Source organism: Heptranchias perlo, chromosome 10, assembly GCF_035084215.1.
Source record: "Heptranchias perlo isolate sHepPer1 chromosome 10, sHepPer1.hap1, whole genome shotgun sequence".
NCBI lineage: Eukaryota > Metazoa > Chordata > Chondrichthyes > Hexanchiformes > Hexanchidae > Heptranchias > Heptranchias perlo.
The window spans coordinates 32,672,338-32,885,627 of NC_090334.1; the positions used below are offsets into that span (position 1 = coordinate 32,672,338).

The 213,290-nt window shown below is 42.0% G+C and overlaps 1 protein-coding gene across 2 annotated transcripts; it reads left to right on the forward strand.

Moving 5' to 3' along the window:
- Positions 1 to 6,201: 6,201 nt before the first annotated feature.
- arhgap5 (Rho GTPase activating protein 5) lies at positions 6,202 to 132,466 on the forward strand. 2 transcript variants are annotated; one of them, XM_067991428.1, is made up of 7 exons: positions 6,202 to 6,359; positions 66,946 to 70,854; positions 71,726 to 71,861; positions 97,490 to 97,567; positions 111,294 to 111,425; positions 116,953 to 117,058; positions 130,419 to 132,466. In XM_067991428.1, the coding sequence occupies exons 2-7, from the start codon at positions 67,129 to 67,131 to the stop codon at positions 130,756 to 130,758; spliced, it is 4,518 nt and encodes a 1,505-aa protein (XP_067847529.1). In that variant the 5' UTR covers positions 6,202 to 6,359; positions 66,946 to 67,128; the 3' UTR covers positions 130,759 to 132,466. The 2 variants fall into 2 exon arrangements, with proteins under 2 accessions (XP_067847529.1, XP_067847528.1); XM_067991427.1 differs by lacking the exon at positions 6,202 to 6,359 and adding an exon at positions 64,894 to 65,430.
- The last annotated feature ends 80,824 nt before the right edge of the window (positions 132,467 to 213,290 follow it).

The following is a 213,290-nucleotide window of genomic DNA, read 5'->3' on the forward strand; positions in this document are numbered from 1 at the left end:
AAGGTGACATCAAAGTATCTGCTTCGAGGGAAATCCTGTAGACAGAAGGGGCTCGATTTTAGCGTCGGGTTTCCTGCGGGTTTCCAGCGGGGGGGGCCCCGAAAATCCCGATATCCAGTCACGTGACCGGATCGCGCCGAGATCCCGGCCACTTCCGGGTGCCGCGCTGACGTGCGGGGCTGCGTGTGCAGGCCCCGCTGGTGGGAATCCCGCAGGCAATTAAAGCCAGCGGGGTTCCACTTGAGTGTACTTACCTTGCTTGTTGAGGTCATTAAATGAGCTGAATCAGCTGTCAAAACAGGAAGTGTGGGATTTTAGCTTCAACGCAGTGTGTTTCACACACTGGGGGAAACAGTCTCCCTTCAACCGGTCGTGTTCCAACCAGCAGCCTGTGGCAGCTGCCAAGGTGCACTCCACGGGGGAGAGCCCTCACCCACGCAGGAGGCCACCGCGTCACGTAGGGCAACCCCTGCCCTCCACCACCCCCCGCCAAGCCAGAGGACAGACCGACGTGAAACCGCAGCCCCAGTGCGAGGAACCACCGACCTACCCTGCACAACCCCTCAGACCAACACCTGTCAGATGGGTGGTGCGTTGACATCCTCCGAGGACGAACAGCATGACCAGCCCCAGCAGCCTCGCAGTCCACGCCGTCCGCCTCGGAGACGTGGAGCCCCCCAACACGGTGCTGTGGCACACCCACCTGCACAGCAGGAGGGAGGGCAACCGCAGAGAGAGATGCGTCGCAGGAGGCACTACCCTCCGCACAGGGTGTACAGAGCGAGGCTCAGCTTCATGGACCTCTCCGAGGAGCAGTGCACACGTCGGCTCAGAGTCAATCGCCAGGTAGTCGCCGACATCTGCAGCCTCCTTAACGACGAGCTGCTCCCTGATGGACCAAGCAGCATCTTCTTACCTGTCGCCGTCAAAGTCACTGAGGACGGCGATGCGGAGGAGGAGGAGGAGGAGGAGGAGGACGCGGACGCGCCAGAGGATGGTGGACGACCCATGCGCCGAACCACGACTCACCGGGATGCTCGCCGGGCCAGGGAGGCACTCATACGTCAACGGTTCTCCTAGAGTCAGACAGTGCGAGGCGCTCGCATCTCCTCACCTGCACATGCGAGGGGCCATACCAGCCCCCTCCACTGAAGACTGTTGCCAGTACTCCTGCACCCACAGCAGTGTGCCCAATGGGCGGCAGCAGGTGTTCGCCGTCATGATGGCCTCCACGGAACGCACCTATTGCACAGGCCGCGGAAGAATGGACGAGAGGTGGCAGGAGTGGTGAGAATATAGTATTTAATATGTACAATGTGAGATAATATAAACAAAAAGTGTACAAATTAATAGACACCCTGGTGCGTTCCCTTTGTGCTTATAACACCTTTGGATTTCTTTTGCGGGTACCCCTACGTGGTGCTACCCCTGTGGCTCCAGCAGAGGTAGTGGCAGGTTGCTCCTGTTCTCGCCCTGACCGGGTAGATGCTTTGGGCGGACGGCCCCTGGGTTTCGGTGCCCGTGAGGGCACCTCCACAGACTGCTCCTCCTGCACCGGGGCAGGGGCAGACTCGGCCACCTGGAGAGGAGGCACCATTGCGGGTACTGGTTGAGAGGGGGGCAACGGGTGGGACGTGGGGGCGCCTTGAGAAGCGTCCCCGCTTCCATGTCCCCGGTCACCATCATCCCTCTCGTGGCCTCGGCCCACATCACCCCTTCCACCCTGCTGGACGGCAGTTTGGATGGCATGTGTGAGGCCTTGCAAGGCCACCCCTAGTGTATCCGTCAGCCTGTTTATGGCGGCGGAATGTTGCTCACCCTGAATCCGTACAGCCGTTGTCAGGGCCTGCACGGACTCGATGTGGAGCTGTGCGTGACGCTCGAGGGAGGCCAGCCTGTCCTCCACCGCAGACACTCCCACACCTACCCGCGACACTGTGTCGCCGGTACCCTCCTGTACCTGCGCCAGCAATGCCCTCATGCAGGAGTTGGACTCCTCCATCGCCTGCGCAATTGTGGACAATGCGCGCGGCACCTCTCCCAGCACCTCAGCAATTAGCTGGTGCCCCTCGACGACTCTCCTTTTCACTGGTGGCCCCCTGGGTTCAGCATCTGGGTCCGGCTGAGCAGAGCCTGGAGATGAGTGCTCCCACCGACGCGGACCCTCCGCGGCTGCCCCTGCCACCAGGGTCTGCTCATGCTCACTCGTGCGCGGTGAATCACCAAGTGCTACCCCAACTAGTTGGCGAGGGGGACCCACCGAGGTGCGTGTCTCTGCACTGGTGGATGGTTGGCTCTGATGTGACGATGCACCCTCAGAGACCGCCATGTCCTCTGAGGAATCGCCCTCCTCAATCGCAGCGCTCGCAGACGGCCCTGCAAGAGAACAGAGGGCACTATGAGGCATGTGCACCAACTTTACGGTGCGCCTGATGGCAGGTGATGATACGGTCACTCGCGATCATGGGTGTTGAGTGTCAGCTTTCCCTTACCGGCCGTTTCTGCAGCGACACACTCGCCATCAGCGACCGACAGGCAATGTGGCCTGCGGGCGAGGTCGAGCGCCTCCACCTCTGCGTCTGTGAGGTCCACCAGGTGCGGCGGGCCACCTCCGGTGCATGCCCTTTCCCTGTTGTTCTTGCTCCTCTTCTCCTGTCAAGGCAAAACACAGATGCGTGAGTGGGTGCGTATTGCATAGTGAGACGCATCGAGCATCGGTGTGGGTGGGTTGAGCGTGGGGCAGATGGATGGGAGGATGCGTGTGCCACATGCCCATCCCATTGCATAGGGATTGGGGTGTGTGGTAGTGTTCGGGTGGGGACAGGGACGGTGGGTACTTGCGGGCACGGCGAGGATGGTGAGTGAGTGGCTGTGAGGATTGCTGCGGGAGCGCTGTGGTGGCTCTGCAGGAGGGGTTGTGATCTGTTTGGCGTGATGGTGGGGACGGGTTGTGGGAGGGTGCCTTGGTGTACTCACCTTGCCAGACCTAGTGAGGTCATTGAACTGCTTGCGGCACTGCTCCCATGACCTTGGGGTGTTGGCCCTGCTGCTGACCTCCGCCGCCACCTCTGCCCATGCCTTCCTGGTGGCGGCGGCAGGGCACTTGCGTCCATCCGCGGGGAAGAGCGTGTCCCTCCTCCTCCTCACGCCCTCCAGCATCAGCTGCAGCGCAAGGTCTGAAAAACGTGGCGCAGCCTTTCCCCTCGGGTGAGCCATCATCTGTAGCCTACTGATTGCAGCAGGAGGGGCTTTGGGAGACTGCCCCTTTAAGTGGAGCTCCTACATCGCGTCGACGGTACTGCGCATGCGCAGCCGGCCAGCACGCAGCTGGGGAGCGGAGAACCCGGAAGCAGGGCTTAACCAGTTCAATTATCCCGCGATCGCGCGGGGGACACACGCAATTAGCCGTCCGCGTTTTCCACGCTCCCGGAGGACCACCCGCTGAGAACCCGCAGTCCTGCTAAAATCGAGCCCAAGATGTCGCGTGCTTCGAATCCACAGCACTCGAACAAAACTCGTTTCACAAAAAACGCACGATCCATCGGCGTAACTGTCTTTACTGTCACTCTGACTGTGTTTGGCACACCATGGCCGAGTGCCCGGGTGCCCTTCACTGCCATTGCAGTATTGATGTCGTCCCTCTGCAAATTTAGGGGCGGTGCCAGCACACGAATCGTCCAATCGCAGCAAAGTCCGCACTTTGCGAGCGCATGAGGTCGCAGCCAGCGTTCCGATCTGCTCAGATCCAAATAAACCCTAATAGGAACACACTTGATCTTAGCCGAAAGGCCGAGAAGCGATTAGATAGTAATTAAAAAAAATATATATACTTCATTCATAAAATTTGCAGCAATACATACAATACAGTTGTCATATCACATTCCAAACATACTCAATACAGATTCTACAATTTGCAGGTTATATCAAGTACAGTTCAATGAACACATTGTACATAATTACAGTTCATGACACTCTAGGGTGCCTCATTGCATTACACTCAATACAGATTATTGATTACAGATTCCTTACAGGTACATGACATCAATTTGAGTATTACATTCTGCCCAAGGGGGTTTTTCCCTGATTGCAGCCCCTCGGTATACAATGGCGGGAAGGCTCTAAACGTTTGCATTTTTTTTTCAAAAAATATACTTTATTCATAAAATTTGCAGCAATACATGCAATACAGTTGTCATATCTCATTCCAAATGTACACAGTACAGATTATACGATTTTCAGGGATAGTAATGAGTAATGCAAATGGATTGGGCAATATTACCCAAGAAATGTCCCTATCCATTCCTTTGCAAACCAGGAGATAATTGTTCTTCCGTTTGGCTGTTGTGGGTAAATGTTTAAAGTAGTTTTTACAAGTTTGGTTATTTGGTATCATAGATTGCAGAGAAAATATTAGTGGCTCTGTGCAGATAATGTAAACTCCCAGCAATGTGTGTTGACAAACTTGTCTAAATGTTCTACCCACAGGAGAAATTCCAAATATAGTTCGCAGATCTCATGAGCAACAAAGGAAAGTGTGAAGTAAATTACTCGAACAACGGCAAGCTTTTGAATTGCATGTTAAGGTAATTGGCAAAAGAACCAGAGGCGAGATGAGGAGAAATTATTTTATGCAGCAAGTTGTTATGATCTGGAATGCACTGCCTGAAAGGATGGTGAAAGCAGATTCAATAATAACTTTCCAAAGGGAACTGGATAAATACTTGAAGAGGAAAAATTTGCAGGGCTATGGGGAAAGAACAAGGTAATAGAACTAATTGGATAGCTCTTTCAAAGAGGCGGCACAGGCACGATGGGCCAAATGGCCTCCTCCTGTGCTGTATTATTCTATGATGTTGAGCTTGACATTAATCCTTTGAACACTATAGAAAATGGGAGAAACACTATTATCCATGCTGCCCTCAAAATGGCCATCTCAGGTTAATGCTTCCCTGAGCTAGGATGGAGAAATGAATTGTGGACTCCAAGATTCCTTTTAGAACTGCTGTGTTAGCTGATGGAGTTATGTGCTTGTGAGTGAGATGATTGATTTGATATTCCAGCAAAACTCAGTGAATGGCAGTTAAGAGTAGCAAAGATAAGTAGGACTTTTCCAGCCTCCAAAACCAATTCCACTGCAAGTCGATATTACTTGTCGGTTATAGAAATATCAGAAGCACTGCTTGACTTTTTTTTTCCCCTGGGGAAGTAGAGGGATCAACAACTTCCGGAACACAAAAAAGATTGGGATTGTTCTACCCTCCAGTAGAATTTTCTGGATCTAGTGGTGTCATGGAAATTTTAGAAGAAAGTATTCTGTACTTCTGGAGCGGTCTCTGAGGTGGGGGAAACATGCTCTCCGAGAAAATTTTCATTTTGAAAGCTCATTTGGTGTATTTTCCAGCATTTTGGACTAAACTGTACCACTTAGAGTATGGAGATACATTTTATTGGCAGTTACACTTTATTTGCAAAAAGTGAAATGGTAGTTTTGACCAGAAATTCTGCTATTTTTAAAAATGTGGTTTTCAAAAATATTTTGCAATTGGTAAAGATTAAAACTTAAAAATATGCATTAAGCAGTTGTATCATTGTTGCACACATGCTTGAACTTAATTAGACATCGAGGGATAAATTTCAACCTTCTGAATTTTTACTCCTATTATTTCCATTTTAATTATTTGAAATGCTATGGATCAACAAAAAAGTTAATCTTGTTGACATCATTTACTTATTTTCTTCAAACCTAATAAGAATTTGATTAGGGTACTTAAAAGCAACATGTTAGCCTATTAATTTGTGGTTGCAATTAATACACTCAAAAGTACAGGGTCTGAAGAATTGATATTCTTAACTATGATTTAAAAAAAAATTAAGATACATTTGTCTGCGTTCACAATTTAACAACTATTTAGACATATTACTAAGAACCTACAGAACCTCCAGAACCATACCTCAGATTGCAGTCATTTTCTTCAAGAAAAAAAGGGAGAAAATTGGAAGAGAAGTTAATGCTGAACTTTGCCCTTATTCCATCATTTCAACTTCCTGCCAATATCCCTCCAACTCCTTTCTCTCAGAAGCTACGAACATGCATCCTTCTGTACTGTAGAGAGCTGGGTGGTCTGAGTAGCAGACTTTTCTATGTCTGCATTCAGTGATCAACTGACAAGCTGTGTGATTCAAACAGTGAGCGGACAATGTGGCTTTTCCATGTGTTGAACAGCAGCCCACCTGATTGAGCTTCTCGCATCTGAGGGAAGGCTCGTCTTTGAATACAAATATGCTGGCAGACTGTTATTCGATCACCTATACTACCAAGTCAACACTGGCACCATGGACAACACCTCAGGCATGTTGAGGTAAGAATTTGTCGAGGTGGAGCATCCCATGTAGGTATGGATTAAGGATTTCTGTCAAAACCTTTCGATAAGTTTTTTTTTACCAACTGTTGTTGGGATGTGAGCAATGCTGGCAACATTGCATTTATTGTCCGTCCCAAGTTGCCAGGGAAGATATTGGTGGACCTTCTACTTAAACCACTCCACTCCTTGTGCTAGTACTCCTACGGTGGTATTAGGTAAAGAATTCCCAGGATTTTGATCCAGTAACAATGAAAGAACTGCTATATATGCCTAAGTCAGGATGGTATGTGACCTGGAGGGAAACTTACAAGCAGTGGTGTTCCCATGATATTGCTGCTCTTGTCCTTCTTGATGGTCGAGGCCATGGGACGAGGAGGTGCTAGTAAAGTAAGCTGGCATCCTGTCATATCCTAGAAATGATATTGGGACAAAGGATCAGGATAATAAAACAGTTTGGGTAGACTAGTGGGCGTAGTATATAGGCCTCCTAATTGTTGCAACTCTACTGGAAGAAGTATTAATCAGGAAATAGTCGGGGCATGTAATAAGGGAACAGCTATAATTATGGGGGATTTTAACTATCATATTAACTGGACAAATCAAATTGGGCAGGGCAGCCTTGAGGAAGAGTTTATTGAGTGTATTAGGGATGGATTTCTTGAGCAGTATGTAACTGATCCTACAAGGGGGCAAGCAACCTTGGACCTGGTCCTGTGTAATGAGCCAGGATTAATTAATAATGTCCTCGTTAAGGATCCCCTTGGAATGAGTGACCATAACATGGTTACATTCCATATCCAATTAGTGGGTGAGAAGGTTGGTTCTCAAACAAGCGTACTGAGCTTGAATAAAGGAGACTATGATGGTATGAGAGCGGAATTGATTAAAGTGGACTGGGAAAATAGATTAAAGGGTAAGACGGTACATGAACAGTGGTGTTCATTCAAGGAGTTATTTTACAACTTTCAAAAAATATATATTCCACTGAAGAAAAAAGGGTGTAAAAGAAATGACAGCCATCCGTGGCGAAGTCAAGAAATTAAGGATAGTATCCGACTAAAAATAAGGACATATAAGGTAGCCAAACTTAGTGGGAGGATAGAAGATTGGGAAGTCTTCAAAAGACAGCAAAAAGTAACTAAAGGATTGATTAAGAAAGGGAAGATAGATTATGAAAATAAATTAGCAAAAAATATAAAAACAGATAGCAAGAGTTTCTACAGTTATATAAAAAGAAAAAGGGTGGCGAAGGCAAACGTAGGTCCCTTAGAGGATGAGACCGGGAAATTAATGGTGGGAAACATGGAGATGGCAAAAATGCTGAACAAATATTTTGTTTCAGTCTTTACGGTAGAGGACACTAAGAATATCCCAACACTGGACAAACAGGGGGCTCGAGGTGGGGAGGAGCTAAATACGATTAAAATCACTAAGGAATTGGTACTCAGTAAATTAATGGGACTCAAGGCGGATAAATCCCCTGGACCTGATGGCTTACATCCTAGGGTCTTGAGGGAAGTGGCAGTAGGGATTGTGGATACTTTGGTAATAATTTTCCAAAATTCTCTGGACTCGGCAAAGGTCCCGGCAGATTAGAAAACTGCTAATGTAACACCCTTATTTAAAAAGGGTAGTAGGCAGAAGACTGGAAATTATAGACCAGTTAGCCTAACATCTGTGGTGGGTAAAATTTTGGAGTCTATTATTAAGGAGACAGTAGCGGAACATTTGGATAAACATAATTTAATAGGACAAAGTCAGCACGGCTTTATGAAGGGGAAGTCACGTCTGACAAATTTGCTTGAGTTCTTTGAGGACATAATGTACAGGGTGGATAAAGGGGAACCAGTGGACGTAGTGTATTTAGACTTCCGGAAGGCATTCGACAAGGTGCCACATAAAAGATTATTGCTCAAGATAAAGAATCACTGGATTGGGGGTAATATTCTGGCATGGGTGGAGGATTGGTTATCTAACAGGAAGCGGAGAGTTGGGATAAATGGTTCATTCTCGGACTGGCAACCAGTAGCCAGTGGTGTTCCGCAGGGCCGGTGCTGGGTCCCCAACTCTTTACAATCTATATTAACGATTTGGAGGAGGGGACCGAGTGTAACATATCAAAGTTTGCAGATGATACAAAAATGGGAGGGAAAGTAGAGATTGAGGAGGACATAAAAAACCTACAAGGGGATATAGACAGGCTGGGTGAGTGGGCGGAGATTTAGCAGATGCAATACAATATTGGAAAATGTGAGGTTATGCACTTTGGCAGGAAAAATCAGAGAGCAAGTTATTATCTTAATGGCAAGAAAGTGGAAAGTACTGCAGTACAAAGGGATCTGTGGGTCCTCGTGCAAGAAAATCAAAAAGTTAGTATGCAGGTGCAGCAGGTGATCAAGAAGGCCAACTGAATGTTGGCTTTTATTGCTAGGGGGATAGAATATAAAAACAGGGAGGTATTGCTGCAGTTATATAAGGTATTGGTGAGACCGCACCTGGAATACTGCATACAGTTTTGGTGTCCATACTTAAGAAAAGACATACTTGCTCTCGAGACAGTACAAAGAAGGTTCACTCGGTTAATCCCGGGGATGAGGGGGCGGACATATGAGGAGAGGTTGAGTAGATTGGGACTCTACTCATTGGAGTTCAGAAGAATGAGAGGCGATCTTATTGAAACATATAAGATTGTGAAGGGGCTTGATCGGGTGGATGCGGTAAGGATGTTCCCAAGGATGGGTGAAACTAGAACGAGGGGGCATAATCTTAGAATAAGGGGCTGCTCTTTCAAAACTGAGATGAGGAGAAACTTCTTCATTCAGAGGGTAGTAGGTCTGTGGAATTTGCTGCCCCAGGAAGCTGTGGAAGCGACATCATTAAATAAATTTAAAACAGAAATCGACAGTTTCGTAGAAGTAAAGGGAATTAGGGGTTACGGGGAGCGGGCAGGAATTTGGACATGAATTTAGATTTGAGGTTAGGATCAGATCAGCCATGATCTTATTGAATGGCGGAGCAGGCTCGAGGGGCCGATTGGCCTACTCCTGCTCCTATTTCTTATGTTCTTATGTTAACTCACACCAAGTCCTGTCCACCCATCACCCCTGTGCTTGCTGACCAACATTGGCCCCCGGTCCGGCAACACTTCAATTTTAAAATTCTCATCCTTGTTTTCAAATCCATCTGTGGCTTTGCCCCTCCCTATCTCTGAAACCTCCTCCAGTCCTGCAACTATCCGAGATCTTTACGCTTCTCCAATTCTGACCTCTTTTACACCCCCGATTTTCACCGCTTCACCATTGGTGGCCATGCCTGCAGCTGCCTATGCCCTAAACTCTGGAATTCCCTCCCTATACACCTCTCCTTCTTTAAGACGCTCCTTCAAACCTACCTCTTTGACCAAGCTTTTGATCATCTGTCTTAACATCTCCTTTTGTGGCTCAGTGTCAAATTTTGTTTGATAACGCTCCTTTAAAGCACCTTGGGATGTTTTACTACATTAAAGGCACTATATAAATGCAGGCTATTGTTGTCGATACTATTTTTATTGCATCCACAGTGTGCCAGTGGTGGGCAGGGTGAATGATGAGTTCTATGGCAGGGGTGCCAATCAAATAGAATATTTTGTACAGGACGTTGTCAAGTTTCTTTATTATTGCAGCCACACCTATCCAGGCAAGTGGTGAGTGTTCCATCACACTCCTGACTGGAGCCTTGTAGATGGTGGAGAGGCATTGGGAACCAGAAGGTGATTCACTTGTTGCAGAGTACCCAGCCTCTTGCGTGCTCTTGTAGCCATAATTTTAATATGGCTGGTCCAGTTAGCTTCTGGTAAACGGTGAATGTTGAACCTGGGGGAATCCATGATGGTGCTCCCATTGAAGGTCGAGGGAGGGCCTTTTCCTGTTGGAGATGGTGTTATTTGCCGCTTGTTAGCCTAAATCTAGATATTGTCCTGGTCCTTCTGTAGGAAAGCATTGGCTGTAAGATCGTTGTTGAAGCACCTGAAGTCACTGCCCTGGAAACTCCAGTGGCAGTGGCCTGGGGATGAGATTATTGGGGTCCAACAACCAGGACCATCTTCCTGTTAAGTCGGGATGGTGTGTGACTTGGAGGGGAACACGCAGGTGGTGTTGTTCCCATGTGCCTGCTGCCCTTGTCCTTTTAGGTGGTAGAGGTCGCGGGTTTGGAAGGTGCTGTCGAAGAAGCCTTGGCGAGTTGCTGCAGTGCATCCTGTGGATGGTACACACTGCAGCCACTGCGTGCCAGTGGTGAAGGGGGTGAATGTTTAGGGTGGTGGATGGGGTGCCAATCAAGTGGGCTGCTTTGTCCTGGATGGTGTCGAGCTTCTTGAGTGTTGTTGGAGCTGCACTCATCCAGGCAAGTGGAGAGTATTCCATGACACTCCTGACTTGTGCCTTGTGGATGGTGGAAAGGCTTTGGGGAGTCAGGAGGTGAGTCACTCGCCGCAGAATACCCAGCCTCTGACCTGCTCTTGTAGCCATAGTATTTATGTGGCTGGTCCAGTTAAGTTTCTGGTCAATGGTGACCCCCAGGATGTTGATGGTGGGGGATTCGGCGATGGTAATTGCCGTTGACTATCAAGGGGAGTCATTTAGACTCTCTCTCTTTTTGAAGATGGTCATTGCCTGGCACTTGTCTGGCACGAATGTTACTTGCCACTTATCAGCCCAAGCCTGGATGTCGTCCAGCTCTTGCTGCATGCGGGCACGGACTGCTTCATTATCTGAGGGGTTGCGAATGGAACTGAACACTGTGCAATCATCAGCGAACATCCCCATTTCTGACCTTATGATGGAGGGAAGGTCGTTGATGAAGCAGCTGAAGATGGTTGGGCCTAGGACACTGCACTGAGGAACCCCTGCAGCAATGTCCTGGGGCTGAGATGATTGGCCTCCAACAACCACTACCATCTTCCTTTGTGCTAGGTATGACTCCAGCCACTTGAGAGTTTTCCCCCTGATTCCCATTGACTTCAATTTTACGAGGACTCCTTGGTGCCACACTCGGTCAAATGCTGCCTTGATGTCAAGGGCAGTCACTCTCACCTCACCTCTGGAATTCAGCTCTTTTGTTCATATTTGGACCAAGGCTATAATGAGGTCTGGAGCCAAGCGGTCCTGGTGGAACCCAAACTGAGCATCGGTGAGCAGGTTATCGGTGAGTAAGTCGACGACACCTTCCATCACTTTGCTGATGATTGAAAGTAGGCTGATGGGGCGGTAATTGGCCGGATTGGATTTGTCCTGCTTTTTGTGGACAGGACATACCTGGGCAATTTTCCACATTGTCGGATAGATGCCAGTGTTGTAGCTGTACTGGAACAGTTTGGCTGGAGGCGCGGCTAGTTCTGGAGCACAAGTCTTCAGCACTACAGCCAGGATGCTGTCGGGGCCCATAGCCTTTGCTGTATCCAGTGCACTCAGCCGTTTCTTGATATCACGTGTAGTGAATTGAATTGGCTGAAGACTGGCTTCTTTGATGGTGGGGATATCGGGAGGAGGCCGAGATGGATCGTCCACTTGGCACTTCTGGCTGAAGATGGTTGCAAACGCTTCAGCCTTGTCTTTTGCACGTGCTGGACTTCGCCATCATTGAGGATGGGGATATTTACAGAGCCTCTTCCTCCCGTTAGTTGTTTAATTGTCCACCGCCATTCACAACTGGATGTGGCAGGACTGCAGAGCTTTGATCTGATCCATTGGTTGTGGAATCGCTTAGCTCTGTCTATAACACGTTGCTTCCGCTGTTTAGCATCCATGTAGCTTCACCAGGCTGGCACCTCATTTTTAGGTACGCTGATGCTGCTCCTGGCATGCTCTTCTACACTCCCCATTGAACCAGGGTTGATCCCCTGGTTTGTCGGTAATGGTAGAGTGAGGAATATGCCGGGCCATGAGGTTACAAATTGTGCTGGAACACAATTCTGCTGCTGCCGATGGCCCACAGTGCCTCATGGATGCCCAGTTTTGAGCTGCTGGATCTGTTCTGAATCTGTCCCATTTAGCACGGTGGTAGTGCCGCACAACATGTTGGATGGTGTCCTCAGTGCGAAGACGGGACTTCGTCTCCACGAGGACTGTGCGGTGGTCACTCCTACCAATACTGTCATGGACCGATGCATCTGCGACAGGTAGATTGGTGAGGACGAGGTCAAGTAGGTTTTTCCCTCGTGTTGGTTCGCTCACCACCTGCCGCAGGCCCAGTCTGGCAGCTATATCCTTCAGGACTCGGCCAGCTCGGTCAGTAGTGGTGCTACCGAGCCACTCTTGGTGGACATTGAAGCCCCCCACCCAGAGTACATTCTGTGCTCTTGCTACCCTCAGTGCTTCCTCCAAGTGATGTTCAACATGGAGGAGGACTGATTCATCAGCTGAGGGAGGCCAGTTGGTGGTAATCAGCAGGAGATTTCCTTGCCCATGTTTGACCTGATGCCATGAGATTTCATGGGGTCCGGAGTCCATGTTGAGGACTCCCAGGGCCACTCCCTCCTGACTGTATATCACTGTACTGCCACCTCTGGTGGGTCTGTCCTGCCGGTGGGACAGGACATACCCAGGGATGGTGATGGATGAGTCTGGGACGTTGGCTGAAAGGTATGATTCTGTGAGTATGGCTATGTCAGGCTGTTGCTTGACTGGTCTGTGGGACAGCTCTCCCAATTTTGGCACAAGTCCCCAGATGTTCGTGAGGTTGACTTTGCAGAGTCAACTGGGCTTGGTTTGTCTTTGTTTTGTCCGGTGCCTAGTGGTCCGTCCGGTACTTGAAAGGAAAAAATTTGCAGGTCTACGTGGAAAGGGCGGGGGAGTGGTAAGTGGGAGTAGCTGAATTGTTCTTGCATAGAGCCGGCGCGGACTTGATGGGCCAAATGGCCTCCTTCCGTGCTGTAACCTTTCTAGGATTCAGTTTTATTTTTGGTTCAAAACCATATTTGTGATTACAGCTGATTTCACTTTCTTTAGCCAAATTCTTAATCAAAGACCTATTTATGCTTCATGTTGTCCTCTTTTCTCCCTTCTTAAACTTTAGCATCTAATTTTTATGAAGTTTTTTTTATATAAAATTGACTGAGCAAAATAGTTGACTCTGAATTTTATTCTGAATTTGGATTAAAATTCTCTCAAACAATATTCTCTTTGTTGGAACATTTACTTGAAATGGTCATTGATTGTGAATTCAGCTTAAAAAGAATGGTAAAATAAACTGAAACTGTTCATTTTGGGTCCAAAACAGCGTTGAGAACTCATCCCAAATTAAATAAAAGCATATTTGCTTTTGCTGTTGTTCGATGGTCTATTGCCAACCACTTAAAAGTTGCCTTCTCTTGTCCACCAGGAGGCATACTTTACAGGTTCCAACTGGTTTCCTTCGCCCATAAGATGGAGGCTGCCACCATGAGGTGTTCCAATTAGGGGGACAAATGAGAACTGTCACAACTGATGAGTGAGGCCAAATTTAAAATGACTTGCCTTTACATGGGCCAAGAACTGTATTTGAATGACAGATTCCAGTACCCGACAACCAGAAACAAAATTATTTGCATGGAAAAGAATGGGTTTTGTTTTGTCGTAATTTTCACTACAGTACGAAATAGTGTTATTTAGATTTTAAACCCATTTCTTCCCCATCCCCCATAATTGTACAGGGGAAAACTCCATTTCAAAGGACTTAATAACTGCTGATATTTTTTGGCAATTTTCACACGAGGTTATCCCAATTTGTATGACAGCTCAAAAGCAAAATCCTGCGGATGCTGGAAATCTGAAATAAAAACAGAAAATGCTGGAAATACTCAGCAAGTCAGGGAGCATCTGTGGAGAAAGAAACAGAGTTAACGTTTCAGGTCGATGACACTTCATCAGAACTGGAAGAAGTTGAAGATTTAACAGTTTTTAAGCAAGTACAGAGCCAGGGAAAGGAACGGGAGGAGAGGAAAGAACAAAAGGGAAAGTCTGTGATAGGGTGGAGGGCAGGAGTGATTAAATGACAAAAGGGATGATAGTGCAAGGCAAAGAGGGTGGTAATGGGACAAGTAAAGAAACAAAAGATGGGTCTAGAGGAGCTGTCAATGGCAACAGCAGAACCATTACCAGCATCTGCTATCCTAAAAAATGGGAGCAATGGATATGATCTGAAGTTATTGAAATCAGTTGTTGAGTTTAGAAGGTTGTAAAGTGCCTAATCGAAAGATGAGGTGCTGTTCCTTGAGCTTCCATTGGACAGCGAGGTCAGAGTGGGAGTGGAACGGAGAATTAAAATGGCAAGCGACCGGAAGGTCAGGGTCACGCTTGCGGGCTGAATGGAGGTATTCAGCAAAGCGATCACCCAATCTGCGTTTGGTCTCCCCAACATGGAGGAGACCGCATCGTGAGCAGCGAATACAGTATACTGAATTGAAAGAAGTACAAGTAAATCACTTTCACCTGGAAGGAGTATTTGGGGCCCTGAAAGGTGGGAAGGGAGGAGGTGAAAGGGCAGGTGTTGCATCTCCTGTGCTAACACGGGAAGGTGCCATGGGGAGGAGAGCAGTTGTTGGGAGTGATGGAAGAATGGACCAGGGTGTCGCGGAGGGAATGGTCCCTTCGGAATGCTGAAAGGGGAGGGGAGGGAAAGATGTTTTTGGTGGTGTTGTCGCGCTGGAGGAGGTGGAAATGGCGGAGGATGATACGTTGAATGTGGAGGCTGGTGTGGTGAAAGGTGAGGACAAGGGGGGCCCTTTCATGGTTCTAGGAGGGAGGGGAAGGGGTGAGATGGAGAAACTAGGAGACGGGAATAGAGTCCTTACAGGAAGCAGGGTGGGAGGAAGTGTAATCAAGGTAGCTGTGGGAATCAGTGGGCTTATAGTAGATATTGGTTGATAGCCTATCCCCAGAAATGGAGATAGAGAAGTCGAGGAAGGGAAGAGTCGGAGATGGACCATGTGAAGGTGAGGGAAGGGTGGAAATTGGAAGCGAAGTTGATGAAATTTTCCAGTTCGGGGCGAGAGCAGGAAACAGCACCGACACAGTCATCAGTGTACTGGAAAAAGAGATGAGGGAGAGGACCTGAGTAGGACTGGAACAAAGAATGTTCCACGTACCTCTCAAAAAGGCAGGCATAGTTAGGACCCATAAGGGTTCCCATGGCGACACCTTTTATTTGGAGGAAGTGCGTGCAGTCAAAGGAGAAGTTGTTCAACATAAAAACAAGTTCAGCCAGGCGGAGGAGGGTGGTGGTGGATGGGGACTGGTTGGCCCTCCATTCAAGGAAGAAGCGGAGGGCCCGCAGGCCGTCCTGGTGGGGGATAGAGGTGTAGAGGGACAGCATGTCCATGGTGAGAAGGAGACGGTTAGGGTCAGGGAACTGGAAACTGTTGAACTGATGGAGGGCGTCGGAAAGCTGCGGATGTAGGTTGGAAGGGACTGGACAAGGGAAGGAAAAATAGAGTCAAGATAGGAAGAAATAAGATCTGTGGGGCAAGAACAGGCTGAAACGATGGGTCTACTTCGGCAGTCCTGTTTGTGGATCTTGGGAAGGAGGTAGAAGCTGGCTGTGCAGGGTTGGGAGACTGAGGTTAGAGGCCACTGCTTGATAACTGCTAGGTTAGTATTGCCTTTCTTATCAGTCGTGTTAACTTCACGTGGCACCGTGGATATCAAAGAGCCAGAAATTTAGTGTTGCGGAGCATCTTTGTCACAGTTTGAAATCCAAGCAGGAAGATTGCTGGCAGGTTGTCAGTTCAAAACAAAAAAAAAATCTCCTTACTGTTTAAATATGAACAAGGAAGGCAGGTCTTTGACCTGAATATTTTGCTAAACAAATTGGCAATTTAAATGTTTGCCTTTTGAGTTGCTTCTTTAAAATAACAAATAACAAACCTGCCGTCCATGACTTACCCGAGGGTGCAACTGGTTTATCCTCAACCTTTAGAGCATAAAGTAGGTACACCTTTTGTCAGTTAAATGAAAGCCAGTATGAAAGCTGACTTTTACTTCTCTCTGGAAAGAGATGTGGAGTCAAATGACAAGTCACAAAAATGAGAGAGAGATCTGAAGTGAAAGGACTATGTAAATAGATAAATGTGTACCAGATCTTATTTTTAAAAATGCTAGTTCATCATAGTGGTGAATGGTTTTTCAGACTGGAGGAAGTACACAGTGGTGTTCCACAGGTGTTAGGACCACTGCTCTTTTTAAGAACATCAGAAATAGGAGGAGTAGTAGGCCATATGACCCCTCGAGCCTACTTCGCCATTTAATAAGATCGTGGCTGATCTTCAACCTCAATTCCATTTTCCTGCCCGATCACCATATCCCTTCATTCCCCGAGAGTCCAGAAATCAATCTATCGCAGCTTTGAATATACTCAACGACTCAGCATCCACAGCCCTCTGGGGTAGAGAATTCCAAAGATTCACAGCCTTCTGAGTGAAGAAATTCCTCCTCATCTCAGTCTTAAATGGCCGACCCCTTATCCCGAGACCATGCCCCCAAGTTCTAGACTCTCCAGCCATGCCTCTCAGCATCTACCCTGTCAAGCCCCCTCAGAATCTTATATATTTCAATGAGATCACCTCTCATTCTTCTAAACTCCAGAAAGTATAGGCCCATTTCAGTCAATCTCTCCTCGTCGGACAACCCTCTCATTCCAGGAATCAACCTAGTGAACCTTTGTTGCACTGCATCTACGGCAAGTATATCCTTCCTTAGGTAAGGAGACCAAAACTGTACACAGTACTCCAGGTTAAGGTTTCACCAAAGCCCTGTACAATTGTAGTAAGACTTCCTCACTCTTGTACTCCAACCCCCTTGCAATGAAGCCCAACATGCCACTTGCCTTCCTAATTGCTTGCTGTACCTGTTTCTCGTATCAGGACACCCAAATCTCTGTGAACACTAACATTTAATAGTTTCTCACCATTTAAAAAATATTCTGTTTTTCTGTTCTTCCTACCAAAGTGAATAACCTCACATTTCCCCATATTGTATTCCATCTGCCACCTTCTTGCCCACTCACTTAACACGTCTATATCCCCTTGCAGACTCTGTGTCCTCTTCACAGCTTACTTTCCCACCTTGCTTTGTATCATCAGCAAACTTGGATACACTACACTCGGTCCCTTTATCTAAGGCATTAATATGGATTGTAAATAGCTGAGGCCCAAGCACTGATCCTAGCGGCACCCCACTAGTTACAGCCTGCCAACCTGAAAATGTTTATTCCTACTTTCTGTTTTCTGTCTGTTAACCAATCTTCTATCCATGCTAATATGTTACCCCCAGCCCTATGAGCCCTTATCTTGTATAACAACCTTTTATGTGGCACCTTATTGAATGCCTTATGAAAATCCAAATATACTACATCCACAGGTTCCCCTTTGTCTACCCTGCTAGTTACATCCTCAAAAAACTGTAAATTTGTCAAACATTATTTTCCTTTCCTAAAACCATGTTGACTCTGCCTAATCATGTTATGATTTTCTAAGTGCCCTGTTACCACTTCTTTAATAATGGATTCCAGCGCTTTCCCCATGACTGATGTCAGACTAACTGGCCTGTAGTTCTTGTTTTCTCTCTTCCCTCCTTTCTTGAATATCAGGGTTACCTTTGCTAACTTCCAATCTGCTGGGACTTGATCTAGAATCTAGGGAATTTTGGAAGATCACAACCAATTCATCCACTATCTCTGCAGCCACCTCTTTTAGAACCCTAGTATGTAGGCCAACAGGTCCTGGGGATTTATCGGCTTTTAATCCCATTAATTTCTCCAGTACTTTTTCTCCAGTGATGTTAATTGTTTTAAGTTCCTTACTCCCGTTAGCCCCTTGGTTCCCCACTATTTTTGGTATTTTTTTTTGTGTCTTCTACTTTGAAGACAGATACAAAATATTTGTTTAACATCTCTGCGATTTCCTGATTCCCCATTATAATTTCTCCTGTCTCAGCCTCTAAGAGAGCAACATTTACTTTTGCTACTCTCTTCCTTTTTACATACTTGTAGAAGCTCTTACAATGTGTTTTTATATTACTTGCTAGTTTACTTTCATATTCTATTTTCTCCCTTTTTATCAATTTTTTGGTCATACTTTGTTGGTTTCTAAAACTCTCCAAATCCTCAGGCTTACTACTCTTCTTGGCAACCTTATTGGCCTCTTTTAATCTAATATTCTCCTTAACTACTTTAGTTAGCCACAGATGAATCATTTTTCCCATGGAGCTTTTATTTCTCAATGGAATGTACAGTTGTTGAGAATATTGAAATATTTCTTTAAATGTTTGCCATTGCTTATCTACCGTCATACCCTTTAATCTAATTTCCCAATCAACCTTAGCCAAATCGCCCCTCATACCTATATAATTGGCTTTATTTAAGTTTAAGACTCTAGTTTCTGACTTAAGTGCATCACTCTCAAACTCAGTGTGAAATTCTATCCTATTATGATCATTCTTCCCCAGAGGATCCTTTACTGTGAGATTACTAATTAACCCTGTCTCACTACACAATACAAGCTCTAAAATAATCTGTTCCTTGGTTGGTTCCATCACATATTGTTTATTGATATTTTATTGTTTATTATTTTTGATATATTAATGACCTGGACTTGGGTATACAGGGTAAAATTTCAAAGTTTGCAGATGACACGAAACTTGGAAATGTCGTAAACAATGTGGAGGAGAGTAACAGACTTCAGGAGGCCATAGACAGTCTGGTGAAATGGGCAGACAGATGGCAGATGAAATTTAACGCAGAGAAGTGTGAAGTGATACATTTTGGTAGGAAGAATGAGGAGAGGCAATATAAACTAAATGGTACAATTTTAAATGGGGTGCAGGAACAGAGAGACCTGGGGGTGTATATGTGCAAATCTTTGGAGGTGGCAGGACAAGTTGAGAAAGCTGTTGAGGAAGCAGATGGGATCCATGGCTTTATTAAATTGAGGCATAGAGTACAAAAGCAAGGAAGCTATGCTAAATGTTCATAAAACACTGGTTAGGCCTCAGCTGGAATATTGTGTTCAATTCTGGGCACCATAGTTTAGGAAGGATGTCAAGGCTGTAGAGTGGGTGCAGAAGAGATTTCCTAGATTAGTGCCAGGGATGAGGGACTTCAGTTATGTGGAGAGACTGGAGAAGTTGAGGTTGTTCTCCTTAGAGCAGAGAAGGTTAAGATGAGATTTGATAGAGATGTTCAAAACCATGAACACAGATTTAAGGTGATTGGCAAAAGAACCAGAGGTGACATGAGGAAATGTTTCTTTACGCAACGAGTTGTAATGATCTGGAATGCACTGCCTGAAGGCATGGTGGAAGCAGATTCAATAATAGCTTTCAAAAGGGAATTGGGTAAATATTTGAAGGGAAAAAATTTACAGGGCTTTGGGGAAAGGGGAGTGGGACTAATTGGGTAGCTCTACCAAAGAGCCGGCACAGGCATGATGGGCTGAATGGCCTCCTTTTGTGCTGTATCATACTATGATACTATAAATGTATCCCTTTTAAAGCATTTTTGATCACCTTAGCTTAATGAGCTCGATGTGAGGTTCCTCTACTGTGCTACAAAAAGCCTTTGTTTTTTTTCTCTTGTCATTGGTATCATTGTTGCTGTCTTCGTTGAAAAAGTTCTCGATTGTTTTGCTTTCTGAATCAGTGGTTGATTCCATTTTGTAGCAGTAACTTGCTTTCAGTGTGATTCTCCAACGTGAGTCAAAGAAGGTTTGGCACCAATGTTTTTATCTGCACTGGATCTTCTTTTGATATGCAGCTCCTCGGTTTTAAGTTTTGTACATCTTATCATGAAGCTTTTCCATCAACTGATAGCTACTAACAGTATTTACAATGCCTTCCATTTTTGAATAATTATTACATTTTGTGTAACCATTGCCTTTCGTAAGTGAAAACCATTAGAACAGAGCAATGCTGATATTCACAGAAGCTAAAGTATAATTAAAGAATAAAGTAAAAGAGTTGATGATCTGACTCTCTTTATCACTCCTTTTTAAGGCTAGTATCCTAGATGAATCTGGAATAAGATTAGGCTTTATGTTGTAAATATGTGAGCACAAGTTACTATGGATTAGAGTAATTTTTAAGACTTGTCTTCATTTTATTTGAGGCATAGGTTTTCAGGTCCCTATCTCTTATAAAACAATTTATTTCATCTCAACTCTTACCTGATTGGTATTGTTCTAGTTATTCTGGTTTTCTTGAAATTTGTCTGAGGTCCTCCTTGAGAAATAGTTAATTATAAAATTAGTTTCATCTTGTCAGATCATGGGTCTTTCTAATCTCAGATTCCACTTAACCAATTGAATTTCTAATCTAATACATAATAAATATGTGCTTATTCCAGGAGTCTGGTCAGTTTCAGTTAGGTTTCACTTTCCCTCTCAGTCAGTCATTGAACTTCCTTTTTGTTTCTTATCAGTATGCTTTATTAGTTGACTTCCTTCATCTTCAGATATTAAAGATGTTATTTCTGCTTGTTACCAATACACATCCCTCAGTCCTTTTAATGTCAAACATAGCTGCCTTGTTTTTGCTAGTACTGTAACACAATTGCTCCCCTGCACGTCTGACCAGACAATGTGTATTTCTAGATTGATGTGAAGAAACAAGTTAATTCAACAATCTAATGTATTATTTCAAATAAATGTATTAAAATACATTTGTACTACAAAATGTGCTTTTTTTTTAATCAAATAAATGTGTATTGAATGAAAAAAAACAATAGTGTGTTCACAGGCAGTGCAAGTAGGCTGAACAACATTGTGTTTACAGGGAGCAAAAGTGGGTGGAAGCTATGTTGGTGATTTGAATTTACTCCCCAAATATACAAATAAAACAAGAATGCTTCCTGGTACTGGATTTCATCTGTTATCCGCACATTTTCTGAACTATGTATATAATTATGGGTAGTTGAGATAATAAGACTGTCATTTAAACAGGTTGCTTTATGACTTGAACTGAGCCCTAGAGTGATGCGAGTGGTTATTAATGTCATCCAAAACCAAACATTAAATTAGAGCCTTTTACTCGTTCACTGCCATTTATTTCTGTAATGCATGTCACGGCCTCAATAAAATCGCAGTTCAATCCATGACATTTCATTGCTATTTAAGACTTGAGAGGCTATTGTAGAAGAATCATGCGATTCATATGAGATCATAACAAGGAAATTATTTTGCAATTCTAAGTTAAAGATATAGGCTTGAGTACATCACGGAGCGAACTGATAATGGAGTGAGGCGGGAACCAACTTTTGAAACAGGAAGGAGGGCGTCCAAGGAAACTAAAGCCAACCAGGATCAGCCAATAGAGAAGGGAGGAATAGTTGAGGATAATAGTCATGCAGAATACAATTTAAGAAGAGGGTGATAAAATTAGTCCATTTGATTTGATTCCTCTATTCTAAGTGGGGAAAAGATTGAAGTAAAGGTAGGGGGCAGCTTAGACAATAAAAATCATGGGAAAACAAGTAGTTTTTTTTTAAAAAGGTCAAAATGCATGCAATGCAACACTCAGTGTGGGAAATGAACTGGATGCAATCATTTTACAGGAAGATCTGGACTTAATATTAACAGAAACCTGCTGCAAACTGGACGAGAATGGAAAATAAACATATCAGGATATAATATATTAAGGAGGGATAGAAATAATGTGGAATGGCAATATTAGTTAAAGAAGGTTGATGTGGATAAGGAAGAGGTACAGACAGAATCACTGTGGTTGGAACTCAAAGATGAGGGTTTTGTTACATTAGTTACGGTGTATTACAGACCTCCAAATTGTGGGAAGGAAATCGAAGAGGAAGTCTGCAGAGGTAAGTTGGAATAACAAAATGATTATTCTGGGAGATTTTAATTATCCACTCATCAATTGGGACAGAGAGAGAATAAATGGACAACAATGAATAGAATTCCTAAAATGTGCGCAAGACTCCTTCAAGTAGGAGTTAGTAGGTTGGAAATGTACAGAATAAGTATATTTCATTAAAAAGGAGTAGAATGGGCCTATACTTTCTGGAGTTTAGAAGAATGAGGTGATCTCATTGAAACATATAAGATTATGAGGGGGCTTGACAGGATAAATGCTGAGAGATTGTTTCCCCGGCTGGAGAGTCTAGAACTTGGGGGCATAGTCGCAGGATAAGGGGTCGGCCATTTGAAACTCAGATAAGGAGGAATTTCTTCGCGCAGATGGTTGTGAATCTTTGGAATTCTTTACCCCCGAGGGTTGTGGATACTAAGTCGTTGAGTATATTCAAGGCTGAGATAGATAGATTTTTGGTCTCTGGGGTAAATCAAGGGATATGGGGATTGGGTGGGAAAGTGGAGTTGAGGTTGAAGATCAGCCATGACCTGATTGAATGGCAGAGCAGGCTTGAGGAGCTGTATGGCCTACTCCTGCTCCTATTTCTTATGTTCTTATGAAACTGCTAGTATTATCAGGATGTGTGGATAAATAAACAGGTTGGAAATCAATTAAAATTGAAGTGAAGACCTATAAGAATAATGAAAACACTAAAGAAATGAGAAAATAAGAGGTTAAGCGCAGGATGAGGAAAGCTGAGCGAGCATAAGGAAATTTTTTTTAAAAAATCTACAAGAACAGTCATATATTTTACAAGTATATCAGTAGAAGATATGGCCAGTTCTATTGGTGCAACTGATTTCACATCCGTTACCTCAGTAAAGGCTGGTGGTTGAACCTCGAACTTTCTGGTCTATATATCTGTACACTGAGCAGTGCCTTTCTTCTGTGTTGGTTGCATACAGAAAGAAAGACTTGCATTTATATAGTGCCTTTCATGACCTCAGGACATTTCAAAGGACTTTACAGCCAATTAAGTACTTGTGAAGTGTAGTCACCGTTGTAATTTAGGAAAAGCGGCAGCCAATTTGTGCACAGTACAGTGATAATGACGTGATAATCTGTTTTAGGTGTTGGCTGAGACATAAATATTGGCCAGGACACCGGGCAGAACTACCCTGCTCTTCTTTGAAATAGTGCCATGGGATATTTCACGTCCACCTGAGAGGGCAGACGGGGCCTCGGTTTAACGTTTCATCCGAAGGATGGCACCACTGACGGTGCAGCACTCCCTCAGTACTACACTGAAGTGTCAGCCTTGACTTTGTGATCAAGTCCCTGGAGTGGAACTTTTAGGAAGAGAATTCCAAATGGTGGAGCACAGACAAGTGGAAATATGGGCAACATTGGTGGGGTGAGGGGCGGATAAACCAGAGGCCGGAGTCGGAGAAGTAGAGAGTTCATGTTGTGGGGAGGGGATGTTGGGGTTAGGGTTGGGTGGAGGGAAGAATTGTAGTGCTGGAGGAGATTACAGAGAGGGATGGATGAGTTGTGAACGGATTTAAACATGAGGATGAGAATTGTAAATTTGAGGTGTTGGGAGCTAATACGGGTCAGCAAAGACAGGGTTGATGGGTGAGCAGGACTTTGTGTGTATAGGATATAGGCAGTAGTGTTTTGAATGAGGCTAAGTTTACGGAACTGAACGATGGAAAGCTGGCCTGGAGAGTTCTGGAATAGTTGAGTCAGGACATGAAAGATACACGAATGAGGGTTTCAACATTAGATGCGCTGAGGTTGGGGTGGAGGTCAAGTAACAAGCTGGAAGTAGGCACTCTTTGTGATGGGAGAGGATATGAGGTTGGAGTCGAATAGAATGGCAAGATTGTAAAAAGTCATTTTCAGCCTGAGATCGTGGCCAGGGAGGGGAATGGAGTTGGTGACGAGGATATGGAATTTGCGGCGGTGGGGGGAATAAGCACCATGACTTCAGTTTTCTCAGTGTTTGGCAGGAGTAAGTTACGGCCCATCCAAGCCTGGATGTCTGAGAAGCACAAAAGCAGTGAATGAGTCCGGGTAGGTCTGGGTCTCGTCAATGTACATGTGGAACCTGACCTTATCTGCGGATGATGCCACTAAGGGCAGCATCTAGATGAAGAGGAAGGGCCCAAGAATGGATCTTAGTGGGTTCCTGAGGTGATATTAGAGTGGGATGAGACACAATTGCTCGAGATGCTCTGGCTATGATCAAATAGGTAACTGTGGAACCAAGCGAGGGCAATCCCATCAAGCTGAGCAAGAGGAGAGTCATTGGTGTGATTGATTGTTTCAAAGGTTGAAGAGGGATAATGCACCATGGTCACAATCATAGAGAACATAGTTCCAACCAAAGTTACAAAATTATTTCAGTGCTGCCGGAGGGGCAGAAACCTAATTGGAGGAATTCAGATAGAGTGGTGAGAGAGGTGGGCATGGATCTGGGAGGTGACAAACACTTTGGAGAGGAAAGGGAGGTTGGAGATGAGGCATTTGTTAGTGAGGGCAGAGGAGTTGAGGATTTTTTTTTTGAGGAGGGGGAGGCAATGCCTGAGGTGAGGGAGCCATTTACAATATCAGCAACCATAAGATACAGAAAGGGAAGTTGGGTTGTCAGGAATTTTTGTACTAATTGGATCAAGGGAGCAGGAGATCAGTCTCATGGATGACATGAACTTGGACAGGATATGGGAAAGAAATTAGATGGAGATTGAAGACTAGGGTGGAAGGGGGACAAGGGGAACTTTGGCTTGGGAAGAGGGATAACTGGCAGAGACAGCTGAATGTCAAAGAAATCCAAGAGCTGCTCACATTTATTGTTAGTTCGTGGAGGAGATGACTGAGAAGGGTATGAATTTGGTTGGTAGCAAATACAAGATAACTGAGGTTATCTTTACTCTCCGGATGATGTGAGAGTAGTAGATGGTTTTGGAAGAGGAAAAAGAAGCCTAGTGGAGCTTAATGCAGTTGCACCAGATTTGGTGATGGTGGCCACTTGTGTGCCAGGCATGCTCAAGATTGTGCCCCTTCGACCTTCCTCTTCCATGTTGTCTTCTCTCTTTCTTTGTTACAGTTGGGTTACTAATGCAGTTCTATCTTGGATAGCCTTACAACATCTTTCCTATGATGAGCTTTGAAAAAAAATGTGATTTATTTATTTTTCTTCAGCCAGTTTTAATCTCTCCTCTCCAAAGGTGTTCACATTTTACTGGGGTACAATTCTACAGGTGGCTCATGCCCTCTGGTCCTCACTCAAGTGGCCAATATTCATGGCTGAATCTAAATGCCAGCATTGGCAGCCTATTTTACCAAGAGGACATCACAGCCTAAAACATTCTCAGGAGAGGTCACTCCTTAACAGCAGAAAGCCTGGCCGATTTTCTTCTCCCATCCTGACATGTATGGCTTGGCTACTGACTGATTTAGCCAGTTAAATCAATCAGAAGAGTCCCGAAAATCCTGTTTTTAAAAAAAAATGTACCTCAGACCACCTATTACTCCTGCAGAAAAGGTGGGTGTGACCTGCTTCCAGGCCTTTGCTTATCCTGTTCCTATCCAGTTAAGAGGTGCATATGCTCAGCCAGGGTGATTTACATCTGATTTTCCTTCCTCTGGGAAAATGCCAGACTCCCACTCTGTACTCCACTATGTGGGGAATTGCAGCTTCAAGCCTATTCCCACTACTTCCTGAGTTTAGATGCTTGTTATCAGGCTAAATTTGCCTTATCAATAACCTTTTATACTTGTATAAGTCATGTACCAGATAGATCGGGAGTCTGTCTGGCAATTCCAATATTACAGAACAGATTTATTTTTAACATGAGTATCCCAGTCCTATTCCATTTAATTTTATCTTCAGACAGCCTGTAGTTATGCTATTTAAACATTTTTATTATTTTTTTCTTTCCTCCATACCTCTTCCAACATTCCTATCTTCATAACTGTCATGACTCCCTATTTCCTGCTCACAGCTGATCCCAACAACCACTTTCCCACTAACCATTACTAACCTCTCTGTGGCCCCATGCTTTCCTTATCCTCCCTCTCTAACATGTTACAGTTCCCCAATGTCAAACTTGGATAATAGACTCCAGCACAACCCCAGCCCCTTTCAAAACAGCAAGTCTTCCACTTAACATTATATACCAGCCTTCTAGCTAATAAAACATCAACGGTCAGCCAACACAAAGAACGTACCTTCCACAATTATATAAACAAATATAACAATTTCTAGATATATTTTTCACATTAATTTATTATAGCTCACATTTCTTTTATTCCTAAACCTCTACGATTATATAAAAACCTTCCAATATGTAATGTCATCTCATTCATTTTTCAAGTAATTACATTCATTTCATTTCAGTTCCAATATATTTTCACTCTACCATTCAATTTATTTTACATTCATTTTTATTTTAAATCTAACATTCTTTTTATTTCCAACAATAGGCAAAGTATACCACCACAATAATACATTCTATGCTATGTCATATAATTTTCCTGTCCTTACCTAACAACCTGTTTCAACTTCGCACGAATAATATCACAGGAGATTCACTAGTTTTATAAAATATTAATTCAAGACGACATCTTTTATATGGACATATAAAATTCCAAGTCTGCACCTCTTTTTAAAAAAAATACATAGCTGGCTTGAAAATGTAAAAGAATTCAGAAAGTCTGGAATATGTAGCTAACAGCACACAATTAAACCTGTTCTTTGTAGCTACAGGAAAATGTAGAATAGTTTGCAAACTGCAATACTGGCATTGTAAGGTGGCATGATACCTAAGTGAATTGGTGATCTAACACGCCTTGCCATAAAGAAATTTAAGAAACTCAACACCATCCAGAACAAAGCAGGCCACTTAATCAGCACCCCATCCACCACCCGAAATATCCACTCCCTCCACCACCCATGGACCGTGGCTACAGGATGTACTGTCTGCAGGATGAGCTGCAGAAAGTTGCCAATGCTTCTTCAGCAGCACCTCCCAAACTCCACCACCTGGAAGGACAAAGCAGCAGGTGCATGGGAACACCATCACCTCCAAGTTCCCCTCCAATTCACACACCATCCTGACTTGGACATATGTCACTGTTCCTTCATCGTCGCTGGATCAAAATCTTGGAACTCCCTACCTAACCGCATTGTGGGAATACCGTCAATGTGGACTGCAACGGTTCAAGAAGTCGTCTCACCACCAACTTCTCCAGGGCAACTTGGGATGGGAAATAGATACCAGTGATGCTCATATCCTGAGATTGAATAATAAGAAAGAAAGATTTACATTTATTTAGAGCTTTTCATGACCTCAGGATGTCCCAAAACGCATTACAGACAATGAAGTATTTTTTGAAGTGTAGTCACTTTTTAAAAAAAATGTTGGGATACTAATTTGAGCCTCTGTTTTCCCCCAATGGAGCAGTTTCCTAATTGCACTTGTATTGTCAATGCAAAGTACTACGTGGGAGAAATGTAACTGCATGGAGGTGGAGGGAATGGAACTGTATGGAGTACTTCGGGCTCCACTGGCAGAGACCTGGGAGTAGACCATTTGCACCATTCCCTGTGCAACAGCATGTGTGTGAGCGTAAGTTCAAAATGCCACATCTTGTAAGCTGTGACGTGCACATAAAAGTTTTTCAGCCGGTTCCTTGTTTATTTACTTAGTCATTCTGCAATTCTCAGCCCTCTTAGCTTCTTCCTGTTCCATTTAATATTTCCTAGACAGTAGTTTCTTTAAATCAATGACAAAAATCACTGGGAGTTTTAAAAACACAAAACAAAGCCTGTACATTCCAGAAACCTGAACAAAAGATGCAGTATTAAGAACATAAGAAATAGGAGCAGGAGTAGGCCATACAGCCCCTTGAGCCTGCTGCGCCATTCAATAAGATCATGGCTGATCTTCAACCTCAACTCCACTTTCCTGCCTGATCCCCCATATCCCTTGATTCCCCTAGAGTTCATAAATCTATCGATCTCAGCCTTGAATATACTCAATGGTTCAGCATCCACAGGCCTCTGGGAAGAGAATTCCAAAGATTCACAACCCTCTGAGTGAAGAAATTCCTCCTCATCTTGGTCCTAAATGGCCGACCCCTTATCCTGAGACTATGACCCCTAGTTCTAGACTCTCCAGCCAGAGGAAACAGCCTCTCATCATCTACCCTGTCAAGCCCTCTAAGAATTTTATATGGTTCAATGAGATCACTCTCGTTCTTTGAAACTCCAGAGAATATAGGCCCATTTTACTCAATCTCTCCTCATAGGACAACCGTCTCATCCCAGGAATCAATCTAGTGAATGTTCGTTGCACTGCCTCAAAGGCAAGTATATCCTTCCTTAGATAATGAGACCAAAACTGTACACGGTCCTCCAGGTTTGGTCTCATCAAAGCCCTGTACAATTGTAGCAAGACTTCTTTACTCTTGTATTCCAACCCCCTTGTAGTAAAGGCTAACATACCATTTGCTTGCTGTACCTGCATGTTAGCTTTCTATGTTTCGTGTACAAGGACACTGAAATGTCTCTGAATACCAACATTTGATAGTTTCTCACTATTTAAAAAATATTCTGTTTTTCTATTCTTCCTACCAAAGTGAATAACCTCACATTTCCCCACATTCTACCCCACCAGCCATCTTCTTGCCCACTCACTTTACCTGTCTATATCCCTATGCAGACTCTTTATGTCCTCCTCTCAGCTTACTTTCCCACCAGCTTTGTATTGTCAGCAAACTTGGATACATTACATTCGGCCCCTTCATCTAAGTCATGAATATAGATTGTAAATAGCTGAGGCCCAAGCATTGATCCTTGCAGCACCCCACTAGTTACCTGAAAATGTTTATTTCTACTTTCTGTTTTCTGTCCATTAACCAATCCTCATCCATGCTAATATGTTACCCCCAACCCTGTGAGGCCTTATCTTGTGTAACAACCTTTTGTGTGGTATCTTATCAAATGCGTTTTGGAAATCTAAATATACTACATCCACTGGTTCCCCTTTATCTATCCTGCTAGTTACATCCTTAAAAAAACTCTAATAGATTTGTCAAACGTGATTTCTCTTTCATAAAACCATGTTGACTCTTCTTAATCATATTATGATTTTCTAAGTGCCATGATACCTCTTCCTTAATAATGGATTCCAGCATTTTCCTAACTCCTTATGTCAAGCTAACTGGCCTGTAGTTCCCTGTTTTCTCTCTCCCTCCTTTCTTGAATAGCGGTGTTAAATTTGCTACCTTCCAATCCATTGGGACCGATCTAAAATCTAGGGAATTTTGGAAGATCACATCCACTATCTCTGCAGCCATCACTTTTAGAACCCTAGGATGTAGGCCATCAGGTCCAGGGGATTTGTTGGCTTTTAGTCCCATTAATTTCTCCACTACTTTTTCTTTACTAATATTAATTACTTCAAGTTCCTCACTCGCATTAGACCCTTGGTTCTCCAATACTTCTGGTATTTTTTTTGTGTCTTCTACTGTGAAGATAGAAATAAATTATTTGTTTAACGTGTCTGCCATTTCCTTATTCCCCATTGTAATTTCTCCTGTCTCAGCCTCGAAGGGACCCATATTTACTTACGCTACTCTCTCCCTTTTCACATACGTAGAAGCTCTTATAATCTGTTTTTATATTTCTTGCTTGTTTTCTCTCATATTCTATTTTCTCCCTCGATCAATTTTTTGGTCATCCTTTGCTGGTTTCTAAAACTCTCCCAATCCTCAGGCCTACTATTCTTCTTGGCAACATTATAAGCCTCTTCTATCCTTAACTTTTTTAGTTAGTCATGGATGGATCAATTTTTCTGTGGAGTTTTTATTTCTCAATGGAATGTATATCCTTTGAGAATTATGAAATATTTCTTTAAATGTTTGCCTTTGCTTATCTACCATCATACCTTTTAATCTAATTTCCCAAACTACCTTAGCCAACTCGCCCCTCATACCTATGTAATTGGCTTTATTTAAGTTTAAAACTCTGGTTTCTGACTTAAGTACGTCACTCTTGAACTCAATGTGAAATTCAATCATATTATGATCACTCTTCCCCAGAGGATCCCTTACTACGAGATTTACTAATCAACCCTATCTCATTATACAAGACAAGACCTAAAATAGCCTGTTCTCTGGTTGGTTCCATGATGTATTGTTCTAGGAAACTGTCTCAAATGTATTCCATGAACTCGTCCAAACTACATTTGCCAATTTGATTTGTCCAGCCTGCATGAAGATTAAAGTCCCCTACGATTATTGGATTATCTTTGTTATAAGCTCCTCTTATTTCTTGATTAATACTCTGTCCAACAGTATTGCTACTGTTAGGGGGCCTATAAACTACTCCTACCAATGTTTTCCACCCCTTGTTATTTCTTATCTCCACCCATACTGATTCTACTTCCTGATCTTCTGAGCCAAGATCCTTTCTCATTACTGTCCTTATGTGATCGTTTATTATCAGGGCTAACCCCCTCCTTTTCCATTTTGTCTGTCTTTTCGAAACGTCAAGTACCCTGGAATATTTAGTTCCCAACCTTGGTCACCTTGCAACCACGTCTCTGTAATGGCTATTACATCGAATCCATTTATCTCTATTTCTGCCATTAATTCATCTATCTTGTTACGAATGTTTCATGCATTCAGATAAAGCGCCTTTAATTTTAACTTTTTACCATTTTTCCCTGATTTGACCTTATTCGCTGATGCACTATTACCGTTAAATTCTCTGTCCCTTCCTGTCATACTCTGCTTATCTTTACCCAAATCACTGCACCGTTCTATTGCCTTGACTTTTCTCTTTAGGTTTCTAAATTTCCCCTCACCAGAACCCTCCCCCCACCCCTTTTAGTTTAAAGCCCTATCTACAGCCCTAATTATTCGATTCGGTCCCACTGGTCCCAGCCCGGTTTAAGTGGAGCCCGTCCCATCGGAACAGCTCCCTCTTTCCCCAGTACTGGTGCCAGTGCCCCACAAATTGAAACCCCTGCCTCCCAAACCACTCTTTGAGCCACGCATTTAACTCTCTGATGCGAATTTGCATGTGGCTCAGGTAGTAATCCAGAGATTATTACCTTTGAGTTTCTGCTTATTAATTTAGACCCTAGCTCCTCAAACTCCCTCAGCAGAACCTCATTCCTAGTTCTACCTCTGTCGTTGGTTCCTACGTGGACCACGACAACTGGATCTTCCCCCTCATGCTCCAAGTTCTTTTCCAGCCGCGAGGAGATATCCTTATCCCTGGCAGGTAACACATCCATTGGGACTCCCGGTCATTGCTGCACAGAACAGTATCTATCCCCCTGACTATACTATCCCCTACCACTACCACCTTTTTATTCCCCCACTTGAATGGCCTCCTGTACCACGGTGCTGTGGTCAGTTTTCCCATCCTCCCTGCAGCCCTTGTTCTCATCCATACAGGTAGTAAGTACCTCATACCTGTTGGACAAGGTCAAAGGCTGAGGCTTCTGCATCCTGGATCTCCTCACCTACCTGCCTTACTCGCAGTCACATCCTCCCGTCCCTGACCAACTCTAAGCTACTACCTGACCTAAGGGCTGTGACTGCCTTCTGGATCAAAGTGTCCAGGTAACTCTCCCCCTCCCTGATGCATCGCAATGTCTGCAGCTCGGACTCCAGCTCAACAACTCTGAGCTGAAGTTCCTCGAGTTGCAGACACTTACTGCAGATGTGGTTGCCTGGGATCACGCTGCTCTCCACCAACCCCCACATGTTGCAGTTACAGCACACCACCTGCCCTGCCATCCCCATCCAACCTTGGTTTATTTATTTAATTAGTTAAAGTTTTTATTCACTCAATTACTTTTAGTTTTATTAACTAATTAGTTAATCTCATTTAGGTTATTAATTTAATAAAGTAATTGCAAGTTATAGTTTCCTAGCTCTTAGTTTAAATCACTGCCTGAGCTTAGAGAGCAAAAAACAGTGGTAATACTCACCAACCAATCACTTACTTGCTGTCCTGTGACGGCACTCCTTGATATTTTTTAAAAATTTTTGATTTCAGCGCCGCTCCTCCTCGGCCCTCCGACTCCCGCTCTTTTAATCCCCGCTCCTCCTTGGTCGCTGGTGCCACTGCTTCTGGACTCGGGCCTCTGATTCCTGCTCTTTTTATCCCCGTTCTCGTCGGATACTGGTGCCGCTGCCTCTTTTACTTTTTGTATTCAATTTTAATGACTATTTTTTGACCCTTGCAATGAAAGTGAGGCTGAAAAATAGGGATTACAGTAATCTTCTTCCTTATAGCTGAAAAATTAATAGGCCTTCTTTCTCTTAAAGTAACAGAATTGTTTCTTCGTACATTCATCAGAATAACCTTCCCATATACACAAAGTACAAACACCCAACAAAGCATCAGAGCCAACTTCAATCTGAAGTTTTTTAAGTAATGAAAAATACCTTTTGTGAATTGCAGTCACGTCCAGATTTCTAAGTTAAAGCATAATTATATGAATAGTTCCACCCAAACAGGATAGAACTATTGTAGTGTTTCCATCTAGAAAACTTGATAGACCTTTTGCAGCTATCAACTAAAGATAGCTCACAATGTGTTGATCCACTGGATAACTTTAATATTGGGGCAGATTCACAAGGTCATTATTCATGCCCATGAGGTTGGTACTACCATCGTTGAGGTTGTTGCTGTCATTTACAGAGTTAATGCCACCCTCCTTGAAGTGCTGCTTGAGCTAGTGGCAACTGCTGTGCTTTTTTGTTATCATCATAATTAACTCTTTGTTTTGATTCTGGAAGAATCTGTCTCAGCAATTGTACTGTGCAACGTAAGGTCAAATTCTCCTTGACAACCCTCTTGCACATCAGTGTGAAAGCACATCATAAAAAGATGCAAATTAGGAGAGTGTATTTACTTCATCAGCATGAAATGGTGCTGTGTGCCACCGTAGAGAAGGACTGACAGCAACTACTTAAGCCATAGTTTTTTAGTACTCAGACTGAGGGACACAAAATAAAATAAAATGTGGTCCTTCACTAAAACCCTCTCCGATTGCATAAGCATGGATTTTCCTGGGGAGTGGCAGAGCTGGGGTTGAGCTTACCTGGAAACACGTACTATTGTCCAGTTTTCCTGGATTCATTTCCATAGGGGCATTTCTGAGGCGTGCATGAGACTTATCAATTGAGCATAGGATCCAGATGCACAGGAAACTAGGGGACAATAAAGGCCTTAAAGGCCTGCTATGAGTCAACTTACTGCACTCCATTGTTGGGAATTTGGAAGAGCTGTTCCAATTTGATGTCTGGTGAATTCTATTTTTCTGTCTGCCAAGTTATTTGCAAAAGCTGCCAAGAATCACCTCGAAATTGCACTCTGTTTTTCGGGTCTCCTCCTTCAATGAGCGCATGGAGTTGCTGCTGCAACAAGTTGAAAGTGAGTAGGTTCTGTTTCCATCATTTGGGAAAAATGTCAATAAAGCTCTGGGCAGGAAGGTTTGGCAGGAGATAGCTGAGACTATCAGTGTGGCCATCACTGTCTGGAGGACATGGTTTTAGTGCCGCAAAAAGCCTAACCAGAAGGAATGGGGAGTTGGTATGATCTGCTTTATCTGGTGTCACTGGGCAGAACGAGGGATTGACTACCACTTGAACCAAGCAGCCACATAAACAGGAACCTCACTTGGAAAGCCTTCTCAATCACAAACCGCCCACCTCCTAACCTATCACTGAGAGATATTTGCATCCACGCCACAGAATACCCACAATTAATCAGTTATGACACCTTACAGCATTAACAGTATCATAATTTTCATAATTCACCTCCCGCCCCTCCCCTCCACTCCTGCCGTTTGGGGCTAGTAGTGAAGGACTACAAGTATTGGCCCCTAGGCTTTGGTGAAATTTCAAAAAGGGGCATTTTAGCACTAGAGAAGGGCAACAAGGTTGATCCTTGGCCTAAGTGCATTGAGCTCTGGAGATAAACTTTGTGATTTGGGTTTGGATTGTTGGAGAGGGGACTTTGAGGGAATCTGAGTCAGGTTTTTATAATTATTAAGGGTATCGATAACATACAAGTGGATAGATCGTACGAGGTGATGGAGCCAGGTACAACTTAGAGGCCATGCATTTAAATTGAGAAAACAAGAGTGACATTGAATGTGCAAAAGTCTGATTTTTCTTAGAGGGTGATCAATCTGTGAAACAGCATTCTGGTAGTGGAAGTGAGAATTGACTCCTTACAGTCCTTCAAGATGGCATTAGATGTATTTTTGGAAAACTACAAGATCGTGATAGAAGGTAAGATTTTGGGTAATTTACAATGGCTTGAGGCCTTTCCCAATCCTATTTTAGGGATTGGACAAGAAATTTTGATAGAGCTTTCCTGAATTGACTACGGGTCTCTTTTTTTTGGCTCTTTCAGGAGGTGGAAGCCTGTGTAAGTCCAGGAAGGTTCAGAATAGTTTTGGAAAAAGACAAGGAACAATCAAGTGTAATATACTGAACTGGAGGAGGGCTAATTTCAGTGAGTTAAAAGGGTATCTTGCCCAGGTGTATTGGAATCAGAAACTGTTAGGCAAAACAGTAATTGAACAATGGGAGGCCTTCAAGGAGGAGATCGTTAGGGCACAGAATGGACACATTCCCATGAGGGGGAAAGGAAGGGCATCCAAAACTAGAGCTCCCTGGATGACTAAAGATATAGAGATTAAAATGAAACAGAAGGAGGCTTATGATAAATGTAAGGTTCATAATATAGTAGAAAACCACGCTGAATACAGAAAGTGTAGAGGAGATCAAAGAGTCAAAGGAAGGGTGGGGCCAATTAGGGACAAGAAAGGAGATCTTTTTGTGGAGGCAGAGGGCATAGCTGAGGTACTAAATGAATACTTCGCATCGGCCTTCACTAGAGAAGAGGATGCTGCCATTGTAGCAGTAGAGGAGGATGTAGTAGCGATATTGGATAGGATAAAAATAGATAAAGAGGAGGTACTCAAAAGATTGGCATTATTCAAAGTAGAAAAGTCACCCAGTCCAGATCGGATGCATTCTAGGTTACTGAAGGAAGTAAAGATGGAAATTGCAGAGGCTCCAGCCACAATCGAAACTTGGAAATGTTGTAAAAAATGTGGAGGATAGTAACAGACTTCAGGAGGACATAGACAGACTGGTGAAATGGGCAGACACATGGCAGATGAAATTTAATGCAGAGAAGTGTGAAGTGACACATTTTGGTAGGAAGAATGAGGAGAAGCAATATAAACTAAATGGTACAATTTTAAAGGGAGTGCAGGAACAGAGAGACCTGGGGGTGTATGTACACAAATCTTTGAAGGTGGCAGGACAAGTTGAGAAGCCTGTTAAGGATGCATATGGGATCCATGGCTTTATAATGGAGGCATAGAGTACAAAAGCAAGGAAGTTATGCTAAACCTTTATAAAACATTTGTTCGGCCTCAGCTGGAGTATTGTGTTCAATTCTGGGCACCACACTTTAGGAAGGATGTCAAGGCCTTGGAGAGGGTGTAGAAGAGATTTACTAGAATGGTGCCAGGGATGAGGGACTTCAGTTATGTGGATAGACTGGAGAAGCCGGGTTTTTTTTTCCATAGAACGGAGAAGGTTAAGAGGAGATTCGATGGAGGTGTTCAAAATCATGAACAGTTTTGACAGAGTAAATAAGGAGAAACTATTTCCAGTGGCAGAAGGGTCAGCAACCAGAGGACACAGATTTAGGGTGATTGGCAAAAGAACCAGAGTTGACATGAGGAAACATTTTTTTTACACAACAAGTTGTTATGACCTGGAATGCACTGCCTGAAAGGGTGGTGGAAACAGATTCAATTGTAACTATCAAAAGGGAACTGAATAAACACATGAAAGGAAAAAATTTACAGGACTATGGGAAAAGAGCAGGGGAGTGGGACTAATTGGATAGCTCTACCGAAGAGCCCGCATAGGCATGATGGGCCGAATGGCCTCCTACTTTGAAGAAATGGGGAAAGCAGATGGTGATGTCCTTTACTCGCCCCAATTACATAATATAAAACCAAATTTTTCTTCATGTGTTGAGGATATGGGTTCCAAATTGGGTGATAAACGTAATGTTTTATCCTGTAAGGTGCTATAGCTCATGTTGCCACACAATGCATCAGATCAATTTCAGTTCACAAATGTCATTAACTGGGCTCTGATTAAAGAATGATATAATACAACAACAACTTACAATAATCTAGCGCCTTTGTTGTAGTAAAACGTCCCAAGGCGCTTCACAGGAGCGTTATCAAACAGAATTTGACACTGAGCCACACAAGGAGATTTTTTTATTCACTCATGGGATGTGGGCGAACATTACAACAGGTGACCCAAAGCTTGGTCAAAGAGATAGATTTTAAGGAGCGACTTAAAGGAGGAGAGAGAGGTAGAGAGGCAGAGAGGTTTATGGAGGGAATTCCAGAGCTTCGGGCCTAGGCAGCTGAAGGCATGGTCACCAATGCGGGATGCGTAAGAGGCACGAATTGGAGGAGCGCAGAGATCTCACAGGATTGTAGGACTGGAGGAGGTTACAGAGTTAGGGAGGGGTGAGACCATGGAGGGATTTGAAAACAAGGATGAGAATTTTAAAATCGAAGCGTTCCCTGACCAGGGGCCAATGTAGGTCAGCGAGCACAGCGGTGATGGGTGAATGGGACTTGGTGCAAGTTAGGATAAATACAGTATTTATTAGCATATTTGCTGCAACTTTCAAAGGTCTTCAAATTTCATAACAAATTTTGGTCTAGTGGCTCACTTCCTTTTCATAGTATTAGATTGCCTCATTTAATTTGTAGTTTAATTTTCCATCACAGGAGCTGAAGAGCAAAGGTCAGGTGTCTCCCCACAGGGAAGAAAGGAAAATCAGAGGGAGAGTCACCCTGCACTAAACTCACAAATTGCCTGGGACCAGCAATGAATCAACATTTCCATAAGCTCTCTAAATTTCTTCGCTGAGGTATGGTGGGTGTAGCAAGGAAACGGGAAGAAAATAATAAATACTATTAGAAAAGCCAAATAAAGACCTATAGGCAATATTATATTGTTTTTATGATCAACATAAAGAATGTGCCTGGTGACTTTGCTCATGAACAGATGGGGTCAGTATGTAGCAGTAGTATATATTTTTTTAATGTAGCAGCAAAGTATACTTTGTTTATCATGTCATTTGGAACCATTTGGTGCTGACTGTTGTGAATGATGGCATCTAGATGTCATCTGTCCACTTAATGAAAGGGCTTGATTTTCATCATCTAAGTAAAAACAGCACTGTGGCCAGTGCAGTACATCAGACTATAACTGTATCTTTAGGATAGGTTAGGTTAAGAACAGGAGTAGGCCATTCAGTCCTTCGAGCCTGTTCCAACATTCAATTAGATCATGGCTGATCTGTATCTCAACTCCATTTACCTACCTGTGCTCCTTATCTCTTGATACTCTTACCTAACAAAAAACTATTGATCTATCTCTCTTGAAAATTTCAATTGACTCAGCATCCACAGCCTTTTGCAGAGAGGGTTCTAGTTTTCCACTACTCTTTGTGTGAAAAAATGCTTCCTGATTTCACACCTAAAAGACCTAGCTCTAATTTGAAGATTGTGCCCCCTTGTTCGGCATTCCCCCACCAGAGGAAATAATTTTTCTGTATCTACCCTATCGAATCCTTTTATCATTTTAAAGACCTCGACTAGATCACCCATCAATCTTCTAAGCTCAAGGGAATATAAATCAAGTTTATGCAACCTGTCCTCATAATTCAACCTTTAATCCTTGGTATAATTCTGTTGAATCGGTGCTGTACCCCCTCCAAGGCCAATATACCTTTCCTTTGGTTCAGTGCCCAAAACTGAATGCAGTACTCAGATGGGGTCTGACCAAGGCTCTGTACACCTGAGGCATTACTTACTCTCTTTTGAATTCCAGCTCCCTTGAGATAAAGGCTAACATTCCATTTTCCTTTTCGATTACTTTTTGTACCTGCACTCTAGCTTTTTGTGATTTATGTACCTGAACACCCAAATCCCTTTGATCCTCCACAGTTCCTAATCTCTCACTATTAAGAAAATATTCCGATTTGTCTTTCTGGACCCAAAGTGGACGATTTCACAGTCCTGCACATTGAATTTCATCTGCCATAGTTTTGATGCCTCGCTTAGTCTGTCTGTCCATTTGTAACTCCCTGCTCTCATCTACACAACTTACTGTGCCTCCTACCTTTGTGTCATCTGCAAACTTGGTTATACAACTCCTTATTTATTCATCCAAGTCATTAATGTATATGGTGAAAAGCTGAGGCCCCAGTAGAGATTCCTGTGGAACACCACTTGTCATATCCTGCCAATCAGAGAACGTTTCCTTCATCCTTACTCTTTGTCTCCTGCCTCTCAACCAATTACCACCTATGTCACAGGGTTACCTCCAATTCCGTGTGCTTTCATTTTTGCTAATTATCTCTTGTGGGGAACCTTATCAAATGCCTGTTGGAAGTCCATATAGACAACTTCCATAGACACTTTATCATGCTTGTGACCTCAAAAAATTCAACTGGTCAGGCACGACCTACACTTCACAAATCCATCCTGATTCTCTTTGATCAGCTCATACTGGTTTAAGTGCTCAGTCACTCTGTCTCTGATGATAGAATTCCAGTGACAATTGATGTTAAACTGACAGGTCTGTCGTTACCTGGTTTCTCCCTGCCTCCCTTCTGGAATAATGGAGTGACAATTGCAATTTTCCAATCCAAAGGCACAATTCTTGAATCTAGAGAGCTTTGGAAAATTATGACTAACACACATGCAATTTCTTCACCTATTTCTTTGGGGAGGAAACCATCAGGTTCTGGAAATTTGTCTATCCCTTTATTATCTCAATTACCAATATTTTTAACTTCGATTAAATCCACTGAGTTTCTCCCCTTGACTTATTTTTAGGTTCCTTTGTACTGCTGGTATTTGTCCTCATCCTCCATTGTTGAAATGAATACAATGTATTCATTTAACAAGTCTGCCATTACCTTATTTTCTATTGAAGTCTCACCTGCATCTGTCTTCAATGGGCCACCATTACTGTCGCCACTATCTTTCTCTTAATACATTTATAAACACTTTTATTGTTAGCTTTAATATCCTTTGCAAGTTTTATTTCATATTCCCTTTTTGTACCTCATTACTTTCTTTACCACTTGTTTGCTTTTTATAGCTCTCCCAGTCTGCTGGATTTCCACATTTCCTTGCAATTGTGTTAGCCTTTTCTTTTAACTTGATATTGTCTCTTACCTAATTTATTGACCATGGTTGCTTAACTACACAAGTGAAGCCTTTGCCTTTTAGGGATATGTACTGGTTTTGTGTCGTCCCAAATACATCTTTGAATACTTCCCACTGTTGTCTGTAGGTTTACTCATTAACTGTTTGGCCCAATTTACTGTGGTTAATTCATTTCTTATCCCTTCGAAGCTTGCCTTACTTAAATTTGAAACCTTGGTTTGTGAACTCTCCCTCTCAAAGCTAATATCAAATACAATCATATTATGGTCATTATTTGTAAATGTGCCCTTACCTGCCCTACAGATTGTTCATTACTCATCACGAAATCTAGTATGGCCTGTTCTCTTGGTTCTAAAACAGATTGTTCTAAAAAAAAACTATCCTGATACAATCTAGAAATTCATTGCCTTTATTACTTGAGCTGCTCTGCTTCTCCGAGTTTATGTGAAAATTAAAATCTCCCATTTAATCACTTTTTTTTGCGACATGATTTCCTGATCGCTGGATTTATAAATTTCCCACTACATCACTATCATCAAGAAATCTGTAGACAACTCCTATGAGAGTCTTGCATCCTTTGCTGTACCTTAATTTTACCTAGTGTTTCCACTGCCTAATCATCTTTACTGAAATTCCTTCTTTCTCTGCTATAATTATGCCTTTTATCAATATTGCTACTCCCTCCTCCTTACCCAATTTCCCTGTCTTTTCTAAAGATCCTTTCGCCTGGAATATTTCGCTCCCAATCATGCTCAGCTTGTAGTCAGGTCAATGTAATTGCTACTACAACATACGATTTGTGCTTCATTTCACTTGTTTTATTTCTTAAGCTATGTGCATTCATGTACAGAAAAGTGTTATGCTTACAAAATGATTGCCAATATATAATTTGATTTACACATACACTTCAGTGAAAAAGAGAGGAAAAAAAAGAGAAATTTCGATCTTGGGCTGCCATTTGTGCATCACTGCATATGCCTTGAGTAATTGAGCTTCTGCGTCGTGCTGCTTCAATCTTGCAAATGCTTGTGCAAGGCTAAACAAATGAATGCAAATTTAATATTTTTTTACTGTATAATATGTACAGCATTGCATGAAATAACCAGTATCTGGTTGTAAGATAAAGGTTGTTATTCAAGACTTGCAATTGTGAGGTCATTTAGAAACAACCGAAGTATCCCTGATGGCTCACTAGTATTTTATAATGCTACCTCAATCTTCTCACCAGTTTTGTAAATTGGCCTTTGTTTTTCATTGGCTTTCACACCTTGTGTATTAGCTTTCTGAGCATGCTCTGGTCTGTTGTGCACCTGCTTCAATTCAGAGTTCTTTCATTTCCGGAATGTGTCATTTTGATGCTGTGTTCTCCCAGACCCGCTTTCCTCTCTTCATTAATGAAGTTAAGTTTACGTTTTCAATTTTAAAATTTTATTTTGCCATTCTCCATGGCAACCTGCAGTCCTGACACTGGCCTGGCTAGATTGGGAAAGAAATACTCCATTTTTGTCAAGCACCAATGTTCAACAAATGTTGATACCTTTCAGAATAATATTTCCTTTAAAAAGTGGTTCTTTTCAGAATCGGGATCAATTCAGTTGTTTGAACTCACAATGATCATTTCTTTCCCATAATCCATGAATCTTAGTGCAGCAAACAATAAGCTTGCAATAATGCATTGCAACTGCCTATTTTTGGTCAAAATATGAATAAATTAGTACAAAATTGCAATTAAACACACATGAACCATACCTTTGACCCAAATGGTGCCACAGGTCTCCCTGGTTCAGGTAATTCATTAATCTAAGAGAAAGACAGTGACAGAATGAGGTCCTAAAAGATTCCAAGAGAATGAAGCCAAAAGAGAGACTGTATGACAGAGAGAGCTCCCCAGAGGCGTTCAGAGAAAAGGAAACTCAGACCCATTTTCTCTACTTTCACTTTTTTCCCCCAGTGGTTCCAATTCTACCAACATCTCCCACCAGATTTTCTCATCTGGCGTGACGAATATGGCTTCATCTCCACAGCAAACATTGATAGAAAGAGGGACAGAGATCCCAAGAACAAACCTGGTAGAACAAAAATCAAAGTGAGCAGAAATCAGAGGAATCTGGCTTCTGAACTGATTGGTAATGACAAAATTGAAAAGGTATATCTACAGCCCAAACTGTAGGCCCATAATCTTTCACAGCCTCCACAGTTCCTCCACAGTTTCACACAAAGTATCAAGAAGGTCCTTTAACTTCATTTTTCATTAACAACAGTTTTATTTTTTTCTTGTTACTGCCTAATGCCATCTGTGAGGTGGTAGTATGAAGTTACATTTTAAAAACTCATGGGCTGACCGGGTCTAACAGAACTATGACTGTTGATCTAGCGTTATGCAGGCAGATTCACAAATTGCATAAACATTGTATCACGCTGAGACCTATGTAGAATACTTGATATGTGACATAGAATGAATCATTTTCACCTGAAGAGCAAATAAAAATATGGTTCATAATTTGTATTTCAGGTTTTAAGTCAATGTGTCAGTTCAAGGAATTTTAGGCAGATTTTAACAAGAGTTGATGCACAGGTGCAAGGATGTAATCTTGGTGCAATGTCTCAAGAGTGCAATCTTTTCATTGGATCAAGCCATTGGATTTCATCATACTGCGGAAAGGTTTGCACCTGAAAACTAATGAAGTACTTCTTCATCAGAAATGGTCTCAAACATACAAGCAGTGTGTTCATTTGGAGCTGGACAATGTAAAATTACTAGACAAAAAGCGGATAGTGCATCAGTCTCTGATTTATAACACTGAAGTTCTTGCTGCACCAATTGATTAATCTCCACCAGTACTGTTAGCACATTATCCAACAACATTAAGCTGCAGTGAATTTCTGGAAAGGCAACAGGATTAGTCTCATTCAGTTGTGTTGCTTTTTGGAAAGATGACAGTTTTATGATATCAATTGAGTTTGGATTGGTTTCAATTTTTAAAATTTAATTTGCATATACTCCGGGTTAGCAGACTTACCAACAAAATGCACAGGGTTTTTTTAAAAATCAGTATTGCTGCTCAAATTACTGGCCACCAACAATAAGTATTATGTAATCATCTTTCAGCATCCTGGTTTTCAATTTTCACTGCAGCATTTTTTTTCCTATTTATTTTACTTTTCCTCCTTTTTCAATTTGAGGTTTTGAGGTTTTCACTGAAAAATGGACAAAATTACATAAAGTAATCCCCAAAACACTGGTTAAAAATCCTGGAATCCCAAATATTAAAAATACAATTTGGCTTATTCACTGGCCCTGTGTGTATGTCAAGGCCTCGCCACAATTCACATTCTATGCTTGGCCTCAGCTATTTACAATCTATATTAATGACTTAGATGAAGGGAACAAGTGTAGTTGTATCCAAGTTTGTTGACGATACAAAGCTAGGTGGGAAAGAAAGCTGTGAGGAGGATACAAAGGGCTCGATTTTAGGAGCGTGTTTCCGGCGGGTTTCCAGCGGGGTGGCCCCGAAAATCCCGATCTCCGGTCACGTGACCGGATCGCGACGAAATCCCGGCCACTTCCGGGTACCGCGCTGACGTGCGGGGCTGCACGCGCAAGCCCCGCTGGTGGCAATCCCGCAGGCAATTAAAGCCAGCGGGGTTCCACTTGAGAGTACTTACCTTGCTCGTTGTGGTCAGTTAATGAGCTGAAGCAGCTGTCAAAAGAGGAAGTGTGGGATTTTAGGTTCAAGGCAGTGAGTTTCCCACACTGGGGGAAACAGTCTCCCTCCAACCAGGCGTGTTGCAGCCAGCAGCCTGTGGCAGGTGCCAAGGTGCGCTCCACGGGGGAGAGCCCTCACCCACGCAGGAGGCCACCGCGTCACATAGGGCAACCCCTGCCCTCCACCACCCCCCGCCAAGCCAGAGGACAGACCGACACAAAACCGCAGCCCCAGTCCGAGGAACCACACACCTACCCTGCACAACCCCTCAGACCAACACCTGCCAGTTGGGTGGTGTGTGGAGACCCTCGGAGGACGAAGAGCATGACCAGCACCAGCAGCCTCGCAGTCCACGCCGTCCGCCGCAGGGACGTGGATCCCCCCAACACGGTGTTGTTGCACGCCCACCTGCACAGCAGGAGGGAGGGCTACCACAGAGAGAGACGCGTCGCAGAGGGCACTACCCTCGCCACAGGGTCCACAGACCGAGGCGCAGCTCCCCGGACCTCTCCGAGCAGCAGTGCACAGGGAGGCGCAGATTCGCTCGACATGTAGTCGTGGAGATCTGCAGCCTCTTTCATGCCGAGCTGCTCCTGGCTGGCCCCAGCACCAACTGCTTACCTGTCGCTGGCAAAGTCACCACTGCCCTCCACACCTTCTCCTCCGCATCCTTCCAGGGTGCAGCCGGCTACACCGCCGATGTCTCTCAGTCGTCTGCGCGGACAAGCCCTGCAAATACACCTGCACCTACTCTGCAGTAACACGATGGGTGGCATCAGTGGTGGGTCCTCATAGTGATACCCAGGAGCGGGCATTATTGGACACAACGGACAGGATTCGCGGAGACATGGCAGTGGTGGTGTCAATATAATGTGTGCTGTTTGTTGCTCTGAAATTCAATATGGGTAACACCCATGACAAACCCTCAGACACCCTTGTGCACCCCCTTCATGCTGACGAGACGTTTGCCTTACGCTGCCTACTGCACATATGTGATGCATGCCCTGTGGCTGCAGCACAGGTGGTGGCAGGTTGAGTGAGGCTGGCCGTGAGGGAGATGCACGAGAGGGTGAGTATGGGATGGAGCAATGAGATTGTATGAGGAGTGGGTTGCGTGTTAGTGGCAGGGTGAGTACTGGCGAGGTGAGTAGGTGGAGGTAAGATGAGGATGGGGTGTGAGTGGGTATGAAGGGTGATGTGACAGAATAGTGTTGGCGGTGCCGAAGGAGATGTGGGGTGGGGGCAGTGTTGTGGCAGACGGAGTGCAGGGGAAAGACTTTGTGTTCTCACTGCGGCTGACCTACTGCGGTCATTGCAGCGCCTCCTGCACTGTATGCAGGTGGGCGATATGTTGGTGGCGCAGGTGACCCCCTCTGCCACCTCGAGCCAGGCCTTCTTGGTGGCAGAGGCAGGCCGCTTCCTCCCGCCCGCCGGGGGGAAGATCTGTGTCCTCCCCCTCCTCCTCACCCCATCTGATGATACCTGGGGTGAGGCATCATTAAACTGGGAGCAGCCTTCCCCCTGGGCTGCTCCATGCTGCAATTTGTCCCATTGGTTGCAGCATCTGTCAGTGGAGGACTGCCCCTTTAACTAGAGAGCCTCCAGCTGACAGATCGTACTGCGCATGCGCAGCCCGACCGACGCGCAGGCCAGCGCCGTGGACCCCGGAGGAGCAGGTAATTGATTCCTATTAGTGGGTTGCCGGCTACGATCGCGTGGGCAACCCACTAATTTCGCCGAGCGTGTTGACCACGCTCCCGGAGGACCACCCGCTGGGAACCCGCAGGCCTGCTAAATTCGGGTCCAAAGAGTCTGCAAAGGGATATAGACAGATTAAATGAGTGGGCAAGAAGGTGGCAGATGGAGTATAATGTGGGGAAATGTGAGGAGATTATTCTCTTTGGTAGGAAGAATAGAAAAACAGAATTTTTTTAAATGGTGAGAAACCATTAAATGTTGGTGTGCAGAGAGACTTGGGCGTCCTCGTACAAGAAACACAAAAAGTTAGTATGCAAATACAGCAAGCAATTAGGAAAGCAAATGGCATGTTGGCCTTTATTGCCAGGGGGTTGGAGTACAGGAGTAAGGAAGTCTTATTTCAGTTATACAGGGCTTTAGTGAGACCTCACCTGGAGTACTGCGTGCAGTTTTGGTCTCCTTATCTAAGGAAGGATATAGGTGCCTTGGAGGCAGTGCAATGAAAGTTCACTAGATTAATTCCTGGGATGAGAGGGTTGTCCGACGAAGAGAGGTTGAGTAGAATGGGCCTATACTCTCTGAAGTTTAGAAGAATGAGAGGTGATCTCATTGAAACATATAGGATTATGAGGGGGCTTGACAGGGTAGATGCTGAGAAAATGTTTCCCCTGGCTCGAGAATCGAGAACTAGAGGGCATAGTTGCAGGATAAGGGGTCGGCCATTCGAGACTGACATGAGGAGGAATTTCTTCACTCAGAGGATTGTGAATCTTTGGAATTCTCTACCCCGGAGGGCTGTGGATGCTGAGTGGTTGAATATATTCAAAGCTGAGATCGATAGATTTTTGGACTCTAGGGGAATCAAGGGATATGGGGATCGGGCGGGAAAGTGGAGTTGAGGTCGAAGATCAGCCACGATCTGATTGAATGGCGGAGCAGGCTAGAGGGGCTGTATGGCCTACTCCTGCTCCTACTTCTTATGTTTTTAAGTATTCATGCCCCTTTTTGAGTGTCAGATAGGAACTATGTTTCTGCAGGCTGGGAATGGTCCTATGAAAACTCTCATCGAGGGAGTGCTTCCCTACTATGCACACAATAAGTAGAAAGCAATGTTTCTTTGCCATTGCTAATCCATGCCATTAATTAGATGGCTGCGTCCATCGACATCTACAAAAATTATTTAGGTCCTTTGCCACATCTTTCAAATTGTCTTGTTCTCCATTTAATGTACTGGAAAAGAACTGAGAGACCTTCCCCCTTCGTCCTCCAATTCCAATTTTCTTCTTCCCACAATGTCATTCCCCAGCTGAGAAAGGGGGTAAACAACATACCACAAGGCCTCTGGCCACTAAGGGGAAAAAAAATCTTTGCTTCCCTTTCTGCAAGGAGATGTCTGGCTTCCTTCGCGTGCCACACCAATCATTGGGAAATATAGAGAGAATTACTGATATTTGTGGGGTTTACAGTTGTGTGGGTTTACAGTTCTGCCACCAGGATGAGAGAGCTAGATTTAGTAGTGTAAACGCAGGGAGCCAGCTCATGGAAGTTGTCTCCCAGAATTCAAACTAAGTGGGCATTACTGTTAGTGAATTACTGGAGCAGCCTGGCTTTGCCTCTGACATCCCCATTTATTTTTTTAAACAAGTTTAAAAACATGCAACCTTCACTGCAGCATATTGCACAAAGACGGGTGTAGTAATCATCTGCTTTCAGGCCCGTGCTCGATGCGGTTAGCTATCAAAGGAAGAAATAATTTGCATTTATATAGCTCCTTTCACAATCTCAGGACATCCCAAAGTGCTTCCCAGCCAAGACGTACTTTTGAAGTTATGTAGTCACTGTTGTAATGTCGGAAATGTAGCAGCCAATTTATGGATAGCAAGGTCCCACAAACAGCAATAAAATAAACAAGCAGATAATCTGTTTTGGTGGTTTTGGTTGAGGATAAATGTTGACCAGGATATCAAAAGAAATCACTTGCTCTTCAATCTTTTACATCCACCTGAGGGGGCAAGCAGGAGGTTTGAACTCATGACCTTCTGACTCAGAGGCAAGAGTGCTACCACTGAGGTAAAGCTGACACCTAAGAAAAGGGTTAGATTTCTTGGGGGGAATAATATGTTTAATAAAGGGCATTCCAAATTAAATATAAACATAGCCAGTAAGAAAGAAAATTGCCCAGTGACAGCTACAACCTTTAGGCAAACAATTACTAACAAGGGAAAAAAAATGTGCCTGTGTATGTGTAGCGTCTAATTGATACTGTGGATTTACAATTACGAAAGTAAATCTGGCTTTAATTATTTTTAGAAAAAGTTACACTGTGCAAGCAATTCTGTACATTTAAGTGACATGAATTCTGTATGTAACATTTTATTTTTTTTCAGTCTGAGGTTCAGATATGTACTGTGTTAGAAACTGGTGGAGAGGCTTCATGCTTAGGTTCCAGACATTGTTCAATTGGTATTTTCTCTCTCCCACCCCCATCCCTATTACTCAGGGTAGTCACAAAGCCATTAATTACTGATTTCTCTAAGTAGGATTACAGGTTTGATTTTCGAGCTCTTCCTCTTTACAAAGGTTAAGAATAAAACCACTAAAAGTTGCTACAATTGTTGAAGCAACAAAAAACAGACAAATCATTATCTGAGAGAATGGGTTTATGATGAATTTGATTATATTCAAAATACATTTAGTCCTATTTTATAGAACCCCCCCCCCCGCCTGCTGATATAGTGAAGAAACGGGGGATCAACAAAGAAAGCCATTGTCAAGGCCTTACAGGTAATTAAATATTTAATATGATGACAAGGTGGTTCAGTATTTTGGAATGGTTCTAGGACCTGAGTTGGAAATCGACCCTGGCAGAGGAAATGAAGATCATCTTTCTGATAACTGTTAATAGTCATAAGTGACATGAGTTCTGACAGAGCAGATCTGTAAATGTGAACTGTGGAAAATAAGAAAAGGGAAAGGCCCATTTTGAACCTTAATAACTAAGTTTGGAGGTGGGGGGGGGAGAGATGGTGAGAGGGAGGGAATAACTATAGACAATGATGGGGTGCGTGGCACTGGACTATTTCCCATTTCTTCATTGTGGAAGTGAAGGGGAGATGGGGGGAGGTGGATGGGGAAAGGGGAGAGGGGGCAAAGGTGGGGAAGCTGAAAAGAGGGATAAGAGAATAAGTGTGAATTCTTGTTTCAAAGTGAAAATAGAACACCGTTTTTGGAGGAATTACATAAGCACCAATTAATGGAGAGAGATTTTAACTCCCACCGCCTGGTGGAAATGGAGCAGTACAGAGTTAAATTGGATCAGAGCTCTGACTTTTTAAACTATGATTGGCAAATTCAGTCAGAGATTATTGATGTTCTGGTCCTTATATCAACTGAGGTGTTTTCAATTGCTGGGGAACATACTCTGTACCTACCTTTGCTTCTTTCTTTTTTTTCTATTTCTATTTTCCTGTCCATCACTTGACAGTGTGATGGACAGGAAAAAACTGGAAATAAATTGCAGAATTCAATGCTATTAAGAATTAATTATATGATGCTGCTGAGCATTAAAACTTAACAAAATAGGCTCCCCCAGGGACAAATTTCTCGAGTTTGTTTGGGGGATGGACTAGGTCCATTCCTACACCATTCAAGTGTGCCTTCTAGAGGGATAGACTATCTCTCACACCTAAGCAAGAAGGATAGCATAGATATGGGAGGGTAATCTAGCAAAGAAAAGTGCAGAATTAATCTTCTGGGTTGCATATTGTCAAAACATTAGTAGACAAATATACGTAATGAAGAAACAAAAATTTGAAAAACTTTGGAAACTTCTACTCTGTTGTGATTAAATGTTTATTGCCTGGTCCTTTCACAGCCTCTTCACTTGGTGTTTCACTTTTCCAAAGTAATACTAATTCATGAAGATGAAGACAAAAACAGTTATTACATTGCATTAATCAACAGCAGGTTAATTTTATTGGTAATGCAATGTATAGATAAGCAGGTTCCGTATTCCGTATTCATGATTGCTGATTATGCTGATTAAAGGAACATAATTTAAATGATTGACTTAGGATTCTAGGCCAAGCAGTTTTTCACCAAGGATAGATTAATGTTGTAGATTGACTAAAATTATTTATATTGTAACTAAGTGGGTTAATTTTTATGCACAGCTATTATTTTATATGTTTTCAGTTTCTGAATCCACTTATCAAGTGTGAGAGAAGTCTATAATAGGTAACAAATTCAGAAATATATTAAGCATTTTATCAAACCCCATTAATTTTACTGGGGCTGTATTGTGCTTATCTAAATAGTAAAAAACACTGTTTAGTAGATAAATGAACAGTGAACCTCTAATAGTTTTATTATCTGCATTGGGACATTATTTGATGATCTTGGACATGATATAAGTGAGAATGGTTTCCAAACTTGGCGCTGAATCAGCAAGCTTAGTCCTAATTGTTAGTTCAATATATATTTTGTAATGGTTAGTATATTTGGTTACTTTTTTTAAAAAATTAACAAATCACTGTGAACATACTTGCAGCAGAACAGGGCACCCTGCTAGAGTATTGTGTCACAACTGTTTCGGAGACTGGTACAGGTCATAAGTTGAATGTACTTTTTTAAGTTGACAAATCAAGGTGAAGGACCAAGGTCCACATTGCAGGATACAACCAAAGTTAAAAATAAAAGAAGACAAGGTTAAACAGGAAACTGGTAATGTATATTGAACTGTTTTATTGGCTGTGACTCCTTTTGATTTGTTGATACTCCACCCTTGATCAGTGAGCTGCTGAAGCAAAGTAGTTCATGAATGAACACACCCTGCAGGTACAATCATTTCCTGTTAAATGACTAACCTACTTACCAAACACAAATTCATGCAATGAAGCCAGGAATGCATTTGAAATTGTAAATACTATACAGTATTATATGCCAGCTGCGATGATGCAATCAATTAAGTGATTAGTGAACATGTGAATTGTAGGGTTTACCAAGCATACATCATCAGTAAAACCTAAGACTTTGATTGGCTAGCCAGCAGTCATTGGACAAGATTTTTCATTCCATTGATTTCTCTGCTAGTTTACCGTCCAGGCGGTGAAGATGAAAATCTACCTTATTATTTCCTGGGAAAGAAGTTTAGACATAAGAATAATTCTTTTTTAAAAAAATGTATACTTTTCCACCCAATTTTAGTGATTTCCCCTTTATAATCCCTCTGTGCCACGGGAGCTGAGCAGAGGTTGATCAAATTAGCTGCTTTCTGGCTTCTGTCTACACCTATATCATTCTAGAGTTAGCTGCAAGGAGGTTCCTGGGAACTGTGTGGGATTTCCCCTTCAGGAAGTAAATAAGGGACCTACCCTTATGGGCAATTGGGACAGTAAACCTGTGTTGCACCAAAACACTACATACCTGGATTGCTTCAAACAACTCCATAATATTTGTTAAGTTATTTTATTTTCACACTCCATTCTTAAGGTCCTCTTATAATGCTATGTGAGTTCTGTAACCACCAGAGTGGAAGTATAAAATCCAACAGCCTGGATTGACTCACTCTCTATTTTCCCTCCCTCCCTGCAGAGGAGCACCTTGCTTTCACTTAGCTAGGTGTCAGGAGCAGGTACTGAGATTGGAAACTCACCATATATCAGGAAATCACTGGCAGCAGCCCATGCCCGACCACACCGTACTCATAAATTCTAAACTCTTGGAGTTAGAGCGAAAAACAGAACAAAAAAATGCTGACATCAATGGATACATTTTAAACACATAATTGTCAAAAAGGTGAGGAAAACTGTATATCTAAAATAAATTTAACTGGCTCATCTTAAACTAGTTATTAATGGTTGTAGTGGCTGAGCCAGCTCTCATCTCATTGATCCAACTTCCTCCTGTCCCTTTCCTAGCATAAAACCTGTTGCATTAACCATAAGAATATTTCAGATATCATTTCACACACAGTGAAACAGAAAAAATGCATCAAGATATAACATGCTTGCCGATGGAGCAGTTACTCTAAGTTTTATTGACCAGACGTGATCACAAAAGCTCCCACTGATAGCTCAACATGTAAATGCACTTGGTGGTGTGGCACTAAGACAAACAGATCAAGAAGCTCCAAATTTTGATGCCTGGTCTGTACTGTGTCTGACCTTAACTGAGGTGGTGGTGGGCATCACAGTGGTTCTCTGTCCCCAGGCTAGAGAGAGGAAACATTGGTTAGAAGTGCATTTGAGGATAAGATCAGCTCATTTGTGATGACTCCCATTGTAATATAGTCAGCTGGTGCTCACATGTGAAAAATGGCTCTTTGAGTGAGATCATGGAGGGCTGTCACTGCCTGTGAAACCAACTTCACAGTCTTTAGGAAACTTCACAGCCTAAAGGAAACAAACTCCCATGTGCTGAGTTTATTTCTGGAACTGTTGTTTGCTCATCAGACTTGGGGATTTATAAGTTTATCTTTACTACAATACACATTTGAAAGTTTCAATTTAAGAAAAACTGTTTGATAAATGATATCACAGACAGTAAATGTGCGTTACTAGAATTTATCTCACCAGTGTGGATAGTGAAGCAAGATTTTCCATATATGGAAATATGAAAGCCATTTTTACTGCATTATGTCATCAGCTGCAGATACTGGGAATTTTCACTCCTGGAAACTACCTGTTTCCCTCCTCCACAATATACAGACCAGATACTTTCACTGAAATTGGTTAAAATAAGATACATGATTAACTGGTCACTAAATATTTGATGTGCTAAAATGAAAGTTTATAGCGTCTTCATTTTGTTGCTGACTCAGCAAAACCCACATGGAGTAGTTAGTCACCTTAATGCCATTGTACACTTACAGAAGTAAAATCACTATTTTATATTCATGATTTTGTACAAATAAATAGACCATTTGTGCCATAACATTTATCAACACAGAGTATCTCCCAATATCATCTCACAGAATCATACCTTTCAGCCAACGTCCCAGACTCATCCATCACCATCTCTGGGCCTCCTCCTCCCGGTCCACCGGCAGGACAGACCGACCAGAGGTGGCGGTACAGTGATATACAGTCAGGAGGGAGTGGCCCTGGGAGTCCTCAACATTGACTCTGGACCCCATGAAATCTCATGGCATCAGGTCAAACATGGGCAAGGAAACCTCCTGCTGATTACCACCTACCGCCCTCCCTCAGCTGATGAATCAGTCCTCCTCCATGTTGAACACCACTTGGAGGAAGCACTGAGGGTAGCAAGGGCACAGAATGTACTCTGGGTGAGGACTTCAATGTCCATCACCAAGAGTGGCTCGGTAGCACCACTACTGACCGAGCTGGCCGAGTCCTGAAGGACATAGCTGCCAGACTGGGCCTGCGGCAGGTGGTGAGCGAACCAACACGAGGGAAAAACTTACTTGACCTCGTCCTCACCAATCTACCTGTCGCAAATGCATCTATCCATGACAGTATTGGTAGGAGTGACCACCGTACAGTCCTCGTGGAGACGAAGTCCCGACTTCGCACTGAGGATACCATCCAAAGTGTTGTGTGGCACTACCACTGTGCTAAATGGGATAGATCTAGCAGCTCAAAATTGGGCATCCATGAGGCGCTGTGGGCCATCAGCAGCAGCAGAATTGTATTCCAGCACAATCTGTAACCTCATGGCCCGGCATATTCCTCACTCTACCATTACCAACAAGCCAGGGGATCAACCCTGGTTCAATGAGGAGTGTAGAAGAGCATGCCAGGAGCAGCACCAGGCGTATCTAAAAATGAGGTGCCCTGGTGAAGCTACAACTCAGGACTACATGCATGATAAACAGCAGAAGCAACATGCTATGGACAGAGCTAAGCGATTCCACAACCAACGGATCAGATCAAAGCTCTGCAGTCCTGCCACATCCAGTCATGAATGGTGGTGGATAATTAAACAACTAACGGGAGGAGGAGGCTCTGTAAACATTCCCATCCTCAAAGACAAGGCTGAAGCATTTGCAACCATCTTCAGCCAGAACGGCCGAGTGGATGATCCGTCTCGGCCTCCTCCCAATATTCCCACCATCACAGAAGCCAGTCTTCAGCCAATTCGATTCACTCCACGTGATAGCAAGAAACGGCTGAGTGCACTGGATACAGTGAAGGCTCTGGGCCCCGAAAACATCCCGGCTGTATTGCTGAAGACTTGTGCTCCAGAACTAGCTACGCCTCTAGCCAAGCTGTTCGAGTACAGATACAACACTGGCATCTAGCCGACAATGTGGAAAATTGCCCAGGTATGTCCTGTCCACAAAAAGCAGGACAAATCCAATCCGGCCAATTACCGCCCCATCAGTCTACTCTCAATCATCAACAAAGTGATGGAAGGTGTCGTCGACAGTGCTATCAAGTGGCACTTACTCACCAATAACCTACTCACCTATGCTCAGTTTGGGTTCAGCCAGGACCACTCGACTCCAGCCTCTCATTACAGCCTTGGTCCAAACATGGACAAAAGAGCTGAATTCCAGAGGTGAGGTGAGAGTGACTGCCCTCGACATCAAGGCAGCATTTGACTGAGTGTGGCACCAAGGAGCCCTAGTAAAATTGAAGTCAATGGGAATCAGGGGGAAAACTCTCCAGTGGCTGGAGTCATACCTAGAACAAAGGAAGATGGGAGTGGTTGTTGGAGGCCAATCATCTCAGCCCCAGAACATTGCTGCAGGAATTCCTCAGGGCAGTGTCCTAGGCCCAACCATCTTCAGCTGCTTCATCAATGACCTTCCCTCCATCATAAGGTCAGAAATGGGGATGTTCACTGATGATTGCATAGTGTTCAGTTCCATTCGCAACCCCTCAAATAATGAAGCAGTCCGAGCCCACACGCAGCAAGACCTGGACAACATCCAGGCTTGTGCTGATAAGTGGCAAGTAACATTCACGCCAGACAAGTGCCAGGCAATGACCATCTCCAACAAGAGAGAGTCTAACCACCTCTCCTTGACATTCAACGGCATTACTATCGCCGAATCCCCCACCATCAACATCCTGGGGGTCACCATTGACCAGAAACTTAACTGGACCAGCCACATAAATACTGTGGCTACAAGAGCAGGTCAGAGGCTGGGTATTCTGTGGCGAGTGACTCACCTCCTGACTCTCCAGAGCCTTTCCACCATCTACAAGGCACAAGTCAGGAGTGTGATGGAATACTCTCCACTTGCCTGGATGAGTGCAGCTCCAACAACACTCAAGAAGCTCGACACCATCCAGGACAAAGCAGCCCGCTTGCTTGGCACCCCATCCACCACCCTAAACATTCACTCCCTTCACCACCGGCGCACAGTGCTGCAGTGTGTCCCATCCACAGGATGCACTGCAGCAACTCGCCAAGGCTTCTTCGACAGCACCTCCCAAACCCGCGACCTCTACCACCTAGAAGGACAAGAGCAGCAGGTACATGGGAATACCACCACCTGCACGTTCCCCTCCAAGTCACACACCATCCCGACTTGGAAATATATCGCTGTTCCTTCATCGTCGCTGGGTCAAAACCCTGGAACTCCCTTCCTAACAGCACTGTGGGAGAACCTTCACCACACGGACTGCAGCGGTTCAAGAAGGCGGCTCTCCACCACCTTCTCGAGGGCAATTAGGGATGGGCAAAAAATGCTGGCCTCGCCAGCGACGCCCACATCCCATGAACGAATAAAAAAAATCATAGAAATTTACGGCACAGAAGGAGGCCATTTGGCCCATCATGTCTGTGCCGGACATATATGCCAGACAATATATTACTTCTCACTCATTCGTGGTATTAGAAACTAGTTTTTAACTTAGTTTCTAAATATTTATCTATGTATCTATTAACCATCATCTATCTATTATACATTAAATTTGATGTGTGGGGCATGTAGTTCATTGAAAATTCATTGCAAGTATCTGCAGTACCTGTTACTTCTGTAGGTGGCACTGTAATAGGCATTTTCAACGTTGCAGATGTCAAACTGTGTGACACACGATAGCTGCTGTTTTATAATGAGAGGATATCATGCCATGATTGTGTCATCTGGCTTCCAGGTTCCCACAAATTACTCTAAATGCTTTGAAAAAACTTTCATCCACCATTTTTTCTCATTAACTAAAATTTCTAATGTCCAAAGTAATGATTTCAACAAAACAAAAAAGGATATTTCACAATAACAATTAAATGTATCTAGTGAATTGACTTTTGTGTCTTTTAATACCTTGATTAAAGGTTTCCTTTGAAGGCCTCTCCCAAAAACCTGGGCTTGGATTTGATATTTTTGCCCAGAGCTGTGATTCTGTGAGCTGAATTTGAGCATATGCAGTGCACTTAATTTCCCAGAATCCATCAATACTGCTCATAAGCTCCACTGATGTTTTTTTTTCTTTTTTTTAGCACAAAGCACTTTCTACCTAATAGCTTTTCTTCAAATAATTTTGAAAAAGAAAACAAATTTCAAAAGCTTTACATTTTAATTGGTTATTTCAAAAAACAGACAGACTGTGAGTGTATGTGTGAGTGTGAGAGAGAAAGAAAATGAGTGTTCTGATGATGCACACATAGTAGTTTTTGTTTTGTACACTTTAAACTTTAAAAGTGTATTAAACTGAGGAGGGGAGAAAAAATCTGGGGTCACAGAGGGAGAGAATGCCTTTCTTCATTTAATGTTATTTCTATTTTCAAAAAAATACTCGATGAATTTTTGAAGCCAACTAATTATCTTCATCCAAATTTTGTTGACAGAAAAGGTCAATGGTAATCACAGACACCTGCGAGACAAAGATTCTAATTTCTACCACAAATGAGACAGAAAGAAGGAGGAGGAAAGACATAGACAGTGAGAAAGGCAGGCAGATCGTTTTCGCTCATTCTACTTTGATTTATTTAAAAACAAGTTGAATTTTGAAAGCAAACAAAGGCCGTTTGATCAAAACAGATAGGAAGGGAGGGGAAGGGGAACTTGGTTACCTCTCAATACCCACCTTTGGGTGAGTCGGGAGACTGAATGGAGGGTTCAGATTGCACAGAGGACAATGCAGCAAGAGGATACAAGGGTTGAGTGGACAGGTCAAAGGGGAAAGATAGAAATAGCGATATGAGTAACTGGGTGGAAGGAATGGGTAGTGGGAAGATGAAGGGTTAAGGAATGTCATGGGGGGATGCGGTAGGAGGAAGCATTAGTCATTGGGAGAGGTGATGGGAAGGGAGCTGCTGAGGGCCACATTTCCCCACAATTTCCTGAGTGGGTGTATCTGGGCTGGCCCTTGAGTATGTAAGGTGCCATAACGGAGTAGGTAAACTAAGAGCAAAAATCCTGACTGAACCTCCAAAGTTCTAAAGAGATCAGTACACAGGCAAACTAACACCAGTCTTCAGTAACAGCATGGTCTTCTCAATATGGTATCTGCCTCAGGGATACCTTGTTGCAGTTCCTGCTACCGCTTGTATGGAGGCGGTAATTATTTGTGGTGAGTTTGGGGCAAAGGTTGGGGGAATATGGGTCAGAGGGGTTAGCACCACCTCTGACCCCATTTACCTTCGGCGGATTGGAGTCCTGATGGGTCTTTAATGGGACTGTTGGGTTTTTGGAGGATAATTCTAGTGAGGCTTTTTAGTGGTGGTTTTGAGGCGGTAGCTTTTAAGAACCCAAAACTTTATTTTACACCCCAAAATGGGTGGTAATTCAAAGGAGGATCCAGCCTAATTTTTTCTTTTTCTGAAACAAAACTCAAATTGATTGAATTTTGAAAGATTCCCATGTAAACACATAGGTTTTTTCTTAACAATCAGCTTAATTTAGTCGTTGGAAAATGCAAACATTTTAACTAGAGACAACTTTGTTAGAGAGAATGAGACAAAGTAAGAAGGAGATAGACAGTTTTTGGTGTTATTCATGCCTTACTCATATATTTGCTAATTCCATCTGCACATATGGTCAACAAATATTGTATTAGTGCAAAGTGTACTTTAAAAACAGGCTTCAGGCCAAGACCCTGGCTGACAGCCCAGGAGCACAACACAGAGCTCCAGAAGCTTAGGAATGGGTGAACTAGGATTGGGTTGGGTCACATTATTTTGAGCCTGCCTCCAATATTCATAGATTCTCCGCCACCCCGTCCCCTCCCCTCTCTTCTCCAGTACTCTCAAACTCCAGAATCCATTTGGAGAACCCAGACCCTGGAATACCTTTCATGTACTCGCAGATCATGCGAGTCCCACCCACTCTACCAGACTTGTAGCACTCCTCCCCAGTAATGCCAAACCCTGCTCCCCCCATATCACCAGACTCTCCCTGATCCCCTCCTCCAAAACTGCCACACCCCAAGACCTTCTCACTTGATACACCCAGGCCTCCAGATCCCATTCTTCCCCTTCCTCCCCCAGTACTAACAGTCCCTGATACCTTTCACTAATGCTGCCAGACCATGGACCTCTCCTCTTTCCTCACTACTCCCAAACTCCAGGACCCCACCAGTGCTTCCAGTTCACAGGACCCCATCCTCGTGCTTTCACATCCTGGGACATCCCTCAAGAATGCCATTGGAAACATCTAACCCCAGTACTGACGGACCTTAACAACTTTTCCAATTCTCCCAGACCCTGGGACCCCACTCCTCAATTCTCCCAGACCCAGAGACCCCACTCCCAGTGCACCCAACCACAAAACCTCCCCCTCAATGCAGCCAAACCCCTGTCCTTCCTCACTGTGGCTACACCCCACAGTGAGACACTGGCCTTTTAGCTCTAGGCCCAGGTTCAAATCTAGCCAAAACTAATCAGATGAAATATCTTCCATTCTCATTGTTTCCTCACTTTATTTTTTTCCTCCTCATCTATCAATACAAGCCAGAGTGGCTGACAACCATGATCAGATCCATACAGTTCCCATGTCCAACTTCAGCTCTGTTGTTACTTGCCTGCTTCCATCTTCTTACCATTTGTCCCCTCCCTGTGAGGTGCTCATGAGTTTTTTGTGAAACCAATTTGGGTTTTCTCAAAGTAGAAGGGGGAACTGAAGCCATTGTCTTCAGCCCCTGCTACAACACAAAACTGCCCTAAATTCAGTACAAATTTGACAACTGCACTCCAGTGGGAAATGAAAAAAAATCACGTGCTTGGCAGTGCTTGATATGATGCTAAGTGCTGAGTGTATAGTCTCAACCTCGAAAAGGACAAAAAAGTCATTAAAAAGCTTGTACCTAAGGAATACAGCCATACCAATGTAAATGGACTCTCCCAATTCACAGCGGAAATAGAACTGCAAAAATTCCTAGAAATATAGTAGGTGCTGTACCTATACTCTCAATTAACAAGAGTAATTAGCACTAAGCTGCTCTTGCTTTGATACGCAGGAGCTATTAATAGATCCAAGGATTATATTTTTTATTTAATTATGCTCCATCACATTTGCATTATTATATTTTAAATTATGTCACTTATGGAAGATTTCAGTTTGTGTATTGCTGAGCTAAATCTACCATTTGCACCATTAGTTACAATAAGGCATTGATTCGATAGATACATGATAACAAAAAAACTTGAAATGCAACATTGCAAATGTTTATTTTTTACATGTTGAACTGGAAATCATAGTTTATTTATGTCACAATGTTAGAATATTTTTACGACTAGTGCTTCATCTGAGTGATTCTCATGGATGAAGGGAGGGGGAGGAACTGATAAGCATACAGAAAAGGATTTTGATCCTGCAATTCTCCCACGCATGAAACAAACACCATGTTGGATTTTCTCCTCAAATAGCAGGAAAATTAAGACATTCAGTAATTTTTACTTTTTGAAAGGATCAACATCCTGTTGTTGTTCGTGCTTTCCCTTCACACCTAGTAGCCTCAGACTTCCCCATCCCTTTTCTTTGCATCTCCTCTTCTCTTCTGAAGGCAATGTCTCATGCACTTTCTTTTGTGTCTGCTCCTGGAAAATCCTTTTCCCCAGGTCACTTACAACTGCACTTTCTAAACCCAGCCTTGCCTTTTGCCCACCATTCACCCTAATACTTATACAGCCGTCAATCTGCTCAACTGCACCCTCAATTACATCAATGATGTCCTTGGCCCAAGCACAACTGTTACTCTTTTCCTGGTTGATCCCCCAAAATGGAGCTCATCTGACACACAACTGGTTTAGCCATCCATCAGCGAATTTGGCTGGACCACATCAAGCGCTATTGTGCCTCATTCTCCTCTGCCTGGAATAGCAAACTATTCCAGCTTTTCTCCATGACCAACCTTCTCCTTAAACCCCTCTGTCCTGCTCCCTCCACCCTCACCTCTAACAAGAGCCAGAAGCTCATGAACTTCTTTGTCACTAAGATTGAGACCATCCATTCAGCTGCATCTGCTGCTTCACTCCCTTCCCCTTGCCGACCAAGCCAAACTTTTCCCTAGGCTCTCACCCTGCCCCAGCCCTGTATCTTTCTCTAATTTCTCTCTTATCTCCTCTCATGCCCTTTCTGAGCTCATCGTCCAAGAGATCTACCTCCTCCTTCCTTGACTCCATTCCCACTAAACTGCTGACCACCCGATTTCCCTTCCAGATCTATGCGAGCTGACATTGTAAATGGTTCCCTTTCCTAAGATACTGTCCCCCTCCCTTTCAAAACTACTGTCCTAACGCCTTCCTCAAAAAAGCCACTCCTGACCCCTCTTGTCCTTGGAAACTGCAGTCCCATCTCCAACCTCCATTTCCTCGCCAAAGTCTTTGCAAGTGATGTTACCTCCTAAATCTGAGCTCAGTTTTCCCACAATTCCACATTTAAATCTCTCCAATCAGGTTTCTATCTCTGCCATAGCACTGAATCGGCCCTAAACAAAGTCACCAATAACATCCACTGTGACTGTGGTGCATTGTCCCTCCTTGATCTCACTGCAGCCTTTGACCTGGTCCTCAAACGCCTTTCCTTCCATGTCCAGCTCAGTGGGACTACCCCCACTTAGTGCCACTCTTACCCTATCTGATTGTAGCCAGAGCATCTCCTGCAATGGCTTCTCTTCCCACCTCTGCATCATTACCTCCGGAGTCCCTCAATCATCTATCCTTGGCCGCCTCTACTTCTCCATCCACATACTGCCCTTTGGCGACATCATTTGCAAACATGAGGTCAGCTTCCACATGTATGTTGATGACACATCAGTGTTCAAAACATGAGTTGAAACCCTCAACTCATTTAAAAAGTGCCTGGATGTGCACTTGAAGTGCCTTAACCGACAGGGTAACAGACCAAGTGCTGGAAAGTGGGATTAAGCTGGATAGCTCTTTTCAAAACTACTGTCTTAACACCTTCCTCAAAAAAGCCACACCTGAGGCCTCTTGACCTCAGAAACTACTGTCCCACCTCCAACCTCCATTTCCTCTCCAAAATCTTTGCAGGTGTTACCTCCTAAATCTGAGTTCAGTTTTCCCACAATTCCGATGTTGCCAAAGGGCAGTATGTCGATGGAGAAGTGGAGGTGGCCAAGGATAGATGATTGGGGGACTCCGGAGGTAATGATGTAGAGGTGGGAAGAGAAGCCATTGCAGGAGATGATCTGGCTACGATCAGATGGGTAAGAGTGGAACTAAGTGAGGGCAGTCCCACAGCTGGCACAGACATGATGGGCTGATTGGCCTCCTTCTGTGCCGTCACTTTCTATGATTCTCTGACACCCAGCTCTACCTCTCAACCACCTCTCTTGACCCCTCCGGTTCCTCTGTGTAGGCAGACAGCTTGTCCGATATCCAGTCGTTGGATGATCATTAATTTCCTCCAGTTAAACACTGGGAAGACTAAAACCATTGTCTTCGGCCCCTGCTATAAACTCCACACCTTTGTCACTGATTTTATCCCCTTCCCTGGCATTGTCTCAGACTGCTGGCAATTTTGGCATCCTCTTTGATTCCAAGCTTAGGTACCGACCCTATATATTCTCCATCATAGACACTGCCTACTTCCATCTCCATAACATTGCCTGCCTCCACCCCTGCCTCAGTCCATCCGTCAATGAAACCCTCATTCATGCCTTTGTCACTTCCAGACTTGACCTTCTATCCTCCACCCTCTGTAAAATCTTCTGCCCGTATCCTATCTTGCACCAGGTTCCACTCACCTATCACCCTGTTATTGCTGATCTATGTTAGTTCCCTGTCCCCCAACAGCTCCAATTTAAAATTCCCATCCTTGTGTTTAAATCCTTTCATTACCTTACCCTCTCTATCTCTGTACCTTCCTCCAGCTTTACAACTCCCTGAATCTCTGTTCCTTTGACTCTGGCCTTCTATGTATTCCCTCTCTCTTCACTCCATCAATTGTAAACAATTTTACAACACCAAGTTATAGTCCAGCAATTTTATTTTAAATTCACAAGCTTTCGGAGGCTTCCTCCTTCATCAGGTGAACGATGTGATGGAGTCGTTCACCTTCGTCAGGTGAACGACTCCATCAATGGCAGCCATCTCGGCCCCATGCTCTAGAATTGCCTCCCCAAACTGCTCTGCCTCTCCATCCCCCATTCCTCCTCTAAGACCCTCCTTAAATCCCACCTATGACTGAGCCTATGGTCACCCGTCCTAATATTTCCTCCTTTGCTTTGGCATTTATTTTTGACTGATTATGCTTCTGTGATGTGCCTTGGGACATTTTTTCTATGTTAAAGGCGCTACATAAATGCAAGTTGTAGTTGCTGTCGTATGGTTCCAGTGGGCAACAACAACTCTGATATTTTGTCCTCGTGGCCGTTATCACTCCTAATGTGAGAGCCTGGACACTGAGCACTGGCAGGCTGTTTGACTACTGCAAGGATCACAGCCAAGCTGATCCCTTCCTTGTATGATATCCACACATATGAATTAGCAGTGCATTTACACCACTGGGACCCTGCTCATGTCTCCTGTATCTTTATGGACATATTTTCTCTGCTCTGTCTCAAGAATCTGCCTTCAGATTCAGGAATTTTTTAAAACACTTTCTGTTCTTGATTGCTGAATGTCACTCTTCTCTTTGTCAGTCTGCCAGACTTTACTAGCAAGTAGATAAGCTTCTCTCTGATTTTGTGACTTCTCTTTTCCCATCTGATCTTTTTCTTTCCCTACTTTCACTCTTGGAGGTTTTTATTTCTACAGTGCAGTCTGAACACCTTAGGAATGAAGCCTAAAATGATATCTCATCTAAGATCACACCTGAAGTATTTCACCCCACTCACTGCTTCTGCAGCTGTAAATGTGTCAAAATCAGATCAAAATATTGGTTCACAGAATTTCAAAGCCATACAAGGGTTTTTGTAAATATACCACCTCTACTTTGATGTCACTTGGTGTTTTTCCCCCTAAGTCACTGCTTCCCATCATGCAATCTTTATATATATTATGGAAGAACCTGAAGCATATATATATATATATATATATATATATGTGTGTGTATGCTTCGGGTTCTTCGATCAATTTATCAATGCCACTAACATAATAAGCATTTTAAGCTACACTTATCTTTCTACAAAAAGAATATTGTGAGGTGGGATAACTACTTTTACGTAACACGATCAATTGTTGCTACTTGCATCATAGTAACTGTGTAAAACCTGTTTATATCAGTTTTTGGCGTAAAATTTCAGGTGAAAAGGAAAAAAAGTTAAGCTACAAAATTAAATGACAACACAGAAATCTGAAATTTAAAAATATATTATATAAAGAACTTCAAACTAGCTGTCATTTTGAGGGGATCATTTAACAGTGGGGAGGTTTAGAAAGACTGGAAACAGACAAATATAGTTCCCATTTTCAATAAAGGCAACACAGCCATACTTGGCAATGATAGCTACATTAGCCTGACATCAATCATTAGAAAACTATTGGGACCAACAATCAAAAATAAAATGTAAGAGTTCTTGTGAAAAAACCTAACAAATGCAGTCAACATTGCTTTAGAATGGGTCAATTTTGCCTGACCAACCTCAGAATTTTTTTTTTTAAGGAGGTGGCATCCCAGTTTGATTATATTACGTATAGTATCTCGACTTCCAAAAGATCTTTAAGAACGTACTGCATAAGAAATAAAGAACCAACTTGCAGGATGTCCCAAAGCACTTCACAGCCAATGAAGTGCTATTGAATACTGAACTGAATTACCTCAGTTATGTGGAGAGACTCGAGAAGCTGGGATTGTTTTCCATAGAGCAGAGAAGGGTAAGGGGAAATTTAAAAGAGGTGTTCAAAATTATGAACTGTTTTCACTGGCAAGAGGGTTGGTAACCAGAAGACACTGATTTAAGATAATTGGCAAAAGAACCCGGGCAGATGAGGAGAAATGTTTTCATGCAGTGAGTTATGATCTGGAACGGACTGCATGAAAGGGTGGTGGAAGTAGATTCAATAGTAACTTTCAAAAGGGAATTGGATATATATTTGAACAGGAAAAAATTACAAGGCTCTGGGGAAGAGCAGGGGAGCAGGACTAATTGGATAACTCAAAGAGCCGACAGAGACATGATCGGCTGAATGGCTTCCTTTTGTGCTGTATGATTCTATGTAGTCACTGTTTAATGTAGGTAAATGCTGCAGCCAGCTTGCACACAGTAAAGTCCCACAAACAATGAGATAAATGACCAGATGATCTGTTTTTTAGTGATAAATATTGGCCAGGACATCAGGAGAACTCCCCTGCTCTTCTTCAAACATTGCCATAGGATCTTTTGTGTCCATCTGAAAGGGCAGTCGGGAACTCAGTTTACCGAAAGATGGCACCTCCAACAGGCAGCACTCCCTCAGCCTGGATTATGTGCTCTAGTCTCTGGGAGTGCAACTTGACCCCACGACTTCTTTCTCAGAGGCAAGAGTGCTACCACCTTTGGAAAGGTGGTATTGGAGAGTGATTTCAGGGAGATTTGACAGTCCAGCAAGATTTGTCAACTTTTGTTTGTTAGTTCAAGTCTTAATCTTTGAAAATAATTGTGTATATCTCTTAAAACATAGTATTACAAGCTAGTACAAGAAAAGTGTTACCGGGTTTCCCTTTTCAGAGAAGTACAAAACCTATTTGTACAGGTCTCTTTAAATATTCTCAATATTAAAATATTTTCAATTGCTTTCCCTCTTTTATTGCAAAGTTTTCAAATTGTAGGTACTGGAGCCAATGAAGGTTTACCAGTACTACACATTGTGCCTCCCCTCCATCGTGGTAAAGGTCTTTCAAATCACAGCATCTTTTAATGTGTTGGCAATTGTGCGACTGTAGTGAATTGTTAGCGGTCATCTCGTCAGTTCGTCATTAATTGAAATCAGTATTCATGAGAACAGAAACTAACTTCTCTGTGATGGAAGATAAGACATAGCACAGATGAAAAAAGCTCCAAGCAAGACTAATATTTAGCTGACAAAAAGGCCATGGAAAACAACTAACCACTTGCAAATTTTGAACATTAATATACTGTATTATGTGCCACAAAGCTCGCAATAAGTCAACATTCCGAAGTAAAACCAGAAAATTCTGGAAACACGCATCTGGTCAGGCAACATCTGTGGCGATAAGGTAGGGTTAACGTTTCAGGTCTTGTGACCCATCGTCAACATTCTGGTATGGGTTTGCAGCTGCTACCGCAACCTAAAATCAGGGTTCAGTCCCTGCCACGTCGTATTTCGTGCCGACAAACAGAAAGCTTCCTCCCCAATCTCTTCTTTAGCCCATGCATGTCTCGACCTTGCCTATAGCTATGCTTTCCCATGTCTCCTTCGAGCCCCTCCTCCACGGGGCTAGGAATTCTTTGCATTTTCTTGGCTCCTGGCGTCCCAGGAATTTCGACTAACACCGGCAACGAAAGCTGACCTATAACCATTGCTGTTCCTCTCCCTCTGCGCCGTGCGAAGCGAGGGGGAGGGAGGGAGAGAGGGAGGAGACAACATTCCTTTCCTCGGTCCCTCCGCTCATCTCTTCCACACTCTTCCCCCCCCCCCCAATCCCAATTGTGACGTGAGCATTACCTCCAGGATTGGGCTTGCGTGAGGACGTGAGCGCGCGCGTGCCGAGTCTGGTTGCCGTTGGAAGGACGAGGACGCCGCCGCTGCTGCCGCTCCTTCTCGTGTCGTTGTTTGCGGGGGAGGGAGCGACGAGACGAGTTTGCTTTAGGAGCCCAAATAGCTGGAAAAGTTGTGCCGACGCTATCCGCCATTTCAGTCCATCGGACGTTTTGATTTCCCCGTTCAGTCAAGAGGGAGGAGGGAGGGGGGGGAAAAAAAACTTGGTAGTGAGCTGAGTGTTATCGCTGCCGCAGACTTGTTTTTTTATATATTTAAAAAAAATGTATTTATTATTTTAATAGAAATTGTTCTATGGAGGGAGTTGAAAAAATAAAACTGAAGGAAAAGGGAGAAGCGGCGGTGGCTGCCCACGTATAGTTGCTGTTAGAGCGAAGCGTTGTCTTGCTAATCCCGGTGTGACGAAGCAGGGGAGCGAGCTGAGTCGAGCCGGGCCGAGCCAGGCCAGGCCGCTGAGGGAAGGGAAGGCTGGCAGCGACCATGTTGGGTAAGGGGAAATTCCGGATACAATGGAGGGGATCGGGAGCTTGGGGTGGGGGGGTTAACAAGGAGCTTTTGGCAACCGGCCTCCTCCATCCAGTCTGTCACCGATCTCTCTCCGAGTGTCGCGATTGGTTTATATGAGTGATTTTTTTTTGCTGAATAGTTTTCTCCCCCATTTCTCCTTTCTTTTTTTAGGCCGGTATGATCCTTCCTTGACCTGTCCAGACTAGTATTCCTTGAAACAGTTTAAAGAAACCGTAAAAATATATACTAGCAAACTGATGATGATGGTGATGTAACTGAACTGGAATTTGCGTTCTTTTTGATTCACATATCTATATATATATATTTTTTGAAAATACGGATTCTGGATTTCTGCTTAAAGTGGGGGAGGGTACAAGGCCTGTTGAAGATGTCTGTAGGAGATGAAATTGGAATGCCCTGTACTCAGTAAATTCAGATTTTTTTTTGTGGTCCTTAAATCATTTGACTTAAAAGTGGGTAAAGGGGAACTATGAAAATTATCACGGTTAATTTATACACTCTTATCATTTTATTTCAATGGATCGAGTCACATATCCGTCATCGTAATTCCTCTGAAATGATGCGCGATCTTTTTAATAATTATTCTACACCAGAATGGTGTTTTATAAACCTGCCGTAACGCACTGAGTGAAGCATAGAGAATTTCTACGTTTTATCTGCGGTGAAATTGCCGCAGCTGTGCGTGTAATTTATAATCGGAGGCTCGTTTAGTTTGTACACTACTGTAGTTTTTTTCTAGTAGTTTGTTTCATAATCGGGATATATCAAATGAAAATTTAAGCGATGAAATTACATAAGTCAGTGGATTTTATTTGTGCATATTTAAAAGGGAAATTCGCAGTTGCTTCAATGAAAATCTCGCTAAAATCAAGGGACACGAGTATTTCAAACAATTATAGACTATATTTATATGCCTTCAAGTAGATAACCATTACAGAGTATTGGACGTCTGTTTTCAAATATCAAACTATAAACAAATTAAAAACCTGAAATATTCAAATAAAACATACTTGTATAAATGAAATGTTATGAAGTGAGTTTTATAATTTAATTAATGAGCGATTACATAATTGAGAACTACAAAGGGTAATGCTGCCTTTGAGTGGAATAAAAATTGCAGTAGAAGACTACATGGTACTATATTCTTTTTATTATTTGAGTTTTTCAGACTTTAAATCCAGTTTGTTTTTTCCTGGTACTTTGCTTCTAATAATTGAATGTTATGAAATCATATTTTCACTTATGTGTCACTGCCACAATCCGATTGTACTTTGAGGCAATACAAGTAGAATATAAGCTGGTGAGCTGGTAAATATATTCAAGTATATGGCTGATCAAAAACCACATGTGGATTATCTACCCATCTTCACTTGTGGTATTTGTCATATCACATTGGTATATGTCCTTTTATTTATCCTATATAAGTTGTGATTGATGTATCTTTCAACTGACTTTGTTTGTTTGTTTTAAACAGAAATTATATTTTGAGAAGCTATGGATATAAATAAAATTCAGGAGAAAAGTGCATTTTCAGTGAAAATGGAGTTCAAGTTGACTGGTCCTGAACAGATGCAGTGACCCACTGTGTGTGGGCTTACTACAGAATAAGGAGCACTTTCCATGCTGTCTTCAAATGTAATGGGATGAGTGGAGAAATATGATGGCAAAAAACAAAGAACTGCGTCCCACAACATACAGTATTAGTGTGGTGGGATTATCAGGGACAGAGAAGGAGAAAGGTACAAGTGGTGTTGGAAAGTCTTGTTTGTGCAATCGATATGTGCACCCAAAAGCTGATGATTATTATCCAGAGCATACCTCAGTACTCAGCACGATTGATTTTGGAGGCCGTGTTGTCAACAATGACCATTTTCTGTTCTGGGGTGACGTAAGCCACACAAGTGAGGAAGGAACTGAATATAAAGTGCAAATCATTGAACAGACTGAGTTTATTGATGACCAAACCTTTCTGCCTCATCGAAGCACAAACTTACAACTATATATAAAACGAGCAGCTGTATCAAAACTGCAGTCAGCTGAAAAGTTGATGTACATCTGCACTGATCAGCTGGGTTTAGAACAAGACTTCGAGCAGAAGCAGATGCCAGATGGAAAGCTGACCATTGACGGCTTCCTCTTATGCATTGATGTAAGCAAAGGGTGCAATAGGAAATTCGATGATCAGCTTAAGTTTGTAAATAACCTTGTTGCTCAGTTGGCTAAAACAAAAAAACCTGTTGTTATAGCTGCAACAAAATGTGATGAATGTGTTGATCACTACCTGCGGGAGGTGCAGGCTTTTGCAACAAATAAAAAAAATATGCCTGTTGTGGAAACTTCAGCACGTTTTCATGTGAATGTGGACTTGTGTTTTGCTACTTTAATCCAGTTGTTGGATAAAACGCGGGGAAAGACAAAGGTTATTCCATATCTGGATGCTTATAAGCAGCAGAGACAACTTGTTGCATCATCAACAGACAAGTTTGAAAAGTTGATTGTCCAGACAGTGAAAGATTATCATGCAGAGTGGAAAACTGTTAGTAATAAATTGAAAAACCACCCTGATTATGAAGAGTACATAACCTTGGAGGGGACAAAGAAGGCAAAAAACACATTTTCTAAGCACATGGAGCAACTCAAACAGGAACATATTAAAAAGCGACGGGAAGAATATATTGCTTTGTTACCAAAAGCCCTTAATACACTCCTTCCTGAGCTTGATGAAATTGAACATTTGAACTGGTCAGAAGCTCAAAGTGTTTTGGAACAAAGGCCTGACTTCCCACTCTGGTTTGTTGTGCTAGAAAAAACACCCTGGGATGAAACTGACCACATAGATAATATGAATGATAAAAGACTTCCCTTTGATCTGCTTAATACATCAGAAGGAGAAAAGGTTTACCACAATCATGTGCAACATTTGATTTCTGAGAGGAGAAGGCTTGAAATGAAGGAAAAGTTTAAGAAACACCTTGAAAAGGTTCAGTTCATAACACCTGGTAAGCCCTGGGAGGAGGTTTTATGTTTTGTCATGGACAATGAAGCTTGCAAGTTTATAACTGATGTTGATCGTAGAGAGGTTTATAGTAGACATCAGCGAGAAATAGTTGAAAAAGCAAAAGAGGAATTCCAGGAAATGCTTTTTGAACACTCTGAACTTTTTTATGATCTGGATCTTAATGCAACACCCAAAATGAGTGAAATCAATACGGTTCTGAGTGAAGAACCAAGATACAGGGCTTTACAAAAACTTGCACCAGATCGGGAATCTCTTCTGTTAAAACACATAGGATTTGTGTATCACCCAACAAAAGAAACTTGTCTAAGTAGCCATAATTGCATGGACATTAAGGTGGAGCAGTTGCTTTCTACCAACCTTATACAGTTTGATAACAATCGGCCAAACATGTATCAGGATAGTGCCAATATTGATAAACTTAACCTTGTTCTCTTGGGTAGAGATGGGCTTGCACAAGAACTAGCCAATGAGATTCGAGCACAGTGTACTGATGATGAGTACACTTTGGATGGTAAGATTTATGAACTGGATCTTCAACCACTGGATCTAAACACTTTTGTATTGTCTGGTCTGACTACAACATATCAACCTCATGGATATTTCTGTGTTTATAACTCTACAGAGTCATTTAGTTGTATGGCAGATTGCATGGAACGAATAAGAAATGAAACTACCCCAAACAGGAAAGGCAGGTTTACAGCCAATCTTCCATTTACACTAATATTAGCAAACCAGAGAGACATTGGCTGCAAGAACTTGCCTATTTTAAGACTACAGGGGCAGCAACTTGCCAATAAGTTGCAATGTCCTTTTGTTGACGTGCCCTCTGGAACCTATACTCGCAAATTTCATGAATTCCAAATAAAACAAGCTCTTAGAGGACTTCTTGAGGCATTGAAACACAATTTGAATGTTGTTAGTCCCTTGCCCAGTATTAAAGATCTATCAGAAGCTGACTTGAGAATTGTAATGTGTGCCATGTGTGGGGATCCGTTCAATGTTGACCTAATTCTTTCACCATTCCTGGAATCCCAATTTTGCAGTGCTGCTCAACCTGGTCACAATAATTCACTCCTGCTTGAGAAGATTATTGGTGAAAAACGTAAACGAATCCAGGTTACAATACTTTCGTATCATTCATCCATTTGTGTAAGGAAGGATGAGTTAGTCCATGGGTATATCCTAGTTTATTCAGCAAAACGAAAAGCATCCATGGCGATGCTCCGTGCTTTTCTGGCAGAAGTGCAAGATGTAATTCCTGTTCAGTTGGTGGCAGTTACTGACAGTCAAGCTGACTTTTTTGAAAATGATGCAATTAAAGAGTTGATGACTGAGGGCGAGCATATAGCAACTGAGATATCTGCAAAGTTCACTGCTATATATTCTTTATCACAGTATCATCGACAGACAGAGGTCTTCACACCATTCTTCAGCGAAGTTCTAGAGAAGAAAAATAGTATTGAAAATTCATATATGTGCGATAGCACCAGAGAATCCACTAATGTTAGTGAAGACTTTTCCTTATCTCCTCGGGCAAGTTCTCCAGCTTACAATTATTACCCAGATTCAGAAGATGACAATGAAGCGCCCCCACCTTACAGTCCTATTGGGGATGAGGTACAGTTGCTTCCATCATCCAGTGATCGTTCCAAACATCGATCAGATTTTGAAGGAACTGAATATCCAGTTCACAGCAGTCCAGTTGTTAATCATGACAACCATAAAGTGCCTCCACCCATTAAACCTAAACCTGTTGTTTCGAGGCATGATGTGAGAAAACTTGATCCAAATCTTGTGAAAACCATTGAACAGGGTATTGGTAAAAACCCAAAGAGACACAATCGAGGACCTTTTGGCCATTTGGATGACATAGATCCATCCGACAATTACTCTGTCCCTAGAGATTCTCTATTAAAGCCCAAAGTGGAGGATGACATATACTCGACCCCCCAGGATTCAAAAACTACTAAGATCATAAGAAAGCCAAATTTGATTGGGGGAAATAATTCACAAGGTGAGGAAGAAAATGGCTTAATTGATCGATTATCAAAGCAACCAATAACACGGAAGCCTTCAAAGTACAAATACAAATCCAAGACTCTTTTTAGAAAGGCTAGATTGTATTATAGGAGAGAACGCTTTGATGTTAGTGATGACGAAACTGTGTCGTCGTCTTCACGCAAGCCAAAGAAGGGAAAAACTCATCGTGGGAGTGAGGAAGATCCTTTACTGTCCCCAGAAAATTGCGGGAAAGCAGGGATTGATAATCCTGCTATTGCATCTGATCCAGAAGTTGATGAAGCAAGGAGGCATAGAAAAGAAAAGAAGCCAACAAAACCAAAGTCACAAAAGCCAAACAAAAAGGTACATTTTGTAATTGAAATTTGTGTGTTTTAAATTGTGGCCCTACATGTTGTAAAATTATTAAGATATTTTAACATTTCTTCTAAATGATAGTCACCGCAATGACCTACCATTGTGCATCCTTAGATTGTTTTTATTAAGAAAAGCTAGATGGAATTGATATTCAGAAAGTAATTAAATTGCAAAAAAGATCTAATAGCAAGCTTGTCAAAGTTGTGCAGTAGATTGCTTTCGCAGTGGACCTGCTTTGAAACAAATTTTATATATAGCTGGTACCATTCTCTTTTGTCTCTCTTCCCCCCCGCCCCCCAACCGAATTCTAGATGTGAGCACAGGAAATGGCATGAATTTGTTTCAAGCTGCAGTATCAGTTTTCCAAATATCCGCTTTTCAAATTGAGCTTATACTGTATTTAGAATGAACAAACTAGTAAATCTCTATCATGCTTTGTTTCTAATTTGGACTATCCATCAATTTTAAAGGTAGTGTTTTAGAGGAATGATTGGAATATAAATATAGAAATTTTTGGATCATGGAGATCATTATTCCTGCTAGAAAAGAACAGCCGATGTCAGTCAGAACCGGCTATTGTATTCCAGCATGTAATATATTCTTCAAATTTTGTGGAAATTCATTGTCATATTTCTGAAAAAGTAGCAAATTGTCAAGAAGTGCCACGTTTACAGAATATGCCAAGCATGAAAGTCTTGTGAAATTATATTTTAGTTCACCTAATGGACCATAAATTTCTAATCCTCTTGAGCTACGTCTAGGAAGCTAATTGAATTAACAATTTAGCCTTCTTTTATAATTACTCTTCAAACTAATAGAATTGACAATTTTTCCTTCTTTTTATAATTACTCTTCAAAGGGGCAAAAACCTACATTACCAGCAAGAAGAAATTGGGACAGCAATTACTTTGGGGTACCCCTTCAAGATGTGGTTACTCCTGATAAACCTGTACCACTTTTTATTGAGAGATGTGTGAAGTACATAGAATCTACAGGTAGGACATATATATTATACTGGAGCTGAAATCTAACAGCATCTACAAAATACTTGTCGGCTCTTTGAAATAGTTGTCCACTTAATCCTGCCCCGCTCTTTCCCATATAGCCCCTGAAAATTGTTCCTTTTTGAGTGTATATCCAATTCCCTTTTGAAAGTTACTATTGAATCTGCTTCCACCACCCTATCAGGCAGTGCATTCCAGGTCATAACAACTCGCTGTGTAAAATAAATTCTCATCACCCCTCTGGTTCTTTTGTCAATTATCTTAAATCTGTGTCCTCTGGTTAACAAACCACCCGTCAGTGGAAACTGATCTTCCTTATTTACTCTATCATTACCCCTCATAATTTTGAACACCTCTATTTAATCTCCCATAACCATAGAATGGTACCATTCTATTCAATCTCCTCTGTGCCCTTTCTAAGGCCTTGACATCCTTCCTAAAGTGTGGTGCCCGGATTTGGACACAGTACTCTAGCTGAAGCATAACCAATGATCTATAAAGGTTTAGCTTAACTTCCTTGCTTTTGCACATTATGCCTCTGTTTATAAAGCCAAGGATTTTGCATGCTTTTTTAACAGCTTTATCAACTTGTCCTGCCACCATCAAAGATTTGTGCATGTGAACCCCCAGTCTTTCTGTCCTGTAAAATTGTACTATTTAGTTTATATTAGCTCTCCTCATTTTTCCTCCCAAAATGCATCACTTCACACTTCTCTGAATTAAATTTCAGCTGCCATGTGTCTGCCAATTTCACCAGTCTGACTCTTCTCCTGAAGTCTGCTATTATCCTCCTCATTGTTTACTACATTTCCAAGTTTTGTATCATTTGCAGACTTCGAAATTGGGCCACCTATTCCCAAGTCCAGGTCATTAATACATCTCAAAAAGAGCAGTGGTCCTTATATGGACGCCGGGGGACAACACTGCATACTTCTCCAGTCTGAAAAACAACCATTTCGCCACTGCTCCCTGCTTTCTGTCTTTTAGCTAATGTTCTATCCATGCTACCATTGCCTCTTTAATCCCACGGGCTTCAATTTTGCTAAGAAGTCTATTTTGTGGCAGTTTATCAAACACCTTTTGAAAGTCCCTATATACAACACTTCCAGTGAAAGGTGCTCTCTATCAGAAAATGCACTGCTTTTAATCGTTTACTTTAGGTGGACTGAAAACTTGGACAATCAGGTTTTAAATTATGTCCTGACCGAATTACTCTTTGTTTAGTTTCCCGGTTGGAAGATTTCAGTAAAATACGTTATGTTCAGGAAGTTTCGGCCCACTGTGAGAATACTGCTTAAGGATGGCAAGAAATTGTTTTGTGTTGTTGAGGTTGTGATGTTGGAGCTCATTGTGAATCTGCTTGTCATGATGCCAGTTCTGGAATGCTATAATTTTTCAATTAATAATTGTGAAAATTTATAATTATAGTAAGTTATGCCAGCACAGGGTTTTTTAAAAACTTTAAAAAATAGTCATTTTGATGAAGAGCACGGCAGATTAATGTCTCTGAACTTTCCATTTACTTGATCACTGGTTAAAGGATTATGATCATCAGAATTGCTTTGCGCAAAAAGAATGCAAACTTAATAAGTAATTTGTAAATTTTCTGTCCTTTGTGGTGTTTTTTTTTGAGGATTCTTGGAAAGCATTAAAATGTGTATCCGCTCCACCACAGACTGAAAGGACCAGCAGTTCAACAACTGTAGCCAGTGTTTAATGTCAAATTTCCTGTATATTAAACTGAGTCTTTAATAATAAGCATGACCAGGGTGCTTTTTGCATAACTTGGTACTGTGCCACAAACTGTTCCAAGAAAATAAATATTGTTGTCTTTATTTTGATTAAGCTAGCATCACAAATTACTGTATTTATAAAAGTACAATTGTGCCTGCTCTTATGGAAGAGGAAGAAATTATGCCAGGTATACTGCAGACTGTATTCATTCATTCCCATGATTTGCGGTGATTTGTCACTATGCACAGTAATTATCAATTCAAAGACTTATACATGCAGTGAAAACACACTGCTGTCTGAATGCATTTCAGATACGTCAATATAAAGCTATTCTTATCTTCGCATATCTGACTAATCATTATTTGTCATTCTGATAGTTTATTTATCCTTATCTATTTACATCAAATACAATGGGAATCTATGTAATTGGAAATGTTAGATACTCGTGACCCTTTAAACCTTTGATGGCAGCAGGACAAGTTGATAAGGCTGTTTTTTTAAAAAAAAGCATACTGGATCCTTGGCTTTATAAATAGAGACATAGAGTACCAAAGCAAGGAAGTTATGGTAAACCTTTATAAATCACTGGTTAGGCTTCAGCAAGAGTATTGTGTCCAATTCTGGGGATCACATTATAGGGAGGATGTCAAGGCCTTGGAGCGGGTGCCGAGGAGATTTACCAGAATGGTACCATGGATGAGGGACTTCAGTTACGTGGCGAGATTAGAGAGCATAAGAAATACGAGCAGGAGTAGGCCATATGGCCCCTTGAACCTGCTCCGCCATTCAATAAGATCATGGCTGATCTTTGACCTCAACTCAACTTTCCTGCCCAATCCCCTTAGAGTCCAAAAATCTATCGATCTCAGCCTTGAATATACTCAACGATTGAGCATCCACAGCCCTCTGGGGTAGAGAATTACAAAGATTCACAACCCTCTGAGTGAAGAAATTTCTCCTCATCTCAGTCCTAAATAGCCGACCTCTTATCCTGAGATTATGCCCCCTAGTTCTAGACTCTCCAGCCAGGAGAAATAGTCTCTTAGCATCTACTCTGTCAAGCCCTCTCAATCTTTAATGTTTCAATGAGATCACATCCCATTCTTCTAAACTCCAGAGAATACAGGCCCATTGTACTCGATCTCTCCTCATAGAACACCTTCTCATCTCAGGAATCAATCTAGTGAGCCTTTGTTGCACTGCCTCGAAGGCAAGTATATCCTTCCTTAGGTAGGTAGACCAAAACTGTACACAGTACTCCAGGTGTGGTCTCAACAAAGCCGTGTACAATTGCAGCAAGACTTCCTTACTCTTGTACTCCAACCCCCTTTTCAATAGAGACCAACATACCGTCAGCCTCCCTAATTGCTTGCTGTACCTGCATGTTAACTTTCTGTGTTTCGTGTACAAGGACACCCAAATCCCTCTGAACACCAACATTTAATAGTTTCTCACCATTTAAAAAAAATTCTGTTTTTCTATTCTTCCTACCAAAGTGAATAACCTCACATTTCCCCACATTATGCTCTGTCTGCCACTTTCTTGCCCACCCACTTAACCTGTCTCTATCCCTTTGTAGACTCTTTGTGTCCTCCTCACAGCTTACTTTCCCACCTAGCTTTGTATCGTCAGCGAGCTTGGATACATTATACTCGGTCCCTTCATCTAAGTCATTAATATAGAGAGGCCAAGCACTGATCCCCACTAGTTACAACCTGCCCAACCTGAAAATAACCCATTTATTCCTACTCTCTGTTTTCTGTCCGTTAACCATTCCTCTATCCATGTTAATATATTGCCCCCAACCCCATCCATGAGCCCTTATCTTGTGTGCCACCTTATCGAATGCCTTTTGAAAATCCAAATATACTACATCTACTGGTTCCCCTTTATTTATGCTGTTAGTTACATCTTCAAAAAACTCTAATAGATTTGTCAAAAATGATATCCCTTTCATACGACCATGTTGACTCTGCCTAATCATATGATTTTCTAAGTGCCCCATTACTACGTCCCTAATAATGAATTTCAGCATTTTCCTAACTACTAATGTCAGGCTAGCTGGCCTGTAGTTCCCTGTTTTCTCTCTTCCCTCTTTTATTGAATAGTGGTGTTACATTTGCTACCTTTGAATCCACTGGGACATTCTTCCAAAATTCCCTAGATTCTAGATCCCAACCAATGCATCCACTATCTCTGCAGCCACCTCTTTTAGAATCCTAGGATGAAGGCTATCAGGTCCAGGGGAATTTGTCGGCTTTTAGTCCCATTAATTTACCCAGCACTTTTTCTTTAATAATTACTTTAAGTTCTTCACTCTCATTAGACCCTTGGTTCCCCACTATTCCTGGTATGTTTTTTGTGTCTTCTATTGTGAAGGTAGATACAAAACATTTGTTGAATGTCTCTGCCATTTCTTTGTTCCCCATTATAATTTCTCCAGTCTCAGCTGCTAAGGAACCCATGTTTACTTACCCTACCCTCTTCCTTTTTACATACTCGTAGAAGCTCTTATAATCTGTTTATATATTTCTTGTTAGTTTACTCTCTCTATTTTCTTCTTCTTTATCAATTTTTTGGTCATCCTTTGCTGGTTTCTAAAACTCTCCCAATCCTCAGGCTTACTACTCTTCTTGGCAACATTTTAAGCCTCTTTTAATCTAACACTATCCCTAACTTCTTTAGTTAGCCACGGATGGATCACTTTTCCCTTGGAGTTTTCCTCAATGGAATGTATATTCGTTGAGAATTATGAAATATTTCTTTAAATGTTCACCATTGCACATCTACTTTCATATCTTTCAATGTAATTTCCCAATCAACCGTAGCCAACTCGCCCCTCATTTTTAAATAATTGGCTTTTTGTTTAAGTTTGGCTTTTTTTAAGTTTCGGACTTAAGTACGTCACTCTTGAACTCATTGTGAAATTCTATCCTATTATGATCACTCTGCCCCAGAGGATCCCTTACTTTGAGATTACTAATTAACCCTGACTCATTACACAAGACAGGATCTAAAACAGCCTGTTCCCTGGTTGGCTCCACGAGTTATTGTTCTAAGAAATTGTCTCGAATGCATTCCATGAACTTGTCCTCCAAACTACTTTTGCCAATTTGATTTGTCCCGTTTATACAAAGATTAAAGTCCCCCATGATTATTGCATTACCTTTGTTACAAACTCCTCTTATTTCTTGATTAATAGTCTGTCCAACAGTATAACTACTATTAGGGGGCCTATAAACTACTCCCACCAGTGTTTTCTGCCAAATCACAAGCAAAATACTGCAGATGCTGGAAATCTGAAATAACAGAAAATGCTGGAAAAGCTCAGCAAGTGAGGCAGCATCTGTGGAGAAAGAAACAGAGTTAACGTTTCAGGTCGATGATCCTTCTTCAGAAGTATACTAAATTGAAAGAAGTACAAGTAAATCGCTGTTTCACCTGGAAAGTGTGTTTGGGGCCCTGGAGGGTGGGAAGGGAGGGAGGGAGTGAGTGAAAGGGCAGGTGATGCATCTCCTGTGCTCGCACGGGAAGGTGCTGTGGGGAGGAGAGCGGGTGTTGGGGGTGATGGAAAAGTGGACCAGGCTGCCGCGAAGGGAGCGGTCCCTTCGGAGTGTTGAAAGGGGAGGGGAAGATGTGTTTGGTGGTGGTATCACGCTGGAGGTGGCGGAAATGGTGGAAGATGGTACATTGAATGTGGAGGCTGGTGGGGTGGAAGGTGAGGACAAGGGGGACCCTATCGTGGTTCTAGGAGGGAGGGGAAGGGGTGGGGGCAGAAGTGCAGGAAATGGGACGGACACAGTCGAGGGCTCTGTCAACGACAATGGAGGGGAATCCTCAGTTGAGGAAAAAGGAAAACATGTCGGAAGCACTGGTGTGGAAGGTGGTGTCGTCAGAACAGATGCGATGGAGAAACTGAGAGAAAGGAATAGAGTCCTTACAGGAAGTGGGGTGGGAGGAAGTGTAATCAAGACAGCTGAGAGTGCAGGTGGGACAGCCTATCCCCAGAAACGGAGAAAGAGAAGTCAAGGAAGGGAAGGGTTGGAGATGGACCATTTGAAGGCGAGGGAAGGGTGGAAATTGGAAGCAAAGTTGATGAAATTTTCCAGTTCGGGGCGAGAGCAGGAAACGGCACCGATACAGTCATCAGTGTACTGGAAAAAGAGGTGAGGGAGGGGACCTGAGTAGGACTGGAACAAGTAATGTTCCATGTATCCCACAAAAAGGCAGACATAGCTGGGACGTATGCGGGTTCCCATAGCAACACCTTTTATTTGGGGGAAGTGAGTGGAGTCGAAGGAGAAGTTCAACATATGAACAAGTTCAGCCAGGCGGAGGAGGGTGGTGGTGGATGGGGACTGGTTGGGCCTCCGTTCAAGGAAGAAGTGGAGGGCTCACAGAATGTCCTGGTGGGGGATAGAGGTGTAGAGGGACAGGATGTCCATGGTGAAAAGGAGACGGTTAGGGTCAGGAAACTGGAAACTGTTGAAGTGACGGAGGGTGTCGGAAGAGTTGCGGATATAGGTTGGAAGAGACTGGACAAGGGGAGAGAAAATAGAGTCAAGGTAGGAAGAAATAAGTTTTGTGGGGCAACAAAGGCTGAAACGATAGGTCTCCTGGGGCGGTCCTGTTTGTGGATCTTGGGAAGGAGATAGAAGCGGGGTTGGGAGCCTGAGGTAAAGGCCGTGGGGGTAAGATCTCCAGAGGAGATGAGGTCAGGGACAGTCTGGGAAACTATGGCTTGATGATTGGCGGTGGGGTCATGGTCCAGGGAGAGGTAGGAGGAGGTGTCAGATAGTTGGCGTTCAGCCTCCGCAAGGTAGAGGTCTGTTTGCCAACAATAACAGTGCCGCCCTTGTCTGCAGGTTTAATGACAATGTCAGGGTTGGACCTGAGAGAACGGAGTGCTGCAAGTTCTGAGGGAGGTAGGTTCGAATGAGTGAGGGGAGTAGAGAAATTGAGACAGCTGATGTCACGCCGGCAGTTCCCAATGAAAAGATCAAGAGCGGGTAAGAGGCCAGAGGGAGTGGTCCAGGTGGAACGAGAATACTGAAGACAGGAGAAAGGGTGCTCTGTGCAGGGGGTGGGGAGTTGGGGGAAAGTGACTCCTGGCCAAAGAAGTGGGTGCAGAGGCGATGGCGACGGAAGAAGAGCTCAGCATCGTGTCGAGTTCGAAATTCATTGAGGTAGGGGCGTAAGGGGATAAAGCTAAGGCCTTTGCTGAGGACTGATTGTTCGGGTCAGAGAGGGCAAGGTCCTAAATGTAGGCCAGGATTCTCTGCTGTTCATCTAGTGCCCTGGGAATTTTTGTGTCCATGTGGACCACTGAAACAGGCTGATAGGGCCTCAGTTTAATGACTTATCTAAAGGATGATACCTCTGATGATGCAGCAGCCTTCAATGCTGCACTGTAAGTGTTAGCCTAGGGCTTGAACCCACGGCTTTCTGACTCGAGAGGTGAGAGTGCTTCCAACTAAGCTAAGATGACACGCATAATGTTGTGGACTGATTGACCAGTAGAACGGTTCTAATACACTTGCACTTTTCCTGACATGAAGTATTAGAACCGTCCAAGGGTGGCAGTAGGGCTTTTCTAAGTACCACAGCTGGTCCGCAGGCTACAAATCTATATTTCTGCTTTGAGGAAAAGGTTCATCATTCTAGGCTGTATTGTCTCTGGGAGGGAAAGGAGTCCTTCTAGCTTTGTCAGCCGTGGCTCAGTTGGTAGCACTCTCGCCTCTAAGTCAGGAGGTTGTGGGTTCACGTCCCACTCCAGAGCACAAAATCTAGGCTGACACTTCAGTGCAGTACTGAGGGAGTGCTGCATTGTTGGGGGTGCTGTCTTTTGGATGAGACATCAAACCAAGGCCCTGTTTGCCGCCTTAGGTGGACGTGAAAGATCCCACGGTACTATTTTGAAGAAGTGCAGGGGAGTTATCCCCGGTGTCCTGGCCAATATTTATCTCTCAACCAACAAAAACAGATTATCTGGTCATTATCATACTGCTGTTTGTGGGAGCTTGTTGTGTTTCCTACATTACAACAGTGACTACGCTTCATAAATACTTCATTGGTTGTAAAGCGCTTTGGGACGTCCTGAGGTCGTGAAAAGCGCTATATAAATGCAAGTCTTTCTTTCCTTCCCTCCCTTTCCCTCCTCCCTCCCGCCCTCCCGGAGAATTGATTGACTGTGGCAGTGAACAAATTTTCATGACCCAAACAATTTTTACTGACTTAGGAGTTTTCTATGATTTTGGGCAGATACACATCAAATTTTCAACTGGTATTTTTCCCCCTTTACATGATTTGGTCAATATGCTTTGAAAAATAGTGTATTCACTTGATGTTTCTCAACTGTTTTAACATTTATGCTAAAAATTTGATCTGATACAAATCTGTTGCAAAAGACACCTTTCTGGGTCTTTCAGTTGCTTTCTCCTTCTCCGTGTCCCCAACCACAGCACTGAACTCTCAGTTCTCTTCTATTTCCCATCATGCCCTGTCAGAGCTTAATTTATCCATGAAACCCACTTCCTGCTCCCTTGACCCCATTCCCATTAAACTGCTGGCACTCATGATAGCTGACATTGGAAATGGCTCCCTCTCCTCAAATATGACCACCTTGCCTTCAAAACGACCATCATCACTTTTCTCCGTTCTTAAAAAAAACACCCTCAAACAATCTGCAACCTCCCTTTTCTCTCAAGTCCTTTGAATGTGTTGTCACATCCCAAATCTGTGACGCTCTTTCCTGCAACTCCCTGTTTGAATCACTCCAATCAATTTTTTGCCCGACCACAGCACCGAAATGGTCCTAACCAAAGTCACATGACATCCTCCGTGTCTGTAATCATGGTGCATCATTGCTTCGCACCCTCCATGACCTCTCCGCAATCTTTGATACGGTAAATCACACCAGCCTCCTCTAATGCCTCTCCTCTGTTATCCAGCTCAGTGTAACTGCTCCCACTTGGTTCCACTCTTGCCTGTCTAATTGGAGCCAGAGCATCTCCAGCAACAGCATCTCTTCCTAACCCACACCGTTACCTCTACAGCCCCCCAAAGATCCATCTTTGGCTGCCTCTTCTTCCTTATTTACATACTGCCCCTTGGCAACACCATTTCCAGACATGATGTCAGCTTCCACATGTACGCTGGTGACACCCAGCTCTACCTCTCTAACACTACTCTCGAGTCCTTCCACTGCATTGTTGTTGTTAAACTGCTTGTCTGATATCCAGCCTTGGATGAGCCGCCATTTAAACATTGGTAAGACTGAAGCCATCATCTTTGGCCCAGGTCACACGCAAGTACCTATGCCACCGATTCTGTCTCTGGCTGAACCAGACTGTTCGCAGCCTCGGCATCCTATTTGACCATACTCTGTCCATCACAAAGACCATCAACTCCCACCTCCGTAATGTTGCTTGCCTCTATTCCTACCTCAGCCCCATTACTGCTGAAACTCTCATCCATACCTTTGTCACCTTCCGATTCATCTATTCCAAAGTTCTCCTGACCAGCCTCCCATCTTGCACTCTGCATAAACTTGAGCTCGTCTGAAACTCTGCTGCCTGTATCCTGTCCCATACTAAGTCATGCTTTTACCCACGATTTTATTTGAAATCTACAAGCTTTCGGAGGCTTCCTCCTTCCTCAGGTAAATGTCCTCAGGACATTTACCTGAGGAAGGAGGAAGCCTCCGAAAGCTTGTAGATTTCAAATAAAATTGTTGGACTATAACTTGGTGTTGTAAAATTGTTTACAATTGTCAACCCCAGTCCATCACCGGCATCTCCACATCATGCTTTTACCCATCATCGTTGTACTTGTTTACTTAAATTGGCTCCTGGTTCCCCAGTGTCTCCAATTTAAAATTCCTATCCTCTGGTCGAAATCCCTTCATGGCCTCACCCCTCCCTATCTCTGTAATCTCCTCATCCCTTCAACCCTCCCTGAATTCTCCGTTCCTCTGATTGTGGTCTCTCGTGCATCCTCCCACACCCCACCCCCTCTTTACTGTTGGTGGTCATCCCACCTTCAGCCGCCTATGCCTTGGAATTCCCTCCCTAAATTCCTCCACCTCTCCAACTCCCTCTCCTCCTTTAAGACCCTCCTTAAAACCTGCATCTTTAACCAATCTTTTGGTGACCCTTCCTAATATATCCAGCCATTTTTTTGATTACACCTCTGTAAAGCAATTGAAACTAAGGGAAACGTCATGCTCATGAAGTTCAAATTCAGTAAATTGAAAGATGAAAAAAGATGGACAAGCTTTTTTAAAAAAAAGTTACTGTGCTATATCCTAGCCACTCATCACAGGCGTGAGAACTGTGACAAAATCTGAGGACATCTGTATGACCTTGTTAAATTAGCAACAGTGGTTGGTCTTAATGAGCTTAGCTGCATTATATTCCTGAAATGATTATAACTTTTTTTTGAGGGTTTGCTGCCCTCTTGTGGCCATTTCCTCCTCTTCTTTTCCTCTCCTGTTTCCTCCAGGCCACATACCACCAATGTCCAGGAGTGTATGGTGTTCGCAGCCCATTGCCACTCTTTGCTAGCTGCCAGGAGGTGTGGGAAAGTGCCCCTTTCAATTTTTCCTTCTTTCTGTAGTAGCACGTCTGACCTCTGTTCAACAATGGCTGAAATTGGAAACTCAGCGAAGAGGGAGTTTTTAAGCCTGAATCCTGCATCTCTAGTGTTTTTTTAAAATTGGGGGTGGGGAAATTTACTGCGCTTGGTTGATGACCATGCTATCAGATACCATGTGCATACTGTTTTCAGCCAAAAGAGGGGGGTGGAAAGGCTTCTATGCAAATGCCTTTCTTGGTGTGTTGTGATCAGCCAACTTGGAGCTGTCTTGCAGGGTGAGAATGGTCTTCCCCATTCTTCTTTTCTTGGAGAGATACTGTAAAATGCTCTACAGCTTCCTCATATTTTGAAGTTGCTTAATCAAATTATTTAATTCATAATTTTTTTCCAAGCAAAAATGGGTCCTATGCTGTATAGTTTAAATGACTGAATAATTTGAATTTTTTATCCAGCAAAAGAAAGGTCAAAGAATTAACAGGGGTAGACTGTATTAGTCTGGTTGAGATTAAGTGAAATTAACAGCATATTCAAATTCCAGCAATTGAATTCGGAATGAATTTCTCCCAAGTTCACTTCAGGTTAGGACAGCCCATTCGTACTGACACCTCCAAACCCAATCTGAGATCTTTGGGATTTAAGTGGTGACATCACATTGCATGCACGCCAAGTAGTTAAGTTAATTTTAGATGATTTTTAACAATATCCCAGGATGGGCAAGCAAGTGAAAAATGATAACAGGTATTAGTAAACAAAATTTCCTTCCTGGCCACGTTGAACTTTGGTCTTGGGGACCAAAATTGCAAAACACCATTACACTGTGGTCTCAGATCCACACTCGGGCCTGAAACCTTCAGGTGCTGGGGTTCCACAGTCTGGTGTGGAGGTCGAATCAGTTTGCCATTTACATTGTTGATGCACCATCTTCATTGTAACTGTAAAGCAGAAATCACTTTTTAGTGACTCTAAAGATGGTATATGAATGTACTGTTACTTGTTGAGGGAAACCTTGTCTTAATCCAGAGCTGAATTTATGGTTAAATTTTTTATTGGGGGATTTGGGTTAAGCAGACTGTGCAATGAAAACTAACCTAAAAATGGTTGGTATTACTGGATGTTGTGAAACTGGTTCCAAGTTTACAAAGGGGTTGATTGATTTTTGTTGTTGAACACCTTGTTTATCATAATAGTTGGTAATACTAGACCCTGTAGAATATATTATGTTACAATATTTTACAACATGTTGCTTATTGCATATTGTAGCTACTAGATCCATCTGTAGTTATTGGCAGGCTTTTCTGTTTCAGTTGACTAATTTAGTAGGATCAAGTTTTTAACAGAATTGATGGTATGAGGATTTGAACTTTGAGATATTCCATTAAATAAAGGAAGCATTGTTACCCTTCAGTCATGAAATCTGGCAAACTTTAACTGAAGAAATGCAAGTAGTTGTTGTAGTTGCAATCTTAAATGCCAAATATAGAAATTGCAAAATAAAGATGATTTTTCTATTCTCTTTAATGGATGACATGAATATATGAACAATGGGAGTCAGGGAAAGACCCTCTGGTCCACCCAGCTTGTCCTACACAATTGTGCCTCATGCATCACATTATATACACTCCCCACCCAACCCAAAACTATGTGATCTCCTGGAAGAGGCGAAAAACCTGATTTTAAAAACCCAGGCCAATTTGGATGGGAAAAATCTGGGAAATTCCTCTCTGACCCCCTTAGGCAATCAAAACAAGTCTAGGAGATCACTCTGACCCTGAGAATTTTACCTATCTTTTGTACGAGGTGATCTCCGCCCCAGCCAGAAACGGGTCCAACTCTCCCTTGAAGGAATTCAGCAAATCGGTATCCACCACAAAAGTCGGCAGCCTATTCCAGAGGTCCACTATTCTCTTTGGGGGGGTGAGGGGAAGAAAACACCGCCTGACATCTAACCCAGATCTGATCTTGTACAACTTAAAATTGTGACCCCATGTCCTCCCTAATATATTTAATTGGAACAAACAAAACTTGAACGCAATCTATTCCCTTCATCCCCCCAAGTCTATGCTTCTCTAAGTGTGGAGTCCTAGTACTTTTAGCCTATCTTGATAACCAAGATGCTTCAAGCTGAGAATTAATGTAGTGGCCCTCTTCTGCACCCTTACCAAAGCCTCGATATCACCCACCATGTGAGGAGACCAAAACTGGATACAGTATTTGACCTGAGGCCTGACCAAGGCCTTGTACAAGGACAAAATAGAGAGCTTTGTCTTAAAGTCAATTGTCCTACAAATGCACCCCAACACCCTATTCGCTCTAGCTAGCGCTTTATGGCATTGGTCATGAACCTTTAGAGAACTGTGCACCAGAACGCTCAGTTCTCTTTCTTTCTCTACCTGCTTCAAAGCTTTTCCCTGAAGGGTGTGAGTATGTTCAGTATTCACCCTGACCACGTGCATTACAGTCGAGCATCGTCTACAGTCCTAACACTTGTAGAAATCTTGGTATCATCTGCAAACTTGCAGATCGTGCCCTGAACACCTGCATCTAGGTCATTAATAAAAATAGCAAAGAGCAATGGTCCTAATACCGATCCCTACGGGACACCACTGGTGACTGGTCTCCAAACAGATCCAAATCCATCTGTAACTACTTTCTGCCTGCGGCCTTCCAGCCAGTTCTCAATCCAGCTCAATATATTACCACTAATACCGGAGGCTTCGATCTTGTAGAGAAACCTTTTATGCGGTACCTCTTCCAAAAATACAATCAAATTTGTAGTACATGAACTTTTTTTTGAAGCCATGTTGGGTGTCCGTAATACGTCCCTCTCTATCTAAGTAGTCATATATTGCATCCCTAATGATTCTCTCAAGCATCTTTCCTATTACTAATGTCAAACTAATGGGCCTGTAGTTACCCCGGTTCATCTTGTGTCCTTTTTTAAAGGTGGGACTACATTAGCCCCCTTCCAGTCCAAGGGAACTGTCCCAGAATGCAATGAGCTATTAAAAATACTGGCGAGGTTATCGAGTAAGCAAAGTTATCCAGAATCTGTTTTCCTATGGACCAATTATTAGATATGCTTTGAAGCATTATCAGAAACAAAAAATGTCAAAAAGGGACTCAAAGATTTTTTAAAAATATTGTGTTGTAGTCTTCAGTTTTCATGAAGTAGGACTGCAGACAATTATAGTCATAGTCAATGGGGCTAAGTGATCAGTAGCACACACACGTTTGTAAATAATGTGTTAGGCAGAATTAGATTGTTGCTTGAAAAAGAGTTAATATTAAAGAGTATGGAGAGAAAGTAGGAGAGTGGATTTAGACAGTGTGGCTGATGTGGAGAAAATACCAGTGCAGACTTGGGGTAATGGCCTTTTTCTGCACTGTAACATTCTATGATTCGAAATAATAGTTGCATGTCAGCCAATTATAGGCAACAGATGCAAACTGTGGACTCGGCTGACAATTAAACCATTTCACTTTTCACTTCTGGTTTAGAACCCACACAGTGGAGGTGAACTGTTTTTCTACAGGTATGGAAAAATTCATTTAGTAAATTTTTGTGTTGACTACCATCTGTTTTCTCACATCAGAGTAACATTAGTGTAGGACTATCTTTTTTGAACAGTGTGTGGTCTGGAGAACCTGTGCATATAAGGGAGGTGGGGGGGGGAAACAAAATTTGTGACAGCTGTTTTTGAAAACATATTTATGAAGAGCTTTTGAACAAGTAACTGCCCAACAAGAACAGGTACTTGGTAGCATTTTGTTCTTTGCTGTTTCTTGTTGTATGATCTGACAAAGGATATCTTATATTGTTAAATGCTATTTCTACCATTAAAGGTAACTGGGAAGCTGTGTGGTATGTCTTTAATCAGGTTTGGTAACACTATACATGCTTTACCATTTATTTTCCACCTGTGACAAATTTCAGGCTGATGTGTACTTCAAATAGAGGATTATTATCTCTTATGCCCTTTACCCCCCTCCAGAGGGGGAAAATAACAAATTTTAGATCTTGGATTGGTGGAATTTCCAATTCCTGCTAAGTAATTTAGATATTTAAAAGTAATTACAACAGGGGATTCATTTCCTTGTGCAGCCTGCAGATATCCCAAGTAGCCTGTTTGAAACAACATTACATAGGATATTCATTGTAAGCTGTGTGTAGTTCTTTTCCCTTGCCAATTTTTAACTGGGGTACAATTCCAGTGGAGCAGTCAGTCCTTTAGTACCTTGCCTAAGTAGTCATTTATCATGTGTGGGTCTTGGGAGAAAGTATAAGTCGGCTTTTCAGCTGCATAAGAGTATTACAGTTGAGCCTGATGATGCCCAACCTGACATCCATACTTGCCCATGTCTAGCTTGGGTTGTTCATTTTCTGCTCCCTAACCCAGAGATCAATTGAGCATCAATACTGGTGCTCCAGATGTGATCAGACTGGGGATTAACCTGTAATCGCCCTGTTCTCAAGGACGTGGCTGCTCATTGGATAAACGTGCCGATCTGTTGGGGTAGCGTGTAGAAATTCAAAAAATATTTTTAAGCATTCTGAAGCAAACAAAAATCCACAGATATCAGTGCAATAAGAGCACACGAAGAATAGAATTCCCAAGTAGGCTGTGTTTGGCCACAGTAAATGTGGTTGATCCTAGGTGAGGGGAGAATGACTGCCCTTGACATCAAGGCAGCATTTGACCGAGTGTGGCACCAAGGAGCCCCAGTAAAATTGAAGTCAATGGGAATCAGGGGGAAAACTCTCCAGTGGCTGGAGTCATACCTAGCACAAAGGAAGATGGTTGTGGTTGCTGGAGGCCAATCATCTCAGCCCCAGGACATTGCTGCAGGAGTTCCTCAGGGCAGTGTCCTAGGCCCAACCATCTTCAACTGCTTCATCAATGACCTTCCCTCCAACATAAGGTCAGAAATGGGGATGTTCGCTGATGATTGCAGTGTTCAGTTTCATTTGCAACCCCTCAAATAATGAAGCAGTCCGAGCCCGCATGCAGCAAGACCTGGACAACATCCAGGCTTGGGCTCATAAGTGGCAAGTAACATTCGTGCCAGGCCATGACCATCTCCAACAAGAGAGAGTCTAACGACCTCCCCATGACATTCAATGGCATTACCATCGCCGAATCCCCCACCATCAACATCCTGGGGGTCACCATTGACCAGAAACTTAACTGGATCAGCCACACACATACTGTGGCTACAAGAGCAGGTCAGAGGCTGCGTATTCTGCGGCGAATGACTCACCTCCTGACTCCCCAAAGCCTTTCCACCATCTACAAGGCGCAAGTCAGGAGTGTGATGGAATACTCTCCACTTGCCTGGATGAGTGCAGCTCCAACAACACTCGAGAAGCTCGATACCATCCCGGACAAAGCAGCCTGCTTGTTTGGCAACCCATCCACCACCCTAAACATTCACTCCCTTCACTACCGGCGCACAGTGCTGCAGTGTGTACCATCCACAGGATGCACTGCAGCAACTTGCCAAGGCTTCTTTGACAGCACCTCCCAAACCCGTGACCTCTACCACCTAGAAGGACAAGAGCAGCAGGCACATGGGAACACCACCACCTGCACGTTCCCCTTCAAGTCACACACCATCCCGACTTGGAAATATATTGCCGTTCCTTCATCGTCGCTGGGTCAAAATCCTGGAACTCCCTTCCTAACAGCACTGTGGGAGAACCTTCACCACACGGACTGCAGCGGTTCAAGAAGGCGGCTCACCATCACTTTCTCAAGGGCAATGAGGGATGGGCAATAAATGCTGGCCTTGCCAGCGACGCCCACATCCCACGAACGAATTTTAAAAAAAGGATCAGAATTCAAAATCAAGTAAAGGCTTTCTGCTGGAACCAACTCTTGCATGCCTGTATTTAGATGTGCAAAGTCAGCATAGTCCCTGTTCAATGGTCTCCAGGATCTGCATTCAATGCATCCAGGTCCTCCTGGCAGATAGCTTTTTTTATTTTAAGTTTTTCTAAAATGGAGGTTAATAATTCAATATCTAATCTGTTAGATAGATTTGTTGTATGTGGATGAATTGCCAAAAAAGACTTTTGTCATGGACCATTACTCTGTGGTAATCTACTTTGTATTTTGTAAGTTTCTATTCTCCTGTTGCATTTTACGTTCCTCCTTTTTGTTCCTGGTCTGTAGGTGGTCTGCAGCTGTAGAGAAAAGGAAAACCATTGTAGGTTTTTTGATTATTGTAACTGCACTTTCTGTTGCTTCAATTTCAAGACCGTGATGCTATTTTAGAATTAGCCTGTGAAATATCTTAATTTTAAGATTTCCATGTCTTATGTACAACCTATGGATCTTAAGCCAAACTATTTTTGTCAGGTTACCAAGGGTATTGTACTAACAAATTGAAGTTGACTGCTGGATTTTTAATGACCAGACACAAACAATACATGATGTGTAGTATTGAACTTTTATTTGACACTTCAATTAATGTTAAAATACTTAAATCCCTTAACCATGTTCTCAGTAAATTCAATTTAAATTGAACTAAACTTATTTATCTAATGCTTAATATTTTCTTTTGACCTCTCCATAAGTTGACAATGGGCCATGCTAAATACAGTCACAATTTCTAAAACTGGAGAAGTACAGCTCTCCACACTATACAGAAGTTTGTACTGAATTTTATGCAAACGTTTTTAATACTGATGGCAAACTGTGATTTTGAGAGCTTGCCACGAATGCTGTAGGCTCAGGAAGGACAAGACTGACTGACAGTGCTGTGCACTGACCAGAATTGTTGTGATCTTTTCCTCATTGTGATAAGTAATTAAGCCAGGAGACTAACTAAGGGGAACATGAAGTCATAAGCTCCAGAGTAATACAAACTGTATTGCAGTAGTTAGGCACAAATAAAAACGGAGTGGTTTGCACTCAGATGTATTCTTCAGATTTTCACTAAAGCTCAAACAAACTGGTAGTGGAATGATTTTATTGGGTCTGTTGAGCAATTAGACATATTTTCTTGAGCCGTGTACACAGAACGGAAGCTATTGTATGATGTATGTACTTGTTTTTAGTCAGGATCATGAACTTCCTTTTAACTCTACAAATTTGTTCATTTCATTGTGGTTCTGTCGAAGCTTTCTGGATTAGTTGGCTTTGACATGAGAAGACTATTACGTACATGCTCTATGGTCATTTCAGAAACTTAACCAGTCATTAAATAGTTGCTGATGAAATTAGTTATTCACATTAACTATTTTGTTTCAGTTGCCTCCATCCATCCTGCTCCAGCTGAACAATTTGAGTTGTGTCTTAGTTTCTGACACGAGCCACCTATGGCTAGTGCATTAAGTAGATGTATTGCTTATTGGAGTAGATAGAATATTTGTTACTTCCTGATTTGGAATGAAGTTTCCACTACCCAAACAATCATTAGATGTATTGAAGAATGCATTTAGCCTAACTAGATAACAATCTTTTGAATTATTAAGACTTAAGGAATTATATTGTTGATATTATGTACATTATCAACCCATGCTAAATTGAATTATCATGGCCACAGGAGTCCTTTTCAATGCAGGCGTTATTGATATAAATATTGACATTTGTTATATCTTCAAAATCCTTATTGTTGTCTATAAATCTCTACAATTTATGTACCTCTGCAGTTTCTTCCAGACCTATATCTGCTTGCCATCTGCTCATCCCACTCTGATCTCCTGTGCATTTTCTCTCCGTGCTCTATCATCGGTGTCACAGTCTTCAGCCGTCTTGTCCCCAATTCTTGAGGTCTCCCAAACCCTTCTGCCTTGTTTCATCTTCTTGAAACCTATTCTTTACTCACCTTGCCTGTTTCCCCTCCTGCTCCTGATGTGGTGCCTTGGGAGGATTTTACTATGTTAAAGAAGCTATATAAATGCAAGTTGTTGTCTTCATTTCAGCTTCATTTATGTTTGTCCAAGTCTTTTTTCTCTTTACAGTTGAGTATTTCAAAGAAAGATTACAGCACGGAAGGAGGCCATTCGGTCCATCGAGTCCACACCAGCTCTATGCAAGAGCAATCCAGCTAGTCCCACTCCCCCCGCCCTATCCCCGTAGCCCTGCAAATTTTTTACTTTCAAGTACTTACCCAGTTCCCTTTTGAAGGCCATGATTGAATCTGCCTCCACCACCCCCTCAGGCAGTGCATTCCAGATCCTAACCACTTGCTGTGTTTAAAAAAAAGTTTTTCCTCATGTCATCGATAGTTCTTTTGCCCATCACCTTAAATCTATGCCCTCTGGTTCTTGACCCTTCTGCCAATGGGAACAGTTTCTCTATATCTACTCTGTCCAGACCCTTCATGATTTTGAATACCTCTATCAAATCTCCTCGCAACCATTTCTGTTCCAAGGAGAACAACCCCAACTTCTCCAGTCTGTCCACTTAACTAAAGTCCCTCATCCCTGGAATCATTCTAGTAAATCTCTTCTGTACCTTCTCTAAGGCCTCCGCATCTTTCCTGAAGTGCGGTGCCCAGAACTGGACTCAATGGGCTCGATTTTCGCACCCCCGAGCGGGTGCGTTCGTGGCAGCGGGGCTGCGAAAATCGGGGATTTCCAGGGCGGGTCTGGAGCCCGGCTCCAATCCGCCCACTTCCGGGTTCCCCAGTGACACTGACATGCGCGTGCAGCCCATGCATCACCACTGTTCTCTGTTTCCTGTCACTTAGCCAATTCTGTATCCAAGTTGCTACTGTCCCCTTTGTTTCATGGGCCGCAATCTTGATGACCAGCCTAATTTGGCTCAATTTTTTCCAACAGTCTTGGTCTTCATCAAGTCTTTGTGGCTACCGTAAGATTATAGATGAGAGAAGTTGCTAGAAAAATTGAAAAAATATAAGAATATAGAGTTGTTAAAAACAAAAATAGAAAATGAAGTTTATGTAAATGCTGATATTGCAATCCCTTTGCAGTGTGCATTTTATAAAAATTGCAAGCTTTCTGGGAGTTGTGTTAGCGAAAATTACATTCAAGTTTAGAGAGAATGGACGTGAAATCCATTTTGTCACAGAAACATTTGTTAGATTGACTTTATAGTCTCTATTTAAATAGGTTCAGTATTTTTTCAGCTGAAGTGTATTGGCTATATAATACCTTGTGTAAATTGACCTGTTCAAAACCATCAAGGTGGTCCTATCATGAAAAGCACTGGATTTCATAGAAAAAAGGACAGAATTGCAGAATGTGTTCCCCAAAACGTAGGTGAAGATTCTGAGCTTCCATGTAATAAAAGTGGAATTTGATTTATTCAGTCACCATCAAATAGTAGCCTGCTAATTACTTCTGTGAAAATTATGACATTCAATCTACTGTAAAATATGTTAACCCTAAAGACATAGTCACAACCTTTGCTGTGTCAGTTATGCGGGCTAACTGTTCAGTAGGCTAAGGAAATAATTAGTTTTACTACATACGTTTTCCCAGTGATTTAAGAAAATAGCTATCTCTTACTTGAACAAAATGAAACACTAAATGTCTGTAAAATGGTTATTAATTATCTATATAATATTTTAGTTCATGGAGTTTGTCTGATTGAAATCTTATAGGTGAGCTTTCTGATTGTTGTTTTTCACAATAGAAATCATGAACCAAATCATATGTATTCTGAAAAAAATTCAGCTGCTTTTCAGCTTCCCACTTGCAACCCAGTAAGCATGTAAATAAAGACAAGTTGTACCTTCCCTGCATATTGCCTACCAACACATTGCAAACTCCATTGCCAACACTACCAACTGGGTGTTCGATTACCATCCTTCACCTTCCCTAATGCTCAACTCATTGTTATTTCTGCTCTGTGATGGACTCTGGGCATTTATCTACCACTTGTTCTCTGCTGTGCCTCTTTTCGCATTCTCACCCATTTCTAGATCTCACCCTCTTGCTCGCTTCTGTCCTTTCTCAGCAGTCTACTCATGTTCACTCCCAAAGTCCTGCACCTGAACTCACATGCAATGCCACAGGAGATGTATTAGTTTTTAAACGTTGTTCATTTAAAATTCTCTTTTTTTTCTTCCTGCATGCCATTTATTACCAAGCCCTCTGAAATTTCAGGAGAATGTTTTTCATGAGTAGGCTTTACCCTGAGAATATTAAATTGTTTTTGTACTTGTTTGAGTGCTTGTTTATAGTGGACTCACAGTATGCTGTGATGGGGAAAAGTTTGCTGTTGAATCTTCCACCCCTGCCCTCAATCTGGAATATTATTCCTACCTCATTCCTTTCCATTTTGGTTATGTGGGGTTGTTAAGCCACAGAGTCAGCGAACCATGAGAGAAATTATGCTAACCTGGATGGAAGCTCTATTAGAACTGGGGAGAGTCCTATTATGTAAGTTCTTCTTTATTCTGTTACTGCCCCGCCCCCTGAACCCTCCTCACCACCATAATAAAAGACAGGACACCACATTTTTGTGACATTTTGATTGAGAACTCATGCAATAGAAGCAAGCTAGTCTGCGTGTCAACCAGCTCTTGAGTGTCAACCAAAAACTCTTGGCCTTTTGGTTTTCTGGTTGGCAAATAAATGCTCAACGGCATCAGTTGCTGGCCCCTAAAGTCAACCTGTGGTCTCAAATGAAGGGCAAGTTTTTAAAAAAAACTTGGATCCAGCACCATGACATCCCAAAAATTATGCTTTTTAATGTAGCCAATAAATAAGGTAGTGCTTTTTCCCCTCTTTTTCCTTCCCTTTATTTATTTGTTTGAAGAAATAATTTCTTTCTATTTAAATGATGGTTGGGGAGAATAGTGAAATGTAATGAAAAATAAGGGTAAGTTTCAGTTACCATGAAATACAAAACTACCAAATGTTACAAAATTGAAAAGTGAAGCTAATTATGTAAGTAAATTTGAAAAGACAGTAGAATTTTGTGAAGTAGTTTTAGTAGAAGAAAAATCATGTGACATATCACACAACTATGGTAAACAGCATAGTTAGCTTGTAGGACTGATAAATTCAAAACACAAAAGTTGACAGGCAATAAAAGATGACTGGGTCGAGATTGCGCTGGCTTTTTCAGTGCAATCCGGCCGAATCAGCGGGCGTAAATCACTTCCAGCGTAATTCGAGTTTACGCAGTCTTTTGCACTGGCTCAAAATTCATTGCGCTGAAGCTGACCCCACCCACAAAACTGACCATGCCCACCCCAGTCGAAATGACGAGGTGGCGAGTTTCCACCGATTGCGGCTGTTCGAGGAGGACCTTAAAATTAAGCTAGTTTTCTTAGGCACACAGGCACTAGTTGGCACATTTTAATCGTTTTTAAATATTAAAAAATATTTAATTTATTAAAACTGACCAGTAAATGGCTCAGTATAGTTTTTTAAAAGTCATTTTCAGTGATTTATAATCAGGTTTCTCACAGGTGGAGGATGAGACACACTTATTAAAAATGCTTATTTTTTTGTGATAAATCCATTTTCAGCTGTATTAATTCAACTGCACCAGGTTACCACTCTTAAATACATCAATGAATATTTTTTATTGCAAAGAAAAGTAAATCAACGATTACACTCTGTTAAGCTGCTGGATTGTACCAATCACATTTGTGATTATGTTAATGCGTTTAAGTGGAAACACGAACTGTAACAAAGCTGCGCCCAAATGCTGATTGCGCCCAAAGCGGAAACTCTAACCCAACATGTCTGGTTCAATCTCATCAATATAATAGTGGATATGCACACTGCAACTTGAAATACTTTTGTTTTAATTTACCATTCTGTCAAAATTGTTTATTTTTAAATATTAGTTATCCAGAGAACATTTCCACATAAAATGTCAGTACAAAATGTTTTTTTTGCGACAAAGTATTTTTTTTGACGTATTTCTGTCAATATAAATTTACATTATGTGAATTGGAAGCATTTTCCCAGGAGCTACCTTGCACACTATTCAGCTACGTTCAGTCACATTTATTGTGATCATAATCTTCAGGGCTGAGTCACTCAACCTTATTGCTCGCTTGGAGACCCAGCTTTGCCACAGGGACTGTGCTTTGTTGCATGTCACTTTACATTAGCAAACAATGTAATATTTAGATCAGCCATGTGAACAAACTGAAGGACATAAAATTTGTGAGTGTAAAGTACTGAAAGGATATTTGTCCTACTGTGTGTGGAAGTACTTAATGGCCTTTGGGTGGGGAAGGGGGGAAAGGGGCGGGACTGGGAAAGAGAGAATACATTTAAAAAAAAGATTGTGTAGAAATTTCAAGGATACTGGTTGTGCTTTTTAACAAACAGTATCCTTTTTAAATGTTTCCATGTTGGTTTGCAGATTCTATGGCTTTCTAGAGCAGTTTTCATGGAATTAATTTCAACTTTTATGTTAATGAAATGGCTGTATGTTAACTTAAAGCCAAAAGTTCTGACTTACTTTGAACTGAATGCCGAATAAAGAAAATCTTCAGATGCCTAATAAAATTTTGTTCTTTCATACATGCCAACTTAAAAAATTAAACCAATGGCTTTAAACTGCTGACACTGCCATATAAAATTGTCAAGTCAAAAACAGCCTCCTTTCTTCTCCCTCCCATTTCATGGTGGCATCCTTTACCACTGCCCCTGATAATGCTGCTTTAGGAGATAGAACTCTGCTGCATGAGAATCCCTGACCGTGCAAAACCATTGTTGTTATAAATTCCCATTACTGCCACCAACTTAAACTGCACAATTCCTATGAAGAGGCTTATCTGTGTAAACAGTAGGAAATGTGTTCAAAGAATGTCTGTTTCTATATTTTTCTTAAATTGGTATGTTTTTAGGTCCATACTTATCTTTTTTATTATTACTTCTTGGGATATGGGCATTCCTAATTGCCCTTGAGAAGTTGGTGGGCCGCCTTCTTGAACGATCACAGTCCATGTAGTGAAGGTGCTCCCACGTTGCTTTTGGGTAAGGAGTTCCAGTATTTTGATCCAGCGACAATGAAAGAACAGTGATATGTGTCCAAGTCGTGATGGTGTGTGACTAGGAGGGGTACTTGGAGGTGATGGTGCTCCCATGCACCTACTGCCATTGCCCTTCAGGTGGTGGAGGTCGCAGGTTTGGGAGGTGCTGCCGAAGAAGCCATGGCTAATTGCTGTAGTGCAATCGGTAGATAGTACACACTGCAGCCACGGTAAGCCGATGGCGGAGGGAGTGGATGTTTAAACTAGTAGATGGGGTGTCGATCAAGCAAATTGCTTTGTTCTGGATGGTGTCGAGCTTGTTGAGTGTTATTGGAGCTGCATCCTTCGGAGCGAGTGGAGAGTATTCCATCACACTCCTGACTTGTGCCTTATATGTGGTAGAGAGGCTTTGGGGAGTCGGGAGGTGAGCAGAATAACCAGCCTCTGACCTGCGCTAGTAGTCACGGCATTTATGTGGCTGGTCCAGTTGAGTTTCTGGTCAATGGTGACCTCCAGGATGTTGATGGTAGGGGACTCAGCAATGGTAATGCCGTAGAATGTCAAGGGGAGTTGGTTATGCTCTCTCTTGTTGGAGATGGTCATAGCCTTACACTTGAGTGGTGTGAACGATACTTGCCACGTATCAGCCCAAGCCTAAATGTTGTCCAGGTCTTGCTGCATGCCAGCATGGACTGCTTCATTATCTGAGGAATTGCAAATGGAGCTAAATATCATCAGCGAACAGTCCTACCTCTGACCTTATGATGTAGTGAAGATCATTGATGAAGCCGCTGAAGATAGTTCGACCCAGGACACTGCCCTGAGGAACTCTTGCAGCGATGTCCTGGGGCTTAGTTGATTGGCTGTCACCCACACCAACTATTTTCCTTTGTGCTTGGTATGACTCCAGCCACTGGAGAGTTTTCCCCCGATCCGCATTGACTTCAGTTTTACTAGGGCTCCTTGGTGCCACACTTGGCCAAATGCTGCCTTGATGTCAAGGACAGTTACTCTCGTTTCACCTCTGGAATTCAGTTCTTGTGTCCATATTTGGATCCAAGGCTGTAATGAGGTCTCGGGCCAAGTAGTTCTGGCGGAACTCAAATTAAGCATCGGTAAGCAGGTTTTTGGTGAGTAAGTGCCACTTGATAGTACTGTTGATGACTCCTTCCATCACTTTGTTGATGATTTAGAGTAGGCTGTTGGGATGGAAGTAGGCTGGGTTCTGTGAAAAAATTCACAAAATTGGCCAGCTATATCCTGCTTTTTGTTGACCGGACATAGCTTGGGCAATTTTCCACATTGTCAGGTAGATGCTAGTGTTGTATGTGTACTGGTACAGCTGAGCTAAGGGTGTGGCTAGTAGTGGAACACAGGTCTTCCTTAGTACATCCGGGATATTGTTGGGGCCTGTAGCCTTTGCTGTGTGCAGTGCACTTAGCCGTTTCTTGATGTCACGTAGACTAAATTGAATTGACTGAGACTGGCATCTGTGCTAGTGAAGTCCTCAGGAGGAGGTCGAGAAGGATCATCCACAGTGCACTTCTGGCTGACTGTGGTTGCGAGCACTTGAGCCTTGCCTTTTGCAGTTGCGTGCTGGGTCAGCACCACCATTGAGGATGGGGATGTTCATGGCACCTCCCTCTTCTGTTATTTGCTTAATTGTCCGTCACCATTTGCAACTTGGTTGTGGGATTGCATAGTTCTGTCTATACCATGCTGCTTCCGTTGTTTAGCATGCATGTGGTCCTGTGTTGTAGCATCACTAGGTTGGCACCTCGTTTTCAGGTGCACATTAATTTGGCTCTGATATTATAACTCTAAGCACTAACTTTGTGGATAAAACTTTTAATACAGTTTTTTCCCCCCTTTTGAAATAGGAAGAAAATTAGACATATAAATGTTGGTTGTAATCTAAACAGTTTCTTCCTCTCTCTTACAGGAGTTTCAAACAGATTGGTTCTTTTCAAGCAGACTTTTTTTAACAATCACTGTTTTTAAATCCTGGTAAAATCCTAGATTTTAAATATTCCACAAATTAAATTTAAAAAGAAACTGGCATTCATATACAAACTGAATCAATCACACAGCATTGTTTAAGTTTTGAATTATATCTCTCTCCTACCTGTATAGTTGACAATATTATATTGAAATGAGCTTGATACAGTGATCTGAACTGCAGATTTTTTAAATTGTTTATGTACTATGACTGGATTTAAAGGAGCAGCAAATCAAAAGTAGACAAAAATAACTTACTTTTGTCACAGGCGATTTAAGTAATAGGGTTTTCATTCAGTGCAAAATAATTAAGAGTATTTTAATTTTTAAACCCATTGTCTATATAATTTGGTAACACGCTCTTATTTTCTTCAAAGGTTTGAACACTGAAGGACTGTATCGTGTAAGTGGAAACAAGACTGATCAAGATAACATTCAAAGACAGTTTGATCAAGGTATCATTCAATACCATTGTTGCTAATTGATAAATTAGCTTTTTTGTCAATAATATATCACAGAATTGGCATCTTTCTGTAAATACGTACAGGGTTAAAAAGCCAATGGACTAACTTGTTTTGATGCTTTGGTGCTGGGACTACTGTTGTTCACTATTTACATAAACAATTTGGACTCTGGAATCGGAAGTACAATTTCAGAATTTGTGGATGACACCAAATTGGGTCGTATCGTCAAAACTGAGGAAGACTGTGACAAAATACAAAATGTTAATAAACTTTGCAGAATGGGTGTGTAAATGGCAAATGAATTTCAATAGACACAAGTGTGAGATAGTGCCTTTTGATAGGAAGAATAAGGAGGCCATATTCTCCTCAAAAAATAACTGTCATCGGAGTAGAGGAGCAAAGGGATGTAGGGGTGATGATTCACAAAAGGAGCAACTCAAGTTAACAAGGCCATAAAATATGCAAACAAAGCACTGGGGTTCATTTGTAGAGGAATAGAATTGAAAAGCAGTGAAGTTATGTTAAACTTACATAGAACCTTGGTTAGACCTCCATTAGAGTACCACAGTATTGGACTCATGTTACAAAAAGAAGAAGGTGCAAGAAAGATTTGTAAAGATGATACCAGAACTGAGAGATTATAACTATCAGGAAAGACTGAATAGGCAAGGGCTCTTTTTTCTAGATTTTCTAGAAAAGGGAAGGCTGAGGGGTGACCTAATAGGTCTTTAAAATTATGAAAAGGTAAACGTAGAGAAGGTGTTTCCACTTGGGGAGTACAAAACTAGGAGTCATAAATATAAGATAGTCAATAATAAATCCAATAAGGAATTCAGGAGAAACTTATTTACCCAGAGAGTGGTTAGAATGTGGAACTTGCTACAACACGGAGTAGTTGAGGCAAATAGCATAGATGAGTTTAAGGGGACGCCAGATAAGTACATGATCGAGAAAGGAATATAAGGATATGCTGATAGGGTTAGATGAAGTAGAGTGGGAGGAGGCTCGTTTGGAGCATAAACACTGGCATGGGCCAGAATGGCCTGTTTCTATGCTGTAAATTCTTTGTAAGGGAGCAGGAGGTGTGTCTCATGGATGAAAGAGAGCTCAAAGAAGGCATTATGGGAGAGAAAGTAGAGAGAGATGGGTTCAGGGCCTGGGCACGTTGGATCCTGGAGGGAGATTTGGTGTGGGAGGGAGCAATGGAGGCAGCTGAATGATGATCTCGTCCTTAGTGACAGAGACTTTATGAGCTCCTCGCACTTGTTGTATGTGAGGGTGGCTGGGGCAATGAAGGCAGGTTTAATGAGACAGTTGGCCATGGAGAAAAGAAGCTGGGGGTTTTGTTTGCTCTCCAGGGTGATACTGGAGTATTAGGTAGCTTTGGCCGAGGATAATGAGGCCTGATAATGCTTGAAATGATCCAGCCTGATCTGGTGATAGATGGCAAAACTAGTTTTGTGATCGGCTCGAGTCTGCGCCCTTTGGACTTGGGGGATTGAAGATGGGTACTGTATCAGAGATGGGATTATGATGGGAGAGACTGAAGTTTATGCTGGGTCAAGGGCATGAAAGGCGAAGCTGAAGGAGTATCGTGGTAAATGGAAGGCCAGCTTAAGTGCAAAAAGCTGAAGGTTCTGCAAGGATGGAAAGATTGATGGAGTTAAGGAGTTGTACAGATTTAACAGAAATTTAAATTAATTGTAATTGGCCCAGTCTTAAAAGTTTTACACTGTCATTTGTTGTGGATAACTACCAAATTTCATGTAAATAGATGATGTATTCTAGTATTTATTGGTCTTAACTATGAACACCCTGCAGAAAAACACAGAAGTTTGTAGTACTGAGTCTTTTCAGGCAGTGCTAAATCATTCTAGGGAACACAGGGTAAATTTTGTCCAACTGCTTCGAATTATAATGTATAGCCTCACACATACTAACGTTTAAGTGATAGGAATTAGTACAGCTATTTATTCTATGTAAGAATCATTTTAAAAAATATTTTAATTAGCTTACAACTTAATAAGTATATCATTTGAAATTTGTAGGTAACTTAAATCCTGGTGAACATTTTTTGCTTTATAATATGTACCTGAAGTGTTCTGAAATGCACCAGATGTGAAGAAAATTCTGGCAAGTGTAACATATAGTGTGGAGCCAAGTTAGGGAGTCAACCCTCTGTGAAAGAGCAACAATTTCTGAAACTTTGTATCTTTATAAGTAAATACATAATTCAGTAGTTTTCTCCCCTTTTTAAGGTTGCATACTCTAAAAATTAAAATCAGACTTCATATCAAATGGATAGTCTTGCATTTTTGCCAGTCATTGGCAGAAAAAGAGGAAAACGTCAATGTCATAGGCCTGTCTGCCTCTAATTTCAATCTTGGCCACCCTTCAATTTTTTATGGAATCTACATACAACATAATTTCTCTATACTTTTAAAAGATGATAAACTGCACATAGACCACCATGACAAAGAAGGCAAATGAATTGTCTTATTGATTTGTTGCTGCAAATTTGCTTTTGGAACTCAAGTTTATAGTGGTGCAAACGTCAGTTCAGATTTTCTTTCCCATATGATGGGGGAAGCTCAATGCTTCTGCTTGCATTTCCCTATGGTTGTGTGGCTGAAATTGGGAATTTTTGATTGGGGGATTCAACTTGTAACTGCCACTATATAAAGTGTTCTCGTGTTCCAATTTGTTTCTGCCATCTGTTTGTGGACTGCTTGGTGATCCTTTGAAAAAAAAAATCATAAAATGCAATTTGAAGCAGTGTTTAAACAGTCCAGACAAAATGTGTATCATTTCTGCTGTTAGTGTTATGTTTCCAACCATTTTCATGGATGGACTACAGTTGATCTTTTACAAAACTGAAAGTAGATATAGAACAAACCAAGAAAAACATCAAAAATGTTTAGGTTTGATGTAATGAAAAGCTTTTAAGTGTATGAATTAACAAATTTCTAATTCTAAAACCAGATATTTAGAGTCATAGAGTCATACAGCACGCATAGAGGCCCTTCGGCCCATCGTGTCCGCGCCGGCCATCAGCCCTCATAAAAGATATATGGCTAACATTTAAGGAACGAATGCATGAATTGCAACAATTATACATTCCTTTCTGGCGCAAAAACACAAAAGGAAAAGCAGCCCAACCATGGCTAACAAAAGAAATTAAGGATAGTATTAGATCCAAAGAGGAGTCATATAAAGTCGCCAGAAAAAGTAGCAAGCCTGAGGATTGGGAGCAGTTTAGAATTCAGCAAAAAAGGACCAAGAGATTGATTAAGAGGGGAAAAATAGAGTATGAGAGTAAACTTGCAAGGAACATGAAAGTGGACTGTAAAAGCTTCTACAAGTATGTAAAAAGAAAAAGATTAGTGAAGACAATGTAGGTCCCTTACAGTCAAACGAGAGAATTTATAATGGGGAACAAGGACATTCAGGACTGAGATGAGAAATTTCTTCACTCAGAGTGGTAAACCTGTGGAATTCTCTACCACAGAAGGATGTAGAGGCCAAGTCATTGAATATATTTAAGAAGGAGCCAGATAGATTTCTAGACACAAAAGGCATCAAGGGATATGGAGAGAGAGCAGGAATATGGTATTGAGGTAGAGGATCAGCCATGATCATATTGAATGGCGAAGCAGGCTTAAAGGACCAAATGGCCGACTCCTCCTATTTTCCATGTTTCAAATCAAAAATAGGCTGTTTTAAGATTAAAAAATTGACATTTCAACACATGGATGGAAAGGCACTTTTTTGGATGTTTAGAATTGTATAATCCAAGCTATGCTGTTGGATAATATGTTAATTGGACCAGGCGGCAGTGTAAATAGAAGTAGAGTTGATATCCAAGTATTTGTGATGAGCGCTGATTAGTTTACTCTTAAATTCAGATATGGAATTATTTCAGGAACCTTTGTGCTTGTAAAAACTTAATGGGGCAGATTTTCATCTTCACCGCACAGGTGGTAATCTGGCAGTTTGAATTGCCCGCCCTTTATAGAACCCACCTGAAATCAGATGGGCAGACAATCCAACCTGCCAGATTACCTCCTGGGCAATGAAGATGAAAATCTACCTCAATGGGTCAATTATGCACCATTTTGTGCCTTGTTGCATGTAACCTGGTACAAATGAGACATATTTTGAATAATGCTGCCTCAGTTACAACAGCCAGGTAGAATATAGAAAGTTCAGAGGGGAAGTGAAAAAGGAAATCAGAGGGGCAAAGCGAGAGTATGAGAATAGACTGGCGGCCAACATAAAAGAGAATCCAGAAATCTTCTGTAGGCATGTAAATGGGTAGTAAGAGGAGGGGTGGGACCAAAAAGGAGATCTACGCATGGAGGCATTGGGTATGGCTGAGGTACCAAATGAGTACTTTGCATCTGTCTTTACCAAGGAAGAAGATGCTGCCAAAGTCACAGTAAAAGAGGTAGTTGAGATCGTGGATGGGCTAAAAATTGATATAGGAGGTACTAGAAAGGCAGGCTGTACTTAAGTAGATAAGTCACCCAGCCCGGATGTGATGCATTCTAGGTTGCTGAGGGAAGGAAGGGTGGAAATTGCAGAAGTACGAGCCATAATCTTCCAAACATCCTTTGATACGGGGGTGGTGCCAGAGGAGAGGACTGGAAAATTGCAGATGTTACACCCTTGATCAAAAAAGGGTGTAAGGATAAACCCAGTAACTACAGGCCAGTCAGTTTAACCTCAGTGGCTGGGAAACTTTTAGAAACGATAATCCGGGACAAAATTAACAGTCACTTGGACAGTGTGGATTAATTAAGGAAAGCCAGCATGGATTTGTTAAAGGCAAATCGTGAATAACCAACTTGATTGAGTTTTTTGATGAGGTAATAGAGAGGGTCGATGAGGGCAATGCGGTTGATGTTATGTATATGGGCTTCCAAAAGGCATTTGATAAAGTGCCGCATAATAGACTTGTCCTCAAAGTTGAAGCCCGTGGAATAAAGGAGACAGTGGCAGACATGGATACGAAATTGGCTAAGTAATAGGAAACAGAGAGTAGTGGTGAACGGTTGTTTTTCGGACAGGAGGGAGGTATACTGTGGTGTTCCCCCGGGGTCGGTACTAGGAACGTGCTTTTTTTGATATATATTAATGACTTGGACTTGGGTGTACAGGCACAATTTCAAAATTTGCAGATGACACAAAACTTGAAAGAGTAGTGAACAGTGAGGAGGATAGTGATATACTTCAAGAGGACATAGACAGGTGGAATGGGCGGACACGTGGCAGATGAAATTCAATGCAGAAAAGTGTGAAGTGATACATTTCTGTAGGAAGAACGAGGAGAGGCAATATAAACTGAAGGGTAAAATTCTAATAGGGTTGCAGGAACAGAGAGATCTGGGAGTATATGTTCACAGGTCGTTGAAGGTGGCAGGGCAGGTTGAGAAAGCAGTTAAGAAAGCATATGGGATCCTGCTGGGATTTATAAACAGAGGCATAGAGTACAAAGCAAGGTAGTTATGATGAACCTTTATAAAACACTGGTTCGGCCACAACTGGAGTATTGTGTCCAGTTGTGGGCACCACACTTTAGGAAGGATGTGAAGGCCTTAGAGAGGGTGCAGAAAAAATTTACGAGAATGATTTCAGGGATGAGGGACTTCAGTTACGTGCATAGACTGGAGAAGCTGGGGTTGTTCTCTTAGATCAAAGACGGTTGCGCGGAGATTTGATAAGAGGTATTCAAAATCATGAAGGATTAAGACAGAGTAGATATACAGAAACTGTTCCCATTGGCGGAGGGGTCAAGAAACAGAGTACATAGATTTAAGGTGATTGGCAAAAGAACCAAAGGTGACATGAGAAAAAACTTTTTTACACAGTGAGTGGTTGGGATCTGGAATGCACTGCCTGAGGGTGTGGTGGAGGCAGATTCAATTGTGGCTTTAAAAAGGGAATTGGAAAGTACTTGAAGGGAAAAAATTTGCAAGGCTGCAGGGATAGGGCGGGGAGTGGAACTAGCTGGATTGCTCTTGCATAGAGCCGGCTCGGACTCAACGGGCCGGATGGCCTCCTCGTGCTGTAACCATTAAGAACATAAGAAATAGGAGCAGGAGTAGGCCAATTGGCCCCTCGATCCTGCTCCGCCATTCAATAAGATCATGGCTGATCTGATCCTAACCTCAAATCTAAATTCATGTCCAATTTCCTGCCCGCTCCCCATAACCCCTAATTCCCCTTCCTTCTAGGAAACTGTCTATTTCTGTTTTAAATTTATTTAATGATGTCGCTTCCACAGCTTCCTGGGGCAGCAAATTCCACAGACCCACCACCCTCTGAGTGAAGAAGTTTCTCCTCATCTCAGTTTTGAAAGTAGCCATGATGTGGAGATGCCGGTGATGGACTGGGGTGGACAAATGTAAGGAATCTTACAACACCAGGTTATAGTCCAACAAATTTATTTTAAAATCACAAGCTTTCGGAGATTATCCCCTTCGTCATCTGACGAAGGGGATAATCTCCGAAAGCTTGTGATTTTAAAATAAATTTGTTGGACTATAACCTGGTGTTGTAAGATTCCTTACATCAGTTTTGAAAGAGCAGCCCCTTATTCTAAGATTATGCCCCCTAGTTCTAGTTTCACCCATCCTTGGGAACATCCTTACCGCATCCACCCGATCAAGCCCCTTCACAATCTTATATGTTTCAATAAGATCGCCTCTCATTCTTCTGAACTCCAATGAGTAGAGTCCCAATCTACTCAACCTCTCCTCATATGTCCGCCCCCTCATCCCCGGGATTAACCGAGTGAATCTTCTTTGTACTGCCTCGAGAGCAAGTATGTCTTTTCTTAAGTATGGACACCAAAACTGTATGCAGTATTCCAGGTGCGGTCTCACCAATACCTTATATAACTGCAGCAATACCTCCCTGTTTTTATATTCTATCCCCCTAGCAATAAAAGCCAACATTCCGTTGGCCTTCTTGATCACCTGCATACTAACTTTTTGATTTTCTTGCACCAGGACCCCCAGATCCCTTTGTACTGCAGTACTTTCCAGTTTCTCGCCATTAAGATAATAACTTGCTCTGATTTTTCCTGCCAAAGTGCATAACCTCACATTTTCCAATATTGTATTGCATCTGCCAAATCTCCGCCCACTCACCCAGCCTGTCTATATCCCCTTGTAGGTTTTTTATGTCCTCCTCACTCTCTACTTTCCCTCCCATTTTTGTATCATCTGCAAACTTTGATATGTTACACTCTGTCCCCTCCTCCAAATCGTTAATATAGATTGTAAAGAGTTGGGGACCCAGCACCGACCCCTGCGGAACACCACTGGCTACTGGTTGCCAGTCCGAGAATGAACCATTTATCCCAACTCTCTGCTTCCTGTTAGATAACCAATCCTCCACCCATGCCAGAATATTACCCCCAATCCAGTGATTCTTTATCTTGAGCAATAATCTTTTATGTGGCACCTTGTCGAATGCCTTCTGGAAGTCTAAATACACTACGTCCACTGGTTCCCCTTTATCCACCCTGTACGTTATGTCCTCAAAGAACTCAAGCAAATTTGTCAGACATGACTTCCCCTTCGTAAAGCCATGCTGACTTTGTCCTATTAAATTATGTTTATCCAAATGTTCCGCTACTGTCTCCTTAATAATAGACTCCAAAATTTTACCCACCACAGATGTTAGGCTAACTGGTCTATAATTTCCAGCCTTCTGCCTACTACCCTTTTTAAATAAGGGTGTTACATTAGCAGTTTTCTAATCTGCCGGGACCTTTGCCGAGTCCAGAGAATTTTGGAAAATTATTACCAAAGTATCCACAATCCCTACTGCCACTTCCCTCAAGACCCTGGGATGTAAGCCATCAGGTCCAGGGGATTTATCTGCCTTGAGTCCCATTAATTTACTGAGTACCAATTCCTTAGTGATTTTAATCGTATTTAGCTCCTCCCCCCCCCCCCTAGAGCCCCCTGTTTGTCCAGTGTTGGGATATTCTTAGTGTCCTCTACCGTAAAGACTGAAACAAAATATTTGTTCAGCATTTTTGCCATCTCCATGTTTCCCACCATTAATTTCCCGGTCTCATCCTCTAAGGGACCTACGTTTGCCTTAGCCACCCTTTTTCTTTTTATATAACTGTAGAAACTCTTGCTATCTGTTTTTATATTTTTTGCTAATTTATTTTCATAATCTATCTTCCCTTTCTTAATCAATCCTTTAGTTAGTTTTTGCTGTCTTTTGAAGACTTCCCAATCTTCTATCCTCCCGCTAAGTTTGGCTACCTTATATGTCCTTGTTTTTAGTCGGATACTATCCTTAATTTCTTTACTTAGCCACGGATGACTGTCATTTCTTTTACACCCTTTTTTCCTCAGTGGAATATATATTTTTTGAAAGTTGTAAAATAACTCCTTAAATGAACACCACTGTTCATGTACCGTCTTACCCTTTAATCTATTTTCTCAGTCCACTTTAATCAATTCCGCTCTCATCCCATCATAGTCTCCTTTATTCAAGCTCAGTACGCTTGTTTGAGAACCAACCTTCTCACCCTCTAATTGGATATGGAATGTAACCATGTTATGGTCACTCATTCCAAGGGGATCCTTAACGAGGACATTATTAATTAATCCTGGCTCATTACACAGGACCAGGTCCAAGGTTGCCTGCCCCTTGTAGGATCAGTTACATACTGCTCAAGAAATCCATCCCTAATACACTCAATAAACTCTTCCTCAAGGCTGCCCTGCCCAATTTGATTTGTCCAGTTAATATGATAGTTAAAATCCCCCATAATTATAGCTGTTCCCTTGTTACATGCCCCGACTATTTCCTGATTAATACTTCTTCCAGCAGAGTTGCAACAATTAGGAGGCCTATATACTACGCCCACTAGTGTTTTTTTCCCCTTATCATTCCTTATCACTACCCAAACTGTTTCATTATCCTGATCCTTTGTCCCAATATCATTTCTCTGTATTACAGTGATTCCTTCCTTTACTAACATAGCCACCCCACCTCCCCTTCCTTCCTGCCTGTCCTTCCTGATTGTTAAATACCCTGGCATATTTAATTCCCAGTCGTTGTCACCCTGCAGCCATGTTTCTGTAATGGCCACAAGATCATACCCCAAAATAGATTTAACTGCCAATTTATTTAATTGCTCTTTGTGGTCCCTTTCTCTGTGCACATTGCCTACATAACAACCATAACCATTTTGGGGCACCCTGAGGGTGTGAAAGGTGCTACATAAATGCAAGTTAATTTTTCTTTCTAGTAGGTCTTAATGGAATTGACCCAATTATAGCTACTTTGTATACTGAAAGAAAAAAAATGAGAGACTTCATTTATAAAGCACCTTTCCTGACCTCATGACATATCATAATGCTTCACAACCAATTAAATACTTTTTTTTTGAAGTGTAGTCACCGTTGTAATGTAGGAAACGCGACAGCCAATTTGCGTACAGCAAGGTCCCACAAACAGCAATGAGATAAATGATTAGTTGATGTTGGTTGGGGGATAAATACTGGCAAGGACACCAGGGAGAACTCCTCTGCTCTTCAAATAATTCACGTGAGAGGGCAAACGAGGGCTTTGGTAAAATGTTGCATTTGAAAGACCGTATTTTATGTGCTGTATTTATGTCTTTATGATTTTAAATGGAGCATGAACATCCAAATGGAAATCCTGTCTAGAATCATTTTTATTAATTTTCTCCTTCATGTTGATTGAAACCAAGGCAGTTATGCTACGGGGTAGTTCTGCCAACACGGTAGAAAAAGATTGGTATGGCAGGAAGAAATCATAGTTGTCACCAGACCATCTGCCTCCCTCTTCAATCCGACCACCACTCAGTTTTACTCGACTAAAATAGACTTTGAGATGGTGACAAAAAGAACTTAATAGAAGTACATTGAAACCAGTACAAATGGACAGTCCCAAATAACTTAGATTGTAACATATACAAGCTGTACCTTGAAACCCCGCACACTCGCAAATTACGAACTACAGACAGCCTTCAGTGCACTGAGTCCGTTTACTATTTAAAACACGGGATACAGAGGTCAGCATGAGGCGGGTGAAAGAAACAGCTTTTGTGGAATGGGGAGCTCTTTACCCAGTATTCATTGCGGCAGAGAAACCGCTCTATCTCTGGGATTGAATGCATGCCCGGCTCTATCCCAGGGATAGAGCAGTTTCTCTGCCACTTTGGATGCTGGGTAACGAACTGCCCATTCGATAAAAGCCGGGAACTGCACCGGGCAACACTACATTTCACTCCACCAGTAGGTCAGGTGCAGATGAGCTGCTAATAGCCCCCTAGCCACCCTAGGGTTCCCAACCTTCCCGGAATGACTGGGAGTTTCCCGGAATCGAGGGTTCCCATCCCAGGTGCTGCCTCCAGCAGGAAATCGGGAATGGGGGGGGGGGGGAGGTTGGCAGGAATCGGGGGGCTTGAGAATGTGGAGGGGGAGAGATGGAGGCGAGGGCAGAGAGATGGGAAATGGGGCTCAGGGATGGGGGGGGAGTTGCAAACTGGCGAATGGGGGCTCGGGGGGAGAGATGCAGACTGAGGAATGGGGGTTCAAGGGGTGATGGAGACTGGGGAATGAGGACAGAGGGAGAGATGGGGAATGGGGGCTTGGAGAGTGGTGGGGAATGGGGGCTCGGGAAGACAGATGAAGACTGGGGAATGGGGGCTTGGGGAGAGATGGAGACTGGGGAATGGGGTGGGGGTGGGGACCAGCATTTCCTGCAGAGTCGGGAGCAGCAGCAGCAGCAGCAGCAAGGTGATCAGTGGGAGCAGCCCTGAGAGAGGAACAGCCAGTAAAGGGGTGAGTGAAACCTGGGGACCTTACTGTGGGTGAACAGTGAAAGAATATTTCCACTGGTAGGTGAATCGGGAACAAAAGGAAAGAGACAGAAGGTTCTCACTGGAAGAACCAAGGGGGTAGGGTGGAGGAAGCTTCTTGAACTGAGAGCTATTAGACCATGGGATCCTTCACCACATATGGCTATTGAGGTGGAGACTAAGACCTTATTTCAAAGGGAATGGGATAAATATTTAATCACGTGATGAGGTACCACACGGTCAGAGGTCATGTGATCAGAATGTTACGTGATCACACCTCCAGGAATGCCACCAGCCAGAGTTGTCAACCATAACCCACCCCGCAGAACTTCAAACATTAGCAGCTGCAGCACACGGAGGGAGGGGTTACCAGACATGAGTCGACAGGACATTAATCCACCCCCCCACCCCACCACCCACCAATTTGGCTGGGATCTCCCGGGCACTCCTGCCCTACTGCAGCTACCTCGCCTTGTGCAGGCTGCCAATGTAGCAGATCTCAGGATCAGGACATCCCTCCCTCCATGGAAAAGGACCCCAGGATGGCAATGAACTGGGAAACCCAACGAGCAGAAAATGAACTGAAATCATATCCCGCTGGCAGGGCTCCAGAATTAGGCACGATCCCAGTTGAGCACAAAAAAAAGAAGGAATGCTGCAGGAGGTACAGCCAATCCCAGAATATTTGGCTCATCCGGTTTATTGTACATACAATGACCATTTTGAAAATGAGGACATCTGCAAATAAAGGACACCTGATGCAAGTCCCTAATTTACAGGTTTCACTGTACATATATTGACCATTTTTAAAATAAATGCAAATTGTTGTTGCTGCTGTTGTGTAGCGCCTTTAACGTCATAAAACGTTCAAAGGCGCTTCATAGGAGCGATTATCAAACAAAATTTGACACTGAGCCACATAAGGAGATATTAGGACAGGTGATCAAAGAGGTAGGTTTTAAGGAGTGGTCGAGAGAGAGCCGGAGAGCATTCCGGAGCGGAGGGCCCAGGCAGCTGAAGGCATGGCTGCCAATGGTGGACCGATTAAAATTGGGGATGCGCAAGAGGTAAAAATTGGAGGAGCGCAGAGATCTCGCAGGGTTGTCGGGCTGGATTTGGTTACAGAGATGGTAAGGGATGAGGCCATGGAGGGATTTGAGAACAAGGATGAGAATTTTTAAATCGAGGCGTTCCTGGACTGGGAGCCAATGTAGGTCAGCAAGGACAGGGGTGTTGGATGAACAGGACTTGGTGCAAGTTAGGGTACGAGCAGCAGAGTTTTGGATGAGCTCAAGTTTATGGAGGGTGGAAGTATGGAGGCCAGCCAGGAGAGCATTGGAATAGTCACGCCTTGAGGTAACAAAGGCACGGATGAGGGTTTCAGCAGCAGATGAGCTAAGGCAGGGGCGGAGACTGGCAACGTTACGAAGGTGGAAGTAGGCAGTCTTGGTGATGGAGTGGATATGTGGTCGGAAGCTCAACTCGGTCAAATAGCTCGCCAAGTTTGCAAATGGCCTGATTCAGCATCAGAGAGAGAGATGGAGTCGGTGGATAGGGAACGGAGTTTGTGGCAGGGACGGAAGACAATGTCTTTGGTCTTCCCAGTATTTAGTTGGAGGAAATTTTTGCTCATCGAGTACTGGATGTCGGACAAGCAGTGTGACAAATCAGAGACAGCAGAGGGGTCGAGGGAGGTGGTGGTGAGGTAGAGTTGGGTGTCGTCAGCGTATGTGTGGAATCTGACGTGTTTTCGAATGATGTCGTCGAGGGGCAGCATGTAGGTGAGAAATAGGAGGGTCCAAGGACAGATCCCTGGGGTACGCCAGAGGTAACGGTGCAGGTGCGGGACACCTGATGCAAGTCCCTTAGGAATCCCTAATTTACAGGTTTCACTATTATTTTCCAGAAAAAAAACTCTGCACAACACAGGAGGCAGGCTGGCCAAGTGTGTGAATTTGCAGCTGCAAATTTGCATTTGGATCCTGTCACTTTTTTTTGTGGTGGCAACTTTATCTTCAGCAAAGTCAGCATAAATGAAAACTAGCAAAAATACAGATTTTGTTTTTCCTGATTCCTCTAAATTTATAACATTCACAGTGACAAGTGGGACCTGAATCATTCAGTTTTTTTTGGCTTGCTTCTAGTTCGACGTTATTAAGTACATTAGAAATGCAGAGACTTTAGGTAGCAATATCAGAAGAAATCTGTAAGCACATGTGCTTATAGATTTTTATGCAGAATTCAAGTCCCATGTCCAAGGTTTTCAAATAAGAAAAATTCTCTTCTGATTCAGATTTACAGTTGATAGTTATGTTCATAGCCATGATAGTTAAACCGGGTGATTTTATTGGCCAGTGGGTGATGCCAAATATTTTTGAATAAAACAACTGTACTTTAGACTGCCAAGTAAATAATAAATAAAAGTTTTCATGTGTTTTTTGTTATTCATAACTTGTGATATATTGGTTGGTGAATACATATAATTGGGTATGGGAACATTACATCATTGTCTTCTACCTTTCTTTCTGCCCTCATTGGAGTTTACCAAATTTTTAGCCAGATTTTGTTCAAACTTGCTTATAGAATGTGTTGCTTACATCTTCCTTAAATGTTAGTTTCTCATAAAAAATTCTGAGACATCAGAAACCTTTTATTTACGCTGATTCATTTAAGAGCTTTTCATTGTATTTTAGATTTTGAATGTACAGTAAAACTATATAAAGGTTTTGTTGATTGTGTTGCACTATTAAGAGAAACTTTGCGCATTGTTGTTTACATTTATTTCCCTCGTGAGGCACTTATGTATAATGACAGCAGTCACTTTTAATTATTTCTTACTTCATTCTCATCTTTTAGATCACAACATTGATCTTGTGGCAATGGATGTGACAGTCAATGCAGTGGCAGGAGCTCTTAAGGCTTTCTTTTCTGATCTGCCTGATCCACTTATCCCTTACAATCTCCATTCAGAGATGTTGGAAGCAGCTAGTAAGTAACACATGAGTTGTGATTATTCTTTTAAGTATATTCAGCCTTGTGTTGCTCTTTTGTTTTTTTTAAAGAGTAAATTCATTTTAGTTCACTGTTTTATTCCCTTTAATGAATGAAAAATTAGCATTACTGCATTCTTCAATAATTATATTTGTAAATGCATTAGCTTTAATCTTCGCAGAAGTTGAGTCTTGAACAATAGTATACATCAGTTTGACTCATTGCTCAGAAGGACTTGGCTTTGGACAGATGTGAAAATAGACATTTGTAAATGGATCCTCCCATTTTGCTCAAGTGGTTTGCACTTGTAGCCCATGTGCTCTCCTGTGCTTCATAGACGCAAGTAAAATATATATTAAAGCTATTTCTGACTCGAGGGAATGTGCTTGGCAATGTAGATGTTAATGTCTAAGAATGTAGTCATTATCTGCAGAGATTGTGAAATGATGATCAATTTTAAGATTTTCTTGTCATTTAAAACCTGGAGAGTGCAGATGAAGTGCAAACAAATGGAGAGCGTAAAAGGTGGCATTTGGGTTGCATTTTGCAGTTTGTATCAGGATTTTCCAAATTCAGGAGATTCATCTGTTCTCGGTAGTCAGGGGACTCGGCTCTTGACAGGCATTTTCTTGAGACATGGAGGATATCACAAAAGGATGGGAATTTATTACTGTTGCTTTGTGTCCCAAAACGTTAGTGATTCTGCCTTACCTTTAATCTGGTGCAGCTGAACAAAATCCTAAAGAAGTTGCTTAAAGTAGTCAGTCTGTCCCAGGTCATGCAGGCAGTTTGTTCAGGATTGTTTACTATCTATTTGGAAAGTGCAGGGCATGTCACAGTATGGGACAGTTGTTCAATAATTTGTTTTTTCCCTGTGCTTTTCTATCCATCTACCTGCGCTAATGTGGTGGAGGGGCTGTGTACCATATACCTCTTTTTGAGAGGAGAGATTGCAAGAGGAGTAATTGTTCAGCTACTGTTCAGCACCTCTTCATGATTCACTGAAGATCAGTATTGGTGGAGGTCTGGAAGTGGATCTTAATACTTCCTGAGTTGTTTGGCCTGCTGAGGGAGAGAAGAGCCATGTCGTACTGTTTTTAAAGCAAAAGACATCCTTTCCTCTGCATGCTTGACACAATACGGAAAATATCTGAGATTGAGAATACAAAGGGAAAGTTAAGTGTGCAAAAGGAGTTACCAAAATCAAATACCCCTCTCTGATCTCCTGTCGGGGCCCGGAATGATTATAAACATTTAGGCGTTTAACCTTGTTCAGCAGATTAGTGGATCACAGCTCCTCAAGATGATGCAGAAGGCACTTTCCAGGATGTTTTCTCAACCTTTGAGAAGCTATGATTTCTTGAAAAAGTGAAGTTCCTACCAGGTGTCCCAAGAGCTATAATTCATTGGTGGTAATGATTTTTGGCATCTCGGAATAATTTAAATTCCAATAACCAAGTACTTGATTCCCTTCTAATAAGCAAGTTCTTGATTCCAGGAAAAGACATCCTTGCTGGAAGAGAATTTATTGAGTGAAGAGGTAGCTTTGTGTTTTGGACATAATAGCAGTAGCCATCTTTGTAGTACCAGATGTGCGCATCCTTTTGTAATATCACTTGAGGTCCATTTAATAATCTCCCAAGCACATATCAATTCTTTGTGACCATAGACCCAGTCTCTGTTCTGGGTACAAGAATAAAATGTTCTGCAGGATTTGATTTTATAGCCACTATTTACATCCTTTATTTTCTTTACATACGCTTCCATTTCTGGGTTGAGGGCAGAATGATCAGGAAGGACAATTGGACCCAAGCCAGATGGTAAATTATTAGAGTTGAGGTTGGTGTAGTTGTTTGGACCATTGTGAATTGATCACACATTCAATCCTGACAAGTAAATTATTCATATAAAATGACTGCTCTCCTATTTTCGGAATGGGGTTATCTGAAGTTGAATCTCTTTGAACATTTGAAAACAACATAAAGCCAAATTGGCTCCAGCATTAGAAATTATAGGGCTTAGAAATTACGAAGATTGTAAACAGACAGATTTAAAATAATATTAATAGACTTACGCTGGAGTCGCAATTCATGGTAATCTGACATCCTGTGACTTAAGCATGATGTCCCAGTTGCACTTGCAGAGGCAAGGCCTTATATGTTGGAAGGGAAAATTTGACACCTGTAATATGAAAGCTAAAGGTATTCATCATTTCTGTGATTAGTTTCTGTAGTAGATTCTGGACAGAAACAAGGCTTATGATGCTAAATGGAGTAAGTTTGTTTTTTTTGGTGCTCAGTTCATTCCTTTCATTCAATTAACTGATACCAATTTGGAGTTTCCTAACATTTTCTGAATTTGGGTTTGAAACAAAGCTCATTTAACATACATATGACTATTATTGCAGCATTCTGCAAGCATATGGACAGGCATCTGCTTATTTTGTGATTTCACAGAAAGTTACTGCACGGTAGGAGACCATTCGGCCCATCGTGTCCATGCCGGCCAAAAAAGAGCTATCCAGCTTAATCCCACTTTCCAGCACTTGGTCCATAGCCCTGTAGGTTACGGCACTTCAAGTGCACATCCAAGTACTTTTCAAATGAGTTGAGGGTTTCTGCCTCTACCACCCTTTTAGGCAGTAAGTTCCAGACCCCCGCCACTCTCTGGGTGAAAAAAAAATTCTCCTCAGCTCCTGTCTAATCCTTCTACCGATTACTTTAAATCTATGCCCCCTGGTCACTGACCTCTGCTAGGAGAACGAGGTCCTCCCTATCCACTCTATCTCATCCTGTCATGATTTTATATACCTCAATTAAATCTCCCCTCAGCCTCCTTTGTTCCAAAGAAAGCAAATCCCAACTGTCGTGCTGAAGACTTGTGCTCCAGAACTAGCCGCGCCTCTAGCCAAACTGGTCCAATGCAGCTACAACACTGGCATCTACCCGACAACGTGGAAAATTGCCCAGGCATGTCCTGTTCACAAAAAGCAGGACAAATCCAATCTGGCCAGTTACCAGCCCATCAGTCTACTCTCAATCATCAGCAAAGTGAGGGAAGGTGTCGTCGACAGTGCTATCAAGCGGCACTTACTCACCAATAACCTGCTCACCGATGCTTAGTTTGGGTTCCACCAGGACCTCTCGGCTCCAGACCTCATTACAGCCTTGGTTCAAACATGGACAAAAGAGCTAAATTCCAGAGGTGAGGTGAGAGTGCCCTTGACGTCAAGGCAGTATTTGACCGAGTGTGGCACCAAGGAGCCCTACTAAAATTGAAGTCAATGGGAATCGGGGAAAACTCTCGAGTGGCTGGAGTCATACCGAGCACAAAGGAAGATGATAGTGGTTGTTGGAGGCCAATCATCTCAGCCCCAGGGCATTGCTGCAGAGTTCCTCAGGGCAGTGTCCTTGGCCCAACCATCTTCAGCTGCTTCATCAATGACCTTCTCTCCATCATAAGGTCAGAAATGGGGATGTTCGCTGATGATTGCACGATGTTCAGTTCCATTCGCAACCCCTCAGATAATGAAGCAGTCTGTGCCGCCTGCAGCAAGACCTGGACAACATCCAGGCTTGGGCTGATAAGTGGCAAGTAACATTTGTGCCAGGCAATGACTATCTCCAACAAGAGAGAGTCTAACCACCTCCCCTTGACATTCAACGGCATTACCATCGCTGAATCCCCCACTATCAACATCCTGGGGGTCACCATTGACCAGAAACTTAACTGGACCAGCCACACAAATACTGTGGCTACAAGAGCAGGTCAGAGGCTGGGTATTCTGCAGCGAGTGACTCACCTGACTCCCCAAAGTCTTTCCACCATCTTCAAGGCACAAGTTAGGAGTGTGATGGAATACTCTCCACTTGCCTGGATGAGTGCAGCTCCAACAGCATCCAGGACAAAGCAGCCCGCTTGATTGGCACCCCATCCACCACCCTAAACATTCACTCCCTTCACCACCGGTGCACAGTGGCTGCAGTGTGTACCATCCACAGGATGCACTGCAGCAACTCGCCAAGACTTCTTCGACAGCACCTCCCAAACCCACGACCTCTACCACCTAGAAGGACAAGGGCAGTAAGCACATGGGAACAACACCACCTGCACGTTCCCCTCCAAGTCACACACCATCCCGACTTGGTAATATTTCATCGTCGCTGGGTCAAAATCCTGGAACTCCCTACCTAACAGCACTGTGGGAGGACCTTCACCACATGGACTGCAGTGGTTCAAGAAGGCAGCTCACCACCACCTTCTCGAGGGCAATTAGGGATGGACAATAAATGCTGGGCTTGCCAGCGACGCCCATATCCCATGAACGAATAAAAAAAATGTTTAGTTCCTCCATGTGTCTTGAATTTGTTGCTGCATAAACTACTGTATTAATCCTCTTGAAACTCTTTGCTTCTTTGATTTGAAATTCATAGCATGGAAAGCTACCTTCCTTAATGTCTTCATTTCTCCAAAGAAAGGTGGTGTTTTAAGATTTGTTGTACTTTATCCAGCACTAGGCTAGAACTGCTGTAGATCCCCATTGCAACTCTTGAAAAATATCACTCTTCCATCTTTTTACCCTCTTCTGCATGGTTTGAAGTTTAAGTGGTACTTTGATTGTATAGATGCTAAGCGAGTTACCCCTTTATGTGGATATGACCAGATCTTTCTTCTATCTTTTATGGGATGTAAATGATGGGAAAACCAAACTCCAGACAAATGGTAACTGATTAATATAACAGATTGTGCACTGAGCAAAGCAAAACCCTATTGAAAAATCTTAGGGGCCAATCCAATACATCTTGGGATTAAACTAAAAACGATAATCCTAGAAAATATCTGTAAAGGTAATATTTTGGTTGATCGCTGGATTTGTTTCACCAAAATGTTTATTGGTTAATAAATTCAAAACTAATCTATCGTGTAGCCGATCAGATTTTGAGGTTGGCATTAAGTACCCAAAGGTTCCATCCTTTCCTAAAGTAGTATGTGATTATAATCCTGTTGGTATGTAGAGAATAATTTTTTGAGTAGAAATGAAGTTTTATCCATCTTGTAAAGCCTTTCCTGTTCTTCGAACAAATCATTCTTCATGTACCAGGCACCCTCCAACCAAGCATTCTTTTCTGACCTGTAAATTGGTTGGTTCCAATTCCAGTGATGTCACCTTAATGTTTGCTTCTCTGGGCAGAAAAAGAGCTGAGGATACACCTAGAGGAGTGCACTTATGAGACGTGTGAGAGGGAGAATTACAGAATTTACATGTCGCTGATGTCAGTGTCCTAAAGGTATATTGCCGCTGTGATTTTTCTCCTGTTCGTGCTCAGCATGTAAATTCTTTTGGTATTTGGAGAATGAGTTGTTGGAACAACAAAGATCCAACAAGGCATAAGTGTGTGCAGTGGTAAGACTTTATCTTGGAACCAGTTACTTCCAGTCAAATGGATATTTAAAGTGTTTGCCAAAAGAAATTGGCATTAATGGGCAATGCAGTAAAATAGTTTATCATTTTTTTGTCTTGCAGGACTGACTGAGAGGTCAGAAAAGCTGAATGCTCTTAAGGACTTTTTGAAGAAGTTTCCTGTAGTAAACTATGAGGTTTTCAAATACATTATTACCCACTTAAACAAGTAGGTCAAAAACTTCCTGAAATTGAATCTTATTGTGTTTTTATTAAAGGACATAAGTTTTGAACCTTGGCTGTTAACATTTAAGTCAAAAGCAGATTCTATCACTGAAGGTTGTGTCATCTGTATTACTGATTTAAAATTTGTCTGTATCTTTGGAGTGGGGCATGATTAGAATTGTCACTCACCTATCGTAATCTGAGTATGAATTGATACCAGAAGATATTTGTATGCTTACACATAAATTATTAATCTAGTCAGTGAAAGAAAAAAAATCATAGGGCCCTTTAGGATGTCTGATATAAACTGTGCACCCCTGGCTTTGGTAATTATGAGAAGACGAGTTGGGTCCTGCAGGTAAGTATCGCTCAGTGTTACAGGAAAGAGACTCAAGCCTGGAGGAATTTGTCCTAACAAAAATGCAGTGAGTACTTGTTATTTTTTTCAGATTGGGTTAGCACTTGTGAATTTGGGTGGCTTTTCTCACTTGGCAAGGGTTTATTCGCAATCTCATTGAAGGACACATGGCTGGTATGCCCTATACAACATATAGTAATACGGTGACCTCTCAAGATCCAGAAATACATTCAGTTGCAGCACTAGAAGACATTCAATGGTCTGGATTCAACTCTAGTCCTCGTTATGTCTGTGATTTGCGTCGGAAAAGTTGCCCAATAAGGCTGAATTGAGATGGGCGGGGTGGGGGGGACACTTTTTAAAAAAAGTGTATTCACTGTTGTAATGTAGAAAACGTGGCAGCCAATGTGTGCACAGCAAGCTCCCACAAACAGCAATGAGGAGGTGTCCAGATAATCTGTTTTCGTGATGTTGGTTGAGGGATAAATATTGACCAAGGCACCAGGAGATCTCCCCAGCTCTTTTTCAAATAGTGCCATGGGATCTTTTACGTCCATCAGATGGGGCCTTGGTTTTACGTCTCATCTGAAAGACAGCACCTTCGACAGTGCAGCATTCCCTCAGTACTGCACTGAAGTGTCAGCCGAGATTATGGGCCAGAATGCACCGTGAGCGGCGAACAAATGGCGTCCACACTTGTACTTGAACCTGCCCATATACTGTCCATGAGCTCTTGCGCTGTAAGTTAGAGATCCATACAGTGCTGTGCCTGTACAGGGCATCTGGGAAGTGTGTGAACAGGGCAAGCAACTGTGCATCTCTTTAACCAATCAGATTGAAGAATCATTAATGAGCAGCACAGAGTCTGAACCAGGAAATGTAAGTTAGAATAGTGAATTCAATGTCAAATCAGGTACTGAAAGCGAAATTAAAAAGAGGGAAAGAAAAATTGGATTAAGTGAGAGAGAAAAAAGAGACAAAGTAAAATAAAAAATTATTTAAATTTTTAAAAAGATCTCCAACAACAATTAAGCTGAAGGAATGAACCTCCATGTTGGTAAAAGTTAATTTTCAATGTTCGAGAGGCTGTTTGGCAGTAATTAAGATTTATCACATTGTTAAAAGGGTGCTTAGACTGGAACAGACAAGCCCTAAATTTTTGTAGAGCGTTTAGTCCATATCCACACAAGTACAGGAACTTCACTCCTTTCAATGTATTTGAATGGTGAGTCAGACGGTGAGATGCCATTTTCGCGCAGGTGCTGGAGGGGCAGCGCATCTCAGACAGCAACTTCCGGATTTTCGCGTTTAACTGCGCATGTGCGCTCGCCAGAAGTTGCTGTCTGATTTGTCCATAAATAACTATTGAAGAAAGGAGGGAGAGAGAAAATAGGGAACTGCAGGGCAGTTAGCCTGACATCAGTCGTCGGGAAAATGCTAGAACCATTATTAAGGAAGTGATAACATGGCACTTAGAACATCGTAATATGATTAGGCAGAGTCAACATGGTTTTATGAAAGGGAAATTGTGTTTGACAAATTTATTAGAGTTTTTGAGGATGTAACTAGCAGCATAGATAAAGGGGAACCAGTGGATTTATTATATATGGATTTTCAAAAGGCATTCGATAAGGTGCCACAAAAAAGGTTTTTACCCAAGATAAAGGCTCATGGGGTTGGGGGTAACATATTAGCATGGATAGAGGATTGTTTAACAGACAGAAAACAAGAGAGTAGGGATAAACGGATCATTTTCAGGTTGACAGGCTGTAACTAGTGGGGTGCTGCAAGGATCAGTGCTTGGGCCTCAGCTACTTACAATCTATATTAATGACTTGGATGAAGGGACCGAGTGTGGTGTATCCAAGTTTGCTGATGATACAAAGCTAGGTGGGAAAGTAAGCTGTGAGGAGGACACAGAGTCTGCAAATGGATAAAGACAGGTGAAGTGAGTGGGCAAGAAGGTGGCAGATGGAGTATAATGTGGGGAAATTAGGTCATTCACTTTGGTAGAAAGAAAAGAAAAACAGAATATTTTTTAAATGATGAGAAATTATTAAATGTTGGTGTCCAGAGAAATTTGGGTGTCCTGGTACAAGAAACACAAAGTTAGCATGCAGGTACAGCAAGCAATTAGGAAAGCAAATGGGTACGGTAGCATAGTGGTTATGTTACTGGACTAGTAATCCAGAGGCCTGGACTAATAATCCGGAGTCATGAGTTCAAATCCCGCCACGGCAGCTGGAGAATTTAAATTCAATTAATTAAATTCAATTAATTAAAATAAAAATCTGGAATTAAAATACTAGTATCAGTAATGGTGGCCATGAAACTACTGGATTGACTTAAAAACCCATCTGGTTCACTAATGCCCTTTAGGGAAGGAAACCTGCCGTCCTTACCCGGTCTGGCCTATATGTGACTCCAGACCCACAGCAATGTGGTTGACTCTTAATTGCCCACTCAGTTGTAAAATCTCGCTTAAAAAAAAGTCACAACAAGAATAAAACAGGACGGACCACCCGGCATCAGACCACTAGGCACCGAACACGACACAGGCAAACCAAGCCCAGTCAACCCTGCAAAGTTCTCCTCACTAACATCTGGGGACTTGTGCCAAAATTGGGAGAGCTGTCCCACAAACTTGTCAAGCAACAGCCTGACAGGCATACTCACAGAATCATACCTTTCAGCCAACATCCCAGGCTGTTCCATCACCAGAGGTGGCGGTACAATGGTATACAGTCAGGAGGGAGTGGCCCTGGGAGTCCTCAACATTGACTCTGGACCCCATGAAATCTCATGGCATCAGGTCAAACATGGGCAAGGAAACCTCCTGCTGATTACCACCTACCGTCCTCCCTCAGCTGATGAATCAGTCCTCCTCCATGTTGAGCACCACTTGGAGGAAGCATTGAGGGTAGCAAGGGCACAAAATGTACTCTGGGTGGGGGACTTCAATGTCCATCACCAAGAGTGGCTCAGTAGCACCACTGCTGGCCGAGTCCTGAAGGACATAGCTGCTAGACTGGGCCTGCGGCAGATGGTGAGCGAACCAACACGAGGGAAAAACTTACTTGCCCTCGTCCTCACCAATCTACCTGTCGCAAATGCATCTATCCATGACAGTATTGGTAGGAGTGACCACCGCACAGTCCTCGTGGAGACGAAATCCCGTCTTCGCACTGAGGACACCATCCAACGTGTTGTGTGGCACTACCACCGTGCTAAAGGGGACAGATTCAGAACAGATCTACCAGCTCAAAACTGGGCATCCATGAGGCGCTGTGGGCCATCAGCAGCAGAATTGTATTCTAGCACAATCTGTAACCTCATGGCCCGGCATATTCCTCACTCTACCATTACCAACAAGCCAGGGGATCAACCCAGGTTCAATGAGGAGTGTAGAAGAGCAGCACCAGGCGTACCTAAAAACCTGGTGAAGCTACAACTCAGGACTGTGGAAGCAACATGCTATAGACAGAACTAAGCGATTCCACAACCAACGGATCAGATCAAAGCTCTGCAGTCCTGCCACATCCAGTTGTGAATGGTGGTGAAAAATTAAACAACTAACGGGAGGAGGGTCTGTAAACATCCCCATCCTCAATGATGGCGGAGTGCAAAAGACAAGGCTGAAGCGTTTGCAACCATCTGCAGCCAGGAGTGCCGAGTGGAAGATCCATCTTGGCCTCCTCCCGATATCCCCACCATCACAGAAGTCAGTCTTCAGCCAATTTGATTCACTCCATGTGATATCAAGAAACAGCTCAGTGCACTGGATACAGCAAAGGCTATGGGCCCCGACAACATCCCGACTGTAGTGCTGAAGACTTGTACTCCAGAACTAGCTGCGCCTCTAGCTCAACTGTTCCAGTACAGCTACAACAGTGGCATCTACCCGACAACGTGGAAAATTGCCCAGACATGTCCTGTCCACAAAAAGCAGGACAAATCCAATCCGGCCAATTACCGCCCCATCAGTCTACTCTCAATCATCAACAAAGTGATGGAAGGTCTCGTCAACAGTGCTATCAAGTAGCACTTACTCACCAATAACCTGCTTACCGATGCTCGGTTTGGGTTCCGCCAGGACCACTCGGCCCCAGACCTCATTACAGCCTTGGTCCAAACATGGACAAAAGAGGTGAATTCCAGAGGTGAGGTGAGAGTGACTGCCCTTGACATCAAGGCAGCATTTGACCGAGTGTGGCACCAAGGAGCCCTCGTAAAATTGAAGTCAGTGGGAATCAGGGGGAAAACTCTTGAGTGGCTGGACTCCTACCTAGCACAAAGGAAGATGGTAGTGGTTATTGGAGGCCAATATTCTCAGCCCCAGGGCATTGCTGCAGAGTTCCTCAGGGCAGTGTCCAAGGCCCGACCATCTTCAGCTGCTTCATCAATGACCTTCTCTCCATCATAAGGTCAGAAATGGGGATGTTTGCTGATGATTGCACAGTGTTCAGTTCTATTCGCAGCCCCTCAAATAATGAAGCAGTCCGTGCCCGCATGCAGCAAGAGCTGGACGACATCCAGGCTTGGGCTCATAAGTGGCAAGTAACATTCGCACCAGACAAGTGCCAGGCAATGACCATCTCCAACAAGAGAGAGTCTAACCACCTCCCCATGATATTCAACGGCATTACCATCGCCGAATCCCCCACCATCAACATCCTGGGAGTCACCATTGACCAGAAACTTAACTGGACAATCCATATAAATTCTGTGGCTACAAGAGCAGGTCAGAGGCTGGGTATTCTGCGACGAGTGACTCACCTCCTGACTCCCCAAAGCCTTTCCACCATCTACAAGGCACAAGTAATGGGCAGTGTGATGGAATACTCTCCACTTGCCTGGATGAGTGCAGCTCCAACAACACTCAAGAACCTCGACACCATCCAGGACAAAGTAGAAAGCTTGATTGGCACCCAATCCACCACCCTAAACATTCACTCCCTTCACCACTGGCGCACAGTGGCTGCAGTGTGTACCATCCACAGGATGCACTGCAGCAACTCGCCAAGGCTTCTTCGACAGCACCTCCCAAACCCGCGACCTCTACCACCTAGAAGGACAAGAGCAGCAGGCACATGGGAACAACACCACCTGCACGTTCCCCTCCAAGTCACACACCATCCCGACTTGGAAATATATCGCCGTTCCTTCATCGTCGCTGGGTCAAAATCCTGGAACTCCCTTCCCAACAGCACTGTGGGAGAACCTTCATCACACGGACTGCAGCGGTTCAAGAAGGCGGCTCTCCACCACCTTCTCAAGGGCAATTAGGGATGGGCAATAAATGCCGGCCTCGCCAGCGACGCCCACATCACATGAACGAATATAAAAAAAACGTTGGCCTTTATTACAAGGGGGTTGGAGTATAAGAGTAAGGAAGTCTTACTACAATTGTACAGGGCTTTGGTGAGACCTCACCTAGAGTAATGCATACAGTTTTAGTCTCCTTATCTAAGGAAGGATATACTTGCCTTGGAGGCGGTGCAACAAAGGTTCATTAGATCAATTCCTAGGATGAGAGAGTTGTCCTATGAGGAGAGGTTGAGTAGAATGGGCCTATACTCTCGAGTTCAGAAGAATGAGAGGTGATCTCGTTGAAACATGTAAGATTATGAGGGGGCTTGACAAGGTAGAGGCTGTGAGGTTATTTCCCATGACCTGAGAATCTAGAACTTGGGGGCATAGTCGCAGGATAAGGGGTCGGCCATTTCAGACTGAGATGAGAAGGCATTTCTTCACTCAGGGTTGTGAATCTTGGGAATTTTCTACCCCAGACGGCTGTAGATGCTGAGTCGTTCAGTATATTCAAGCCTGAGATAGAAAGATTTTTGGACTCTCTGGGAATGAAGGGACATGGAGATCCGGCAGGAAAGTGGAGTTGAAGTTGAAGATCAGCCATGATCTGATTAAATGGCGGAGCAGGCTCAAGGGGCCATATGGCCTACTCCTGCTCCTATTTCTTATGTTCTTATGTAACGTTGAGCACTGTTAGCCTAACCATTATTTTCACTTTATATTTTGGGCCACTGTGTCCTCTGGAGTTTCGACTTTCTGACTTAAAGGTGAGAGTGCAACCATTGAACCAAGACTGACGCCTGTAATCACATAGGGGTATGGTAAATGGAATACCAAATCTTAATAATGGCCTCTGCTCAGGTGTTTACTGGCAGTTATGAGTTCTGGAGACATTTATATTGCTTCTCGTTGTTCCTCCTTGAGGCTGATTTTTAACTCATCCTGCCTGGTGGAAACCCGGGGGCAATTAAAATGGAGTCGAGGACTTACTCCATTCCCATCTCGATCTGGCTGACTGCAATTTTAAATTGCAGGCAGCCAGGACACCTACTCAAAGCCGTCAATTCTTTAAATATGCAGATTGGACTCGGGTGCTTTAATCGGAGCCCGATTGCTGTTTTAACTCTAGGCCTGAGGGAGGGCAGTAGTGATGATTTCCCCGCCAGGCCAAAGCTGTCTGGATCCAGGGCCAGAAGAGGGTTAGGTAAGTGCGCATTTAATTTTTGTTTCTGTTTACAGATTTCCTTGTGGGCCGTAAGAAGCAGGAGTGCTCCTTCAGGTCCCACAAAGCAACTTTGGGCCTCTCGAGCCCTGGGCTTCTCCCCCTCCCCTTACACTGATTCTCTCCTTGAACCCTCCAATCCGCGTACCTTGAGCCGGGGGCCATTCCCCCAGGTCCCTGGCAACGACCTCCAAGCCACTCGATTGTAACTGCCATTTTGGACGACAAGCAGCATGCTAATGAGATCTGGCCATTAAACTCTGCCTAGTCTGTGTGCTGGTGCTCCCAGATGTGCTTGCTAGGCTGCATTCCCACCTGGGGGTAAAAATTAACTCTAGATCTAACTCTCAAGCACTCTTTAAATAATTGGAGCTGATTGAGTTCATTTTAATAAGACTTGAGTAAAATAGAGATTTTGCTTTCTTATTTATCAAATTGATAGAAAAGAAATCCCTTGATGTCATCAAAGGTCCAACACCATGATCCTGATCTGTCAAAAAAGTGACACATCTGGAGGTAGTAGTAGAAATCACCATCTTCAAAGTGAAACTGGTTTTCCAGGCATAATGGGCCCGATGTTAGCAGGGCTGCAGGTTCTCGGTGGGGGGGGCATTGGTGAAATTAGTCAGCTCCCCGCGCGATTGTAGCAGACAATCCACTAATTAGATCCACTTACCTGGTCCTCCGGGTTCCCCACTGCTGATCTGCGCGTCGGGCGGACTGCGCATGCGCAGTAAGATCTGTCAGCTGGAGGAGCTCTATTTAAAGGGGCAGTCCTCCACTGACAGATGCTGCAACAAACAGAAAAAAAATCACAGCATGGAGCAGCCCAGGGGGAAGGCTGCTCCCAGTTTAATGATGCCTCACTCCAGGTATCATTAGATGGGGTGAGGAGGACGGGGAGGACAGAGATCTTCCTCCCGGCAGACAGGAGGAAGCGGCCTGCCTCTGCTACCAGGAAGGCCTGGCTCGAGGTGGCAGAGGAGGTCACCAGCACCACCAACATATCGCCTACCTGCATACAGTGCAGGAGGCGCTCCAATGACCTCAGTAGGTCAGCCAAAGTGAGTACACTTACTCTGTCGCCGACACTCCGTCTGCCACATCACCGCCCCCAACCCACATCTCCTTCTGCACTGCCAACACTACTCTGTCACATCACCCCTCACACCCACTCAAACCTCATCCTCATCGTACCTGCACCTACTCACCTCACCAGTACTCATCCCGCCACTACCACTCAACCCAATCCTCATACAATCTCATGGCTCTATCTCGTACACACCCTCTCATGCATCTCTTTCACGGCCAGCCTCACTCACCCTACCACTACCTGTGCTGCAGCCACAGGGCATGCATCACATATGTGCAGTAGGCAGCGTAAGGCAAACGTGTTGTGAGCATGAAGGGGATGCACAAGGGTGTTTGAGGGTTTGTCATGGTTGTTACTTATATTGAATTTCTGACCAACTCACATCACATATTATATTGGCACCACTACTGGCATGTCTTCGCGAATCTTGTCTGGTCTGTGCAATAATGCCCTTTCCTGAGGATCACTATGAAGACCCACAACTGATGCCACCCATTGTGTCACTGCAGAGTGGGTGTAGGTGTATTTGCAGGGCTCTTTTGTGCAGACGGCTGAGAGACGTCGGCGATGACCCCGGTTGCACCCTGGAAGGATGCGGAGGAGAGGTTGTTGAGGGCAGTGGTGACTGGCAGCGACAGGTAAGAAGATGGTGCTCGGGCCAGCCGGGAGCAGCTTGACATGAAGGAGGCTGCAGATGTCCACGACTATATGTCGAGTGACTCTGAGCCTCCGTGTGCACTGCTGCTCAGAGGTCCAGGAAGCTGAGCCTCGGTCTGTGGACCCTGTGGCGAGGGTAGTGCCCTCTGCGACGCATCTCTCTCTGCGGTAGCCCTCCCTCCTGCTGTGCAGGTGGATGTGTCAGCTCCACGTGTCAGAGGTGGATGGCGAGGCTGGTGATGCTGTTCGCCCTCCGAGGAGGTCATGACTGCAGCTACGGCGGCCCCCATCTGGAAGATGTACATCTGAGGGGGTCCGCAAAGTAGGTACATGTCTCTGGATACCGGGGTAAGTGTGCAAGTTGGTAACTTTGATTGTCAGGAGGAGGGTGGTGGAGGCCAAACTTTGTCCCAAATGACAGAGTGGCCTCCTGCAATGAGTGAGGGTCCCCCCCCGCCCCTACCTGTCAAATGGACCTTTGCAGCTGACACAGGCTGATGGCTGCAACACGTCCATTTGAACTGGGAGTGTTTCCCCCAGTGTGGGAAACAGTCCCAGGTTGCTGTAAAATCCCACCCCTCCTCATATAATCCCGTAACCAGGTCAGTTAATGACCTGAAATACCTAAATAAATACTTTCAAGTGGCATCCCACTGGCTTTAATTGCCTGCGGGATTCCCACCAGCGGGGGCTGCGCGCGCACGCCAGCGCGTCAGCGGGGAACCCGGAAGTGCGCGGGTTCGAGGCGGGCTCCGGGATTCTCCGATTTTCGGAGCCCCCCCGCCAGGAACGCACCCGATAGCGGGTACTAAAATGAAGCCGAATGTGACCAGAGCTTCCCCCTTTCAAATAACTGAGAAAGGAACTTTTAAGTGCTTATCTGCCCAGAGGAAATCTCTTAATATGTTTAAATTCATACATGCATTCTGTACTTTCATAGCAAAAACATTTTCCAAACTATCAACCTAATTAATATTAAAACAGGCTGGTAAGAAACCCGCATCAATTGAATAGATAATGATGGATGGTTTGTGCAGCAGAAATTACTTAATCCCTATCTATTATCTCACTGAGCTTCCCCCCCCACCCCCATATTAGGTGTGATATCTGGATTGATTCATCGTCGTGAGTTAGCTGACAGCCTCTGGGAACGTAGAAGAAACACCACAAATTCCTGCAAATACACTGCAAGTGGCCTTACAAATCACTTCAGATACACACTGCCTTTGGATAAAGAAGCAACATCAGAGATGGGAAAGGGTTAGCAACATCCCTATTCCATCCTCATGGATTGACTATCCATAAATCAGTTTTGTGCATGATACATATTGTGCCAACCAATAATATGGCAAAGCATTCCCTTTCTTAACTGGAGGGTGAGGTTGGGTTGGGAAAGGTGGCCGATATTTCATGGACACTTGCATTTCATGGAAATGGGAAATCCAGTGGTTCAAATCTTGATTGTGGTACAAGGCATATGAGCCAGCAACATTTAAAGTAAGCATAATAAAGGGGAAGAACATTGCAATTTGAGCACACTGGCTCCCTAGCAATAAAAGTGGCAGTGCAACCCTACAGGTATGTAAATTTAGAAGAAGAATTGATCCTGATAGGGAGTTCAGTAATTTGTATCCCCAGCTATTTGAACTCCACATTACTATTCTATCTCAAGGGGAACGAGTCTTTAACCCCAGGTGTTAACGGAGGACACTGAGCTATAACCTTTTCCCTAATTAGTTTACTTTCCATGCTGACAGATAATATATTGTTCTTTTACAGTTGGAAGAGCTGGCTGAATTTATGAATTAGAGGAGCATAATGTCTCTGTCTCGATTTTAGGCTCTGAGCCAGGAAATGAGAAGCCTCTCATACCTGGAAGAGCAGGTATTTTTTAAAAAAAAAACCATTTTTTTTCACCACTGTGAGTCCTTCATTGTGCAGATGATTCAACATATAACTTTCACACCACTGCATGCATCTATGAAAAATAGTTCTCTCTCAGTCCATAAAAATGCAGTATTTTTTAAACTCCAGAAACTTAATATTGGATGGAAGCCCCAAGGGGATGATAATATACTCTGGATGCTGTCATCCATAACTCACTCATGATTTTACTGCTATCCTTACTCATTTAAAACATATTGCCCCCCTTTCTGTCAAGTATCTTTCAAACAACTTGCCAGTCATAGCCGTATCTTCACTATAGCAGTTCCTTATTTGCTTGTGGTTTTAATTTCCACTGACAAGATAATGCACAACAATTCTGTACATGGTCTTTCCTTGTCAGTCTGATGTTGCAGGAATCTTCAACTGAAGTGACTCAAACTCTGACTTCAGAGTGGTAATTATCTCCAAATCCCATACTAACAAGACTGTATTCAGGATGAATGGGTTATAGCTTTTGAAAAAAATGAATGAAATTCTACAACAACCAAGTGATGGGAATAAACTAATGACTTGAATAAAAGATTTTGAATAATTTAGAAAGCTAGGGTATAGTTAATGTGTTCAACTCCAATTTCAGTCCTGTTTAATTTTTAAAAATTGTTTTCTTGCATGTCTGCTGTTTTTCCTTCCCAAAAAATGTACATTTATACCTTGTACATGTGTGTAGTTTTCAGCAGTGGTTTATTGGACTCTGGTGGTGCTGCTGCTGGAACTACTTAAAATATTTATATGTACTTTCCCCACTCGATGGATTTATCTATCTAGGCTTCTCTGCTCTGATATGTTATACAAAGCTTATTACTGTGACCAATGGGCTGCATGAGTACAAACTGAGTTCCTGCCTGACCTGAGTGTTTCCAGCATTTTCTGTTTTTATTCCTGATCTCGTGATTTTGAATGGCATTCTATTAGAGTTTGTGTGATTTAGGTTTGGGATAGTCTAAAAAAATAAATTCCAGAAAAAATCTAAAGCAAATGAATAAAAGTTAGTGGTTTCTGGTCCATAGTAAGGAGATGTGAAAATGTTACAGAACAGCACTTTATTTTTGGTTGAGTTGTATGTTTATTGAATTTGTTTTTACATATCACAAGAATATAGATTTTTTTAATATAATGCAATTTAAAGTTTCTGGTATAAAATACCAAAGTAATGGAAGTCATGCAGAATATTTGGAGAATGAACTGCTCGTGTTGGAAGTTGAAAACCAATAAGCGCATGAGACAAGTCTGCTGTTTAAAAACCTGAATGGCTCTTCCTAATTTTCAGTGGGTCGATAAATGTGTGCTGCACCAACCGTACCAATCAGGAAGGTTCTTGGTACCTCCCGCAAAAGACCATTCTTTATGCGAGAGTTGTAGCAGTAAATGTCAGCATTGGGGGCATCACAGTCTAACTTGACCCTGACCTCATTTGACATCCACACGTGCACTTTCCAGCAGGGGTCACCGGACAGTGATCAAGCAGAAAATCCAGGCATCATCATATTTTAAGTTCTCTGCATAGTCTGGTTAACTGAGGCCAGTATAGCAATCACATCATTGCCCTAATTGAGATGTTAATTTCTCACAGACCAGAAATCAAGCCGATTGCTTTGCTTGTCTTCATGGTTCAGTCACATACCATATGATGAATTTACTCCCTGACCATTTTTTTTTTGTTCTTGAAGCTATTAGTCATCAAATCATATGTACGTAGTAGGAGATAACTTTTCTTTCAAATGAACTTTTTAATAACTCAACCTTTTATGCTCATCGAAGTAAGATGAGAGTGCTGGGCACTGGAACATTTTCCAAATGTTTACACCCATTATTTGCATTTAGGATCCCATGTTGAGTACAGTCATTTATTCTGTATGGCAGCTACTACATGTTAGGTGCAAAGTAAAACTTCATTTACATTGCCCCAATAAATATAAATCAAAATAAAATGTATGTTTGTATGATGCGTGCAGATATTCTAAGGTGTAACTTGCTTTCATTTTAGTAGCGGTAGGGGTTGGGGAACAGCACATATGAAATGTTGATCATGCTGCCCAAATACAATGTCAGTGTCCGTAAAGTGTCACCAGCACAGTATGTCATTCCATCTCAAATTTAAATAAATCTACAATGCAGAAATTATTCGGGTGGTCTTTCAGGTACATTTTGCATGGACCAGAGCTGTCTTTGATGATCTTCATTTTACCAGAAGTTAGCCTGTCTTGCTTGATGCTGCAATTCTTTTGTGATTCACTGTACAGTCCTATTTCAATCCAAATCAGAATCAGGTTTGGGTTTGTCTTAAAAATAAATGTCAGAAAAGCTCTAAAGAAATAAATAATAGATATTAAGTTGGTGTGACATAGTAAGAAGTTGTGAACGTGACTGAATAATACTTTATCTTTGGCTGAGCTGTACTTCTGCTCAGATTGTTTTTCTAAAATGTCATAAAGTTCTACAGTATTAGCTGACCAGTTTGAATGTATGATTAATACTTTGTGTTAGAATTTGCAGTGATACACTTTTTGTATTAATAGTTATAAAATCTAAAATTTGCTTATCAAAGCAAATTAATTCTGTCCTTCAAGCTTCTTTGTTGAAAGCTTGCAAACCTTCAATTCTGTGGTTGCTGTGTTTAATCAGTATGGTGGCCAATAGAAAATATTTAGTCATCTGAACCGGAAACAAGCCAGGACAGGAGATCTGAGGCTGAACTTTGTATAATGCCGAATGTTTATATAAAAATATTTTTTAAAAACTGACCTGATATATTTTTCTTGTGTTGCGTTTTGTTGCAGGGTTAGTCAGCAGAGCAAAACAAATCGTATGATAGCAGATAATCTTGCCATTTGTTTCTGGCCTACCTTCCTGAGACCAGATGCCCTTACCAACGCTGCAGTAAATCAGTCTGCAATTGAGACGTTTATTCAGCAATACCAGTTCTTCTTTTACAATGGGGACATTGTAGAAACGTTCATCCCTCCTGGGGTGCCTTGTACAGGTCAGTTGGTAGAACCACTGTTACCACTGCCATCATTGCCATCATTGCCGCCGCCGCCACCACCACCACCACCACCACCACCACCATCTCAACAGTTCCAAGCACAGATGCAGACGGATCAACTTGATATCATATGAGCAAAATAGGAACAGATCTCATTACTGGAAGAACTAAACTGGGTGTCTGACAGTCCTATTGCTAAAGTTTGGAAGACCTAAATAGGTTAAGCATTTGCAAACTATAATAGCAACATTGCTTTAAAATCAATCTCGCATTCCTTTCCTCACTTTCCAAAGGAGACAATTGTAAGTGTGGGTATTAATGGAATTTCTAAAATTACTGTGTACAAAACAAACTGGCTGCAATAAATACATTCCACTTGCTGCATGAAAGAAAAGCAATCTTGACAGTTACTGTGGATTCTTTTGTGGTTGTTTTCTTCACAAACTTTTTGACAGTTGTGAATAATAGAGTTTATGTATACACTAAATTGTACAAAATGAAGTCAAATATATTTCTCAGCCAACAATTTAATGTAAAAGAACTCCATCTGTTACTGGATTTGACCTTTTATTTGTGCTGTTTTGGGAGTCTTCGTGTTTGTGTCCTGACATATTTGTGTGGGTGGGTAGATGGCCATGCTGTCATTATAGCAGCCTCCCAACATTTGCACTGCTTCTGAAAATGTAGTTTTAAGAAAAATTGCCAGGTGCACTGTAAAAGACTTGATGTCGACTGCACCTTCTGTTTACTGGTAATAGAGCTGTGGTAGTTCTCTTTGCTTTGGGGAAGAATCCACTAATTTTAATGACCAACAGCACAACAAGGATCAGTTCAGGAGAAAAAACTGAGCTTAAAATTACCGCAGTTTTATCCTATATGTCTTATTGCATTTGTTTCATTTAAAGGATAACATTTTACAGTATCCTTAATCGTTGGAAAATAATGCATGTGTTTAATTCCTGGTTGGTCTTGTACCTTATCCTAATGCATTTTTAGAAATAATTTTCCTCTTTGGGAAGGAAGGGGAGAATATTGGGTGTATAGAAAAGTCATTTTTCATATGAGATTGTAAATCTTTCCATAATCTTCAATTATATGGCTTTCACATGTTGTGTTTGCAATAAAGATCGTGTATTAAATAGCTATAAGTACTACTTGTTTCTGTTAACTCATTTTAATGTGACCCTAACAAGTAACTTGTTAGGACTTAAATATTGCTAACATAGCAATAAATATTTTGGGTATTGGCAACTACACACAACAGTTTATGTATAATTTTGTAAAGCTTGTATTCATGTTTCTTTCTGTGGTATTTTGTACTAAAATTTATTTAGATTATTCTTTTAGCTTTCATTGTGCAAATTACATGTATGTAGCATCATCTTGTTTTTAAAAACCACATTTTCTTTTCAAATCGGTACCCATTTAGAATGATTCCGCTTTAAGTAGAAGTTTTGTTAATTTGAGTAAGTGCTGTATGTTTTCCTGAAAGTTTATGTAAAATAAATTGGTGAGCTGGATGGTATGTATTCAGTACTTGATGGGGAAGCTGGCTGTATGAATAGCATCAATTCTGCTTCAGTTCATTAACTGTCAGTTAAAATTTGCAGTTATTTGATGATTTTGTCAGAATACTACTTTTCCTTTCAGAGAATTGTTAATCATTTGGTACACGTTCTGCTGCTGGTATATGTTTTATGTAGGTTTGGGTGCTAGCTAACTATGAAAACAACTCATTTGCTCAGTCTTGTTGTTTTGCCTCATTGGAATTGGTATGAAAACTCTTAAGATTTTGACATCATCTACAGTGTATTATAGTAAATAAATGATTTGAGAAGCAAATCTTAAGAGTTTGTACTCCATTTTCCTTAATAAAACTGCTTTTTTCTATGAACTGCAGCACTGCTGAATAAGACATTTTTTGCACTCTTGCAACATTCTTTATAAAGCACTTGTACAATAATACTAAAGAGTTTTGCACAGTGCAGGTGACCAGATCAATTGCCTTCTCAAAAGAAATGAAACTTTTTATTTCTTATTTTTTCTAGATTGGTGGGTCTGTTACTAGGAAAGCTATCTTTATCGTGAATCTCTTGTTTGGTGTTGTCTCAACTTGCTAATTTAGAAGAGCTTGAATCCTGTTTAAACCTGCTGTGCAAACTACTGACCATTATTGTAACCACCACCTATGTGCAGTGCTTAGCGCAAGAGGTATCTGCAGTCAACTATTACAAAAAGCTGAAGTTTAGTTTCAGTTTTAAATGCTTATTTTCAGAATCTAAAAGGTGCGGTATCAAACAGTACAAGGAACTGTTCCTTTTTATTCTATGAGTATGATTGATAATTTCAGTGCCTGCAGGATAAGTTTATTTGTGTGAAATAATGGACAACACAGTTAGTAGTGGTACAGATTAATTTAAAGGAGTGTAAAATTTAAGCAGGACTCACTTTGTGCCCATAGAATAAATTGAGAGTGCCATTCATGCAAAAGAGGGTGATAAGCTCATGACAGCAAATTAATTGGCATAGTATACTGTGTGATGAAGGATCTTCCACTCAGATGATATGTATTCAGTTGAAATATAGAGTTATGTTCTGAACTGAGCACAACTTCATATTTCAAAATTGCTTTTTAGTTATGGAGTTGAATTCCTTGAATTATTTGATGCTGGTGCATATACAGAAACTGAGATTATATTTCAGAAAAATGAAATATTTGACATGGTACTAAAACATTGACTGATTCATTAAAAAAAATCTATAGGGCAACTGTTCCACTGGAAAACCATTCATGCTGACTGATTTAAGTGGGGGTTGGGTGGATGGAAAAGGGAACCCTGAGAGATGAGTCATCAGCAGTTAGGAGAATATCGTGGAAAGATGTGGTTAGGGAAATAAAGGAATGTGGGGGAATTTACTGTAATTTAGTGTGATTAGGATCAGCTGCTATTCTAGTGCATTACACATGAAAAGAGAAACACCAAAAGGATTTTTTTCCCCATTTAATGATCACAACAGTATTCCCTCTACCATAGTTTTGAATGCTGATATGAAAAATATGGCATTTACATTTTTTCATGTATAGTTCTCAAAAAATTCATGCATTTAAATAATAAAGCAGTATTTGGCTGTTCACCACTTCATGGTACAGATGAATCCCTTTTACCTCACTTACATATTCTCTATCTCCACTCTTGGTGTTCTCTGTCACTGTCTAGCCCAGTCAGAGTTAAGAGAAACAGATCAAGGTGCATGCTGACTGGTGGAATCTTGGACTCCTCAACAGCAGTACATTTTCTATTTTTGTTGTTGCTACAATTAAACAATACTTCTATCAGAGAAGAGTAAATACCTTTACTTTTATATAATTATGGAAGATTGCTGTGAGTACAGGCTTCTATCTCAAATCTTCTGCTACTAAACTCAATGGGTCTTTATTTCTATGTTTGCTTTAAAAATTATTTTTTTCCTCTTTGTTAGCCATAATCCTTTTCACAGTTGAAGAAAGTAATTAGTATTGTAAAAAAATTAACATGTTTGGGGACTGGGCAGTGCAATAGGTTAGTGCATTGTCCTTTTGCTTCTCAGACCTGAGTTTGAATTGAGCCCAGACTAATGGGATGAAAGTTAACAAGTTGAAAACTATAAAGAACATGAGAATTTGGAAAATTATCATAGTTGCAAGGCCTCCTTTCTGAGTGTCATCTCAGCTTAGTGGTCGCACTGTTGCTTCTGGTTGTGGGTTCAAACTCCACTACAGAATTTCAGCACAGAATCTAGACCAAAACTGAGGGAGTGCTGCATTCTAAATGAGACCCTGACTGCTTGTTTTCAGATGAATGTAAAAATCCCATGACACTATTGGAAGAAAAGCGTTCTCCTGGTGTCCTGGCCAATATACATCCTTTAACCAACCTCACCAAAACAGGTAACTCGCCATTCACCTCATTTGCTCTTAGTTGGACATTGCTGTGTGCAAATTGGCTGCCACATTTGCCGACAAAGCAACAGTGATAAAACCTCAAAAGTAATACATTGGCTGTGAAGTGCTTTGGAATGTCCTAAGGATGTAAAAGGGGCTATTTAAATACATGTTCTGAGTCTCGTAAAGGTGTGGTTATAAAGATCTTGGGGTGGGATATAATGTATGTAAGAAATTGCCTATCTGAGCCTGAGTCAATAATGTGGACCTCAAAAGCACACAGGATAATTGGTGACTTTGCTCTGCTGCCTTTCCCCTCCACCCATCCCCCATTTTTTGTCACTACAAAGAAAAACTCAAGAGTCTGAGACTCTTGGGCATTAGCTAACCCTGACCCTTATTAAGTATTTGCGTACCTGCCAAATGACAGAGTTTCAGGGGCCCAATCCCATGTCAATACTTGTTGACAAAAATCAGTGCAGATTGGGCTCTTCCCCACGGCACCAATTGTACCCCTGTTCTGATGCGAAGTAATTCTCACCACCATACTATAGATGGGAATCCTTGCAGGAAGAGTAGTGTGCAGCAGCTATAATTATTTTTCATTAGGATTCGGCTAGGAGCAGCACAGACTGCAGGAGGGAATGGATGGCATGAATATGGGAAAAACTGAACACCTTAGAGGGAGAGGGGAGAAACAGGGAGCAGTGCATTGGAGTGGGGAGAAAAGACAGGAACAGGAGTAGGCCATTCAGCCCCTCGTGCCTGCTCTGCCATCTGATAAGATCATGGCTGATCTGTGATCCAACTCCATATACCTGCTTTTGGCCTATATCACTTCATACCTTTGGTTGCCAAAAAGCTATCTCAGATTTAAATTTAGCAATTGAGCTAGCATCAATTGCCGTTTGCGGAAGAGAGTCCCAAACTTCTACCACCCTTTGTGTGTAGAAATGTTTTCTAATCTCGCTCCTGAAAGGTCTGGCTCTAATTTTTAGACTGTGCCCCCTACTCCTAAAATCCCCAACAAGCGGAAATAGTTTCTCTCTATCCACCCTATCTGTTCCCCCTTAATATCTTATAAACTTCGATCAGATCACCCATAACCTTCGAAACTCGAGAGAATACAACCCCAATTTGTGTAACCTCGCCTTGTAATTTAACCCTTGAAGTCTGGGTATCATTCTAGTAAACCTACGCTGCACTCCCTCCAAGGCCAATATGTCCTTCCGAAGGTGCGGTGCCCAGAACTGCTCACAGTACTCCAGGTGCGGTCTAACCAGGGTTTTGTATAGCTGCAGCATAACTTCTGCCCCTTTGTACTCTAGTCCTCTAGATATAAAGGCCAGCATTCCATTTGCCGCCTTGATTATTTTCTGCACCTGTTCATGACACTTCAATGATCTATGTACCTGAACCCCTAAGTCCCTTTGGACATCCACTGTTTTTAACATTTTACCATTTAGAAAGTACCCTGTTCTATCCTTTTTTTGATCCAAAGTGGATGACCTCACATTTGTCTACATTGAATTCCATTTGCCACAGTTTTGCCCATTCACCTAATCTATCAATATCCCTTTGTAATTTTATGTTTTCATCTACACTGCTTACAATGCCACCAATCTTTGTGTCATCGGAGTGCCAGTATAAACTGGGTTGGAGGGGGAGAAGAGTACCATGTTTGAGGGGGAAGGTGGGGGGGGGGGTGGTGGGGAAGAGAGGGAGACGAGTATCAGCTTGAACAGGAAGTGGAAGAAAAGTGCTAGGTTGAATTGGGAAGAGTGAGAAGAGTCCCAGTATGAATTGGGAGAGTTGGAGGAACTAAGAATGGAGGGGGGCTTGGATTTGGAAGAATGATGGTTGTAACTTTTAGGGAAGTGATGGTGTGGTTGGCCTGTTGTAAATCCAAATGCCATCTTGTTTTAACGTTCTTTTAAGATTAAGAAGTGGAAATTATGAAGCTTGAAATTAAGCAGAATGTGGCATTTTTTAATGTAGAATTTCAAAATTTTCTGGGAGCAGGAACGTGGTCTCCCCTAGAAATACACCAATTTTGTGTTTTTAACATTTGGACTTTCTCTTTCAGACTTCAAGTACTTTTTTCCCTCATCCAATACAAATGAAGGAAAATTGGGTTTGCTTCATCTTAAATTGCAACACTATAACACCTTGTTTTCGCATGTGGCTTATAATCAACAAAGTTCTTGAGTTGTCAGCTTTTTTGAAGTGATCAGTTAGCATTTGCTAGTTTTCTAAGTCAGCTTGTATGAGGTATGTTTTTTTCCCTCTTGTGCTAATTTAAGGACCCTTTCATTAGTCATTCTTTTCCAATTAATTCTTAGCATGTGTCTAGCACCATAACTCAGACATCGACTTCTTATTTATGTTGAAGAACCAATTTTCACATCCATACAATATTCTTGGCCATACATCACACTTAATCCACTTATCACTAATTGATTTTATGGTACTAAGAAACTCAATCTAATAATCTGGAAACTAGCAAGAAATATAAAAACAGATTGTAAGAGCTTCTACAAGTATATAAAAAGGAAGAGATTAGCGAAAGTAAGTGTGGGTCTCTTAGTGGCAGAGATAGGAGAAATTATAATGGGGAATAAGGAAATGGCAGTTTATCTATTTGCTGTATTTCCATATTCATTCTAAGGTCAATTTTTGGGTAAAACTTTGTGATTACCATTGGTATCATTTTAGCATTTATTTTCAGTCTATATTCCAAACTTGAGTGGTTTATCTTCAAGTACTCTTTGTAATTTCTCTTTCATATTTGAAAATATCTATGTATTTCAAAGTCATACACACTGATCTTGCAACTGGGAAATAAAAAATGAGTAGGTATCAAGGAATGGAGATCTAGAATCTCCACGGTCATTCAAAGATGCATTTGGTTAAAGATGCTTCCTTTGTGATTGGGTGGTGCATTTGGTCCAGGAGAAACTCAAACTATTTAGAAGTAAGTTGGAGATTCTCTCTTGGAAATTCCTAAGAACAGGTGGCCCAAAACTTTTTGGCATCTATGGAGCTAGGACTGAAAGGCGTTTTGTAATTTGTGTCTCTACATAAAGTCTTCAAGATGTTCTCCTTTATGACACAAGGCCCTGGGCTTAGAAGTGCCAACATTAAGCGCAAATTCATTGTAAATGAATCTATTTTATTTCCCATAGACTGAGGAAGCATTTGTTATCCCTCAACATCCATTTATGTCTTCCAGAGTTAATAATGGATGTTTTAATCCTGATTGGGAATAAAAGTTACCCAATATAGTTGTACAACTAGGATGGATACTGAAGATAATTAGATTAGAAATTAAGATGTTAGACTTCTGGAAGCAGGATGTTGCAAATAAGTGAAGATAGAGGTCGGATCTTGAAACAGGTTACTGGCAGAAAATTTGGGAGATGGAGTTTACAGCCTTGCAGAACACACAGTAATTTAGTTCTGGATGATAAAGTGGTTCTATTAGTTACATCTACATAATTAAAATTGCATTAGCTAATATGTGTATGACAATTATTTCCTTAGTGTTGTGCAAAAGCATATGTTTCATGGTGGTCATGGAGATACAAACTAAGTACCATTGTTAGTCATCTTTATCATAACGAATATTGGCAAAGCCCTCAGAGAAGGGATTTTGGGGAGTATTCTTAGTACTAAAATTTAGAATTTGGTAGAAACTTATGTTGTATAGCACTTCATCTTCTTTGGTCTTGTTGGGGAGAGATGGTAAAATAACTGAAGATAGAGTGCTTTGCATGTGTGGTTTTATTATTTCAACTATAAAGAAGTAAATTTGCTGTAAGGTTTATGTTTTCCATTTAAAGTATCAAACATACCAAGCAATGGGTATAAAAGAACCCTAACAAACATTACATTGATAGTTAACTCAGGATCAAACCTGTGATTGTATAAATGTTATACCAAGGAAAGGATATGTTTGTCTTTGCCTGTTTCATACTATCTATGAGCTTGTTAAATTCCAAGGATCTCCCGGAAGGGCGGTAGCATATTATGAATATGGAAATAAAAAGTCTGACAATTTGCAAGACTACTACAGTAACATGACAAAATGGCAAGAGGATTTACTTTGTTAAGCTGGATACAAGAGGGTATTATCTACACATAAGGAGCTTTTGAAAATCTCTGTGCCAATCAAATGCTTTCAGTGCTCTGATACCCATCATTAAAGGTTTCAGAGGTAATATGAAAGGGAGCAAACATCTTTCCCTCTGCTGTTCAAAATGTGCCATATGGGGTAGCCAGTGGTAACAATTGGGTATGACCAGGTCTAGCATTCGGAAGTATCTTCAAAACCAAGTGTAGATATTCTATCCTGTTGAATGTATTTTTGTCACTGAGTGGCATTACTCTGTCCACGACTGAAGGTCCAGGAAGTATCTGCTTTTTTCCATGCACATTGCTTCTAACATTGTTTAATCTCAATTACACTAAATTGGCATTTGCACCACAAGGGTTTCACAAATCACTGATGCATTTTGACTGCCTTCTCTAACATTTTAATGTCCTACCAGTTAGTTCCAGGCCAAATTGGTATTCCCAAGTTCTAAAGAATTATTTCTGCCAGCTGGCTTCATACTAGTTTTTATTCTTGAAGTTCTGACAGTTTGATATCATTGACAGAAGAGAACAGACCTAGGCAAACCCTACAAAACTGGATTTAGATTAGTCCAAACAAAATAAAGATGAAATTAAAATTGAGAGATGATTTGCATGTTAACTGTGGCTCTGCAGCTTCCTCAAGATGGTACCTCAGGGCCAGGAATCGATATAGGTAGTCTCCTTAGGTATCCTAATGGAAGCCTATCCATTATATTGGCGTTTATACTCTGGTTTGCTTTTGTGCATTTGCCAATGTGTCTAAAAATAATTTGAGAGTGGCTTCACAGATCTTCAGTAATTTTATGGGGGAGTTCAAAAGACGGCAAATGTTTGGCTTTTGGAAGTTCAGTTCAGTTTCAGTAAAAAAGCTGATATGCTACTTGATGTGTAATTTGTTTTACTGCAAATGTGCAATATATTTGAATGTGAATTCCACTGCTTGTGTGCATTTGTAAAGAAGGCAGTGATTCAGTGACTACAGGAAAAAGCTAGTTTGTATTTAATAAAAGTCTACTTGGATTTAGATAATTAGTATAAGGGGAAATGTAGAGGTTGGAAAAGCAATTTGAGTTTTATGCCAAACTGGAATTAATAGTTTATGTAAATATATTGTAAATATTTTAAAGGCGTGATATCCTCACCACAATTATGGAATGTGATAGAAGTGTTGCTTCTTTTAAAAAAAAAAGAAATTGCACTCCAAACACTGGAGGCTTACTGGAATTGTAAAAGGAGTCCATTTTTAAGTTCACATAGCTTTTGAGAATTTAAATGTGTGTGGAATGCTGTTAAATTTTATCCCCAAATTCTTGCTTCTACTGTTCATTATTTGCCTATGGGAGCAGGTGGTCACTGCACTGGAGGTATTTAGAGGCAGGCTGGCTGGCTCCAAAGTGGAAGGATTTCGTAGCTCCTCATTCCCTTTGCCAGAAATTCCATCTAACAAAGAGGGCAAAGCAAGGAGAATCCCTCCAGGAACTCGTCCATTACAGTATTTCTTGTTTGCAAACTCTAGGAGCTACAGAAACTTCCTCTTTGGCAAGAGCCTTGCCAACTCTTTAAGACTTGGAAGCTAAGGCCCTTTGAGTTCCCCTGTCCATCAGCCTGAGTGTCCATTTTTCCATGTAACTATTAATTATAATGTATGTGTTTCTAGTATAATAAAATGCCCTTTTATTAATAGCATCTGTGCAAACTGACCCCAGATGTACTTATACATTTCCATATAGGAAATTGTAGCAATGAATTATGGTGGTATAAATAAAAATAAAATCTTATGTGATATTGATTATGATGTCATTTTTTTTTGAAGCATTACTGCTCATCATTATATAACAATCATTGGCTCTCTTTAGTAACAATTTCCCCTCCCTTCGTCACAAGGTGGAGAGAACGATTATGAGGAGTTACACCAAGTTATATTGTGACAGTGAATCTTTTCTTGCCTGTCCGTACTAAACAAAAGAAAATTACAGAATAGTGTGATTCAGTGCATACCAGAAGGGAATGGCTGGTTGTGAACTTGGTTATCGGTTGTTATAGAAAGTATTGAAGAAATGGCCTTTTATTTTCAGAGTGAAGGAACCCAAAGCAGTTTTATTTGCAAACTGTTCAAGATGCAAATGTAATGCTAGTTCTACACATTACTTTCTACAATGACGAATCCAACAGTATAAATGACAGCTACCTAGAGGCTTTGCATTTCATTAAATGCTCCATTTTACATTGCGTACACGTCGTAAATAATCAAACTGAAGAAACACTGCTAAATAATCTAGGATTCACTAAGTACTGAATTACGTAGTACTGAAGTAAGCATTAACCACTGAGGAAATACTATAATTTCAGAAAAGCAGCACCTCCTGTAAAAATGTAAAGCCAAGGATGTTACCAGAATTGAGAGGATGCAACCATCAGAAAAATTTGAGTAGATTGGGGCTGTTTTCTTTGGAGAAGAGAAATCTAAGAGGAGACCTAATCAAGGTCTTTGGGCTTCAACAAGGTGGATGCAGAGAAAATGTTTCCACTTTGGGATGAGTCCAGAACAAGGAGCATAAATAGCCACTAACAAATCACGTGGAGAATTTAGGAGGAATTTCTTTACAGAGAGTGGTTAGAATGCCAAAGTTGCTGCTACAGGAAGTGGTTGAAGTAGATAGCATTGATGCATTTTTAAAAATTCATTCTCTGGGTATGGGCATCGCTGGCAAGGCCAGCATTTGTTGCCCATCCTTAGTTGCCCTTGAGAAGGTGATGGTGAGCCGCCTTCTTGAATCGCTGCAGTCCATATAGTGAAGGTGCTCCCACAATGCTGTTAGGTAGGGAGTTCCAGGATTTTGACCCAGCGACTATGGAGGAACGGCAATATATTTCCAAGTGGGATGGTGTGTGACTTGGAGGGGAACTTGAAGGTGGTGTTCCCATGCACCTGCTGCCCTGATCCTAGGTGGTGGAGGTCGCAGGTTTGAGAGGTGTTGTCAAAGAAGTACCTTTAAAGGGGCTTTTAAGCACGATTTAACGGGACGTTTGATGCATACATGAGGAAGAAGGGAATGGAGGGATAGGGTGACAAGGTGCAAAGAGGTAATTAGAGTGGGGGAAGGCTTGTGTGGAGTATAAAAACTGCATAGACAAGTTGGGCCAGATGGCCTGTTTCTGTGCTTTAGATCCTATGTAAAAGCCAAATCGCCTAACATTATGATTTAGTTGAGATGGTTCCCTTTGATTTTGTTGGGCCTTTTTGCTTATGTTGATCTTTTTGTTTGATTGGACCATATGTTTCTTTCTTATATTAGTGATGCCCTAAAAGAGGCATTTGTGCTGATTCTTGTTTGGTGACCCTGGGCAACCCAGTGTCACCCTTATTGGTCCATCAAAATACGCCTAACATGGTGAACCAAATATTCTTTTTTGTTTTCTTTAAAGAAAAGATTTTCATTCAAAATTTAATATTAAATTTTTCCTGGTTCAATCATCCCACAAATTATTTTTACTGAAAATTAATCACTTTAATTTGAAATTAAACTAGATTCAGATGTACATAGAGTTTTTGTGGTGTGCTGCTGCTGCCACCCAGAGGTTAATGACAGCATAAACAGCAAATGTTCCCATTATTAATCTATTTTATCCAGGATCTGATATATTCCTTATATAGAAAACTCTACAATAACATAATCCTGTACAATGTTTAATATTGTAATCTCTCATTTTGCTTTTATAGTTCCTGGTAAAATTAGTGAAATTACATCACTGCCAAGATCTGCAGAATAAAAAAGTCAAAGAATATAATAACAATGTTAGAATATATGTAGTTTTTAAAAAAATACAAAAGTTTTACTTTTGAATGAGGTGATTTTAAATTCATTGCACAAATTAGTTATATAAAATTAGTAGTTTATCCAACTAATAGAAGTTGCTGTGTTTTCAGGCTTCCTATAGGAGTAATGTTAAATAAAATACATTCAACTTTTCATAGTTCTTGCACTAAAGCTGGGTTTAGACATCTCTGAAACCTGTCTCATCATTAAATTAAAGTGTTCATTGATTTAGACCAACTACAATAGCATAAAAACAAGTTCTTGATAGGAATAGTGGGTAAATAATATTGTAAATTCAGAAGTCCACCATGCCATCATTCTCTTAAATGAGAAAACTGACATCATATTGGCATGGGTTTACTTACACAATAACTATGAATCCTTGATCACATGTTTGCTGATGCAAAGTTGTCATGGCAACCCAGGTGGCCTCAACAATGGGCAAATAATGCCCCAACCAGATGAATAATTATCAGCTGAGAAACATTCAGAGTAATTAAATGGAAACCAATGGGTCACACGATGAGGGGAATGCCTTCATATTAGGATTTCGTTCCCATTAAAATAAAAGGATAAGCAGACTTACAAGCCCAGACAGTGGGCATGTGCTTGTAGTTCCTTGAATCCACCTTTGTTGAAATGTGCTTGGTTAGCTATTTGCTCAGTGACCAAGTAAACTGTCTAATATGAAGGCATTCCTTTCAGTGCACAACTCATTGGTCTCTGTTTAATTATTCTCAGTGGGTTATTATTCATCTGGTGAGGGCATTCTTAAGTAGAATGCTCTAGTGAGAGGAAAGAAGAAAAATCTGACACAGCCTTTTTGCACCTATAATGAATCAGTCTTCTGTTATCTGATGATGGAGTGACTTTGGCTGCAATCTTGAAGGTTATGTGGAGGTGAGTGGTGTTTACACAATTTTTTAAAAATGTGAATTCCCCTTCAAAATGTAGTACAAGAGCAGTAAAACTAATTTGATCATAGTAATAAAATGCAGAGATTTATCTCATCTGCTTCTGTATTTTCATATCTCAAATTTAGTTCAAAACAACTGAAGGAGGCTGCTTGGCAACTGCCTTCAGTCAGAGGTGTCAACATTTCCATTGGAAGGAAAAAGAGAATACAGGTCAGGAAAAAGACAGTAGAGGCCAAGAAAAAGGTTGCTCGCTGTCTTTATGATTGAATATAGTAGGGCAAGAACAGAGGAGTGGGACTAATTGGATAACTCTTTCAAAGAGCTGGCACAGGCACGATGAGCCGAATGGCCTCCTCCTGAGCTGTAAGATTCTGAAAAGTCTTGTATTCTCTGGTTCTCTTTGACAGATGGACAAATGACACTGACAGACCATGTCTTTCAGACAATGAACTTGGAATCAGGCTTATGAAGGAATTAAATTAAATAGAAGCAAAAATAAACAGTAGATGCTGCTCAAACGCTGAACATTCCTCATCTCGCAGGACCTGTTGCAGACCAGTTTTTAAAAAAAAAAGTCCCAGACGTTCTCTGAGAACACAATGGAGAGCATCTGTAATGCAAAGTTTATTCAGGAAATTGGGTATTTAGAGAGTGCTCACGAGCAGCAGATTGTCAATTGTCCAGCAAAGCATCCATCCACTCTTGCCTAGATTACGGCAACAATTATACCCACATGCTATTTTGAAATCCAAACTGAGACTAAGGGATATTAAAAAGGTGGTTTCATCATTAAATACAGCTGTCACTCATTCATAGGGTTCAAAATAATTCCCAGAAATGTATTTGTAGCTATATAGTCCCTTTTAGAACAAAGCCAATCTGTGAGGACTGCCCTTGTGGGACTCTCTATTGGGACAAATGATTCAATCTGTCTCCTCTCAACCAAAGAATCAATATAAAATATTCCTGTCACCTATATGGCCTTGGCAATTCACACCTGTTGACCAACTTACCTGGCCAGAGGTGACTCATCAGGCCTTTTGAAGTGACATTAACATGTGAGACAAATAAAGTTTCATATGTGAAGAAGAGTACTCCAAATGTTAACTGACTGTAACTTAATTGAAACTTACTCCCCCAACTCAAGAATAATACTAAAAAAACTACAGCAAAAAATGCACAGCTGTTTCACTGTCTGTACACCCTTTAATACAAAAGAGGTAACAATCTCTAATGTTTACTTTGCTAGCCTCTGTACATAGGAACAGGAGTAGGCCATTCAGCCTTTCGTGGCTGTTCCACCATTCAATGGCTGATCTGTGTGCTAACTCCATCCACCCGCCTTGGCTCCATATCCCATAATACCCTTGGCTAGCAAAAATCTATGGATCTCCAATTTAAAATTATTAATTGAGCTAGCATCTACTGCTTTTTGTGGGAGAGAGTTCTACACTTCGCCCACCCTTTCCGTGAAGAAGTATTTCCTAACTTCTCTCCTGAATGGCCTGACTGTGATTTTATGTTTATGCCTACTTGTCCTACACTTCCCCCACCAGTGGAAACAAGTTTCTCTTTAGCTACCCTATTAATTCCTTTCAAAATCCTAAAATCCTCTATTGTCACCCCTTGACCTTCTATATCCCAGGGAATACAAGCCTAGTTTATATAATCTCTCCTCATTATCTAATCCTTGGAGTCCCAGTAACATTCTGGTGAATCTGCACTGTACTCTTTCCGAGGCCAATATATCCTTTTTAAGGTGCAGTGCCCAGAACTGTACACAGAACCCCAGATATGGTCTAACCAGGGCTTTGTATAGCTATAGTACAACTTCCTCCCCTTTATATTCTAGATATAAAGGATAAGATTCCATTAGCCTTTTTGATTATTTTTTGTATCTGACCACTACATTTTAGAGATCTGTGTACATGGACCCTTAAATCTCTTTGGACCTCCACTGTTCCTAGCTTTTCACCATTTACAAAATACTCGGAGGTATTCTTTTTTGGTCCACAATGAATGACCTCATACTTCCCTGCGTTGAAATCCATCTGCCATAGTTTTGCCCACTCACTTAATTAATCAATGTCTCTTTGTAATTTTATGCTCCCATCTACAATACTTACTATGCCATCAATCTTTGTGTTATCAGCAAACTTTGATACATGACTCTCTATTGTGTTATCTAAGTCATTAATAAATATAGTGAATAGTTGGGGCCCTAGCACAGTTCCTTGTGGGACACCACTAGTCACTTCCTTCCAATTAGAGTACATGCCCATTATCCCTACTTTCTGTCTTCTACCGCCTAACCAAGTCAACAATTTGCTTTCAATTCTATGAGCCTTAATTTTAGCTCAGTTTCTTATGTGAAACCTTATCAAATGCCTTCTGGCAGTCCATATAAACAACATCCATAGACATTCCCCAGTCTAGTACTTTAGTTACTTCCTCAAAAAATTCAATTAGGTTTGTTAGACATGACCTAAATCCATGTTGGCTCTCCAATCAGCTGAAATTTCTCCAAGTGTTCAGTCACTCTCTGTCTTTAATTACAGTTTCCAATAACTTCCCTACAACAGATGTTCGACTAACAGGTTTATAATTTCCTGGCTTCTTTCTCACACCTTTATTAAATAATAGAGTTCCATTTGCAATTTTCCAATCGAAAGGGACAATTCCTGAATTGCAAGAGCTTTGGAAGATTATGGCTAAAGCATTTGCAATTTCCTCACCTACTTCCTTTAAAACCCTGGGGTGGAAAACATCAGGTCCTGGGGATTTGTCAGTCTTTAATGTTTTTTTCTAATACTGTTTTCTTCCTTATATTTATTTTAGTGAGGTCTAGTCCTTGGTTCATTATTAGTTTCCCTGGGATATGAGATATTAACCACTTCCTCTACTATGAAGACTGACACAAAGTAATTATTCAATGTATGTCATTTCCTTACTTTCATTTGCAATATTACCGGCATCTGTTTTTAAAGAGCCCACATTACTACGACCCTTTCTCTTCCAATATAATTGTAAAAACGTTTTGGTATCCTTCGCAAGTTTCTTTTCGTATTCCCTTTTGCAGCTCTTACTATTTTTTTTTGTCTTCCTTCGCTGTTCTTTATATCTCTCCCAGTCCCCTGGATCTACACCATTCTTTGCACTTTTGTATGCTCTTTAGTTTTATGTTATCTCTCACCTCTTTTGTTGATCATGGCTGTTTTATTTGGTAAATAGAGTTCTTTCCCCTTAGGGGTATGTATTGGTCCTGTATTAAGCTAAATTCTTTTTTGAACCCCCGCCCCATGCATCTGTAGTTTTACCCAATAACAGTTTTGACCAGTTTGTTGTCATCAGTCTTTGTCTCATCCTGTTAAAGTTAGCCTTACCAAAATCTAAAATCTTAGTAACTGTATTATGCTTCTCCTTTTCAAACCTAACATTGAATTCGATCATATTATGATCACTGTTAGATAAATATTCCTTTACTTTTAAATTATTAACTAAGTCTGGCTCATTACTCATTACTAAATCTAGTATGGCCTGCCCTCTTGTCGGTTCTACAACATGTTGCTCCAGAAAACTATCTTGAATGCACTCAAGCAATTCACTGCCTTTAGCTACTCTTCTCTTCCCAATCTATATGAAAATTAAAGTTGCCCATTAAAACAAGTCTGCTTTTGTTACAAGCCACTCTAATCTCTGAATTAATACATTCTGCCATTTCATTGCTGCTATCAGGAGGCCTGTAGACAACTCCCATTACTGTTTTAAGTCCTCTCTTATTCCTCAATTCTAACCATAGAGTCTCCACTGATCTGTTTTATCTTACCTATATCCTCTCTTACTAATGTTGTGATAGTATCTTTAATCAATAAGGCTACCCCTCCTCCTCTTCCAGTTTCCCTATCCTTTCTAAAGACCTTATAACCTGGAATATTTAACTCTCAATCGTGACCAGCTTGCAGCCATGTCTCGGTAATGGCGTCCATGTCATATCCTCTAAGCAGTATTTGAGTCTCTAAGTCACTCATTCTTATACTCCGTGCATTAGTATATAAAACCTCTTATTTGGGCAAGAAACCCTAACCTGTCCTTCTGCCCTGATGCCGCCTTTCTCACATCATTTAACTTAACACGTTTCTTATTGTCATTCCTGCTGTAACAACTTTAGTTATTTTAGTATTCCCTCCACCTTATGTATCTATACTACTGTTTGTGACTTGAACTCTGCTCTTATCCCTTTTAAAAAAATCTTTAAACTATAAATTTTACTATTGTTCTGTCCTGTTTACCACTCTACTTATCCTTTCAGCTAGGACCCTTGTCCCAGGCCGGTTCAGGTGCAGCCTGTCCCAATGGTACTGTTCCTTCCTGTCCCAATATTGGTGCCGATGTCCCATGAAATGGAACCTCTCTTTCCCACACCACCCCTTCAGCCATATGTTCACCTTCCGGATCTGTTTCTCCCTGTGCCAATTAGCATGTAGCTCTGTAGTACTTGGGACTAGCTTAAACCAAATGCAAAGATCTTGCAAGTGTAAGTTTACAGTACCTTCAGGCTGTTGCTCATTCTGTTGGTGAGAAGTCATCGAGTAAATGGAGTCTAATTACATTGTAGTTGCATCACAAGGCCTACCAAGAGGATTTCAACCTAGGAAACACCAGTTTCTCTTCAACTCCCCTTAAATCAGTACGTCTGCGCAGCCTCAGTGTAAATAGAGAGAATGAGGAGCAGCAGAGCACTACCCCAACTCTTGATTCCTTCCCAGCATAAGCAATGTTAGGTAACCCAATAACAAAACAATCAGCTGACCAGTCTGTCTCTGCAAGTTCGCTCACACTGGGGATGAGTTTGGATCCTCACAATTACCTTTTGGGGAACAGTTTCTACCCAAGTTCCCTTATGTCGGTGCTTACAAAATGACTTGTTGAGTCATTGTTTTATAACTGGTTTCTAAATCATATTTTGCTGTCAAAAGAAATATTTCCTCCATCCTACTTTGGCTTTTTATGTTTCTCTGACAATACTGTCACAATCTAGTCTCTAAATCACTTAACCTACCTGCATTTTGAAAGCTCTGAATGCCTTTGAATTTTATTTTACCTGGTAGATTACTCTAACAATTTATCACCTTTTGTTGAGTAGTTTTTTTTCTCTCTAGTATCCGTTCCAAATTACTTTGAACTAATTTAAATTTATCTCCCCTGGTCCTATTCATCCGGGACAGTCTTGGTGTCCACATACTGCCTGTGCTGCCATTTCTAATACTTTTTTGTAGCACAACATACCTAGCACAAAGGAAGATGGCAGTGGTTGTTGGAGGCCAATCATCTCAGCCCCAGGACATTGCTGCAGGAGTTCCTCAGGGCCGTGTCCTAAGCCCAACCATCTTCAGCTGCTTCATCAATGACCTTCCCTCCATCATAAGGTCAGAAATGGGGATGTTCGCTGATGATTGCACAGTGTTCAGTTCCATTCACAACCCCTCAAATAATGAAGCAGTCCGAGCCCGCATGCAGCAAGACCTGGACAACATTCAGGCTTGGGCTCATAAGTGGCAAGTAACATTCGCGCCAGACAAGTGCCAGGCAATGACCATCTCCAACAAGAAAGAGTCTAACCACCTCCCCTTGACATTCAACGGCATTACCATCGCCAAATCCCCCACCATCAACATCCTGGGGGTCACCATTGACCAGAAACTTAACTGGACCAGCCATATAAATACTGTGGCTACGAGAGCAGGTCAGAGGCTGGGTATTCTGCGGCGAGTGACTCACCTCCTAACTCCCCAAAGCCTTTCCACCATCTACAAGGCACAAGTCAGGAGTGTGATGGAATACTCTCCACTTGCCTGGATGAGTGCAGCTCCAACAATGCTCAAGAAGCTCGACAGCATCCAGGACAAAGCAGCCCACTTGATTGGCACCCCATCCACCACCCTAAACATTCACTCCCTTCACCACCGGCGCACTGTGGCTGCAGTGTGTACCATCCACAGGATGCACTGCAGTAACTCGCCAAGGCTTCTTCGACAGCACCTCCCAAACCCGCGACCTCTGCCACCTAGAAGGACAAGGGCAGCAGGCACATGGGAACAACACCACCTGCACGTTCCCCTCCAAGTCACACACCATCCCGACTTGGAAATATATCGCCGTTCCTTCATCGTCGGTGGGTCAAAATCCTGGAACTCCCTTCCCAACAGCACTGTGGGAGAACCTTCACCACACGGACTGCAGCGGTTCAAGAAGGCGGCTCACCACCACCTTCTCAAGGGCAATTAGGGATGGGCAATAAATGCCGGCCTTGCCAGCGACGCCCACATCCCATGAACAAATTTTTTTTTTAAGAAAGCAGTAATTTATTTCTAGAGCTTATAGTCATTTCAGGTCTAGTATTAATTGGTGGTTGGGTTAGTTCAATTTCAAATTAATTAGTAATTAATTACTATAATTTTATTTTACCTAAGGAATATTATCCTCTTAATACTTCAGATTAATGATAAATTAAGCACTTGGCTCTTACTCCTCAGGCTCCGCTGCTCCTCACTCTGTGACTATGACATCAGTTTTTGAGTTTTACCCTCTGTCTCGTAGCTGCCTCCCTGCTGCTGCTTCTTTTAAACTGTTACTGCTGGGTGATTCCTACAGTAGGTAAGTGTACTGTGTGGTGTGGCACTGAGCTATGAAGCTGAGGAAGGTCTCTGGTTTAATTGTGCTGAATCAGCCACCCCCTGCTTAGATGACAGTGAGTGCTACATTTGACATCAGCATCCCTGAGCAAGGGAAAGGAAAATTGAGCAGGGTTTCTGCATCTGAAAAGAATAATGTTTTTGTCATTGAGCAACTCCACTGGAAATGCATGTTCATGAGTAACAGGTGAAAATCTGATTGGGCTGAGTTCCATTCAACTGACCCTTCTCTTTCTAGTTTCTCTTCCAACTCCCCATGTCCTCTCTGAGCTCATCTTGCCCATGAGACCCCCCTCTTTCTCCCTCGATTACATTCCCACTAAAGTGCTAACCACCCAGTTTCCTTTTCATGAACCCCATGCTAGCTGACATTGTAAATGGTTCCTCCTTCTCGGATACTGTCCCTCTCCCTTCCAAAATCACCATCCGTACCTCCCTCCTCAACCCTTCTGTCCCTGCAAACTACTGCCCTATTGCTAACCTCACTTTCTCCTCAAGTCCTTGAACTGTTGTCACCTCCCAGATCCAAACCCATTTTTCCTGCAACTCCCTATTTGAATTCCATCAATCAGGTTTCCACCCATCTCACAATAACAAACAGGCCCTAACCAGTCATGAATGATGTTCACTGTATCGTGATCATGGTGCTTTATCTCTCCTTATTCTCCTTGACCTCTCTGAATCCTTTGACACAGGTGACCACAACACCTCCCCCAATGCCTCTCCTCCATTGTCCAGTTTTCAAGCTCAGTGGGACTGCCCTTGCCTGGTTCCACTCCTACCCATCTGATCCTAGCCAAACCATCTCCAGCAATGGCTTCTCTTCCAAGGTGATGGTGCAAGGGTAAGGAGTCCTTGGCCTTCACCTCTTTCTCAACTACATGCTGTCACTTGATGAATCATCCACAGAGAAGGGTCAGCTTCCAAATGTACACTGATGACACCCAGCATGACCTCTTTACCATCTCTCTTGACACCTCCACTGCCTCTCCCCTGTCAAGCTGCTTGTCTGATATCCAGTCTGCCACAAGCTGTAATTTCCTCCAACTAAACACTTGGATACTGAAGCCATCATCTTTTGCCTCCATCACAAACTCCAGCCAATATCCCAGGTTGAACAGACTGTTTGCAACCTCAGCATCCTTTTTGAACCCAAGCTGAACTTCTGACCCCTTTAACTTCTCCATCACAAAGGCTGTCTATTTCCACCTCCGTAACCTTACCTGCCTCCATCTCTACCTCAGTCTATATGCAGCTGACACTCATCCATGCCTTTGTCCCCTCCAGATTTGACTCTTTCAATGGTGCCCTGGCCAACCTCCCATCCTATAACCTTTAAACTTCAGCTCATCCAAAACTCCTTTCCCACACTAAGTCCTGCTTGCCCATCACCCCTTTCCTTGCTGACCTACATTATCTCTCAGTCCCCCTATGCCTCAAATTTCTGTTTAAATCCTTCCATGATCTTGCCCCTCTCTATCTCTATAATCTTTTCTTACAATTCCCCACTCTCCATTCATCTGACTGGCTTCTTGTACATTCCCCACTCCTGTTGCCCCACCGTTGATGACCATGCTTTCAACTGCCAATGCCCCACGCTATGGAATTGCCCCTATAAATCCCTCCACCTCGTCTCCTTTAGACCCTCTTAAAACCCATCCCTTTGACTAAGCTTTTGGTCACCCATCCTAATATCTTCTTATTTGGTTTGGTGTCAAGTTTTTTGCCTAACACCTCTGCGAAGCACCTTGGGGTGTTTTTCTATATTAACGGCATTATATAAATGTAACTTGATGTTATAGCCCACTGTTTGAGTTCAAACATGAACAGTCACTTGTACATAGTAACAGAGAGCCACTGCTGTGCGGCACTATATCCCTGTATAAGTCACTGTCTTAAGCAGATAAAGGGTGAAGAGATAAAATTGTGGAATCTGAGGAAAGGCACCCTTTCTCCTGTTGGTTATTTATGCACACCTTGATGATAATGGCCTCAAATTTCCACAGCCTTTAGGCCATAGTGGAGGCATTATCAGGGTGGTTGGGGGATGGCAGGGGCAGAAATTGGGGCTGGATTTATTTACACTGGGTCAAGTGGTGATGGATATTTCCTCAGGGTTGGTTGTATCTTGTGTCTATCCCCTCCCTTTGTAAATGACTGCAGGGAAGGAGGTGGGACTGACACAATGACACAATCCAGTGGAATTCCTGCCAGTTCCACCCCTAGTGCTTGCAACTTGCACTATACTGCAAGTTGGCAAAGGTGGGGCCTATCAAATTGGAAAAGACCAGTTTCCTTACAGCAGACAGTTGCAAACTGGCCTTCCTGAAATAGGGCCTGTTCTCTTTTGGATCCATCTTCAGCTGGATCAGCCAATGCTAGGTCCTGGCGGTTTGCCAACTCCTCTATTTCTCCTCTTTCCACCCCACCCCAACTAGCAACCAACAGTGGTGGAAGTGCCCACCTACTTTATGGGAATGTCCCTGACCCCAGAAATTTTGATGGGGTTGGGACCAGGTAATGCAAGTCCTGCTCTGTGGTAATTATAGTGATAAGAGTAGGATCACTGGCTTTTTGAGGCCAATGTGGTTTTATTTATAAGTATAGTCACAAAGGCCCACTATCTGAGGTTGTGCAAAGTAGTTATTCTTGAGGTAGGCAAGGTTAATGATTATGACAGAGTAACTGGACAAAATTGAATAATTAGTTTGTGATCCCTTTGAATTGATACTATTATTATTTTAGATTTTCAAGCCTGTAAACTACTATTTGGACGGCTCTGGTATCAGATAGTCAGAATACCTTCGCCATTGATCATTCAGACCATGCTGAGACCACAACTGGAAGATGACGTTTTACGACCATTTCATCATCTTTCATTCTCGCCTTATATTTTAAATGGAATATGAATTAATTGATTAGTACACTGTATTTCAGATAACAGAAAAATTCTTAGAAAAATTAAGAGCAGTTGTAATTCCATGGGTACAATTTTATTACATTAGATTTTTAAAAAACTGGAAATGTGAAATGTAAAAATATACAGCAGGTTTGTCAGCACCAGGGGGAAAAATAGATTAATGTTTCAGGTTAGTCTTTATCAGAAGCCCCTTTTATGGTACTTGAACAAAATTAAAAGGGAGGAGAGGGAAGAGCAACAAATAAACAGGTCAAGAGTTAAGTGGAAAAAGTCTCTCTGAGAAGCAGTTAATGGATAACCTGTGTAACCTAGAGAGGTTTAAAAAGTGCTGGATAAGGGCTATTTCCCTTATGTGGCACTCCCAGCAAGGAGAAGCACTTGCAGGGAGGATGGGCCATGGAGTTGCAGGCTGGCTGGCTCTCATTTTTCATTGCTGTTGTAATGTAGGAAACGTGGCAGCCAATTTGCACACCACAAGATCCCACAAACAGCAATGTGATAATGACCAGATCATCTGTTTTTAGGTGTTGGTTTAGGGATAAATGTTGACCTGGACACTGGGAGAACTCCCCTGTTCTTCTTTTACATTAACCCAGGAGGATAGACTTGGTTTAAAGGCACCTCCAACAGTGCAGCATTCCCTCAGTACCACAGTGAAGTGTCAGTCTATATTTTGTGCTCAAGTCACTGGAGTGGGGATTGAATCCACGACCTCCTGAAAGTTTTGAGAAAGGAAGTCTCTGAAAATGTTCACTAACTGGGCACAAAGCCACCCAGTGACAGGTTTATATGGGCAAAATCCATCTCAAATTTGAAAATTGGAATTCATAATGATAAGGGCACAGACATAAGATTTTTAATGTATTACAGATATATAGAGAGACAGGTAGGACTTTTATTTGAGTGATAGTAGAAAATTTATTTGGAGCCTAATCCACATTTGGAAATCCATTCTGGTTAGACAATATGGTCACCTTTTTAGAACAGTGAATATTACCTTTCCAGCTTTATAAAGATAAGACATGGGCCTGGAATTTCTTGAAAATTTGTGCTATAGTGATGGCGCATCTGCAGCATTCACCATTATTCTAGTGTACAAGTTCCAGAAAATTACAGTGTAAGCCACACCATAATTTCTTGAGACTTCTGTGCTGCTCCTCCAATACCCCTCACCGAGACATTGAACAATTAATTATCATAGCTCTGCTCCTATTGGTGATCGTCAATTTCCTAAATGAACGCTACTTTTATCTCCACTGCCATTTAGACTTTAAAGTGATGGTGCTGGTGGGGCCTTGGTGACCACACAGCAACGTGATTTATGGCTCTAAGATTAGTTAGAAAAAACATAAAACTGATTTCATTATTTCGGTTTATCTCTAATTGATTGAAAGTACCAATTTTTCAAATGGAAAGACGCAGCATTTGGGAACAATGACACAAGTACAGAAGCTCAGTGCAAGGAGCTCAGAATTGTCAGTCCTTGTATCATTGAGTACCTTTTTGTGCTTCCAAATATGAGGCATGTCTGGTTTTCTTTAGGATAAGCATGAATCCATAGTTATTACCTTTTCAAGAGACAAGTAATTCACTGCATTATTTATTTGTTTAATAATTAAGTCTAGAGGCAAGTTCTGTACAGTTTGCTAGGAATGCATCCAGTTAAACTGACACAACCACAGGTAACCCAGTACCCCCTCAACCTCAGTAATTGCGAGTAACCGTAAACTTCAGACAACTCTTTCATTTCTGAACAGTTAGGAAGTAGGGTTTTGATTTCCTGTGGATCCCAAAGAACTGGGACCTTCTTTGGGAATGAAAGTGCTTATGTGATCCAATTACTTGATTTGGTCACATTCCCCTAATTCAAAAGTTGCGTCAAGCTTTTTCACCCTCCCTCAATACAATAATAAATGAAATGGTCATAGGTTTAATTCTTAGTTATGAAAGACATACATTTTTTAAAACATTAAGAATTTAAAAAAAAATTTAAATTTGACATTTTAAAAATCTCCCTGAAAAATTCAAAACCAGAAGGAATGAGACTCAACACTTGTAATAGTTAATTTTCGATGCCAGAGAGGTTGATTGGCAGTAATTAACAATTATCATTAAGAGGGTACTTACGCCACTAATTACTAGCTCTAAATAGCTGTGGTGGGTTTAGTTTGTATCTTCTGCGCAAATACAGCAACTTCACGCAGTTCAATGCCTGCACTGGTGAGGCAGGCGGTGCAATGCTGGAGTGGCACAACTCGGACAGCAATTTGTGGATATTCACATTTAACTGAACATCTGCCCCTTGCCTGAAGTTGCTGTACCATTTACGCATAAATAACAGAGTGCCATTAGCCTCGCTGTTGTTTTGACAGCAAATTCTGTCCCAATGTTTTCTGGTGAAGAGTGGAATGTCACACAGGCCAGCACTGTTTGTCGGGTATGGAAGGAGCTGTGGAGTTCTGCATTAAAATTCAATAAAGGGAAAAATAATCAGTGTATGTGATGAGTGCTTTCTTCCTCTGCCCCGCCCCTAAATGTTAGTTGTTCCTCCATATATCTCATATTTAATAAGTGCCAATAGGGGGAAATACAGCACAACACAGTATATGATAAAATATTGAAGTGATGTAAAGACAGCAGCAGTGAAAAGTGAAGTGATTTTGTCATCAAACGTTTGTAACAAAATCTCTGTCATTATCTGTGCTCTCCTAAACATTTAAGTCAACTCTTTATGTAACCGTACCAACGTTGGGCTTTTGCTAAAGGGTACTGGTTAGTTGAATGGAACCAATGACCTGGAGTTGGGAACTGTAGTAAGTCAATTTGAAAATCAACACCTCTCCTCTAAAACAGTTGTTGAACTGTCTGATGTGCTTGTTCCACTGATGATTCAAATGCTAGAAATTATTTATGCTGGGGCACTGAAACCAGCTGATCCAATCATCAGAAAAGCACTGATCTTTCTCTGGACCACTTTTTTACTTCTAAGCATATTTGAATGTTGTTTCCTTTAATTTCTATGTAAGATGCTTGTTGATTTGGTGAAGGTGCCCCTCAAAAACAGCAGATTGGTTGCAAGTAGACTAATATCAGCATATGTATATATATTCAGTTCATTTGCGACATGTGAATAAAATCCCAGTCTTTTTCGTTGTGTAACACTCTAAGGGAGTATAGCCCTCTACTGGAAAAAGTATGTATTGCAAATAGTGCATGTTTAGCTGGGGAGTGGTAAACTGGTTCAAAAAGGAAAAAGCCACATTGTGTATTAATGTGGAAGCACGGATAGCAGCACGTTGCTGCACACATTAAGCTAGGTTAACATCCTCATGTTCAAATTCCTCCATGGCCTCGCTTCTCCCTATCTCTGTAACCTCCTCCAGTCCTATATCCTCTGAGAACTCCTGCATTCCTCCAACTCTGGCCTCTTGTGCAGCCCCGCTTCCTTCCTTCGCCCCACCATTGGTGACAGCGTCTTCAGCCATGTAGACCCTAAGCTCTAGAATTCCCTCACCAAACCTCTTCTCCTTTCCACCTCTCTCTTCCTTTTTAAGATGCTCCTTAAAACCTACCTCTTTGACCAAGCTTTTGGTAACCTGTCCTAATGCTTCCTCCTTTGGCCTTTTTTGTCTCACTATGCTCTTGTGCGGGGCTTTGGGAAGTGTTACTATGTTAAAGATGCTCTATAAACGTGAGTTGTTTTCGTTTTAAGTGATTGGCTTTACAATAACCTATGGCCTTTTCTGGGAACACATACGATACTTAACCTACATGGCGTACTTCTGGAAAGTGTAAAGATTTGGTCATTTCAGAGTTCAAGTAGTTTAATTGTTGCTTGCTTATTTGATGGCTCTAGTGCAAATGTAATTATATTCAGAATTAAAACACAACAGTTTTTTCCGATCAGAACTGAGATGTCGAGCCTATTGCTATCAATATGTTTTTTTCTCTATTCCTCTTTTAAATGTGGACATTAAACATACTGCAGATAATGGAGTGTCCACTAACTTCAATTTTTTTTTCTTTTGCACAGCTACATTTCTGACCATTCATCGTCAATGATTGGAAAGTCGTAGTGCCCTACCCCCAATGGAAACAATATGCAAAGCAAGCACAGAACTCGTCTTAAAAACTTTGCTACACTTGATCCTGGACATAGCCACAGGCAGTGCTGTCCATTGGTCACCATGGCCCCTAACTTTTATGCCACGGATTCCTGTCGGGCTGCATCAGGTGACATCAGTGACATTTCCCAGTTTGTAGTTCATCGTTGTCAGGGAGGTCACCGAGGCTCTCTACACCAGGAGGAACACTGACATCTCTTTCTCCATGGACAGAGCAAAGCAAGATGAGAGAGCACTAGGCTTCACACTCATTGCTTTGCCTGATGCCCATCACCAGCCTGGCATCTTTCTCTATAGAAAGGGATTTCACTCCCTTGACGTCTAGCTGGTTTGTGACCACTGGCAGCACATCATTCAGGTCTGTGCCCGGTATCCTGGCAGCAGTCATGACTCATCGTGCATCAGTCCTCTGTGCTGCCTTTATTCCAACTAGGCCGCCAGGTCACAGGCTGGCTACGGGGGGACAAGGGCTATCTCCTTCAGACGTGGCTCATCACTGTCATTAACCTTGGACAGACGTAGAGCAGGTGTACAACGAGAGCCATGATACCACCCGGAACGTCATCGATAAGACAGTCGGCGTTCTCAAACAAAGCTTCCACTGTCTGGACCGCTCGGGAGGAGCTTTGCAGTTCAACCCTGAGTGTGTATCCAGATTTGTCATTGTTTGGTGCATGGTCCATAACTTTGCCAGCATGAGGGACCAGTCCTTACCATCACCTGAGCAGAAAGAAGTGCAGCAGGAATCATAGAGAGGTTACAGCATGGAAGGAGAACATTTAGCCCATCGAGTCTGCGCCAGCTCTATGTGATCCAGCCAGTCCCACTCCCCCGCCCTTTCCCCGTAGCCCTGCAATTTTTTTCCTTTTCAAGTACTTATCCAGTTCCCTTTTTGAAGGCTATGATTGAATCTGCCTCCACCACCCCCTCGGGCAATGCAATCCAGATCTCAACCACTTGCTGTGTTTATATATTTAAAAAAATTCCTCATGTCACCTTTTTTGGTTCTTTTGTCAATTGCCTTAAATCTATATCCTTTGGTTCTTGACCCTTCCGCCAATGGGAACAGTTTCTCTCTATCTACTCTGTCTAAACCCTACATGATTTTGAATACCTCTATCAAATCTCCTCGCAACCTTCTCTGTTCCAAGGAGAACAACCCCAGCTTCTCCAGTCTATCCACATAACTAAAGTCCCTCATCCTTGGAATCATTCTAGTAAATCTCTTCTGCACCCTTTCAAAGCCTTCACATCTTTCCTGAAATGCCGCGCCCAGAACTGAACACCATACTCCAGTTGTGGTCGAGCTAGTGTTTTATAAAGGTTCATCATGACTTTTGTACTCTATGCCTCTATTCATAAAGCCCAAGATCCCTAATGCTTTTTTAACCGCTTTCTCAACCTGCCCGCCACCTTCAACGATTTGTGCACATATACCCTCTGATCTCTCTGTTCCTGTACCCCTTTTAGAGTTGTGCCCTCTAGTTTATATTGCCTCTCCTCGTTCTTCCTACCAAAATATATCACTTTGCATTTTTCTGCGTTAAATTTCATCTGCCATGTGTCCGCCCATTCCACCAGCCTGTCTATATCCTCTTGAAGTCTGTCGTTATCCTCCTCACTGTTTACTACGCTTCCAAGTTTTGTCATCTGCAAATTTTGAATTTGTGCCCCGGACACCCAAGTCCAAGGCATGGTCCCAGCACTGACCCCTGGGGAACACCACTGTACACCTTCCTCCAGTCCGAAAAACAACCGTTCACCACTATTCTGTTTCCTGTCCCTTAGCCAGTTCCATATGCATGTTGCTACTGCCCCCTTTATTCCATAGGCTGCAATCTTGGAGATAAGACTACTGTGCAGCACTTAATTAAACGCCTTTTGAAAGTCCATATACACCACATCAACTGCATCGCCCTCATCTACCCTCTCTGTTACCTCATCAAAAAACTTTATCAGGTTAGTTAAACACTATTTGCCTTTAACAAATCCGTGCTGGCTTTCCCTAATCAATCCACCCTTGTCCAAGTGACTGTTAATTCTGTCCTGGATTATTGTTTCTAAAAGCTTTCCCACCACTGAAGTGAAACTAACTGGCCTATAGTTGCTGGATATATCCTTGCACCCTTTGCAATTCTCCAGTTCTCTGGCACCACACCCGTATCTAAGGATGTTTGGAAGATTATGGCCAGCACCTCTGCAATTTCCACCCTTACTTCCCTCAGCAACCCAGGATGCATCCCATCCGGACCGGGTGACTTATCTACTTTGAGTACAGCTAGCCTTTCAAGTACCTCTTCTTTATCAATTTTTAGCCCATCCAGTATCTCAACTATATCTTCCTTTTACTGAGACTCTGGCAGCATCATCTTGTTAAAGACAGATGCAAAGTACTCCTTTAGTACCTCAGCCATCCCCTGTGCCTCCATGATTAGATCTCCTTTATGGTCCCTAATCGGCCCCGCCCCTCCTCTTACTACCCGTTTACTGTTTACATGCCTGTAGAAGACTTTTGGATTCCCTTTTATGTTGGCTGCCAGTCTATTCTCATACTCTCTCTTTGCCCCTCTTCTTTCCTTTTTTTCACTTCCCCTCTGAACTTTCTATATTCTGCCTGGTTCTCACTTGAGTTATCAACCTGACATCTGTCATACGCCCTTTTTTCCGTTTCATCTTACTCACTATCTCTTTTGTCATCCAGGGAGCTCTGGCTTTAGTTGCCCTACCTTTCTGCTTGTGGGACTATGCCTTGATTGTACCCGAACCATCTCCTTAAATGCTGCCCACTGTTCAATTATAGTTTTGCCTGCCAATCTTTGATTCCAATTTACCCGGGCCAGATCTGTTCTCATCCCATCGAAATTGAGTATTTTTACTTTAGAGCGGTCAGTGTCCTTTTCCATAGCTATTCTAGACCTTATGATACAATGATCGCTGCTCCCTAAATGCTCCCTCTCTGACACTTGCTCCTCTTGACCCACTTCTTTCCCTAGAACCAAGTGCAGCAATGCCTCCTTCCTTGTTGGGCTGGAAACATACTGGTTAAGAAAGTTATCCTGAACACATTGCAATAATTCTTCCCCCTCTGGAGGAGGAGGAGCAGCATTGACCATCAATGCCCCTACCTGTCAGCTCTGAGAGCAGCTCATCCAAAAGCGCTTCACGTGAACCATCCCACTCATCCCCAATAAACCAAAAGTCCCGCAGTCCTTATCACCACTGTCCTTACTACCACCATCCCGTTACTTTCCTTCAGTCCAGCCTTATGGGTCTTGTCCTTACCTCACCACACATAGTACCACCAACACCAAATCCATATCAGGAATGAATTTATCCAACAATTCCATTTCATCGGTCTAATATTTTACAGTAACAATTAAGAATCATCCTTGTGAGCTGGTGCTTGAGGAATGCTAGGCTCCTCTTCCTGAAGTGGTACAGGGGCTTCCACATATTCTGCACCTGAAATGAAAGAGAGGGACACGATTAGCTTGTGGTGTAAAGGGCGAGCAAAGAAAGAAGTGGCTGGTGAAAGTATCTGTCATGTGTAGGGGGAGATCGAAGTAAAAAGGGGATAAGGTGTGAGGAAACCCTGTACCACATCTTCTCCAGCGTTGCCAGTTGACACGGAAGTAACTCTGCTCCTTACCATGACGGATAGCACGTTTTCTCCTGGAGGGGAAAGTGTGTAGAGGCTGGCTCTACCTCCTCCAGTGGCGGTTCTGGTCTCAGATTGCGGGTGACCTTCTGCTGCAAGCAAGAAAGAATTGCTAGTGACTTCCTTGAGGTGTTTAGAGAATGTGCTTGTCATGGTCAAATAGCTCATCTGCAGCGTGTCAGATGTGAGGTTGTGGGGAAGTGACGGTTGGAATAAGAAGTGCTGAGTGAACATGAGGAGAAGGGAGTGTGATGCAGTGATTGTTAGAGAGTGAAGGGAAGCTGGGAGAGAGTAGTACTGAGAGTAGTGAGGCTGGAAGTAATGGTGGTGAGAGTAAGGGAGCAGTATTATTACCTTGACAATTCTGTGAGGTCATTGAACTTCTTTCAGCTTTGCAGCCATGTCCTGGGAGGTTTGCTCTTGGATTCATTAACTCAGCCACTTCTTCCCATTGGCGATGCAGGTGTTGCCTGGGGAGCTTTCTGCACCCCCCCCCCCCCCCCCCACCACCCTGTGAGAAGAGGATCTCCCTCCGGCTGTCCATCTCCTGGGAGGAGTTTGATTGATTATTATTCTTGCAAAGCTAGGTGGGAAGTAAGCTGTGAGAAGGATGCAAAGAAGCTACAAAGGAATATAGACAGGTTAAGTGAGTGGGAGAGAAGGTGGTAGATGGTGTATAATGAGGGGAAATGAGAAATTACCCACTTTGGTAGGAAGAATAAAAAAAGCAGAATAATTTTTTAAAAGGTGAGAGACTAAAATGTTGGTATTCAGAGGGATTTGGGTGTCCTTGTACATGAATCACAGAAAGTTAACATGCAGGTAAAGCAAGCAATTAGGAACACAAATGGTATGTTAGCCTTTATTGCAAAGGGGTTGGAGTATAAGAGTAAGGAGGCCTTGCTACAATTATACAGGGCTCTGATGGGACCTGGAATACTGTGTACAGTTTTGGTCTCCTTACCTAAGGAAAGATATGCTTGCCTTAGAAGGGATGCAATGGAGGTTCACTAGATTGATTCCTGGGATGAGAGGGTTGTCCTATGAGGAGAGATTGAGTAGAATGGACCTATGTTCTCTGGAGTTTAGAAGAATGAGAGGTGATCTCATTGAAACATAAGATTCTGAGAGGGTTTGACAGGGTAGATGCTGAGAGGCTGCTTTCCCGTCTGGAGAGTCTAGAATTAGAGATCATAGTTTCAAAATAAGGAGTTGGCCAATTAGGACCGAGATGAGGAAAAATTTCTTCACTCAGAGGTTGTGAATCTTTTGGAATTCTCTACCCCAGGGATGTATGGCCTACTCCTCCTATTTCTTATGTTCTTGCCATGGGATCTTTTTCTATGCTTTATTTCATGGCCACGTTCATACATATTTCCCACTACTTCATATCAATGTTGCATGTTATAATTTGATGTCAACTTTTGCCTGATGTCTTGCATTTTATTTGTCCTGTTGCAGAGCAGTCTTCAGCATTGTGGATGTGTCTCTCAGTGAGGCAAATTGAGTTGAGAAGACTTCTGTAAACAGGCTGCATCAAATCTTAATCTTCGGATTTCTTTCTGTTGTGGCACAATAGGATGTGTCAGAACCAGCAAGCATTCTACAAATATCATTACAATTTGGACTTTTAAAAACTGTATGTTTGACACATTATGACAAAAATCAGCAGTTACAATGACACTTTCAGGCTTCAAACTGCCACCCTCCCACGCACAAGATTTAAAACTGTCAAATCTTATTTATTTCCCGTGAGTAATTTTTTGTGGAAACTGTAACCCTGTGTGGCCTATGAATACTTCTGTTTTATATAACTAAGTATTAACTTCAAATCATCACTTTTTCCTTAAGCTGACTAACTGTTTGAACTTGTCAATCCTGTAAAATTTACAGAACAGAAACTTAGGAACCAATGGTGTAATATTTCATGTGAAAATATTTAAATTCACACAAAATGTCCTCCATCTTGAATTTAACATGGATTACCTTGCTTCCAAAAGGATGCTGGGTGCTGTAGTTCACAGTAGAATAACCCTTTGGAAACCTATCTCTGTGATTTGTCCACACAGCAAGGAAAGGTACAGAAGGAGTAATGTGGTTTACACTGGGTTAATGTCCACATTTTTATTAACAACTGAAAACAATAATATACTGCCTTACTGGAGCCAAGAGTGTGTATTTATTATGATAGCAGTAATATAGTAATGAATTGAACTTCTGTATAGTGATTTACACATGCAAAATAGACTTTCCCCACAGTTCAAAAATAATAAATCCTACCTTTTTATGAAATTCAGAATGAATATCCAGTACACTATTATGAAACATTCTTTTAATGCATATGATAATTAGGCCTGATTAATACATGCAAATTAATTTAATTGCAACTAAAAGATTTTCTCCTAAAAGTCAAAAATATATGGTATATTATGCATATAGTGATAATGCATTTATTGTTCAGGCCTAATTTACATATGGAAATGAGGTAAATTACAAAATAAATGCTTTTCCACCATAACCAAAAGTTATCCATTTGGAGTAAAATGTGGATATTATAAATTAACCTGGAATGACCCTTTTTTAGGTAATTTTTTATCAAGATTACCATTTCAATCTCCATGGATGTTGATGAATTTTTAAAGGAACTCAGATCATAAACCAAAAATCTACAAATAGTCATTGTAAACAAAAAAATAGCTGAACTTTTCTGGCAACCTGCACTTTAAAAGGTCTAAAAGAGCCTTGCCAATAGTGTTATTCGAAGTGCTGTGAAATTTGACTCTGACCTAACATTTTAATTTATTTAAACGTACTCTATGAAATCAGATCAACAAACTGGTAAGTCTCCAAGAACTATTCAAATCTACAATTATCAGATTTAAATTTTGTCTTTTCACGTTTGATATATTTGTTTGCATCAGAGGTTCCAAAACCACTGGCCCAGAATTTTCTGAAAACTTGCACTGCAGTAATGGTGCACGAATTATCCAGGAAATTACGGTGGGAGTGACTCAGGCCGCTACTTGTGCTACGTCAAGATTTCCTGGTATCCTCTGCACCACGTACCTCAGCAGAACTTCCAGAATGTGATTTTCATAGCTTTCCCCCACCCTCTCTATAAAACGATTGGCCATATCCAATTTGCTGCTTTGATCGCCATTGCCACTGAGACTGAACCAGAATGGCGCTGGTGACCTGGCAGCGATGTGATTCGTTGCTCTGAGATCACTTTCCCTTAAACATAGATGTCTTTTTACTGAGTTTTGCTGAAGCGTTTAGCTAATGCAAAAATAATTGCCTTTTGGATATACTAGCAGGCTATAATGTTTCCTGTGAAATAGAGTTAAATCTTTGATGGCCATTTAATGTTTGTATCCATTTACTGATCTCTGGTTCCTTAGCAGTGTCAATCGTTAATTTAGAATATCGACCTATTTAAAGAGTTAAGATGATTATTGGAGACCATGCAGCTGCTCTGAATTTAAAGGCAATGATATTTGAGAAATGACTTATCAAATAATTACTTTCTACAGATCTTGCATTGATATTTCCCCTGCAAAACACAGGACGAGTGCTCTGAAATAAATTTGCCCACCAATGTCTGAAAACAATTCCAATTTAGAAGCCTTCAATTAGCTCGGGTATCTGCAGCCACATGTGCTGCCCATACTACACCCAGGAATTATACTTCCACAACTTTTGGAAAAAAAATAATCTGACTAAGGGATTTGTGGTAACTTTGCGAATCACCACAGGTCGAACACGCGCTTTTATAAAGCAGAATAAAAAGTGGATAATATCGTTCACCAAATTCGGAAATGATAGCAAACATCTCTCAAGGGCACAGCTTCCAAATCCCCACTATCCTTGCTGTGGCGTATTCTAATGAGTTCTCCAGCAAATTTTGGCGTAAACTCCTCACTGGAAGTCGGGTCGCTTAATGGTCTAACTCTCAGCATTCGGGATCAAATGCTCCATTCCAGCAAATTCTGCTCCATCATTTTGTTTAGCAAAGCCATGTGCTAATAATAATTGTATTTTATAATTCTGGGACTTGCAGGAAATGCTACTGATTCATATGAAAGGTGAACCCAGATCAGCCTTTTTAAAAGTGCAGTGGAAAGGCAAATGATGTTTTGCTATTGTGATACATGAGCATTGATGACAATGATTTGAACTAAGCAATTCCAGCAGTGATTTACTGCTATGCACTAAATAATTCTTTACTTCTTGTTTCCTGGTTTTAGGAGGGAAAAAAATCAGTTATATTGCATATAGTCAGGCAAATTCACTTCATACCATGTCTGCACAAATCACCACTAGTACTTTTTGCCGATGCTATTTTCCTCTCATCACTGGGGGCCTTTAGTAACACTGTGAATAAGGTTTAACAGGCACCTGCAAGAAATCTGCTTACAAGGCCATTTCATGAAAGTAATCATCAGAAAATATTTATGTGCATTTTGGAAGCCTTTGTGTCTCAGTCAATCTTCCTCAGCAAGATAAAATTGAGTCCTGATAAGCAGGAACAAAAACCAGGCCCTCTTCTGTTTACCTGATCTCAATACCATGACCAATTGAAGTTGCAGCTAACAATCTCGTTACAAAAATCTGTGCCTAAATTCTGGAACAATAATTGGGTTCCTTTTTATGAATAAAGATGTGATTTTTCAACTTAAGCTTCCCATTAAATTAATATAAATATAGGGTTGTGCAAGCTACAACTGCCATGACTAAAGATATGACCCATGTGATCAGTGTATTTTCACACGCTTGTTTGGCAGGGACTACAATTTTCCAGCTGAATAAACACACATGCTGTTCTTTTTAACGAAAGTTGAAGTTTGCACCGCTCTATTTTGGCCCAGTGTCTTTGCACTGGTGGAGTCTGGATGTGCTCTGACATCCGGCCCACCAATTCACTCATCCTGAAATGAATTGCAGTCAAATGGGTGTATGACAGCCATTAACAGATCGCCATAGTTACAGATGCAAATACAAACTCCCAACCAGTTCTTTATGATGCTATATGTGTTCTACTGACTACTGGAATTAATATCTGGTTCTAGGAAGATGTTGAGATCAACTGATCAGTAATGATAATTGATGCCATCTTGCAAGTAAGCTCTGCACATTGCCAGCTGAATCATATTTGCTCAGCTCCACTCTGAATTTAACACTGGAGGGATATGTACAGAAAAGGAAACAAAATTCAGCATCAGCTGAACTTGCTGAAACAGAAATTGCCATGGTTTCTATGCACCAAAAGGATGTTGCACACATTTTACTGAGAGAAGTCTTAGAGGTGGTTCCTGGCACAGCATGCTGTTATTCCAACACATTGTCCTGCAGAGTGGTCAGAAGTAAGTTTGAACGTTAATGCACTTTGTGCTGAGTTTCTCATCTTAGCCTCGGTGAGCTGAAGGAGTAAAAAAAGTTGGAGGCCAGGTGAACGCATTCTGCATTTCACATACTGGGAATAGATATTGTGTGTGGGAGATGATCTAAAAAGGAGAGGCAAATAGTTTAATGTGCAAGTTAAAAATATAATAATACCCTTTAAGCCAATGCCTTAGATATGATGTAGTTGACAGAGAGCTGGCTACAAGCTGGGCATAATCAGGAGCTAAATATTCCAGGCTATAGGATCTTTAGGAAAGGAGGAGTATAAATATTGATAAAGACACAATTACAGCAGTAGAAAGAAAACACTTTTTAGTAAGGATGAACAGGCAGTGGAAACAGTACGGGTTGAACTAAGGAACAGTAAAGGACGCAAGACACTAGTGGGAGTTGTCTACAGACCTCCTGGCTAGTGATGTAATGGAGGATGTATAAATACCAATATGAGGGAAACATGTAGTAAAAACAATGTGGTTATAATGGGAGATTTTAATTTTTATATAGACTGAGAAACAGAATAGCTCAAGTAGTAAAGGCAATGAATTTCTAGATGTATTTGGGACAGTTTGCTGGCACGATATGTTTTAGGTGCACTGCAGCACCTCCGAAACCCGTGACCTCTACCACCTGGAAGGACAAGAGCAGCAGGCACATGGGAACAACACCACCTGCACGTTCCCCTCCAAGTCACACACCATCCCGACTTGGAAATATATCGCTGTTCCTTCATTGTCGCTGGGTCAAAATCCTGGAACTCCCTTCCTAACAGCACTGTAGGAGAACCTTCATCACACGGACTGCAGCGGTTCAAGAATGCGGCTCACCACCACCTTCTCAAGGGCAATAAATGCTGGCCACGCCAGCAACGCCCACATCCCATGAACGAATTTTTTTTAAAAAATGAACCAACATGGGAACAGTCCATACTGGATTTAGTGATGAATAACAAACCAGAATTAGTTAACAATCTGACTGTAAGGGAAGGTCTTGCACATAGTGACCATAATATAATTAGATTTGAGGGAGAGAAGCAAAAGTTACAAACCAAGGTTTTATATTTAAGTAAAACAAACTTCAAAGGAATGAGAAATAAATTGACCGCAGTAAACTGGACTGAACTGTTAATGAGTAAACATACAGAAAAACAGTAGGAAATATTCAACAAAGTATTTGGTCCAATATAAAACCTGTAAGTACCCCTAAAGGACACGGGCTTCATTTGTGCAGTTAAATAACCATGGTCATCAGAATAATACAAGGGCTTAAAGGGTTAAATCATGAACAGGTTGCATAAACTTGGCTTCCATTCCCTTGAATTTAGACAGTTGATGGGTGATTTAATTGAGGTGTTTAAAATGACAAAAGGATTCTATAGGGTAGATGGAGAGAAGCTATTTCCTCTGGCAGGGGAATCCAGAACAAAGGGGGACCATCTTAAAATTAGAGCTAGGCCATTCAGGAGTGAAATCAGGAAGCACTTTTTCACCCAAAGGGTAGTGAAAATGTGGAATTCTCTTCCCCCAAAAGGCCAGGGATGCTGGGTCAATTGAAATTTTCAAGACTTAAAATCGACAGATTTTTATTAAGCAAGATTATAAGGGATATGGATCAAAGGTAAGTAAATGGAGTTGAGGTACAGATCAGCCATAGTCTAATTGAATGGTAGAACACGCTTGAGGGACTGAATGGCATATTCCTGTTCCTATGCTTCAATGCCTCAAGGGGAGAAGGAAGCAAAAGGCAGAAAGTTAAAACTAAGCCTTGATTCTGAAATAAATGTAAGTTTTGAGGTATAAGCATATGGATGATAGATCTATTTATCTATGCAGAGAGCTGTTGCATTCAGAATTACAATTTACTATCCATTTGATGAATCTCCTCTCTTGTACTGTGAAATGGTTTCAGGAAAAAGGGGGAAAAATGGCTGTCCATGTACAAACTTACGGAGTCGTACAACACCAGGTTATAGTCCAACAGCTTTATTTGAAATCACAAGCAAGGCTCCGAAAGCTTGTGATTTCAAATAAAGCTGTTGGACTATAACCTGGTGTTGTACGACTCTGTACATTTGTCCACCCCAGTCCATCAGCGGCATCTCCACATCATGTACAAACTGTCACTGGTCTATCAAACAGTAAATATCTTTTCTTCTTTCCACTTACCTGTGTGCTAAATTAAGCTAAAATCAAAATAAATGCCCATGGAGCTGCCTCTGAAGTCACCATTTCAACACATTTATGGGACTCCATTTTTATTTGTAGATTTGACCTTGATTTGCCATCTTAAACAAGGTAGTAGACATTCCCCAGAGCTTAGTGTGGTTACCTTTATTCCACGTTTTTGTAAAAGATGCATTCCATATCTTTTGGGGGTGGTTGCAGTGAAGGAGATGATTGATACAGGAAGTTTCAAAGAAGATGTGAATAAGGAAGATGGTGTACTGAACAGAAGAGATCATGGAATGATATTTCTCACATGAAACCCATTATCCACAGACCATCTACAATTTGCCCTGTTGGGGCCTCTGCCCACTTGGTTAATCTCCTGTAGAGAAAGGTCTGCAAAATTTCACCTGGACCTCTAAAGATAATTGATGAAAATTACAGAATATCCATTTAACATGTACTGTATTTAATACATACTTGAGCTGTTTTAAACAGGAGCATGGCATGTGTCCTTCATCCACGACAGTGGTGTTATATTTTTTGTATTAGGACTTTATTAGGGGAAACAAATTAACTGCCTTTTCTATGGAGTCCTTGTTTTCTACAAATAAGGGACTGAAGGCTGTTAAAAAAATTAATATTCATTAAACCCTCAATACAAGAACCGGGAAATGTTTTTCTAATAAGGGGAACACTGCAACTCGTGTGTGTACAATAAACCCACCTAGATCATTACTCAAGATCCCTGGCATAGGTGGAGGAGTATGAAAAGAGTGAGCGCAAGTGGAACAGAGGGGATAAGAATGTATGGTAAAGGAAAGGGAGGGGGCAGAATGCATGAAGAGAGGGGAAATGGAGGGGAGAAGGTGTGAATGGCAATGAAGGGGAGTGGATGGTAATAGAGGGAAAGGCTAGGGGTAGAATTTTGAGCCGGGGAGGGGGGGTGCCAGCATTAACCTGTAAAGAGGGGGGAGGAATGTTAGTTTGAACTTGGGGAGGGGAATAGAAGTGTACTAGCTTCAACAGGGAGAGTGGAAGAAGAATACCAGTTTAACTAGATCGGAGGCGGAGAAGAGTGGCAAGTTGAATGGATGAGAGAGAGAGAGAGAGAGAGCAGTGGTAGCATGAACTTGGAGGTTTAGAGAAGATAGCGAGGTGGATTTTAACTTATCGGGAAACCACACTGGCGAGTTAATTTCTTTCCCACCCGCCCATGGCAGGATGAGGCCACGGTGACTTTAACTGCTAGATGACCTCCTGCCCCCTAGGCGGAGAGCAGCTGCCAGTCTGCAGGAAATTGGGCAGCCAACTGCCATCCACGGGCCTGTAGGTAGGTGTGGGGAAGGGGGTTCTGGCAGGGTCTGGCGTAAGGGAGGCTGCAATTTTCCTTGTGGGAGATGGAGTGGACCCATAAAAGAGAGTTTTAAAAAAAAAACTCACCTGTTTGGGACTCTTCAGCTTCCAGGCCCCAAATCTTCAGCCTGACAGGAAAGTCACACAACTTCCCCGCTCAGGCCTGAGTTAAAATCGCAGTCGGGGCTCAATGATGTCATCGCATCCCAATCTGCATATTTAAAAAATGACCCGACTGGCTTTGGGCGGGTGGCTCATGGAACTGCGCTTTTTCATGCGTCAGGACCATTGTTGGGATGCCATTGTTGAGGACTGTGGCTGTTTTTTTGAAGCTGTTGGTCAGCTTTTACTGGTTTCATAGATTGGAACGTATGATACTGAGACATCGTCTATGACGACTTACTGTGCATCACAGGGTTCCAAGGTACATTATCGGGGAAGTTATGGGGATAAAATTCGATTTAGGTGGAGGGCACAAAACGAGCGGTAAAAGCCCTGCCCGATTCTCCTTTCATTGACTTCAAAATCGGGTGGGGCCTGTGACAGGCGGTCGAATCATTTCTGCCCTTTTTGCACACCCCTTGCCGAATGTGAATGTCACCCACGTACTGTCTGGCATCAGCAGTGTTCCCCACGGGGATTGTCTCAACCCTACCTCTCTTCAGTACTGGCAAAGTATTTTGGTAAGAAATGCCCAGCTGCCTTGTTCTTAATTCAATTCTTGCTTGTAATTTGTTTTTTCTTTTAATGCCTCTGGATCCTGGGAAAGTGCTTCATCCTAAATGGGAGCTGGTGGGATGTCCAAATTCACTCCTGGCCCTTTGCATTGTGCACCTTCCCACAGGCTGTCCAGCATCTGGGAGACTGGAGATCATGCATCTTATTTGGAATTCTGAGGGGCAGAAGTGGATACTTTCAAGAGCATGGAGAAAGACAAGAAAGCCAAATGGTATGTAGATTTGTTGAAATTATTTCAATGGGGTGCTTGTCATGAAACTGCTGCAAGGACTGATGTTCACTCAGTAAACTTGAAATCTGGATTTCAGAATACATTACTGTCCACACTTTAAATTTATATGGTAAGAACTGTAGTCATCACTTTATCCTTTGGCTGCAAGTCATTAAAAATGGTCTACGATTATCTGTGTTGTTCTTCTACTTGACATCATTAGAGAGTTCCACAAAATGATTTTGTAGAAGAAAATATATCTATATTTTGAATGGTGAAAGTCTATCATTTTTCAAATGGCCAAATGTCATGCTTCATACATGATGAGTTGTTCCTGGATTAGGTTGTCAGCTAATGTTTTTCAGCTCATAAAACCAGAAGTATGTTATCAAGGGGACATTTCGCCTATTGGAACTGCTGATGAAGAAAAATATTTTCTCCAGTTTGGTTGCAGGAGCACCAAATAGCTATCCTGTAAAGATAGTGAGATAAGCAAACGTGAAACTGCTTTGGGGGTCTCTGTGCAAGACGCATAGTTTAGTACACAATGTATGCAGTTTAATTGGCTTTCTGGAATCATCAGAAAAGATTAGCCTCTTTCAGTCATAAGAACATAAGAACATAAGAAATAGGAGCAGGAGTAGGCCAATCGGCCCCTTGAGCCTGCTCCGCCATTCAATAAGATCATGGCTGATCTGATCCTAACCTCAAATCTAAATTCATGTCCAATTTCCTGCCCGCTCCCCATAATCCCTAATTCCCTTTACTTCTAGGAAACTGTCGATTTCTGTTTTAAATTTATTTAATGATGTAGCTTCCACAGCTTCCTGGGGCAGCAAATTCCACAGACCTACTACCCTCTGAGTGAAGAAGTTTCTCCTCATCTCAGTTTTGAAAGAGCAGCCCCTTATTCTAAGATTATGCCCCCTAGTTCTAGTTTCACCCATCCTTGGGAACATCCTTACCGCGTCCACCCGATCAAGCCCCTTCACAATCTTATATGTTTCAATAAGATCGCCTCTCATTCTTCTGAACTCCAATGAGTAGAGTCCCAATCTACTCAACCTCTCCTCATATGTCCGCCCCCTCAGCCCCGGGATTAACCGAGTGAACCTTCTTTGTACTGCCTCGAGAGCAAGTATGTCTTTTCTTAAGTATGGACACCAAAACTGTATGCAGTATTCCAGGTGCGGTCTCACCAATACCTTATATAACTGCAGCAATACCTCCCTATTTTTATATTCTATCCCCCTAGCAATAAAAGCCAACATTCCGTTGGCCTTCTTGATCACCTGCTGCACCTGCATACTAACATTTTGATTTTCTTGCACTAGGACCCCCAGATCCCTTTGTACTGCAGTACTTTCCAGTTTCTTGCCATTAAGATAATAACTTGCTCTCTGATTTTTCCTGCCAAAGTGCATAACCTCACATTTTCCAATATTGTATTGCATCTGCCAAATCTCTGCCCACTCACCCAGCCTGTCTATACCCCATGTAGGTTTTTTATGCCCTCCTTACTCTCTACTTTCCCTCCCATTTTTGTATCATCTGCAAACTTTGATATGTTACACTTGGTCCCCTCCTCCAAATCGTTAATATAGATTGTAAAGAGTTGGGGACCCAGCACCGACCCCTGCGGAACACCATTGGCTACTGGTTGCCAGTCCGAGAATGAACCATTTATCCCAACTCTCTGCTTCCTGTTAGATAACCAATCCTCCACCCATGCCAGAATATTACCCCCAATCCAGTGATCCAGTGATTCTTTATCTTGAGCAATAATCTTTTATGTGGCACCTTGTCGAATGCCTTCTGGAAGTCTAAAAACACTACGTCCACTGGTTCCCCTTTATCCACCCTGTACGTTATGTCCTCACAGAACTCGAGCAAATTTGTCAGACATGACTTCCCCTTCGTAAAGCCATGCTGACTTTGTCCTATTAAATTATGTTTATCCAAATGTTCTGCTACTGTCTCCTTAATAATAGATTCCAAAATTTTACCCACCACAGATGTTTGGCTAACTGGTCTATAATTTCCAGTCTTCTGCCTACTACCCTTTTTAAATAAGGGTTTTACATTAGCAGTTTTCCAATCTGCCGGGACCTTTGCCGAGTCCAGAGAATTTTGGAAAATTATTACCAAAGCATCCACAATCCCTACTGCCACTTCCCTCAAGACCCTAGGATGTAAGCCATCAGGTCCAGGGGATTTATCTGCCTTGAGTCCCATTAATTTACTGAGTATGAATTCCTTAGTGCAATTTCATGCAATGTCTCCCATGCTCTAATCAGGAGATAGTGGCCTAGAAATTTGATTGCACACGTCCTTTTCTCATGCATAAAACAGATGTCTAAGAGTCCAATATGGCGGGTGGCGTGGGCACGCCCATCCCACGCTGGAAGTGCGCTGCCTGTCATATTGGATTGGGCTGATCCGTAGGCATCTCGGGTGCAAGCCAAAACTAATCAAGAAGCTCATTATAATTAAATAATAATTCTACAGATGTGGGATTTAGTAGTGTGCAACCTATATTCAATGTTTTAACATAACTCATCAGTGTGTAAACATAGGGATGGGACCTGTATCTGTGTTTTACATGTGTGATGTCTGATCTCCATTCAGACTCTGTGCAGAAAGTAGACTGTTATTTTTGGCAAATAACAGGTACCAGCTACCTTTTTTTGAGAGATTGCTAAGAAACATCCTCCCTTTAAGAGATTGAGCCCCCCCCCCAGTGGTGGAAAGTGTGAATTGCATTGATTCCATGTGCAAGGCCTGGAACAGAATGCTGATTGCAGGTGAGTCCTTGGGTGGGCTGAAATTTGTGTCCTGCAGGGGTCATTGGGCACGGGATAATAGCACATCACGCTACCTGTGCCCAAAAACGGCCCCTATCCAATTTTTCCTCCATTATGTTTCCAGGAAGCACAGTACCCTATTTGTAACAAGAGTCACTTGTTTCCAGTCTAAGTTGTTACCAAAGCTCTTGATTCCTGGTTCAGATGCTTGGACACATGCCCATGAGGAGACATTTACAGTATGTCCAACGTGGGTAAAAAACATTACATCATCCTGTTTATGTTTCAGGGAGATATTATTCAATTATAGTTAACAGGAAGGGAACAAATCAAACCTTGGATATTGGCTACTCTGAATTATGTTCTGAGTGTTAATTTTTACATTATAAATCATGTGATGCTAACTCTTAACTACATTTGTAGATTCCAACTATGTGATAAGATACCCATTCGGCCACAGAGTAAAGGGATCTTTGCCAGACAATAGATTTATTAAAATATATACATTCAAGTGAGTCAATATTCCCTTCAAAAAATATGAGGACACTGTTGAACTGACTAACAATGCTGTGAAGGTGTCTAAAATACATCAAGGAAAAAGACTGGATAATTAAAATGAATATAAACAAACACAAATGGGCAGAAATAATTGAGTTAAACAATAAACTGGAAATTACACTAATAATACAAGAGACAAGCAAATGACAAACTTACAGAAATACCCTGATACCCTTCATCTGACAAAATCTATGACCTGTAATTGATGTTGGGATTCACAAGTAAAGCTCTGGAATATCTTTTAATATTGGTAAAGCTGCTCAGTGTTTCAACAGCCCCACCCAGGACATGTAAAACAGGCTTTGTAAAAGCTGCAGGAGTTGATTTTAACCATCGGGCTGCTGTTTGAAGGCTGGGCCTCGACCATGCCACTGGCGGGCTCGGGCTGTCGAAAGGGCATCCCGCTGCAGCTCGCCAGCTCTGGGCTGGCGCAATATCGGGTGGCCGGCAGGAAGGTAGGTCGGGAGCAGGGGGTGGGGGGGGGGTTGGAGAGGAGGGAGTCCAGGTGGCAGTGGCCGACATTATTCTTCTGGATTCTGGAGAAGCCCAATGCTCCCCCTGACCCACAACAATATATTTTAAACTTATCTTTTTGGTGCGTCTTCTGCCGTAACACTCGGTAAAACTGGTCCATCCAGCTGTCCAACAAAATTGCAATTGGAGCCCCTCGTACGTCAGAGGACACTGATTTGCATATTAAAAGGGCCGACTGCCTGAAGCAGGTGGGCACTCTGGCCACCTAGGGGGAGGCCCCTTTGAGGATGGCAATGGTCAGTGCGCTGGCATAAATGCGACAATAAAACCACTTTTGGGACATTTACGCAAGGCAGCCTGAGATAAAATCTACCGTGCAGTGTATTGCTGGTGCAAAAGATGTGCCTCCTAAAGAAGAGAAAAGGATTCTAATATGGCAAAAGAGGAGTTTAGTTAATTAATAAAATAAATAAAGTTGACCACCAAGAGGTGAGGGGTAATTTTTAACTTTTGCCACCATGTAAAAAAACTGGTGGTATTGGATCAACCACCTATCACACACCCGCCTGATTTTCTTGTCCATCGCGTATAACAAGCGGTCGAAACGCTCCCGCTGGTTTTCTGCGCAGTGGCAACATCGGTTGGTGGTGAACTTTATTTATTTTTTGTTAACTCACTAAACACCTCTCTTGCCGTATTAAAATCCTTTTCTCTTCCGTATGTGCTTTCAAGGAGGCACATTACACATTGTTATTTCAGTGTTGTCCAGTTTCTGCAAATGCTCCATGTCACAAATGAAATGTTCTGACTTACAGAAAGATTTGTGCTGTGAAGCGGATCCCACTCTTCTCCTTTTTATTATAGAAAACTGCCGTTTCTAGCCAAAGTCTGACAGCACATTGAGGGACCACCTTGTTCTAAGTGCCAATGGGCTTGCAGTAGAAATTCACATCACATCTCAGTTTCTATAGCAACAGCAGTCTTTCCCATAATGAGCTGTATCATCTGACTGATGTCATAGCATCATGCAGCAGGTCAAACGAGGCACCTCCTAGCGCATCCCACAGATGTGTTGAACAAACCTAAAGGAAGATGGCATAAAGGGAAATGGTAAGTTCTTTATCATTAGATTTTCTTTTTCAAAAAAAAAACAATTGGTGATTGTCTCAGACTTCAGAATTAAACTCTGATGTGCTGTGGTGGAAACGCCTACACATTTTTTTTCTTTGTGTTTGGCATTATTCAAATCTTGAGGGAGGCTGCCGCATAAATACACTGTACTCTGCAGATGGGAATAAGATGAAGGCCTAGACTTCTGATGCACAGACACAAGCCTTACTAAAAAAAAATTTTACTTTTTTCTTACTTTATTGGAAAATGCATCTTAGCTGATTTTGGAAATGGTATAACAATAAGCTAAAAATGTTGTATAATGTAACAATGTATTATTAATGCCACATATAACTCCGGCTGCATTTTTCATATGCTTGCAGCGTCCTGTATTGTTCATTCTAAAGAGCAAGCTTTCCACATACTAAAGGACCGAGTATTTTATTGCAAGTGCTATCGATAGTTGTAAATTCATCCTGCAGCCAGCAGCAAAATTCTAATTTGGTTCTAGCCTTAAGCTGTCCTTCTGTTGCATTAATGTCTACAACAGTAGATTAATGTAATGTAAATTATGACACGAAGTAACGAAACATGTATCTGATATTGGTAATTTTGAAGAGGTTAAAAATTCTCTCATTCTTTCCTGAAGTATCTACTTTAACATTTATTTAGGTGAGAAATATAGTTAAGATTATTTGTTACAGTAACACAAAGATGGTTCTTTATAAGCAAAACCTGGAGCTGTGTTTTTGTGGATATATCTTCATTATATCATTAATATTTAATGAGATGGAAGCACTTTAGACTTAAAATGGTGAATTTTTTTGAAATTCAATGTGATTTTATGATGTGCCTGTAAAGACTCATAGTAAATGAGCATGGATATATAATATATATATATTACTGGCCTTTGGGTCTCATCTGGCTGAGGCAGGAGGGGAAGCTTGAGTGCTTTAATCATTTTCACTTTCATCTGTACCTTCTAGAGTTATACAGCACGGATAGAGGCCCTTCGGCCCATCTGTGTTATGACATTTTTAGTTAGTCTAATCAGACCTCAGACTATTAATGTACATATATGACAATAAAAACAGCCACGTGGGAAAGAAGATTTTTTGACTGAGCTTTTTAAAGTGTGTTGTGTATGCCGATAGATGGGCCTTACTTGCAATTCTGATTGGTTGGTTGTAAATAATGTCGGAGTAGTAATTTAAGGGGAGCTGGCCACAGCCTCAGACCCTGGTTGTGGTGCAGTGGCTGCTGGGAAGGGCGAGATGTCTGAGAAGACAGCTGAGGCACAGTGCTGCAAATGCAGCCTGTAAGTTAACCACTAGGGAACTCAGGCTGTGCTTGGATTTGGAGTGTCTCATTTGTCAAGCTGTTTGCTTAGCCGGCTGGGTTGGGCCACATCTCGTAGAGATTATGAGAAACCTGCAGACAATCTCATTAAAATGGATAACTTGTTAAAGGGAATTATACATCAATCAGAATAAAATTACTCTCCAGTTTTCAACATAAATTGATAAAGCAATACAAGTGTATAAAAATTGACATCTTTCAGTGGGACAAATACTTTCCTAAATGACTACAGTGTAGCATTTATATCTCAATGATGAGGATTATTAGCTTAGTCAAGCATGTATACATTGGGCTCATAACCACAGGCAGCTTACTGATGCAACATTGTACAATACAGTAGGTGGGACTATCATGGAAACCCAGATTGTAAAATTCGTGTATATAATTTCATTGAAAATTATTTTGAAGGAGACTGACCTATTTCCAGAAAATAAGAGCTGTAAATGGTCAGGACAAGTTATAAAATTCCAGTTAATTTGTCACTCAACACAAAATATTTAGCTTTATTTAGGAAATTAGCAGAATGTCAAATTTGTGCAAATATTTTTCTGTATTACGAATACATTTTACTTGACCTGAAAAATCTGGTCAAAATTAGTCCATGTTATCATCTGTTTGTCATTTGTGTCAGGAGAAGTGCACTGGACAAAGGACATGTTGTGGTAGACGAGGGCGTATTGTGTCAGGTGAAGTGCACTGGTTTGATGTTTTCGGTGAGGTTACTGGGTAAGGGATGTGTTGAGAATAGTGAGTAACCATGTCACATAAGGTGCATCTGGTTAAATATTTGGTAGGAAGCCAAGGGAATTTTAGCAACAAGGATTTTGGCCCAACAAGCCTGCTATCTTTTCGATCAATCTCAACTATACCTTCCTGCCTTCTCACAAGATCCACCTATTGTCTCTTTCTCCAGAAACGCATCAATTTTTTCTTGAAGAGAAATGATTCATTATTCAATAAATCAGTGACTTGAGACCTCAATGACCCATCAGGCTGCAGATTGGCTGATGTTGAGAAGTGTTAGTTTCTGCTTGAACATGTCGTATTTCTTTTCAGTTTCCATTAATAATTTCCTTGCATTAGTTATTTGGCTTGCTTCGGGCAGCAGTTTGGTTGGAGGCAAAAAACAATATGAGATGCCTCACATTGGGTAAAGTGGCCACATATATTCTTGTACTCAATAACAGCTGAGAAAAGTGCTCAGAGGTGGAAAGAAGAGCAACAAGATGGACAGGAGCTGGTTGACAGTCAGGAGAAGTGCAGAAAGACCTGCGTCTGGAAGGAATGCAAATGCGAGAATGTTATTGTGTGTGTTGGGGGTGGACTGGGTAGGGTTACTTTAAAATACCGATGAAAAGAAAAAAACATTGGAACAGGAGTAGGCCGCTTAGCCCCTCGAGCCTGTTCCGCCATTCAATGAGATCATGGCCGATCTGTGAATGAACTCCATATACTCGTCTTAGCCCCATATCCCTTAATACATTTTGGTTAACAAAAATCTATCCATCTCAGATTTTAAAATTAACAATTGTGCTAGCATCAACTGCCATTTGTGGAAGAGAGTTCCAAACTTCTACCACTCTCTGTGTGTAGAAGTGTTTCCTAACTTCAATCCTGAAAATCCTGGTTCTAATTTTTAGGCTATGTCCCCTAGTCCTAGACTCCCCAACCAGCGGAAATAGTTTCTCTCCATCTATCCTCTCCGTTCCCCTTAATATCTTGAAAACTTTGATCAAATGGCCCCTTAATCTTCTAAATTCCAGGGAATACAACCCTAGTTTGTGTAATCTCTCCTCGCAATTTAACTCTTGGAGTCCAGGCATCATTCTAGTAAATCTACGCTGCACTCCCTCGAAGGCCCATATATCCTTCTTAAATTGCAGTGCCCAGAACTGAACACAGTACTCCAGGTGTGGTCTAACCACAGCATTGTATAGCTGTAGCATAACTTCTACCCCCTTGTATTCTGGTCCTCTAGATATAAAGGCCAACATTCCATTAGCCTTTTTGATTATTTTCTGTACCTGTCCATGACATTTTAATGATCTATGTACATGGACCCCTAAGTCTCTTTGGACCTCCACTGTTTCAAACTTTTCACCATTTAGAAAGTACTCTGATCGATCCTTTTTAGGTCCAAGTGGATGACTTCACACTTGCCTACGTTGAAATCCATTTGCCACAGTTTTGCCCATTCACTTAAAATTACTGAGATAGTAATAGATTATGCTTCCATCTACACTGCTTACAATGCTGCCTATCTTTGTTATCGGCAAACTTGGATATATGACTCTCTATCCCGTCATCTAAGTCGTAATAAATACAGTGAATAGTTGAGGCCCCAACACAGATGCCTGTGGGACACCACTAGTCACATCCTGCCAATTTGAGTACCTGCCCATTATCCCCACTCTCTGTCTCCTGTTGCTCGGCCAATTTCCAAACCAGGTCAATAATTTGCCCTCAATTCCATGAGCTTCAACTTATGGACATGGAAATCTGAAATAAAACAGAATATGTTGAAATTGCACACCAGGTTGGACAACTTTTGAAAAGAATAGATTAATATTTTAGATTGGTCTCTTCATCAGGACTGGGATACTCAGACAGGAAAAGGTTCTTTTATTGGACTGGCCAAAACAAAGAAGGTAGTGAAGGTGGGGGGACAAGCTGAGAAGGCTATCTTTTTTTAAAAAAGCATACTGGATCCTTGGCTTTATAAATAGAGGCATAGAGTACAAAAGCAAGGAAGTTATGCTAAACCTTTATAAAACACTGGTTAGGCCTCAGCTGGAGTATTGTGTCCAATTCTGGGCACCACACTTTAGCAAAGGATGTGAAGGTCTTGGAGAGCAGCAGATGAGATTTACTAGAATGGTACCAGATATGAGGGACTTCAGTTACATATAGAGACTAGAGAAGCTGGAATTGTTCTCAGGCATTCAAAATCCAAGAACATAAGAAATAGGAGCAGGAGTAGGCTATACGGCCCCTCAAGCCTGCTCTGCCATTCAATAAGATAATGGCTGATCTTTGACCTCAACTCCATTTTCCAGCCCGATCCTCATATCCCTTGATCCCCTAGAGTCCAAAAATCTATCTATTTCAGCTTTGAACATACTCAACGACTCAGCATCCTGAAAGGTTTTGATCGAGTAAATAAGTGGAAACTGTTTCCACTGGCTGAAGGGTCGGAAACCAGAGGACACAGATTTAAGGTAATTGGCATAAGAGTCAGAAGTGAGATGAGGAGAATTTTTTTTCCGCAGTTATTGGAATGCACTGCTTTAAAGGGTGGTGGAAGCAGATTCAATAGTAACTTTCAAAAGGGAATTGGATAAATACTTGAAGGGGAGAAAGTTGCAGTGCTATGGGGAAAGAGCAGGAGAGTGGGCCTAATTGGATAGTTTTTTCAAAGAGCCGGCATAGGCACGATGGGCCAAATGGCCTCCTTCTGTGCTGTACGATTCTAGGTAGAGGTCCAGAATTCAAATATGCTGACTACTTTCACAGAAAGGCAACATGTGGGTTTAATAATTTATGAACTCCTAGATTCTGCATCATTAAAGTTTGCTGCAGCTTATTTGTGTAAGCTCACCACCACTACCAACAGTGCCACAACAACAACTTGCACTTATGTAGCACCTTTTAATATAGAAAACATCTCGAAGCACTTTAGAAGTGACGGAGGGGAGAAGAGAAAGGAATGGGGGGGAGAAAAGTAAATAAAGGAATTGGTGCCAAGTTAAAGTTACTAAAATTTTGATGACTGTAATATCACTTGCAATATTCAATATTTCTTCAAGTGTATTGCCTACCTACCAGTGGCTTTTACTTCATTTGAACATAAAAGAAAAAAGGACAGCAAAAGAGCATCTAGTCGATCCAGCCATGGCGTAACCTTCATGCACTGTCAATCCACCACCTCAGTTGTGCAATCTCTTGAATGAGGTGGAAAAACAGGCCAATTTAGGAAAAGCTCTGGGAAATTCCTCTCTAGCCCCAAAGGTAATTAGCAAGCTCCAGGAAACTGCAGCAAATGATATCACTAGTCACTGCTAACCTACTTATCTTCTATAACTCAAGATGTCTTCCACTTGCAGGAACTCAACCAGCTCCCTCGTGATGGCCTGTATTGAATCCATATTCATTGCATCTTCTGCTTACCTATTCCAGAGGTCAATGACTCTCTTCAAAAATAAATAATTCCTGACATCTAACTGTTTTCATATTTTGTACTAATGGTCCTAGTTCTCCCCACTATCTAGCTCAAATAACCTATTCACAGAACAGGATCTATACTTTTAGTCATTTTTAAAGATCTCAATCATGTCATCTCAAAGTCTATGCTTCTCCAGTGGGGGGGGGAAAAATTGTCTGAGCCTATCCTGATAACTAAGAGCCTTAAGGTTAAGTATTATTCTGGTGGACCTTCTCCAGGGATTCAATATCCCTCACCATGTGAGGGAACCAAAATTGGGCATAGTATTCTAGATAGAACCATACCAAGCCTTGTACAAGGCAGGTTTTGTATGTAACTGAGCTAGCTATATACCCTAACCCTCTATTTGCTTTTCCTTTGGCTTCACGAGATTGGTTACGGACCTTCATTGTTTTGTAAGCTGTGACCCCCAGGTATCTCTTCTGCTCTACAGCCTTAAGTGGGTAATCCTGCATGGTATACACATGTCCGGAATTACACCAATCCAAGTGCATCGCACTGCATTTTTCCACATTGAAGGACATCTGCCACACATGGGGCCCATTTCCCCTGTGTATCTACATTAACCTGCAGTCTTTTTATTTCATCTATAGTTCCAACTGTTGTATACATCTTTGTATCATTAGCAAACTTAAATTGTTCCCCAATGTCTTCATCCAAATCACTGGAAACCTGTGAGATTCCACTAATGCCCAGACTTCATGCCAGTGGCTGGTATGTCGCAGCTCCCATTTCATCTCACTTGGCATACTGACCTCCAGTAGTATGCTAGATCCTGACTGAGCCAGATAAATGGGAATCCCCACCTTTTATAAAAGGTGGGCAGAAGTTCCACTGTTTACAAGACCTACTGGAAATTCCAGAAACATCAGAGACCTGGTGCAACCAGGTCTTTCCCGCTTTCAGGTACGATTTGTCCAATCTCCTGCCGAGTTATGGCGGCAGAATGGCCATGGATTTTCAGGGCCGGAATTTTTAGGAGAAAATGTTCTTATTTGTTTGCATGTGAGGGAAGAAAGGGAGATCATTTAGTGACCATGGGCAGTCCTATGGAAAAATTGAATTGGAGGACACTAAGGTTGGCATTCTGGAAGGATGAGCTGAAACCAGCTGAAAGACTGCCTTCATCTGAGTCTATCGTATGATCTACATTATCTCATTTTTTTCCTATTCAGTGTGTGTATACTACATCAACATGAGAACTGGAGCCATCAGTTCTTTGAATAATTCACCTGCAGGAGTATTGTTTTGGGCCCCAGTTGTCGTACCTTCCTGAGTATTGAGAGAAGATTCCTTTTAGGAAGAGTGAGGGCAGGTGTGGGATTATCCGTTAACATATATTCCTGTGAAATGGATCTGCACTCATTGTCATTTTGGGTTGGACCCAGTTTTTCTCAAAACTGAATTTAATTTCTGTGGCATTCCTATTTTCAGTATGAGGCGTTTTTGGCAATAACAAGCCAACATTTGGGCCTGTGCAATTATTCCGAGTTGCATTCAGAACTCTCGTGCACAGGTCAAAGTTGTATTTGTGATTTTTATTGAAGGGACTTTCTGTCTGGAATGTGCTTCATATATTTGATGGAAAAATGTGAGAAAAATAAATGAACATCTAAAACCCTGAACCAAATACCATCAAAGTACAATCAGGTGTTAATCCATCTGGCTCTCTTTGGCTCCTGATAGATGAGAGTTAAAGCAAGTGTACTGTAATTCCAGAAAGAGGTTTGGGGCCAATATAAGAAAATCCAGCAGGCACATTCTAGCTGCTTGGAAGATAATGGTTAGGGCATGGGTAGGGTTGCCAACCCTCCCTGATCGTCTGGGAATCTTTCAGATTTGAGGATAGATCTCCTTGAGCACCGCAGTGAGCAATCCAGGAGAAAATAAGATGTAGAGTTCATGGACACTGCCAGTATACTAATGAAAGGAAGTGGGGCTTTGCCGGGCGAGTGTGGAAGCCAATAGGCATGGGTGGGAGTGGGGGCGGATTTCGGTGAATGGGTTAGGCTGCGCTGGAGCCTGTGTGAGCATCGTTGACTGTAGTAGCTGTCTGTACTTTGGCTGCAGTTGTAACCTTTTTAGTTAAGTACTTGTAACTTTGTTATTCATGTTGGTTCCTTTTTCCATTTGCCCCCCCCCGCGCCCCCCACCTTTGCTGCGTCTTTTCCTGAGGCTGCAGCCTACCCGTAGGGAATTATCAGATCCTTTTGGGACTGAAGTGGTTGGAAACCATTGCTGGACTTTTTGTTACCCCCACTGAATGGACCAGAATTTGCTGTAACGGCACCTGACGGCGTCTGCCGTCAGTTAGACCTGCCCCCCGCACCCTTCAGCTCAAAACACTTTTGCCCACAAAGTTGCTGAAAGTGTGAGCTGGTAACAGCGCAGGGAAACAGGGCTTCTGGGACCTGAGTGAACAGGGCAACCAATCAGATTTAAGGAATGGGAAATAAACAGCGGAGGGATTAAGAAGGAGGGTGAATTAAAGGGGGTGAATTCAATGTCATTATTTACTGTACAGCCTTGACTGTAATTCCAGAAAGTTTCTTTCAACCTGCCATTACACGTAGTAAATCTCTCTTCCCCCTAGGACCACCTGTATCCTCCATGCCCTGGCAACCCAGCCCTTGAAGCTGAGGCAACTTAGTCCTGTTTGCACTATAAGAGCTGGATTTCTCTCTGAGGTAGTTTCGTTGCTGAAGTTGGGCTGGAACAAAACTTGCAACCTCTACCCTGACGCCACTGTAACGCCCATCCATTTTTCTGGTCACGCTCATTAAAAATGCTGGGTGGGCTCCCAACACTATCTCCACCACACAAAGGAACCCTGCTGTGGGACACCTGCAATGCCAGAAAGAGGAGGAGCTACTGTTAAAGGAGCCAGAAGCGTCCCAAAGACTTTTGGCACAATTGATGTGAAGGCCTCTGGATAAGCCAAGGCCTATATTGATAAAGGTACAAAGGCAGAAGGTGGGGTGAGGTGACCACTATGAGGCCCTATCCCTTCAACAGCAAACTTCCCATTGTTGCCCCACATGTACTCTCACCCCTCCAGCTGTTACCTGAGGCCAGTGGTACTTCAGCAGGGAAATCGGCTGGTTTTCCTGGCCCCACCGCGCACCATCATTTAAATGTGGTGGGGCAGCCAAAATCCCTACTGGGGGGAGGGGGAGGAAAATTTTCAGAGGCTTCAGAGTCAGGGAATAAGCTTCCCCACACCATTCTTTTCATCCAAGCTCAGGCCATTTTTTTATAACTTAACATTTTTAATAATGCTTTCTATGACTGATTAGCAGATAAGTTTCCAGCTTATTGGGCCAAATCTTGCTGGAAAATCAATGGTGTGTTAACAACGTATGCTGTTATTGATGCATAATTCGTCCAGCAAGTTCAAGGGATTAAGAGATAAACCATGAGTTGCAAATCTCCAGAATTTGCTGGTTGATTTATTCTGCTCTGCTGTTTGCTTCACACAAACAGCATCTTGCCCTTAGCCTCCCCGTAATTTTTAAGAACTTGCTGGATTTGCACATTAATTGCCCATTAAACTCGCCCTAGAAAGTTAGGGCTGGTAATTAAGAGCGTAAGTACCCTTTTAACGACATGATGATGGTTAATGCAATGCCAAGGGAGTACCTTGACCACATGGACTACAGCGGTTCAAGAAGTTGGCTCACCACCACCTTCTCCAGGGCAATTAGGGATGGACAATAAATGCTGGCCTTGCCGGCGACGCCCACATCCCACAAATGAATTTTTTTTTAAAAAACCTCTCTGGCCCAGAAAGGAAACAATTTAAACTGTTCAGTCTCATTCCTGCATGTCATGAATTCTTTTTAGAGATTTTTAAAATTTCAAATTTTTAACTTTAAAAAAAAATGTTCCTATCTTTTTCCCCTCTCTTAATCCAATCTTTCTTTCCCTCCCTATCTTTTTCTGTACCTGATTTGACTCTCACTCTCCTCCTCCTTCCTCTGTTTCTTTCTCAATCCTTAAATCTCATTGGTTAAGGACCGTTAGTCCTGCCGTTCACTAAGGTCCTAGATGCCCGTAGCCCTCGCTGCGCTGTTATCAGTTTGCACTTCCAGCAAGTTATGACGCAAAAAGATTTCGAGCTGAAGTGTGCTGGGAAAGATCTAACAAACGGCGTACGCCCTGTGATGCCTCGCTCCAGCAAGATTTGGCCCACGGTTTTTCCTTTTCTTGAATGTTTGCCATTCTCCAATCATTTGACACAATTCCCTTTTTCAAAAAATTCATGCTCAGTACCTCCATTATCTCTTGCCCAATCTGCTTCAGTATTCTGCAATATCTATCACCTGGGCCTGGTGACTTTTCTATATCTAGCCTCATTAACTTTAAAAAAAAATCTGTGCTCTTCCGATTATTTATCTCTAGAAATGACTGTTTGCCATCTTGTTCAGGTAGGGACAGATAATGTGATGATGGGCACGCTGGAAAACTGGGCATGGGGGCCCAAGACTTAAACGATGCTGTCAGTGTGCCCCAGTGTAGGCGGTGAGGGCAAAGAGGACAGAGCTCTTAGGCTCCCAAGTTCTGTGCAAATGAGGCGGCCACTCCTAAATGTGTCTGGGCACCTGAACAAGTGCTCCAACCACACAGCCATTCCAATTTTTTAAAAAAAATTGAGGCACTTCTGCCCTTTGTACCCCTTTGTCTGGTGCCCCCACCCCTTGCTCCAATGCCCCGGCTCCTCCTGCCACAATGGGAAAGTGTCCCGGTTACCCTTCATTGGCCTTGAGCACCAATAAATTATGCAACTGGGCAAACCTCACTACATTGAGGGCGGGCAGCCCGTCTATGCCTTTGCAGTTCTGGCATCAGTGGCTCAGCACATCAGCCACGTTATTGTTCCCCTACAGTCCTACTTTCATTTTCCTCTGTAAAAACTGACACAAAACACTTAAGCATTTCTGCTTTTCCCTTCCCTCAAATGCAAGGTTGGTCCTTTTATCTCTAAGTGACTCTACCCCTTATTTGACCTTCCTTTTGCTTCTTATGTGCTTATAAAAGCCCTTGTTATTTCCATATATGTTGACTACCAGTTTTCTTTCATATCTCCTCTTAGTCTTCCTTATTGCCGTTTTTGATTCTTTTTTGTATCTTTTTATAATTCTCATCGCTTTCTTCTGTATTATCCCCTGATCTTGATCATATGCAATTTTTTTTCAAGTTTAAGTCTCAATTCTTTTTCTCAACTTTTTCTTTTATCCATGGAGCCCCTGCTCCTTACTGCTAGTCAGAATATGTTTAATTTTTATTTTCTATTTAAATATCTTCCACCGTTGGTTTGCTGTTTGATCTGCCATTTCTCAAACCAATTAATCTGGGCTCAGTCCCATTTCATGCCTTAGAAATGAACTAATTTACAGTCCAACACCTTGATCTTCAACTCTTTGCTTTCTTTATCTATTTTTAATTTGAACCTAATTAGATTAAGGCCATAATTTGCCAAGAATTCTACAATTTTTAGTCACTTTTTCCTGCTTTGTTACACAGTACAAGATCCAGCAATGCGTTCTTGCTTTGTTGGACACACAACATACTGATTAAGGAAATAGTCTCCCCCATTTTGACCAGAAACTTGTATTACATTTTCTGCGATTGTGACTGGGACACCCAAATGGTCTATTGTCTACCAGGTGCCAGGATAAGGAACATAATGGAATGGTATAGTTAACTTTGGGATAGTTAAAGTTTCCTATTGTTACCACTGCAAACTGCTCTAAATCACCTACAAGCCTATCCTTGAATTCTTGACTAGGCTACTAGAATAGGCTGGTAGTAGTAGTAGTTTCCACAGTCAGGAGTACAGGAAGCCCTGAGTGGTACAGAGAACACTGTTATGAGGCAGTGGGAGATAAAAACATTGTTGTGAAAGGGGCAAGGGATATCAAAAAATGAAATGAGAAAACCATGCAGAATAAAGGTTGACGTTCAAAAAAAAAATGGAGTTAGGATTGAATGGTACATACGTGAATGTACAAAGCATTCAAAAAAAATTGGAGAGTTAGAAGCATTAATATCTATGGAGGGATAGGATGCAGTAATCATAACTGAGATGTGGCTTAAGTTTGGATAGGAGTGGGAACTCTTTTTATTCATTCATGGGATGTGGGCGTTGCTGGTGAGGCCGGCATTTATTGCCCATCCCTAATTGCCCTTGAAAGTGGTGGTGAGCTGCCTTCTTGAACCGCTGCAGTCCATGTGGTGAAGGTTCTCCCACAGTGCTGTTAGGTAGGGAGTTCCAGGATTTTGACCCAGCGACGATGAAGGAATGGCGACATTTTTCCAAGTCAGGATGGTGTGTGACTTGGAGGGGAACGTGCAGGTGGTGTTGTTCCCATGTGCCTGCTGCTCTTGTCCGTCTGGGTGGTAGAGGTCGCAGGTTTGGGAGGTGCTGTCGAAGAAGCCTTGACTAGTTGCTGCAGTGCATTGTGTACATGGTGAGCGGTGGTGGAGGGAGTGAATGTTTAGGGTGGTGGATGGGGTGCCAATCGAGCGGGCTGCTTTGTCCTGGATGGTGTCGAGCTGGGTATAACATTTTCAGGAGAGATAGGGAGATTTAAATGTATCTATTTTTTAAAAAGGGAGTAGGGTAGCAGTGTTAGTAAAGGATTCTATCATAGTGTTAGAATGTAAAGATGTCCTAGAGGGTTGTGTTAAGACAGAATCCATATGGATAGAGTTTACAAATAGAAAAAGAAATGGTATAATTCTTGGTGTGTATTAGAGACTACCAAATAGTGGAGATGAAATACATCTGCAGACAGTTCAGAGAGTAATGGAAAGATAATAGAGCAATAATATTGTGTGATTTTAACTATCCCAAGATAGACTGGAATAAAGATAATGCTTGTGGTGAAAAGGGAACACTTGTTAGAATTCACCCACGATTGAAGATCAGTGGCCCAGAATTTGCTGTAGCAGGGCAACGAACGGTGCCTGCCGTTAGTTAGACTTGCCCTTGTCCGTTTAATCTCATTGATATTTTGCACCGCAAGTTGCTGTAAGTGGGAGATAGAAATGGTGCGCCGCCCTCTACAGGGCATCTGGGATCTGAGTGAACAGGGCCAGCAACTGTGTATCTCCTTAACCAACCAAATTGAAGGATTGTGAAATTAACAGCACAAGGACTGAGAAGGAAGTGTAAATTAGAGTGGGTGAATTCAATATCAAATCAGGTACAGGAAGAGGAAAAAGAGACATTTTTTCAAAATTTAATTTTAAATTTAAAAAAATCTCCAACAATTAAAACTTGAAGGAATGAGACTCCACACTTGCAATAGTTAATTTTCAGTGATAGGAAGGTTGACTGGCAGCAATTAACACGTTGTTAAAATTGTACTTAGACTTGAAATGACAAGACTTAACTTTCTGTGGTGAGTTTAGTTCATATCTACTGCACAAATACAGGAACTTCATGCCGTTCAATGCATTTCAACGGTGAGGCAGACAGTGAGATGCTGTTTTCGCAAAGCTGAGGGCAGAGCGGTGCAACTCAGACAGCAACATTTGGACTACTGCATAACTGCCCTTGCCTGAAGTTGCGATTTGCACATAAATAGCGGTGAGCATCATTAGCCTCACCATTATTTTGACAGCAAACTCTGGGCCATTACGTTTCTTGTCCAACAAGGAAAGTAGCAGTGTTTGTTTTAATTTTAGGAAATGAGGTGGGACAAATGACTGATGTGAGAGGAGGAGAAAAAATGTGAAATAGTGACCACAATGTAGTTAGGTTCAATATAAAAACAGAAAAAGATAATTCAGAGTCAAATAAAGGGTGCAAGACTGCAAAATGGTAAAGTTCAGTGAAATTAAAAAAAGTATCTGACCCAAATTAGCTGGGCAGTAAAGGTAGCAAAAAGATCAATGGATCTCGAATCTGAGATGGATGGAATACGAAATAAATATATTCCTAAAAGACAAAAGGGAGTGCATTGAAGAACAGAATTCTGTGGATAGAGATTAAAACTAAACTGAAACTTAAAAGGGAGGCATATGATAAAATTAGGCCTAATACTACTAAAGATAATCATGAGGAACATAGAAAGAGTAGTGGGGAGGTGTAAATGGAAATTAGAAGATCTAAAAGGGAATATGAAAAAGGCTAGCAGATAACTTAAAAGGAAATGGTAAGGCCTTTTCTAAGCATATAAAAACTAAAAGAATAGTTAGAGAAGGTAGGACCACTCCAAGATGAAGGAGGAAGTATTACTATCAAGGGTCTGGATATGGTAGAGGTATTAAATAAATATTTTGCACCAGTTTTTGCAACTGACGGTGGAAGTGAGAATGTAAACGTACTAGATGAGGATATAGAACAATTGTTAGAAGTAGAAAATTGTAGAAAAGGAATTGGTTCTAAACAAAAACGACCAGAACTCCAGGTGGATAAACCAACAATAGCCTAAGGTGCAGCCATTAGGGTCGGAGAGGAGAGAGCAGAGGCTTTGGCCACAATATTTCAATCTTCAGTATCTGTAAATGCTGCCATTGGACTGGAGAGTAACTGATGTAACTCCTTTTTTTTCAAGAAGGAAGAGAAAGGTAAGCCAAGTAACTATAAACCAGTTAGTCTAACATCAGTTGTGGACAAACTCTTAAGTGGTGATTTTAACTCTCCGTCCACCGGAAACTGGGTGGTAGAAGAGTTTCAATTGCAGTAATGGATTCACCGCTTCGTTCCTGTCTGCAGCCATATTGCCTCCAGAGTTTTTATAGGTGCCGAAGCGAGAGACTCTTGAATCCGTGCAAATCAACGTCTTATGACGTACAATGCAATTTTAACAATTACTGAGCAGAGCATTCATGGCCCAGTACAAACATGGCGGGCAAAAGGAGATGGCCCGAAAAGGTAAGTGTTAAAATGACTTTTGTGGGAACAGGAGGAGCGGAAGTGCTCATCCGGGCTCCACACGAATAATGTGGGCAACTGCCACCCGGGCTCTCCACGTTTCCACCCCCCCTGCTCTGCTATTGCACATCCCTGGACCTACCTTTCTGTTGGTTGGGATGATCTCCAGGCCGCCCAAATTGTGCCGGCCTAGAGCTAGTGAGTTGCAGCGGGACGGCCATTCAGTGCCTGCAGCTTGCCAGATGTATGTTAATGAATCCGACCCTCAAAATGGACCAGGCCTCCCACCAGGTATCGGGCCGCGAACCAACTGATTATCTGGAAGTTAAAATCCCCCCCTTTTAGAATCCATAATTTGAGGAAAAAGTTAAAATATATGGATTAAAAATGGGCAGCCAGCATGAATTGGTTAAAGGCAAGTGGTGTTTGAAAATTTTAATAGTGTGCATTGGAGAAATGACTGACCATATAGGTGAAGGAAATGTAGTAGATGCGGTTTATGTGGATTTTCAGAAGACCTTTGATAATGTGTCTCATAAGAGGCTAGTTAGAAAAATTTCAGGTGTATGGTATAAGACAAAATATCCAGCGTGGATGGAAAGTTGTTTGATGGACAGGAAAGAAAGACTTAGGATAAATGGGTGTCACTTTGATTGAAGAATTGCTGGAGGTTGTGTACTCCAGGGGTCGGAGCTGGGTTCACTTTTGCTCTCAGTATGTATTTTAAAAATTTGTTCATGGATGTGGACGATGCAGGAGAGGCTGTATTTGTTGCCCTGAGAAGATGGTGGTGGGCCTTCTCGATCTGCTGTAGTCCTGTGTTGATGTTGCTCCCACAATGGTGTTAGGTAGGGAATTCCAGGATTCAGCAATATATGTCCAGGTCAGGATGGTGTGTGACTTGGAGGTCAGACACCCAGTGGAAGGTCATCGGCCTGAAACGTTAACTCTACGTTTCTCTCAGCAGGTGTTGCTTGATTTGCTGAGTGTTTCCATCATTTTCTGTTTTTGCAAAAAACAGCCCCACTTGACAGCTGAATAGTCAAAAAATTATAATTTAGCACTTACCCACTCATTCTTTCATTCACTGACTCCCGTTAAGGCCAAACTCCCTCTACTCATTCAGCTGCTTCTCACTGCTGGCCACTTGCAACTCAGTTGGCGTTGGGAGATCCAATGTATTTATTAATTGTGTTTAGCAATCAACTTACTAAAATGTATTATCATTCAGAAACATGTTTCATTGTGTGCCAGCACATAGTGATCACATTCAAAAGCACACAAAATTGCAACATATATAATCCATAAGAGATAGGAGTAGGCCATTCAGCCCCTTGAGCCTGCTCCGCCATTTAATGAGATCATGGCTGATCTGATTTTTACCTCAACTCCACTTTCCCGCCCTTTCCCCATATCCTTTGACTCCCTTGCTGATCAAAAATTTATCTAACTCAGCCTTGAATGTATTCAATGACTCAGCCTCCACAGCTTTTTGGGGTAAAGAATTCCAAAGATTATTGACTATCCTCTGGGAGAAGAATTTCTCCTCATTTCCGTTTTAAATGGGCGACCCCTTTATTTTGAGACTATGCCCCCTAGTTTTAGATTCCCCCATGAGGGGTAACATCCTCTCAGTATCTACCCTATTGAGTCCCCTCAGAATCTTGTATGTTTCAATAAGATCTCCTCTCATTCTTCTAAACGCCAATGAGTATAGACCCAACCTGTTCAATCTTTCCTCATAAGACAACCCTTCCATACCCGGAATCAACTTAATGAACCTTCTCTGAACTGCCTCCAATGTAAGTATGTCCTTCCTTAAATAAGGGCACCAGAACTGTACGCAGTATTCCAGGTGTGGTCTCACCAGCACCCTGTACAGTTGTATCATGACTTCCCTGCTTTTATACTCCATCCCCCTAGAAATAAAGGCCAATATTCCGTTTTGCCTTCCGGATTACCTGCTGCACCTGCATGTTGACTTTTTGTGTTCCATGCACGAGGACACCCAGATCCCTCTGTACTGCAGCATTTTGTAGTATTTCTCCATTCAAATAATATTTTGCTTTTTTATTTTTCCTCCCAAAGTGGATGACTTCACATTTTCCCACATTATATTCCATCTGCCAAACTTTTGCCCATTCACTTAACCTGTCAATATCCCTTTGCAGACACTTTGTGTCCTCATTGCAACTTGCTTTTCCACCTATCTTTGTATCCTCAGCAAATTTGGCCACAAGACACTCTGTTCCTTCATCCAAGCCTTTGATATATATTGTAAATAGTTGAGACCCCAGCACTGATCCCTGCGGCACCCCACTAGTTACAGATTGTCATTTTGAAAATGACCCTTTTATCCCGACTCTTTGTTTTCTGTTAGTTAGCCAATCCTGTATCCATGCCAGTATATTACCCTCAACACCATGAGCTCTTATCTTGTGCAGTAATCTTTTATGTGGCACCTTATCGAATGCCTTTTGGAAATCCAAATATACTGCATCCATTGGTTCCCCTTTATCCATCCTGCCCGTTACTTCTTCAAAGAACTCTGGTAAATTTGTCAGACATGATTTCCCCTTCGTTAAACCATGTTGACTCTCCTTGATTGTATTACAAGTCTCCAAATGTCCTGCTACTACTTCCTTAATAATGGATTCTAGCATTTTCCCAATGACAGATGTTAGGCTAACTGGTCTATAGTTACCTGCTTTCTGTCTCTCTGTCTCAAAAATACACTCAGATCCTAATGTCACAACGAGCTTTGACTGTTTTTTTCAGTCAAAACTAATTGAGATTGGAGGCAAGATAAAGTGTGATGAGATAAAATTGTAGTCAACCTGAAATTCCAATTCAATTTGTTTTCTGTCAGAGTAGTGATTTCTTTCATTTAATTGGTTAGAGACAGACAATGTTCAGTTCACTTTTCTGTGTCTAATGAATTTGAGGCAAGATTGTCATAAATGTTACATTTTTCTAAAAACCAGAAATTACTGGGCATTTTAATTTTCCAAGTTTTTTTTGCCACTTACATTCTTTTGACATTTCACTGCCACTATTTGCCAGATCCCATGTCACATCATTGAGTTACATCAAAACTACAGCACAGAAACAGGCCATTCGGCCCAACTGGTCTATGCTGGCGTTTATGCTCTACATGAAATGAACCCTAGTGCTTGATTTGCCTTTTTTATGGCCTTGTTAACCTGCATCGGTACTTATAACGATTTGTTTATCTGTACCCCAAGACTTTTGCTCCTCTATCCTGTTTAGATTCTTATTATCCAAGCAGTACGTTGCCTTCTTATTCTTCCTACCAAGATGCCTAACCTCTCACTTTTCGATATTGAAATTCATTTGCCAATTACACACCCATTCTGCAAGTTTATTAATGTCCTCTTGCATTTTGATGCATTCTTCCTTTGTATTAACTACACCCTCCAATTTGGTGTCATCTGCAAATTTTGAAATTGTACTTCCGATTCCCAAATCAAAATTGTTAATGTAAATTGTGAACAACGGTGGTCCCAGCACTGATCCCTGTGGAACACCACTTCCCACCTTTTGCCAGTTTGAGTAGCTACCCTTAACACCTACTCTTTTTTTCAGTTTTGTAGCCAACTTGCTATCCATTCTGCTACCTGTCCCCTGACTCCACCTGCTCCGACCTTAGTCATAAATCTACAATGGAGTACCTCATCGAAAGCCTTTTGAAAATCCAAAAATATTACATCTACTACATTACCCTTGTCTACTTTTTCTTTTACTTTTTCAAAGAACTCAATTAGGTTGGTCAAGCATGACTTTCCCTTTTGAAATCCGTGCTGACTATTTATTATTTTCGTTCTCTAGATGCCTTTCTATTACAACTTTGAGTAAAGATTCCATTATCTTTCCTACCATCAACATTAAGCTAACAGATCTATAGTTCCCTGGACTTGTTCTATCTCCCTTTCAAAATATGGGAATAACATCAGCTGTGCACCAGTCCTCTGGCACTATTCCCTTTTCTAGTGAATTTTTATATATCTGGAAATGTAATAGTGCCTCTGCTATCTCCTCCCTAACTTCTTTTAATATTCACAGATGCAATCCATCCGGACCAGGGTCTTATCCTCCCTAAGTTTGGTTAGTTTATCAATTATCTTCCCTACCCCCTTTCTATCATAAATGTTTTAATCTCTTCTAATGTCCTGCCCATCTTGTTAGTCCCCCTGGTAAATACGGAAGCAAAGTAACTATTCAATATTTCTGCCATTTCACTGTCATTACCTGTGAGTTTATCGTGTGCATCCCTATTCTGATTTTTCTTTTGTTATTTGTGCCTGTAGAATAAATTACTATTTCAATTTATATTCCTTCATAATTTAATCTATTAGTTCCTCTTTGCTTTCCTAATTGTTTTATTGCCTTTCCTAACCTCTTCATATACCCTTTTGTCATCCTCTCCTTTATTGTCTATGTACTTAGAGTACGCCTGTTTCTTTCGTTTCAATTTTATCCTTATCTCTTTATTCATCCATGGTCATTATTGGCTAGTTTGTTCTTGCTTTTTAGAGGAATATACTTCTCCAGAACTTTATTGATCACCGTTTTAAATATTACCCACTGCTGTTCTATTTCTTTGTCTGTCAATTTTTTTTCCAGTTTACCTTCCCTAGTTCCATTCTCATCCCCTTGAAATTAGCTTTTTTCCAATCTATTATTTTGATCTTTGTCTTACTTATGTCTTTCTCAATCATTATTTTAAACCTTATCATGTTATGATCACTATTGCCTAGATGTTCCCTACACTTACTTCTCTTATCTGTTTGGGTTCCTTTCCCATTACTCGATCCAGCAATGATTCCTTTCTTGTTGGGCTTCTCACATACTGGGTGAGAAAGGAGTCATGTAGACACTGTTTTAAAAACTCCATTGCCTTTTCTCCTTTCCCTACCTCTTCTTGCCAGTTTATTTGGGGGTAGTTGAAATCTCCCATGATTATTATTCAATGTTATATTGTTCGTCGATGCAGAGGGTAGATAAGTGACCTTCGCTAATACTTCTGCCAGTGCAACTCATTAACCAGCAACTGGGAGGTAATTCAGAGTGACTTGAATTTATTTGTGTTCCAATTTCATTCCCTCACATGTGGGGAAGACTCCAGTTTTCTACTTGGTGCAACTCTCCAATAGGAAAGTCAAGACTAGTAAGTGACTGTATGGAGAACCACAGGTCAAATGTCACCTTGCATGTTATCTAATCCTTTGTTTTCCAAATGCTGTTTGTAGTTGCTGCAAAATTACATCCATAAAAAAATTGACATTCTTTTTTTTACTTTAAATGTCAAGAACACAGAAGCAGAGGACAAGATGGCATGTGTAAAAATTGCTGCATTAAAAGTGAACAGGCTATGGGAGAATGGGAGCATTCAGGATAGTGGTGGCCATTTTCTTCCCTGCCTGGTGGCTGGGCTAATATGGGCGAGTTGTATACTACAGGCAGTTGGTTAGAAATGTGCTACACCAGCTCCTTTTGAATACTTCCTAACATACCAAAACCTCAGATATAACACACACTGTTCTTCTGTAATACTAAAACCATATAAAATATGTGGAGCGGATCACTGGCCTGTTATACAAACTGCTCACTTTTCATTCAATTGAAATCAATTACTAAACAGGCAGTGAAGACAAAAATTTACCCATTGTCTTAATATTGAGTCCTTCCATAATTGGACTTTCAGATTAATGGAGTAATTTCTTGAAATAGCACATAAATTTGTATACAAGTTTGGGTAAATTGAATACCTATTTTGTACACCACATGAGATGTTAGAAGCCACAGAGCCAGCAGAGTGGGAAAGAAAGAATTGCAGTTATGTAGTGCCTTTCATGACCTCGGGATGTTCCAAAGCGCTTTTCGGCCAATGAAGTACTTTTGAAGCGTAGCCACTGTTGTAATGTAGGAAATGCGGCAGCCAATTTGCACACAGCAAGGACCCACAAACAGCAATGAAATAATGACAAGATTATTTGTTTTAGTGGTTGGGGGATAAATATTGGCCAAGATACTGGGGAGAACTCCCCTGCTCTTCTTCGAAATAGTGTCATGGGATCATTTATGTTCACCTGAGGGCAGACGTCTCATCCGAAAGATGTGTGGGACAGTGGGTCAGAACGGATTACACAACTTGTGCCATTTGTTCATTCTGAGCAGTAGTGGTTATAAAATCAACACACACTGGTTCCATTTGCATATTAGCACATGCACTTGTGGCCTTTTCTAAATGTGCACCACAACAATTTTACATCCACGTGCAACATCGAACCAGCACGAAGAAATGTTGATGCAGTAGCAAAGCTGGTCTCTGAGCACTGGGACCAAAGTTTGTAATTGATCAGTTGCTGTACTTCCATTTAATTTAGTTCTGCTGTGAATTGGTCACGTGACACCAACACACTTGTTTTTAAAGAAACCGTTCTGGAATTATTAAACAACTTGTTGACGATCCTTCATCTATCAGGACATGGTCTAGACACACGCTGACATCCTCCAATGCACTGCTGTAACTAATAGATGCTCAGAGGTCTATGGCTAATGGTACCCTTGTAGATTGAGACTCATTTAACTTGCGTAAGAGCATCTAGTTATTTGTGGCATGCATTTGACCTAACATTTCAAGGACGGAATATAAAAAAACAGCAAAGAATGACTAAAAGAATAGTAAGGAGGGAGAAATTAGAGTATGAGAGAAAGCTAGCTAGAAATATAAAAACAGATAGTAAGAGTTTCTACAGGTATTTAAAAAGGAAAAGAGTAAGTAAAGTGAGCGTTGGTCCTCTAGAGGGTGAGTCTGGGGAATTAATAATGGAGAATAAGGAAATGGCGGATGAATTGAACAGATATTTTGCATCTGTCTTCACTGCAGAGGATACAAATAACATGCGAGAAATAATTGTGAATCAAGAGGTGAAAGGGATGGAAGAATTTAAAACATTTACAATCACCAGGGAAAGGATTCTGAAAAAAGTATTAGAACTAAAAGCTGACAAGTCCCCTGGTCCTGACTGATTTCATTCTAGGGTCTTAAAAGAAGTGGCTGCAGAGATGGTAGATGCATTGGCATTAATTTTCCAAAATTCCCTAGATTCTGGAAGGGTCCCATCAGATTGGAAAATAGCAAATGTAATTCCTCTATTCAAGAAAGGAGGGAAACAGAAAGCAGGAAACTACAGGCCAGTTATCTGTCATAGGGAAAATGCTGGAATCTATTATTAAGGAGGTTATAGCAGGGCACTTAGAAAATCTCAATGCAATCATGCAGAGTCAAAATGGCTTTGTGAAAAGGAAATCATGTTTGACTAATTTCTTTGAGGAAGTAACAAGCAACGTGGATAAAGGGGATCCTGTGGATGTAGTGTACTTGGATTTCCAGAAGGCTTTTGACAAGGTGCCACATCAAAGGCTACTACACAAAATAAGAGCTCATGGTGTAGGGGGTAACATATTAGCATGGATAAAGGATTGGTTAGCTAACAGGAAACAGAGAGTAGGCATAAATGGGTAATTTTCAAGTTAGCAAGATGTAATGGGTGGAGTGCCACAGGGATCAGTGCTTAGGCCTCAACTATTTACAATCTATATCAATGACTTGGATGAAGGAACCGAATGTATAGTGGCTAAATTTGCTGATGACACAAAGGTAGGTAGGAAAGTAAGTTGTGAAGAGGACATAAGGAGTCTGCAAAGGGATATAGATAGGTTAAGTGAGTGGGCAAAAATTTGGCAGGTGGAGTATAATGTGGGAAAATGTGAACTTGTCCACTTTGGCAGGAGGAATAGAAAAGCAGTAAAATTTTATTTAAATAGAGAGAGAGTGCAGAACTCTGAGGTACAGAGGGATCTGGGTGTCCTAGTACATGAATCTCAAAACGTTAGTATGCAGGTACAGCAAGTGATTAGGAAGGCAAATGAAATGTTGTCATTTATTGCATGGGGATTGGAATATGGAATCATAGAAAATAGGAGCAAGAGTAGGCTATTCGGCCCTTCGGGCCTGCGCCGCCATTCAAAATGATCATGGCTGATCGTCTAACTCAGTACCCTGTTCCCTCTCTCCCCATATCCCTTGATCCCTTTAGCATTAAGAAATATATCTATCTCCTCCTTGAATATATTTAATGACTTGGCCTCCACTGCCTTCTGTGGTAGAGAATTCCACAGGTTCACCACCCTCTGCGTGAAGAAATTTCTCCTCATCTCTGTTCTAAATGGCATACCCCGTATCCTGAGACTGTGACCTCTGGTTATAGATTCACCATCCATTGGGAATATCCTCCATGCATCTAGTCTGTCTAGTCCTATTAGACTTTTATATGTTTCGATGAGATCGCCTCTCATTCTTCAGAATATAAAAGTAGAGATGTTTTACTACAGTTACACACGGCATTGGTGAGGCCACATCTAGAATACTGTGTGCAGTTTTGGTCTCTTTATTTAAGAAAGGACATAATTGCTTTGGAGGTGGTTCAGAGAAGGTTCACTCGACTGATTCCTGGGATGAGGGGGTTATCGCATGAGGAAAGGTTGGACAAGTTGGGCCTGTATACATTGGCGTCTAGAAGAGTGATCTTATTGAAACATATAAGATCCTGAAGGGGTAGAAGCTGAGAGGATGTTTCCCCTTGTGGGAGAGACTAGAACTAGGGGCCACAGTTTAAAAATAAGGGGTCTCCCATTTACGATGGAGATGAGAAGAATTTTTTTCTCCGAGGGTCGTGAGTCTGTGGAACTGCCTTCCCCAGAGAACAGGGAGGCAGGGTCATTGAGTATTTTTAAGGCTGAGTTAGATAGATTCCTGATTAACAAGGGAGTCAAAGGTTAGAGTAGGTAGACGGGAAAGTAGGGTTGAGGTCACAATCAGATCAGCCATGATCTTATCAAATGGCAGAGCAGGCTCGAGGGGTCGAATGGCCTACTTCTGCTCTTAATTCATATGTTAGTACATGCACTTGTTTAAGAACAGGAGTAGTCTAGATATTTCTAGGTATTCTCTCAAAATACCATTCCAGGCAGAGTACTTTGAACCAAGGCAGTAACAGTCCGTTGCTTTTTTTATACAATTTAAATGTTTTTCTTGCAGTATTATCACAATCAGTTTTTAAAGATGATCAGTTGAGAGATGTCTGTTGCTGGAAAAGGTCTTTCACCCTTTTGATGCGATGAAATACATTTCTCACAAAGCATTATGCAGTTTGTAATTGAGAGTTGATGGGTTGGATTTTCCGCCACTAAACTGCCCCAAAACCAGGAGGGGGAGGGAGGTATAGTGGAGGAAAATCAAGGAATAATGAGCCATTTCTGTTCCAAGCTGGATTTTCCTCCCCCGTCGCCAACAGGGAAAGCCTCTGGCTGCCCGTTCTCCACCCCACCGCGTGTAAATGACAGTGAGGAGGCAGGGCCTGGCAACCTGGCTGATTTTGCTGCTGGCACCACTGACCCCAGGGATCCAAGGGGAAGTAATGGCAGTGTTCTCCTGAGCATGGGCAGAAGGCCTGCTTGATGCCCTTTTGGAGGGAGAAGGCACAGCAGTAGGGATTTCCCCCTCTCCTCAGGCCCCAACACTTTGCTGATTTAAAGCCAAGATACCAAACTCCTGGAGGGGAAAAAAGTGACATTATGCTGCAGAAGCTGCTCTAACATAGAAAGTAGTAAATGTACACGATGTAAACCCTTGTGGTTTTCAAGACAAGGCAAAAGCTCATGAGGCAGTGATGGGGTTACTTGAATTGGTAGGGAATGATCTCCTGGATAGAGTGCAGTAGATTTTTGAAACTGTAATTGTAAAGATGAGGCAGAACATAGAGTCACAGATACAGAAAAACCAAACTTTGAACAAAAATGAAAAGAAATGGGTAAACAGTATTGTTAATTTTAAATTATGCTTTTATTTAACAATTTTATTGTGTTGAGAATCTGTCCCAGTCACTGCAAATATGATGTACCTGACCTTTACATTATTGACGACTGTTAATTTCTATTCTACCACAGTACTCTGTTGTTGAAATCCATTCATCACAATCTGCAAGCTGTGTAAAATCTTTACTCTTTTAAAAATTAATCAGGCTGCTCGAAGATTATTTTATTTTTTGCTTTTCCTTCCCTAAAGCCTGTGACTTCTGCTGGGTCCTAAATCTCGACCTTCTTACCATCTCAGTCTTGCTTCCTGGTTTCTCTACTGTTTGCCCAATTATTTCTTTACATAGTGCTGCTGTTTATATTTTTAAGATATTTGTCTTAAAAAGAATTCTGATTTTTGCTTTGATCAAAGATTTGCCCAGGGCTGTTGAACTTATGTCTAGCCCGCAAGCCCCTCTCTCTTTCATCCTGGCCCAGATCCCTTTCTTGCAAGCTTCCCGATTTTGCTACCCCATTAATAAAGTGTTCCTCATCCATTTTGTTTGTTTCCTCATGCTGCTGCCCCAATTGCACTTTAAATTAAGTTATTGCCTTATTGATTGCAGTGGGCTGTACAAGTAAAAATTTCAATGGGGAAGTCACTATAATTTCAGCCATGACACACGTTTTTGGTCAAAAAAAAAATCAATGGTTCACCAAAAAACACAATGGCAGCACCTAATGCATAATAAAAAAAATATATATCTGGCAGGAGTCAAAGCTTATGCTGATGGGTCTCAGTTCCTTTTGATCACCTGACAAAAATCTAAATTTAGAAAAATCAAAGGAATAATTAGGATCCAGCAATCACAACTTTTATACTAACCGAAATAACATTGTAATACAGAAAATGTAACCAGGATAGACCGCACCGATTGAAATCTTCACTTACATTACGTGGGTGCATGCATGCACTATAGAGTGAAATGTGCAAGCAAGATAGTCAGATTCACCCTGATATGGGAATCAGGAACTTTGAATATTAATGAGGAATTCTCTGAGGCATTTCAATATAGTGCGGGAGCGAGCAGTCTGACAGGAATTGCACCTACAGCCCTGTGTATGCAGTCAGTTTACGGCGCAATTCCCCAGACCCAAATGGCAGTGACATAAGCTCTATCAGAGGGAGACACATTTAGATAAACTTCTGTTGAATTTGTGAGTCTGGCTTTGTGGAGCGGTAGGGTTTGTTGATCCAGTGAAGTTTTGGACCTGTGGGCTCACAGTGGTTAATTAGATAATTGTTACATTTTATTGTAACATTAAAATACCAAGTGTACTGAGTGCAACAATTGTTGATCTATCCAATGCAAGGCACCAGGCCATTCAGGAGAGAAGTTAGGAAACACTTCTTCACAAAGGGTGGTAGAAGTGTAAGACTCTCTCCCACAAACAGCAGTAGATACTAGCTGAATTAATAATTTTAAATCTTAGATCAACAGATTTTTGCTAGCCAAGGAATATGGATGGAGTTAGGATACAGATCAGCCATGATCTCATCGAATGGCGGAACAGGCTCAAGGGGCTGAATGGCCTACTCCTGTTCCTATGTACAACCCCACTCCAAACTATCCATTTCTTTGACTTTAGCCTCTCGTGCATCCCCCCCCTCCCATTGCCCCGACGTTGGCAGCCATGACTTCAGCCGCCAAGGCTGCACTCTCTAAAATACCCTCCCTAAACCCCTCCACCTCCCTCTCTTTCTTCAGACCCTTCTTTAAACAAACGAAAATGACAGGCAAGAAAAGACCAGTTGGTCAATCAAGCCTGCCCCAACAGTCATGATGCCATTAGCATCATTATTCTCAATGCCCCCCATCCACCAGTAGCCATGTCGCTTCTTAGGTTTTTTTATCTAATTTTTTTGCCTCTTCTAAGTTCAATTTAGGGAGGAAAAAACCTGGGAAATTTATCTCCGACCCCCAAGGTGATCAAACTAGTCCAAGAGACCACATTGACTATAATTTTATATTTGTTAGCATCTCACCTTGATTTCCATCCCAAACAGGAACTTGTCTAGCTATCTTCTGAAGGTACGCAGTGAATCCGCACTTGCCACATAAGCCAGCAACTTGTTCCATGGGTCTAAGATCCTCTGGGAAAAGAAAACCTTCCTGACATCTAACCTAGTTCTACCCTTGCATAACTTATACACTTGACCCCTACTTCTCCCTAACTTATCTAATTGAAATAATCTCTCCATACTAACACAATCTAGTTCCTTCATTCATTTTACATCAATCAAATCCCCCTGACGTCATTGCTTCTCTAAAGTAAACAGACCCAGTCGTTTTTTTAGCCTATCTGGGAACCCACCTCTTGGACCAAGCTTTTGGTCATCCCTCCTAAAATCTCTTACCTTGGTTCGCTATTCATTTTTCCCTTGTGCCTCTGTGAAGTGCCTTGGGCCATTTTTTCCATATTAAAGGTGTTATGTTAATGTACGTTGACGTATCTTTGCCATTTTTCTTCCATATAAATTGTTAATCCCAATTGTGAGAAACCATTATAAAATCTTTTCAGATCAGAAGGAATATGAGCTGTTGGATATAATGGACACAATGGGCTGGAATTTGCTGGAGCGAGGCATATGGGAGTGGTGCCAGAGGACTGGAGAATTGCAAATATTGCACCCTTGTTCAAAAAAGGGTGTAAGGATAAACCCAGCAACTACAGGCTAGTCAGTTTAACCTTGGTGGTGGGGAAACTTTTTATGAACAATAATCTGGGACAAAATTAACAGTCACTTGGACAAGTGTGGATTAATTAAGGAAAGCCAACATGGATTTGTTAAAGGCAAATTGTGCTTAACTAACTTGATTGAGTTTTTTGATGCGGTAACAGAGAGGGTCGATTAGGGCAAAGCGGTTGATGTGGTGTATATAGATTTCCAAATGGCATTTGATAAAGTGCCACATAATAGGCTTGTCAGTAAAGTTGAAGCCCATAGAATAAAAGGGACAGTGGCAGCATGGATACAAAATTGGCTAAGTGAGAGGAAACAGAGAGTAGTGGTGAATGGTTGTTTTTCGGACTGGACAGAAGTATACAGTGGTGTTCCCCAGGGGTCGGTACGAGGACCACTGCTTTTCTTGATATATATTAATGACTTGGACTTGGGTGTATAGGGCATAATCTCAAAATTTGCAGATGATGTAAAACTTGGAAGGGTAGTGAACAGTGAGGAGGATAGTGATAGACTTCAAGAGGACATAGACAGACTGGTGGAATGGGCGGATACGTGGCAGATGAAATTTAATGCAGAGAAGTGCAAATTGATACATTTTGGTAGGAAAAACGAGGAGAGGCAATGTAAACTAAAGAGTACAATTCTAAAGGGGTGCAGGAACAGAGACCTAGGGGTATGTGTGCACAGGTTGTTGAAGGAGCAGGGCAGGTTGAGGAAGCGGTTAAAAAAATCATAAGGTATCCTGGGCTTTATAAGTAAAGGCATAGGGTACAAAAGCAAGGAGGTTATGATGAACCTTTTATTAAAAAAAACTGGTTCGGCCAGAACTGGAATATTGTGTTCAATTCTGGGCACCGCACTTTAGGAAGGATGTGAAGGCCTTGGAGAGGGTGCAGAAAAGATTTATTATGGTTCCAGGGATGAAGGACTTCAGTCACGTGGATAGATTGGAGAAGCTGGGGTTGTTCTCCTCAGAGCAGAGAAGGTTGAGAGGAGATTTGATCGAGGTGTTCAAAATCATGAGGGGTCTAGACAGAGTAGATCGAGAGAAACTGTTCCCATTGGTGGAAGGGTCGAGAACCAGAGGACACAGATTTAAGATGATTGGCAAATGAACCCAAAAGTGACGTGAGGAGAAACTTTTTTATGCAGCGAGTGGTTAGGATCTGGAATGCACTGCCTGAGGGGGTGGTGGAGGCAGATTTAATCGTGGCTTTGAAAAGGGAACTGGATAAATTTGCAGGGCTACGGGGAGAGGGGGGGAGTGGGACTAGCTGGATTGCTCTTGCAAAGAGCCGGCACGGACTTGACGGGCCGAATGGCCTCCTTCTGTGCTGTAACCATTCTATGATTCGATGATCTCCTAGCGTGCCCAGTTAGTTAGACTTTTTCCTGCACCCTCGAGGTCAAAAATGTTTTGCCTTGTAAGTTGCTGGAAGTGTAAGCTGATAATGTCACGGCAAGGGCAACAGGGACCTTGGTGAGTGACGGGGCCAACAATCTCATTTAACCAATGAGATTAAAAGATTGAGAAATAAACAGAGGAAGGACTGAGAAGGGGGATGAATTAGAGTGGGTGAATTCAATGTCAAATCAGGTACAGAAAGAGAAATAAAGAGAGGGAAAGAAAGATTGGATTAAGAGAGAGTTAAAAAAAAAGTGGCAGAAAGGAAAAGTAAGAAAAAGAATTTAAAGTTTGAAAATCTCCAACAACAATTCACTGCCTAAAGGAATGAGCCTCCACATTTTTAATTGTTCACTTTCTGGGCTGAAGAGGTTGATTGACAGTCATTAACAATTATCACATTGTTAAAAGGGTACTTGCACTATTAATTACTAGAATCAACTGTTTGTGACAAGTTTAATGGGCAATTAATGTGCAAATGTAACAACTTCATGAAACTCATGGGGAGGTTAAGATCTCACAAATCTAACGGCAGATCCAGCAACTTATGGCGATCCGTAATTCACGGGCTATCTCTTCCTCACCACAAGTTGCTGGACGTTACTTTTTCAGCAAATGCCAGCCCTTTGTTTTGACCTATACCGAAATAAAAAAGCCTTCACAAAGAACTCCATTTAATACTTAAATTCCCCCATTCAGAGTAATTTGATGTTAAAATGACTAATCTCAGTGCTCTTATAATCTTGTTCCATAATGTATGTATGTTTTCAGATTAGGTTGTGTTTCCCTGCATATTGTTTTGCATATTAGTATGTGATCTATGCATTTCATTATCTGATGTACGTGATTTCACTAGGTTAGATACTGATATAAGTTGCGTACTTAAATTATAAAAATCCCTAATGATACTGTTATGATTTGTGCTTTCTCCCAGCAATTTTGTCGTGCTCACTCAGACAGGCAATTTCCTAAGTGGGCCAAGTCTCCTATGAACTGAAAGCTGTGTCTTCTATTCATGCTCTGAGTGGGACATTGTGCCATGGAACTAACAATTACCCACTAATTATGGTATAGTGTACTGGAGATTACATGGGAAGTCTACCACACTCCTGTCTTCCTCCTTCTCCAAAAGGCAGTAAATACCACAATGTCTGGCTATTACGTTGAGACTAAAATTAATAGATTTATCTAAAATGTAAGAGAATTGCACAGAAGCAGTAAGACACTGCAACTTATTGAAAGTAAAAATATTTGAATCAGTCCACAAGGAGTTAAAATTTCTTTAAAATTATAGGAACAATTATTAACATTTGAGCTGATCAGCATACCAAACAGATCATCACTTCACCATAACTCACTTCCAACAGTCACTCTCCCTCCTTCACAGAGGCATTCTCTCTTTTTAACATATTCCTTCAGTTCACAAAGGTAATCTCCCCCTCAATTCCCCTTGTTTAGGGAGACACTCTCTTCCTCTCAACCACCCCCCCACCCCAAGCCAGGTCACAGAGGCACTCTCTCTCCAACCTCTTCCCCCAATTCACCAGACGTGCCCCTCCAACAACCTCCCTCTCAGTTCCTACACCATTTTCCCTGTTCAACCACCTGCAATCCCACCATTTCAGAGACACAGTCTACCTCTTTGATGTCTTTTTCCTGCTGGTCCTTGTTGTAGCTTGTAGCAAACATTGCTGTTTTGTCCTGGAATCAGATTCTGCTGCAGGTGGCAATCCCTGAATTATCTTTTAATCAGGAATCCTCAGTTATAGCATACATTGAGTCTACAGCACAGAAACAAGCCATTTGGCCCAACTGGTCTATGCCAGTGTTTATGCTCCACACGAGCCATAGCCTAGAGTCTGCTACCAGAATATAAATAGCAGCAGGAGGTGCCAGTTGGAGGTGCAACCAACAGGAAGAAGAACATCAGTGAATGGAGCAGAAGTATCTCCTGCTAGATCCTGTGGGCACCAAATCTGCTGTTGTAACATGACCCTGCGTTTCAATAGCTGGTTTATGACTTCAGGGGATAAAAAATATGTACATTAAGAACACTGTGTGTGTGCCTGGCTGTACTACTCAGGAAAAAACCTCGATCTTGACTAATTTACAGGCCAAACAAACTGACCTGGCCTCCAGGCCTTCACTTGGAAGTTGGACAAGGGAAGTCAGTTTCCATTTTAACCTTATTCATTTCAACTGTATCATTTAAAATGTCCTTATTTGGTACAGGATGAAAATCCTTCTTTACCACCGTTGTGCTATTTATATTGTTTTTTTTACAATAAGATGAAACAGCTGTGAATAAAATAAAATGCTTCCAAGTACAAAACTTGCGAGGAAACTATGGCTGATGGAAATAATACCTCAAATCTAAGGGAAAAAGAATTATGCTTTTTTTGCTGGACAAGTCACTGACTAAAATACGTTAATTGCCCTCTAAAGAGGACTTGTACAAAACATTTAAAATTGCAAATGCCTTTGTCAAATTGACATTTGTTTGAAAGCTGGTTCCAGAATTTCTAAACACCAGATAACAAAAATATAAGAAACAGTAGCAGGAGTAGGCCATCCGGCCCCTCGAGCCTGTTTCGCCATTCAACAAGATCATGGCTGATCTTCTACCTCAACGCCATTTTCCTGCATTATCCCCATATCCCTTGATGCCTATACTATCTAGAAATCTATCGATCTCTGTTTTGAATGTACTCAATGACTAAGCCTCCACAGTCCTCTGGGGTAGGGAATTCCAAAGATTTACTACCCTCTGAGTGAAGAAATTTCTTCTCATCTCAGTCCTAAATGGCCTACCCCTTATTCTGAGACTGTGACCCCTGGTTCTTGACTTACCAGCCAGGGGAAATATCCTCCCTGCATCGACCCTGTTGAGCCCTGTAAGAATTTAGTATGTTTCAGTGAAATCACCTCTCATTCTTCTAAACTCTAGAGAATACAGGCCTAGTCTACTCAATCTCTCATACGAAAATCCCGCCATCCCAGGAATCAGTTTGGTGAATCTTTATGGCAAATTTCTTGGGTAAGGAGACCAAAATTGTACACAATACTCCAGGTGCGGTCTCACCAAGACCCCATATAATCACAGTAAGACATCTTTACTCTTGTACTCAATTCCCCTTGTAATAAAGGCCAATATACCATTTACCTTCCTAATTGCTTGCTGCACCTGCATGTTAGCTTTCAGTGACTCATGTATAAGGATACCCAGGTCCCTTTGAACATCAGCATTTCCCAATCTCCCACCATTTAAAAAATACTCTGCATTTCTGTTTTTCCTACCAAAGTGGATAATTTCACATTATATTCCATCTGCCATGTTCTTGCCCACTCACTTAGCCTGTCTATATCCCCTTAAAGCCTCTTTGCATCCTCCTCACAACTCACATTCCTACCTAGTTTTATGTCATCGGCAAATTTGGAAATATTACAATTGGTCTCCTCATCCAAATCATTGATATAGATTATAAATAGCTGGGGCCCAAGCTCCGATCCCTGCGGTACCCCACTAGTCACAGTCTGCCAACCTGAAAATAACCCATTTATTCCTATTTTCTGTCTGTTAACCAATTCTCAATCCATGCCAGTATATTACCCCCAATTCCATGTGCTCTAACTTTGTTCACCAACCACCTGTGTGGGACCATTATCAAAAGCCTTCTGAAAATCCAAATACACCACATCCACTGGTTCCCCCTTTTCTATTCTACCAGTTACATCCTCAAAGAACTCAAATAGTTTGTCAAACATGATTTCCCTTTCATAAATCCATGCCAAATCCTATTATTATTTTCTAAGTGTCCTGTTATCACATCCTTTATAATAGATTCTAGCATTTTTCCTACTACTGATGTCAGGCTAACAGGTCTGTGGTCCCCTGTTTTCTCTCTTCCCTCCTTTCTTAAATAGTGGGGTTAGATTTGCTACCCTCCAATCTGCAGGAATCATTCCAGAATCTATAGAATTTTGGAAGATGACAACCAATGCATCCACTATCTCTATAGCCACCTCTTTCAAAACCCTGGGATATAGATCATCAGGTCCTTGGGATTTCTCGACTTTCAGTCCCATTAATTTCTCTAGTACTATATTTTACTAATAATTTCTTTCAGTTCCTCATTCTCGTCAGACCCTTGGTTTTCTCGTATTTCTGGGAGGTTTTTTTGTGTCTTCTTCCGTGAAGACAGACACAAAGTATTTGTTTAATTTCTCTGCCATTTCCTAAATCCCCATTATAAATTCTCCCGTCTCTGTCTGTGAGGGACCCACATTTGCCTTCACCAGTCTTTTCCTTTTTACGTACCTATCGAAGCTTTTAAAGTCCATTTTTATGTTTCTTGCTACTTTACTCATATTCTGTTTTCCCTTTATCAATTTCTTGGTCCTCCTTTGCTGAATTCTAAATGCTCCCAATCCTCAGACTTACTGCTTTTTCTGGCAATTTTATATGCCTCTTCCTTTGATTTAATACTATTTTTAATTTCTCAGTAGCCACGGTTGGACCACTTTTCCTGTTGGATTTTTGTGCCTTAAAGGAATATATATTTGTTGCAAATTATGTATTAATTCTTTAAATGCTGGTCATTGCCTGTCTACCATCATATCTTTCTAATATAGATCCCCAATCAACCACAGACAACTTGCACCTCCTACCTTTGTTTAGATTTAAGACCCTAGTTTCGGATTGAACTACATCACTTTCAAACTTCATGAAGAATTCTAGCATATTATGGTCGCTTTTCCATAAGGGCTCCTTTACAACAAGATTATTAATTGATCCTTTCTCATTGCACAATACTAGATCTAAAATAGCCTGTTCCCTCGTAGGTTCCTCAACATACTGATCTAGAAAACCATCTTGTATACATTTCAGGAATTCGTCCTCCACAGTATTAGTGCTAATTTGGTTTGCCCGATCTATATGTAGATTAAAGTCCCCCATGGTTACTGTATTACCCTTGTTACATGCATCTCTAATTTCCTGCTTTATACCATGCCCTACATTACCACTACTGTTTGGTGGCCTATAAACAACTCCCACCAATGTTTTCTGTCCCTTGCTGTTTCTTAGCTCCACCTAAACTGATTCTACGTCTTGATCTTCTGAGCCAAGATCCTTTCTCACTATTGTACTGATCTCATCCTTTATTAACAGCGTTACCTCACCTCCTTTTCCTTTTTGCCTGTCCTTCCTAAATGTCGAATATCCTTGAATATTCAGTTCCCAGCCTTGGTCACCCTGCAGCCACATCTCCGTAATGGCAATTAGATCATACCCATTTACTTCTATTTGTGCTGTCAATTCATCTACCTTGTTGCGAATGCTGCGTGCAATGAGATAAAGTGCCTTTTAATTTTGCCTTTTTAACATTTTTTCCTATTTTGACCATATTTACTGCTGGCCTTTGTTTCCGCTGCCTGCCAATTTCACTTACTACTTTTCTGCCTTCCACTTCCAGCTTTGTTACTCTCCCTTCTGAATCTCCTCTCAGGTTCCCATCCTCCTGCCAAGTTAGTTTAAACCCTCCCCAACAGCACTAGCAAACCTCCCTGCAAGGATATTGGTCCCGGCCCTGTTGAGGTGCAACCCGTCCGGCTTGTACAGGTCCCACCTTCCCCAGAACTGGTCCCAATGCCCCAGGAATCTAAAGCCCTCTCTCCTGCACCATCTCTCCAGCCATGCATTCATCTGCTATATCCTCCTATTTCTATACTTATTAGCGCGTGGCGCTGGGAGTAATCCGGTGATTACTACCCTTGAGGTCCCGCTTGTTAATCTCTTTCCTAACTCTTTAAACTCTGCCTGCAAGACCTCATCCCTCTTTCTATTTATGTCGTTGGTACTGATATGAACCACGACCTCTGGCTGTTCACCCTCCCCTCCCCTCCGCCCCCCACCCCAGAATGTTCTGCAGCCGCTCAGTGACATCCATGACTCTGGCACCAGGGAGGCAACATACCATCCTGGAATCATGTCTGCGACCGCAGAAACGCCTGTCTGCTCCCCTAACTAAGGAATCCCCTATCACTATTGCTCTCTTGACCTTTCTCCTCCCCCCTGTACAGCTGGGCCACCCATGGTGCTATGGTCTTGGCTCTGGCTGTAGTCCGCAGATGAACCCTCCCCCTCACCAATATTCAGAACTGAATACTGGTTGGAGAGTGAGATGCCCCAGGTGACTCCTACACTACCTGCCTGCTCCTCCTTGTCTATCTGGTAGTCACCCAGTCCCTCTCTGCCTGCACTCTCTTAAGCTGCGGGGTGACGACCTCCTGAAACATGCTCTCCATGCAGCTCTCAGCTATGAATAAAGTAAGGGTACAGTTCATCTCCATGTTTAAATGTCTTAAATCCTCAAAATGGGAAGGTTAAATCATTTATGTTTCCTGCAAATAAAACATCGCTTCTTTGTTTTCCTTTTATTATTCTAAATAAATAAGCATCGGTAAGACTGTTAAAATGTTATTCCATACAGAGCAGTAGCTGAGGCACAGCTGCTTTCCTGACAATATTCTCTTTTCAGTGAGCCTACTTTTAAAGAGCTTCACTGATAATCTGCTGTGCATCTGTCACAAATGACTTCTTGCCTCGCTGCTGTTTGATCAGAATGTGTCATGGTGATGGAAAGCCCATAGTATTTAAGCCTCTTTCAGTGTATTAAATTTAAAGGAGCTCCATGTGCTTGGCAAATTTAATTTTTGTTTGGGAAGGAAGAAGAGCCAGAAGAACAGCACGCCATTTTACTGACAATCACATCAAATTTCTATCATTGTGTTGTGCTTTTTAAGAAATGTTTTGCCAAATACAGATGGGTTCAGGTGGGCCCCTTGCTCTTTAACTATGCCTCCAAAAAATTAGACTTTACTGAACAGTTGCATTTCCCATCAAATGCTTTGTGGGAAAGGAAAGCTTTGTGTTTGTGTTTTTATTTGAGATTTTGGGCTTGAGTTCTGGCAATGCATTGATTTGCAAATAAAGAAATGACACAGTAGCAATGTCACGTGACCGATTTAGGTTTAAATGCTGTTAACCCTCAAAAAAGATTCTTTTTAAAAAGTTAAGTCCAAAAACTCTGAGTAAAATTTTGTTTAAGTGTTCTAAGCTGAATGAAAATTAATTTAGTGCCTGGTCAATGGCATAATGAGAAATTTTAAGCGCTGACTGCAGCTGAAGAATTCTCTCTCTTCAATCTGCCCCAACACAGACAGTAAACAGTAGAGGTGTGTTGAGAGGTGGGGGAGGGTTGAGGCTGTTATTTTTCACCTATAATGCACTTGGGACGGTGTTTTTGGTGTGCACTTGCGGGAAATTGACAATTTTTAGACAAAACAATCAAAATGAAAGGAGACAACCCATGTACCTGTCGTATTCATGTAATGTGCCTTCAGCCGTCTAGGCCCTAAGTCTTGGAATTCCCTCCCTAAACATCTCTGCCACTCCACCCCTCTCTCCTCTTTTAAGACCCTCCTTAAATCCTACCTCTTTGACTAAGCTTTTGATCATCTGTCCTAATATCTCCTCCTTTGGCTCGGTGACAATTTTTGTCTGATTATGCTCCTGTGAAACGTCTCAGGACATTTTACTACTGTAAAGGCGCTTTATAAATGCAAGTTTTTTTTTTATTCGTTCATGGGATGTGGGCATCGCTGGCGAGGCTGGCATTTATTGCCCATCCCTAATTGCCCTTGAGAAGGTGGTGGTGAGCCGCCGCCTTGAACCGCTGCAGTCCGTGTGGTGAAGGTTCTCCCACAGTGCTGTTATGAAGGGAGTTCCAGGATTTTGACCCAGCGACGATGAAGGAACGGCGATATATTTCCAAGTCGGGATGGTGTGTGACTTGGAGGGGAACGTGCAGGTGCTGTTCTTCCCATGTGCCTGCTGCTCTTGTCCTTCTAGGTGGTAGAGGTCGCGGGTTTGGGAGGTGCTGTCGAAGAAGCCTTGGCGAGTTGCGGCAGTGCATCCTGTGGATGGTACACACTGCAGCCACAGTGCGCCGGTGGTGAAGGGAGTGAATGTTTAGGATGGTGGATGGGGTGCCAATCAAGTGGGCTGCTTTGTCTTGGATGGTGTTGAGCTTCCTGAGTGTTGTTGGAGCTGCACTCATCCAGGCAAGTGGAGAGTATTCCGTCACACTCCTGACTTGTTGCTGCTGTTGTTGCTCCTTTTGTTTGTATTTTTGATTCAGGTTGTCTCTCAAATAAAGCAAATACTCCTCCTCTGCAATATTTTTTAAACTTTGAAATGGTGACTACAACTGCGGGTGAAAATATAATTGTTTGTGTTAGGAACATTTTATTATCTAAATAAATTGTTCATGTGACATGTTAATTTTCCAGAGAAGGGAACATAAGCAATTAAAAATGGCACTCTATTTTGCAGCCATTTCAAACTGGAGTAGAAGGAGTTATCTATCCCATTGGTGACATAGTGATGGTCCTAACTCTAAGCCTTATCGATGAAGCCAACCAAAACACAGGAAGATGATAGTATCAATTCAAGCTTTCCTCAGGATCTGCAGGTTTCTTGTGCATTCCTTCAGCCACCTCTCCAAGCCTTCTCCCAGTTCTAGCCAGCTATCTGATCTGCCTTTCATAAAGAGGCTTGAAGTATTTTGCAATGTTAAAAGTGCTGCATAACAGCAAGTTGTTATTTTTAACTGTTATTATCAGAGTAGTGGATCTGGCCTTATAGTCTTAATACAGTCCCATGAAAAATAATGGAGTTGATTATCAGGAGTAAACCTGGAGGATTATCTGTACAAAAATAACCTAGCAAACAGCAGTCAACATGGGTCAGAAAGCAATGATCCCACCTGACTTCTTCGAGGAAGTGCTATCCCAAGTGGACTGTGGAAAGGTTCTGTATGAAAGGGTGTTAGTCAACCTTAAAACTGTAGGGATCAGGAAAAATCTTGGGAATGGATAAGAAATTGGCTGTAGGGTAGAAAATAATGGATGGTTGTCAGAGAAGTTATGTGGAATGGGGGAGTACTGAGTGGGGTGCTTCAGGAATGACTTGGATGCAGAAACTAAATGCAAATTGGTAAAATGTGCATATGATGCCAAAATAGGAGGGACAATTGACTTGGAGGAAGCAACTTATAAATTACAGAATGAGTTGGACAAAATATATTCGTGGGCAGAAACTG

Excerpts from the sequence above, each read along its gene's own strand:
- arhgap5 (XM_067991428.1), top strand. The coding sequence starts at position 67,129 with ATGATGGCAAAAAACAAAGAACTGCGTCCCACAACATACAGTATTAGT. Across the intron at positions 71,862-97,489 it reads GAAGTACATAGAATCTACAG|GTTTGAACACTGAAGGACTG; the intron begins GTAGGACATATA and ends TTTTCTTCAAAG. Across the intron at positions 111,426-116,952 it reads AGAGATGTTGGAAGCAGCTA|GACTGACTGAGAGGTCAGAA; the intron begins GTAAGTAACACA and ends TTTGTCTTGCAG.